The sequence below is a fragment of the Aricia agestis genome, chromosome 13 (assembly GCF_905147365.1).
Source record: "Aricia agestis chromosome 13, ilAriAges1.1, whole genome shotgun sequence".
Taxonomy (NCBI): domain Eukaryota; kingdom Metazoa; phylum Arthropoda; class Insecta; order Lepidoptera; family Lycaenidae; genus Aricia; species Aricia agestis.
Window position 1 is genome coordinate 15,151,123 of NC_056418.1, and position 243,288 is coordinate 15,394,410.

The 243,288-nt window shown below is 39.3% G+C and overlaps 11 protein-coding genes, 2 long non-coding RNA genes and 1 pseudogene across 23 annotated transcripts; 8 read left to right on the forward strand and 6 right to left on the reverse strand.

Annotated features, from left to right (window-relative positions):
- The first annotated feature begins 2,749 nt into the window (after window positions 1-2,749).
- On the forward strand, window positions 2,750-13,784 carry LOC121733348. Its single transcript, XM_042123563.1, has 10 exons — window positions 2,750-2,853; window positions 3,571-3,729; window positions 7,311-7,406; window positions 7,806-8,011; window positions 9,448-9,570; window positions 10,013-10,241; window positions 11,535-11,690; window positions 12,253-12,348; window positions 13,334-13,470; window positions 13,596-13,784. Exons 1-10 carry the CDS (start codon window positions 2,833-2,835, stop codon window positions 13,765-13,767), a joined length of 1,395 nt encoding a protein of 464 aa, XP_041979497.1. The 5' UTR covers window positions 2,750-2,832; the 3' UTR covers window positions 13,768-13,784.
- A 484-nt stretch (window positions 13,785-14,268) lies between these two features.
- Window positions 14,269-14,400, forward strand: LOC121733477 (annotated as a pseudogene).
- An 868-nt stretch (window positions 14,401-15,268) lies between these two features.
- Window positions 15,269-20,963, reverse strand: LOC121733220 (probable ATP-dependent RNA helicase DDX56). Of its 2 annotated transcripts, none has more exons than XM_042123406.1 (10): window positions 20,725-20,963; window positions 20,339-20,563; window positions 19,661-19,923; window positions 18,875-19,135; window positions 18,016-18,211; window positions 17,493-17,642; window positions 17,074-17,171; window positions 16,301-16,442; window positions 15,733-15,966; window positions 15,269-15,382 (listed from the first exon to the last, which is right to left on the reverse strand). In XM_042123406.1, exons 1-10 carry the CDS (start codon window positions 20,782-20,784, stop codon window positions 15,311-15,313), a joined length of 1,701 nt encoding a protein of 566 aa, XP_041979340.1. In that variant the 5' UTR covers window positions 20,785-20,963; the 3' UTR covers window positions 15,269-15,310. The 2 variants fall into 2 exon arrangements, with proteins under 2 accessions (XP_041979340.1, XP_041979341.1); XM_042123407.1 differs by having other exon boundaries at window positions 20,339-20,573; window positions 20,725-20,805.
- A 3,093-nt stretch (window positions 20,964-24,056) lies between these two features.
- Window positions 24,057-87,818, forward strand: LOC121733354 (E3 ubiquitin-protein ligase Ubr3). Its single transcript, XM_042123569.1, has 22 exons — window positions 24,057-24,617; window positions 36,658-36,871; window positions 38,601-38,726; window positions 39,680-39,812; window positions 40,104-40,225; window positions 40,568-41,516; window positions 61,309-61,490; window positions 61,968-62,092; window positions 67,149-67,291; window positions 70,616-70,779; window positions 71,346-71,497; window positions 71,844-72,004; window positions 72,381-72,552; window positions 73,128-73,480; window positions 74,028-74,154; window positions 74,340-74,425; window positions 81,715-81,859; window positions 81,981-83,027; window positions 83,730-83,984; window positions 84,134-84,393; window positions 85,997-86,699; window positions 86,931-87,818. The coding sequence occupies exons 1-21, from the start codon at window positions 24,401-24,403 to the stop codon at window positions 86,696-86,698; spliced, it is 5,835 nt and encodes a 1,944-aa protein (XP_041979503.1). The 5' UTR covers window positions 24,057-24,400; the 3' UTR covers window position 86,699; window positions 86,931-87,818.
- Window positions 41,859-57,822, reverse strand: LOC121733355. 3 transcript variants are annotated; one of them, XM_042123571.1, is made up of 10 exons: window positions 57,228-57,822; window positions 48,120-48,261; window positions 47,502-47,639; window positions 47,063-47,283; window positions 46,354-46,446; window positions 45,489-45,610; window positions 44,447-44,686; window positions 43,906-44,037; window positions 43,105-43,274; window positions 41,859-42,301 (listed from the first exon to the last, which is right to left on the reverse strand). In XM_042123571.1, the coding sequence occupies exons 1-10, from the start codon at window positions 57,786-57,788 to the stop codon at window positions 42,123-42,125; spliced, it is 1,998 nt and encodes a 665-aa protein (XP_041979505.1). In that variant the 5' UTR covers window positions 57,789-57,822; the 3' UTR covers window positions 41,859-42,122. The 3 variants fall into 3 exon arrangements, with proteins under 3 accessions (XP_041979505.1, XP_041979504.1, XP_041979506.1); XM_042123570.1 differs by lacking the exon at window positions 45,489-45,610 and adding an exon at window positions 45,965-46,092; XM_042123572.1 differs by lacking the exons at window positions 45,489-45,610; window positions 57,228-57,822 and adding exons at window positions 45,965-46,092; window positions 51,110-51,614.
- Window positions 87,819-89,628: 1,810 nt separating the features above from the next.
- LOC121732910 lies at window positions 89,629-109,512 on the reverse strand. Its single transcript, XR_006036458.1, has 3 exons — window positions 109,499-109,512; window positions 90,283-90,287; window positions 89,629-90,235 (listed from the first exon to the last, which is right to left on the reverse strand). It is a non-coding gene; the product is annotated as an uncharacterized LOC121732910 (long non-coding RNA).
- On the reverse strand, window positions 92,385-99,996 carry LOC121732907 (forkhead box protein I1-like). Of its 2 annotated transcripts, XR_006036456.1 has the most exons (7): window positions 99,474-99,996; window positions 98,275-98,398; window positions 97,219-97,365; window positions 96,587-96,767; window positions 96,098-96,175; window positions 94,125-94,401; window positions 92,385-94,079 (listed from the first exon to the last, which is right to left on the reverse strand). XR_006036456.1 is itself a non-coding variant. In XM_042122934.1 (6 exons), the coding sequence occupies exons 1-6, from the start codon at window positions 99,665-99,667 to the stop codon at window positions 94,274-94,276; spliced, it is 852 nt and encodes a 283-aa protein (XP_041978868.1). In that variant the 5' UTR covers window positions 99,668-99,996; the 3' UTR covers window positions 92,385-94,273. The 2 variants fall into 2 exon arrangements, 1 of the variants encoding a protein (XP_041978868.1); XM_042122934.1 differs by having other exon boundaries at window positions 92,385-94,401.
- LOC121732906 (unconventional myosin ID-like) lies at window positions 103,182-142,600 on the forward strand. Its single transcript, XM_042122933.1, has 18 exons — window positions 103,182-103,398; window positions 129,326-129,506; window positions 131,284-131,405; window positions 132,174-132,393; window positions 133,841-134,035; window positions 134,333-134,569; window positions 134,963-135,110; window positions 135,239-135,396; window positions 135,714-135,835; window positions 136,141-136,291; window positions 136,481-136,639; window positions 137,027-137,241; window positions 137,669-137,818; window positions 138,671-138,863; window positions 140,325-140,427; window positions 140,740-140,927; window positions 141,242-141,396; window positions 141,760-142,600. Exons 1-18 carry the CDS (start codon window positions 103,310-103,312, stop codon window positions 141,929-141,931), a joined length of 2,958 nt encoding a protein of 985 aa, XP_041978867.1. The 5' UTR covers window positions 103,182-103,309; the 3' UTR covers window positions 141,932-142,600.
- On the reverse strand, window positions 130,092-135,108 carry LOC121732909. The gene is made up of 4 exons (XR_006036457.1): window positions 135,053-135,108; window positions 133,817-133,823; window positions 131,837-131,840; window positions 130,092-130,103 (listed from the first exon to the last, which is right to left on the reverse strand). It is a non-coding gene; the product is annotated as an uncharacterized LOC121732909 (long non-coding RNA).
- A 3,438-nt stretch (window positions 142,601-146,038) lies between the features above and the next one.
- Window positions 146,039-151,033, forward strand: LOC121732908. Its single transcript, XM_042122935.1, has 5 exons — window positions 146,039-146,088; window positions 148,737-148,815; window positions 149,152-149,255; window positions 150,572-150,681; window positions 150,916-151,033. The coding sequence occupies exons 2-5, from the start codon at window positions 148,738-148,740 to the stop codon at window positions 150,966-150,968; spliced, it is 345 nt and encodes a 114-aa protein (XP_041978869.1). The 5' UTR covers window positions 146,039-146,088; window position 148,737; the 3' UTR covers window positions 150,969-151,033.
- A 596-nt stretch (window positions 151,034-151,629) lies between these two features.
- Window positions 151,630-175,184, forward strand: LOC121733135 (cationic amino acid transporter 2-like). Of its 2 annotated transcripts, none has more exons than XM_042123301.1 (14): window positions 151,630-151,681; window positions 160,952-161,200; window positions 168,642-168,770; window positions 169,679-169,834; window positions 170,208-170,312; window positions 170,683-170,820; window positions 171,158-171,306; window positions 171,757-171,854; window positions 172,186-172,325; window positions 172,613-172,715; window positions 173,044-173,186; window positions 173,783-173,949; window positions 174,276-174,384; window positions 174,780-175,184. In XM_042123301.1, exons 1-14 carry the CDS (start codon window positions 151,645-151,647, stop codon window positions 174,908-174,910), a joined length of 1,854 nt encoding a protein of 617 aa, XP_041979235.1. In that variant the 5' UTR covers window positions 151,630-151,644; the 3' UTR covers window positions 174,911-175,184. The 2 variants fall into 2 exon arrangements, with proteins under 2 accessions (XP_041979235.1, XP_041979234.1); XM_042123300.1 differs by lacking the exon at window positions 151,630-151,681 and adding an exon at window positions 159,137-159,420.
- On the forward strand, window positions 152,622-154,080 carry LOC121733137 (lipase 1-like). The gene has a single exon (XM_042123304.1). It carries the CDS (start codon window positions 152,778-152,780, stop codon window positions 153,966-153,968), a length of 1,191 nt encoding a protein of 396 aa, XP_041979238.1. The 5' UTR covers window positions 152,622-152,777; the 3' UTR covers window positions 153,969-154,080.
- A 3,834-nt stretch (window positions 175,185-179,018) lies between the features above and the next one.
- On the reverse strand, window positions 179,019-223,412 carry LOC121733136 (cationic amino acid transporter 3). 3 transcript variants are annotated; one of them, XR_006036505.1, is made up of 12 exons: window positions 223,286-223,412; window positions 191,583-191,814; window positions 188,007-188,291; window positions 186,739-186,843; window positions 186,131-186,417; window positions 185,621-185,858; window positions 184,688-184,790; window positions 184,102-184,250; window positions 181,607-181,758; window positions 180,781-180,889; window positions 179,873-180,401; window positions 179,019-179,839 (listed from the first exon to the last, which is right to left on the reverse strand). XR_006036505.1 is itself a non-coding variant. In XM_042123302.1 (11 exons), the coding sequence occupies exons 2-11, from the start codon at window positions 191,812-191,814 to the stop codon at window positions 180,289-180,291; spliced, it is 1,773 nt and encodes a 590-aa protein (XP_041979236.1). In that variant the 5' UTR covers window positions 223,286-223,412; the 3' UTR covers window positions 179,019-180,288. The 3 variants fall into 3 exon arrangements, 2 of the variants coding, with proteins under 2 accessions (XP_041979236.1, XP_041979237.1); XM_042123302.1 differs by having other exon boundaries at window positions 179,019-180,401; XM_042123303.1 differs by lacking the exon at window positions 223,286-223,412 and adding an exon at window positions 195,233-195,289 and having other exon boundaries at window positions 179,019-180,401.
- Window positions 223,413-225,919: 2,507 nt separating this feature from the next.
- Window positions 225,920-242,780, forward strand: LOC121733131 (cationic amino acid transporter 2-like). 4 transcript variants are annotated; one of them, XM_042123295.1, is made up of 15 exons: window positions 225,920-226,005; window positions 235,704-235,826; window positions 236,254-236,405; window positions 236,967-237,095; window positions 237,463-237,618; window positions 237,882-237,986; window positions 238,169-238,320; window positions 238,641-238,757; window positions 239,016-239,113; window positions 239,429-239,568; window positions 239,765-239,867; window positions 240,026-240,144; window positions 240,533-240,675; window positions 240,921-241,029; window positions 241,154-242,780. In XM_042123295.1, exons 2-15 carry the CDS (start codon window positions 235,750-235,752, stop codon window positions 242,587-242,589), a joined length of 3,036 nt encoding a protein of 1,011 aa, XP_041979229.1. In that variant the 5' UTR covers window positions 225,920-226,005; window positions 235,704-235,749; the 3' UTR covers window positions 242,590-242,780. The 4 variants fall into 4 exon arrangements, with proteins under 4 accessions (XP_041979229.1, XP_041979227.1, XP_041979228.1 ...); XM_042123293.1 differs by having other exon boundaries at window positions 225,920-226,000; XM_042123294.1 differs by having other exon boundaries at window positions 225,920-225,996.
- The last annotated feature ends 508 nt before the right edge of the window (window positions 242,781-243,288 follow it).

A 243,288-nucleotide genomic window follows, 5' to 3' on the forward strand; every position in this document is an offset into this window, starting at 1 on the left:
CTTAAAATGGTTCCTATAATATAAATGTTTGTATATTTACTCCATGACTTTCCCTAGATTTATATTCAACAGAATCGTGCGGGCTTCAAAGTTAAGGCTTTAAAGTTTTACCTATTTTGTAGAAAAGGTATATAATCGTATAATCAAAGTATAATTGTTAAGAATATACAACGAAGTATAAAACTTGTAAGATATTATCGTCGTAGTGACCTAGGTTAATAAGAGTGTTATACTCTTCGAAAATGCTGGATGGACTATAAAAAGTATGAAATGGATAATGCTTGAGAGATATTTTTTGCTACTATGCTACCAATTCTATATTTTAGGGCAATAAGTATAGAATTGTTGGTATATTTCTTATATTTAATTGCTATTCTATATAATAGAGCTTATTTCTATGTTTGACGATGGACATCAAATAATAAGAGGAAGTATGATAATTAATAAAATTAGTTTAATATTTAGAAGTATTTTAGAAAAATTTGAGACAACTATATTAATCATGTCTCTACTTTTAACTTTTTCGCCCAAGGCGTTCTTGTCGTGTACCTTAAGCATATAATATGTTGTAGAAAAATATACTAAGTATGTTGTTTATTGTTGTTTAAATATAAGTAGTGAATTCCTGTGTAAGCTTGATATTCCTAGGTTCAGTTTTTAGATGTGATGTGATTTGCTGTATTGGCGTTTAAATGTTTCTTGTGAGTAGTGTACAATTTAAGGAGCATAACTTTAAACGTAGCCTGCGCATTTAGTCAGTTGCGATTGATAATTTCGTCAGCAAAGTTAAAAACCAATAATGGAATTTGATATCTGGCATTGCAAACACCATGCTGCTTTGTGATGCGTTTTATCAAATCTCATATTAATATTTTTCGCTTCGCTGTTAAAATTTTCGATTCAACTTGACTAAAAGCTAAATTTACCATATTTTGTTCTTGTGGTTATAAAAATATAGTATGGATGTAATAATATTATTATCAAAATGCATAGCCTAGCAAATATTTTAAAATCAGATTAATTCTTCTATGACTTCTGAAGATCTTTGACCACACAAAATCCACAGCCAAACAATTCTTTCTTTTTTTAGCCTGGTTATAAGAAGGCAGCATAGTTTTTTACTTAACTACATGTTTCCTGGTGGATGAGTTTATCTGAGGGTCGTGGGTCAAATTTGCTTTATGAAGTGGTGAAAAGATACCAGACTAAGGATACCATACTCTAATAAAATCATTAAATAAATGTAGGTCATGCGTAAAAATCTACTTTTAACCCTTGTTCCATAGCCAATTTATACATAAAGAATTTACATGCTTATTCTTTATTTTAAAGTTAGTTAAAATCATTTTCGTCGAAAATAATTGATATGTTTTTACTTCGGGTGAAAAGACACTAAGTTTCAGATGTGATTTATTAAGTTAGCTACTTGCATAGATTTGGTTTCATGTATCATTGCTATCTTGTATGTTTTTCATGTTTAAGAAAGAGATAACAAACTAGTTTAACCCAGTTATGCTTTAATGAACTTAACTATAAAATATGTATTGACTAACTCACTCTGTACGAATATAATTATTTATAACTAGCTGTCCCGGTGAACTTCGTGTCACTTTAAAACCTTCCCTGGACTTCTACGAATATTTTAAGACTAAAATTAGCCCAACCCGTTCAGCCGTTTTCGAGTTTTAGCGTTACTAACATAATTGAAAATCCATTTTTTTATATTTGACTTTTAAGTATTATCACAAATCTTTTGTATGGCAGTATAGAAAAGTGTTGTTTTAGACTTTTTCAGGAAATTAAAAAAAATTTTTTTTTAGAATTTTTCTCTCCGTAAGAACCATCCTCGTACTTCAAGGAATATTTTAAAAAAAGAATTAGCGAAATCGGTCCAACAGTTCTCGAGTTTTGAGCTTAGCAACACATTCAGCGACTCATTTTTATATTATAGATTTGCAGTTCTTCAACCAAAATGTCTAATATAAGTGTATGTGTTAGTGTTTTTATAAAAAAAACTGTTAAAAACCTAGTTCATATACCTACTATTTTTATAGTTCGTGGTAGCCGTGTATCATTGTTAGTAATAAACAAATGGGTAGACGCGGCCTGCGTCAGCCATCGCAGATCCGTCTGGACATTTGAAATACTTGTTTTATTTACCCTCCTCTATTCTTCCTACTTGAACCATCCAAATATTATAAATGTGAAAGTGTGTATCTACGTCCATCTTAAGGCTGTTTATACACGGCGCCGCCGCGCGCACTGTGGGCGATCATGGGTCCTACTAGTCTCGTAGGTTTGTTGAAAACTGCGGCACCGCTCGCCCAAAAAAGTGCCCATAGAAATACAAGGATGTAAATACGCTAACAGATATGAGCTAACTCTCTTTACGCTCAAACGCTGAGTTGATTTTCATGAAGTTTGGAATGGAGATACTTTGAGTCCCCGAAAAGTCGATAGTTTAATCGCAGTAAACATGTATGGTTTCGGGCAATAACATATCTAATTATAGCATATCTGCAGACGATCGTATATTTTACCTATTACTAGAATAAAACCAACTTGCCAAAGCCTCGGTCAAGAAAATTGTTATAGGTCTTTGTCGGTAGGTATCAGTAGCAAATCAGTAGTTTATCCCCTACAGAAAGGCTTTTCATATGGACTTTTCTCAAGTTATTTTTTTTTAATTCATAATGACATTTAGGACAGATTTCCTCCTAGATTTCAATCAAATATGTCATGTTGACAGACAGCAGTTGTAACATAAACAATCATGATAAAAATGAATAAAATTATTACAAGTGAAAATGCTAAGTAGCATACCCGACTCCAATGTGCATGGCGATCAAAATTGTAAGACATTTCATTAACATTATAAACATTTTAGTAAGCCTACAAAACATAGTTAAACAAAATGCAATGAGCAAACAGCAGCTTACAATTGAAGGGATTTTTACAAAAATTACATAACTTTTTCTTTTAATTATTAAAAATATATTAAAATCTGTTAAAACGTTTGAAAGCAATAGTTCCACAGTAGAGACACAAAGACAGACTCGTTCTCAAAACCTTCTTTTGAAAAAATGAATAGATTGCTTAAAATAATAATAGGTAGTTAGTAGCTACCAATAATAAATAATAACTCCCACACTGGTTTCGGTGACGGTGGCCGGATTCATTGAAGCCAGGCCAATTATGCAGAAGTCATTTTATAGTGTCAAAGTGTGTGCGCAGTACAAGCGCACTCTCTATTCTTTTACTCTCATAACCCAGTGGGACGGAAGACCGACACGACTGGCGAGAGATCAGGCGCAGGACCGACTTTTTCATGCGACACATGGCATACATCTTCTAACTTGTCAGACAAACAGGTGATCAGCCTGCATTGTCCTAATCAAACTTGGAAGTAACATGTTCCCAACGCGGGAATCGAACCCACGACCTCCGAATCAAGAGCCACGCTCTAAACCACTGGACCACGGAGGCGTTAAACCAATAATGTGCTCTCAAATACACCTCAGCTCTCCTTAGCATAAGTAGTACTCGTTTGCAATATCCTACTCCTCTCAGCAGGCTGGATCGGAATCCCTGGTGCGATGGCTGAGCGTGAACGGCGAGGGTTGGGGGCTCGGCCCCACGGCGGTGTTCGCCAGCGCCGCTGCCCTCTACCTGTACCAGGAGCTGGAGACAGCCGTCGGCAGGGACTCGCTGTTGCAGAGGACTCTGCTGGTAAGTGGCTCCTAGTTTGAGAGTAAGGGTTGGAGTAGGCAGTCATGAAATGAGAACTCTGCTGGTAACTTAGAGTAAAGTAAGGTTTGGAGTAGGCAGACGTATTACTTTATTACGTAACGAGTATTAATTTACTCGGGTTGGAGTAGGCAGAAATTGAATTGCTGCAAAGGAACTTTTTGGTATAGGCCGCGCACACTTAGAGATCTCTTTACAAATGAAACGGGCAGAACTTATGTCTGATATAATCAAAATCTAGTCACAAAATTTCATAAAATATGAAATTTTGTGACTAGCCTCGATATTAGATACAAAGCACAGTAAATAGATAAAAAAATAATTAAATAGACTCCTAATACTAGAAACTGGGCCGAATTTTCGAAGTTATACTGCAAGCAAAATACCAAAGGGAAAGATTATTCTTAATTTTGCTGAAAAAAAAAAAGTGATACCCGCGGGAAAGCGTGCATGAAATCACGGGCAAACTCTACATTTTATAATGGTTAAAACTTTACCACAACTTCTCATCTCTATCAAATCAATAAAATCCAAAAATCTTTCTTCGCGAATCTTAATAGCAAAGTTTCTACGAAAATGATGAGCAAAAGTTTGATAAAAAATAATGACGGTGATCCCAAGTGACTTGATCTGTGATAAGCACGTCACGAAGGGCGAACCTTATGCCTTAGGGCGTCGTAGGGCTTCTAAGCTGGGACAATGTCAAGTACAGGTGTTATCCAGTTTAAGCCGACAGTTAGAATATAATTTGTTTAAATTGCTTCTGAGAAACATACGCCAAATACGTCTACAGTTTATTAGCATAATATACGAGCGTACTACAAGTTTATCGGAAAATTTAGTTATGTATGCGGATTTATCTCCTAGCTCAAAAACACGCAAATACACACTTAGCTGTCTTTGTCTGATACGCTAAAAACTGGCTAGACCAACGAGGACAACATTTATGTACCTATATAGTGATTATCTGGAAAAAAAATATTAATTTTTTTATTTATTAATTTATATCAGTCAACTAGATGTCCCGCGCGGCTTCGCCCGCGTAAATTAGGAATTTTACAGAAACCGTACATTTTCCCATAAAAAAATATTTTCCCCGTTTTTCCCGCATTTTCCTGAGTTTCTTCGGTCGTATTAGTCTTAACGTGATAATATATTATATAATATAGCCTATAGTCTTACTCGATAAATGATCAATCTAACACTGAGATAAGTTTTTAAATCGGACCTGTAGTTCCTGAGATTGACGCGTTCAAGCAAACATACTCTTCAATGTTGTTATATTAGTAAGTACCTGATGGACTTGTGTTACAGGTACCAGACAACGAAAATATATTTAATACTTTTATACTATACATATATTTAAGATTTTTATTATATGATACACATATTTAATACACATCCATGACCCAGGAACTTTGAAAACTTTTTGTTCCGTCGGCGGGATTTGAACCCGCAACCTCCGGCTTGAGCTACCAACGCGCTCACCACTGAGCCACAGAGGTCGTCAAACTATTTTTAGACATAAAATAAAGATTTTTTTTAATTATCGCTTGACAAACTCGAGTCTCGATCTAAAAGACTATGAAATGGTATAATATGGTAGTGATGATGATGATGATGATGATGATGATGGTGAATGTAATTTGCATAGTAGCATATGGTTCCTGTTCTTAAAACAACGCCGAAACTCCCAAACTTGTATCTATAAAGAATCAAGAGTTCTCTCAGCACCTTCCGAACCACGGTATACCAGGTATATCTCGGTGCAAAATCTTACTTGTTGGTAGCATATGCTTAGAATACTTCTCACGTAACCGAAGTCACCACACGTCTCCCTATAAGTTTTGAGGAGTTCCCTCGATTACTTATGGATCCTTCATCAGATCACCACTTTTGTGAATATAAAAATCGGGTAACATACGGCGGAGTAATCGTTGAATATAAGAAAACGAACATAACACCTCCCCCATTTTGAAAGTCGGTTAAAATTGTAGCCTATGTGTTATTCTGATGTATAAGCCATATTATTGTAAAGTTTCATTAAAATCCGTTCAATAGTTTTTGCGTGAAAGAGTAACAAACATCCATACATCCACACATCCATACATCCAAACAAACTTTCGCCTTTATAATATTAGTAGGATGTAGCCTATAATATATTATCACGCTAAGACCAATAGAAGCGGAGCACCAATGAAGAATGTTTCAAAATCGGGTGATTTTTCCTATTGTGCTGCGTAAACGATAAAAGTTTCGCAAAAATTGGCAGAATTTTCTTTATTTACCCATGAATTAGTTACTCTCTCGGGTCTGTGGCTGTTTGGTTGTTCGTTTTGTTCGGTGTTGCTATGTGTCTGTGCGGATGATTTTCTTGCTCTCTGTATTCGATGCCTATCCCTATTCTGGCTGAGGCGAGCCTCACGCTCTACAGATGATTCTCTTTCTCTCTGTATCCGAATTCTATCATTTTTCCGACTGAGGCGAGCCTCACGCTCTACAGACGATTCTCTTTCTCTCTGTATCCGAATTCTATCATTTTTCCGACTGAGGCGAGCCTCACGCTCTACAGACGATTCTCTTTCTCTCTGTATCCGATTTCTATCACTATTCTGGCTGAGGCGAGTCTCACGTTCCGTTGACGATTCTTCATCTCTTGCTGAACGTGCTCTTTTGGCATTCACTGTACTACGACCTAAGCAACAAATAACCCAATCGCAAAGCAAAAACAAAAGTCCGTTTTTCTAACGCAAGTCAAATATATTTTTATCGACAATTCAGAAACCAAAGAACCAGAAACAATGAATATCTGAAAGAAAGCGCTGTGGTTGCTCCTCTGCGTTACCGTCTGCACAACCACACAATGACGAAATACACTATCTACTACAATAACATAAGCCCGAAGCTTATGAGAGCCCCCGGCCGGTTCTGCCGTAACCGCTATGTCCCTCGGCCGCCGCCGCGCGACATATTTTTTGATTCCGCGTAAGTTTATACGTTTGAAAACTTCTAAAGTATTGATCGAAATTGTATAGTGTAAAAGACAATTATAATCTACATTTAATGTCTTAGCTTCCAAACATGTTTATTTGGATAAGGGTTAATGTTGTAAATTGTTAAAATCGCTTCGTAAATAAGCCATTATTTTTCGTAAAAAGTAAAGAACAAAAATGGCTATTGTGAGTTATCCCTAAGAAATAGACATATACCATCGCGGACTTTTTTGTTTACCTAATTAAGGTGTACAATACTGTAGTACATTATTTTGATCTATCTCGTAGGGTTTAGCCAGCGTTTGCAATATAAACGCAAAAAAATGAATTTATTTACGACATAACATTAGAAACCTCTAAAATTATCAGTGTTTCTCTACTATATTATGCATATGTTATACATATAAACCTTCCTCTTGAAACACTCAATCTATTAAAAAAAACCGCATCAAAATCCGTTGAGTAGTTTTAAAGATCTAAGCATACATACACACATACAGACAGCGGAAAGCGACTTTGTTTTATACTATTTAGAGATGATGATGCCTGATGATGATGGTGGTGTTACAGTCCACCATGGTGCTGGGCATGCTAGCGCTGATGGTCCACCTGTGGGTCTGCGCCATGCGGTTCTTCCAGTACTACCTCGATACCGTTATTAAAGACGTAAGTTTATTCTCGTACTTCTAATATCCATACTAATATTAATAGATAGACGGACATACTTTGTATGTCTGTCTATCTGACTCCTCTTTTACTTAACGCAGTGTTTCACAACCATTTTCAGCTACGGGTCCCTAGGGAATCAAGCTCAGTTTTCATAGAGCCCTTAGTAAAATAAATAGCAAAAAAATCGGAATATGTATGGTCCAGAGATTACACCGCGGACCCCCATACGTATAATATATACTCGCTGACCACTAGATAGGGGTCCGCGGACTACAGTTCGGTAAACAATGCCTTAACGAATTATGTTGTTATATTATAATATATTATAGATTGTGATTTAATAATAACCATGGAATTGTTTTTTCCTTGAAAAAGAAGCTACGGATCCCCTTTCAGAGCCCCGCCATGCTCCTCGAGGTGACTAAAGCGAGCCTCCTCGGCGACCGCTCTGAGCTGGTGCCCCTGGGCTCCCTCACCCGCTTCGTCCGCCAGCAGCAGCCCCAGATCCACGTCACCCTGTGCTGGTTCATCGCGCTCTGCTACGCCGACTACGTCCGCAAGCGATGCTGCCAGCGGTTCACCCTGCCGTATTTGGAGGAGTGGTAATAGACATAGAGAGATTCAAAGGCGGCGTAAGGCGTGGGAGACGTGGATCACCGCCTCCAGCCTCAGGGTCCAAGGGGCCTCGAGCTCATTGGACTGGATTTTTTGGACTAGTTTTGATACTCCATGTGGGCCCCGTGCGAGTTTCTTACGCCGGTTCTTCTCGCCGGGCTAGTTCCCGAACCGGTGGTAGGCATCATGTAGACGTTCAGAGAATATTTGCAAAAATTTATTCTGAATAAAAAAGTTTGAGTTTGAGTTTAATAAAAGTTTTAGTATCGACACAATCTTTCTCTCGAGAAAATCCGTCTCCTTGCATCATCCTTCCAAAAATAGGTATAACATGTATCTTGGCCACATCAAAACATCTTGCCCCGCCACTGGAGAGATTATACCGATGATCACGCATCACGTGCATGAGGGACTGGCGAATGAGATAGGTAATTAGTTAATTAGTTAAGAGGAGTCCACACCGCCCTTTTTTCCATACAAACGTTGTCCCCTGTTTCCTCCCTGGATAATGCTAGTAGAGTTATAATTTCTTTCCTGAATATCTACGGCCACTAATACAATGTCCCTATGTTTTCTTTTTTTTTTCATAATTTAATTATTAAATAAGATATGCACGTTCAAAAACCCAAACAAAATGGCCAGATTTTCCGCTGTGTTCAAACATCCAGAAAACAGATTTGGCTAGATTATACAAAAAAAAAATATATAGGAACACAGCTCAAGCCTTTATTTAATCTTTAATGAAAAAAGTACTTAAATCGGTTAAGTTTTGGAGAAGGAATCAGGGGACAACGAATCGTTGATTTTCTGGATTTTCTGCAGTTGTCTCTATCGCGTTCTGCGGTACTCGTATAAGCTTGAGGTAAGGGAGACAGGTATAGATATTACACGTACTTTTTTTCATTTCTCTAGCCCCTGGTGTATCCTCATAATGGAATCAGGCGTTATTCTGCGGAAATCCATAGCTTAAAATTTAATTTGTTATTATTTTTAGCAATATTCCGCGAAATAAACTGGACTCTACGAACAACGTCCGTTCAGGGAACTTAACGGACGTTGTTCGTAGAGTCCACATCCTGAGGATGCTCCGGTGTTGGGGCGAAACGCGCGTCGAGGTTTTTAACCTGCATGGTGGTGAGGGGCCTTGCACGGATTTGCCAACATTATTGTTTGTGTCTTGCATGCGAGTGTAGGCAGTGTGGGAGGAGAGAGGTGCTGTACGCATAACTGTTATAATAACAAATTAAATTTTAAGAATGAGATACCTCCAACTAAGGAGTAAGGCAAAACTGGGAGACATGAGACATGACACAAAATTCATATTGGCACACAACATTTTCGTGCCGTGTAGTTGCAGTGCAGATGGCACGGTATTGTTTTTTTTTTGTAATGTTACATGATATTCTTATGAGTTATTGTGCAGGCAGGCGGCGCTGCAAGTGCAGGTGGTTCGTGGGGTCCAGGGTGCGGTGCGGCAGGTCAACAGCTTCGTGGACGCCGTAAACTCTCGAATCCGCACCTGCGCACCTCCACCCCCAGCGTGCACGTGGGTTTTGCAGTAATCTACAAATCTGTAACAGCTAAACTCTTATGAGAAGAAACTGTGTATTACATGCGTATTACATGTGTATTACAGTATCTAAGTTATATGCCGTATTAGCCCGGCCACACATTGTCCGAATTCTGATCAGATCAGATGAATTTCGCCGGATCGCCACCCCGCACACTTCCGGCGAGTTCGAGCTCACTCGGCTCAGTACAAAATGTAAGAGACAGCGCGAACGTTCAACTGTTTCGTATCAGAAATTTCGGACAATGTGCGGCCGGGCTTAAAAGATAGAAGCTTATTCTGACGCACATTAAGTGTCATTTTTAATGATTACGTATTTTTAAGTAGATTTAAATGTAATATCAATACATTTTTGACAAATTCAGCATTCAATTAAAGTTAATAATTAAAGAGTTCTTTTGTGCTTGTTCATAAACAGTCTAGTGGACGAAGCAACGAGATCGAGTTGCAGATCTTGCGCAACAGCCACAAGCATACCGTGCGCAAACGAAGCGGCCACAACCGCGAGCGAAGCGGCCACGGCTTTCAAAAGAAGAGCAGCAGCCAAGATCTTCGATGGAAGCGAAGCAACCGAAGCGGCCAGGCTCGAACGTGCAGTGACCAGTAAAACTAACCTCATTATTGAAAACCTTCGCACGTATATAGCGGTTAGCATTTTTAATGGACTGAAATGTGATTTTATAAAAGTGTCGTTTATTGCATTCTTCACAGTTCATTAATCAAAAGACTCATAAGGCTTCTATAGCAAAAAATAAAACTACTGGTAGCTCTATTCACGTTAAGGTCCGATTCGACCAAACTTGAAGTTACACGAATATAACAGCTACAGCTTACTCAGATTAAGAAACAGTTATACTCGAGTAAAATTTTACCCCAGTTTAGTTGAATCCGCCCTTAGTATTAGCGGTTAGTCTACTTTCAGAGTTAGCCTTTATGAACTTACTGTAATATGAAATTTTATCTTTTTTTACACAAATAACTATTAATCTCTTGCAGGAAACTAGGTGTGCCTGCGCAGGCGGAGAGCAGGCCAAGAATGGTACAGCCGCATGCAGACAAGACTCACCCTCTGGCCATGAAAATCAATGATATTTGTAATGTTTCATAAAATATTAATTCAAGCAGTGACATTGTGTTTTTCTATTAAATATTTGTACCTAATAGTTTTGTATATTCTTTTATCCAATGGTAGGATTCCTACCATTTTACCAACAAACCACCCTGCACAGAACTTAGCTATTCATCTTTCTATTTCTTTTACTTATCTTGCTTATCTCTATCTGCTACCGAAAAAAAAATTTTACGAATATATAGTCATAATATACAAAGTTCTATAAATAATAATAATTATTGAGTAGTAAAAAAGTTAAGTTTCATTGTACACAAATTGTAATTATGACAATATTATAATGTCATCAACAAAATATGTCAACCATATTTTTCTCTATGATGTCAACAAAAGAAGTATCACAATTTATCTACAATCATGTATTGTAAAATGAAATAAACAGTTATTTTTTACCCAAATGCATAAATCCCGGTCATGATAACTACCAACTACATGCAGACTAAATATATACAGGTCAGACTAACATTTTTTAGGATTACCTTCAGTTATACTCCGACCACTTAAAGCGTGACGCTCGTAGCATATAAATGTATGCTACGAAGGTCGCGCTTAAACTGGTCGCACTCTAGTATCGGCAGACTCTAGTATAATAAAATTACTAATGCGTAGCTGGCCTGGTTTCAATGAAACCGGCCACCGTCACAGAAACCGGTGTGGGAGCTATTATTATTATTAGTTATATTATTAGTGAAAGAATTTTTAAAATCGGTCCAGTAGTTCCTGAGATTATCGCGTTAAAACAAACTCTTCAGCATTATAATATTAGTATAGATATAGATCTACTTTGGTCAAACTGATGGGACGTTTACAGCTGGTGGAGTGGCTGAAGTGCGACGAGAGCAATGTGTCTGTCGTCCCCACTGTGCTGTGGGCGGTGGGGGCGGCGGCGCTGGCGCACCGTCTCATGGCCGCCATGTTCAAACGGTTCATCTTCCGCCGTGTGCCGCTGTGGGAGATACTGCTGCAGGTATTACCAAGGCCGCAGCAGTGGCGGCTTTACCCATTGCGAGGCCTCGGGAGGACGGTCTTTGCGAGGCCCAGGGCGGAAGGACTTTGCGAGGCCCTTTGTCTTACGAAAAAATACCTTACGACTTGCTAGGTTCCTGCAAGAGCGAGGCCCCGGGCGATTCCCCGGTTCGCCAACCCCGAGGGCCGCCACTGCCTCCTAGAGAGCTGTTAGTGTTTACATTAGAGCTACGGCCACAGATGACGAGTAGTGAGTTTAGTACTATCAACTATGGGAGGTAGGGAAGTGAAGTTTCATCATAATGCTAATAAGATGGAAGACGACGTCACGGGCGCGCTTCGCTCGCTTGTTACGGATAATAAGAGCGAAGGCTCCAAAGAAAGAACTTCTAAGCGAGGTGCAAATAATATGCTTGGTCAGAAGCCCACTGTTTGGGGACTTCCATTCAAACCCATTACAATCCATCTATCGGTATGTTTTCTTGTCTCTGATCAGTCTGTTGTTTTCTTTTAGATATGTTGTCGAGAGCATGACGTATTGATTGTTGTATTTAAATTTTCAGCACATGATCTACGTATGGATGCTGATCTACTCCCTCCACTTCTGGGCGGGTCTGGTGCACATTATCAAGTACCTGGTGGAAGTGACGTACAAAACTGTAAATATTTTTACTGGTATAGAAATCAAAAACTAGTAAGAGCAAGACAGACGAAAGCTGAATATTAGAACACAACTAACTGACTAAAACTAGTAGTAGTAGTATAGTATAGTAACTATGTGGAAACACTAGTGGTGACCACAAAGGAAGATCTTCCAAGTTCCGACCGAGCGAAGTGTGGTCGGTCAGGCCGTAGTCCACCAAATTGATTTCAAATGTTGTATTTATGCCGCCTGCGTAGAAAACTTCGATAGATGATTGACGACCTCTGTGGCAAACTGTCATTCCCAATATTTGATCTATCTCTGGTTTTGCCCTACTAGAGATAGGAATAGCTCAAAATTTACATAAAATATATGTCTCTAATGTCTAATGTGAGCTATTCCTATCTCTAGTAGGGCAAAACCAGAGATAGATCAAATATTGGGAACGGCCGTAAGTGGTTGAGCGTGTGGCGACGCAAGCGTGTTCGAATCCCGCCGACAAAACAAAAAGTTTCAATGTTCCCGGGTCATGAATGTGAATATATGTGTATAGTATAAAAGTATTAAATACTGTTGTCTGGTACCCGTAACACAAGTCCTTCAGGTACTTACCACGGGGCCAGACTGACGTAGTATAAAGCGTCCATAGATAGTATGATCTAGCTGTTCCGCCGCAACAATCTAGTTATCTTTGCCTGCCAACTTCTAATGCTGGCTTCTCACGGCGCGTAATATCATGAGCCGCGCCGCACCAGCTCGAGCCACGCGCCGTGTGAAGGGGGTGGCTCGAGGTGACGCGGGCTGGATCGAGCAGGCGCGTCTGATCCGATTGAAGTCGGTAACTTCAAAGGCGCGGCGCGGCGCGGCTCGAGCGGTTCGTGATACATATTTTACGCGCCTTGAGGACGGGTAGCGCAGACTCGCCAGTTAGCTCGTGCTCGCTAGTACAATGATAATATCACGTGCCGTGAGAAGCCAGCATAAGATGGTTTACTCGCCAGGACGGTATGATATCGCCAGAGGACGTAAGCGGATGCCGCACGGCACAGCAGACACTGGTCTGGCTGAGCAGCGCGACGCCGCTGATGCTGCATGTGTGCACGCGCCATACCGCACAACCGCCGGTGGTTATGGTCTGGTATGTCAAGAACTCTTAATTTGTTTGAGTTTATTTTACGGTGTTGTCGATTGGTTAAAAATTTAGCCAATCAAAAGCGTAAGTGAATAGATACATTACCTCCTTATCTGCACTAATGATTCCAGGGTAACCCAGAACCCCCTGTACCGTCAGGAGCTGGGCCCGTTTGAGTATTACCTCAGCCGGCCGCCCCCGCCCCCCACCACGCGTCGCCAGCGCCCCCTGCGACGAGCCTACAGCGACGCCACTGAACTCCATATAGAGATGAAGAAACGACGCGCTTCTAAATCTATATGATTATAAATACTAAAGATTGTAAAGTTCGTTTACTTTTATATCCTGCTAATTTATTTATCAAAATATAGTAAGTATTTTGATAAGGTCAGTTTTAACTGACCTTATCAAAATACACATTTTACTAGCTTTAGCTAGTAAAATGTGTAACGGAAAAGTTAATCATTTTATCCTAAAACAAGTTATGAAGCTTTACTGTTTCCTTTAGTATTTGGCATAATTAAATGGGCAACGACTATAATATTGTACGTATACTAGTGTTACATACTTTTTGATATTAATCACCATTTTATAAATCTCTGTAAAGGACTTTTTAAATTCAAAATATAGTCAGCAACTTGAACCCTGTGCCTCATTCTGTATAAAGTTTAAAAAATTAAAATTAAACGTTTTCTTATCTCACCAACAGATGGTGCTTTTCGAAATTCGAAAATTTTCAAAATTGCATCGCGCGATCGCGATGGCCGCGCGGGGGTATATAAGGCGGCGCGCGGCGGATAACTCATACTAACCTGGCGCAGGGCACACCGCGATCACGAAGGCGGCTGCCCCGGGCTGGGTCGACACCCGTCTGTGACTGTATAGGTCGTGCGCATAATTTTTGGTAGTTTGGACTTGCGTTCTGCGCGGTCCAATCAAAATATCAAATAAGTTTACCACTAAAACATGCAACATTTTGCATAATATTAGCAGATATTACTACAACCGCAGCTTCGTTCCTCGTTTTATCCTATCAAACTGTAAAATAGTATTCTCATGTTTTATCAAACCAACATAATAAACAGCATAGAAAACTGCCTGGATCGTAAGACAGCGGATAGAAAGAATTTTAAAATGCCTAACAATTATTATAGTTATCTGCTTTAGCTTGTGCAAGAATTTTGCGCTAAATTATTATTTTTACATGCTTATTAAAGACTTAACGCTTCCGTGGTCCAGTGGTTAAGAGCGTGGCTCTCGACTCGGAGGTCGAGAGAGAGAGTCGTTGGAAACATGTTATTTCCAAGGACAATGCAGACTGATCACCCGATTGTCTGACAAGTAAGATAATGCATGCGTCGGATGGGCATGTAAAAAAGTCGGTCCTGCGCCTGATCTCTCGCCAGTCGTGTCGGTCTTCCGTCCCACTGGGTTATGAGAGTAAAGGAATAGAGAGTGCTCTTGTGTACTGCGCACACACTTGGGCACTATAAAATTACTCCTGCGTACCTGGTCTGGGCACGTACCACGAAACGATTTTAAGATTCAAACAATCGTACGAGAATGTTGCATCCTACTCTAACAAACGTGAAATGACGTTGTTAGAGCAGGACGCGACATTCTCGTCCGATTGTTTGAGTCTCAAAACGGTTTCGTAGTAGGCCTATTGGTTTCAATGAAACTGGCCACCGTCACCGAAATCGGTGTGGGGAGTATTATTATTATTAAAGACTAAACAGGAATGTTTTTGAGATCGAAGTATTTCTATCACAATTTCTACACTACGTAAATAAATGAACAGACATAACTGTACAGTGTATATTAACAACAATCGGCGTACTAACTACTACGTTTCGGCTGCCGGTGTTTTCTTCAGGTTTTTTATGTCAAAACTCTTGAGTGGGTCGCTCTGGCGCGCCTGAAATATACAATGATTGTTATATTTATTATTTATGGTTAATATAAACGTTATTGATAAATAAATGCATTACACAATGCAATCGAATCGAATTCTTATTTATCTCATGTTTAAAACATTGACTTGACCCTTCATTGCTACATTATTTAGTGATCGTGTGCTCCAAAGTCATGTCAACACCATTGTATCCGACATTTATTTTGTATCATCAATATTGGCAAAAACACGTAAAAATATTATGGGTTCTGAAGTTCGAAAAGAATGAACTACATAGTAGAAAAGCCCAATTCCAAGGGTATTTTTCTTTATTCACTTGCCGGTTTCATTACTTCTTTACAGTTTACACATACCTGATACTTATGCCGTTTGGCGCTCTTGAAGCTGGCCGTCTTCTTCTTCTTAGCGGGCGCTTCGCCCCCGTCTCGCTCCGCGCCCTCCTCGCCCTCCGCCTCCGCCTGGCTGCGGAGCGCCGCCGGCAGCAGGTAGTCCGGCACGTGCGCCAGCTGCGCCTGATGCCGGACAGTGTGGAGCGCCTTGTCCCGCTTCAACGCCGCCAGGTCCGAAGGGTTCTCTTCGAAGTAACCCTGATGATGAGGTAGAGATTAGTGGGGTTATGGTGGAGGTGTGTGCCAGGGTAGGGAGTGTGATTCAGAGAGAAGATTAGTCGTTCATCAATGTCTTATGTTTGGATTTGTTCATCATGTGAATATTGGAGTCGAACTTGCAACACTTTTGCACTATACCGAGCAAACGATAAAAAAATCGAGATGAAACCATAATGGCCTTTGGGTTTTTGTGGCCATCGAGGTCAAAACCTTTAGAAAAAATAATAATTCTATTTACACCTTTTTGGTGAACTTTTTCGACGCGTTTTGGTAATGTGGCTACTAAATCTATGCATCAAGTGTAAAGATGTACCTGCAGCCGTTGACAAGCAAGCAAATCTCTGCGGATCTCAGCGAGTCGCGCCTCGCGCACCGCCACGCGCGTCACTGAGCGCCACGCGTCACGAGATCGGTACCGGAAACCCTCCACTTCCGACATGCTGAACGAGTACTTCCTGAAATACGAACAGAACTATCAGAGGAATTGACTTATAGGGAACAAACATAGTTTGGAAGGATTATGACAAGCGACAAATTATACCTGACGACTAACATTGACCTTACATAACCCTGAAGTAACATCTGGTCAAGAGGGAATAATTAATTGATATTGATAAAGTTAATTTTTTTTATGAAATAAGGGGGCAAAAGAACAAACTGGTCACCTGATGGAACGCAACTTCCGTCGCCCATGGACACTCGCAGCATCAGAAGAGCTGCAGGTGTGTTGCCGGCCTTTTAAGAGGGAATAGGGTAACAGGGGAGAGTAGGGAAGGGAATAGGTGAGGGTAGGGAAAGAAATAGGGGAGGAAGGGGGATTGGGCCTCCGGGCGCAAACACAGCGCAAGCGCTGCTTCACGCCGGTTTTCTGTGAGCCCGTGGTATTTCTCCGGTAGAGCCGGCCCATTCGTGCCGAAGCATGGCTCTCCCACGGAAAACTTCAAATAAATATATATAGTCCATTGAAATGTTACATTTGCTTTGCATTTATATATAACTTTAAACACTAAATTGGACCTGTGATTGTTTGACTAGGTACCCAATTTAAAAGAATTGGACCCTTTGTATGAAAACAACAATACTCACTGTAACACAGTCTGTCCATTGAAGCCTTTGGATAAGTGCTGCTCCACTGCATCCATAAGTGGCTTCTCTTTTATTGCCACAAAAGACAACACTGATCCCTAAAAACAATAATAATTATTATGTTGTAGTTAGTCTATGGTTGTAGTGAAAGTTGGGATTAGATTTTATTATTCGAATAAATGATCATTCAATGATCGGTGCTCATGCAAGTAACATAAGGAATATAGCAAGGGGAATGTGAAGTATCCGTGTAATAGTCAAGCATGGCCCCCACACTTTCTTGTAATTATTTAGCTCTCTTTCCTCAAAACTCACAAGCAGAGTATACATAGACTGTCAAATTAACCCTTTCGTGTGGCTAGACTGCCGTATTAACACTTTCTCCAGTCTAAAAGTGCCTACATTTCCTCTGAACTCACCTGATTATTCCCTCTGGCCGTACGTCCCGCTCTGTGCACGTAAGACGTGATATCGAGAGGGAAGTCGAAGTTGATAACGTTTGACACATGGTGGAAGTCAATACCGCGGGATGAGCCTGACTCCTTATCCCTCTTCCGCTTGGATCTTGGCTGAAAACATTTTTAGTTCATATACTTACTTGCACATTCAAGGTTTCAAGAATTTAGCTTCAATATTTAAGGTACCTCCTGTATCGACAACTGGATTATTGAATTTTAGGTGCGCAAAACGAACGAACAATTAAGACATCCTAACATGGAGCACTGAGCATCTGGCATTATATCTAATCATTTGTGGAAACAAGAAGAAAGAATGACAAAGATGACGAAAAGACCTGCAGTTTAGTGTATTAAAATTTTGTGCATGTTTAACTGAATTACATAATAAGTATAGATATTTTTTTGATTATCCTATCTATCATAATAACTCATCAAAGAATTACATAGTGCCAGACACTTAAAACTGCAATAAACAAAGCAATACCTTCTTTTTACTTGGCATTTCTTCTCCACTCAGTAGCCCTCCGTCTGGCCTCTCCAGGGCTTTCTCATCAGAAGCTATAATGATCTGGTACTTGCCCTTATTGAATTGGTTAACTGATAGAACCCTCACAGCGGCAGGCAGTTCTGAGTTGAGTACACAAGAACTGATCTTAAACTGTTCCAAGTATAACTTCAACCTGAAATAGTATGTAGGTTAGTTCCCTAATATTCTTCTTGCTTGGACCAGAAAAAATTATCTCAAAGTTATCAATTAGAAATCATTTAGCAGCATCACAAACAAAACGCTATGATTTGCTAATCAGCTGTACATTAAAATAATCGGCCAAGTGCGAGTTTGGACTCACGCACGAAGGGTTCCGTACCATTATACAGCAAAAATAGTAAAAAATTGTGTTTTTTGTATGGGAGCCTTTATTAATTATTTATTTTATTTAAATTTTATTTTTAATTATTAAAGTATAAATACAGCTGAGTATTTTGTGTACATTTAAAGTGCCTACCCGTTGTCATCATTGATACCAAGCAAAAAATGTTTGAAAAATCATGTTTGTTGTATGGGAGGGGCTCCCATACAACAAACATGATTTTTCAAACCTTAAATATTTAATTTATTTTGTTTTTAGTATTTGTTGTTATAGCGGCAACAGAAATACATAATATGTAAAAATTTCAACTCTCTAGCTAGGACAGACGGACAGAAGGACAGATGGACAGATATCGAAGTCTCAGTAATAGGGTCCCGTTTTTACCCTTTGGGTACAGAACCCTAAAAAACAAATTTAAATACAAAATTTAATATTATTTATTTATCTTGAGTTTAAAATATTTTAAGTACTCACTTATAACACCTATCGACTGTCCTCACGAATATAATACTCTTGCCCCTAATAAGGTTCAATTTGAGAAGGGCATACAAGATGGCCGCCTTATCATCCTCCTCGGCAAACAGATGGTAGTGTTGGAGCTGTGATGACGGAGCCAGCTCTGGTTCCTCGAGCTTCAATGTGACAGGGTTGCGGAGGACTATTTTCTTCAAGCTCAACACATCATCTGAGAGAGTGGCTGATGCGAGCACTGCTTGGTATATTTTTGGCAAATGACTAAAAAATGAGAAGTTTTTTTTATCAAGTTGCAGGTAAAAATTGCAATTATAGCTAATCAGAAAACTTTCTTTATCTACAAATATTTGTCAGCACTATCAAAAATATTCTTCAGTCAGCCGGAATGGGCAGGCTCGACCGGAGAAATACCACGTTCCCACAGAAAACCGGGATGAAACAGCTCTTGCGCTGTGTTTCGTCGAGTGAGTTTACCGGAGGCTCAATCCCCTACCCTTTTCCCTTCCCTACCCTCCCCTATTCCCTCCCCTATTCCCTCCCCTTCCCATCCCTACCCTCCCCTATTACCCCATTTTCTCTTAAAAGGCTGGCAACGCACCTGCAGCTCTTCTGATGTTGCGAGTGTTCATTGGCGACAGAAGTTGCTTACCATCAGGTGACCAGTTTGCTCATTTGCCCCCTTATTTCATTAAAAAAAAAACTATTTTATAAACATGTCTCAGCCAAGAAGCTGCTTGCGCATTATGTAATGCCCATAATAATTGTAAAATTCTGAAGAACACATACCCAAGTAACTCTTTAATTTCATCTTCATAACCAAAGGAAAACACCAAGTCTGCTTCATCCACCACGAGTACTGCAAGGTCATCTTTTAGCCTCATATTATTGGCCTTCAGATGAGCTAATGCTCTTGACGGAGTTGCCACTACAATGTCTGGCTTGTCTGCTAAAAGGGACTTCTGTATGGTCATGTCACCATTGGACGAAATGTCTATACATCTCACTTCTCTGGCACATTTTATTGTTAGATCCTTTAGAACTGATGCAATCTGAAATCAGTGGAGAATTATGGTAAATACTTTATAGCTTTACACCATTGTATGATACAGATCTTGCAATCTACAAACGTGAGGTGCCCTTGGTTTTGTGAGTGACCATATCTATACACGCATACATGGCTTGCTCGCTACTGACTGCTCCGACAGGTACGCACACTAACGAAAATGTCTATTTACAATTACCACTACAAATAAAGGCTATGCGCGCTCGTAGATTGCAAGAACTATAGTAATGAGATATTTATTGGCATCTTGTTAACATCTTCATACTATTAACAGTTACCAGAATCTTTAAGAGAGCTACAGAGCAACTCTCACAAAAATTCCTAAGATTAGTATGTATGTACTATAGCAATATAGCATGTTATCATATTGTGATTAAAAATAGCCAAAAATTTATAGTTACCTGTCCACAAAGTTCTTTGCTGGGTGATAGTATGAGAGCCCGTATACACTGGTGTGCACTTGTATTCTTGAGGTTTAGTATCTTCTGTATCACGGGTATGGTAAACGCCGCCGTCTTTCCCGACCCTGTTCTCGCCCGCATCAGCACATCTTTGCCTTCCAACAGCAACGGGATCGCCGTCTCCTGAATTAGAGTCGGGTGTGGCCATCCTAGCTGGGAGATCGCCTGAAAAATGCTACAAATTGAATACAAATTACAAAGATGATGAACAATTTGACGTTTCGCACGTGGGTTATATTTTTCGCTCATACAGTTATTTACGCTTACGTGCGGGTTATTCATCATTCTTAGTTGTATTTTAACATTAGAACTTGAACATTACTTACTTTTAAAATACGATCATCTAACTCCATTTCATGAAACATAACCTTTTTGTCGTCAGTCATTTTTGTTGCCTACTTATGGTTACCGATCACGTAAATGTTGTACAATTGTTTGTATTGTTCTTCACACTGTTATAACTTGAATATAAATTGTGCTTTTAACTTAATTTTAACTAAAAAAATTAATTTACGAAACCACTAAAAACATGTTTTTATTTTTGTTTGACAGTGGCAAAATGAACATGTGTGATGTGTCCTAGCCGTTCTTCTTCTTCGTCATCGTATAATAAGAAAACTTTAGAATTTTTTTTAACTATAAAATGAAGCTCTATATACTTGTAAATTGAGGGGATTAAAATCATAAACCTATAATGCTACGTATATATTATAAGTCTATGATTAAAATGGTCATATTGTATTCAAATCTTCACAAAAAAAACATTTATTAGAAAAATAAGATGCCGTTCAGCCCTGATTCCTTATCAAATGGCAATCCTTGAAAGTTGGAGGCTGGAGCTCGACCGCACGCGCGGCGTTGCGTGGAAGCTATACGTATAATAGTAGATATGAAATCTGTTATCTAGTATTTTGTGTTTTATATACAACATGATATTGTATCAATGAGGGATTTTCCTATATATTTTTAATTTGATTGTCAAAAAGTTTCCATTTTAGTAACTAGATGGCGTATGGGTAGACAACTATCGATAATACCAGGGAATACCATCAATAATTGCTACAAAACTGGGCGAAAGAATGTAAAACTTGATACATTTCAACTTGAAAAAGACGCAATAATATTCCAATGAATAGGATAATAAAGTTATTATAACGATGTTTTAGCTAAAATTCACGGAAGAAATAGCCCTATTTACCGATATTCACACCAAATGTCACAGGAATTATACATTTTGGTTTTGACAACATCTTACCTGCACTTGTGCAAGATAACGGATATTTAATGGCTAATATTTTACCAATAACGAATATCAAAAACCCAAAAACCACAATTTGGGAAAAAATAATAAAAACCATACCAACAATAAAAAGTAGAAGAAGTTTGAAAGTGACATGCCCGCCAAAACTCTTTCAGTTGTCAAGTTTCAGTTTGACAAGTTTTTATTATGTCAGCGTGTTCCTAAACTATTACCAGTGTACTGGCCTAATCACTTAGGCCAATGATCGCTTAGGTTTAAGATATTTTGATTTATGTCACACTTGACAGTACACTGATATTTTTTGGAAACACAACCATATTTCATTTATTTATTTATTTATAGCAGGCTACATAGGCCCATACATTAAATACCTTAATGACTAACATACGTATAAATTATATACACTTAATAACTACACTTTATCACGAGTTATCGGCGACGTGACGTGCGCTTCATTCCGGAGTCTTCCCCGGAACCTTCGGTAGACCACATCAGTCGGCCAGAATTCCCCCGCTTCAAAGGTCGACAGAAGATGCGTCGGTACTCTCACCACAAAGGAACTGAAGTTGACCTTGTGGCGAGACTGCAGACGTTCGACCCTCAAGTGTAGGGATGTCTTCTTACTGATGTAGTTGACGACGTCCTCGACCTCCATGGACCAGTGCAGGCGAGATATGTACAGGGGCGTCGCGGGGACCTCGCTCTGCAGACGCAGCTCAGGTACATAGGGCGCGGTGCCGCGATGGTTGCGGGCGGCGGGCTTCTTCTTCCTCCTCTCCACCAGTATGAAGCCCTCCTCATCGCACCCCCTGCTCTCGTCCTTGCCAGGTCGAGAAAACTTGGCCTTGCGGCTCTTCGTAGCCTTGCGGCTATTCGTAGACTTACTGCTGTCCGTGGACTTACGGCTCCCCGAAGCCTTACGGCTCTCATTCTCCCCATTTTTGTTCGCCCGCGGGGGAGGTGCGGGGCGACCAGCAACAGTCGCGTAGTTTTGCTGAGTCGCCTGTGGACTCAGCGTCGGCGCAACCGGGAGGGGAACGCGGGCGGGGGCGGCAGCGGCGGTGTTCGTTGACCCGTCCGATAAATATGCTGACGGGCTAAACGTGATCGCCTATGCGCCTCGGCGTCGGGTTACATATGCAGCGTCAGGTGACCCACATAATGAATTATTACTTTTCAATTGTGATAATTCACTACGTAGGTCACTGATGATAGATTCCGGCGCCTGCAATCTACCCCGAACTCCGGCTCAGTAGGCTGACGACGTCGACGTGGTCCAGCGTGACGGGCGGCAGCTTATGCAGCTGTTTAGCCACAAAAGCCGGTACCTCATCCGGATCCGTCTGCTTCAGCAGGGAGATAATGTCCTGCACGCTCCTTTCGGTTCCGTCTCTTCGTCGCGACGGCATGTTCGCGCTCTGGCCGAGCGTCTCATACAGCAGCTGCCTCCCTTGGCAAATCTCCTCGCTGGTGAAGGAAGACTTGCAGATCTGCATGATGCTGATCTCATCCATGGTGTCGATGGCGTGCTGGATAAACGCCAGCAACTCTTTGGCCACGAGCGCCATGGTCACGTGCAGCGGCAATGTGCCGCGCGATTCGCGAAATATTAATTAATTAATATTTGCAGCGTGTGTAACGTGAAGCACGACCGTTCGCTAGCTGGACACATTACACGCTGATGAGTGATGCCAACCTGCAGATAATTTCAGATCGGTGAGGAACCAATAAAAAATCTAGAAGTGTCTATCCTTACGCCATCTAGTTAAGATTGTTAAAATTAAAATTAAAAAATATAAATGAAAATCCCTCATTATCAAAGCATATATAATGGGGATTGACCATTTTTTTTTAATTTTGTTCATTACAAAAACATTTCGAGGAATAAGGCCAGTGATCGTCTTTCTGTATATAAAAGAAAAAAATACCTATTAGTTACTTATATTTTTGAACAAATATGTTTAACCTTAGTTTGACCTTCAATGACGTTAAATTAGCAATAAATTCGACCAACATTACGTTTCGAACTTTTGGTAAGCTTCTCGTATCAGCTTTCACATAATGAGAACTTGCATTTAACGAACCAGCCATTATAAATAAGATTGAAAGGAAATTTAAAACACTACAGAGGTCAATTGGCCGCCGGTGATGACGTCAGAGGGAAACCTTAAAAATTTATTAAGAAAAAACTAGCCAATGAATTTCAAAATTATTTCATTTATATTCTTAAAATACCCTATTTTAAGGAAAAAATATATAAAAAGTACATGTGATTTTTTTTGGACAATGCCCATTTATTATTTTATACTATTTTTTTTTAAATCTTTGGTTGTCTATGATTTTAATAGACAAGCAAGAAACCATAGAGTTTTTACTATCTGTGAATGGTGTGGATTGTGTCAACTCAAAAACACGGAAACTTTTTATTTTTTCTGGTAACACAAAGGAATGGCCGAGCTATTTCTGCAATGCACTATTATTTTACGTTGCTGCGAATTAAATTGAGTAACTGGTGTTTATGTATTCGCTACCATAATTTCGATTTCATCAATTTTATTCATCATTCACGCTCAATGGAGCGTTGCTGACGTTAGCCATGACGATTAACCGCGGATGCGTTACGGACCGTAGTTCATTGCCTTATGTAAAACTGGAAATGGTGTTTCTTCCGTGAGTGACCGAAATATACAGTGACTTATGTGTACAGTGAAACAGTGGATGTGAGTTGTGAAATCGCGAAAATGTCCAACACGACGGCTCAAGTGTTGATGAAAAAGGGGAAGAGGGGTGCTGCGGCGTACATACACGCGGACTGCGCTGGAGGCTCGCCGCAGCACCTGGGTCCCCTGCTGGACGTCCTGCTGAACCCCAGCAAGGCGATAGACGAGTGGGAGACCATTGACTGGTGTCGGTGGCTCCTGGCGGGCGGCAGAACCCCCGACGAATTCGCGGCTATCGGTAAGCTAGAGCACTATAACTGTACTTCATAATTGTATGTCATACTTTTCTAGGTTATGAGAAATAATGCAGTTATGATATTCTATATCTCTCGTTAATATCAGTTTTAGGTGGAAATATATTTGGAGTTAGGTTAGGAACATAAAATGGTGACAACTCAGTGTAAATAATATTAAATATTTGAGCAGTCATAAAAAGTAATAAACTTAAGTTGAGTTTTATTCGGCAACCTGAATATGACAAAAGTTATTCAATTTTCATGCAGAAATAAAAGTTATATCCAGAGAGTATACATAATTTAAGTATTTTCTCAAACAAGTAAAATAAAATAAAATAAAACAAGTTATTGGCCAAATAAAGTCTAAAAATATATTTTGGTTGGAAGTAATAGTGCCTGGAATACTTTGGGCTGGGTAATGCAAATGTTCCCAAATAAATAACATTGACTTGTTGCCTACCGACACCATCACCATCACCATAACAGGGCATGTCAATTCATCACCAAACTTTTTGTACATACAAAATATCATTATGAAATAAACTTAAATATATAAGTATTAACAAACTATAGTCTATTTCTATACTTTGATTGAATTTTCAATATGAAAGACTAGTGCTATCCAATCTGAATGTCACAATCATACTCTACTGTTTTTTATACTACAAAATTAGTTGGTTTGAACTTCCACAACATGTGTGATATTTAACATAGGTACTTATAATCATTGTAGGGCAATGATATTCTACTTATACAGATCTGTTACGTTCGTACTATTTTCCGGCTTAAATCTCTTCCGAACAACATTGACAAATTTGACAGATAAGTGAAACAAAACATACGAAATGCCATTTACATAAAAGAGACAGACTAAATAAAAGACGGCCCAATTGGGTAGTGTATTTGCAGCTTCACAACGCGCGCGGTAGTAACATCGGCTTTGAGTTTTTTATTATTAAATCATTGTTGTAGGGTTTAAAAAGTTTTACTTGCAATTAAGGTAACATGGTAAAATTAAGGATTGATTAAGAACTCTCTGCAGTATACTATTTATTCTTTATAAGGTTCAGTACCCAGTTTTAAAAATATAAAAATGGAGACAACATTCTACTAACACTTTCATGCATGGAAGAAACCTTCAAATTGAGAGCCAATCTCTAAACTTCTAGACTGCAGGATGTGGCCTAATGTGAGAGTTGCCATCACCAGTTAAGCTCAAAAAACCCCCAGACATTCAACCAAAATATTGTCATTTCCTTGGATACCTATAAGAAAGTACCCCTTTGAAGAAGATCATTTTCACCCAGATACTTTACAAAAACCTTGCCAGGTGGTCCCCGGACGTCCTTCAAACTAGCACAAATCTAGGCAAATCTGGACAGATGGCAGCCCTACCTGATATTGACAGAGCTGATAATGTTTGTAAACATTAGCATTCACCTCTGTCCATTTATGCACTGTCAATGTCACACCAGATGTAAGGCGACCTTGTCGCTTGGTGAATCATATAAGGACTTTATAGATTGAGGCAAGACATCAAAATGTCGTAAAAATTAAAAATTTTAACATCCTGATTTAAATATAATTTAGTTTTAAAAGATTTATGGTTTAAAACTAACAGCTACTTAAACTAGGAGGTTCTCAAGAGAGTCTGTCTGTTAATAATCAATATTTTGGATTTTAACAGTTTACAAAATAATTTACAAAATGTTTTATATAATGCAGTGTCATTTCTAAATGATTAACTTATCTTCTTCAGTTCTCAGTGCATTGTTTATCACAAAACTAAATAATACATGTTAAAGAATATATATTATAATGATGTTACATCTTGATATGTACAGATAAGTATTCGTGACGTTTATTTTTATGTTGACAAATATTTTGAGAAGCTTCTGAATCAGTAATTATATGTTTAAAAATATATTTGGTGCATTACAAAAAACCCAAGCTGACCATTCTTTTTAATTCTTTATTTAACAGTTTGTTGTACATTTTTTTCAAATGAAAATATACACATAATAACCACAGGGCAGGTACCGCTTATCTTTAACACAGATTTCTTTCAGCAGTCCTCCATAGAGACATACTAAGTAGGTTATCTAGGACCCCAGCTTAGGCCAGGGCCAAAGGGCCTTGAGTAAAAAAGAGTTAGTAGACATTCTGAAAATATTTGTTCAAATTTAAGTACTCAGAAACTTTAACAGGTTCCTGCCAACCTGTTAAAGTTAAAACAAAATGTTAATCTAATATAATTTAACTCTCCTTCTCTTGTTGATAAAAGAAAACAGATGTTACTTGTAATACAACCAGCAAAAAACAATATTAATAATTGTTGTAATTACCTTGACACAGTATTAGGACATTAGGTACTTGAACCTCTTAACTCAATTTGTCACAATGCAATGCCATCAGTACCAACAATTATTTATTGTTGTAAAAAGTTGACACTGATTATTATAATCTGTAACCTTCCTTTTAGTCCATTGAAATGTTACAATTTTAGGACCATTTATTAGAGGACGCAATTTTATTTTTGGAATGTGTTAGGGCCTGAAATGCTTTACAAAATAGTAGGCATACTGTAGAGCATTTCAGGCTTGCTTTTCTGCAGCCACACATGCTTCCACAGTTTCCTTTGCATCTGCAGAAAATTAATTTCATGAGATATCCCCCAATCCCCCTCGGATTGGGGGATCTTTTTCTCAAAAGATCATCAACAAGGTTGGTCTGAAATATTTTTTTGTAAAATGTACTAAACAAAGTTGAAGAGTGATAATAAACCTTTTTGAAAATTTTCTCCCTTTTTTGTTTATAACTTCTTAATTTTTTAATTTAGGGTAAAAAGTTATTATATAAACATATTTGTAGCAAAGTAATTTGCAACAAATTATGTTCTTACAAATTTTTTGTAAGACATACGTCTTTTAGTTTCCGAGATATCACATTTAAAATAGTGTTGTCACCCCTTTTTTCAAGATGGCGGCCTCACAAACTTGAGGTTAAGCTTCTATTGACCCCTCCCCCCCCCCCCCCCCCCCCTAAAATATTCCCAAAATAAAATTGCGTCCTCTAATAAATGTAACATTTCAATGGACTATTTATATTTATTTGAAGTTTTCCGTGGGAGAGCCATGCTTCGGCAGGAATGGGCCGGCTTGACCGGAGAAATACCATGGGCTCACCGAAAACCGGCGTAAAACAGCGCTTGCTCTGTGTTTCGCCGAGTGGGTGAGTTTACCGGAGGCCCAATCCCCTACCCTATTCCCTTCCCAACATCAGAAGAGCTGCAGATGCGTTACCGGCTTTTTAAGTAATTGTCATTGAAAATTATGAGATTTCGAATTTGAAGTGTATTTTTATGGTGATATATTCAAGATTTTTTTACAGAATTACCATGCCAATTTTCAATATTCTGTTCGGTTATTTTGTGACTTTGTTCCTTTTTGAGTCTACATCAATTTTGGTGTAAGAGAATTCCACATAATTTCTTTAGACTGGAAGCTTATAAATCAGTCTTTTCCCAGAATCCGCGAACTGGCCTCGACTTAATTTCTGTCGGTCGCGTTCGCTTGCTGCGAAAAACGGAATACCTTTAGCAATATCACATGCAGATGTGGACGTCAATGGGCTCTAGTCACGTAATTTAGATCGTTGCCCGATCGGAATACGATTGGATCTAGATCAAGATAGAAACGATTAAAATGTGTGTTTGTAGGCTACCAACTTTGTCACTTGGGCTTCGAGAAAACGAGTTGAGGCCTACTACGAAACTGGGCCCGTACCACGAAACCGCTTTGAGACTCAAACAATCGTACGAGAATGCCGCGTCCTACTGTAACAAACGTGAAATGACGTTGTTAGAGTAGGACGCGGCATTCTCATCCGATGATTTCTCAAAACGGTTTCGTGGTAGTTTCGTAGTAGTTTTGAGACTTAAACAATCTAATGAGAATGGCGCGTCCAGCCTGCCTAGCATACGGCAACGAGATATCTCACTCTACATGTTTTCTCGATGTTTGATGGTTTGTCTCTTCATCTCTATTGACCCTAGCATGACAAATATTTTTTCTCGCGTAGATCTATCATAGAAATAACACATTTTATAGGGTTTTGTCGAGATAATGTCGAGATTTTGACATTATGAGACGAGTATTTTCTATTATCTCGAGAGTGAGATATCTCGTTGGCGTATGCTAGGCTGGCTGCTCTAACAACGTAATTTCTCGTTTGTAGTCTGACGCGGCATTCTCGTATGATTGTTTAAGTCTCAAAACGGTTTCATGGTACAGCCCCAGGTGACGAAAATTTATTAAAATATTACTAGATGACGCCCTCAACTCATTGCACAAAATTAGTTTTAAATAGCGCGGAAACCGTACATTTTCTGGGATAAAAAGTATCTAATGTCTTTTCCTGAGTCTCAAATTATCTCTAAGCCCAGCAAAATCGGTTCAGCGGTTTGAGAGTTGGTAAAGAGGTAACAGACACAGAAACATTTTCGCATTCATAAATCATAATATGAATATTATAAAGTATGGATGTCAGAAGCTCCAGATTTTTATGCTCCTGGATATGCATAGATTGTTCATTGGAGTCGCCACATTTCTACTTGTTATCTTATTTTCCTGCCTGACTGTACAGAGTCTAAGTAGTAAGCATCTTTTTTTGCTGAATCCTCACATGTGAATGGCTTCTGTTGTGTCTTAGCTGTAATCTACTTAATATCTTTATAGATAATGTTACATAATAATCTAAATTTTCGTTTCTTTGGACGTAAATATTTATTATTTATCAGATTTTATAGTCATATAAATTCAGTGCAGTCCTTGCGATTTAGCCGAAACTTTTTCGTTTTTGCTTTGTTATAGAATCGCCGATCAAAATGTATGGAATTGACATAAGACGAGTCGAACGTCAACGTCATATTAACGAATGCTTATGTCAATTCCATACATTTTCATCGGCGATTCTATAACGAAGCGAAAACGAAAAGATTTTGGCTCACCCCCCTTGTCTGTTAAGACACAATTCCCACAATATAATACGATCTAATGTATCATACAAGGACACAACATTGTTACATAACTAATGTCTATGTGTAGAACAGAGTGGATATTATCATTATAGTCATCAAGGAGTCCGTGTTTTGTGTAGTTTTATGGGCCTATAGCGCTTATTTAATACCCTATACCACGTTATTGAAATACAGTTCAAGTCAATGCTACTGTAATTCATAAAGACCAAAGTTTTATGGCGCTTTTGTTTTCCTCCGTTTTACAACTGTGAATAAATAAACAAGCTATACGCATCGCTCCCGAGTCCCGTGTAAACTCGTTTGGCGAGTCATATCTTCTCCCGACTCCCGCACCTGACCTCCAGTGACGTCAGCGGCCAACCCGGCCGAATTGAGAGGCGGCGAGGTTTCATCGGAGTGCGTTGACTCGGCCGCCTCCCCGCCTGCGAGGCGCTGCCGGCCGTCGACCCCAACAGCTGATCTAACCACGTGCGAAGTGCGAACCCTCCCCAGTTGAAGGAACTAGTTGCCTTTTTGCGTCTATGAGTAATTGACTCGGAGTCTATCATTTCGTTTTTAGAGTTCCGTACCCTAAGAGTAAAACCGAGACCCTATTATTAGGACTTCGATGTCTGTCCGTCTGTCTGTCTTTAGGCTGTATCTAAAGAACGGTAATAGCTAGAGAGTTTAAATTTGCTCATTTCTGTTGCCGCTATAACAATACTAAAAACAGAATAAATGAATATTTAATCCTTCGATCGTGGATTCTTGGAAATCTATTGTTATTCTATTGTGTCTCGCTCACCGGTAAGCTTTTGGGGCTTGATAGGTTAAAGGGGCTCCCATACAATACAACAAGACGTAATTTTTTGCTCGGTATCAATAGTGGCAACAGGGAAGGACTTGAAATGTTCACAAAACACTCATTTGTATTTATATATAATGCTTTAATTATTAATTAATAATAAAAATAAAATAAATAATGAAGGGGAGCCCTCATACAAAAACACGATTTTTGCTCTATTATTATATACTAGTACGGTACCCTTCGTGCGCGAGTCGAATCACACTTGGCCGTTTTTGTAGTATCGACTCGCTGAAGCAGCAATCTTTTTAGCTTAGTATTTACGCTGGGATTAGCTGAAGGGCGGGGTCCGATGCTAGGTTAATTGTACAATAAATAGTAAGCCCAATTAAGTTTTATGTGATGATTTTATTTTAGTTCTCAGCGAGGTTATTTATGGGCGTTGCGCACGCGCCATACCGCCATTGTAATAAATAATACCGCGCCATTCAAAATATATATTTATAATTAAATTATATTTTAGAATAAATATTCTTTGGTATTCTAGCGTTAGTAGCTTGCGAGGGCTTGACAAAAAACAAAATTTAACCCATCAATCCCCAAGCGGCAGCCGGCTGCCACATAGCAATTGAAAATATATTGTGTCTGCGATACCCACGATGGAGATGTTAAAATTCAAATTGATTGGCCGCTGCAACAGCAAAAGCATTGTTGATTAGTTAATATTTTGACGTTAGCCAACCAAGGGCTCTAGTAAAATATATGTAGATGAACTCCAGTCAAACAACCACACTGTCAAAATGTCCAACTTCAGAAACAGCTGAACGTATAAATCTTACGCGTTGTTAATTTTAGCTGGCTCGTCAATGCCTTCTTAACGTGACTAGACTAGCTTTCAATCTGTTGAACTCAAAAGGATTTTAGCATTTTACCTCATACATGTGGATTCTGCCGTAACAATTATCGAACATCCACAATACACTCCATATAAGGTAATACGGAGTCGCCAAATCGGGAGTCGGGATTATGTAAGCGGACGGTGTCTGCAAAACACGGCGCTCCCGGTGTGGCCATGAAATGGGATCGCAGCGACGACGGCATAAAATAATCGTACTGTGTTTACTGGAGCTGATGACTTGATCAATCACACGTTAAAGACAAATTGGCCTAAATGCTCGTCGGTTTCTGTTAAATCCATTCTCGTGAGTGTACATTTTGATACAGGCAAAAGTCAGGAACTTCGATTGGCTAATGTTTTTATCGCCATAAAAATAGGATGTCGTTTGCGCGAACCGATTTCTGCAGATTACAATTTACATAATATTAAGCTCTATGAATTGGTAAAGGATTCTGTGTTTCATTAATTCCGTGTCCATAATGAAAAGGAATAACAAAAGCTGCTGAAATCACATTACATACTACAAAATTGAGCCGCAGCACACTCCTGCGCTAGCATATTGAGATTGAGCTTCGCTGATTCGATTCTCGATTCCGTCAGGGCTAAGGCCGCTGTGTCCACTCGCGAGTCGCAACAAGAATTGGGAACCTTGTTGCACGTCTACTGTCGCGGTCGCAGTCGTCGCGGTCGCGAGTTTATGGCCATGCCGTAATTGGTCAGGCGAGCCGTTGCAGGGAACATTATCATTAGAACATAATATAATTACAATGAAGGTGTTTTTGTGCACCCACTGCCGTGTGTCGCGTTGAGGAGCAATATTTACGTTATTACCTTATCTACTATCTTCCGTGCGGACGAGGATGGAATTTTATCACTGGGATAATTTTTATGTCTGTCCGTTTGTCTTTTATGTTGGCGTTATAGTAATGGCGATGAACTCTTTATTTACTAGATTTTCTTGAAAACGAATTTATGGAGATGGTATGATAATATAGCTTTTATCATAAGCATGCAAATTTCTCGACTAGAGTAAGGGTTACTTTTTTGTGAATCCTTGGGATTACTTGGATTCTTTTTTCTTACACACTGACTGACTGTGGAGATGTTTTAGCTCTGATATGATCTTATACCCAAAGGCTGTCATAATGATAAATGCGAAAGTGTGTTCCAGATCTGTTTGTTAACCGCTGAACCGATTTTCATGAGGTACGGACTATGGTTATACTCCGGAATAGTATGGTATACCTGGTATGCTATGGTATGGTAGGTATGGTTATACCTGGAAAAGGACATGGGATAGTTTATCTCGGAAAATGTACGGTCCAGGAGTATGTTTACAAAGTTGCTGGATCCATTTAATATGATGTACGTTCAAATATTGTGTGTTTAAATATACACCTTGTAGTATGTATAAACTCTGGAATAAACAGCCCTGAACCCATTACAGTCTAGCCCCTGTCTTCTACTGTGAGTTGTGACAGTAGCGTGACATTTCCTCTTGTTGCGCAGATCTGCACCTGTCTTTACGGCCCGTATAGAGATGTTTTACCCTGGATGAGCCTTATGAACCTTATGCCCCTTAACTTAAGGACTTCATGAGAGGTAATATAAAATTGAACGGCGTGTGCAACTCGTTTCAGTAACGACTAACGAGTGAAATTGGATAGCGAGTGTCAATTCCGCGGTGGTAGGTGGCCCGTAGGGCTGTCACTTAGCTGTTTTATCATAGTACACTGTTCTTATTTTGTTTCTTAGGGTGGGTTGCACCAACTTAATTTAACTATAACTTTAACCTTAACTATAACTACGCCTCTGGTGCAACCCAGGGTGGGTTCTTATGCAAACTGCCAGATTTCCTTTGGCATTTTGTCATATCGTTTATTCAACTGTAAAAACAAACCTTTGCTACGCGCAAGATGTGGCTGTAGTAGTTTTCTAGCAAACATAAAATAGGACTGCCTAACCAATGTAGCAGGGTCGCCTAGTCTGTTTTTCAGGGTTGCCTATGCCCTATTCAGTATCCCAGGGCTGCCCAGTTAATATCTCCAGATTGCATGACCAAAATGATATCATGGTTGCCTGGTCAGCAAAAGCATGCTGGATAGCTTTGAAGAGCTGCCTAGCCAGTGTATGCAGGGTTGCCTAGCCTTGTCAGGGCCGGATTTATATGTTTTATGAATACAGGCCACTTTAATTTCGCCGCCCCTGTGTACGTACTCTGTCGCCATCCTAGGACGCTGCCGCCCCTCCCAGGATGCCATAGGACGCTGCCGCCCGACATAGGTCATGGCCTATACTGCCTATACATAAATCCAGAGCTGAGCCTTATACCAGTGCTGGGTAACCTATTCCCCTTTGTGTCAGCCCTGCGCGGTTCAACAACCACTAGCGCGGTCGCGGCGCACGCGACCTATAATTACCGATGGCACATTGTTGGCGCCCGCGTGCGCCCGCGCATCAACTTCGCTTTTAATCGCGCGCACGATCACTATATTTTATAATATTATGTATATTTCGTTGGTCTAGCTGTGATAGGTCCCCACGGAAAATGGGAAATACATGTCCCGTAAATCGACGTCAAGCCGTAAACCCGGGATCCCGTGATAAGGCCTAGTTGTAATAGTTTTGAATGGAAGGTGTCACTTCACTCCATTTCTGCCAACGTGAAAGCCGAATTGTCAAAGTAACATTTTAGACCCTGTTGTGAAACCCCTGTCTCATACTTTATTTCACAACAAGGATTGGGTTTTCCTGCAAGACTCGGCGCAATCCCATAAGCCATAAGGCAAAATCCTCTCAAGCTTGGTTAAGGCTGAATGTGTCGACCGTCGGCACTTCCAGCGCCCGTCGCGGCGAACGAATGGCCCTCTTCCATTCCCAACCTCAACCCGCTAGATATTTTTTTATGGACTGAGCTCTAGCTCAGTAGGCCCTGAGCTCTAGCTCAGGGCCTACTGAAAGTCCTATCCAAACTTGGAGTCACTGAAGCAAGCTATTGTCCGAGAAAAGAAGCAAATTCCACTAGCTCGATGGACCCAGCTTTCTGTTCGAAAGAATAACGTACATATCTTATATATCTTTAAACGAGCAATTCTTGTATTTATATAATTGGAATCTCGGAATCGGCTCCAACGATTTTCATGAAATTTAGTTGTATATAGGGGGTCAATCGATCTAGCTAGGAATCATTTTAATGTCATTTTATTCGTGTTTTATCGAATACCGAGCAAAGCTCGGTCAAATAGCTAGTTATAATAACTTGCGAACAGTTACTATCCATAGTCAATTATCCATACTAATTACTAATATTATAAATGCGAAAGTGTGCCTGTCTATCTGTTACCACTTCACGCCCCGAACCGCTGAACTGATTTTGCTGGGTATAAAAATATTTGGAATCCCAGGACAAAAGTTACTTTTTATCCCAGAAAAAATGTACGGCTTCCGCGCGATATACTAATTTTGGCGCAACGCGAACGGCGTTGCAGGCGTCATCTAGTCTTGTATAACTTGCGATCAGTTATAACAAAATACATCAACAACCGGTTAGGAGTCCTCAATTTTAGCAATAGCGAACACCACGTCGTAAAACATAACAGAACATGCCATTAAAATATGATATCCGCTGACTGGCGTGTGTCAATGACTAGTCCTATAAACTGATACGAAATTCAGTCATTTCAACCACATCAATAGGTATCTAAAAGTTGTTATCGTGTTGCCTGCAATTTCAGTGCCCGGGACCATCTATGTCCTTTCCCGGGATTCTTTTCCATACCATTTTATTTCTAGATTTAAATAGAATGGGTCTAAACTTTAAATATAGCTGAACCATTCGCATGTATAATTTCTAAATTATTGTAATTAGGATTTTAACTATGTTGAACCGCAAATCTGGCGTCACAGATTGTTTTCTTTCCTCGATCAGAAAGCTGAATTTATCAATATGCTCAGTTATTTTTGGACGCCTCTTTTTAGGAATGTTTATTTATAACAGATCTAAAGAAGTAACAGACAGTCTTTCGTATTCATAAGATTCAGACACATGGGCGTACCGAGGGGGGGGGGGGGAGGGGGAGCAGCCGCCTCCCCTCGATCATGTTGACGTCCCTATTAAGTATATTTGCCCCCCCCCCCCTGACACCAGAACCTGGGTAATTTGCCCCCAACAAATTACCCAGGTTCTGGTGTCTGGTCCCCAAGGGTAGCACCTGTTTCCTGAAGATGGTCGCTCTGGTATATTGAAAGTTGAAACAAAAAAATCATGAAAATTGATATTTATTAAACTGACCGAAAATATATTTTGTTCGTTGTGCAAACAACAGTGCGTGCGCAGAGTAGGTAACGTTTATAATTCAAACTTGCCAGGAAAATTGACGTTTATTTTATCTTCCAAAGGAGGGGGGGGGGGGGCAGCAGCCCACCCTGCCCCCGACCTGGGTGCGCCCATGAAATAGAGGCATTGTAATGTTTGTGAAGTGTTTGACCGCCGGCCGCGACTCGGTCGAAAATGATGACTTGCATCCGACGGCTAAGCATCCGTCATCCGCGTGTGATTCACGCGTGATTCGAGAATGGATGGTCATCGTGAGACGCCCACTGTACATCGTGGGCATCGACATTGCAAATATTTTGATTAATTAATGCCCGGTTCCTTTGGGTTTTTGGTAGGTTTATCTGTTTAACAGTGTTGTTGATGGGTTAAAAGTTAAAACATAAGTCAACTAGACCCAAAGTTAAGCTTAGTCCAAGTCTTTTCTAGCCAACCTAGCTAATACTTCTAATAGTGCTATTTTCTTTGGGAGGTTGGCGATCGATATGGCTATGACTATTTTGGAAACAGTTGGAAGAACTATATTTAGTGTTTTCCAAACCACTGAAGATTCTGAAGTTTTGATACCAGTCTGCGAACAGTTATTTACTACTCCTGTGACCTGTCAGTTTAATTTGCATGATTTAGGACCTGTTTCACCACTTTTTGATAAAGTGCCGAATAGACTATTCACAGCTTTTTTCACAGATTCTCCATACTTCTTGTCAAGGTAAGTGGTGAATAGCCTATTCGGCACTTATCAGGAAGTGGTAAAACAGGCCCTAATAATTAAAGGAATGTGTACTTTCTATAGATAATGAGGGTTTGTAAGTGTGTGACATATGACATCTGATAGTGGCAAGTGGTAGTAAAATTTTCAGTATTGAAGTACAAGTATTGAAAAAACTTTCATTGATCCTCCCATTTTTCTTTTCCTTTGTGTACAAGTAAAGTATAAGTTGATATCTCTTAAGAATAGCACAAATTGATCCTCCGTCTCTCTATTCCAGTGCGCAGCTACGACAAGCACGACAAATGCGGGCTGGTGTGGATACCGCGCGTGGTCGCGTACCGCTGCCGCACTTGCGGGATATCGCCCTGCATGAGCATATGCCGGGAGTGCTTCCACCGCGGCGACCACTCCACACACGACTTCAACATGTTCCTGTCGCAGGCGGGAGGCGCTTGCGACTGCGGGGACAACTCCGTGATGAAGGAGGATGGGTGAGTGATACTCTTGTCTGACTTATGTCTTCGCCAGGACAGAGGTTCTTTAACTACTAAGTTTCCGTTTCCTATGGTCCGTATTCCGTCTCCAATTCTAAGAAAAGGGGTTTCCTTCCATAGAAGTCACTCTCCACATAAAACTGATGACAAACACGACTGATAATAGATCAGATCGAGTTTTTGCTCATGCACCATAATATTATATGCTTATTTGACGCATAGGTCGTCTTTCTTGTCAGTCGTCAGGCGAGGAACTTGCAATCTACATGTTCTTTAATATAAATAATAAGGGCCTGTTTCACCACTTTCTGATAAAGTGCCTAATAGGCTATTCACAACTTTTTTGACATATTTTACATACCGGATCTGTCAAGTTAATTGGTGGGTAGCCTTATCACTTATCAGGAAGTGGTGAAACAGGCCCTTAATAAATAAATTTTCCCATCTTTGTTTACTATCTGTCTGGCTTCTGTCAGTCTTACCAAGGCTTATGACATTGCGAAGATCACATCACCCTACAATCGCTGGGCAGCTCGTGTGGCGAATTCGATTAATTATCCATTTACGCGTCGCCCACCGGTGCCGCGGTGTGACGTCATCCGCCTACGCCGAACACCGACTTGGCCGCGCTCCGAGCGTATACGTCAGGAAGCGCTGCGAAAGTGGAGACACAAGGTCATAGGGATGATGATGATGGCTATAAGCTATGTTTAAAACCGATTGTTAATGAAGGAGGAGATTCTATGTTCAGCTGTATATAATTTTAATTTTCAATTTCTTCTGGCATTAGGGGGTTTGTGATGACAGTATAGATTTTGAACATCCCACTTGGCCGCACTCCGAGCGTATACGCCAGGAAGCGTCGCGAAAGTACACAAGGCCATGTGGATGATGATGATGGCTATTTATTTACTGACTTCCAAAAAATGAGGATGCTGTATATATTTTTTTATTTTAACTTTCCATTTCTTGTGGTGATTAGTGGTTTGTAATGGCGGTATACATACCCTTTTACCACAACGCTTACCCATCCAGGCATAAGTTCAGTTTTTAAATCCACCACATTTCCGGTCGTCGCTGATGAAGAGTCTTCGTATGTGGTCTCTCTTCAAGCCCATATATTTCCTATAATCACCATCTAAGTGAAAAATAACTTCCTATAAACTAAATATGTACCCATGTCCTGTCCACAACCTTCTATTTATCAAATTATCACACAAGTCACAACTTTGTAGCGTGGGACACCTTGATAACTCGTTCGCATTGCCACCATATTCGTGTTATTTATGAATAGATATTCAATTAAATAATTTGTATTACTAAACTGGATAACGCCTTTAAAGTATATTCAGCGATAGCCATATATTTGTGTGAACATGGGAATAGATATGGAAAATTACAAACCTGTTTTGATATCCTATTATTAAAGAAGTAATTTAAAAACAAAAGGCTAGCTTGATAATAACAAAAATATTCGCCAAAGAGCACTTCTCAGAAAACAATTTCAGCAATCTTTAGTATGGTCAAATAAGAAAGAGTTTTTTTTCGGCAGATTGAACAAAGCGAGTGATGGCAAAGAGAATCGCTCGCATTTTGCTGTGCTAACCCTGACTGTTGTTGTTTTGTCCTTAGACGCTGGCTATTGCGTAACAATTAGCAATCTTTCGTTTGCTGGTTTTGGTCTGTGGCTGGATTCAAAACTAACCCCTCTGGTTGCCGTTTCCAGGTTCTGCAGCAACCACGGCAACAAGTGTCCGCGGCCGGGCACCGCGCCCGCGGAACTCATGTGCGTCGCGGAGGCCATGATGCCGCGACTCGTGCTGCGCCTGCTGCAACACTTTCGTGAGAACAGGTATGTACTGTGTACTGACCTTTACATGGTGTGATCTAAGGGTACCGGTCTCTTTTGCTATCTCAGTCTTTACGTCGAAACAAGATAGTGTGAGTGAGATGAGTAGCATTAGGTCTTTTGCAAAGTTTCTCTTTATTCAGAAAACGAAATAATAGGTTACATTTGTATATATGTACATACATGCCAAAATATAATAAACAACTCACTCCTTTATTTATAAACGAAGGACTTAGTAACTAATTCATGTTGCTGTCCGTCACACATGGCTATGGGGTATGCCCAAATAATGTAAGACAAAACAGGAAAATGGTTTCAAAAACAAATCTTATTCTTTGTTTATTTATAAGGCTGCTATCACTTCTATCCATATAATATTATATATGCGAAAGTGTGTCTGTCTGTCTGTTACCTCTTCACGCTCAAACCGATGAAACAATTTTGCTGGGCATGGAGATACTTTGAATCCCGAGAAAGGAAATAGGACACTTTTTATCACGGAAAAATGGATCTCCTGATGAAAATACGTGGAAGAGCCATGCTTCGGCACGAATAGGCCGGCTCGACCGGATAAATACCACGTTCTCACAGAAAACCGGCGTGAAACAGCGCTTGCGCTGTGTTTCGCCGAGTGAGTGAGTTTACCGGAGGCCCAATCCCCTAACCCCTACCCTATTCCCTTCCCTACCCTCAACTATTCCCTTCCCTTCCCTACCCTCCCCTATTACCCTATTCCCTCTTAAAAGGCCCGCAACGCACTTGCAGCTCTTCTGATGCTGCGAGTGTCCATGGGCGACGGAAGTTGCTTTCCATCAGGTGACCCGTTTGCTCGTCTGCCCCCTTATTTCATAAAATCCGTAGGACCTCTATGGGCGCTGCTGCTCCAGTGGCCAATAACGGCGTATTTATAATTGCGGGGCTGCTTTTGATAATAACTTTGTTCTATAAAATTCTAGCACGCTGACCAGCTCTGACAACTACCGCGTGGCGATCCAGGAGTGCGAGGGATACGTGCAGATGCTGATGGAGTTCAACAACATGGGGGACCTCATGCGAGGCGCTATGACCAAGGCGCTTATCAACCCACAGGTATGTAATACTAAATAGCAATATAGCAAAAAAAAATGAACACATGACTTGGGGTTACTCTGGAATGTTGTGAAAATCCGTTTTTAGGCTACGCTATTATTAAAAGTGCTCTTTGATTATTATACAAAGTACACGTTTCGTTGCGAAACGTGATTCCCAGACACAAGACACAGACACAACGCTGTGAAAAAAAATGCCCCCTTAACATTTTGAACAAATCTTCGCTAGAGTATATTATCTAGTATAAGTTTGTAGTACCAGGTTGTTAATGTTATCGTGTAACGGTTCCAGATGTACCGCAACCTGGTGGAGCCGCCGTTCCCGGACACGGAGTACGGCCACTACATGTGCGAGTCCCACAACATGTACGAGAAGGCCATCGAGTCCTTCCCCGCGCCCGAGCCGCCTGACGAGTGAGTTGGATATTTTGTCAGTGATGAGGCATTTGCGCCAGTCCCGTTCAGTACCTTAAGTTCATGCCTTTTAAAGAACGATAATAATATATTAAATTAATGATTAACTATAACAGATTTGGGCATGTGAACTAACGCTAAAATATAAGACAAAACTCGATTTAAAGTACAGTAAAAAACTTCTTCGACTTTAAATTAAATAGTGAAATAAGAAAATGTATTAATATTTTGTTTTATTACTATGATTATTTAATTACTCTATAGTCTACACTGTGCAGGTTGACTTATTTTTCGATGTCATTTTTACGAGTTTCCTAAATAACTGGTTATTGTGTGAAACAGATACCGGGATCTGCCGGCGCTGGCGCCGCGGCTGACGCACAACACGCTCCTGGACGAGTTCCTGTTCTGGACGTTCAAGTACGAGTTCCCGCAGAACGTAGTGTGCTTCCTGCTCAACATGCTGCCCGACCAGGACTACAAGGAGCACCTGACGCGCACCTTCGTGCTGCACTACGCCCGCATGCCGCTCGTGCTCGAGGGCTCCTCCGACCCCGAGACCCTCTCCAACCGCGTCGTGCACATGTCCGTCCAGCTGTTCTCCAACGAGGCGCTCGCCCTGCGCTGCGTCCGCGAGCTCCGCCTCCTCCACGTCATGGTGCTCTCTCTCCAGCTCATGATGGGCAAGATCCTCGTGCGCCACACCCTCCACGACCCCGCCCGCAACCGCCACCGCGTCATCGACTGCACGCGCCGCGTCATGAAGGAGCACTGCTACTGGCCGCTCGTGTCCGACTTCAATAACGTGCTGTCGCACCGCAGCGTCGCGCTGCTGTTCCTCGCGGACGAGGCGCTCGTCGACATGTGGTTCGAGTTCCTCGCGATGCTGCAGGGCATGAACGTCAACGTGCGCGAGACGGGCGGCCACATCGAGTTCGAGCCGTCGTCCTACTACGCGGCGTTCTCGTGCGAGCTAGAGGCGGCCGCGTACCCGATGTGGTCGGTGCTGGCGCACCTGAGCGAGCCGGCGCAGGGCGGGCTGGCGCGCGGCGTGGTGTGCGCGGCGCTGCGGCGGCTGCGCGCGTGGCTGCGGGCGGTGGGCTACGACCCCGCCCCCACGCCCGCGCTCGCCCCGCCCCCGCCCGCGCACGCCAGCTTCCACTTCCCGCTGCACCGGTACCTGGCGGCGTTCCTGTGCGCCGCGACGCGCTCGCTGGGGCTGCGCGCCGCCGACCTGCTGCCGCCGCCGCGCGCCCTCATCGCGCTCGCATACCATCCGCTCCGAGTACAGGTTAGTGAACATTCCTTTTATATGAAGGTGAACTCACATTGTGGCCGCCGGCACAACATTCCCCTAATAACGCGAACGCTTAACTATAGAATTAATTATAGAATTTATAAACTTCAGACCGCCGTCAGTGGTCGGCTGCTTAATGTGGAGACACCTTCAAATAATAGCATAATTGTATGTACAATTATATATTTCGAACATTTCGCCAAGGCGAGGTGTTTTGTGCCAATTTTGTACTTACAATATTTTACAAAATATAAAGTCTACATCGTAATTTCCTATGTCGCGCCTATAAATAATATAATGCAAACAGTTTAGGGTGTTGAAAGAAAATAGCAATTGCACTTTACAAATTTATTTTAAAATATTAATAATAATTAACACTAAATGAGTATAATACCCCGTTTAAATTAAATCACATCGGAGTAGCACTTAAACTTCAATCAAATAATTATTCAAGTCAACCTACTTAATTTTAATGTTCGTATATTCTAAACTCGATGAAACTAAAGCAACGCGCACGCAATCACACAAGCTTCGCGCACGCAACTCGGACATGCAACCGCGTATACGTATGCACGGCGCGCACGCAAACTGCGTATACGCTCACTGCACATCAGATGGGAGTACGTTGCTCTCCTCATCATCATCATCGTATCCCGCGGGTGGTGGGTCGGCGCGGATGTGCCGTGTCATGTCGTAGCTTATCACCTTGAGGCCTAGGAACCCGCCGCTGTGGAGCGCGCCGCGGTGGTAGACCCCCGCGCCGGTCAGTAGGCCCGCTCCTGAAAATATTTGTTGATTAGTGATTTAGATAGATTAGATATTTATTAATTTATGTTAATTATCCCAGGTTACCCCAATTACAAGCATCAACTTTTTACAAACATTACAATTTTGTAAGAATAAATATAAAACTACAAGTAACTTTTACGTCATTACAAGGCTTATAATATTACTAGCTGTCCCGGCAAACGTTTCTTTGCCATTTAAGTATTTCGCCCATATTATTTTATTAAAGTGACTAAATAAGTATGTCACCATGGCAACGTCCTTCGCTATCCCGTCGCACAAACAATGGTCGCCGTCAGTCTCGAGTTGTAATAATTTACTATTATTTATTCAACAAATGCACTTATCAATATGAAAAGTACCCAGTAGCCGATTCTCAGACCCACTGAATATGCATATAAAATTTGGTTAAAATCAGTAAAGCCGTTTCGGAGGAGTACGCGGCCTAACATTGTGATACGAGAATTTTATATAATATAAGATGTTAAAAACACATCGGATATAATATATATAACCTCCTTATAATGTCGGTTAAGAATTATAAACAGTATCAAGCCTTGGGCCACTTCAGCGTATCAACAACCTATCAGGCTCCAATTGTGGGAATGCATTTACTTATAGGTTGGTTTTCGTTGCTATATTTTAACTTACATAGTGCTTAACTAACTTACCTGTTCCAACTTCTATCTCTTTCTATCTCAAATGCCCATGCACATCATACACATACTTTTTCTCTCTTCCTCTATGAAACATAAACGACTTAACCCCTAAACCTGTTTCAACTAAAGTAACTCACCTCTCGCCGGCTGCACGGGCTGTATGTCCAAGAACGGCACGGTGCTCTGTGCAGCATCAGCGTCCAGGTCGCTATGTGTGAATTCCACGAACTGGTCGTGCGCTGAATCTATTTGTAGCGGCACGTTGCCGCGTATTGGTATGTCCGGACGGATGAGTTCGAGCTTCTTACTGAAAAGTCGTTATAACAGATTTAATATCATTCGTTATAACAGATATTATGTTATCTAGTTTGGTTTTATGACTCAATATCTTTATCGTACTGTTTGTATGGACTAAATTTTCAAATATCAGGATTACAACTGGTGTTCATGACAGAAATTATTTCTTATTGTCGTTTTAAGCATACGCACGGACGTCTTCTTTGTGGCAAAATGTGTTATGGAGACTTAATTTTCCGTTTGCTAGACCCATTCCTTTGAGTAGATGTTGATAACATTTTTAACAATATAATATGACCTTCAACAGTTACACGCTATTTTTAAGAGGGATCTAGTCTCAAACCTTATAAAGTTGTTGCTGGAAGAGCTTAGAAACACTCCAAAGGGCCTTAAATATATCTATTATTGGGATTTATTTACTCTCAAATCTTGTTGCTGCCTTTTATAAAACCTAGAAACAGTAGCGCCCTAGAGGATGGAGAACAGGGCAATCGTCCGGGGCCTCGCTCTTACAGGGGCCTCGCAAGATATTTTTTCGTAAGACAAAAAGGCCTGCCGCCCAGGTCCTCGCAAAGACCGCCCGGAGCCTCGCAATGGGTAAGGACGCCACTGCCTAGAAATTCTGTCAAAGTTATTCTTACCGTGGTGTGTCGCCAACGTCTGTGTTGTCGTTGGATATCCACTCGCTGTGCAGCGGCGCCAGGCGGCCGGTCGTGTAGTTGAACATCGTCGCGCGGATCTCGAAGTGCAGGTGCGCGCCGATCATACGGAACCTGGAAACATCAGCAACGCCATTGTAGTCGTCGTCATAAGATGGATAACGTCGTGTCAGCAATAGCCATCATCACAAGATAATTAACGTCGTTTGCTATAGTTTAGTAGAAAGTGGATTTTGATATTTTCTTCGGGCGTACATATTGTTGAATATAAAGTCATCTTTAATCGTCATTATCCTTTAAAATATTTGTTCGTTCCAGTTCCGCTCCAGAAGCTTTGTTAGAGAGATTTAAAATAGATATGGTCTCTCTGCGATGAAAATGACAATCCTGAGTTCTTGGGTAAAGGCTATGGACTGGCGATTCTGTTATCTTTAGCCTCTATTCACATGACTTGATTTTTTTTGGTATACTTAATAATGCCTTCTTCGTTGACGTTAATAATAATTGCTTAAGATCTGCTCACCTGACTCCCGTGAGCACTCGGCCCACAGGCGCCTCCAGCTCATCCAGATCAATGGCTCGTCGCTCGTACGTCAGTGTGTGGTAGTCCTCGCCTTCCCTCACCCCTTTGTCGGTGATCGCGAACCGCTGCACCGGCACCCAGCCGCCGGGGGTCACGTTGCCCCGCGGCCCCAGGTGTCCCTCGCTCACTTGCAGGTGGAACACCTGGCCGTGCTTCACCAGACGTACGCCAGTTACGACCCTGAACGGAGAGCAGAGAGTTAACATTTTGTAGAGGAGACAACCCTGGAATACAGGGTTGTTGTACCTTTTAAAGGATTATTATTTTTATTACAATTTTGTGCCTGTGTGTGTAAAACCACATGCAAATATTTATGATACCATGGGCATCATTGCCATCTTAAAATGTTATAAAACCCGTTTAATTTATAAAAAGCAATAATAGTAAAAATTGAATCACCAATTTTAAACAAATCAAGATTAACTTAAACTAAACTTAGCAGTGGCAAAACCTGACTGACTTATGTGTCATGATATAAAATTCTAAAACATGGCAAGACTATGTAATATGTATGATCCAATTAGATTATTCAATAACCATAATAAGTCAGATAGGTTTGACGCACTGAAGTTATAAACACCCACAAATGTTAGAAACTGCCTTGATATAGTCATAATATAAGCCTGGTTAAAGCCCATAACAAAGTAAAAAAAGCAAAAAATTTAAAATACCACATAAAATACCCATCTAAACATTAAAACCTTTTTTGTACTAGGTTTGACGCACTGAAGTTATAAACACCCACAAATGTTAGAAATTGCCTTGATTTAGTCATAATATAAGCCTGGTTAAAGCCCTATAACAAAGTAAATAAAGCAAAAGATACCCATCTAAGCATTAAAACCTTTTTGGTACTCCCGGTTAATCACAATTTAGCACCAAAATAAACTTTAGATACCCAAAAAGCCCTGTTAAAGTTAAACCCGGTTTAAAAATCCCAAGCACATAGCTCCGTTCCCTCAGCTATGGCAGGTTTACTGACTTGTTGTTGTCAATGTCAGCCCCCGCTTCCCTCAGGCTGAAGGTCCTCTCGTGCCCCACCGTCTCCTCGCAAAGGCAGAAACAGTACGAGCAATGGTATACGACTCTCCACCACGAGTCGACCTTTGGAGAGAATATTGTATTAAGTTGGATGTTATGATGGTTAAAATCTTTTGACAATGAGAAATGTCTGTATTTTCTTTTGATGGGCATTGGGTCACTACACATTGTCACCGCTCCTATCCTGTAATAACACCAGGATTGACAGCGGCAAACACGAAGACCCATTAATCTCATAGAGCCTGATTTAGCATCAGTCTTAAGATTCGAAACGAAATTAATCAGAAGAAAGGAGTAGTATGTATTTTGTGATGAAAGACTTGGATGTAGAATCTGTAGAATCCTATATCGGTGCCCTAACCAGGCAACCCGGCATTCTCTAAACATGTGTGAGTGTCCCGAATTGGGGACACTGACTTGTTGTTTTTGACGTCGGAGGTGGAGGACCATAGGCTGAAGTAGCGGTCGGAGGTAGGGCCGGGCTCGTCGCAGAGGCACATGCAGTAGGAGCAGTGCCAGAATAGCCAGCGCCACCACGAGTCCACCTGCGCACCTCACATTGTATTATCTGTCCTAACACTTGGCAGTTGGCCACAAATAAGCCATACTTAATACTTTTGTGTTTGTTAAATCTCAAGAATTCAGCTTTTAGGTTAAGCTGCAATCGAAATAAGAACACCTTGGTCATCATTTCATAATTTCAGGACAACATTCTTTCAACATTTTTGTATTTTTGAAACAGATTTTTTTTTCTTTACGTTCTCAAAATTTTTAACTATCTGCCAATTCGAGTAGTTTTTTATTACCTTTGTGGTACCGAGTCTACAGTGTCCCGGTTTGCCGAGGACGCGGCCGTTCTCGTATTCTATGAACTCGTATCTGCGGTTATTGCTTCGACTCTGGAATTTAAAAAAAAAATCAAATTCTTGTAGCACACTATTTCAATCTAAAACTCTGTTTAATTGCTAAAACCATTAAATGTTATCTCTTTTGCTCACGTTTTATTAACATGCGGCATTATCAAGTTATTATGTAAATGAGATGTTCACAATATTTACTAACTGTAAAAGCAAATACTGATTTAGCATACGTGCAATGCGGCCACAAATGTAAACAATAATACAATATAAATTCTACATACAGGATTTTTCGAACCATTGTCTAATATTCTCGACATAATATTATAATTCGAACTACTAGAATCTCTTATTTTTTATTGTCACTTCTAAGTTTTCAACCATATAATATGATTTAATTTCAATATATTTCATTTATTTATACAACCAGTGGCGTAACTATACCTTACCATTCGGGGCCCGTGGCAAATTCTTTTATGGGTTATGACTTATGTTAATGTAACAAATACTTCTGAGCTCACGGCCTCTTGAGCCAGCCCTTTTAGGTTGTGGGCCCGAGGCATTTTGCCAGACTGCCACCCTATTGTTACGCCATTGATTACAACTTGGCTAAGATATAGGCGTGGCGACGTGTCAATCTATCAAAGAAAGCACTCACGGCAGGGCAGACCCACATGTCAGAGTCTATGTACTGGCAGTTGACGATGCGGCCCGTGCAGCGCTTCTGGACGTTGCAGTAGCCGTGCGGGTCGTAGCAGCTGTGGCTGGCCGCTACAGTGTAGTATGGGCAGTTCTCCTTGCACGTCCCATCCCCGTTTAGATCCACTTCGTTCTCGATGTAGCCCTGCAGGAGACGGGTCACTTCGGCGTATGTCTCACCTGAAATAAGAGAAAGAGATAGGGTGTGAGAAAGGTGCCGGTTAATTTATGGTTTCGTTTCTGGATTATATGATATTTTTCTGCTGCGAGGGGTAGGATTTGAGTTACACGAAAATTCGTCTGGTATCTTAGCTTTTAATTAAAAAGTTCCCCAGTCTCTAACATAGGCCTGACTTAGGCCAAAAGAGCATTGGGTTATCTGGCCTCGTGTAACTTACCAGCTACATGGTTGTCTGGGTTGCACCGGTACACGTCTCTCCTGGCCATGGTCAGAGCTGAACGGGCCAAGGCGGCAGTTCGAGCAGTTCTCTCCGCATACCTCTTTCGCGTTAGGTTGGCCTCTTGAGAGTAGTTGCCTGAAATTTCAAAATTATGGTTTTTCAGTTAAAGTATCTGCTTTATTGTGATTTATTTTGTTGTGAAGTTTCTGCAATGAACTCGTGTGGATTGTAGTGTGTTGTTAATTGTTGAACATTGGAGCAATTCTCTTAATTGCACTTCATTAAGGATGGTGACGAAGTGCATGTTGACCTTATAGTGTGTCTTGTTTATTTTTTCTTCATTCCACAAATTCTAAAATGATGGCACACTGACACTAGGCTGGCTAAGCTCGAGACAAAGTTACTTCACGAAATCTTTAAGAGGATGTTTAATTGGTAGCTTTTACGTGATACTGTAAACACACAAAATTCTCAAATGATAATGAAGATATTGATACCAATTGCTTTCACTGGTGATAGCCTATTATTTTCAAACATGATAGTTTCTGGCTAACAAAAACTCTTGACATATGGTGAAATTTTGTTTGTAAGATATAGTGGACCCTGGTCCCTGACCTCTAGCGTAGACCCTGAGTAGCATCCAGGAGAACTGCATCATCGCGTACGCCTTGATCTCTGCCAGCGCGATGGTGTTGTACATGTCGTACACCACCTGGTGCGGAGACAGCTGCAGCTCGCAGAGGTCAGCTTGCTCTTGCTGGAAAGTGAAATATGGTGTTTAAAGCCATGACGTCACTGTGACCCAAATGGATCTGTTGTGATTGATGTAAAGGATAGGTGAGGAGCATCTCTATTGAGGGCGCATGTTTACACCTAAGAATACACACACATTGAAATCTAAAAAGTGTGAAGCGTCCATAGATATTATAGAATAGCCCTAATTTCGTATAATATGGTAGGAACTTAGGTTTAATCGGTCTAAGTCAATTTATAAACTTGGTCTCATTTGGTTTGTTGCACGTCGTTCTAGAATGTAGCCTGCCGCTTCCTTGTCGTGTTTTTATTCTATACGTAACGTACTACCACAGTATGAGTAATATACAGTAGATCATAATATTATTATATCATTAGAGGGCAGAACAATGTTATTAATCGACGCAGGCGCATAAAACTTGCCATTCATTGACATAATATTCACTTAAATTAGTATTGATGGGATGTTTTGCTATGGGGTTTCCTTGACTATGTTGTTTATTCCGCACGTGCGCATGCGCAGCGCGACCAGCTGCCGTCATGCGCCGGATGCGGTCTATTATCGTGCGCGGGTAACACACCGGATAATGTGCGGTTTATTGATAATATTTGATATTCGAGTACTCGGTAAGGGTTTTTGTTGTCACCGCTTTACTGGTAAAGAATTTGGTGTTGGGTTTTTTACGGTTGTGATGAGATTTTTGACGAATTTAATAACTTTCTTGAAGTAAACAGAGTTAAAACAATGACGGGCGATTTTAAATTACCTCAATTTGCAAATTGTCCGTTATACACAAGTAAAGAAGTAATTTACATAAACTGTACCTAACTGTAAATAACATGTTCCAGGTGAAGTTTAAATATAATTAAAAGTTAGTCATACTGTATCGCAAGTAACTGTAACATCTTTGTTTTTGTATGTTGTATAATATTATGGACATACGGTAGTAAAGAGTACGGTAGATTATTTTCATAAGTAACCGCCAACGGCCCAGGGTCGGTTTTAGAACTACCAGCGCCCAGAGCGAGATTTCTTCGGCGCCCAGGGTGTTGATAATGCTGAAAAAATTTCGCACCCCTTTTGTTTGGCTTCAGCGCCCCTTTTTTTATCCGTCGCCCCCACCTAACGCCGCTACTATAACCGACTAACCGCCCGATTTCGTAGAAAAATGTTAAACAATTTAATGTCGCGCTTGCGTCAAAATTATCTCTGAGTTTAGAGAATTAAATTTCAAGGACACGACTGAGTTACTCTACTGTTTGTATATTTTAATATATTGTCGTCTGGATGTGTTTACATGACTGTCATATTGTTTATGGCCTGCCAGCGAGCGGGCGATACGGCACTGCCATTTAATCTTGGTTTCTATGTCAAGGTTCCATTACAACTGATTTCAGTATGTCTCGTCTGTTGCATTAATAGTTTCCTTGTGGAAAACTAGATGTTGCACGCAACTTAGATCGTTTTTTGCACGGGAACCAAACATTTCATATTTTTTATGTCCTTTACCGGGACTCAAAGTGAAACACATCAAAATCGGTTTAGTTGATACTATGTAAATTGTTATGTGAGAAGGGCTTGCCCATAATAATTGATGAAACACTTATTCGGCTTCATTCGAACGTCCGGTTGTATAATCAGCTTAATTGGGTTATAATATAAACGCAATAACAGAGTTGCATTTGATTTTGTTTAGCAAGCGGCTGCGTTTGCAGAAACGGATGAAAACTATTCCTTGTTAAGAAGACTATATAATAATTCTATTAGAATCCATACTAATATTATAAATACGAAAGTGTGTCTGTCTCTTACCTCTTCACGCATAAATCGCTGAACCGATTTTGCTGAAATTTGGTATGGGGATACTTTGAGTCCCGGGAAAGGACATAGGATACTTTTTATCCTTTATGTCCTTTCCAGGGACTCAATATGCGATATTTCAGATAAATCGGTTTAGCGGTTTGGGTGTGAAGAGGCAAGACAGACAGACAAAAGCACTATTATATCGCATTTATAATAGGGCATCAAGTAATCCAAACAGTCATTGTGTTGGTTTCTCCTCTCAGAGTGTTGTGTTCCCCTCTCGTAGAGGCCCAGAGGGCATTGTTATATCCGTCCGAATCGGGTATCAAATGAGTCAGGAATAATGTTAACAACCTTTGGGAAGTCGGTTATCGAGTGACTGAAGGTCTTTGTTTGAGACGGGTTTATATACTTTATGCTATGTGGAACGGAAGCGTGCAATCGCTCAGGTGACGAATTAACTTAATTAATTGTGTTTATGCAAGTTTAAGTGAATTGTCAATGAAAATAGATGAAAACACTGCTCAACTCTCAAGGCAGAATTGTATGTCTTGAATATCACGTTACCTCTCGCGGTCTTCGGATTATTAAAGAGGCATGAGAATGTGGTGATAGCGTTTGTGAAATTCCGAATACGCTTCAGTTTACCTCGAAGTTTTAGGACCAAACGATAGTTGCTAAGATCTGAAGTGGTTCAAAACATTTGCGGCGTATAAACAGTGTTGTTTATACAAGAATCTGCGTATAATAAGTTCAATAGGTCATCCGCACAATCTCTGTGACTTAAACACCGTCCTCGCGCCGATTATAACGTGACAGCAACACGGCAGTACGTGATCAGCGTTAACTCACAGGGCTTCACTTTCTACACGACAGTCACTAGATAACCAGGAAAATTTTTCACTATCTCACAGATACTATTTTCACTACCTAGGCCGATAAGATTGGGCCCCAAAGACGAATTCCATGGGAAATATCTCATGTACGCGTTAATCGGTACACTATCAAACGTGTGAAGGTACGCTTTCCACCTAGCGCGCGGCTTTACCTGGAGGATGGACCGGAACAGGTCCCCGTGCTCCATGAGCTCGGCCAGTTTTTCCACTACCAGCCTCACGGAGACTCCCTCGCCGATGCTGGCCTCCGCCAGGTCGTACCACTCCCGCGTTGGCGACGGCTTCGCCCCCGGCACCACCTGACGCGCCATGAACGCGACGAAGTGGTCGTAGAAGCCATTAATCGTCTGCAGATGCTCCCCGACTTTCCTCCAGAGGAAGTTCCTGGTGTCGATCCTTCGTGGTCGCGGCAGCGCCTGCAGGCGCGCGTCGAACGCCACAAAGACCTTTGTTAGCGCCACATCTCCCAGCCCGGGGGCCCAGTCGGGGTCGGAAATGTTCCGGTAGGCTTCATGCTCGAGGGTATAGAAGGTGTTCCGCAGGTTGTCCACCTGGCTGACGCTGGCTGCGACGGCCGTCAGCAGCGCCAGTGCGCTTAGTATCGTGATACGCGTGCGGCCCATAACGAGGCCGAACTAACACTGGCTCCCCCGCCGCGCGCCGCCCGGTTCAGTAACTCGCTAGTGATGGGCTGGGGAGTTGTCGACAGTCGATGTTTATACGCCTCCGTCGAACTCGAACCAAATACGGTTTCTCTCAAAATATTTATGTGTAATTTTCGATGCTTTAAACTTATCATGTTAATTATAATAATTTTGCCGGTTCTGCCTACGTTTATCGATAACATGCATAATATGTGATATTATAGCAAAGTAACTTAATGTGTTGTTGTTAAATGTGAACAACCACAGTAGAATCAGCTGGAGCCTGGAAAGTTTTTTTTTTTAATTTTATGCTTACATTGCAAAAAAAAAAAGGTTAACAGGAAAAGAGATATTATCTACCACTACTTTAACATTACCTTACCTAAATTGATGAAATCGGCACTTATTTTTATACCATATTTTATAATATCTTAATTTTTTATACCGTGACCGTTAAAAAGAGATTTGTTCCGCAAAAACACAATATTATATTTTATCGATAAGCATCTTATCGCGTCACTAGTTCACCCGTATGTATAAATTATAGTTAACTTCGCAACTCTACCATGCGGCTACTGTGAACTTTATCACCATGGTATAGGGTTCAAATTTCAATGCCCCAAAGTGTAGACCGACTCCCGCCTCGACTCAGCTGACGAGCTCAATACGAGTGCATTTTGAAACTAATTAATATGAGAGTTTGGAATCCAAACTTTGGATGTATGGATGTTTGATACTCATAGTTCAATTCCCCTTATTGATGTTTGGATAGTAAAAGTTTGTACTGAGAAAGTACTGATGTCAAAACAAAAGTACCAAGTAATAAATATACAAGGTTCTTTTTGCGCTTGGCAGAATTCAGAATAAAACACCACATTGTAAAATGACACTTCATAAGCTTTCACACTTCTGAAAATGTAATCCAAGTATCATTTTTAATGTGGCTGCAATGAAAACTAACTCCGGTGTCATTTCATTGATAGCTTGCCATGCCCACATGAAAATATCACCAACACGCCAAAACATACTTGTGGCATTATACTGTGACTATACTGTAAATTGTAATATTGTTTAAGTTTTTTTTTGTAATTCTAAAATAACAAGCATCTAAATGCGGGTTTTTTGAGGGTTCCGTACCCAAAGGGTAAAAAGGGGACCCTATTACTAAGACTTCGTTGTCTGTCCGTCTGTACTCTGTCCGTCTGTCTGTCTCCAGGCTGTATGTCAAGAACCGCTATAGCTAGACTTCTGAAATTTTCACAGATTGTGTCGCCGCTATAACAACAAAATATACTGAAAACAAAATAAAATTAATATTTACAACAAACGTGATTTTTTCGGCCCTTTTCGCTCTATATCAATAATGGCAAGAGGTAGGCACTTGAAATTTCCACACATTCTTTTGTTATATTATGTGTTCTTTAATATTTGATAATAATATTAAAATAAAAATAAAATTAAGGGGGGCTCCCATACAAAAAAACACAATTTTTAGCCAATTTTTGCTCTGTATCGGTACGGGCGCGAGTCCGACTCGCATTTGGCCAATTTTTTGGTAATTCCAAAGAAAGATAATGATATCAATGAACTCAACACCACTAACACTATCATTATGTGAACCTTTGACATAATAATATTATATAGGAGTTTTCGTACTGAGTTGTCAGTTGGGGTTTTTTGACTAGCGACATCATATTAAAATTTAATCGTCATAGGTTTGAAATTATACCATTCTTTGTTATAATGAACATGGAATAGTACTCTTAATTTAAGTTGATAATGACTAATGAGTATTATGACTAATGTCAGTGTTATATTAATTTAATTTTAAGTACATAATATATTATCACAGCTTAATATATTATGTTCAAAAATTTAAAATGTATTATTATGGTCATTACAATATCTAATTATTCTCTACACTCTTGCAAGGTTTTTTTAATTTCCTAAAATAGGGAATTAGGTACCAGTTTTATACGTGGGAGAGCCATGTTTCGGCACGAATGGGCCGGCTCGACCGGATAAATACCACGTACTCACAGAAAACCGGCGTGAAACAGCGCTTGCGCTGTGTTTCGCCGAGTGAGTGAGTTTACCGGAGGCCCAATCCCCCCCCTACCCTATTCCCTTCCCTACCCTCAACTATTCCCTTCCCTTCCCTTCCCTACCCTCCCCTATTACCCTATTCCCTCCTAAAAGGCCGGCAACGCACTTGCAGTTCTTCTGATGCTGCGAGTGTCCATGGGCGACGGAAGTTGCTTTCCATCAGGTGACCCGTTTGCTCGTTTGCCCCCTTATTTCATAAAAAAAAAAAATATTTGCAAGTTGTCTTGTTCAACTTTTACAATAATTTATTTTCATTTAATAATTAATATTAATAAAACTGTTTTACAAATTTTTTAAATACAAATCAATTACCAAATTAGTGAAATGTTTCATTCTTAATCATTTTACTTTTCTATTTGTGGCATTTATTTATTAACTATCGTTACCAACAGCATTCCACGATTTTGCCATCAAATGCCCTAATGCAATAAATGCAATCATAAACTTTAACGCCCCCCAAACTGGGGGCGACATCGACCCCAAACTGGGGTTAGGCCCTCGGGGTCAAACTCGGGGGTCAAAAAATAAAAGGGAAGAGGGCAATTGCTTTCGAATACGGACGACACCGACTCCACGAAATGTGAGTCATGACATAACGGTCGCCTGTCAATATCAGTATCACTCGCATATCCATAATGATCACACCTACCGAGTGGATTGGCGAGACAGTGCCCTCGGCCTATCACTCGGTATCCATACTATTACATACTTACTTATTTACTAATATTATAAATATTATAAATTTCACAAAATGCGCAAGGGTGTCTGTCTGTCTGTCTGTCTGTTACCTCTTCACGCCCAAACCGATGAACCGATTTTGCTGAAATTTGGTATGGAGATACTTTGAGTCCCGGGAAAGGACATAGGATACTTTTATGCCGGAAAAATTTACGGCCCCCGCGTGCTAAACGAATTTAGGAGCAACGGAGTTGCGGACGCTATATCTAGTGATTTATATGGACGTACTCGGCCGAGTGTTTTTTTTTTGAGTGAGTTTGACTCGCCACTTTACTCGGTAGGTATAATCAGGCCCTAATCACAGATAATTAGGACAGTTTTCTATTTAAAAGTAATGGTCGAGCAGAAAATAGCTACCGGAGCATGGCTCATCATTGTTGAACGTGTTAATCTAGTGTATTTTGCCACTATATGGCTCTTGCCTGTCAAAAGGTTTCCGACCGAATATTTTGTGAATCCTATTTTTATTAAGGATCAATATTCAATATCTTTAATTTAAATTATGTGCGATAACAAACAAATTATGCATATCGAACCCTTATAAAGAAGTAGATATCACTCACAATGATAACGCGAACGGTTAGTATCTGCGGGCACGTACGCTCGCTGGCGTGCACGGATTCCGTACGCGCACGTACGGAATCAATAAATCTTCATTATGATTTATGTCACTTATTAGTGGAAATGTGGAAGAACAATATACTTATTACTTATACTTAGTTGCATTATGTCAATCGTATTCGTTGAAGTAGAAAATAATTGAACTTTAGGTATATATTTGTTGTATTGCATTATTTTTTACTTTTTAACTTAAACCTTGAACCTAGAATATATTTTAATGTTAAAATTGAGAATATCTTTAAATCAGTACCCATTAAGTTAAATTAAAACGTTTTTTAAGAATGTAATTTGTCTAATACTGTTATAATAAAAATCGGTCAAGTGCGAGTCGGACTCGCGCACGTAGGGTTCCGTGCCGTTATAGAGCAACCAAAACTTGTGTTTTTTGTATGGGAGCCGCCTTAAATTTTTATTTAAATAATATTATTATTAGTTATTAATTCATGAAGACTTAAGCGGCCACATCCGACCGCGATAACAATAGAAGAGCTATTGTGTCTCGTTTTTCCGCGATTGATGGGAGTACACATATTATTATAATTAAGGCTTTTGTGAAAATTTCTAGTGCTTACCTGTTGTCATCATTGATACCGAGCAAAAAATGTTTGAAAAATCACGTTTGTTGTATGGGAATTGGGAGCCCCCCTTAAATATTGAATTTATTTAATTTTTAGTATATTTTGTTCTTATAGCGGCAACAGAAATACATAATCTGTGAAAATTTCAACTCTCTAGCTATACCGTTCTTGAGTTACAGCCTGGAGACAGACGGACAGACATTGAAGTCTCAGTAATAGGGTCCAGTATTTACCCTTTGGGTACGGAACCCTAAAAATCAATAATGTAGTTATTTATTAACCAATTCAATTAAATCACTCTCATTAAGTTATCATAATTATTGATAAGTGCATTATTCATTATGTAGTTAACTAGGTATCAAATGTCAATGAGTTGTGGTGTAGCTGTTATCACTTATGGAAGTGATTAGTGCGGAAGTTTATGAGAAGAGAGATAGGCAGGTGACGAAGTTGTGACAAATTATTGAAACAATATCCAGAGTCCGCCTCACACAACACATCATATTATTATCTCTGAGGAGGAGGAATTGTTTTAATCCTTCTCTTACTTAGGCTACAGCATTATAATCCATACATTACTAATACATAATATTATAAATCCGAAAGTGTGTCTGTCTGTCTGTCTGTTACCTTTTCACGCCCAAACTGCTGAACCGATTTTGCTGAGATTTGGCATGAAGATACTTTGAGTCCCGGGAAAGGACATGGGATACTTTTTGTCCCGGGAAAAGGTACGGTTCCCGCGCGATACACGAGTTTTGGCCTAGTTTACAAATACTTCCTAACTGTCATTGTCTGTCACTCTGTCATGAATGGATAAAAAGTATCCTATGTCCTTTCCCGGGACTCAAAGTATTTCCACGCCTTTCAGCAAAATCGATTCAGCGGTTTGGGCTGGATTCCGTTACTTTTTGCGTGTTGAACAATACAAGTGTTGTTGATAGTTGTCTGACAAGCGAGACTCTTTGTTACGTTTTTGTTGATTTGCTGTGTGTAATGTGATCTCGTTCTCATGTCGCAAGTTGGTAGCAACTAGCACCTTCTATTTGATAACGTCGCTTCTGGGAAATCGACCCTGTATTACAAGGCAGTGAGTGTGTTTCAACCTGCGGGTCGCGACCCCCCCAGGGGGGTCATCATCATTGTCATGGAGCTACTGTTGTAGGGGTCGCATCATCAAAAAGGTTGAAAAACACTGATGTAGGGTTGTGAATTGCGATGCAGGGGATACTAATTAGTAATTACTTAATTAGTCATCACTTAACGGTAATATAAAAATATGTAATTTATTATTGTTGAAATGAGCTGTTGATCGATTTTAATAAAAACCTAAGGAAAATTATAATTTACTTACCAAGAATTCGCATCAATCATACCATCCAAATTCCAGTCCTGTCTTAAATAAAAAACATTTCATCCTACCTCCACTATAAATGAGTATCAATGATGGCGATTATAGTTTTTTGTAACTTATTGTTCGTGACGTTGAACCGTTGAATTTCAAGGCCATCACGCAAAAGGAGGTATAATTCGACTACTTTGCGAATTGTTTAGCAAAGAAGATACTATGCACAGCTGTTTACCTGTAGACTGTCGACCGCTAGCGCCAGGATGCCTTTATCTAGGAACGCGTGCGTTGGAGGCGCGACCAACGCATGGATGCGCTCCACGAGGCCCGGCAGCGCACCGCGGTCCGGCGAGACCGCCCACAGCGCGAACGACTCCAGCGTGCTGCGCTCCAGCTGCTCCTGGTAGCGCACGTACTCGCGCATCTGAGCCTCCGCTGCGCCCACCCGCGCCAAAAGATCAGACGCCTCCAGCAGGCGTAGCTCGAGACGAGTGCCCCGGCCGGCGCTCGCCAGCAGCAGCGATAGACTCCTGGTGTTCACCAGCTCGGACTCCACGCGCTGTATGGCCCTCGTAATCTGCGCCAGCCGCGCCAGCACCGCGCGCTCCCGCCGCCGCCCGCCAAACGGCAACTCCACTCCGCCCGTCACATTGTACCCCTTCCCGAATATCTCCCACGAAGCTAGCACGTCTTCACCTATTTCCTTCCCGAGCTTGATGACCTCCACGGCGTCGTCGAGGAAGCCGTGGCTCAGCCCGAGGATGAGCACCACACACGCACACACTTTAACCCACATGCCGGCCGGATGCACACTGACCGTCCGACGGGTGCGGCGAAGCGGCCCGGTGTGGCCAGCTCACAAAACCACTTTCGCTACTATTGATTTTGCCCACTTTGTTGGGTTTTGAATTATGGTGCGTTTCGAATTTAGATTTATTTATTTTGAATGTTATTTGTATTGAAGGTTGCTTTTATGATTGAAAAGTATTCTTTTAAAGCTGCTAGTCGGTCATTTAACCCACGTCTACTGCCGTGAGTCACAGTACCGGTTTAACTAGTGAGCGCTGGCCGTTCAAACGGCTGACCTCGAATTTGCACAACATACGTGTTACAGGTTGCTCTTTGTGTTACCTCTAGGCTTCTGGCTTATTATTATGTTGTTTGAACATAGCATTACTGCATTAGTATATAATTATTTATGTATACGCACAGTGCAGTGTAAACTGTAGATGTTATTATGTACGTCAGTTCAACGTATAAATGAATAGTCATCAGTCAACACCTAACATATTTTATGTTGGTTTTGCAATAATTGTAATAAAACTTATTTACAAGTTTATGTAGGTCGAGAAAAAATGCGAAGGTTTTTTCCGCTTGTGTTCATAATACTGGCAATTTTAATTAAACCTTACAATATTACATCAAAAACTAAAAATATTATAAATTATTCATTTTTGTTCACCGTTAATTAATAACTATAAAATTCTGTTCTAGCTATAAGAAACCAATTATGTAACATTTGTTTTACTAGCCACTTCAAAAAACTTCCCCTTTATTTTAATTCAATTTAAAATTTCCCCTTTATTTGGGTAACTGCAATAACATGGCAACACTAACATACCCCTCCCTGTAGCCTACATAATGGCAACAAAGCTTCAATGCACTTTGGAATTATGGAGACTGATTAGGTTACATGTTACTTGGTACACCAAATGTACATAATGGAATTTATAGTATATTTGTCTTTGTCACTTATTATCAAGTAAATAGAGACAACACTATACTTATTCGTTTATTAGGCGATTGAGAAATAGTCCCCAAATATGAGGATTAATCTTTATAGTAACTCGTAAAGAACGTTTCAAATCAAAGTATGAGTAAGAATTAGAAAGCGCTGTTACGTGTAGACAAGAACCGTACCGTTCTACCGTTTCGTAGATTGCTATATGCTGCGTCCGCATACTTTTACTTAACCGTACATTTTGCCGAGATAAAAAGTATCCTGTGTCCTTTCCTGGGACTCAAAGTATCTCTATACCAAATTTCAGCAAAATCGGTTCAGTGGTTTAAGCGTGACAGACCGACAGATAGACACACTTTCACATTTATAATATAATACGAGATTTTGCCCGCGGCTTTGCTCGCGTTAAGAAGTATTATTATATACAAACTTTCAACCCCTATTTTAACCCCTTGGAGGGGGAAATTGATCAAAATCCTTTCTTAGCGGATTCCTGCGTCATAATATCTACCTGCATGCCAAATTTCAACCCGATCGGTCCAGTGGTTTGGGTTGTGCGTTGATAATAATAATAATAGTAATAATGATAGATCATCATGGTCAGTCAGTCACCTTTGAGTTTTATATATTAAGTATATAGAATATATAGATTATGAATTTAATGAACATAATATAGGTTAGGTTAGGTCACACAAAAAATTTTTTTTTTTTTTTTTTTTGGTAGAAACAATTTGCATTTGGTATAAAAATTGTTGTACTAATTTGTAGAAAGTCTCATGATGCAGACAACCCTAGTTTTCTTTACATTTTTTTTTAATTTAAATGTACCGACACTAACCTGAGGATCATTATATCGAAAACGATCGTGTAAAATAATAATATTGTGAAAAATATAATAATAAAGTGCAAGAAATGTGTATAGTTAATAGTTATTGAATTGAATTCCGTACGCTTGACATTGCTACAAACATAATGTTTTGGCTTAATTTTGGGTAACAAATTAAAAACAAATCACCATCCACGCGCTTGCAGGTGAGTTACGGCCTTATTGCAGAAAAAAATAAAGATTTCTTAACTTTACTGAAGTCTGACCGAAAATGTATGGAGCTAATATCAAAACCTTCATTAAAGTTAAGTTATCATTAAATTACTCTGGGTGCGATTGTTAGTTTGTTGAATTGTTCTGCAAAGCATGACTCATGACATAACATAACCAGAAAGAAATTGATTGCTTTGCACTTATCGTCAAAATTAGTGAGTAATATAATTATTATACATTTTAATTCACTAATTAATTGATTTTTTTGAAAGAGATTTATTGAAAGAATTTTAAAAATATGAAAATGTTTAACGATCACTATCGTTAAACATTTTCATATTTTTAAAATTCTTTCAATATTCAAATTCTTCATTATGTGTATTTGTTACACTTTATGGATAAACTTTTACAAAGTTCTTTTGCATCGCCTCAATGATATTGTAATCCATACGCCAAAACACCGTTTCTAGTCTGTTTTGCAGATGTGTATCAGTGCATTGTTTTTTTATATCCGTATTTGTAACTGTAATCCATTTCTTTGGTTCTTAGTTGCTGACATTTAAAAAAAACTGACTACCTGCCGCCTCTGTCAGTGAATAGGGTACTGTACAGTTTTTGTATGTTTGTTTAGGATAGATTTATAAATCATTTTTTGAATAACACAAAAAGTAGATAATACAAGTTTCTTTAACAATATTACAATTACATTAATCTATCGAGACCTCGTCTGTTAAATGACATCTCCAATATATCAGGCAGAGACATATTTTGTAAAAAATATTCGCTGTAATGATAGGCTGTAAATTGTAATATAATCTTATATGTATATAAAATTCTCGTGTCACAATGTTAGGCCGCGTACTCCTCCGAAACGGCTTTACTGATTTTAACCAAATTTTATATGCATATTCAGTGGGTCTGAGAATCGGTTACTGGGTACTTTTTGTATCGATACAAACGCGCTTTATTAGCGTTCATCTTGAGTTTGTATCGATACAAACGCGCGTTTCATTTGCGTCAAAAAACACGTCCTGTGGAAGGGCCCTTACTGTCATAATACATATTGTGTCAGGACAACGATCTTCCGTCAGACGGACGGACGGTAATTTTGAACTGCGGACCCAGATAGTTGATGGCACTTATCTTTGTTTATATAGAGTTAATAGGCATTATGTGCAGGCCTAATGCAATAATAATTAAAATTTAAAAAGTAACTTATTTACAAAAAATATATTGAGACACATTGGTGGACAACCTACCAAAGTTTGTGCAAAATTTCGTTTAGTGCGATGTACCATCGAGGAAGTTGATTCCTATGCAATTGACAGACCAACGTTATTTGGTCGAATATGTCAATTCAATGTTAATTGTTATCTGTCAGCTGGGTTTGACGTAATAAGACCAAACTACTTAGGTCCCCGATTTGCATAGGAATCAACTTCTCTGATAGTACATCAATATGTTTCGGGGGTATGGCTTGTATTTAAGATACATAATCAAAAACAGTAACGTTAATTTGTGCATTTCCATCGGCAGAGCCTGTTCTACGAGATCCTGGCGGGCGTATGGGTGCGCAACGGGCTGCAGATCAAGGGGCAGGCGATGACGTACATCCAGGCAAACTTCTGCAACTCCATGGTCGACCTGGACGTGTACTGGCTGCAGGTGTGCGCCGCCCACCTGCCGGCAGACAGCTTCCTCGATATGTGTATTGATGTGTGAGTATAGTGTCTACTAACTCGAGTACCGTTTACGGTCGATTCACGGTCCGATGTTGATCGAGGCCCGAAACTCAGCTGTGGAAAAATCTAGCAAGCGTAGTAGGACGATCTCAAGTCGAGTCTTCTAAGAAATAGACAGAGAAAGTTACAATTTAATGTCAATCATTGCAAAATAGTTCTTATTGTATGACTTCAAGGTCGAAGCACTGTCTTTATGACAAATAACGTTTTTTTAGACCATGAACAAAATAACAGCTTTTGGAATCTTTGGCAATAGCATTTCTTCTTTTAATCGCAAATTTTCTTATCGTTACATGAAAAAGAAACCAGCAGACTATTTTGATATAATTTTTATTGAGTGATGGCACTCAACAGAACAACAGAACAGGCAAATGAATGCACTGAGATCTTAGGTTATTTAACTAGCGCTTAATAACAATTATTTACCTACAATAATAATATTTTATTTTGCAGTTTCGGCGTGCGCGAGTGGCTGAGCCTGACGCCGTTGTCGCTGGTGCAGGCGGCGGAGCAGGACGCGATGGTGGAGGGGCTGCTCACCTTCCTCGCCATACTCGTCTCCTCGCGCACCAACCTCGGTGAGTGGTGACGATATCACATGTTATGCTATGTGCACGTGGGAGAGCCATGCTTCGGCACGAATGGGCCGGCTCGACCGGAGAAATACCACGTAGTCACAGAAAACCGGCGTGAAACAGCGCTTGCGCTGTGTTTTGCCGAGTGAGTGAGTTTACCGGAGGTCCAATCCCCTACCCTATTCCCTTCCCTTCCCATCCCATCCCTACCCTCCCCTTTTCCCCTCTTCCCTCTTAAAAGGCCGGTAACGCACCTGCAGCTCTTCTGATTCTGCGAGTGTCCATGGGCGACGGAAGTTGCTTTCCATCAGGTGACCCGTTTGCTCGTTTGCCCCCTTATTTCATAAAAAAAACAGAGTGGACGTTAGTAACGTCCGGCAAAAAGGGGCGGTGACAAATCAGGATCATGATGAAAGCGTCTGCCGTCTGCCTCACACCATGTTTAATCATTATAGTTTGTGCGTTTTATGATGATATGCGTGACACATTATAATTGACAATAGTAGGGAAGTTACCTAACAAAAATTAATCGATAGTTTAGAAATATCGAATCACTTCGTAAAGGATTTGCAATCGAAATTATCGATTTCGTACTGACATTTCAGTGGTGCCGGCGATTTAAGATGGCCGCCCTTTTTTATCGATTTGATTTCGATTCAACAGAGTCAATCTCTATTGACATAAGTTCCGTTTCATGCATAGGGTCATTTCGCCTATTCGCGTCCATTTAGTGCAGTTGGCAAGTTTGATGGCGAAAATAATAATGTCCCAACATTCATTTCTATGAAAAAATTATGTTATGTGATCAATATATTAGTCTATTTTAAGATTAACTTTCAGTTTTACTCGAAGCATCTTATGTTAAATTTTTAAATAGATAAACTTCAGAATAAGGCGTTTTACCCACTTTGCGTCCACAAAATCCTAATTGCGTCCACCCGTGGACCATTTAGCGTCCACCAGCTTAGAAAAGGAATATAGGGGTGATATTTTAAGAAAATAAAAAAAGATTGTATTTTAACAATTTCTTTATTTCAGAGTATTAAAAATCAACATTATTATCATAATAAAGAATCTCAAAAAAATAATCAAAATCTTCTCAACATTGAACTTAAAAATATATATTTTAACAATTATTTCTTTATTTCAGAATGTAATTAAGTAAACTGTAATAAAAATCAACATTATTATCATAATAAAGAATCTCAAAAAAATAATCAAAATCTTCTCAACGTTGAACTTAAAAATATATAAGGTACCTACCTAAGTAGTAGGACTAATAGGTAAAAAAAAACAAAAATTTTTCAAACCACTTTTGACCTAGGCGATCATCTTTAAAATTATTTTTAAACTTCCCATCTCGAATTATTTTCTGAACAGTATTTAACAATTCTTGCTTTTTCACTGGAAATCCACATTTGGAAATATCAAGAAGCCATTCAACTACTTTTTTTTCACCATCTACTCCTAGCGCTGGTTCTGGTCCAGGTTTCTTTACTCCATCTGGTCTGCGCCCACTGATTTTATCCAATATTGTGGTCTTGGGAATAGCATATTCTTTACATATTTGTCTTACCGATTTATTCTTCTCTCGAATTTCATTTAACGCTTTCTTTAAATCGTCTTCTGTGTATGTTCTCCTTTCCTTCTTCTTTCTTTTCTCCGAAGAACTCATCTTAAATAGAAAAAAAAGAATAAAAGAACTCATTTTATTTAAAAATACAATTTTTAAACGTATTTTTAATAAAAAATATACAATAATATAATAATTAACAATACATTTCATAATTATTATTTTCACATGCAAGTCAACATGCAAATATTTAACGAAAATAGTGGACGCAATTTGGTTTATGTATCATCCCCTGTAGGTATAGTTTGCGTCCACAGGTGGACGCAAAGTAGAAATTTTGTGAATTCGATGTAGTAATTCGCGTCCACCTTATTTCAGTCGTTAAATATAAAAAACATAAGTAAATTCATAATAAATATTATTCCTTTTTACATTATAATAGTCTACAAACAACTATGTAACCTAATTTTTACTTAAAACAATAAAAAACTTACCATCGAACGCGCCGCTGCACACTATTTTTTTTGTCGCGCGAGCGCGCGCACATGCTCCCTTGTTGAACAGCCGAGGCTAACAATTTCTTCTAAACGGTTTTGGTTTGGCGCACGGACCTTTTGTCCATGTGTGCGTACCTCGTATACATTGACGTATTAGCGGGAATGACTTTTCGTTTGATTGGTGTGTTAGTTTATTTATTTTCGGGATTTTAAAAATGGAGATCCGCAAAATGGACGCGAATTGGTCTATGGACGCGAAAGGGCGAACTTACCCTACGACATTTTTCAAATGTTTTCGTAACAATAATTTTATACTCCTATTTCACAGTTAATATTTATAATTTTTATTAATAAGTTAGCATTTAGCATCTTTTCATGTTTATTCATTTACAATTATAGGAAACATTTGTTTTTGTAGATGGAATATAATTTATTACATTTTGATTTTTTTTGTTTTCTTGTAAAAAAAACCCGTAGCAAGGAACATGAAAACATTTTCGCGCCTAGACCGGCGGACGCGCAACACGCACTTTTGTGCGCTCCCGTTTATTCAAAATAATTTTACCGTGAAAATGTATAATTAGACTTTAATAATAGGATACATCTATTAATTAATGAATACAATTAATAATAAAGTGTGAAAATTACATAAACTGAGTGTTTTTGTATAAATTAGTGTGAAAGTGAAAAGGACGCCTACAATAAACGACGCGCAACGCGCCATTTTGTGATATAAAACTTTTTTACTTGTGTTAATTTACGGTAATACATACTTGAACAGTGTTGTGCAGCTATTATTAGTACTATTGTGAATGACTAAACCCTAATACAAAATGATGGTATAAGTACCTACCTTCAGTTAGGAGATTGAAGTCGACACACGTAGAAAAGCTCAAACTATCCGCGATCTGTCCACCTTACCTTCTCCTGATAATACTTCCTTTTCTTTTAGAGAGCTGTCAGTCACAGAGGTTAAAAAGGCTGTCATGTCAATTTCTTCAAGGGCCGTGGGCATTGACTGCATAGGTCGAAATATGATAGTTCCATTATTAGATATTTTAGCTCCGATCCTTGTACACATCCTCAACTTCTCACTTACAACCGGCGTCTTTCCCTCCTCCTGGAAATATGCGAATATAATTCCTCTCCCCAAAAAACCGAGTCCTAAATCAGTGATTACCGTCCAATCTCTATCCTTCCCTTCCTCTCAAAAATTTTAGAACGTTCTGTACATCATCAACTTCAGTCTTTTCTCAATTCACATAATTTACTAAATCCATTACAATCTGGCTTTAGTTTTGGGCACAGCACTTCCACGGCATTGGTAAAAATTACTGATGATATTCGTCTTGGGATGGACAATCAATTATTAACTATACTTACTCTCTTAGACTTTAGCAATGCCTTCAACTCAGTAGACCATGATATTCTTTCTTCTTCTTAGCTCACTTAATCTATCTCCTATCGTAGTAGAATGGTTCCGCAGCTTCCTTCAGGGGCGCCGACAGCGCATTAAAATTGACAACACATCGTCATCTTGGTGGATATTTTTGCCGGTGTGCCTCAAGGCAGTGTGTTATCACCTCTCTTGTTTTCTCTTTTCATTAACTCCATTTCTCGTAAAATTTCCTCTTCCTATCATATGTATGCCGATGACCTACAAATATATATCCAGGTCCTGCTCCCCTTACTATCCTACGGTATTGCTCAAACCAATGCTGATTTAGATGAAATATCGAAGTGGAGCAATGCCTATGGTTTAGTCCTTAATCCAAATAAAACACAATCTATTATTATTGGCAGCAGACATCTAATTGCGAAAGTGGACTGGAACTCCTTACCTGACATTGTCCTTGACGGGAATGTTATTCCTTACAGCTCCTCCGTGCGTAACCTTGGAGTTCACTTCGACCGCACTCTCTCATGGGATATCCAGACCCAGGAACTTCGCAAAAAGATGAACGCTGCCACCGCTTCCCTCAGACGATTAAGCAATTTCCTGCCAGTTGCAACTAAAATTAATCTAGCCACGACCTTACTCTTCCCTATTCTAGACTACGCTGATGTTTGTTACTGTGTAGAAATGAAAATCTCCTCTCTTCCCTTCAACGACTTCAAAATTTGTGCATCCGTTTTATTTTTGGCCTTCGCAAATTCGATCATGTGGTCTGATTATCGGTCTCAGCTGAAGTGGTTTCCGATAAAGATGCGACGAAATTCTCACGTCCTGCATTTACTATATAATATCCTCTTTAATCCTTCAACTCCTGACTATCTAAAAGTAAAATTCAATTTCCTCGGTCATAACAACCCTATTCTTCGCTCTGCTAAAAAACTTACTCTTGCTTTTCCATCTCATAAAACTTCACTCTATGATTCTTCCTTCGCCATCACCGCTATTCGACTCTGGAACTCCCTACCCGATTTCATTAAAAAATCTGAATCTATAAATATATTCAAAAAACGTGTAAAACAATATTACTTAGACCTCTCTATATAAAACCGTTGGTGTGTAGGTTCTTTTATTTATACTTTTTTTTTGTCTTATTATATCTGTGTAAAGTTTATTTCGTTTATTCTATTACCGTATGTTATTAACTTATTACCTAGGAATAATAAAAACTATTATTACTTACTAATAATGTATGTAATAATATAATATGTATATTTAATATTTATATTTTTATGTCATTATATTTTTAATATATTTTGTTTTCGGTTGTCTGGGAGAAACTGCTTAAAGCAGTAAGACCGCCTTTTTGCACAATTTTGTAATTTTTTATACCTTTTTTGTTGTTATTATTTCTTTTGGTTTTTTTTCTCTTTTATGTGCTTTTGTCTTTTCTTTTGTGTGTGCAAATAAAGAATTTATTATTATTATTAAAACTGTCACCCATATCATCTTAGAACGCACAAACTATAGGAACACTTTTTACTCAAAATTTAATAACTTTTTTATATAACTATTTACTGTGTATGTGTTGCGCAGGCAACGACGAGCTGACGCAGTCGCGGCTGGAGGTGGCGACGCTGCTGGCGGCGGGCGACAAGACGCACTCGCAACTGCTCGAGCTCATGCCCGAGCGCTCCGGCAACGCCCACACGCGCAACTTCGAGCAGGTGCTCAAGGAGGTAGGATATATACCGTCAGGGTAGATCACGTTAGTCTAGTCACATTGCTTCGTTGCGCACCGACATGCATTTTAAATGTTATAAAATTGATACGTTGCATAGTCAGATAAAGACAGGAGATAAGGTGGGAGGGAAACGCGCTGCGCTGTCACTGCGTTCAGTGTTATGTTGTTTCACCGCAGATGTATGCTAGCATACAGCAATGTGTTGTTCCGTTTGGACGATGCAACAGATTAAATTGTAATAAGCCATCCCGTCGGTACATAGGCGTATGTCGTGTATAATTTTGACATTGGAGTACACTGTAGGTGTAGGTGTCATGTTAGTTTTTCTAACTGTATCCTTCCCTCCTGAATCACAATAATTCATCCAAAAATTACACAGTAAGTAAGTCTTTGTAGCTCTTTAACATTTACCTCGCGTAGTACCATCGAGAAAATCGATTCCTAGGCAATTGACAGACCAACGTCATTTAGTAAGATCATGTCAATTCAATGTTAATTGTGATCTGTCGGCTGGGTTTGATGTGACGTGACGTGACCAACCTACGTAGGTCCCCCATCTGCCTGTGAATTAATTTCTTCGATGGTACAACTATTTATTTATTTATTTATTTGGTCTGCCAAACCATCTTATAAAAAAACTTATATCACTAATATTACAACACGAACCTTATTGAGGTGCAGACCCAATTACAGGTAGACTCAGCATGCAAATAATATATTTATAGCGAAATTGCTTTTATGAGTCGATGATGACAATATCGCACGTTAAGTTGGGTAGGGGATTTCTGCTAGCACTCGCTTAAAAGGAGCAAGTTTGTGAGCGGTAATGTCAACATCGAACTCCTTTAACAGCTTTTTATGGTCTCGACATATTCTCGGTAGCATGCTATGATGGCCTGAATTGGTTCTGTAACCCTTTACAGAAAACACCTCTCGCTTTCTAGAGTTAGGTCTTGGAACAGAAAACATTATTCGTGACAGGACTGTTATATAAGTTATTTAACATTTTAAAAAGAAACATCTGATCAGTTATCCACCTACGATGCTCAAGTTAAAATGAGTTCTTGCCACGCATGTCAACGAGGCATTAGTATTTCACTGCTTAAAGATTTATTATAAATAAGTGTTAATGGCTTGGAAATGGTCTCTGCGCAACGAGAAATAAATATGGGTGGAATACCATCCGGTCCAGTACTTTTATTTAGGTCAAGGTTTTTTATTTTTTTTATTATTGTTTTATTATCTACCTCTATATCGGTTAGCGTGCTAACTGGCATTGAATGTTTACAGCCTTCTTTTAGTAGGTCAGTATAATTGATCAAGCTTGTGCCATTAAAATCTGTAGAAAAGTTTTCCATAAAAGCGTTACAAATGTTAATAGGATCTCTGTACTTTTTATCATTTAGAAACATTTCGTTAGGTTTAAAGGTACCTTTGGATTTTCTTTTTGAGTTAATGTAAGACCAAAATGCTTTAACATTATTACTACTTATCGAAGCTTCGATATTTTGCACATATTTTTTAGATATTTATACACAGGGACATTTTTAGTAATAGCTATGGAGGATTTTACCATCAGGATTTGTAATTGTATTACATTGGGTTAAGTTATGTAAAGCTAATAATTCTTTTAACGAATTTCCTATTGAATTATTGGTGTCCAACATACGGGTTTTAGTGAAGTTTAGCTGTACCTGGGGTAGTTCTATCCAAGATATCTGGCTGGTATCAAAATCTCCAACGATGAAGATGTCTCCTTTTTCTATGGCCGTAATAGCTCTACTAAGTGAATCAATTTGTTCTTGTTAGTGGTGGGAGTATATATATGGCACATATATTTATGGATTTTGCATGATTCCCTTTTCCAGTGGTTACTTTAACCCACAAATCTTCCTTATCACTTTCAAGAAAGCTCATGCGATATGCTTCTATGTCTTTAGTTACAGCAATTAGCACTCCTCCTCCGTCAGCTTTACAGCTATTAGTAGTACATCGGTCCCTCCTAAATATTTGATAATTATTGTTAAGTATTTCGCAGTCGTAGATGGTGTCATTAAGCCATGTTTCTGATAGAATAATAAAATGTCATACGAACAATTTAGAGATGCCAAATTTAGATCTAATAATTTCCCACGAATACTTCGAGAATTTTGATAGTAGATGTTAAGTTGTGTATATGTTATTTTAGTGGGAACCATACTATTAACTAGATTTAAGAGTGTTGATGATGTTTGAATTTTTGATCCAAATCGCAGGGGAAGAATTATCCTTTCTGATCATAACGCGACCGTTGCGAACCAAAACGTATTTGCAAATTCTGTCTTTTTTTAACAAACGAGCTTGTGCATGTAGGTTTCGTGAATAAGATGAGAGATGCTCCATGACGTATATCGGTTGCTTCTCCCCACCGATACCGACTTGAGAACTATTTAGCTTATCCTGAGGGTTGGCTTTGTTAAAAGAGATACACGCTGCCAGTAAAGTGTCACGTGCACGTGCTGACGACAACTTAACAATAATTGATCTTGGTCTGTGTGATGTAGAATTAGCTTTTGGAACCCTCACACACGATAAAAGATATTTTTCTTCTAATGGACAGGAAACAGTTTTTAAGTTAGTAAATTTTCGTTACTAAACTCCGGAAGGCACTGCATTTCTACATTGCTTTCTCTTGCGTTAAGTTCTATTTGGTTAACTTTGAACGCCATATCCTGAATACTTTCGCGGAGAGAAGTATTTTCAGCGCGCAGGTCTGCCATCTCTTTTTCGGTTTCCACTATCTTTTTGTGGAGATCATCGTATTTCGTCGAGAGGAATTCGATAGTTTTCAATAGATCAGGAATTTGCTGCAGTCCAGAACAAATGTCCTGAAATTCCGTCTTCATTTTACTTTCGAGAATGTCGGACAGCATTTTTTGTATTTTAGTAAGCATGGTGCTCTCAAAACGATTGAGATGTTGTTAAATATCCTCGCAGGGGTCAGCAGCGAGAGCAGGATTTTCTTCAATGACGAGTTCATCAGCGATTTTTACTGGTGTGTCGCTATTGTCGCCCTTCCTTTTGATAATTTTGCATTCCGGACACTTCCATGTCGTTTTTGATTTACTTGACAATTTTGAGTAATTTTCCTTTGTAAATCCAACACATGCAAAGTGATAAAAATGAGAGCACACTGCGCAAGACAATTTTTCCGCAGTACTAATTCTTCGTTGACATGCGTGGCAAGAACTCATTTTTTTAAGTTTTTTAATGCTTCAGTATGTGCTCAAGATCAAGGGTAATTTTTTCTTTAACTATAACATGTATCTATCCGTTCCAGCTGTCAGTATACCGGGCGCCGCCGCGCGGCTCGGAGGCGCTCGAGCAGGGGCTGTTCGTGCCGCGGCCGGTGGTGTGGCAGCGCTACTACGACCCGCTGCACGTGCTGCGCCGCGCCGTCCACCGACGCGACTTCCACTCCTCCATGGATAGATTCACGCAGTAGTTAGTATACCCATCAGATTATTGATTTATTTATGTCATTATATCTAAAGTTTACAATTTTGACATTTATTGTCTTTAACCCGTAACCGAGTTGTGTAGACGATATACAAAAGGTTCTCTTTAAAAGGTTAATGAGCCACAAAAGAAAGACCAACATTATAGGTAATAACTATGTACTAACGTATTAAACAAAATTATAAACTAAATTACACAAAGCATAACGAGCGAGCCATCCGACTCCGCGCATCCTAATCTGTTATTGTGCGGCCAAAATCAGACTTACCTGACTACAGTGTTACAGACTCATCCGTCTGCGCCTCTATAATGTATTTTCAATTTGCATGTGGGCTGTGGCCCATTAATCAGATTTAATGTAATTTTATCAGCATAGTAGCTTTATCAGCAGACTGGTAAAATATTCTTAAAAATTCAGAAGCACTGGCTATGTTCAATTTCAAAGCAACACACGACTACGCTTTTGGCTCAACAACCCCCAATTATTTTAACATTAAAATTCGAAAAAACAATATTATAAACGACACATTACAGCGTTGTAATCTTTACAGCGTGCGCGAGAAACGGAAAGCGGAGGGCGGTTCAGTGGGCGGAGCGTGCGGGGCGGGCGAGACGGAGGCGGGCGCGGCGCTGTGGCCGCCGCTGCGGCCCGCGCCGCCACCGCCGCCCGCCGCCGGCGATCCCAGACAGCTTTGCGCGTCAGGTCAGTATCAACTAGCGAGACAGAGCGGAGGCGGGAGGACGGACATTTTTGACTATTGAGTTGAATCGAGTAAAGGAAATCTCGAGTAAATTACTAATGATAATATTATGCTGCCATCTAAGCGGGCCTCTACACTATCAATTTTATTGAGCTATATCACGTATTGTGCAATATTATTGACCGTCTAGAGTTAATATTATTGTCAAGTAAGTTGTTACTTGTTTTATATTATTGTAGGTCTACCTCGTCTAGGACCCCGCTAATTGGCATTCGCTATTAACGTTTAGATTTATTAATAGTGCGTAAAGCTATTAAAGAAATACATGTAAACATTTTCATTTCGCAGGTGTGCTACACGGAGCGTTACTAGCGGTACTGGCGCGCGGCGTGCGGCGGCGGGGCGGGGCGGAGGGCGAGGGGGGCGCGCCGCCGGACCACGTGCTCGCGCTCGCCGTGTACCTGCTGGCTGTGGCCGCCGACCTGGCCGCCGAACGCGCTGCTGACCAGGTATGACGATGATGATGATGACATTATGTTTGAAGCTTGTGAGTTATAACATAGTCTTGCATGTAATAATTTCGACAGCGAAACTAGAAATTCAAAATATGTCGTTTGTAATGTGTTGTGTCACATCACACTTTTTATTTCTGTCTTTGCTGCCGAAATTATTTGTGTGCGGCCGCGAAAGTATTGGGTAATCTTAGCATAGTTAGAGACGAAGTAACTTCTCGTAAGAAATGTCATTTAGCTATACACTGGGTTAGCCAAAGGTCGGGTTATGTATAGCTCTTACGCTAACCTGACCAATAACCTATCAATTTCTTATTCTATGATGTTAAAATATTACTGTGTGGGTCAATAAAAAACTTGATTATTTGTCCAGCGCGAAGTGTGCCTAGTGGGCGGGGAGGGTGTGGAGTCTGTGGGCGGGGTGCCGCTGCTGCGCGCGTTTCCCGGCGGCTCGGTGTGCGACAACGCGCGCACGCTCGTCACGCACGTGCCGCCGCCGCGACGCGCGCCCGCCAACTCGCCCGCGCCGCGACCGCCATCTGACAGTAAGTATATTTAGGGCATGTTTCACCACTTCCTGATAAAGTGCCGGATGGGTCATAGGCTATCCAAAACTTTTTTGACAGATACTCTATATTTCATCTGTTAAGTTAAGTGGCGGATAGCCTATCCGGCACTTATCAGGGAGTGGTGAAACAGGCCCTTAGTTGCTTAGAAATGGATTTACATAATTATTATACAAAATGCAACAAAACCGAGCGATAATACTTTAGGGTGTGTACGTGTCTCTTATCTGGTTTACTGTGAAAGTAGCAGCGCCGAAAGACCAAAGTACACACCCTAAAGTATTATCACTTTCTTTTGTTACACCCTGCATTAAGACTTGTAACGTTTGATTTTGTTAAGATTTTAATTGCCTTTGTTTTATAAAAATTGTATGTATCTTTGTCAGCGTGGACACTGATGAAAATACATATTACAACACATAAATAGTACACAGCTCTATTTCGTCCACATCACATTTGCCTCTTGTCTGTAACTAGATTCTACAAACACTATCACACTGCATGTAAGGTTTTAGGTTACATGTCTTGGAAGTCTAAAATCGACTGAATTGCAGGTGAACCGGAGTGGGAGACATCGGAATCGGAAATGGGCCCGCCCAGTGGAATGGGCGGGGCTAGTTCGGCGCTAGCGGTGCCGCACGAAATGGGCGGGGCCAGTACAGCGCTAGCGGTGCCACATGACCTCAGTGGAGCTAGTACAGCGCTAGCGGTGGCACATGACCTCAGCGGCGCTAGCACAGCGCTAGCGATGCAAGATCTAAGTGGGGCTAGTACAGCGCTAGCAGTGCAAGATCTCAGTGAAGCGAGCACGGCGCTAGCGGTGCCGCCGCCGCTCGAGCTGGTGCGCGGCAACTCCATGTCGGATCAGTCCGACGCCGGGGATGAAACCGAGATCAGAGCTCTAGAGGTGAGTTACAGCTAGCCTGATAGGAGCCGATGGTTTATTCGCGTCACGAAGTTTATGTAACGACCTGTTACTAACAAAATATATTTACACAGCCTATTCAAAGTTCGCTGTATCTTGCTATGCTAGAAAAAAACAAGCAGACTTTGTGTTGCTATATTATGCTGCGTAAATATTCAGTAACATAACATTGACTTGACATAAAATAGATATCAAAATGTGATGTTTGTAGATGCTAATAAATCAATTCCTAATGGCACAATGTTTATGGCTTCGGATAATGTCGTATATCTATATATATATATATATATATATATATATATATATATATATATATATATATATATATATATATATATATATATATATATATATATATATAAAAATGGATTTTCAATTGTGTTAGTAACGCTAAAACTCGAAAACGGCTGAACGGATTGGGCTAATTTTAGTCTTAAAATTTTCCTAGAAGTCCAGGGAAGGTTTTAAAGTGACACGAAGTTCACCGGGACAGCTAGTTTGTTTATAATTTAAGATGTATTTTTTGTAGAGCGACATAAACGAGCTGCAGGCGCTGGTGCTGCTGCAGCACAGCCTGCGGCCGACGGACGGCGCGCCCGCACCCGACCACCAGATGTCGCTGGCGCTGCCCTCCTCCCCACACCACTTTACACCAGGTACATGATGGGAGTGTATGATAATGACCAACCGCGGTTTAGGGTTGCCCTAACCTAACTTAAGTTTAACAGTTAAAACTGATATGCATTCGCAGGTAAATGTAATGAGAGATTTAAGTTTTTGAAACAAATAAATAAATAAATGTCTAAATAGGGCCCAATATTAAACATTTTGTTTATAACAGAGGAGGAGTGGAGTGTGATGGTGGGGGACGAGTCCCCGCCGCCCGCGCTGCCCGCGCCGCAGCCGCACGCTGCCCACGATACGCAGGTACGTGCAGGCAATACATTTTTTTTTGCTGAAGGCAGGTCAAGTAGCCCTGATGTCACTGCGACCCTTGAGGATCTATTGTAACTCCTTCGCATTAGAGTACCGTCCCCAACCCAATGCTGCTCATAAATTGAACGATGTGGTTGGGGTTGGTGCCACGAATTTCCTCGGTGGATGTGTATTCGTAGCAACCAAGGTGTCTGTTCCTGCTCTGTAGTAGAGCAGGGCAGTCAAGGAGAAGGTGTATAGGTGTTTCATCCTCCTCCTCGCAGAATCTGCAAGTCATTGAGCTACCTTTCTTTGATTCTTAATTGATTCCTATCCATGGTGAGCACTATTCCTGACAGTTTCTTGTTGAAGCCAGAAATTAGTGCCTTAGAGTGTTCAAGGCCAGGGGTCTCAACCCATTGCTTCCTGCTCAGTTTACGAACCCATTCCTCGAGCACTTGCTTTGTGGTACTGGGAGATATTCCACAGACTGGTTCTGGGCCATATATGAGACTCTCAGCCCCAAGCCTAGCCAGTTCGTCCGCGGTTTCGTTATCGGGGACGTTACTGTGGCCCGGGACCCATACTAGGCGTATTTTGTTGTCCTTTCCTAGCATGTTCAACGTCTCAATGCATTCCAGAACCAATTTTCACGAAACTTCTGCAGCAGTCAGTGCTTTAAGTGCAGCTTGACTATCAGAGAAGATAAAAATATTTTTGTTAACTAGTGCCATCTCTAGGCTTTAGGTTTAGGTTTAAAGATTCTTTATTATCAACAAAGGCAAGCTGCCACTTATTTGATAACATTAATTACTTAATGTCTAGATACAATTTCATCGTTCGTCGTCGAAAATACAATATAAGTAGGTACAGTTAAATTACTGGTACATAAAGGCATTTGAAACATTTAAATTTTTTTAAAGGTAAAAAATGTGTACGTACCTCACATTTAACAAAATATAGCTAACTGATTACAAAACCTCAGGTTATTATGTTATTACAAAAGGTATAGACAGTAAACTAAATCATTTTAATTTGCGTTAATAATATAACATTTTAAAACTTTCGCGTTGCATAATAATTAAAACTTAAGCGTTAAGTCTCGTTAATAATATGTTCGGCTAATTGCTTTTTAAAAACATTCAAAGATTGGGAGTGTTTAATGCTTAATGATGCTTAATAATAAAATAGGCTTTCTAGTAAGCAACCGATGATTGCGAAGACCTCAGCCTGAAACACGGTCGCAAACTCCCCCAAACTGGCATGTTTGCCTCTTGGGGGCCTGCCTCCGTAGAATCCGGCTCCCGCACGGTTGTCTTTCCTTGATCCATCCGTGAACCAAACTATATCGCTAGGGCGAACATCAATTGGGATTTTTCCTTCCCAGTCCTCCCTGGCAGGTATAAGAACCTGATATTGCTTCGAAAAGCTATGCACCTTGATCATTCTTCTTATATCTCCATCCTTTTATACGTGGGAGAGCCATGCTTCGGCACGAATGGGCCGGCTCGACCGGAGAAATGCCACGTTCTCACAGAAAACCGGCGTGAAACGGCGCTTGCGCTGTGTTTCGCCGAGTGAGTGAGTTTACCGGAGGCCCAATTCCCTTCCCTATCCTCCCCTATTCCCTTCCCTTTCCATCCCTACCCTCCCCTATTACCCTATTCTCTCTTAAAAGGCCGGCAACGCACCTGCAGCTCTTCTGATGCTGCGAGTGTCCATGGGCGACGGAAGTTGCTTTCCATCAGGTGACCCGTTTGCTCCCTTCTTTCATAAAAAAAAAATAATATCATGGCATCTGATGGCATGTCCATGATGGGTGATTCACGAAGTGACTGTTGAGTTCTAGCTGTCTAAATGGGGTGGAGGCCCAATTTGTCCTGCCCGCCGTCCTGGCCCTGAGAGCCGCCTTTCTGGCCTCCATCTGAACAAGCAGAGGAAGCGGAGTTAGGTTGATCAGGGCCTCGAGGGAAGCGGTGGGTGTTGACGAGAGCCCACCCGTGATTATTAGGCACCAGTCTCTGAACGCTGTTCAGATTTTTACGACAGTTTATTTGTTCAGCCTTTTTTTGCCACACTACGGAGCCATATGTGGTAATCGGTCTCACTATGGCTGTATATATCCATAGCATTGCCTTCGGCCGAATACCCCGTTTAGAGCTGACAAGCTTCCAACAGGAACCCAGAGCAGATCTAGCTTTTTTCGTAATATACTCGATGTGCTTATTCCAAGTGAGCCCCTTGGTCTAAGATTACTCCTAAATATTTGACTTCACTCGCAAACTTAACAGTTTTCCCGAAGAGTGTTGGGGGTCTTAGTCCCTCCAACTTCCTCTTTTTGGTGAAAGGTATCAAGACCGTCTTATCAGCGTTTACTGTTAGCTTGACCCTTCGGCACCAATCCTCGACGACTCTTAGTGCTGACTGCATTAACCCAGCGACCACTGATGCGCATTTGCCCACCACTAGAATCGCTAGGTCGTCAGCGTACCCTTGAGCGTAATATCTTCTGAGGTTCAGTTCCCTTAGTAGGTCGTCGACTACCAGGGACCATTCCACAGGTGACAACACACCTCCTTGAGGGCAGCCTTGCGTCAGCCTGATTAAGAGTGTCAGGTCCATGATGGTCGATGAGGCTACCCTATTGTCGAGCGTGGCTTTGATCCACTGTACAGTAGTTGGATCCATGTCCCTCAAAGCCAGGCTATTTGTGATAGAGTTGGTTGAAGTGTTGTCGAATGCACCTTCAATGTCTAGAAAGACACAGAGCGCAATCTCTTTATCTTCAATTGCTCTATCAATGCGATCTACTAGGTCCATTAGAGCCGTTTCAGTAGATTTGCCTTTTTGGTAGGCATGTTGTCTTTCATGCAGAGGCTTTTTAGTGAGATGACACCTATCTCACTAAAAAGCCTCTGCATGAAAGACAACATGCCTTATGTGTAGGTTGACCACCTTCTCCATCGTTTTGAGCATGAAAGAGGTGAGGCTGATTGGTCTGTAGGACTTCGGTAAAGCCTTATCTCTGTCCCCACTCTTTGGTATGTAGGACACCTTTACCTTTGTCCATGCCAATGGGATGTAGCCCCACGCGAAACTTGCTCTGAATATTTTCAGTAGCACTGGGATGGATGGGATAATGTCCTTGCCCTGTTGGAGGAGGGCCGGAAATATGTTATCCTCGCCGCCGGTCTTGGTAGGCCCATTATTATATTGCCCATTTGACTCGGTCAGGCTTGAAGATCGTAGAAGCTCTTCTCCAGTCGTCAGACGATGGTCTGGTTTTAATAGTCGTATGGGAGAAGGCTTCGTTACTTTCGAGATAGATACTGTTGGGGAAGTGTACGTCGGCTAGTAATATTAGCGTTTCTTCCGCTGTTTTAGTATAAGTACTATCTGGCCTCTTTAGAGTGCTGGGATGGGAGCTAGGGGCCTTCGATATTACTTTATATAATCTTGAGGTTTGCGAGGTGTTATTCACTTCCTCACAGAACCTTGCCCAAGAACGTCTTTTGGCCTTCCTTAACTCTATTAAACGTCGTCAGGACGGTTCTGTATGCGTCCCAGTTCCCGTCTCTTTTGGCCCTGTTAAACAGAGCTCGAGTCTCTTTCCTGAGTCGTGCCAGAGTACCGCTCCACCAAGGTACGTTACGTTTACCTGACGTCTTTTTAACAGGACAACTTCTGAGGTAAGCATCATTCAAACCAGTCTCCAGCTCTCCTACCGTTAGTTCTAGTTGTTCTACGGTCTTAACAGCTTTGTTGATTGCTGTGAGGTTTAACTGCAATTCCTCCCTGAATACACTCCAGTTTGTGGCCTTTGGGTTCCTATAAGTCACCTCTTCACCAGGCATACTGTTGTGTATATCAAACCTGATGTAACAGTGATCGGACAGTGAGTTGTCGTCCGATACATGTCAGTTGCAGGCGCGATGCTGTATAGGGCCTGTACAAACTGTAATGTCAAGGACCTCCTGTCTCAGTGGGTTGATAAACGTTGGTTTAGTAATGGCTATAAAAGACAGGAACGATAAAGTCCTAAGCCACATGGCGGGTAGATTCGACACAGAACGATATCTTTTTAACAACCTAGAAACTCCACCCAGCTTGAGTGACCCCTCTCCACCAAGCCAATGTCACAACATCTAAAGGCAAAGGGTGGAGCAGCATAAAATCTAAGGAAATCAGAAAATGTCGGATCTACTGGCCGCCACACCGACTGGGACCTCACCGTTCAAAACATTAATATTATTATTATGCAATTTATAAAACAATAAATGTATTTATTTATTATATGTATAACATATTATACTCTATTCTATTAAATATATATATATATATATATATATATATATATATATATATATATATATATATATATATATATATATATATATATATATAAAAAAGTGTCCATGGCGTGATGGACCACCATTAATTAAAATTCATAATATTATTTCAATTATCCTTGGTGCGAAAAATCTAAATAATAAAATAACAAAAAAAGGATATGGACGAACAGTCTATAGACGGCCCCAATTTTATAATAAAACGTTGGTTTAGTACCCTGATTCAAGGTATGGAGGTTGTTAGTTAGCAAGAAGTCAAATAGTTTCTCACCTATGGAGTTTACGTCGGTGCTGCCCCAACTTGTGTGGTGTGAGTTGCAATCGCTTCCCAGGATAAGTTGGATGCGCTGATTCCCGACGTAGTCTATTACCGGTGATAGCTGCATTGTGGGGTCCTGAGTGTCTCCAGGAAGATAGAAGCGGAGCAAACCGTCAGTCTGCCTGCAGTCCCGCCGGGCTCCTCGATATACGCAGCTACTGTGTCATCTGTACATAAGCAAGAGACACACAAAAATTTGATCCTCTTGCTAAAGAGCATGCAGGATCTGGGCCTCTGGCCATGCTGAAAATAAAGTACGTTACCTGCCAGTCCAAGGCCCATCACCGTGTTCCGATTGACCCACGGTTCTTGGATTAAAGCAATATCGAGCGCCTCGCGAATGAACATCTGACAGAGCACATCGGTGGCAGCCTTCGCGTGGCGTAAGTTGACTTGTTACTTTAATCATTTTTCTTTTTTTGTTTATTGTAACTGTGGAGTGTAGTTGTGGAGTGTGCTGCGAACTGTGTGTTTATGTGTTTAGGTTGAGTGGTGTATGTTGGGTAGACGGAGCAGGGGGTTTCGCGCTGCTTTGCGACTGGAGTGCTCCTGCGCTAGTGAGGGTAGCTGAGCTGGCTTCCTCACCGCGCAGGCGCCTCCAGTGCCGCCGCGTCCGCGTCCGCCACGGGACTGCCCAGGCTTACCCCTACTCACGGTTGCCCCTTGCCGGGGAACCTGAGGTCTGGGATTAGTCTGCGCAGCCGGGCGCCCGCCTCCCCTGCTAGTGTGTGCGTGCATGTGCGGTGTTTGCACGTGTGGAGTGTTGGGCTGGGCAGTGTGAATGGCAGATGATATGCCGCTGCTGCCAGCTTGTGGTGGCACCGTTCCTCCATACCCTATCGGGTTGAGGAGAGGCGCTGGTTGTCGTCCCTTTTGTGAGGTGAGGGGCGTAGGCGTTGCTCTTGCAGACCCTACAGGGTCTTGTAAGAGTGCCGGTTTCGGTCCCTTCAGGCGAAGCTGAACTTGGTTAAAGCCGAAGTAAAGCTGGAAGTTCCGCTCGGAGAGTAAATTAATCGCAGATTCGTCGAAAGAAAAGGTGAAGGTTTGCCCCTTTCCATCGACTTTTCTGCTGACTACTCTCCATCGCGGGATTCCCATGCCACCATTCTGCGAGATCAGTCGCTTGAGGATTCCTACCTCGTCAACCTCAAGATCAGGAACCCACGCCGTAGCGTATCGGGGCTTGGGCAGTTCCGCCTCGTCAACGACGCGGAGGACTGCTCCATCCCAGGGATGGATCATGTCTATCAACCGCGCCAGCCACTGCTTAGAGGCAGCGTCGACGCAGGTGAAGACAAGTCCACCAGATCTGTGGGCGCATCCTATCAACTGTGGTCCCTCTCCCTCCGGTTGGTCGTCGATGACTCGAAGAATGCATTTCTTCAGCTCCTCGGCGTTCTCCTGCGAGAGAGGGCCCCCAGCATCGAGGACGCCCACACGAATTGCACTCGCCGCCTCACTGAAACTCGGCTTGGGCGCCTGAGCACTATTGTGCTTGGCTGCCTTCGTCGGTCTTTCTTGTGAGTTGGCGGTGTCAGAGAGCTGCCGTTTGGAGCTCGTACGCTTCTCCAATCCTCGGCATACTCAGGAAACTCACTGAATGGTTTCTGACAAAGGGTCTTCGCCTCTTCGAGGCTCTTACCCCTCGCCATCCACCACTCAATGCGTCTCTTGGCCGCCCCACTGAGTTGCCTTCTTCTTCTCTTAGGGGCGTTAGCGGAAGCGCCAGCCCCAGCCTGAGAAGAGGAAGGTGCAGAAGCGCTAGTTGTTGCAGGGTCGGAGGGGGTGCCAGACACAGTAGTGTCCTCTGCCCCGACAGACCCAGCCAATAAATGGTCCTCGGCTACGCCGACTTCCATCGCCTCCTTGGAGCATAGAGCTTCCAGTTCGGCCACTAGAATATCCTGGTCTTTATCAGAATCCATAGAATTCCCACGAGAAGCTAGAGAAATAAAAGGTCCACCCCCACAGAGCCCCGCTTGCAAGGGTAAGGCTATTTACACCTCGAGGTCGCCTGGTATCGAGGGTCCTCCGTTCACGGCTGACTTCCCGCAGCCACGCATCCTTCGGCACGGGTCGGATAACACCGATTGGATTGGGTTTTTGTTGTCGAGTTGAGTTCTGGTCTGGGTCAGGGCATTAGAGCCCAAACACAGACCAGACCTCTACCCAACCCAGACCGACTGATCCCGAATCTGACAACAGCTTATCGCCGCCGTCCGAGGGAGGAGACGCACGAGACTGCCCATCGAGACTTGGCTGTTTCACAGCCAGTCCCGACAGGGTTAGCCGAGCTCGCCTCAGTCAGGTCCGAGGTCAGCCGGTCCGCCGGTCGATCACCCGCCCGCTTGCCACATCCGCTAGATGTTTCAAGCGAGCGTTGCCCGGGGACACCGTCACGATTACTTCACCAGAATCAGAATACCACCGACGTACAGATTTGATCCGTTAGTCAGGTGGCACCGAGAGACTGGAGAAGTATTCGTGCACACTTGGAGGTAACCGGAAATCGCCCCCAACGCAATACATACACTGACACGCAAATCGTGTATTTCTAGTAGTAAAGTAGAGGAAGTAGATTAAAATTAGATATACGTTTTATTTCGTACCCGCTAATATAAGGCAATCTCCAGGTGCAAGTCCATTCGACGAGCGGCGAGCAGATCGCAGTGAACGAGTCCATCATCTCGCTGCTGCTGAAGCTGCACTCGCAGCTGTCGGGCCGCCTCGACTCCTTCGCGCTGGAAGAGCCCGCGCCCGCATCGCAGGAGCCCATCGGTATGTGCGATGATAGCAGCAATTATGTGACAGCGACACCTACTACGAAGCTTCAATTTAATATTAGATTTTTTATAAAAAACTAGTTCCCAAAATTGAACGTAATGTTATTGGCCACCAGGTGACGGGCCGTTCTTCATCGCGAAACTACTACACAAGCTGGCGGCGTTGGACGCACGGTGCGCAGCCGCCGTATCGCACGTGCGGCGCTCGCTGTGGCCGCACCAGCGCGAACGTCAGGCCGAGCAGCGCGCCCGCGAGCGCCGCGAGAAGGAGGAGCGGTCCCGGCGCGCGCGCGAGCGTCAGGCCCAGCTGATGCGAGAGTTCGCCCGCCGCCAGGCGCAGTTTCTCTCCACGCTGGACGGCGAGGGCGCGCACGCCATGGACTGGGACGACGGCCCGCCCGAGCGCGACTACGACTGCGTCATCTGCAACACGACCGCGCCCACCGCGTCGCACGACCCCATCGGCCTCGTGGTGCTGCTGCAGTCCACCTCCGTGCTTGCGCACCGTCGCCGCACCTCCGATCCCGTGCGGCTGCCGCTGGCCGAGCCCGAGCGCGCGAGGCTTGCGGCGCTGCAGCAGGCCACCGCCGGCGCCGCGCACGACCGCCTGCTGGAGGAGCTCGGCGCGCACTGGGAGCGCGACGCGGCGCTGCTGGCAGCTGGCGCGGGCTGGGAGGGCGGCGTCGCGGCGCAGTCGTGCGGCCACCACCTGCACCTGCGCTGCCTGCGCGCCTACCTGCGTTCGCTGGCTGCGCCGCAGCGCCCGCACAACCTGCACGTGGAGCGCGGCGAGTTCCTGTGCCCGCTGTGCCGCCAGCTCGCCAACTCCGTGCTGCCGCTGGCGCCGCGCCCGCCCGCGCCGCCTGTGCCGCCGCCCGCCGCCGACCACGCGCGGCTGGCGGCGCAGGTGTTCGAGATGCTGCAGCGCGACCGGCCCGCGCCCTCGCCCTCGCGCCTGTCAGAGGCGATGGGTAAGGCGATGGAGGACATGACGGCGACGGCGGGTGGCAAGCTCAAGCAGCGCTACGGCTCGTCGCCGGCCGCCATCTTCACGTTCGTGTCGTCGCTAGTGCGCACCAACCTCGAGTGCGAGCTCGTGCAGCGCTCCGGCCACCTGTGCGCTGCGCCCGCGCCGCGATACAAACCGCGCGACGACTGCATCGGTGAGCTAAGGATATTTTTTTTTATTAAAAAAAAAACTTACAGCTCATTTAAGTTAAACAGTAGTTAGATGGAGTTACAATTTTTATTTAAACTAATTTATTTATTTATTTATAATTATTACTAATTTATTTATACTAAGGTCTACGTACAGTTGTGGGCTGTGATCCTATTATGTAATAATTTTATTTTTTATTTTATTTTATCTTAAAGGAAAACTTACAGCTAGTACAAAGGTAGGATACAAAAGTTACAATACAAATGCCAATTAAAAGTTTTCGCGACTAGGTATTTGTTTAGATTGTACATAAATTTGGTTGACGTCAAATTGACGCACTGTGATGAATAAAATATTAAAAAAAGGCAGCGATAAAAATGATAGCATATCCTTGGATCGTCAGTATCAGTAATGTGCAAATTATTATCATAAACTAAATTAGCTTGTGTCAGTAGTATTAAAGAAATGGTCTGTTAACACTTTTCTGAGACTTCTAATGTTAGTATTAAATAGATCTACGTCAGTACTTTGAGACGCTGTATTGTACGCTGTATTGTACGCTTTGCTTTGATAATAGTATAAGACATAACAGTATACACTTATAAAGCTTTACGAAGGGCTGATGATGTGCTTAGCATTACCGAAATTAAGAAAGAGAATATGACATATGACGATGAACGATTACAACTGTTAAGTTTGTTTCTAGTGCCCCTCATGGCGGTGGCGGGCGCGCACGCTATGGCGCTGGCGGCGGCGGGCGCACGCGACGCGCTCGGCGCAGCGGCAGCGTGGCGCGCGCTCGTGCCGTCTGCCGCGCCGGTCCCGCCGCCCGCGCCGTCCGCGCCGCCCGTGCCGTCGCCGCCCGCGCCGCGCGCCGTGCCGCTGCTGCTGCGGGACCCTACCACGCTGCTCATACACCTGCTGCTGCTGGCGCCGCCCGACCCCCCGCACCTCGATCCCAGTGAGTCCACACCCTCATTATTATTATATTTTCTGTAGGGGCTACTGCTGCAGCTTACCATACAGCTTAAGATAGACTGAATCTTCTACCCTCGTTTGGCCACTGACGCTGCGGCGGAGCAATTTTAACACCTCTTGCGTCTGTTGCAGAACACTTCCGATGCATCGTGTGGGCGCTGTACGCGCTAACGTACTACCAGGTGGTAAACCAACTAGTGGCGTGCGGGCGGTTCCGCGGCGTGCTGGCTTCGCCGGGGGCTGGGTCTGGCGAGGGGGAGGGGCTGGCGGGCGCGGCGCGGCTGCTGCTGGCGGCACTGGCGCCCGACCACCTGCTGGATGACGACCCGCCCGCCGACATGGACGATGACGACGCCGTGCCGCCAGCTGATCTCGATACGCTGGAGTTGGAGGTGAGTTACTGTACCCTGCACTTAATTCAAAAGGATTAAAAGTAGTATAGCAACATTAAAAAAAATTGACCATTAATAAAACTCGTGTGATTTCCAGTAACGCACTGACTACTTTATTTTTTGCACATGTCAAAGTTTTGACCATAGATAATAATACAGGATAAGTATAGATTATTTTGATACCATAGACATAGCCACAGACTGCTAATACAGATTATAAATTTTACACCCCCACTTATCAAAATAATCCTATGTTCACATTTGTAAAACAAGAAAATTAAATAAACTAACAAACTTGTGACAGCCCTAGCATCTTTGCAAATTTATGATGCTTTACACTACTGAGACTTTTAGTCAAAACATCAGTTTCATAGTAACATAGTATTCCTTATTTTTGACTCGCGTCGTTATCTCAATGTCTCCGGAACATATAACTGGCACGCTTTCTTTATTTGCCACCACAATATTACGAGCTTCGGTGTTGTAAGACACATTCTTCATCATGTTTTTGCTCAATTCAGAAATCATATGAGTACTCGCTCCTGAGTCGACATACCAATCCTTTTCACTGAATTCGCCCGTTAAAAACATCGCGCTAAATGCATTTACTTGTTTATCTTTTTGCATTTCGGGGGATCGGCACTGATTTTTGTAGTGTCCTAACTGCTTGCACTTGTAACAACGAATATTTTTCGCCGGCTTTCCGTCACTTGATTGACCGCCATTTTGGTTTGACACTTGTTGACGTTTCCCGCCGTAATTTGCTTTGTCAGTGTTGGAATAACGTTGATTTTGATGACTACTTCTGGATTTGGAGAAAAATGCTCCTTCTGTTTTTATTTCACTATCTGCACTCATATCGAGCAACTTTGTTTTTATTGCATCTGCACTAATCTTCATCCCAGAGTGCTCAATGGCCATTATCATTGGCGCGAATCTGTCCGACAATCCAGCCAAAAGAAGTGAACCCACCCACTCATCATTGATCTCAAAGCCTGTGCCTTTAAGCTTCTGAGCTGTATCAACTAGCTGGGTCACGTATGCAGTCATTGAATCTGAAGTTTCTAGACGAATCGAGATCAATGTTCTTAGTAAACTTATGCGACGCGTGAACCCTGAATCGTCAAATAATGATTTCAATTTCGCCCACAGACCATGCACCGTACGTTCATTTTTGATATGAACATATAGTGAGGGGTCGATAGTCATCACCATCTTAGCTTTGGCCTTTCGATCATCTTCTTCCTTTAGTTCCGAACTCTTCGCAATATCGATGCCCTCGAGGATAAGAAAATTTTCCACTGCGAAAGCCCAATCATCGTAGTTATCTCTTCCTCTAAGTTTTTGGACATTCAATGAATAATTTCCGGTCATTGTAACTGCACTTAATAAAGACTTTTTCGTTGGAATCGTCTGGGCGACATAACCTAATAAAACTCGTGTGATTTCCAGTAACGCACTGACTACTTTATTTTTTGCACATGTCAAAGTTTTGACCATAGATAATAATACAGGATAAGTATAGATTATTTTGATACCATAGACATAGCCACAGACTGCTAATACAGATTATAAATTTTACATTGTATTCCGGGGTATCCAGGTACAGGAGCTGACATTGCCATTCCTGCGCATCTCGGCGCTGCTCAAGAAGCACCTGTATGGATGCGAGCTGCCGCACATCGAGAGCGAGCGGGAGGAGTGGAGCGCGCTGCGGCAGTTCCTCGAGCTGGGCGGGGAGGGCGGCTCGTTGCCCCCCGGCGCGGCGACGGCGGCGCGCGGCTGGGCGCGGCAGCTGGCGGGCGCGGCGGCCGGCGGCACGCTGGCGGTGGCGCGCGTGCTGCGCTCGCTGCACGCGGCGTGGCGGCCGCCCGCGCTGCTCGCCCTGCCCCGCGAGTACGACCGCCTGTTCACGTACTACCACGAGCGCGTGTGCCTGCAGTGCGGCGCGGTGCCCAAGGAGGCGTCGGTGTGCCTGCTGTGCGGCACGCTGGTGTGCCTCAAGGCGGCGTGCTGCCGGCAGCGGCAGGTGGCGGAGGCGGTGGCGCACGCGGCGGAGTGCGGCGGCGGCACGGGCATCTTCCTGGTGGTGACGTCGACGTACATCATCGTGATCCGCGGGCGGCGCGCGTGCCTGTGGGGCTCGCTGTACCTGGACAGCTACGACGAGGAGGACCGCGACCTGAAGCGCGGCAAGCCGCTGTTCCTCAGCCGCGACCGCACCGAGCTGCTGCAGGCGCAGTGGCTGGCGCACCGCTTCGACCACACCAAGCGCACCTGGGTGTGGCACCGCGACTCGCTTTGAGGTAACGTTTATCAACATCACAAATATTAACCCATCAAGCCCCATAAGCTCACCGATGAGCGAGACACAATAGGATAACAGTAGATTTCCAAGAATCCACGATCGAAGGATTAATTTGTATTTATTTCTTTTTTAGAAAACTAATTATTAACATTCTTTTTATCTTAATGTAAGCGTTAGTTTACATCGTAATCAATACGTTAGAACGGTTAGTCTAATGTTACTTCCCCAGGTACGAGGCTTCGGAGCATGCGGAAAAGCTGATGGAGCGGTCTGCAGCGCGGCCGCTCCACCGCCACCTGCCGGCGCCGCGACACGCTGCGACACGCCGCGACACACCGCGACTCGGTGTACGGACCACCTGTGCTTCTGATCTTACGCTTTCGAAAATCTCATGTATCCAAAATATCCTAGCAGCCAGCTTCAATACGATACGTCGTATCTCCAGCATATTTAATGACAATATTCAATCCTGAACCAAACTAGTTTTAGCTTGCGACTCGCGATGTTCGCTACTGTATATAGGTCGGGAGACGTCTAGGGCTGTGAAAATATTATTAGTAGAGGGGCGGGGTTGGGCTCGCAATCGTAGGTGTAGATTAAATTATTTCTCGCGACGATATATTTTGTTTTTACGAAAACATTTCTCGCCGTATTTATTACTTTTGTACTGTGGCAGGAGCGTCCCTAACCAAACATCGTTGCGGCTGTGTGTTAGATCTTTCGCCACGTTTAGATTATTTTTAGTTTTTAATATTGTGTATATAGATGTAATTATTTCACTAACTTGAGGTCTGATGGAATTTTTTTATGTTCTGTATCTCATATGTTTCGTTATCAGTTTATCTACCAGTTATGTATGTTATCCATTATTAAATTGGTGCTTCATATGACTGCTGCTATATTCACTGTAATATCGAACTAATACATATTATACAAAACTTTTGTCGCTTTGTGATTGATTAGACAATGGTTATTTTAAATGACGTATAGATTGCATACAAATAAAAAATGTCCTTATATTATACCTTTTTACTCTCAATAACTTGAACCGATATTGTAGAAATAGCAGCATTAGGGCCGGGACACATAAACACGATACGACGTCGTGTCGTACCACGATGCGGCGTCGTTTCACGATGCAACGTCGCGTCGTGGAAATCTACGACGAGCATCGTAAAACACGACGTCGTACCGTGTTTATGTGTCCCGGCCCTTAGGTATGTATATTGTTGGTCATGCATAGGTATATAGTTATTGGAGATGTTGGAATTATTAAATTTTAATTGGATTTTGCTTTTATCAATGGCTAAAACAGATAAATTAACGGAGATACCTGTAACACTACTTATTTTATTGGCGTTGAAGTTACATGTTCCTTCTGTTACCAGTGACAATAGAAGCTCAATTTAAAGAGCGTCTTAAATTTAAGTAGTGTTTTAGTAGTGCAGGTGCGGCAACACTTCGAAATATTTAATGACTACTTAAGATGTTATTTAATTAGCAATTTGACAGATTACTTATGTAAAAACTTTGTGTAAACCTTACTAAGTAACTTCTTAAGTAATCATTAAAATAAAATGTCTCTGAGTGCATACCCATTATCTATAATAATTATATTGTTTTATGATAACCAAAATTGTCTACAATAGTGTTCACATGTTACTAAGACATAAAATATGTAAGTCACATAGATAGATATTCTGCAATACAAGAAAATCATAGAAATGTTTTACTGAGAAGGTAGGCAAGTTCGGTCTGTTACACGCAATTTGGTAACTAATATAACCTATATAATAATATCATTATTAGTTATCCGGAACATTATATTTCTGTTTTTAGTACTGTCAGGGAAATTGATTCATATGTCGATAGGAAACCTATGTGATCCGGTCGGGTAGTATCAAGACGGCTTATAACCGGACCGAGTAACGGATGGCTGCTATTTGCCCGTAAATCCATTTCTCTGATAATTGTAAAATATTTACAGTTGTGTAACGTCAATAGAAGTTGTAAATGGCCGGGCGGCGTTGTTGTTCTTGTATATATTCAATCATTAAAGTTGTTGATATTTCATATAAATGTTTCATTTCAATAACCTTACCTGTTAGGCGTTTTGCAGACGACGGGGCGGGGCGGGCTTTTTGTCCACGAAGCAATAAAGATCGCGTCTGCCCTAGCCGCGTTCACAAAGTACACGACGGACGGAGGCGGTCAGTTCAGGACGTTCTAGTGGAGATAGGTAGGAGAGTGTGTGATCCACGGCGGGCAGCCGCGGACATGCGCCGTCAGTGCCCACCAGACACCTGCGGCGCGGTCTTTTTGCCCGCCGTTTGCGTTGCTAATATAGGATTCCCTTTGTGCTATCGTTCGCGGCAAAATTAACCGGCCCGCCCCGACTCGTCGTGTGCAAAGGGCCTTATTTAAAAACATAGACTATTTTGATTTAACCAGTGTCACTATCACAAGACGAGTGTAAGGCTGCGTTTCCACTGAAGCGGAGCGGAGCTTAGCGGTGCCCGAATTGACCAAACGTGCTATTCCAGCGGAATGACAGCGAAGCGGAGCGAAGATTTCGAGCATGGTGATTGGTCAATTCGACACCACTAAGCTCCTCTCCGCTTTAGTGGAAACGCGGCCTAACTCCATTCGACTAGCCGTGGCTCGTACAGAGTAGAGCGTGACAGAGGCGTGATAGAGAAACTGAACTAAACTTCCAAGTGAATGTGGTAGGTAGCATTATTTTACGTTTAGATGAAATCAATTCTCTCAACTAATCGTTAATACCTTTAATAAGATACAGCACCGATCATTTGGAGTACTGTTACAGTGCAGTGCTGCAACTGTACTGCAGCATTTTGGTGGAATGTGTTGCCATACTAGATGTGGAAGTTTAGAAAAGGGCAGGGAAAAAAATCAAACATCACAACATATTTTCAAGTCTATATTGTACATCTATTATGTCGTTAGAGGTAGAACTCGCTACTCTGTCGGCGCTGACGTCAAAACAATTATAAAATAGCTCCCAAACGTCGAAATCGTCTGTAGGCGGACTGAAAACCCAATAAACGTACTCTATCGTACCGTACTACACTAGCACTGCGGGCGACTGTTACAAAATATACTATCGGCAGATGGGGCAAGACGGCCCATATATCAAGATTGCCAGTGGCAAAAATTCCTCTTGACCCGAAAAAAAACTCCCTCTTGCACCATCCAACCTTACCCTTATATTTACAAGAAGTTACCATGATTTTCGCTTAAAATAAAAAATGAATTTTTCCTCTAAAAATGCATTAAAAATATATTCAGCATATTTCCACGAGTAAATAATGGTTCTCTTCAAAAACAATGTTTTATCACAGAAAATAATAAATACTATTAAAATTATATAATGGCAACTTATATTATGCACCGTGTTATAAATTATTAAAAAAATCTAACATTAAAAGAAAGTAAATACTATCGAATACATTTTTTTCGTTTTTAAACTGGGAATGTAAAATACCGAATTTGAGATACTCGTACGAATTTTAGCTTATATCTGCATAATTTCAATAAAATAGAGAGTACCAATTAATTACATTCCCTTAAACTTAAACTAAATATTTCATAAAATACAAGACGTAATGCCCGCGAATTCGTACGCGCAAATAAATTTTGCGGGAACCGTATTTTTTTTCCACAACAAAAGTAGCCAATGTCAATGTAACTTCAACTAGTGACACTTTTGTGAAACACAATTGACTAATTTTGTTGAAGAAGAGTGATTTATCCTTTGCATATTTTCATTAAAATCCGTTCAGTAGTTATTGCGGGAGTAACAAACAAACCCTCGCGTTTATATTACTAAGTATTAATTGCGTACACATAATGCCACATAAAGTTAATTTAAGTATATAATAAACTTATACATAACATCGATTGGGACAGTGTCAAGACATTTTTACACATGTACACATCGAAAAATACTGAAAAAATTACTGCACTCGCTAGGGTTATTCCAATGAATTTAGCACAAAAAAATGACGAAACAAATTTTTGTAAATCAGTACTTCATTTGGCAACACTATGTTGACAGACTAAACTACTATGGCGCATTGAACTGAAAGAGTACTTTTGGAACGTGCAAAGGTTCCGTTAGAGCGTTTACACATCATGCGATACGATAAATCGGAAACGACATAAAAGCGTTCCATAACTCAATTTTATTTTATATCATAAAATTATATGCTTCAAACTAAAACAAATCCCTGTCACACACCAATGTCTTTCATCGGTGCGATAACCGATATCGTATCTCATAATGTAAAATCCCGCTTACGTATACTATATACAGACGCCTACAACACTAACTCCTGAACACATGTTACAAGATATGAGTGGACGCTTTTCGTGGTGAAAATTCAGGTCAGTTCACAATAAGACGCGATTCAGCGCTACATTTCAGATGTTATACAAAATTGAACTTTATTTACTACACAAGAAAACACAATTACGTTACAAGAGTGGCATCATGTAGTCTCTGTAAACATATAAAGGCCCTTTCAAATGATCATTTAAAAAGTCGCCGCGATTTTGCTACGGGAATAATTTATCAAAATCGCAAAAACGGCCACAAGTGTAAAACTATAGTATAGACAATTTATAATATGCACTGGCCTTACAAAAAGTCCTCTTACTTCAAAACTAAGTACCAATATCCTACACCGGGGTCCAGGATAAGCTACACCATTTCATAATTTCTGCCAACGTACCTGGATTGTACAGTCAGGCAAATATAATGTTTAATTCTCCAGTCACTTGGAAATATTTGGCCATTTATATACCTTTACTCGTCTCTCTTACTCACGCACAAATAAATATTTAGCAATCTCGTTTCATCAGTTATGCTAGAGCGCAATAGTAAAATTTTGACGTGCAAATAAAAGACAAAATACCGATAGATCGATGGCCGGATTTCAGCGTGTGCAGTGACCAGCCTGTAGCACTTCGATTGTCCTTTAGACTCGTCCAGAATTAATTAATAAAGCTGTTTATATTACTTGCAATCTGCACGATTTGTTATCATGACATAATAACAAAGTGTGCAGATTATGACGGGACATACAAATCCTAATATATGTTTTTGTTATCATTTCTTTATCAGTTTATAACAAAACAACACTAATCTGGTATCATATTTTGCTTACCAACTTGTAACAAAATAAAGTACAACCTCCCTGACCGCACTACATCCAGACCGATTGGTTCATTAGGCCAGCGTCCTACTGACTTACGTATATACTAACTACATCACCTCTAACATTAACAACTATACTGGTCGCTGTGAGATCCGGTACAACCAACTGCGTCAATACTGTTCGGCCATCTTGGCTCCACCCACATATTACGTAACAGCTAAAAGGTATACTAAATGTAAAAGGTACTACATTTTAAAGGTTTTCGAAAACAGTGTAACATAGGGGGATAGGTTAAAAAAAAAATCAAAAATTTTGTGTGACGTAATACGTGGATGGCCCCTTAGTTTGGACGTTAATGAAACGACAAACTGCTGTGTTACTATAGTAAAATAATATTACTGACCGTTTGTAAAATCTAAATTAAATCATTGACTTTCCATGAAAAATTATTTCGTTTCGGAATAATTTTTTTTCGCACGTATTAACTGGCAGTGGTTCTGCCAGTTAATACGTGCTTTAAAATTGGTAGCATAATAGCCTTATATTTGTTTACATTTAGTTGAAAAAAAACTAAATAGAGTATCGGTAAATGGTCTTTGAAAATAATTAGTTTCATATTTGACTTGGTTTAAAATGTGAGTCTATGAAAATATATTCAAACTTTTACTCTTTTATACAACGGTCAGTCAACTAACAGTTACTAGACGGGTAACTAAGTCCTACACTATATTAGTTGGCAGATATGTTAGACCCTAATTAACAATATTGTTTCATTAAAAAAATTCTCATTTAAAAAACTATCAGCTAGCTATTATATATCTGAACACACAAGTTAACATGAATGGTTAGCTCTTAAAGGCGTTTTTACATTATCCGATACGATATTCGATGTCAAACTAATATTACGAAAGAGTATCGGACCGATATCGGAAATCGGATCCGATAACAAAAAACGCTCTTACTGTGAAACTAAACGTTAAACTCTAAACACTGGCATTTACGTTAAGGCCTTAATTCCTTATGTCTACGTTAAATTCTATATAATTTTCATGCATATACAGATAATCTCGAATTTTGACACGCGTCACGTAAAAAAATCACAAAATAAAATCGATGTGAACTTTTAGTCGAGTTGCGAATGGCTTCGAACCTCAGCGTTTTTTTTATTGGAAATGACAGGACAATAATGATATTTAAAACTCACATCGATTTCACTTTGCCATACTATAACGTGACGAGAATCATAAAGACAGTTTGCCTCGGTCCCTCGACCACAAGATTGGCATATCAAGTCAGTAAAAGTAATTAGTACTCGAAATACTCATATAAACATACATTAGGTATAAGCACTAAAATTAACACGTAACATATAATATATGATTAATATAATTCAAAATGGCCATATCAAAAAATTACCTGTCTCATTTTCTTAATCCCCCAAACTATAAAACATTTACATAGCAAATAACTACACAAGGACTGTTAGTTTTTGTCTGGCATTGAAAAGTCATATGACAGACAAAAACAACATACCTTGAATAGTTGTATACTACGAAAATACCTTTATTAGTAAAGGCCAAAGGGGTATGAGTATAATGAAACCAAGAGATCACAAAACTTTGTATGAAATTTTGTGTCTACCCTTATTGTTTGGACTTTTTTCCATTTTTAATTGGCATCTCTTTCATTTATCAATATCTCATTTCTGTTGGTCTAATGGTTTTGGCCGAGTATTTTTTGAATCCACTGTTTTGAAAATAGGATATTAATATGTATTATCTAGATATCTCTCAGATTTATACCCAGTCTACAATTAATATTCAGCAGTTTTTACTCTCGCGGTTTTAACATCAAGATTGGTTATTGAATAGCCCAGTAAAAACTGGCCTAATCTGACTTGCTTTGCTTGACATATTGTTATTCCTTTATTATTCACAAAGTGTCATAATATAGGTATACCAAACTTGGTTTTGGTTAGTATCTACAGTACTGCCTTTCATATTTTTTTATTAGACTCAGTATATCTTCTAGAATCTAGGAGGCAAAATTTTGAATCTAGAATGTAGATATTGCTCTGGGACCACTCTAGTATCCACCAGGTTTGCAGCTGTTTATAGCATGTCTGGTTATCCGTTGTTCACTTTAGTGTCTCAACTGCCGGAATAGTATCTTCTGGACCAGTGGCCAAATGAAAAAAACTGTTGGACTCGGTTTCCCTGGCTGTCCAGACGGTGATTAAGAACTGTTGGACGCGGTGTCCCTGTTTATCAAGGTGTCCACTCTAATGTCCACCAGGTTTATAAGAACTGTTGATATTGCATCTTCACGACGGCATCTCCTAGATCCAGTATCTAGTCATCCCGGTGTGTCCAGGCTGTATGCTGCCCGGGTGTTAGCAGGGCTCGTCGGCGGGGCAGTCGCAGTCGTCGTGCGTCTCGAGGAAGTTGCCGTAGTCGTCGGTGAGCGCGGAGTGGCGGCCGGCGCACACGTGCCGACGCGATATCCACCGCCATCGCATCTCTGCATGGAAAAAGCTGTTGTATAGTTCGTGCATGGTTTTAATTAAATGAATAACTACATACAGGGTGCAATAAAACCTTCCTGTCAAATTTTATCCACAGCTTAGGTATCATTAGGACAGCCCATTTAACCAAAAAATATTTGGGTGTTATTTTTTTTTTCAATTACATATTTTATCGTTGCAGAACAGTCACTCGCGGCGCGGGGGCACGTCACGCGCGGCCGACGCATCGTGTCCATTAATTGTAGTGTTTTTTAGGATAACTTTCGGAAGCTATTTCTCAACATTTTAGTACTGAGTGATTATAAAAGAAAAAATACGTATATTCTTATTTTTAACTAGGATCAATATATCAACATTTGGCAGGTAGGTTTAATTGCACCCTGTATTCTATGTGTTAGTAGTTAGTACTATAATATGATGTTAGAATACAATTTTTTGGATAACCATTTTGGATGAGTTCGCGCACAAACACTGTGACCCAAGAATTTTCTATACATATTTGACTAGATGATCCGGCAAACGTCAGTTTACACTGTATATTATTGATACTAGAAATAATTTATTTCTAGTATCAATAATATACAGTGTGTAACAAAAATAAGTGATAATACTTTAGGGTGTCTACGTGTTCCTTGTAGAGAAGTCACTGTGAAAGTAGCAGCGCTGAAAGATGATTATTTTTTTTCACTTTTGTATGGGCAAGGGCCCGAGCGTCACGAGTTTCCCCATACAAAAGTAAAAAAAATGTTTGTCTTTCAGCGCTGCTACTTTCACAGTGAACTCTCTACAAGGAACACGTACACACCCTAAAGTATTATCACTTATTTTTGTTACACTCTGTATATTTCACAAAAAGCAGATAAAAAATTATCCTCAAGCCTAACAAATGTATGTATGCAAAATTTCATTGAATCGGTTGAGCAGTTCGCTTACAAACATTGTGACAGAGAATTTTGTATATTTTAATCTGACAAATGTTGATATATTTTACGCAAATACACACAAAAACTAACCAAATTCGGACGTGGACGAAGACGTGGCTAGTAGATTATATTAAATAAAGTTATAATATTTTTGTAACAACTACAGCAGAATCGATCTAGTTGTGTCAGAACTCAGAGCCTCTTCGATTTCGATAAATAAACATATTATCATAAAGTATTACTAGTGTTTATGGCAAAAAGTATTAATTTGATTCTCAAAGTACAGATATAAATGTGACTCAAACTTCTCAAAATTTTATCTGATATATTTAGTTATACTAAGTTCGTACAAAAAGTGATTACGAGAATAATTATTACACAAAATAGCCGCGGTGACATTTTGAATGCGTTGGGCGAGTGCGGGGGGTATGAAGTGCGCGGGTGAAAACCGATTTTTTTCTGTCATAGGTCGCCCCCTTAACGCAGCGAAAGCCCTTAACTAGCGTAATGAACTATGCTGCTATTGAAAAGTAAAATAAGTGCGGTGTAACCAATAGAGACAAAGTACCAATAAACATCATTATGAATAGCACTAGACAGTGTGTTACAATTGTGTAAGGAAAATAAAGTATTTACAGCTCCTAAAGACTTGTTGTATCTTAGCTCGAGGCTAATGTTGTTGACTATGCAAACTATGTTATTGTTATATTTAGCTAGTTTTATAAATATCCTGTGGCAGCCGTTATTTGGTCTTTAAATAAATAAATACCTCTGCTGATGTCGACGTCTGTGATAAGGTCATCATCCATGAGCGCGATCAGAGCGTCGTCCATCAGACGCGTCGCCGCTGAAACAGAGAATAGATAAAGGTCACAACTAGTTAATTGCTCATCTTTTGCTAACTCTAGCCTAGAAGACTCAGTGAGAACAACTTCAGATGCTATCATTGACCGAGTACAAAAATAGACTTCAAAACTAAAAGTTGGAATTTACTACTTTTAGGATGTGACTAAATAAGTGTCCAGTTGAAGTCTAATAATATATAGCATTATACTATCCTAATAATATGTAGGAATAATGCGTGGAGGCCGCAAAGGAAGATTTTCCGACTGAGTGAGGTGGTATGCTCGGTCAGGCCGTAGCCCACGTGATACATTTTAGCTGTCGTATATGTACCGACGCGCTTAGAAAATTTCGATAGCGCGATGCAGGAATGTTAGGCGAATTGTGGGTACGGCCACTAATACTTCAAAATTACCTGTCTCCTCCTTCACCACAGGCTCCTCCTTGATGACGGGCGGCGGGGGGAGGGGCGTGGCAGTGGGCGCGGGCGACGTGGGCGTGGTCGGCGTGGAGGGCGCGGGAGTGGTGGGCGGTGTCGGCGCTCCTCCCGCCTCCCCGCTGCTGTTGCTGCTGCACTCCGGGCTGTATGGCGCCATCTGCGAATGATGGGCACTTTATTTAGTAAGAAGCAACTCTGGATTTATGTATAGGCAGAAAAGGCCATGGCCTAAGGGCAGTAGCGTCCTACGGCTTCCTTGCTCTGCAGAGAGCAGAATTCGATTTTTAGGCACTAGGATTTTGTTATCAACTGCAATCACATGAATATACAAGGTGTTACAAAACAAACTGATAGTACTTTAGAGTGGGTAATATGTATCCCAAAACATTGTCACTTTGTTTTGTTACACCCAGTAAATAAAAAAAAAATAAAGACAACATGCAATTATAAAAATTTAATTCTGGTCAAACATTAAACGTAATTGAGGACTTGACAATGACAGGGTGTAATTCAGAACACAGATTTTGCATTACAATCAAGGTTAAGAGTAAAGACCTTGTATCATGCTACAAAATGAGGCAAAACTGATTTTAATAATTTAATCATACCCTAAGACTTCTCCGACGTCGCTGTGTGACCTCCCCTATCTTCTGACTGGTGTCCATGGCCCAGTAGGACCCCTTGCCAGGGTCGTCTTTACTCCGCGCCACTTTCATAAAACATTTGTTGAGGGACAGATTGTGCCTTATTGAGTTCTGTAAAAACATTAGCAAATTATAGAATAATTTCAGTAACTTTACACATTAATAACTTAAACACAGTTTATCATAGTTTTTTGCTTTGGAAAAAAGTTAATTAAAATATTTTAAACCAAAATAATTTATCATTAATCATTATATTGCATTAATGCACAGTATCATTATAATACAAGCAGGAAACTGCTTAGTTTAAGACGCCAGTCTCCCCACAACATAATGTGCACTGTATTATAAATGTTGTATTTGTTTTATAAATGATTATTGTGGAGAGAAAAATAAACATTATTATTATTATTACAGTACAGTCAAATGGTCACTGTTAAGCATTTGTGTACTAACCCCACTGATCTCCATTATACAAGTAAATAACACACAATAAATTTTTTTCTCGAATTATGAATGCAGTCTTGTTCTAAAACATAACTACTAACATAACTGCATTCATAACTCAATACATATATATTTTTTTGGTTGATACACAAATGCTGAACAGCATCCAAATAGCCTTAACTTGTGTCTACATCACCCAAAGCTTGGCTGCAAGAAAATGCCTAAAGACATTTTTAGTTAAGCCTAGGCCTGAAGCTCTCCTCTGCATCTTGTTGTGTGCAAAAAGCTCAGCTTGAGTTCAGTATCAAGAAGAAAACTGAGTTATTACTGTGTCCTTGGGTTTAGTTTCAAGGGCACAATCGAATTTGTCTAACACAGGAACAAGTTATATGCCACTGACCTATTACTGGATTGTTTGCTGCTTCAGCTCAACTGTTTATAACTTTTATTTTGCTTATCATATAACATTTCTAGTACTCCAGTAATACTCTTTTAGAGATAGACAAAGAGTACTAAAATTTCACAGACAATACAAAGAAAACTAAGTTGTTTTAATTTTAGCAACAATATTCATACCATCCATCCCTTTCCTGCTTCCTTGTAATAAGGAAAAGCGTTACATATGTAGTTGTATATCTCGTTGAGGGTCATCTTGCCGCTGGGCGAGCTGCTGATGGCCAACCTTATCATGCTCGCATAGCTGGAATGCACATTTGTATATAAAGCTTAGAACAAACCTATGTGTCAGTGACGGAGCGTTAAGTTGTCAAATGTGTTTTTTGTATACAAAACACACATTTCACAACTTGACGCTCCGCTTCGCAGTTGCCTGGTCGCGTAGGTTTGGCCTAAGCTTTAACCCCCTGGTTTATGAAAAAAAAATTAAAATATAATTAACTAGATGATGCCTGTGACTCCGTTGCACCAAAATTCGATTATCGCGCATTTTCATTCATTTCATTCCCGGGACTCCAAGTACTTCCATATCAAATTTCAGCAAAATCGGTTCAGCGGTTTGAGCGTGAAAAGGTGACAGACAGACATACTTTTGCATATAATAATATTATTAGAGTATGGATTAGGTATAATATGTTTTGTACTTGTCTAATAGGATAGATAAGTCATTAGACAGAAAAAGACAAATATTGTATAGTATAATTTGTGTTAAACAGCCCAGCAGGACAGGCTATGCCTAGTAGCTCTGCCATAAAAAAAAAAACATCAAATAAATTGAAAGTAAACTATATTGTTTAAAAACATGTCAAATATAATATTATAACTATATTGTATAGTATAAAACATGTTCTTGAATATCTTATTAGTTATTAATTATTATAATAGTTTAGTTATGCTTAAGTTTATATCATGTTATTGTTAAATATCTTCATAACTTCCTAGAATAAACTACATGGATTTACTCAGGGATTTAACTTTTATAAGATAATTTTATCAATGTTTAATTATTAGTTCAATCTGTTTTTATTATTTATTGATTCATGTCAAGGCTAAAATGTAAATAGCTATAAACTGCACCATAGTGTTGCTACCAACCTGTACGGCCGTGGTACAGCTAAAAAGGATTTAAAAACTTTAAATCATTATAGAAAATGTTATAGATGCATGAGCTCCAACATATCAGAGGCTAAAGTACAAATGAGTACAGGCCGTGCTGCATAGTAAATGATCATTTTACTCAAAGCTTGCAAGCATACATTTAATATGATATAAGAAGTACCTACATTGAGCGTGAAGGTTTATATAACGGGAAAACGTACCTGTAGGCTGGTTTGTCGTGTTTGATTTTATTGATGTTTTGTTGCTGCTCGATTTCCTTGTTGTTGTTTTCCTGTTGGAGGCCCAGCGGCTGGACATCCTCGTACAGGAACCGCGGGATGGGGCCCAGAGGGCTGTGGCGCGGCGGCCCCGGGCTGTACGCCGGCAGCCACTCCACTCCCGGGGAGTCGCTCATTGTTCCATATACGCCACTCACTCTCACTCACCAATCTACGAATCTTATGGCACTTATCAGGCGTCCGTTACTCGTTTCGGACACGACGCGGGTCGGAAACGACACTTCGCAGAGTTGTAGGCGTTAAAATTAATTGCTACCTTTTATGAGGATGATCTATGCTTTTCATTATAACGCATCAAGGAAGATCCTTGATGCATTAGTGAGATATCACTTGAGACGATATTTGATGCACATTATGAAAATATTAAACGCAACTTCGTAACGAAATGATATTGTAAATAGCAAATCAAATTAAAAAAGATTATAGTATTTAACACAAAATAGAATTAAAAATTATTATGACATTTGAGGCGCCTACAACAAGGAAAATGGCGGCTGACAGATAATAAAACAATATTAAACAGAAATAATTTTGTCGTTTGCTGTAAATACAACCTTGAATGAAAAAAAATCTATTTAAAATCGATTTTGTTATTTGTATTCAAGAATCGAGAGTTATTTTTGTAATGAAATTGGTTTTTAAACTATAAAGGAAATGTTGGTTTATTTTGTCAACTATGTATTTATTATTATCGCAGAATAATGGCGTTAAACAAAGTAAAGTCTGTAAAAAAGTGAAGAAATTAAAAAGTGGCAACATCGTAGTGTCATCCCTTTTTTATGAGCCGTGTTCGTTTCATTTTTCATTTCAAATGCGCATGCGCGGCTTTTTTCGCAGTTTGACAACTGACTGTCAACTTCGTAATAATTGTGTCATGTTCATACATTTGCTGTCAGATTTTAGAATATGACACTCACACTGATACTAATTTTTAACTTTGTGCATGCGCAATGTGCATTGAAAAACGAAACGAACACGACTGATTTGAAAGGGATGACACTACGATGTTGCCACTTTTTAATTTCTTCACTTTTTTGACAGAATATAGTTGTTTGCAACGAACTAAAAATACATATATATTTTTGTTTTATGATTGAATTTCTAACTTTTGCACTGCAATTTTTTGTAGGATTGCAAACTTTGGTATTCCCCGTATCATTGGTCTTACTTTTCCCGATGTAGATTTTATCCTAGAGCCTCAGACAGGCGCGATATTATCGGTCGATAATAATGCAAGCGATATTGCAATATCTGTTTTCAGTAAATTTTGTATTTATAGGACGGTCATGTACATAAGACTTAATATATGTAGAATCTCAGAACATTACTTCTAAAATCTGTGTATTGAGGGATTTTCATTTATATTTTTAAATTTTAATTTTAAAAATCTTAACTAGATGGCGTAAGGATATACACTTCTAGATGTTCTATTGGTTCCTCACCGATCTGAAATTATCAAATTATCTGCAGGTTGGCGTCACTGACTACATATGGGTTGTGTTTCCAAAAAGTATTAGTGTTCTGTCAAGTGTGACATAAATCAAAATATCTTAAACCTAAGCGATTAGGCCAGTACACTAGTAATAGTTTAGGAACACGCTGAGATAATAAAAACTTGTCAAACTGAAACTTGACAACTGAAAGAGTTTTGGCGGGCATGTCACTTTCAAACTTCTTCTACTGTTTATTGTTGGTGTGGTTTTTATTATTTTTTCCCAAATTGTGTTATTTGGGTTTTTGATAATCATTATTGGTAAAATATTAGCCATTAAATATTCGTTATCTTGCACAAGTGTAGGGAAGATGTCGTCAAAACCAAAATGTATAATTCCTGTGACATTTGGTGTGAATATCGGTACATAGGGCTATTTCTTTCGTGAATTTTAGCTAAAACATCGTTATAATAACTTTGTTATCCTATTCATTGGAATATTATTGCGTCTTTTTCAAATCGAAATGTATCAAGATTTACATTCTCTTGCCCAGTTTTGTAGCAATTATTGATGGTATTCCCTGGTATTACCGATAGTTGTCTACCCATACGCCATCTAGTTACTAAAATGGAAACTGTTTGACAATCAAATTAAAAAAATAGTAAAAACCCCCTGGAAGTATAGTCTGTCAAGAAAGTGAATAAATTAAAAAGTGGCAACATCGTAGTGTCATCCCTTTCTAATGACACTACGATGTTGCCACTTTTTAATTTCTTCACTTTCTTGACGGACTGTATATCGCAATAACGCAGTGTTGCCAGATGTACGATAATTAAATAACATGAATAATATAGTCTGTGAAAAAGTGAAGAAACATCGTAGTGTCATCCCTTTCGAATCGATCTAAGAAAAAAGGATAATACGATGTTGCCACTTTTTAATTTCTTCACTTTTTTGACAGATTATAAAACCCTTTAAGGGGATAAATAATAAAGACTTAAAAGTGTGTTTACATTAATTATTTGCTTTAATTTAATAAAACAAAGGTTTTGAAAACGTACTATTTATTTATTTTTTAGTAGGAAAAAATAAATATTGTGGGCTTTTAGGGGGCTCAATTTTTTGGGGATATTTTTGGGAGTAAAATTGTTGAAGCTTGAATTTATATAACTTTGGGGAGTTTTCTTTGAAATTTAGTGGGTTTTAAAAGTTGTTTTAGGAGGAAATGTTTGAAGAGTTGCTTTTAATTAATATATTATTAGTATATATATTATATAAAATATGATATTTATTGTGTATATAAAATATATATATATTATTATTTATTTATTAGTTTATTTGAACTATAGTATCCGTATAGTATGTAATAGTAATTATTATAGTATGTATTTATTAATGTTGATAAAATTATAGATGTACTTTGCATTTACCACATCTCATCTCTATCGTCTTCACCCAAAGGTTGGCTGGAAGAAAATGCCTAAAGGCATTAAGCCCGCCTCTGTACCTTGATGTGTGCAAAAAGTATAATAAAAAAAAAAAAAGAGTTGGCAACACTGGACTCGCGGCGCGCCGCGCGGCGCTCTCTCGTAAGAAATATTGGACGGTAAAATCGCACTCTGTGTGCAAGGAATGGACGCATTATCGCAATATCGCTTGCGTTATTACTTATTATCGACCGATAATATCGCGCCTGTCTGCGGGAGGCTGTAAGCGCCTTTTAACGTGCTAGAGCCATGCTTCGGCACGAATGGGCCGGCTCGACTGGAGTAATACCACGGGCTCACAGAAAACCGGCGTGAAACAGCGCTTGCGCTGTGTTTCGCCGAGTGAGTGAGTTTACCGTGGAGGCCCAATCCCCTACCCTCCCTTCCCTATTACTTTTCTTACCCTCCCCTAATTCCCTCTTAAAAGGCCAGCAACGCACCTGCATCCCGTCTGATGTTGCGAGTGTCCATGGGCAACGGAAGTTGCTTTCCATCAGGTGACCCGTAAACCGTTAAAAAAAAAAAAGCGCCGTCATAAAATTCATAATAAATAATCGATTCTGCTAAACTGCGGGCGATCTCGGAACAATAACCGGGCGATTCATTTAAGTCTGTATATTTTTGTAAAAAAAAAGATGTGTCATTTGTCAGTCTGACAAGTGACATCCATAAATGACAGTTGTTTGAATTATTTTCAGTTCAAATGAAATGTTCGTGGGAGGTGGCTGTGCCTTGTTTCGTTTTGCAGTTTTAACGGTTTATGAAATAAGGATAATTTTATAAAACTGTGCCTTAAATTGTACTATTTTATTGAATGTGATACAAGTGAACAGCGAAAATGGCGCAGCCTAATGAAGTTGGTGTTTCGGATTTTGTCCTTTTGGACAATTTATCAACCGACACATTCGTTCAAAACTTGCAGCTAAGGTATTTATTTGGATAAAATTTTAGAGTTAATTAAGTAGTTTTAGAATAGGAGTTTAGTAAAAGCTACTTTAGTACGGAATTGTAGTAGAAACTGCTAAAAATATAATTCCTAAAAGTGGTACAAATATATCATAAACTTTAACAGTTGCTAGCAAAGACACGATTTCGGCACTTGTGTAAATAGTTTAGCCATACGGCTGATGATTTATTAATAATATTTTGAGCCGTAAATCGTAATTATGTTTTAATTAGAGATACTAATTAATTTAGTCTTTACTTTGGTATGGTGCATTTCTATACAGTGCGCGCGTAGCGTCGTTATATTATTTAAATTTAAACTCTGGACTACTCGGAAGAGTCTTATTGTCTGTAAAAAGTGTACTAGGTACACATTTTCAATACATTTGCAATATTTTGAAAGGAACCAAATTTAAAACGGTAATATAGTATGATATATGGGAGTTACGTTTCCTTAGTTTTTATGGCTAAGGTTCACAAACCTACCCCAATTTTTTGGTGCTCACATGGGTTGAGGAACAATGTTTTGGGTGAGAAAAATAGACTTGACAAATGGTTGATGACAATAAGTCCTGCAAAAGAAATTAATAACGAGTGTGTGAATTACAACACTGTGTGATATGGTCATTATCAGCTAAATGCTGCTAGATCATTAACAATAAATAAAATAAATAAATAATAATAAGTAATTGAAAGTCTTCATGGTAAAGTAATTATTGTACAATTGTAACATAAACAAATTGTCATTAGAAAGGTATTCATAATATTTTAAATTACTATAAATTGTTAATGTTAGTTCCCTAAGCCAGGTAAAAAAAAAAAGTAAATTGCATCTTTTTTAAATTGTTTTGTTTAAGCCTATTTAGTATTTGCTATCTGTGTTTTTCTGACCTTTGTTTTCTATTCTGTGGTCTGCTGTCTGTGTACATCTGTTTGTTTATACATTTTTCATGAATACAATGGTTGTTTTTTTCCTCTTTTGGTACCTTATAACAAGTACAGAAAACGATTCCATCATGTAAAAAGTTTGGGCACCCCTGAATACTCTAAAATCAAATGAAATCTGAAAATTAGGTATTACCTTGCAGGCTATTGTTAGAGGCTGGATATGGTTTTAGATGACACAATAGCCGCCTTGATAGCCTGATGTCACCCAAGGTGTTGTCCTTTGACAGTTTTTCCTTATTGCATCAATAGTGTCCAAATTACAGTGATCACTTTTAGACCTTAACGGCCGTTCCCAATATTTGATCTATATCTGGTTTTGCCCTACTAGAGATAGGAATAGCTCACAATTGACATAAATTATGTCTAATGTGAGCTATTCCTATCTCTAGTAGGGCAAAACCAGAGATAGATCAAATATTGGGAACGGCCGTAAATTTTATAAAAACAATCATCTTTATTTCACCTAAACCAACCTTTATTTTCACCTAAAATTTTACAGGATATTCTTACAATCACTGATCTCCACACAAGGATTCCCTGTGTCATGGTAAATTGTTTATGAAAAGGAAGAAGAATATTGGATAAACTACTAAAAGCATACTGTTTATGTTATAACTCAAGTCAATCAAGATATGATAAAACTGATCATTCTTAATCCATGCATTTTATTTTAACTTTTCTTTGCCATTGTTATTCTAAGAGTTTTGTTTTATGGAGCTATTCTATCTTTCTTTATGCACATTAGTTTTTAAACCCTTTTTATTAAGTACATAATTGTACTTAAAGTTTAAAGTACAGTATTATTCCTACACTTTAAAACTTTAACATTGAAATCTCTTCAAAATCACTCTTGGAGTGCGTATTTTGTTTTTAAAGCCTAAAATCATTGACAATATTTTGGCTTGGCATGTAAAATGATTCCTCGCGGCAGTTGTAATACTGCGACCTCAAATTTTACGACCGCAAACATTGACATACTGGTATTGGATGTCGCACTTAATACGCGGGCACAGAATTTATAAAAAACGGAACCCTTATAGATTCGTCATGTCTGTCTGTCTGTCTGTCCGTCCGTCCGTATGTCACAGCCACTTTTCTCCGAAACTATTGAAACTTGGTAAGTAGATGTAATGTGTGAACGGCATTAAGATTTTGATACAAAAATGCAAAAATTATTAAATATTTAGGGGTCCCCATTGATACAACTGAAAAAAAAAACTTTTTTTTCATCTAATCTATGCGTGTGGGGTGTCTATGGATAGGTCTTAAAAAAATCATAATATTGAGGTTTTTAATATCATTTTTCACATCTAAATAGTTTTTTTTTTATGAAATAAGGGGGCAAACGAGCAAACGGGTCACCTGATGGAAAACAACTTCCATCGCCCATGGACACTCGCAGCTTCAGAAAAGCTGCAGGTGCGTTGCCGGCCTTTTAAGAGGGAATAGGGTAATAGGGGAGGGTAGGGATGGGAAGGGAAGGGAATAGGGGAGGGTAGGGAAGGGAATAGGGTAGGGGATTGGGCCTCCGGTAAACTCACTCACTCGGCGAAACACAGCGCAAGCGCTGTTTCACGCCGGTTTTCTGTGAGAACGTGGTATTTCTCCGGTCGAGCCGGCCCATTCGTGCCGAAGCATGGCTCTCCCACATATCAAACTTACGAGGGAGACTCTTCCAAAGTGGTAAAATGTGTGCCCCCCCCCCTCTAACTTCTAAAGTAGAGACATAATAATTCTAAAAAAAATATATGATGTACATTACTATAAAAACTACCACCGAAAATTGGTTTGAACGAGATCTAACAGCAGCAGGTAGTTTTTTATACGTCAATATAAATGGTAAATGGTAAACTTTTCTTTCATTAAATCAACTGAAATATAAAAATAAATCAAAAACCTTTTAATTTCATAGAAATAAACCTTATAGCTGCTGCGAAACCCTTCATGGGCGAGTCCAACTCGCACTTAGCCGGTTTTTACTATTTGGTTAAGGAAGGGGAAAATTTGTCTCTTTTTAAAAGCTTTTATTTAACTTGCTCTGTATGTATGTAGGTATGTATGTTACGGTGGAATTTTGGAACTCAATTTTAAGGTAGATATTTCATTTTCTTTTTTTATCGCATTTTGCTGACGCGGACGAAGTCGCGGGCAACAGCTAGTTGAAAATAAAAATGTTTAATCTTTATTCAACATATTTACAACTTTTCTAAGTGGCTAGAGTCTCCTTGTTCCCCTCAGTGTTAAACTTTGTTAGGGAGCCCTAAAAACTTAACAAGCGAATGCGACGTCCCTATGTATGGTACGTCTATGACCACAAAGCCGCCGAGATCTATATCGATTACGAGAAATCGCACAAAGCGTATACCTCACTCCCACCGCCATGGGACGATTGTTCCCTCACTGTCGACAAACTTTAAATAATACTGACGAATATTGTCAGAGCAGTCATCCTCAAAGTGTAACCTGCCTGGGGCCCCGCATAGGCCTTGTAGGGGCTCCCCGAGCAATACATAAATTGTTTTTAGAAATGAACACTAAGTTGAGGAGTGTCATTTCAAAAGAACTTATTTCCACCTTATCCAATTTTTCAATAAATGCAAAAAACGTCCTATGTGACGTGGAAATAGGCGTATTTGTTTTAAATGCGTAAATTGAAAGTCAAAGGTAACTGGGCATAATCTGACCCGGTTTTCGAAATATTTCCTACAGATATAAAATTACTTGTAGATTATTGAGTCCTAGCCTACATTTCATTCTGTGTGGTTTTTTTTTTTTAAACCGTGGGAGAGTTCTAAAATCAACTATGATTCAAAATATGTGCTTAACATCAATTAAGTATTGTAATCAATAAAAACGTATCAATTAAGTATTGTAATCAATAAAATAACAAACGCCTTCTAACAATGTACGGCCAGGGACTAGCATTAGCTGTCTCTTTCGCACGATAGACGAGTTTAAACCGGTTTGACCTGTGCTCGGCGCCCGCGCTACCTGAGCTTCGTCGCTCGCCGCAGTCCCTCGTCCATTGTCGTTGCGATCTGTGTGTTCTGTGTGTTTCTTGAGCTTCAACTATTTTAACGATTACTGCTGTGTTTTTGGACTTTGAGTTTGCACCGGCACCACGAATTGGTCAATAACCGAATATTAATACGCGGCAGAATTCAGTCCCGACACGTCAGAAGGAAGCAATATTACACTTACATATTGATGAACCCCACAAGAGAGGGCAGAGACAGTATAGAAGAATATTATTGTTCTTGTATCCACGGCTGCCGAACTATTGGATGCTGCGCACATATAGCCAGCATGGTTTACTTTTTGTCTTGGGCCAGACACCAAGAACAAATAGATGCACCAGCAAGTTTTTTAGATGACACTATCGTGCCTACAGATATTGATTTTGTTGAATAAAAACTATATTAATTCTACACATTTGTTTTATTTGAAAATACATCAGTCTATCACTGTATTGGTAAGAAGGAATTAGTTTTTATATTTTAGTTGCCCAACAGACTTGTATTGTTAGAGCCAGCAGATGAACACGATGAGTTTAGTTGCTCATAGACCAATTCCTCTGTGTGATTAAGACACCCATTCAATACAATTAGTCGAAAAATGTGTTATCACTAGAGGATATCACTTATATTTTATTTTCAATTTTTGGGCAGATTCCCATCTTCCACATTGATGCGACATATATTTTCGTAAACTAGGGATGTGTATCTAAACATCCAAACTAATTTTGTTTCTGTAGGCCGTGGGTAAAATTTCCATACTAAGGTGCCCAGTGACCTTTACAAAGGTAATAAGGTGTTTTTGTAATAAACAAATGGGGATTGTCCATTTTTTTTAATTTTGCTCATTACAAAAATATTTCGAGGAATAAGGTCAGTGATCGTTTTTCTGTATATAAACGAAAAAAATACCCATTAGTTACTTATATTTTTGAACCAATATGTTTAACCTTAGTTTGACCTTCAAAGGCGTTTAAAAATTAGCAATAAATTCGACCAACATTACGTTTCGAACTTTTGGTAAGCTTCTCGTATCAGCTTTCACATAATGAGAACTTGCATTTGACGCACCAGCCATTATAAATAAGATTGAAAGGAAAAAACATACTGCAGAGGTCAATTATTGGCCGCCGATGATGACGTCAGAGCGAAACTTTAAAAATTTATTGAGAAAAAACTAGCCAATGAATTTCAAAATTATTTAATTTATATTCTTAAAATACCCTATTTTAACGAAAAAAAATATAAAAAGTAGATGTGATTTTTTTTGGACAATGCCCATTAATATAGAGGTGCAAACGTATGCAGAGAATGGATTCCCATCATTAAGTACTTCATTTTTTTCCAAAAGTGGAAATAAGTCCTTTTGAAATGACACTCTTCAGTTAGTAAGTAACACGTAAACACCAGCATAGCTAGCACGGGGTTTCCCAGTCAATTCTTCGGAAGAAAGTAATGGCAGTTTCTTTCCCATGTCTACATATATTTTTCCCGAGCATGGCACCACCCATCGACTTGAGTTTCAGTGGACAAAGACAAGCTCTTTCCATAGCAACCAATATAGCAACGGCAATTATTTTTTTTGACATTTAGTTTCTTGGTTATTTTTTTTTAATTATGGCACCTCGTCTATAAAACCATGGCCAGTGTCGAGTAAATGGCGGCAAATTCAAAAATCGACGTGTAGCAACCTTGTCTATAGCCGGAATTATAGTTTTGATCTACGAAATACGAATAATAAAAACTAAGAAACTTTATTATTCGTAGTTTGTAGATCAAAACTATAATTCCAAAAATATACTTGGGACGTGGTCTACTATGCTAACGCGGACGAAGTCGCGGGCAATAGCTAGTATATCTATAAAAAAATTTAGGGGGTGCAATTAAACCTTTAGTTAGTTTGCCAGGGTGCAAATAAGTGCCTATAACTTGTTACGCAAGGGCGATAGGGCATCGCATTCCCGCAAATGCCAGCAGCGTCGGAGCTGTATATTTACAATATAAGACATAGAACCGAGTTTGCCCACACCCAAATAAGACTTATTTGTTCGTAAGTCCACTAATTTGGTAGTTTTATTGAACATAACTTCAAAAACTAAAAAAAAAATTTTCGTGGTAACTACTGATTTCCTAACTTTAGGGAAGGGGTAGGGGGGTCCCCCCCTACCCCCCCTCCCCTCCCCGCTCCTCTCCCGCCCCCTCACTGTAATGCGTAATTCAAATGCAACCCCTGGAAGTGGTATGGGGAGGTTTATTTCACCCAAAACATCCTTCATTAACCCATGTGACCATAAAAAATTGGGGTAGGTTTGTAAATCTTAGCCAAACATTTTTTTTTTGGGATCCGTCAAAAATGTCCCTTCTCAACGCCTAGCTCTAGTACACCGACGCGACGCTGCGAAACGCAAAACAGCGGCGAACCGATTTGCTGTCTCGACCATGCGTTATATATATGGCATCTCGCTCTATTCCTGTTTCGCAGATATTTCGCATTTCGCAGCGTCGCGCGTCGGTGTACTAGAGGCGTAAAAGGGTTTCAGTATCAAAAAAGTTTGACAGCCTCTACATGGCCAAAAGGTGGTATTGGTTTTTGTGGTTGGTCGATCCTGTCTTTCGGGAGTGGGAATAAAAAAATAAATGATCTCCGATTGGACGCTCGATTAATTTTGGAATGTTTTATACCCTATAAATATTATCGTAGACGTCATAACTCATTATCCTAAAGTATAAAAGCAATGAGTTATCACTTATCAGGTCACGTGGTCGGGATTGAGGGAATAGGGATGATGACAAGGTCAAAGATTAGCGAATTTTGTTAATAAAATAAAGAAATCACGGTAAAAAATAAGTGTTCCCAAAATTTCAGCTTGATAGCATTTGTATTTTTTTTGTTATGCGCCTTATAAGTTGGATATTCAAGTCGAATTTTTTTTCAATTAAATTTCTTAATATTTGTATACAATTCGATAACTTATGCAATTAAAAGCAACTTTTGTGATGAAACCACTTTCATAAACGCAATATTTAATATACCTCGATATCGAACAAAGTTGTCTCCCGATGCGTACAAACTACGAAAGACTGACGTCAGTCTTTCATAGCACTTTGTATGGAGCGTTTCGGGCAGGTCTTTTTTATGAGATACTAGATGTCCCGCGCGGCTTCGCCCGCGTAAATTAGGAATTTTACAGAAACCGTACATTTTCCCATAAAAAAATATTTTCCCCGTTTTTCCCGCATTTTCCTGAGTTTCTTCGGTCGTATTAGTCTTAGCGTGATAATATATTATATAATATAGCCTATAGTCTTACTCGATAAATGATCAATCTAACACTGAGATAAGTTTTTAAATCGGACCTGTAGTTCCTGAGATTGACGCGTTCAAGCAAACATACTCTTCAATGTTGTTATATTAGTAAGTACCTGATGGACTTGTGTTACAGGTACCAGACAACGGAAATATATTTAATACTTTTATACTATACATATATTTAAGATTTTTATTATATGATACACATATTTAATACACATCCATGACCCAGGAACTTTGAAAACTTTTTGTTCCGTCGGCGGGATTTGAACCCGCAACCTCCGGCTTGAGCTACCAACGCGCTCACCACTGAGCCACAGAGGTCGTCAAACTATTTTTAGACATAAAATAAAGATTTTTTTTAATTATCGCTTGACAAACTCGAGTCTCGATCTAAAAGACTATGAAATGGTATAATATGGTAGTGATGATGATGATGATGATGATGATGATGATGAATGTAATTTGCATAGTAGCATATGGTTCCTGTTCTTAAAACAACGCCGAAACTCCCAAACTTGTATCTATAAAGAATCAAGAGTTCTCTCAGCACCTTCCGAACCACGGTATACCAGGTATATCTCGGTGCAAAATGTTACTTGTTGGTAGCATATGCTTAGAATACTTCTCACGTAACCGAAGTCACCACACGTTTCCCTATAAGTTTTGAGGAGTTCCCTCGATTACTTATGGATCCTTCATCAGATCACCACTTTTGTGAATATAAAAATCGGGTAACATACGGCGGAGTAATCGTTGAATATAAGAAAACGAACATAACACCTCCCCCATTTTGAAAGTCGGTTAAAATTGTAGCCTATGTGTTATTCTGATGTATAAGCCATATTATTGTAAAGTTTCATTAAAATCCGTTCAATAGTTTTTGCGTGAAAGAGTAACAAACATCCATACATCCACACATCCATACATCCAAACAAACTTTCGCCTTTATAATATTAGTAGGATGTAGCCTATAATATATTATCACGCTAAGACCAATAGAAGCGGAGCACCAATGAAGAATGTTTCAAAATCGGGTGATTTTTCCTATTGTGCTGCGTAAACGATAAAAGTTTCGCAAAAATTGGCAGAATTTTCTTTATTTACCCATGAATTAGTTACTCTCTCGGGTCTGTGGCTGTTTGGTTGTTCGTTTTGTTCGGTGTTGCTATGTGTCTGTGCGGATGATTTTCTTGCTCTCTGTATTCGATGCCTATCCCTATTCTGGCTGAGGCGAGCCTCACGCTCTACAGATGATTCTCTTTCTCTCTGTATCCGAATTCTATCATTTTTCCGACTGAGGCGAGCCTTACGCTCTACAGACGATTCTCTTTCTCTCTGTATCCGAATTCTATCATTTTTCCGACTGAGGCGAGCCTCACGCTCTACAGACGATTCTCTTTCTCTCTGTATCCGATTTCTATCACTATTCTGGCTGAGGCGAGTCTCACGTTCCGTTGACGATTCTTCATCTCTTGCTGAACGTGCTCTTTTGGCATTCACTGTACTACGACCTAAGCAACAAATAACCCAATCGCAAAGCAAAAACAAAAGTCCGTTTTTCTAACGCAAGTCAAATATATTTTTATCGACAATTCAGAAACCAAAGAACCAGAAACAATGAATATCTGAAAGAAAGCGCTGTGGTTGCTCCTCTGCGTTACCGTCTGCACAACCACACAATGACGAAATACACTATCTACTACAATAACATAAGCCCGAAGCTTATGAGAGCCCCCGGCCGGTTCTGCCGTAACCGCTATGTCCCTCGGCCGCCGCCGCGCGACATATTTTTTGATTCCGCGTAAGTTTATACGTTTGAAAACTTCTAAAGTATTGATCGAAATTGTATAGTGTAAAAGACAATTATAATCTACATTTAATGTCTTAGCTTCCAAACATGTTTATTTGGATAAGGGTTAATGTTGTAAATTGTTAAAATCGCTTCGTAAATAAGCCATTATTTTTCGTAAAAAGTAAAGAACAAAAATGGCTATTGTGAGTTATCCCTAAGAAATAGACATATACCATCGCGGACTTTTTTGTTTACCTAATTAAGGTGTACAATACTGTAGTACATTATTTTGATCTATCTCGTAGGGTTTAGCCAGCGTTTGCAATATAAACGCAAAAAAATGAATTTATTTACGACATAACATTAGAAACCTCTAAAATTATCAGTGTTTCTCTACCATATTATGCATATGTTATACATATAAACCTTCCTCTTGAAACACTCAATCTATTAAAAAAAACCGCATCAAAATCCGTTGAGTAGTTTTAAAGATCTAAGCATACATACACACATACAGACAGCGGAAAGCGACTTTGTTTTATACTATTTAGAGATTTGAATTGTCATATCTTGGTGAATGTTTAAGCTATCAGAGTCATTCTTTCAACGATGTTTCTATTTTTCAAGTGTCCTTCAATTACCGATAAGAAAAAAAATTAATCATCATGCCTATTACCGTCATCTGACAGGCCACGATATGTGTTATCAGCCTAATGTATTTCTAATTGTTTAGAATGTCTTAACGGCACTCTGACTTCTGAGGGCTTCAACGTTCATCACCTTTAGACCAGCCTTTCCCAAAGTGGGCGATAGCGCCCCCTTGTGGGCGCTGAAGGTCTAAAGGGGGGCGATGTGGGACCCAGAAAAAAATAAGGGCGTTGTGTAGAGGCTTAGGGGGTGATTTATTTCATCTGGATCCATTTTAAATTGAAACAATGGGGGCGCTAAAACATTATTTTCTCAAAGTGGGCAGTAGACAAAATAAGTTTGGGAACCTCTGCTTTAGACTTACGTGATACATCTAGTCATTCTATTATTTTAATGCTTTTCTATCGGATTCCAAAACAATTTTATTATTAAGAGGACAAGCAAAAAGACATTCTCATTTCAGGACATTACCATTTCACGGATCGAATAATGACCGGCTTTGATGTTGCATTAAAAAAGTAGAATTTAGGAGTCCAGCCAACGCAGCCGGCTGTCAGACGCTATTCCTAAGAAATATGAAACTAGTAGCCTCTTAAACTTAAGAGCTACTTAATCACACTGCTCGATAGGTGATGATGAGAATCAGTCTTAACCCTTCAAGTCTTACCCCTTAGTCTCTACAAGTTTAGCAATACTAATGCCCAATTTTCTTTTACATATTCAATACTTTGGTTACCGCGTTTGGCACAAGCCAATTAAAAGCGCTAGTGTATAGATAAACTCCTGACAAAATACGCCAGAAATCTGGCACAAAATACTGATGATAACTCCATAATGATGAGTAGATGATGTAGATCAGTAATTCCCAAAGTGGTACAGGTGAACCCCCGCCCGAGCCTAGACAGGGGTCTACGTTAGCCCTGCCAAAAAATGGGGTTCCACCATTGTAAGCGGGGGTCCATATTAATTAATTTGGTTAGCAGTGAAGAACTTTTGTGTAGGCTTGATTTCTCTTATTAGGAAGCATAGGCCAGGGATGGCGAACCCTGCCTTATCAACGTGCCACTTATCTGAATAATAACTAAAGTGATGTCATAGACGTGCTATCAAATTACATGCTTCAGGACTGCAGTATGCACCAACAGGCAACACCTTAAAAGTGGGCCACGAAACAAAGAAGTTTGGGAACCTCTGCTGTAGGTCATTGATCCGTTTAATTGGCTGACGGATTATATGTCATAATACCGGGGTTCAGGGGCAACGATCTAGCTGTTCGAGCGTGAAGACCTAAATGGCTGGAGTCTAGGTCATTGATTCCATGGTTCATAACGTAAGAGCCGTGCTTTTGCACGAAAGATCTTAAGGTGACGCCGCGTTAAAGTAAAAAATCGTGTTGGATATTTTTTGGATTGCTTGTTTTCTATGAGAGTCCGGACCAGCCTCTCAAAACAAGAAATAGAAAGGGCGTAAGCGACAAAATGGTTTTTGTCGCGTAATTTAAAATCCATAAATACATTTCATAAATTGAAGTGTATGCTTGAACCAATCTATGTTACACACATTTTGGAAGCTTAAATCACTTTCCTCTGTTGGAAAAATAGGAATCCCTTTTTTTACAGAGGTCTTTTTGATTGATTATTCTGTGTTATAAAAGTTCACCAATCGTGTTATGCTATGGGTAATTCAAAGACAAAGACATGATGAATACTGACAATGAACTTTAATTTCTTAGCTTTAGTCATTGCTGAGAAAAATCGATATCGTTACAGCCAAATTATCAAGGCGTCGCGTCGCCTTAATGACCATGCCGTAGTATTCTACGGTCTTATAGAAAATTAGCGTTTTATAAAAAAAATAGATTATGAATGCAATCTTCTAAGTCTTGGATCTGAAGAACATGACAATTGACTGCATTATTATTAAGTAACCCTTACGAAAGATGTCAAGTCGAATAAGGGTATAGAGAGCGTATACCTCTTATAGGGCCGGCAATGCACCTGCAGCTCTTGTGATGTTGCGAGTGTCCATTAGCGACGTTAGTTGCTTTCCATCAGGTGCGTTTGCCCACAAATTTAATAAAAAAAAACTTGTGAGGTGTCAAGGGACACCTAAATGGAACGAAGTTATTCCTTATGTTCAAAAAACCTGTATGTAACATAATATTATACACTCAAAAATTTATTAAAAAACGCCATCTATTTACGCCTAGTAATACTAACAACGCGTCGCTGTTTATTCTCAAAAAACGCCATCTTGGAATACTATCAACGCCCTTTGCCCCTACCATGCAGGTACTAATAGAAAAGTGTCGAGGTTAAATATCGTTCTGTCTAGCCTCCTTTACGCCGAACGCGCGATAAGGAACTTCGTTCTAAAAAGCACAAAGACAGTAAGTAATGTTATATTCCACTGTCTCACGGAAAATCGGCGTGGGATATCGCAGTTGTAGTAGAGTACCCTCACAGCTCACTGAAGGGTCTCTATCGTAATGAGTCACCACTTACCGTAATTATTATGGAAATATCCAGCCCACCCCTCTTATTATTCCCCCAGCGGCTAGATACTGTCACTAATAAACTATTAGTAGCCTTACAAAGTCACAACTGGCAATTGGGTTTTTAGGGTTCACAAACGGAAAAGAAAGACCTTTTTAGTGAGACTTCGCTGTCTGTCCGTCTGTCTCTCAAGTCTCAGCTAATAGGCTATGATAGCTAGACTTACGTAGTAACTATAGGTCTACCAGAAACTGATAGCAAAAAATGGAAAAAGAAATTGACTCAACCAATCTGGGGAAATTGGAGGAAAAAAGAAATTGACTCAACCAATACTGGGGAAATTGGAGCAAAACGTTTGATACTTTTTTTCCTTATAGCGGCTGATTCTGTGTGTGATACATGCAATTATGTAAAAAAATATAAAATGATTAAGGATATTTTTTGAAAATCTCCCATCCAAAGCCATGAGATTCTGGTAGACCTATATTTAGTAGTTAGACATTTAAATTTCTTTTAATGATGAATTTCTGTGTCCACTAAAGCATTAAATAATTATGAATTTTACACTACGGACGTATTTTAGTCATTTACCACGGAACCTTTCTACCAAATTCGCCTCGCGCTTGGCTGATTTTATTTTCAATCTATCTATATCTATTCTATACTTTAACTATAAGTTATAACTTTAACTTTAATCATAACAAAATGTCAAATGAACTGTCAAATTCCTAGTAAAAGTTGGTACTACTAACGCCATATTTGACGATAACCTTTAAACCTTAAATATAACTACGCCTCTGATGCAACCCACCCTAGTACTGACCCTAATCCCAGTATATCTACAAAACACAATATTTATCAAACCGCAACATAATATAAAAGTGTTTCTCAGTACTGCTAACCCTTATCAGTGTTTATCACTGATGGAGTTGTCAATGTGCTGATTATTATTTAATAGTACCTGGATTATTGAGCTTGTACATTATAATTATTATTATAGCCTATATTAACCAAAAATAATTTATAATTTTGGTCCCAATTTAATTCGGTTTAAAAGATTCATCGCAAATATAACATGTCGCAGTAATCTGTGTTATAGTTAACGTTGATTAAAAAACGTTACGAGTTTTTTTAAAACATAAACGAAATTACGAATACAAAAAAAAAAGCATGAATGGCGTTTAAATATTTACTTAATTCAAAGTAGTTCATAACATGTCTAAGAGTTGCAGCACAGTTTCTTAGATATTATCTCTAAAAAAATCAAAGAAGATAATGTTTTAGAGCCTATAACTCTATACTCTCTAAATTGTCACCACTTAGGGTGGGTAGATATAGACGAAGGATGTTCCCCATTTCCCGGCAGGATACGTATTCGCCGCGTCATCTTTAAGAAATATGGGTCTAGGAAGTTGAGTCGATTTGTCCATACCACCTACGTAATTGCTAGTGACAGTTTTTTGATATAATGGTGAATGTGTAGTAATGATTTGAAGATGTAGCCCGAAATGGCCACCGTTGCCCAAAAATGTTTTACTGTACGGGAACCAAATTTTTTTTCAGAATAACAACTGTCCTGTCCCGGGACTCAAAGTTACTGGATTCGGTGGCTATATGGTGGTATACGTTAAGAGGTAAAAGCCAGGGAAACTGACAAAAACAAATCGTACTTTTCATGATCATAAAAATTGTAGTGAAGTAAACTTATACTCAGTATCAACTAATTCACAGGCCCCAGGTGCAGGAGATCTCGGCAGCGCCAGGTCAATAGCCCCGACTACCCACTATTCATTAGAGCTGACCCACATACGCGTAATGTCTTATCACTTATGTAAAAGCCAACACGTCCTCGCGACGGAAAGGCTCTGAAAGCTCAAAACATAATGTACACTAAAATAAACTGCTCGAAAAAAATATTTCGCCAAAACCGTACAGTTTCTTGCAATTAAATGTAGTATAGTTTATCGGGGTCTACATTTGTGCCAGATTTCATTAAAACAAGCCTAGATTCGGGTTCTATTCAACGCAAAGCCCTTGTTTAACAACGTAAAAAGAATAAAAAGGCTAGCCTTAAGCCTTGCCTGTGAGCTGTTCCGTAGAGATTTTATTTATACTGGATTTTGATCATGAGTTTAGAACATAAATAGATCAATACAGATGTATACCAAGGGGCAAGGCCATACAGAAAAGCGGCGTGCACTGTAGATACTGTACAATTATAGGCACAAATGTACAATTTGTGTTTGAATAAGTGGGATTATGTTGTAATGTTCAATGACCAAATACCAGTATTGTAAGTAAATATAACAGGTGTGTTATCTTGTATGCTTAGATAAGAGCCAATGATAAGTGCTAGTTGATAAGCCATGAGTTTTCGCTCAGCTGGTGTTTCAATACAGCTCATGTCCAGATGCGATACTAGGTACTCTTATCGGCTTAACTTACTTTTGAAAACCATTTCCAAAACATCCCTTCAAGCTACGTTACCAAGCTAGAGCGTCTGAAAAAGATCCACCCTCAGTATCTGGATTTGGGGTCCTTAATACGTATTAGGTAGTTAGGTACGCATAAGGTTATAATAAATCTATACTTAATATTATAAAGCGGAAGAGTTTGTTTGTTTATTTGAACGCGCTAATCTCAGGAAGTACTGGAGCAATTTTTATGAATATTTGACACCTAGATAAGAAGTAGGCCACGTGAAGGATCATAGGCTATTTTTTGTGGACGAATTTGTCTGTGAAATATCTAATTTATGCGGGCGAAGCTGCGTGGAACGTCTAGTAACTAAGAATTTGGAATCTCAATACAGAGAAATGTAGAATCAGTAATTTCTTTATTTTCATAGCCCGCTGGCCGACCTTCTTCGGCCCGATATAATTTGCGCGTACGTTTAATTCTCAAAGTCATGAAATGACTGTATATAATATTTAGAACATCATAAGCTCTTACTTTATCTCTATGAGTAATGATGTTGGGCGGGGCGAGTTCGCATTCATACAAAAATAAACACAATGTGACGTCATACTGCTTACGCGGTGTTTGACTCGGAAATCTAGTCGGGAATTTCGATTTGGAATACCAAGTAGCAAGCCTTTCGACTTAAATGCAGACTTTTTGTGGTACATAATAACGTATTTATATTTGAAAATCGAATAAGAATCTTCGTGACCCCCCGGGGGTCTTCAGTCTGCATGTTGAAAGACACTGCAATAATTAATAAGATCTATGCTACGGTTAGCTATAATATTTAAGTTTAATTTTGTAGGGTTTTTAAAGTCAAGATCTTTCTATTGAATCTTCAAAATTAGCCAAGGCAAGGTGAGAAACGTGAACATAATAAACAAAATGATGCTCCAGCGAAGTTATTCGTAGTGTTGTGTTATTTTTATATTCCCGCTCGCGTTTGTAATAATAACACCAAAATAACTCTGTTACCTCTATCTATAATAATCTGAGGACTCTATAGTCACTTCCATAGAGTATTAAACTGGATGTTGTAACAAGTCTATCTATAGAACTCGTTGATAAAATGCAGTTGCTTTTAAACTGTTTTCATAAAAACTCTAAATGTCTTTTGGCTTTTGTAATCGATGATTAAAAGTAAAGAATACGAAAGTCTGGCTTTGGAATGGACACGATCTCTGGAAATGATGAAGTTCAATCATCATTCAGAGATATTTAATTAGTAGATGACCTCCGGTGACCTAGTCTAGTCCTACATGTCGTTCGTATGTAAAGTGTCAGTGTTCGGTAACAGACGGGCTGGCGCTTTCTCCACCGCATGAAGTATGGAGGTCACGTACAGCACATGAGGCACATTTCACTTGCATTCACCAAAATAAGGATTGCTTTTTAAATAAAGACAAGCAAGGTGGCACGAGGTAGCTCTAAAAAAATAACAATACTATGTGGTGGTTGTAACTTGTTACTGCCTGAATTGGTAGAGCTTATTACTTTAGGGCCAGAGCCTTAATTATTATTTCTATCTTTTCCATTTCGTAGATTCCTAGAAAATCAAAAAACAATTTTCCGTTTATGAATGTGTAATGAAATTAAATTTTCATTACACAAAACAAACCGTGTAGGGGTTCGCGGACCACATTTTTAAGAAACACTGCTCTATAGTGTAGGAGTCGACATTCGACAGTCATTAATTATAATAATTAATGTCAGACAATTAGTAACGAACAGTGATTCTCAATAAGTGCACCTCAAAAATTACCAGCAGTCAGATAATGCTTAGTCCTTCGCTGAAGAGGTGATAAACAATGCGTGTTGATAACCAGTTCATGGCATGACTCACCAACCTATATAAGGTTGGTGAGTTTAATGTTTTTTTCTAGCCAGCTGTGGTTTAACAGGTTAAGCATATCGCGAACTGTAAGTAGCAACTAGCAATGCATATCGCTGGAATGTGCTTTAGAGATTTTTTTATCTTTAGTAAAAGGGCAGTTGGAACATTAAATAGTTGAATACTTTTAGTTAAACTGATTATTCTACTTGTCTGTCTACTAAAAGACAGAGATAATAGTGAGACAACAAAATAAAGCAGATTATTATCAAGAGTGAGGAGTGAGGACTCTACAATTAACGTTATGCCTTTTTAAAACGGCTAAGCATTACCGTGGCTAAAGTAATTTAATTTTCAATGTCAACTACCTAATAAATTGATTTAATATGAGATTATGAATCGGTCTGATATATTTGATGACGCCATTAAGTAGTTTAAATCTGAATTAATATTATCTTAAATATGCGGAACGGAAATGGATATGTTGAGGTGCGCTCAAATTTAGTTTGTTTTTTGTAATAAGATGTTGTAATAGTAACGTAATCTTGTTTATTAGGTACCATAAGAAGCTACCGTGGGAAGATTTAGCTTAGCAATGAAGTATCATAGTTCCTTTCTAGTGGCTCTCCCTAGGGGGCATTAAGATTTAACTATTTTATAAAATTTTGATAATTTTTATGGTATTAAATAGAATTACCGAAAAAATACGTTTCACCTAATAAAAATATCCATGCGAGTTTCATTTATTAAGTCAAGGGGGTCATTGTGAAAAATATGTTGGGAAACCCTGGTATTTTGTGAACTTTTTTTTTATTTCGCAATTCCTTCGCGCCAGAATTCGTTAGTCTCGGGGAAGAATATCATAATATTATGCCCTTTCCCGGGACTCAAGGCGGAATTTTCCCGGGACTTAAGGCGGAATTTTCCCGGGACTCAAGGCGGAATTTTCCCGGGACTTAAGGCGGAATTTTCCCTGGACTCAAGGCGGAATTTTCTTGTTAATAATAATATTATGGATTGTTACTACCTATTTGTCCAAACATTGCTGACTACAGACTAGCGCCTTTATAATGTCCTAGTAGAAGAGCCCGTGTCTATTTTAAAGGCGCTGGTGTCCTAGTAGAAGACTGAAGAGCCTTCATGCTCAATGATGCTTTAGAAGAAGAGCCTGTGTCCATTTTGTTGGCGCTGGTGTCCTAGTAGAAGAGCCTTCATGCTCAATGATGCTTTAGAAGAAGAGCCTGTGTCCATTTTGTTGGCGCTGGTGTCTTAGTAGAAGAGCCTTCATGGTCAATGATGCTTTAGAAGAAGAGCCCGTGTCCATATGATGCTGCTGTTAGTCCCATAGTCTAAGAGCCTGTATCCTCCAATGATGGCGCTAGTTTATTTGTTACAAATAAACACGTATTTGTGAATCAGCAGCTTACATCATCATCATGAATCATCGGCATAATCGTCTGTGATTGTGTCAAGACAATTACTATTGTACGTCACATGAGATGTTTATAATTATTATTAAGAGACAAGTTAATTATAACAGATTATGGAAATTGCTTAATAGCTTGGTCCACACTGTGAGTTTTTCTGTTCGTCAAGGGCATGCGTTATAGAGCAGTCAACAGCGAACGTGAGGCATGCCCGCGACGCATGCCCTCTGACCGTATCCAAAACTTCAAAAATGACAATATTGGCGTTGCGTTCCTTGACGCATTCAATTATTGAATGCGCCAATATGAAAGTTGATTATGAAAATTGAAGATGAACGTGCACAATGTGGAAATAGCTATTGGTTATGGGACAAGATTTCAGTACTTCTACACTAGATTATGAAGACGTATCGCTATATCGAATTTTATTAAAACCGGTTCAGCAATTTAGGCGTGACGCGAAGAGCGTGTAGCTAACAAATAGACAGACAGAATGGTTACTATGGTTTATTACAGTACGGATGCATCATGCAAGTCCTGATGATAGTCGGAGGTTTAAATGAGGACGAAGTTTACTTCTTAGGGATCCGCAGGCAAATGTTATCAATCAAACAAAACCTATTACTGAGACTTTGCTCTCTATCCGTCCGGCTGTTACCGTGCTGTATCTCCATAACCGCGACAGCTTGACTTACTTACTATTTGCTTTTGCACGCCACCTGAATGGCAGAATATTTGGAACCACATTTTATAATTTGAAGATCTTTGTATTTGATAACAAATTATATATTTTCTGATGCTCAATACATAAAGACGGTTTGTTAATTACAAATATAATTTCTTTGCGCGGAACTCCAGGTGCGCGATTCCGACTCGCGCTTGACCGGTTTCGATAGACATAATGACGTCAAAATAATGTTTTATTTATCTTCGCATACTGAATCTATTAAACATGACTCATACTAGTGGTATGATAATTTCTCTTTGCATGTTGAACTTGTTTCTGATATCATCACACTCGAAATAAAAATGCACTAACTGCCTTGAGCCTTACATGTTTTAATTATAATAATTAATGTCAGACAATTAGTAACGAACAGTGATTCTCAATAAGTGCACCTCAAAAATTACCAGCAGTCAGATAATGCTTAGTCCTTCGCTGAAGAGGTGATAAACAATGCGTGTTGATAACCAGTTCATGGCATGACTCACCAACCTTATATTTAATGTTTTTTTCTAGCCAGCTGTGGTTTAACTTTTTTTTAGTTTAGTTAGTTTAGTTTAGTTTCTTAGTTTGGCAAGACAAGGAAATAAAATTTTAAATGTAATAATGTAATAAATACTTCTTTATACAGGGTGTAACAAAAATAAGTGATAATACTTTAGGGTTTGTACGTATTCCCTGTAGAGAGTTCTCTGTGAAAGTAGCAGCGCTGAAAGACCAAAAAATTTTTTCACTTTTGTATGGGGAAACTCGTGACGCTCGGGCCCTTGCCCATACAAAAGTGAAAAAAAATTTTGGTCTTTCAGCGCTGCTACTTTCACAGTGAAATCTCCACAGGGAACACGTACGCACCCTAAAGTATTATCACTTGTTTTTGTTACACCCTGTATATGCGATGCAGGAATGTTAGGCGAATTGTGGGTACCGCCACACTTCCATACTAATATTATTATAAATGCGAAAGTGTGTCTGTCGGTCGGTCGGTCGGTTACCTCTTCACGTCCAAACCGCTGAACCTATTTTGTTGAAATTTGGTGTGGATATACTTTGAGTCTCGGGAAAGAATATAGGATACTTTTTATCCCGAAAAAATGTACGGTTCCCGCGCGATTTATGAATTTTGACGCAATTTTTGCGACGCAACAACTGTCTATCGGGTGACAGTTTACAATACAGTGCCACTAGTTCCAAAATTTGCCAAATTATTAGTTTGTAGCCCTTGCTCAAACAATTTGGGTGACAGAAAATTATTTTCCATCGCAAAATGCAGATTGCTTTTGTATTGAATATAGCGAAGAGGCACGAATGACCTCATTCAACATGCAAATGTTTTACCGTACTGATAACTGACTGGTTTTGCTGAAAACCGGCGGAAAATAACGTAAAAGAACGGCAATATTTCTGTAACTTCTTTGTAGTTGACTGCTTAGGATTTTTTCGATGCCCCAGTAGAGCCAGTCTTGGTCTGTTGTGACTTGTGACTTGTAAACTTGTTCCCGTCTATGGTAGTGAACTGGGTGCGTATTATCTGATAAGTGTGTGCTAGTCATTTGACATTTCATTTCACTCTGCATCCTCTATCGGTTGTATCACGGGGAGCGCTCTGAGGAATTCTTCCACAGTGCGTTTTTCGCGTAACTTTCTGCCGCGCACTGTAAAGCTCTGGAACGAACTGTCACCAGCAGTATTTCCGGACCTATACGACCTGCAAACCTTCAAGAAAAGAGCGTATTCCCTCTTAAAAGGCCGGCAACGTACCTGCAGCTCTTCTGATGATGCGAGTGTCCATGGGCGACGGTAGTTGCTTACCATCAGGTGACCCGTTTGCTCGTTTGCCCCCTTATTTAATTTAAAAAAAAAAGATATTTTATGGAAGTTAACTCTTAATGTAAGCCATGCACGCTACGGTCTACCGGAGAGGTCCACCTGTGCAGGTAGACCGGTGTGTGTGGGCTATTCCCCTATGCAGTTTTTTGGACCTGCGCAGGCATACCTGCACAGGTGGACCTCTCCGATAGACCGTAGCGTATATGGCAGCCATAATGTGTATAGCATCGAATTGGTTACCATTGTATCTCAGGGCGCTGTTTTAATGTCTTGCTCAATTTCCCATCGGTAAGAAGCGGTGGTGGTATTATGATTCTTCTTCAGAGATGGTGATTTGGTTGAGTGTCTTCGAAATAAAAACGAGAAGTAAAGCCCATATGAACGTGCTTGTGAGAAATTCTTTAAACTCTAGGCGATTCTCTCGTTTGTCGGTCTGATTCAATGGACAGGTCGGTATTACGTAAGCGCTTAGCCTCAGTTAGTCGTTGGTCTTGAAAACCGGCCCCGTGCGGCAGACGCCCGTGCCGCTGCGGTGACGTCACCAGGAACTTGACTCTACCCTTGATATACGGTACTCCTAGAGGTCTCATAATCCCGTAGAGCGAACTTGACTTAACCCTAGAGATCTCTAGATCAAGATCTTGTTTGCTCAGGCCTTGCTCAGTCTGTCCAGTGTCCAGCTCGAGCGAACTTTGACATATATCTACAGTCTACACGGAGATCTTATTTTTTATTTTTATTTATTTAAATCAGGCTATGTAGGCCCATACAATATATGTATACCTTAATGACTAACATACATATTATTTATAATCTTAATAACTACACCTTATCACGAATTAACGGCGACGTGACGCTCGCTTCATTCCGGAGTCTCCCCCGGAACCTTCGGTAAACCACATCAGATTGAGAAGATGCGTCGGTACTCTCATCACAAAGGAACTGAAGTTGACCTTGTGGCGAGACTGCAAACGTTCGACCCTCAGACGGAGGGATGTCTTCTTACTGATGTAGTCCACGACGTCCTCGACCTCCATGGACCAGTGTCTCCAGACCTTATATAATTCCGCAACTATAGAGCGACCTTGCCTCTACACTATACTCGTATATCTCGTATGCTCAGGCTGTCCAGGTGGCAGGTCAACAGCAAACTTGACTCACCATTGACATATTTTAATTTTTAACTCTTGGATATCTGGTATGCTCAGGCTGTCCCGCTTCAGAGCTAACTTAACTAAATTGACATACCTTACCCCTGGATATTCTGTATTCTCATTTCTCAGTGCTGTCCGAAGTTCACAAGTTCACTACTTCACTCTATATTGACATACAATACACCCAGAATGTATTAAAATCCCAAACAGCGAACTTCACTCTACATTGAGTGTCCCTGGAATCAATAGTACGTTTGCCGTCTATGAGATTAGGTAGGGATAAGAGGTACGACGTACGAGATTTCGCCCCTAATAACGCCTTATTAAGGTATGTCCAGAACACTCTCCTAGTGTCACTCTTTTCAGCAATCTCTTTGGCTTTTTTTTTAAATGAAATAAGGGGGCAAACGAGCAAACGGGTCACCTGATGGAAATCAACTTCCGTCGCCCATGGACACTCGCAGCATCAGAAAAGGGGTAATAGGGGAGGGTAGGGAAGGGAATAAGGGAGGGTAAGGAAGGAAATAGGAGAGGGTAGGGCATTGGGCCTCCGGTAAACTCACTCACTCGGTGAAACACAGCGCAAGCGCTGTTTCACGCCGGTTTCTGTGAGCCCGTGGTATTTCTCCGGTCGAGCCCATTCGTGCCGAAGCACGGCTCTTCCACGTCAAAAAATGTTTTTCTTTGAAGAACTTCTCTATGGTGACTAAACGCTCGCGCCATGCGGAGTCTCTGCATACAGTACATCAATGATCCAAACAGATTACAGATGGTAAGATATATAGGCGCATAATGTTAATTGTACAACTGTTTTTAATGGCAAGGCGTGACTTCACCCAAAGTAGCTTCACGTGGTAATTGATAAGTCAGGCTTAACTACTTTTTTTTATCTTTATTTTATAAAAGCCATTAGCTTTGTCCACCCTGTGCCTTTTTCTGTTCGTCAAGGGCATGCGTTATAACGCAGTCAACAGCGAAAGTGAGGCATGCCCGCGACGCATGCCCTCTGCTCTGACCGTATCGAAAATGACAATGTTGGCGTTGCGGTCGTTGACGCATTCAATTATTGAATGCGCCAAAACCAAAGTTGAATGAAATAAGATGACAAAAATTGACGAAAGCGCATAATGTGGACATTGTTATACATCATTAAGATTAAGACCCAGTTTCATCAAGCAATGTTAAATAAATAACGGCTTGTTAAATCAGTTAACGGCCTGTTAGAGCTATCGAGCGTTCCACCATACGTTAATGTCATGTCAAATCGCCTAACACGGTGTTAAATTTTAATTCCTGCTGGGGAGGTCCGTAATAAACTAGGTACTAGACTAAAAATTTACCACGTTTATACCTCAATGTGTCAATGAAGTATTAGAGTATAGTAAAATAATTAAAAATGGCTAAGAATAAGTTAAATACATAGTTCTAAATATTAATTAATGTACTTCCCATATTTAAGATAATATCTTAAATATAGATAATTATTTACTTAAATATGAGAAGAGAAAGTTATAACTGAAGTAAATAATCCTCCCGCCATTTATAACTATTTGTCAAAATCGAGTACCTTACTTATTACGATTTAAAATATAATAATCACTTATTAAAATTATATATAGTGACTAACATAATATACCGATTTAAATAAATAAATATAATATCATATAGCTTATCCTTTGCCATCCGCTAACAGAAGTTTTTTAACGCAATAGCGCAAAATCCTATAAGTGAATTAATACTCTGGACGGACTGTAAGTACTCAGAGAGATGTAATGACTAGTGAGTCACTACTCCCGTATCGCGTAATTGTCAGTGGACGAGGAATTCAGACCACCCTGTTATTAGGTCAGCGATGTGTAGTTGGATACTCAAATATAAGAGACGGAATAGAAGTGTCCCTATGAAAGAATGCGGCCTTTCTCGTTGGCATAATATTATGATGGACCAAAACAAGCCATTATGAGTGTACGATATTCGGTTTAAAGATCTTTATTTCTCATTTAAGACATTTTCGTCATTTATATGAGAACAATAGAATATTAAAACATTTTAAAATATCGACAGTGCGGGTAGATTAAAAAAAAAAACAACATAATAATTAAGAAGCGAATGTCTTTGGTAATCATAGACATCTGACATAGACGCTATCACTGGTTATATTTGATATTCGTCTTTGATTGTCGACAGTCAACGATGATTACGCTGTAATCATGGTTATTCATGGTCCAACATCAGGACTTGAAGGAATATCCAAAATGCTCAAAGAAGTTACGGATTGCAATCTTTGCAAAATTAACTTCCTCTATTGAGAGCCACGAACCTACATATTCTATCCACTGGTCATGTTGGACTCTCTAGTCTCTTATAACTTCTCTCTTCTCTGTTTCTCTTTCAATGGGGTGTTACACCAGAAGACGGCGACAGGCTGATGATAATGATGAGCTGAGCAAACGTGGTACGGTCGTACACGGAAGGACATACATTATGTACACAGCACATAAGTGAAAACGTATGTAATGAGCCGTGGAGTATGGTAATGAGGGTCACCTGCTCGCGTGGTGGAAAATATTGTTGTGGCGGTACCCACAATCCTGCATCGCACTATCGAAGTTTCTGTATACGGCAAGATATACATACATATAAGGGTGAAGCCAAACGAGAGTAATTTGTGAGTTGTGACTTGTGAGTCGCAGAATTTCGGCTGGCAGAAATTCTGCTGCATTCAGTTTCATACAAAAGTCCTGTTTGATTCACACGAGCGTAATTCTGTGAGTCATGATTTGTATGAAAAGATATTTACGCGACCGAAATTCTGCGACTCACGACTCACAAGATTATGCTCGTTTGGCTTCACCCTTATACGTCATCTGAAATGACGTCAGTGCAGTGGGCTTCGGCCTGACCTAGCATGCTATATCGCACGCTTGGAAGATTTTCCTCTGTGGCCCCCACGCATATTTCCAAATTATTATTTTGATGGAGAGTTTGTTGCAATTTATTGCTGTATTAGGATTCTGGGCTGCAGGAGCTGCAATATGTGTATATGTGTATAGGTTAGTTTTGTCATTTCTTACGAGGCTTAGGTGGCAATTGGAAAAAACTAAAAAGTCATCCAACCATAGCAAATTCTGAAACTAAGGACTCTACATTGGTAGAGGGTTGTAAAAAGATTCAGAATTCAAGTGTCCACTTTTCTTGTTAGTCGTTTGTTCTAAATGCTTATGGTTGTTACTGCTAGTGCATTATTGGCTCATAAAAGGTAACACATCAGAAACGTTGTCAACAAGGTCGTTAACATTTATGTCGGCGCGGCGCCGAACCCGCGACCTTTGCAAATATTTGACAAAATGGCGACACAACTAACGAACCCTTCCACTGCTTGGGCATGGGGTATAAGGGGGTTGGGGCCAATAAAGACTTATATATACAAAGAAAATACATATTGTTAAGAATTAATGTTTTAGGCGATTTTAGTGTCCATGTTTTGAACTCTACTATCTTTTATGTATGTTTTATGATACCCACAAACATTTATATCATTAAATAATCTTCAACAGTCGACTGTGTTATAAATTTCAAACTTTATATTTTGTAGCATTACATTATTTTGAAGCAAGTATTTAGTATCATCACAGTTATTGCACATGACTATTGAGTAACTAAATGATTCTTCTCTCAACTATGTATCTTTTTGTGTCATCTCTCTAGCAGTTTATAAACAAACGCACGTGTATAGTTACCCTTAGGTCATCGACCGCGAATGTGAATTTTGGCGCGCGATGAAGCTAACAATCTTTTGTATACAGGATACTGTATTAATACCGTCAGTTTGCAAATCTAAAGGTTTTAGACATACTATATTATGCGATGGTTAATGAATGAAGATTTCGTTTGTGTATTAAATTCTAGAGGTACACTTGGTTTAATCTTTTTAACATGATTGTTAATGCCTTTAACAGCCAATTAAGTGAGACAGTCTGATCTGGGTTTAAACCAGAGTCGAGACGAAACGAAAACTTTATTATTAAAATTTATTAATTAAAATAACATATTAGAAATATGTTGCCATATCCATTATATCAAAACTTAGGAGTCGATGTAAAAAGTAAAAATTGTAACGTGGATCATAATAATACGTGTACAGTCTGTATTTTTTTTTAACCTGCGTTTACATTGCAATGTTAGGCGACTTCCCTGCTCCTGGATATCACTCCAGAGTCCAGTTCCTGAAAGGCCCAATATGCCAGAATATTAACCATACCCTTGTCCCCAGGTTCGAGCACAACCTCATCTACACATACATCGGCGAGGTGCTGGTGTCGGTGAACCCGTATCGCCAGCTGGACATATACGGGCCGGCGGTGATGGCGCAGTACCGCGGCCGCGAGATGTTCGAGGTGCCGCCCCACGTGTACGCCGTGGCGGACGCTTGCCAGCGCGTGCTGCGCCAGCAGGTGAGTTGCGACAGCGATGGTGCAGTAAACAGCTGTCAGAGGAAACGTAACTAGTCTAGCACTAGCAGCTAAGTGAGCACTAAACACAGGGCTACCATCCGTTCTGGAGTCTCCGAATTCGTCCTAGTTTGAAGGAACTCTAGGGATCAGCGGCCCGCTGACAGCGGGGGCTTTTTAAAACTGTTTTTAGCAGACATTTAGTCACATTGCGCCTGACTACACACATTCTTTACTACTATCCTATCGAAGTATCTGTATGTAACCAAGTTTCATTAAAACCGGTTCAGTCTCCACTCAAGTTTCTAGGCACGCCTAAAGAAGCTGTAGTGTTTATAGTCCCTAAGAAGTTGCATTTTGGCTAGAGTTCAAGAACCAATATGGCAACGAATTAATGTTACATTGTATGGTAAGCGCCTTAATAACTTATACCACTGTGGTGGTCTGAGGCCTGTGGTATCCCCGCACAATAAGCTGCTATCGAATACAAACAATTACTTTCAATGCTTTAGGTTCCCGCGGTTTTGTGGTGGTGGTGAATGAGGTTGAGGACCTTTTATGTCTTCATCTGTAGTTCATTCATATTTTGCTTCGAAATCTCTATGAGAATCATCAATATCATCAGCCTATTGTCGACTCAAGGCTAACGATACTAATTCTATCGTAGATGCTGCGCCAGAAGTTAAAAAATATGCAAGGACTGTAAAAACATTATATAATAGAAAATTAGTAATAGAAACACTGGTTTAGTTGATGCAGTCTTCTCCAGGGATTCCCAAACTTGTTTCTGGAAAAAAGCAACACGGTGTTACCGATTTAAATTTCACTCATATTTACAGTGTAATAAAGAAATGCTAGTGAATTATGGCCGGATTATATAATTCCAATGCAGTGGATCCCATCCAGCTAACGCAGGATTGGATCACTGGATTATAATAATGCAAACCCGCTGTAAAACGTCATAGAATCTGTAGTTCAAAGCCATGTTAGTTCATTATAATTACAATACTCATAAACCACGACGGCTCTAAGTGGTTTTTCGCAACTCAAATAATGTTCACGGTAGTTAAATGATTCGTGCTCATTACCGCACTAAACAGGGTCGTTATGTGATTATGTAATCTCTACAATCATTAATTATTATGCATGTTTTTTCATTAACACTTAATTATAGTTTTACCCATGTTTATTTAGTAGGTTTTGGGCACAAAGTGTATTTTGTAAATAAATGCTTTGGCTGGAAATCGATTGGCCTGTGGCTGAAATTCGCCCATAATTAAAATTCATTTGTATTTCAACCTAAAACTTAAATTCTTTTCCTGCGATAAAAGAAATAAAAATTTCAGATATAGCTATCGTATATTGTATCCAAAGCCCTGTGTGAGTGTAAGAATTCACTTCATTCAGAACAGTGCCGTAAATAGGGCGGTGCCACCGGTGCCCAGGCACAGGGCGTAGACTCTGGGGGGGCGCAAAAATGGCCAAACCAGGCAGGAGTATTATTTTTTCGGTTTCCTCCAGATAATAGTTCCCGCTGCGCCCCTAGAGCACGATCCCAACAGTAAAATAGACCTATACATTGCTTTGTGTAATATAATACCTCAAAAAGCAAGGGCGCAGTTGTAAAAGCTCGCACAGGGCACTGATTCAGAAGTCTGTTAATTTTGGACATTTCTAAGCATTTCAAGAAGTATTAGCATATTATGCCAGTCCCCGTAGTATATTTATTACCTACGATGAATAATTATGAATATGGTATTAACGATGATGACTTTTTCAGGGTCGTGACACATGCGTGCTGATCTCCGGCGAGTCGGGCTCGGGCAAGACGGAGGCGTCCAAGTTCATCATGAGGTACATCGCCGCCAACACGCACCAGGTGCACCGGGAGTACATCGACAGGTGGGTAAACTAGCGAATGGTAAGATTTACCACCAGTATTTAACAATTTGCCGCTACCAATGGGTATTCGAAACCCAAGTGAATCTTTTGGTGTTCCGCACTTACCTTTCTATAGTCTAACCTCTCTGGTAACGTCACTCATCGAGATACAAAGTTTTACGTTAGTAATGTTTCAGGCATTTCGTAAGGCTGTAGTATTTATCCGTTCGAACCGGCCTCGTCGTGGACAATGTAATACTCGAGTAAAGGGAAATAATTACGCCGTGTGGAAAAGACACACGTAGGAGAGCCATGCTTCGGCACAAATGGGTTGGCTTGACCGGAGGAATACCACGGGCTCACAGACAACCGGCGTGAAACGGCGCTTGCGCTGTGTTTCGCCGAGTGAGTGAGTGAATTTACCGGCGGCCCAATCCTCTACTTCCCTACACTCCCCTATTCCCTTCCCTACCCTCCCTATTACCCTATTCCCTCTTAAAAGGCCGGCAACGCACGTGCAGCTCTTCTGATGCTGCGAGTATCCATGGTCGACGGTAGTTGCATTCCATCAGGTGACCCGTTTGCTCGTTTGCCCCCTTATTTCATAAAAAAGAGAGCGTAAAGTCCTTTTTTCCACAAAACGTAGTAATTACGTCATATTTCCCTTTACTATGCTAGAATCGAAAATCGTATTGGAAATGGTGGACCATGTCAAGACATTTAAACCGTGCGCTCGTGGACTTTCTCAAATCTAATCATATTTTAAATTAAAATTTTGTATCTTTCCAGAATAAAGAACGTACTCATCCAATCGAACACTATCCTCGAGTCCTTCGGCAACGCGAAGACCACCCGCAACGACAACTCGTCGCGGTTCGGCAAGTACATGGACATCCACTTCGACCACGCGGGCGACCCCGCCGGCGGCCACGTCAGCAACTACCTGCTGGAGAAGAGCAGGGTGGTAGCGCTGCAGCCGGGCGAGAGGAACTTTCACGCGTTCTACCAGGTACGATGATGAAGGCCAAATGAAGGCAATTGGCTAGGTCTAGCCGATTCAACTAGGAAGGATGGAACAAGGAACATTTGCTTGGTCTGCTCGATTTTACTATTTTAGTGCAACATAAATGTAATTTTGGTCCTTACTCCTTGCCTGATACAGTCCGCTTCCTATCTGCAAAACGGTGTTCTTATGAAATGACAAAAGGACCATTGGTCAATGGTCAATCACCTGACGATTTGCCAAACTTCAAAACTCAATCGCTGAAAGTTGGCTTGACGATGAGATCACAATTTTGCATTGATAGGACTACTTATATCAAAGAAGGAACGAAAACTAATAGCAAATCCATCAATAAATTAATAGCAAGTTACAATGTATAAGCGTATTATAATTTTACCTTGATCGGCGATACCGTAGTATTAATTGAATTAGCTAATTAGAATATGACATAATTCCATTCCAATTATGTTAGTCTATCGTTAATGTGTAAACTATTATCTCATTTGTAAACACGCACACAATACAACAATAAATATTTGTCTCTGTAGTTTACAGAGAGTTTGCAAACTTTTGAAACATAAACTGTTAGATTTATCTTTAGATTTCTAACACAATAATTATTATTATTAATCTAAATAATCTATATTGTTAGAGGACCACTAATTATTTTCCTCTTTAATATGAAGTATAGCATCGAAACAGAGTATTTTTCAAGTGGGTTCAAAAGTGAAAAATATAATTGTCTTTGTTCTACTTGTTAATATTTTGTAAACCAAACTTTTTTGAAATATAATCAGTCGAATATAAAACCTTCTCCTTTTTGGAAGTCGGTTAAAAACTCATAAATAACTGCAGCATGGGCGTACCCAGGCCAGGGGGGGGCAAATTACCCAGCGGCTCCCCCTGCCCCCCCCCCTGTTCCAAGGTACGCCCATGAACTGCAGTACTGCAGCACGCTTCCAACATAATTGAATTTTACGGAAATTCCCAATATGTAAATTTAAAACGCATTAAATATAATATGGAGCGTTACGCAAGTCGCAACAGTTTATGCGATAAATGTTTTTTAACGACTTGCCATACCGTAACGTGCCATAGTAATTGCTTATTGTGAAATTATGTATGGGTACATCACGACTATTCTATATTACTAATTCGTTATGAACTAGATTTTCTATGCAATTTTGTTTGGAGCAATTTATGGAACTTAAAATATAAATTATTTCTCTTTATTTTACTGAACTTAAACCATTACTAAAGCAAAAAAGATATTTTTCCAATTTTGTCACTTGAAATTGAGCTATAATCGGTCTCTCTCTCTCTCGATAAACTTTCCAAAAATATATGACAAAGATAGTCTACTGAATTAACTGAACTGAACTTCAAGTAAGTTTACTGTGCTTTTTTTCTTAATATATTATTCTTATACTCAAAATCTAAATTCTTTTTTCAGTTGCTTAGTACGGGCAGCCCGTACGCATCGCAATTCGGACTGACGGGCGGCGCGTACCGCATACTGGGGGAGGAGCGTTCGAGCGCGCACGACGCGCGACAGTTCGCCGCGACAAACGCCGCGTTCACGTCGCTGGGATTCAGCAAGGCGGTGCAGCAGGATGTCTGGAGTATTGTTGCTGGTGTTGTATTGCTGGTGAGTATTTTGTAGTAGTAGTAACCAGATAAGTAAGGTAAACTCTTTTTACAGCAAAGTTACGTGTACGCTCTATCCAAGTTGTCAGGATATCCTGGCAGGCTTCATCGCGTGGATAGCCACACACTTTACATACAAAGGTGATATCTTGTCTAGAAAGCCGAATTTGCTACAAGCATGTCGTAACTTGTGCCTTTGCTCACGATTAATTGCAACTCGCAGCAATTTTACGGATGTTACGGCCATAATATTATTATCCTTTCTACTGAATAAACCTTTTATATTTTTCTTTACCAGGGCGAGCTAACATTCACATCAGAAGATGGCAACATCATCACCGGCGGGCCGCTGGACGCGTGTGCGCGCGCGCTGGGCGTGTCGGGGGCGGGGCTACGCGCGGCGCTCGTGTCACGCGTGCTCTCGGCCGGCGGCGACCTCGTCACCAAACAGCATTCGCGCTCAGACGCTGACTACACGCGACTCGCGCTCGCCAAGGCGGCGTATGATAGGCTGTTCACGTGGATCGTGCAGCAGGTGATGATTGATTTATTAAGCTGCTGAGTTTTATGAACTTTAACCAGCCAGATTGTTTTTATATTGGCATTTCAACTTTTTATGCCGCAATTAAAATGTCTATTCGTCAAAATCGACACATCGGCAATCGGGAAAATTAACATGAAAATATTTCCAAATATTGCCATGTTAATTTTAAACAATAATAATATTGCAATAGAGTGCGTGATTGCATTACAAAATGGCGTATTACATCTTGATTCTTGATGTCGGGCAACCAAAATACGGGCTATTTTGACGTTAACTTTCATAATCCAGAAACTAAACTTTACTAGCGTCACTTATTTCGTCATTTTTTCCTTTTAATGAGAATACATAAAACATAAAATAAAAATGTTTCTTGTTATTGTCCAGATAAACGCAGCGATCGCGGCAGGCAGCGCGCACCGCGGCTCGCTCATCGGCGTGCTGGATATCTACGGTTTTGAGATATTCGATACCAACAGTTTCGAGCAGTTCTGCATCAACTACTGTAACGAGAAGCTGCAGCAGCTGTTCATAGGTATGTGTATAAATAAATAAAAACAACTTGTTTGCACGTCTGCGACTGCGACGTCTCGTCCTTTCGCAACGAGCGATAAGGAACTTCGTTCCAAAACATAAGCTTTATTCACTAGTTTTGTCCTTCAGAGCTGGTGCTGCGTCAGGAGCAGGAGGAGTACGCTCGCGAGGGCATCCAGTGGACGCCGGTGGAGTACTTCAACAACCGCGTCATCTGTGAACTTGTCGACGCGCCGCATAAGGGACTTGTGGCCGTTATGGACGAGGCCTGCCTAAACCCTACCAAGGTATGGAATCCAGATGTGATTTAACAGTGCTAAAATGATATATCAATGTCATTAAAGTGTTAACAGAACAAAAAGAGCTAAATCTCCTCATGTAAAATAAGCTGTCTGTATGATGAAATTGCCTAACATTAGAAGGCGGCGTTACTATAGTTATGGCCGCGCCAAAAGATTCTAGTAATACAGCAAGTTGCAACATCTAAATTATGTTTTGCTTCTATGACACTCTTTTAGGTGTCAACGCTTTCTTATACAGTTCTTTCTACGGTCTATACAGCAGTAGGTATTCCTACGGGAATATAAGAAATGATTTCTTTCAGATATCGGACGAGCAGTTACTGGAGGCGTTCGACAAGCGTCTGGGCTCGCACCCGCACTACACGTCGCGACAGCTCGCGCCCGCCGACAAAACGCTCGCGCATCGCCGCGACTTTCGCATCACGTGAGTACGCACGCAGCTATACGCTCGTACGCGTACGCCATGCATGTATTTCTTGATTGCGTGGTAAATACTTTTAGGAGTGAATATAGTCATGAAAATAAGCAAATTTTAGTATGCAGTAACTTTCTAAGTAAATGAAAATGCTGTTTTGTATATGACAAAAGCTGTTTTTTTTGCAACGTGAAAAGTTTGCATGCTGTTAAAAAACATATTGTTTTTAGTAGCACGATCGCAGCGAATACCGAGTTTTCATGTATGTACAAATAAAAAAAAAACAATAAAAATATAACGTGTCGTTTCCGCAGGCACTACGCTGGCGACGTGACGTACAGCATCGTGGGTTTCACGGACAAGAATAAGGACTCGTTGTGGCAGGACCTCAAGCGGCTGCTGCGGTCGTCCACCAACAAGTCCCTCTCAGACATGTGGCCAGAGGGTGCTGAGGATATACAGAAGGTAGGACCTTGATATCACTATTAAAGTGTGTTTATACAGTGACTATAATAGTCCGGTCGCAAAACATCGTGAACGAATATAAGTTTATCTAGGAAATAACGATTCGGTATCAAATGATCATTCGGTGAAACAAACTAACGTATTATTTTATGTTACGGTGGAAATAATTATTTTTTATTGTATAAACAGACATCGAAGCGTCCAGCGACAGCAGCTACACTGTTCCGCGGCTCGATGGCGGCGCTGGTGGCGGGGCTGGCGAGCAAGGAGCCCTTCTACGTGCGCTGCGTCAAGCCCAACCCCGCGCAGACGCCGCGCGCCTGGGACGAGCGCCTCGTGCGCCACCAGGTGAGATAGACTAGAGTATACTCGGATACTGTAAATGAGAGTGGCGCCCATCGTGGGGCCCGAATCTTGTTGTTTATTCTCTGACTCATTCGCATAAACAAACAAACATATTATGTGATATGGTATTAGCATTAGCCCGGGCGCGCACTAGCGGCCAAGCCGCGGCGGCCAGGCCGCGGCGGCCATCGGGATATATACTTTAATATGAAACCGCCATAGACGACGCGCACCTGGCCGCAACGCGACCAGCGGCCACACCATACTTTCGATGACCGCTAGTGCGCTCCCGGGCTAAGATATTTCGAGTACTTTTCGACGTTTATCCGCGTGGGAAAATATATTTGCACTTTGCCTATCTATCGATAATAACTTAAATTAAACCACCAGGTGGCGTACCTGGGTCTCGTCGAGAACGTCCGCGTGCGCCGCGCTGGTTTCGCCCAGCGTACGCGCTACGACCGTTTCCTGCGTCGCTACAAGATGCTGTCGCAGTACACGTGGCCCAACTTCCGCGGCGGTGCCGAGCGCGATGCTGTCGCGGTGCTGCTCCGCGACCTCCGGGTCACTGACGTGCAGTTCGGACACACGAAGTTGTTTATTAGGTTTGTCGGAATATTTTGTACTACTCGATACGTAATACTCGATTCTAGAGTGTGAGTTCATTATATCGTAGCTAAGAGACATTAGTATCAGCTTTAAAGTATTTAACCCGTCGATCGTGGAAAAACGAGACACAATAGAATTTAGAGAAATATCGTGTCTCGGTTACCGGTGACCGTATGGGGCTTGATGAATTAAATTCTATTTCTTCTCAACGACACATACATATAAACATTTGCGTCAGACTAAGCCCCTGTAATTTAGACGTACTTACATTTGTTAATATATGGCATTACTGATACTTTTTAATCGCGTTATAAATTTTAACTCATCTCAAAATTCCACAAAAAAAGATGCTTCGCTTATAATGGTACTTTCCTTGTTCTTTAATTGTTGTTATCTAATTTAAAAAAAAACTGCATATTACAGGAGCGCACGCACCATCCACGCACTCGAAGCGGCGCGCGCGGAGCTCATCCCGTCCATCGTGGTCCTGCTGCAGAAGCTGTGGCGCGGCACACTCGCGCGGCAGCGTTACCGCAAGATGCGCGCCGCACTCACCATATACAACGCCTGGAAGTGAGTACTAAAGAGCCATAGTAAAACATTCTAACAAGGAAACCGTATATGCTTACAAAACACAGCATACAGCTTTTAATTACCAGCGCTTCTACAGAACACGTAGCAATATCGAGTTTTGATGACGAATTAATCGTTAGATTAATGTTTTAACATTTTCATGAATGTACGCAAATTATAGAAACAAATGGAAGACTTCTGTGGCTCAGTAGGTGGGCTGTCGGCAGCTCAAGCCGGGGGTCGCGGGTTTGAATCCCGCCGACGGAACAAAAACTTTTTAAAGTTCCTGGGTCATGGATGTGTATTAAATATGTGTATCATATTATAATAAAAATCTTAAATATATGTATAGTATAAAAGTATTAAATATATTTCCGTTGTCTGGCACCCGTAACGCAAGTCCTTCCAGTACATAGCACGGGGCCAGACTGACGTGGTGTGAAGCGTCCATAGATATTATTATAAATGGCTAACATGACATCAACTTTGTGTCGAATATTAGCCCGTCGATCGTGGAAAAACGAGACACAATAGAGTTTCTATTGTGTCTCGATCACCGGTGACCGTATGGGGCTTGATGAATTAATGAATCCATACTTCCATATCTATACTAATATCATAAATGCGAAAGTGTATCTTTCTGTCTGTCTGTTACTTCTTCAAGCCCAAACCGCTAAACCGATTTTACTGAAATTGGTTGGTTACTTTTTATCCTGGAAAAATGTACGGCTCCCTCGCGATAAACGATCTTTGGTGCAAACGGATTTGCGGGCATCATCTAGTGTTACATAATATTGCACAATAATGAATACTAAAGTTTGTCAAGCTTCTAATGTTGCTGTATATTTCCAGACGCTACAAATTCAGACGCTACATCACCGAGCTGCAGACGGAGCTGCGTCGCGGCAGCGGCACGGTGATGCGGTGGCCGGCAGCGCCGCGCGGCGTCGCGGTGCCGCTGCTGCAGGCCGCGTACCGCCGCTGGCGCGCGTGGCTTGTGCTGCGAGCCGTGCCGAGGGAGCAGTGGCCGCAGTTGAGGCTCAAGGTTTGTTGCGTTAATGTGACAAATAAAATTAGTTATAGTTTGTGCGTTCTAAGATGATATTCGTGACAGTTTTCACGTTCCTTGCTACGGGTTTTTTACAAGAAAACAAAAAAATCAAAATGTAATAAATTATATTCCATCTACAAAAACAAATGTTTCCTATAATTGTAAATGAATAAAAATGAAAAGATGCTAAATGCTAACATATTAATAAAAATTATAAATATTAACTGTGAAATAGGAGTATAAAATTATTGTTACGAAAACATTTGAAAAATGTCATATGATTGACTCATGAGACATGAGATTGACTCTGTTGAATCGAAATCAAATCGATAAAAAAGGGCAGCCATCTTAAATCGCCGGCACCACTGAAACAGAGTAGACAGAATGATAGAGTATGTCGACTTAGAAGTTTAGAACTGATGTTGAAATTTTTAAATTTAACGTATTATGACGAAAATAGTCGCTAGGGTTGTTAACTTGTTACCTACGAATTTAAAAATATGACATATTCGATGGACTTGTTCCTCTTTGGTCGTATTGTTGTTTGTGTTTTGGCACATGCGATTAAAATTGTCAGAATCCAATTTTGAAATCTTTATTTTAAATATTTAAAAATAAATTATATCAGCCAGCGCGAGGCACAATCCGTTCATAATCCTAGTGAAACCCAACGAATTTGACAGATATTGAAACCTGTCCGGTTCTTTGCAGTCGAACTACTGGTAGTTATGTCTATTGTGACTGAAATGTCAGTACGTAATCGATAATTTCGATTGCAATTCCTTTACGAAGTGATTCGATATTTCTAAACTATCGATTAATTTTTGTTAGGTAACTTCCCTACTATTGTCAATTATAATGTGTCACGCATATCATCATAAAACGCACAAACTATAATATAATCGGGTAGATGCTTTACATCATGCAAATACATTAAGCTGTTTAGGTGCGTGGCCAAAACCGGAACTAATGCTGTCATATATATTTTTTTATGAAATAAGGGGGCAAACGAGCAAACAGGTCACCTGCTAGAAAGCAACTTCCGTCGCCCATGGACACTCGCAGCATCAGAAGAGCTGCAGGTGCGTTGCCGGCCTTTTAAGAGGATATAGGGGAGGGTAGGGATGGGAAGGGAATAGGGGAGGGTAGAGAAGGGAATAGAGTAGGGGATTGGGCCTCCAGTAAACTCACTCACTCGGCGAAACAAAGCTCAAACGCTGTTTCACGGCGGTTTTCTGTGAGAACGTGGTATTTCTCCGGTCAAGCCGGCCCATTCGTGCAGAAGCATGGCTCTCCCACGTATGTCATATTGTAATATTTCGCGTTACTCTCAGCTTAATTAAAAAAATGCATAATATGGCTGAGCATCGTTGAATGACAGGAGGATGCTTTGCATGTCGTACTAATTGCAATATCTCTTGTTCAGTAATGATTGATTTATTTTTAAATTTACAGGTGTGTGCTGCTAGTGCACTGCGCGGACGCCGTTCACAGTGGGGAGCGTCACGAGTCTGGGCTGGTGACTACCTCGCACTCGATACATACAACCCACGTGCAGGTGAATTGAATACAACTTTAATCTATATTAATGCTGTAATGCAATGCGCAAGCTTGGGGGGGGGGGGGGGGGCTCTTATTAAAGATTAACTCGTAAAGAAAGAAAGAAAATATATTTTTCATTGTCATCTTAAATAGCTCGATGACTATAACTTAGTCTAACTTTATATAGGGAGTTGAGGTACAATTATCCAAAAAAAAAGAATGTTGCTAGAACGGTGAAATTATTGGGGTAAAGTTATTGAGGCTCTAACTATACTCACGTCTCGAAGTTCTACTATGTCGCTTTATTAATATCCCGATAACTTTCCAGCGTTATACCGGTCAGCGCTGAGCACGCTGCTGCGCGGCGGCGGGCGCGCGCTGTTCTCCTGCCGCGTGCACAAGTTCAACCGGCACAACAAGATGGCGGAGCGCTGCCTGCTGCTCACCGATACCGCGCTGTACAAGCTCGACGCCAACACCTTCAAGCCGCTCAAGAAGCCCACGCCCGTCACCGAGGTACGTCATATCCCGCCGCGTGTGACGTCACACGACACAAGATGGCGGAGCGCTGCTTGCGTCGAGTTGTCATTATTGTATAATATAAGCTGCAAAAAAATAGGACATAAAAACGACAAATGGAAGACGGGTTTCTTTAACGCGGAAACTATTGACCAGATTTGGCGAAATTGCCAAAGATTAGCTCCGGACTAACACAGATTTTTTTAAAGTCTCTGTATCTTTTTTGAAAAAAAGCCATCTGGACCGCGGCCTTATATAAATAAACTTTAGAAAACTTCAAAACCTAACTAAAACAACGTACGTATACGCAGGTGGGTTGCGTGCGCGTGATGAGCGGCAGCGCGCAGCTCGTGGTGCTGGCGGTGCCGAGCGCGCGCAACGACCTCGTGTTGGCGCTGTCCCCGCCCGCGCCATCGCAGGACCTGGTGGGCGAGCTCGTTGGCACGCTCTCGCATACTTATCACAGGTAAACAATAAAGATTACTATAGTCTGAAAAATATAACATAAGTCTTTAATGTAAACAAAATAATCGTTAGTTTGATAACTAAGTTGCAGATTGAATAAATTAACATGAATTCGTCTAATAATATATCTCTAGTTGTCTCATATTTAGATAGGTACAATGGTACAGTTTGAATGCCCGAGTAGAAGTGGAAAGCAGCGATAAGTCAATATGTTGCGCTACCGGATTATAGCAAATCAATCAATTTACACCAAAACGGAAATTAACTCTTATAACGTTATAAATATCACTAAAATTCAATTCACACTTTTTGTGTATGTCTTTTGTTTTTAGTGAAAACTTAACTAATTAAACGCTATTCTCAGGTTGTCTGGTTCAGACCTAGCCGTTGAAGTCGAAAGTGGAGCTACAACACGCTGCATGCTGGGCGGCAAGTCTCGCGCGCTGCAGCTTCCTGCCGCGCCCGCCCCCGGCCTGCCGACGTTCACCAGCGCGCATGACGTCATCACGTACCACCCGCCCGCCGCGCGCGCCTGACCGTGCACGCTGGGCGATATTGTGGACGCTCAGCAATGTATAGAGCAGTGTTGCACGGTTGAGCGATGGTGTGCAGGTGCACGCTGAGCAACATACTGTACGCTAAGCAACGTCCTGTACGCTAAGCAACGTCCCCTACGCTGAGCAACGTCCTGTACGCTAAGCAACGTCCTGTACGCTGAGCAACGTCCCGTACGCTGAGCAGCGTCCCGTACGCAGAGTGACGTCTCTGAGCGTCGCGCAATTACACATTGGCAAAATACACTACTTTCAGAGAAATTCATAGGTAGATGGCGGACCTCCGTAAATGAGTCTTATTATGTCAAGTAAATGGTAGTCTTCCAAGTGTACTTGTAAGTAATCCGACCACACTACGAAGGTCCACCATTCGCCTATTAATCAATTTCACTGATCGTACACTGGGCAATGCTGTACATTGTGACAAGTTGCGCTGTAAATAAAACCAAATCGGCTTGTTAAAATGATTCAAGTAAGACTATATAAGTTTTTATACAAAAGTGAATCGACCCAACGAAATGTAGGTACAAAATATTCTTGGTTGTTAGTCAGTTTAGTCAACAAGTTGATACAATAAGTATCTATCGAAATGGATCTCTTGTATACAGAGTGTAACAAAACTAAGTGATTATACTTTAGGGTGTGTATGTATCAATTTTAAAGAGTTCACTATGAAAGTAGCAGCGCTCAATGATTTTTTTTGTGGTTTGTGTGGGCACGCGCTCGAGCTTTATGACTTTGTTGATATAAAAGTAAAAAAGTTACTTTTTCAGCGCTGCTACTTTTACAGTGAACTCTATAGAGTGGACTTATACACACCCTAAAGTATTATCACTTAGAAGTACCTAATGTTTTTCAGAGTCAAAGAAAATACATTTAAAGGAAGGAAGTTGAAATGTATTTTTAAATAAAGACATGTTATTTTACCGATGGGTATTTTTTATTTAGAATAAATGTAAATTAAAATTTTTGACTTGTTATGAACCTCTTACAAGGAAAATCTTCAAGAAACGCAATAGTAACCAGATTTTATTTGTAGTCTTAATATAGATTATAAAGTATTAACTTATTATAATGCTAACATAATAATTCTTAAGGTATTTATTTACTATATAAGGTATGTTTTGGTATTTACAAATAAATGTGATAAAATGACAGTTTATATTACCTTAATTTTTTTTACTTACTTATTATGTTGTATTATAGTTCTTGCAATCTATGAGCGCGCGGCGCCCTTAGTTGTGTTGGTTACCATATCTATACACGCGTACATGGCTCGCTCGCTACTGACTGCTCCGTTCGGTACGCACACTAACGAAAATGTCTATTCGTATTTCCAACTACAAAATATAAAGGCTACGCGCGCTCGTAGATTGCAAGAACTATAACAATATTATAGATGTTGCCTAGTCGTTTAGATGCTAAAATGGTATTTGACGCAAAGTCACATACAAAGTTTTTTTTAACAACATTTTAAAACCCCTGATTATGTATTTCGTTTGTTATAATTATAAAAAAGTAAATAAAAAGCTAGGATTAATCAGTGCAGTACTTAAAATAACGTTTAGATTCAAAACAACTTATTTTTATAATTTATTTTACATGTAATAGCACAAAATATAAGACCATGATTATGATTTCGTGACATTATTTTTACTGTACATATTTTAAGAACATAATAAATAAAGATTAATGTTAGATAACGCATGTGCTATAATACTGCAGGGTTTTTGACAGACGTTTGTTCTTTCAATAGCGCGTCTGATTGGCTGGAATCAACGTATCTAATAGGTTAAATTACTGCAATTTCCCCCCTCCCCCACTCCCCTCCCTACTAGATCATGTTGACGTCCCTACTAAGTATCATATCTAGTACTTTTATCTGTAAAAATTAAAAATTAAGAAAACGAATTTTGCCATTTGTTTGCAATACAATATTTTTACAACTAAAAATTATAAAAAATCTGATTCCCAATCAACAACGCTATCGAATAAATAAACTCTTGTCAGAAAGCTGGCATGAATAAACTTGGTTTAAATCTTTTTAATTTCTGTACAAATTGTATTATAAATTATGTGCGTAAGGGACCACAACGAAGTATTATTTTAGTGTTTAGTTTTATATCGTTAAGGCATTTATATGGCACAGTTATTTTTACACTTTTCTCTTATTAGCTTATTTCACATACTACACCAGCTATTCCCAAAGTGTGCTCCGCGGAGCTCCTCAAACGTCTTGTGGGGGCTCTGTACATAAATTGTGCATTGTCATTTTCTACTTTTATTAAGAGCAAGAGTAATAAAACTATGTAATTTATTACTTTTAGAAAAAAGAACTATGATCTTTTTGTGCCATATGAAATAATAACCGTATTTTTGGCATAAAATACATACAAGAAGCTTAAAACCTAGTAACTAAAACTGAAGTGCCTTTAATGTGTTTTTTTTTTAATTTATACGAATTCAGTGCCCTTTGTTAAAGTTTTTGTACTTAGTACTTACTTCCGTTTCAACTTTCAATGCGATTTGTTCTAAATGTAAACAATTAAATATAACAGTGGGTTGTAATGCTACCAATTTAAATATCACGTTTACACCCGTTTGAAAGAAATACAGTGTCACTCTGCTCGAGTTTCGTTTACATTTAGGTCGGAATGGATTGGAACGGATTGTAAGGATGTATTATTGTATAGTATATTGTATAATGTATATTTTATATTTAACGAGTGATATAACGTGCCTTAAACGGTGCCATTGCTTTGTATTATTAAACGCAATATTTTACAATTTATACTTTTATTTACTCACCAAATGCATACTGGCCGAGCGCTGCCGTGCGTGGCCAACGCCAACATGAAGGCCAGTGCTTTTCAACCTGTGGGGGTCACGAAACCTCTGGTCAGAGGTCGAGAGAACCATTTCGGTAAAAAAACAACAAAGATCAGAACTAGTAACAAAATTGTAACAAAGAACCGATTTTGCTGAAAGGTATGGAGATACTTAGAGTACAGAGAAAGGACATACTATTATGTCATATAGGATACTTTTTATGCCTGAAAAGCGAATTTTGGCGCAACTGAGTTGTGGGCGTCATCTCGTTATTTGGTAAGTATTTTTAGGGTTAAATCCTTATGAATACTTACCAAATAACGAGTGTATAGATCTGATGGTTTGACCTTTACGCTACACCAGGCAGTAGCACGATTAGCACCTCGCATTTGTAAATATACAACGTCATAACAAAAACTATAGCTCTTCAAGTAGGGCAGTTTTATGTTGATAGTTCTCGAGAGCTGTTAGAAGGCAATAAAACGAAAGAGCCCAAGGCCAGTGGTCCCCAACCTTTTTTTCATGAGGGCCATAAACATGTTTTAGTCTTGGTGTCGCCGACCGCAACAAAAACTTTTTAGGTTTGGAAAATAGTTCATTCTTCAAAATTAACGATTAAAAAGTGGAATTTTAACGACAAAGGGTTGATTCAGACCGCAACGCGACGCGTAGATGCATTTCTAAATTTGTATGGATTTGACAGATTTCAATTGCGTCAGACGTCTTGCGAATCTGTCAAATCTATACTAATAAATGCATCTACGCGTCCCGTTGCGGTCTGAATCAACCCTATCACGTAGACTTTACGTAATTTATATTTTGCCGGTGGGCGTGAATTTCAAAATTGTTTAACATCACGCGAGCCACAAATAAAGTCCTGGCGGGCCGCGGGTTGGGGATAGCGCCCTAGGCCTTTTAAGATTATCATTCAAAATTCAACAAAAAAAGTGGGTTAGTACGACCATTTAAATTAGCTATGTTGACTTGCTGCAAACTGAAAAGTAAAAGGACTCTACTAAGAGAAGGAAGGCTGTCTGCATGTTCGACTGTATCACCTTAACTGCTGAAATGGCCCAGCCTTTTTTTCACAATTTGCGTAGTCTGATCTGTTTTTATCTTGAAAACTAACCCAACTTGGCTTTGAACCCAACGCCTTTTTTGGCGTTATGGATAATTGAATGAACAATATACTTTTTATACTTACGCGTACCCTTAGGGATGAGATCGAAGCCCCGCGCCATATATAAGGGATGGCGGGACGCACCGCCCTTAGAATACTTCGGACCTCCGATTAAGGGACACCTCGGCAGGTATGTCACTTTTTTAAGCGTTCTTTTATCGAACAGTAGAATTATATAGTGATATACCGTGGTCGGCCGGCGATTTTAAACTATTTAGGTAACTGGCTTTTACCTTTCTTATTGGTGTAGCTATCTTGTACTAGACCTTTAATTTTGCGCTTTTAGGCACTAACTTCTATTAAATAATAGTGTAGATACGTTTTAAATATTATAATATCAACTTTGAATAAAAAGTGTTTTTTTTACTTAGGTACCTTTTAGGTATGCTAAGCAATATAGTGTCTTCACGTGGGCACTTGAAATATTCGCAAATTGTACTTCAATAATAAATAATAAATTAAAAATTTCAGAGGGGCTCTCGTACAAAAACAATTTTTTGCCAATCTTTCCTTTAAGCAGAGACCAGCTTGCTTAGCACGAGGATTGAAATTTGTTTCCGATCTTCGTAGACAAAATATAACTATAGTTTTTTTGATAAAAGATCCTACGTTTAAGTAAATAAGGTCGTAGATTCATTGTCAATGTTATTTTATTTTGAAGCGCATTTTGTGAACTGTTTTTATTACCCATTGTTTAGCGTGGGAAAATTGATAATTCCACCCTCAAAGAATCTACATCGCCAAAGTGCTAGACAAATTGTTTAACATTAATTTATAAAATGTTTATAAATCCGAGCTCGCAAAACAATAGGTCGTAAAAGTTGCTCGAAAAACTTACATAAAAATGATTATTGTTGCCGATGAATCTACGACCTTATTAACTTTAAATCAGGAACTATTTTCCAAGAAACTATAGTTATTTCTTGTTTTTATCTATTTCTTCTAGATCGACAATCCCCGTGCTAGGACAGCAGTAATATTTTCCTTTGTCTATGCTTTAAGTATCCGACGGGTCCGACGATATGCGCGGGTCCGACTCGCACTTGGCCGATTTACACGTACTTAATCTTTGGTACTATGAACATTCCAAAAAATATATATATCCACAGCCAAACATATAACCTCCTCGTTTTTTGGAAGTCGGTTAAAAATAACATGCGATTACTTAGATACATATTTTTAGAACTTTGTTATTTGGGAATCCCCTGGGCAGTTCTTACTTTGAAAATCTTTCATGTAGGTAAGGAACCCTTCAGGTTTCTACATTTTACTTTTACTTTTTTATGAAATAAGGGGGCAAACGAGCATACGGGTCACCTGATGGAAAGCAACTTCCGTCGCCCATGGACACTCGCAGCATCAGAAGAGTTGCAGGTGCGATGCCGGCCTTTTAAGAGGGAATAGGATAATAGGGTAGGGTAGGGAAGGGAATAGGGGAGGGTAGGGAAGGAATAGGAGAGGGTAGGGAAGGGAAAAGGTGGGTTGCCGGCCTTTTAAGAGGGAATAGGGTAATAGGGGAGGGTAGAGAAGGGAATAGAGTAGGGGATTGGGCCTCCGATAAACTCACTCACTAAGCGCTGTTTCAAGCCGGTTTTTTGTGAGCCCGTGGTATTTCTCCCGTCGAGCCGGCCCATTCGTGCCGAAGCATGGCTCTCCCACGGAAAATACATCTCAGTGACACATTGACAGCGACACGAGGACGTGTATTGATGGGAGTTGGGTTTCACTTATCCTAATGTACACTCGTAGTTTGATTATCGCTTTTAGGATAACAAAATCTATTCTTGTAACATGGATGGATCACTGAATATAGCTGATGGGTATTTTTATTCAGTCACAAGCAAACAGTAGGTACCCTTACCTAAGTCTTAACAAACAGGTGATACGTCTGCTCGTAATTGCTGCAAGTTACCTGGCAGTCACTTGGGCATAGCTGATTAGCGATTAGTGATTACTAAATAGAACTTACTACCTCGATTTTCATACCTTGAATGTCACTTTCATTGTTGGTAGCTATAGAGCACCGTCTTACTTGCGGCCCGTGAATGTGGAATAAGTTATATGACGTACGGTATCAAAAACAGTGTTTTCTAATATTGCCAGTAGTAATAATTGCCTCAGAACTGTTTGTGTCATTTTATAAAAAACATATAAACTTATTTCCCTTCATTATGTGTAGGTATACTGAGCTTCTAGGGTTAATACGAGTATGAGGCCTGCGGCCCGCCTTTAGTTTGTTTTGCCTGCTTGTGGCCCTTGCCTGCCAAAAGGTTGCCGACCGCTGCTATAGACTATAGAGTGGGTATAGAAGATTACTCTTCTAGGTATAGTTGCCCGGGCATTTACGGACATAATATACATATTTTATTATTGGGAACTAGATGACGCCCGCAACTCTGTTGCGCCAAAATTCGTTTATTGCGCATGAACCGTACATCTTTCCGGGATGAAAAGTATCCTATGTCCTGTCCCGGGACTCAAAGTATCTCCATGCGAAATTTCAGCAGAATAGGTTCAGCGGTTTGGGCGTGAAGAGGTAACAGACAGACAGACACACTTTCGGATTTATAAAATTAGTATGGATTAATTTTCACATTGTAGTTAACAGTGCCGGTTTTAGCAGTTAGCACTACCAGCGCCCTGGGCGTAATCTCATCGGCCGGCGCCCAGGGTGCTGGGCAGAGTGCAGGGCGCCCTGGGCCGTCGCCTGGCATCGCAGACTTCTAGTATTTGCCGTCTGCTCCCTTTTTCATTGAAAACTAAATATTTCATTTGCAGAATGCGTCGCTTTACCTGCATGATACTGGCGCTGGTTTTGGCAGGGATTTGTGGAATACAGATTATACAGAGTTTAAAGGTAGGTTTCTTGGGTCGTTTAAAAGGTATGATATCGCAAATTATATCAATAATTATTGTGCATAATAACAATTACCTACACTGTAAGTTTTTGCAAATATCGTTTTCGGCTGAACTGCCCCGGGGCAGGGTGGGCCGACACTTATTGCATAGTACTAGTGCAATACGTAGTTTATGTTCTTAATTTAAACTTCAGCTGTTATACTGTATCCTGTCAGGCGTCGGCCCACCCTGCCCCGGGGCAGCTCAGATGCCGAAAACGCTATTATATGTCACTCTGAATTCTTTATCTATTTAGGTAAGTATGCAGTAGGTTCAAAGAGTAAACTATTTTTAGATGGATGATTTGAAGCAGGACATGGAAAACAGAGAGCTGTGGACAGAACTGAGAAAGGATCATGTCATGAACCTAATGAGAAATTATCACGCTGACGCACAAGGGTTTGTACGGTTGAGGAAATAAAATGTTTAACTAAGTAGTCATTAACTGATGTTATGCACGCGGGTTTTAAGTTCGCGAACTTACTCAGCTCGCGTCGGTGATAGACGTACGAACTTTAAGGCCCGTATAAATAGTCAGTACTCAAGATGCATCTCGGTCTCAAGACACGGTTCAGGCTCTGTGATTGGTTGGCTGTCAAAATCTGGACAAATCACAGAGCCGAATCGCGTCTTGAGACCGGGTCGCATCTTAAGTACTGACTATTTATACGGGCCTAAGTACGCGGGTTTTAAGTCCGCGAACTTACTCGGCTCGCGTCGGTGACACACGAGTACACTGGGTTACCATGTCGTCGATGGAAGAAGCTTTGTCTTATTTTAAAAACTAATAAGAAAAACTAAATAGAAAAGTTTAAGTGTATATGTACGTACATATTATTTTTCACACAGATGAAAACCAATTTCGGTTTCGTTTGACAGCTCGAAATTGTTGCTCTATTCCGCTAGGTATATTAACTTCATGGTACAAAGGAGATATTTTATAGTTTGGACAATGAATTTTCTATGTCTACATGTAGGAATCAGCTACCGATGAACACCAATAAATTAATATTTTGTTTGATAACATAAAATAAATTGCGATTTTGTTGATTATTAAAGATTTAAAATTAAAAAACGTTTTATTTGACTGAAAAATGTGAGCATAATTTTTAGCATTAATTACAGTAAATTTTAACAGTAGTTTAGCAAATTTTGTATCAGTCGTGTTGGCAACACTGCCTGACGGCTCGCGGCTCGCGACTCGCAGTGCTGCCAGACGTACGAGCTACGAGTAAAATTCCAAGACGGTGAACTTACGCGGCAATCTTTAAGTACGCGAACTTTAGGTGACACACAGGCGAGTAAGGTCGTCGAGCCATAAGTCCGCGTACTTACTCGCGTGTCTGTCACCCCCTTAATTTATATCCGCACTGTATTTTGCACTACATCTCATTTTTCTGCGGCAATCGCTTCTATTTTTCAATTTCAAAATTAATAATCGTTTATCGATAACGCGTTCAGTGTTCAGTGTTAACCCTTGCTAATCAATTTTATACATAATCGATTTTGAGTTCAAAGTTTAAATTACTTAATATACTTACAATAATTTGGAAATCGTTTCTCTACCAGAGTCCAAACAATAAATAATAGTTATTAAAACGTTTGTAAAATTAGGAGCAAGAATGTACCTATATAAAACTAGTACCAATGTAATAGAACATCATTTTATATAAGGATAGTAATAAGTTAATAACATAACGTCTTTAATTTCGCAGATGGACTAACGAATATGGGACGAATTATGAGAAACGCGCGAACGTCAAGAAATGGTGGTGGCTGCTGTACAGCAATGGCAATAGACAAAAGCAGCAGAAGTGGAAGAAAGGTAGGTAAAATAATAATAGATATGTACTTATAACTATATAGGTTTTGCCATAATTATCCCCATACGAATCTTTATTTTATCTTGAACACCCCTAAAAATACGGGGTCCCCTAACTCAACCTAACCTAACTCCCTACGCCTCTGTTATAACATAATATTGCGATTACGAATATAATGCGATTTAATTCATTATTATTTTAATTTAAGTAGGTACGTATAATTTTATTTTTTTCAGGTCCCGCGTCACTAGTTTGCTATTTCAAAGTTTGCGCAGTGCCAGCTGTTTAATTGCAAGATTTGAGATTTATGATAATTTAAATTTAAGTAAATAATAAATTAAAAAACCTGTTTTCCGTGTCATTTGCTCATTTACCTACTTTGTAAAATCCTTATTTTTGTTTTTGTGCCTAAAAAAGCAGATTAAGGAAATAAATAGATATCAAATAAGCTAGTCATTAAAATGAAGTACCTACGTATTAATTGATAATTTAAATGATTTTTTTTTATGAACAAAAAATAAAAGTAGTGAAATCAAAGTTGAACTTGAAGTTACTTGAAGAGTAGGTAATACTAGTATTGTTCTTTTGCAGTAAGTATCGAAAACTCATTGTATAATAATATTATTATTTAAATATATTCGTAAACTTAATAATTATGTAAGTACTTATAACAATATTAGCCGTTTAGAAAAATGCCTATTAAGTTAAGTTGTAAATATTATCGAAGTTATCAACAGCACCAAACTTACTATCTCTACTGATTGTTTACACGGTCCTATTTACCAGAATCACATTATTATTCGGATGTCGATGTTTAAAGGAGGTCAGTGGAACACATTTCTATGAATTGTACTTGTGCTTACTCGACTAATCACTGTTTGCCATTTACTGCACATCCATCTTCAAACTCTAGTTAAAATAAACTAGTAATGTACGAACGCTAAGTACTAAGTAGTGAAATAGTCATGGGTGTCGGTTTTGATGTGTTTCTAGTCGTTCTTGGTAAGTGCTTTTATTTGATGGAACATAATGAACTGATAAAAATTTTAATCAATATTACTGAGTTTAATCACGGAACAAATCTTTAAGGAAACAAAATAAATATTAACAACGAAAAACATTTGAACAAAAAATTAAGTTTGTCTTTCAATGTTTAATTACTCAAAATGTGTGAATTGTGAACAAATAAAGGTTGAACTTGATAGTGTTGACTGTTCCTAACCTAACTGCGTATTTAGGTGTAGTCATATTTCTGTAAATTTCTCTGATATGATCTAGACCAGTGATCCCAAAGTGGTCCAAGTGGACCCCCAGGGGTCCACGCAAGACTAGACGGGGGTCTACGTTGGCCCTGACAAAAATGGGGGTCCACAATAATTGTAGGCGGGGGGTCCATGTAAATTAATTTGGTTAGCAGTGAAGAACTTTTGTGTAGACTTGATTTCTTTTATTGGAAAGCATAGGCCATGGATGGCGAACCCTTATGAACGTGTCACTTTTCTGAATAATCAAGTTTCATGAATTACTAACTATCTCTCATCTAGACTAATAACTAAACGCGCCGACTTAGTGGGCCCCTATTTTTTTCCATGCAAGCATAGACCCCTGTCGGGCTCCCGTGGACCCCAGGGGTCCACCTGGACCACTTTGGGACTCAATTCTTTAGAGTCTAGAGCCTTTCTAAAAGGTTTATCGCATTTAAACAGCAGCAGCAGTCAGCAGTCAGCTCTGTCAGTCAGCCAACAAAACAACAGTTTTAGTCAGCAGTCAAAATTTTGTTTTTGTTACTTATTAATAAATGATTCGTACTTTATTATTAGCCTTCGGATGCCGTAAAACCCATTAAGCTCTAACCTGCATGATATCGCAAATTTAGCGGTCCCTTTTTATTGGACCCTGTGCTAAAAATAATTTTATTTTGTGACGTGACGGGTCGAACCCATCACCTAAACGTCGAGTCAACGCTCCCAATAATCGCTAATTATCATACACTAACAAAGAACGAGGCTTACGAAAACTCGTTCTGTGCTTGTAAACCCTCGAGCGTGAAGCAACAGTCGCCATCGACGCCCGCCGCGGTCGCCACGCGCCTTACGCAATGTACGCGTACGTGCTGCTAGCTCTCGCTGGCCTAATTTACCCCGCCGGGGGGAAGCCCGCCTGCGTGCCCCACGCGCGACAGAACTTCACCGAGCTGGCGAGGGCCAGCGGCCTCGGGGCCCTCGAGTACGAGGTCCAAACGGACGACTACTACTTCCTCAAGCTATTCCGAATCCCCGGCGCGGGCCCGCCCGTGCTGCTCATGCACGGCATCTTCGACTCCGCCGACACGTTCGTCGTCCGTGGCAACGGCTCCCTGGCCGCCCACCTGGCGCGGCGCGGCTACGACGTGTGGGTCGGCAACGCGCGCGGCTCGTGGTACTCCCGCCGCCACCTCTACCTCGACCCCGATCGCGACGACGAGTTCTGGGACTACAGCTTCCACGAGATCGGCGTGTCCGACCTCCCCGCGATGATCGACTTCGTGCTGGAGAAGACCGGCCGCCCCCGGCTGAGCGCCGTCGGCCACTCCCAGGGCAACACGATCTTCTACGTGCTGGGCGCGATGCGGCCGGAGTACAACGCGAAGATCGACGTGATGATCGCCCTCTCGCCGGTGTGCTTCCTGAACAACCTGAGCCGGGCCGTGTCGATCCTGACGGAGGCGTTCCCGCTGATTAGCGGGTTCCTGGCGGTGGCGGGGCGGGAGGAGGTGTTCGGGGAGGGGTCGGTGGCGCGCGTGCTGTACGAGGAGGTGTGCGGGTGCGGGCGCGGGTACGACGTGTGCGCGCGCCGCCTATACTTCCCCATCGCCGGCGCCGACCCGCACGAGCTCGGCCCGGACTTCTTCCCCACGGTGGTGCGCCACTACCCCACGAGCACGTCCCGCAAGAACTTACTGCACTCGGCGCTTCTCAGCTTGCGCAAGAGTTTCTCGCAGTACGACTACGGTCCGCTGAACCTGGACTTGTATAACAGCACGCGACCGCCCCGGTACGAACTGAGGAACGTCGCGATGCCGATCGCGCTGCTGGTAGGCCAGAACGACGGGCTGTCGGCGGTGAAGGACGTGGAGGCGCTGCGGGACAGCCTTCCTAACGTGGTGGAGTACGTGGTGCTGCCGTACGAGCGGTTCAACCACGTCGACGCCGTGTGGGGCCGCCACATGAACAAGTATCTGTTTCCCTACATAGATCGAGTTCTGCAGAAATACGCGTCCGACCGGAATATCACGAAACCTGAAGCGTGACGTAATCTACGCCGAGTATGTCAGTGATAACTGATAAGTGATAGCATGACATTTTGATTTCGAAGTGCTGTGATACGATCGATTTTCTATTGTCGATATTATTTTTAAGAACTCATAAATCATAAAATACATTATTGTAAATTTTATATTTTAATTTGTAAAATATATCTGAGTCATAAATATTATATACTTACTTAATTATATTTTTGTGTTTATTTATTTTTAAAACTTTACGACCAATTTTAATTGCCGTTATATATGAAAGAATTGCGTATGCAAAAACATGGTAACCTTTATGTTAAATACTTTTTTAGTTTCCATATTATAATAACAATAATTTTTCAGTAACGAGCTATATTTTGTTGGACTTAAATTTTTAAAATCAATATGAGTATGTATCCCATATCCATGGCTTTAGTTCTCATTTATTATTTAATATATTAATTTAGTTACAAGTCCATTAGCTTTTTTTGTACCTGTATTTCTACTTTAGCAGTATTGTAATTTACTGAGTACTATTAGTACTTTAGCAATATACAGGTTGTTATAAAATAATAGTGATATTACTTTTGGCTGTGTCCGTCTTTCTTGAAGAGTGAGACATTATAAAAACTTTTAATTTATTAAATATTAAGAACACTACCGACTTGTGGGGCCTATCAATGAAAGTTATTAAATCTATAATCGATGTTATCGCGCCCTACTTAGCGACTATTTTTAATGATTGTATAAAAAGTGGCATATTTTCTGATCTAATGAAACACAGTAAAGTTTTACCTCTTTTTAAATCTGGTAGTAAGTCGGACCCATCTAATTTCCGACCTATATCTATCTTACCCACATTGAGTAAAATTTATGAAAAGATAATACTGAATCAATTAATAACGCACTTTAATATAAATAATATTTTACATAATAAACAATTTGGATTTACAAAGGGACGGTCTACTACAGACGCAGGCGTTGAATTGATCAGTAGTATTTTTAATGCCTGGGAGACGTTGCAGGATGCTCTAGGAGTTTTTTGCGATCTCTCAAAGGCTTTTGACTGCGTGCAACACAAAACATTGGTCAGGAAACTCTGTCACTATGGCATAAAAGGCACAGCACTCGCCCTCCTAAACTCGTACTTGTCAAACAGAACTCAGAAAATTGAAATGGGGGTCCCACAGGGGTCTATTTTAGGACCCTTCCTATTTCTTATTTATATAAATGACCTGCCATTCTTAATCAAAGATAAACATGGGATAGTATTATTTGCTGATTATACATCGCTTACATTCAATATCAAACGGCTTAATGCGTGTTATGACGAAGTAAATAATGCTCTCTCAAAAATTGTACATTGGTTCAGCGTTAATAATCTTTTACTCAATAGTAAAAAAAAACAAATGTATTAAATTCACACTGCCCAATGTAAGGCAAACGGAAACCAATGTGCTTTTAAATGGTGACACTATGGAACTAGTGGATACAGCTGTATTTTTAGGTATAACACTAGATTCCAAGCTTCAATGGGGCCCTCATATTGCTGGGTTGGCCGACAGACTCAGTTCAGCAGCATATGTAGTAAGTAAGATAAGACAATTTTCTGATGAAACAACAGCACGTCTAGTGTATTTTAGTTACATTCATAGTATTATGTCCTACGGCATTTTGCTGTGGGGCAATGCTGCAGATATAAATACAATTTTTGTGCTGCAGAAGCGAGCTGTTCGGGCAATCTATAAGCTAGCCCGTAATACTTCACTTAGAGAAAAATTTAAGAAAACTGGAATCTTAACTGTTGCTTCTCAATATGTCCTATCAAATGTATTATATGTTAAAAAAAATATAGGTATGTGAATTCAAGAAAAAATGTGATACCCATGGGAGAAATACTCGTAATAAACATAAGCTTGAAATTCCGGTTATTAGACTTACTAAAGTCAAAAATTCTTTTAAAGGTCAATGTATACGCCTTTATAATAAAATCCCAGAAAACGTTCAAAATCTGTCAATTAATAAATTTAAAAAAGTTGTTAAAGAACGTTTGTGTACCAAAGCATACTATAAGGTTACTGATTTCATGAATGATAGTTAGTGATGGGACTCGAATCACATTTGATTCGAATGATTCGAATCATGACATTTATATATCGATTCGAGTCAGTTTTTAATTTGATTCGAACATAATTTGATTCGAATTGTCGAGTTGATTTGCATCCACGAGCTGATTTGCATCCACGAGCTGATTTGAATTCACGAGCTGATTCGATTCCACGAGCTGATTCGAATCACGTCAATGCAACGCCCCGCGAAAGATTAGTACGAGGATAGCTATCTATCTTTAACTGTAGATACGTTATTGAAAACGGCCGTAAGGTGCTAGATTTCCGTACTCGTTGGCTACACAGTACACGTGATATAGTTTCCAGCAGTGGAATAAAAGAAGTAGCTTATGTCCTTTCCAAAGGTCTATACTAACTCCTATCGAAAACGATTCAGTGGCTTATGCGTGAAAGCGTAGCAGACACAGACAGAATGATAAATGGACAGCTTCATTTCGTTGTAAAATATGTCTTTCTGTATGATAATTGATTTAATATAAATCGTGATTCGAATCAATAATTTGATTTGAATCAACAGTCTATTCGAATCGAAGGTTGATTCGAATCACGATTCGATTATTTTCGTGGTGATTCGAATGGATTCGAATACTCAATTTTTATTCGAGTCCCATCACTAATGATAGTACACCGTGGGAATAAGGTTGCCCCCTGCAGAGCTGTTTGTGTATATTATTTTATTGTAATATTGTACACTGGTTGTATTTAGTTTTTTTATTTCTTGTAGACTAAATAGTCATAATGACATTGTAATTTTCCATCTTTTTGGTAAAAGATGGCCCCGTGCGAGATTCTTACGCCGGTTCTTCTCGCCGGGTTAGTTCCCGAACCGGTGGTAGGCCCCAGTAGCAACAACGTTCGGAAAACGTTTGAAAAAACTTATTCTGAATAAAAAAATTTGACTTTGACTTTGACTTTGACTTGTAAAGAGTTCACTGTGAAAGTAACAGCGCTGAAAGACCAATTTTTTTTTTTCACTTTTGTACAAAAGTGAAAAAAAAAGGGTAAGCTCCCCAGCGTCACGAGTTCCTCCATACAAAAGTAGAAAAAAATTTTGGTCTTTCAGCGCCGCTACTTTCACAGTGAACTATCTACAAGGAACATATACATACCCTAAAGTATTATCACTTAGTTTTGTTACACATTATATAAATGATAATATTATTTGCGTAGGAACAAAACTTTAAGCACCACATGCGCAGCAAACACGAGCATCAACGCATCTACTGAGTACTGTCTTCCTACGTTGGCGTTGCTGACGCAACAATTTTCCATTTACCATCATCGGTGCACTCGTTATATAAGTGACGTGTATGAAAGACATCGATAAATGTGCTGGTTGAAAATGGATTACAGTACCTACATGTAGCTTCTGAAGCGAAGTCCATTTTATTAATGTGAAGAGGCGACAATTTAATTATGACGAGGTAAATAGTGCTCTCTCAAAAATAGTACATTGGTTTAATGCGAATAATTTACTTTTGAACTCTAATAAAACAAAATGTTTAAAATTTATCTTGCCAAATGTTAGGCAAGTACAAACTAATGTACTATTAAATGATGACAAAATGAATTTAGTAGACACCACCGTATTCCTAGGCATAACGCTGGATTGTTAAGTTACAATAGGGTCCACATATTGTGAAACTGGCAGATAAGCTTAGTTAAAAAAATTCGTGAAATCACTGATGTAGAGACCGCGCGATTAGTTTACTTCAGCTACTTTCATAGCATAATGTCTTAGGCATCCTCTTGTGGGGAAACGCGGCGGACATTAATACAATATATTTTGTGCTGCAGAAGCGAGCTATTCGTTCTATTTATAAGATGTCGTCTTTGGAATCTCTAAGAGAAAAATTTAAAGAAATTAGAATTCTGACCGTCACATCTCAATACATTTTGGAAAATCTCTTGTATGTTAGAAAGAACATAAATATTTTCAAAAAGAAAAGTGATAATCATAATATAAATACTAGAAATAAGAACAAGTTAGCAATACCAATGTTCAGCTAAAATAAGCAAATACTTTAAAGGTCAATGTATACGCCTATACAATAAAATCCCAGAAAATGTTCAAAATCTACCTTTAAACAAATTAAAAAAAAAACAGTTAAAGAACGTTTGTTTGCTAAAGCGTATTATAAAGTCAATGATTTCTTCGAGGACAGCACACCTTGGGAATAGGGTGGCTACATGCAGGTTACTTTTCTTTTATTTTTGTTACATAGCTGTAAGCCATAACATTATATTTTTCCATTTTTATAGTAAAATATGGCCCCGTGCGAGTTTCTTACGCCGGTTCTTCTCGGCGGGGTAGTTCCCGAACCGGTGGTAGGCAACCACGGTGGTAGGTAGTAGTTTCTTCGTTCAACTTTCAAAAGTGTATCATGATACCCATTTTGAATAAAAAGATATTTTATTTTATTTTTATTATATTATGTAGTATTTTATGCCAATTTCGAAAAATCTCTGAACCAAGAATATATATTCTTAGTCAATGAATTATTGCTATCAAAGTATGTGATATTATATTCTCTTCAATCCCAATTCTCTACACTATTTAAAAGATAAATTCACCTTCCTTGGACATAAAAACAACAAAAAAACAAACTCTTTGCTCATCCAACAAACTCACTCTTGCTTTTCTCTCTCACAATACCGCTCACTACGACTGTTCTTTTACCATAATATCTACAAAACCTACGTTTATGGAACGCTCTTTCCGAAACCATCCAAAGAAAAGAAGTATTCTTAGCTATAGCTAAAAATACTACCTAAGTCAGTATATCTTATTTTTATTGGTAGTTACCCGAAAAAAATAAAAAATATATCTATTATTTACTATTTTTATGTCGCTTCTTTCGCTGTCCTATAATAAATAATAATTAATACATACACAATGTTTTACAATATTAATTTTATGATGTACAGCGTCTAATTTGTGCTATTGTGTATTATTGTATGAGTTTAATAAAGCGTATGTAAGAGAATACAGCTTCTATCAATATCGACAGTCGATAATACTTCGGTTCATCACTATTGCAATTTGCTACAGCTGAGTGTCAATGTGTCAAGTTCGGAATTCCAGATGGAATTTGTTGACTACTGAAATATGATATTATGAGTTAAAATATTAATAAATACACATCTCACTGGATTTCTTTAGTAGTTTAGAACAGTGTACTACCACATATTTATGTAACAATCGGTGAAATTTAAGCGCGGCGTGACATAACCTATATGGCGCAAAATGTCTTTCCTAAATGGACACAGTTATGAGCATAACCAGCAAAATATAGAGAGAAGACCTCCAAACTACACTATAAAACAGGCTTATGATCATGGTAAGTCATTTTAATAGAATCTTTATTCATAGATACACAGTAGGTACAGAGATATTAGTTTTACTTACTCATTTTTTAACGATGACTTCTCTGGTCTATTTTCTGATGATAAAGGAGAAACTGAGGTTGGACTGAAGGAAATGGGGCACTATGATTATATATACTAAGTTATTAAGTTACTAAGATAATTGTAAATAATTCTACAGAGCCAACAATATTCTGACTCTGAATCTGCAATTATTACTTGTGCAAGTTTTACTATTTGTAATTTGAGGACATAGAAATTAAAGAAATACCTTTTTTTATCAACAATAAATGTTTTTCTTGTAAGCTACATGTTTTCAGTTAGAAGTTGTACTTAATATGACATGAAAGAACAGAATCAGTCATCAAGTTCTACTAAATTGACTTCAATTTTGATGCAATAAAATTAATTTGGAAGGTACTATGGATGTTGTACTTCATAGAAATGTCTACCACATTTTGTTCTTATTACTATGGCAAAAGTTAAACATGAGTAAAAGTTTTTGCTCTAATTGTACAACCAATGAAAGACACACATTACTACTTTTCTACCTTATTCCTTGGCAATAATGTTGAAATTTTGTATACTAATCTGGTGCTGATACCTACCAAATAATATATCATTCATTTGACCGTTATTGAACTGAGTGCCAAATCAATTGTGGTGTCCACCACTCAATATGATCAATTATTTAGCCGGCACTGAAATCAGTGTGCGAGGAACATGCTTACTGTATAAGATGTGGCTTGTGGTTCTTGGGTTTTTGGGTAATGTATTGATTCATTTTATTTAAAATCACAAAAGTGTAATTTTCCATATATTCCAACAAATTATATAAAATTTTTCTTTGTTTAAAAAAGTGTTTATTAAGTTGTGTGAATAATAAAACAACCAAGGAATTTATGTGTTCACATAATATTGTCTGCTTGTTTTAAGTTCATAAGCTCTAAAGCGGCACCTTTCAAGAGCTTTATGTAGCCAAATACTGAAGCTTACTTGAAATCTCAAACATTTTTGATTTTAAACTTTGTTGCCCAAAGTAACTCCTTCCACAATCAAATTTGTTAGGTCACTCATTATATTACAAGGTTCATACACATACGGATTTTGTCGCGGAGCACTTTTCGGCTACTTTACAGTGGCCGTTACACGGGTGGACTGTCCACCCGTGACCACGGCCGCTGTAAAGTAGCCGAAACTTGGGATTAATAAAAGTGCTCCGCGACAAAATCCGTAAGTGTTTGAACCTTGTAATATAATGAGCCGTGATAATGAGTGATACTCGCGTAAACTTAAGAAATCATTTGTTAGGTCACTACTTTATGTGTGAAACTTGCTTTGCCTGCTTTTCTAATTTATCTCTTAATTACACTATTTTTGTAATGTAAGTAATTAAACGCCACTAAGAAAGTATTCGAAATCAGCACCTTTGTACCTTTATCTAGATAGTTAATTATTACAGCATTGAATTATGTGATCATCTCTATAGCCAAATCTCCATTTCAGGCGGTCTCCGCGCGGGCGCATCTCGTGCGGCGCGGCTGGCGTACGGCGTGCTCTCGCGCCGCAAAGCCGCCGAAGAGGGCGTGGCGCGGCTGGCGCGCGTGCTGTCGGCGCTCGACCTGACCGCGCTGGGAGTGGGCAGCACGCTGGGAGTGGGAGTGTACGTGCTGGCGGGCGATGTGGCCAAGAACTACGCTGGGCCAGCTGTCATATTGAGCTTCCTGCTGGCTGCTGTAGCTAGTGTATTCGCTGGTTAGTATGTCTCTGAATGATATGGTGAGGGTGGATGCTTCGTTGAAACCAGGCCATTTTATATAGGTTGATTGTGCCCAGAACTATGCCTAAGCAAGGAGGAACCATGGGGTACTCTTCAGTTTTACTCTCATCATTGCCATTACAACTGGCTAGAGATAATTCTTGATTCACAACCTCTTGTCTCCTCAACAAAGCAATATTCATGTGCGAGTGAGAAGTAGCGAAATTCTCAGTAATTTGCGAATTGCGATTAGACTATACAGGTTCTTCGGGTGAACACCGTTATCCTTAAAAACATCAAATGAGCCCGTCAAAATGAACAACTTTTTCTATGAGAACAATGCTGGGAACACAAAAAAAATGCCGTCTTCAAACCCATACTTTCCCGAATCGGCAATTTGTATGGGTATGACGACGGCCCGCCAGCGTAACGTACAGTATCAAACAGGAAAACTGTGCATAGTTTTTATCGAAATTTGTTCAGTAGTTTCGTAAATAAGTTACAAATAATAATTTAAAATCCTTATGTTTCCTCCCTCAAAATTATAATAGTGGCATGGACTGTATTGTTTAATATTTTTTGTCATTGTCTATTAAAAAACTGCATACATAATACTGCCACTATGTGCAATAATTGCTAACCTGTATAAGACTGGTTTAAAATTTTGCTGTTATTAATGTTTGTAGGTCAACGCGTTGTACGAATATCAAGTAATATTTCCGTATCACTTTGTTTGAAGACCTCTGTAGCTCAGTGGTTAGCCGGACACCGGTAAACCGGTAAACCGGTAAACCGGAGGTTGCAGGTTCGAAACCCCCCAAGGAAACAAAAGGTTTTTAATGTTCGTAGGTCTTGGAGGTGTATTGAATATGTTTTATGATGCCATAAAAATGTAAATATAATATTATGTTTGGAAATTGGAATAAAGCACCAAATATACCTAGTGTTATTTTTAGTATATCTATACTAAGGGCCTATTTCACCACTTCCTGATCAAGTGCCGGATAGGCTATCCAGAACTTATTTGACTGATCCTCCATTCTTTATCTGTCAATCTAGTTATCCGGTAATTGTAACATAGTCACTTCGAGAAATTACCACGGAACCAAACATATTTTATATTAAATTATAAAACATAATATTTTATATTATAACCTAAGTCTCTGGACTTCAATTATTCTTGAAAAAAGTTCTAGCGAACCGTGAACACTGTTAGGCGCATAAAGTTAATATACTTAGCGGAATAGAGCAACAATCTCGAGCTGTACGTATACACTTACACAAGCATGATTGAACATGAATTCTATGAGATTAAATTGTCAACGTGCGGCACGTGCCGACTGGACGTCAAAAAAAGAGTGCTGCTGTCATGTATCACACGTCTCTTTTTACCACGCAGTGTTACTGATAGTGACATCTCGCTTGGTCAGGCCTTTCTTTCTCTATTCTTAATGGTCTAAACTTTATGGTTAGGCGATAACAATTTATGGAATACTTATGTACACGGAAGTTATTATAGCCAGTCGATTTGATATGGCACTTATGGAAAAGTTCTATCAATTATTATGAAACTATGGCCTAATATCAATATACTTGGGAGAGCCATGCTTCGGCACGAATGGGCCGGCTCGACCGGAGAAATACCACGTTCTCACAGAAAACCGGCGTGAAACAGCGCTTACGCTGTGTTTCGCCGAGTGAGTGATTTTACCGGAGGCCCGATCCCCTACCCTATTCCCTTCCCTACCCTCCCCTATTCCCTTCCCTTCCCTTCCCTTCCCATCTCTACCCTCCCCTATTACCCTATTCCCTCTTAAAAGGCCGGCAACGCACTTGTAGCTCTTCTGATGCTGCGAGTGTCCGTGGGCGACGGAAGTTGCTTTCCATCAGGTGACCCGTTTGCTCGCTTGCCCCCTTATTTCTTAAAAAAAAAAAAACAACATTCTTTGTGTCTCTTATGAAATTCATCCATATGCATTACTTGATTATGATTATAAGTGTCAAAGTGTATCCTTTTGCTGGTCTGTCTGTTAACTCTTCACGAATCACGCTTAAATTGGTTCTAAATAGATAGGCCTGTCCTGGAGATACTTTGCAATTTTAATTCCGAGGACCATTAGATATTACCAGGACACCATTGTTTATTATGAAGAATGTTTTATGTATATGTCGGAACAGGAGAGGCCAGAGCAGGTACATCAGGGCATTCTTGATCCTCGGACATTTTGATCACGGGAACAGACAAGTTTCTTGGTGGCTATCCTTTGGTAGACCCCCGAACCGAATGTGTTCCTTTTTTTTTTTTTAGTTTTTCCGAAAATGTTAACACCCAAGCCAGCCAAGAAGCATGTCCAAGCCTTTCCGGCTTGCGTTCCACCAATCCTCACAAACTTAACATTGTGTACCAACTTAACGAAATTTAACTTTACACAATCTTTCCAAGCTGATTGGCTAAAGTGAACAAGTTTGCCAACACATCAACGTAAAGATCATAATCAAATTCGCAACTTGACAATATGGCTAACGTAGTAAAAGAAAGTCAAATTAGTAACTGTGTACAAGCTCGCCAATCATGATCAAGCTAATCAGAAAGTTAGCGTTGTCTACCAACATAACTTAACAAATAATAAATCAAATCAATAACCGTATTCAAGTTATAACATAGTCTGCCAACATTACATAACAAATTAATAAATCAAATCAGTAACCGTATTCAAGTTTAAATCAAAATGTAAAAGGATGTTAACATCAAAACACCTACTGTGTGTAAGTTTCGCCAACATGGCAAAACTAATGAAAGAAAGTTTACATTAAAATCCGTATGGCGCTTCTTGACATAAAGCGCCCTCTCTTAGCAAGGATTGTAGTTAACGGTTTAGTGAATATTTGAAATTGTGCAAACTCCCGCCAGCAGATGGCGCTACACGTCTCGATCCGACACGGCCATCAAGACCTTCACACGTCCGCGTGTGACTGATCTGTAAACAAGACAAAAGCATAGACAGTAATCTGTTCGGCTATCCTGCCACAGTATATTATCAATTAGAAAGTTAAGATTTCTCTTACTTGAAACAAAAAAAAACCATCATAAAACCTCAAATGTAACATATTTTTATCTCAGTGCCTTTAAGCTATTGTAACAAATCATCAAGACACCACGATCAACACAGTTGTTACGATAAAAGAGCCTTAGTATTCCTTTTAGTATAATGAACATTAACAATCTGGGCATCACTTTAAACAAAAATCGCCAGTACATCGGCATTGGTAAGTCCTTGATAGTAGTGTGTTGCCAGTACATCGGCATTGGTAAGTCCTTTGATAGTGTGTGTTGCCAGTACGTCGGCAGTGCCAGTCCTTCGGCAGAAGTATAACGCCAGTACGTCGGCGGTGCCAGTCCTTCGGCAGATGTGTAACGCCAGTACGTCGGCAGTGGCCAGTCCTTCGGCCGACTAGATTAATGACTATCAATATCCTCATCACCATCCTCATTATCACCTTATCACATATCTAATACAAGGGCACTTGTTGATCGGCTCTCTTTCTGACTATATCGTGAGCATATTTGTAAATTCTCTTAAAGGTTAATTTATAACTTTAAAAAGGTTTCTTTTTATCATTTTCAATAAGAACTAAATCACTAACTACTCATTTCTGGATTAGAGCTTTATTACTGTCAGCGTCTAGCTTTATCATAACTAGCACTTTAAGCTATATTTCGGGACGCTTGTTCTCTCATTGCATCTATGTCAATTGTCTCATTATTATCATCAACAGTTATTAAATCGAGGAGTTGAGCGACTTTTCCGACTAGTAACTAGAGCGGACTCGCCTTAGTGACGCGCGAAGTAGCAAAACCTGTTGAAACTGAGCCCCTAAACTCCTGCGGCACATTAATTGACTGTTGTTTGTATTCCAAATATGCATCAGTTTGAATGTCATCAAAATTGACAGAGACTTTTGAATTGACCCAATTAACACTAACACAAGTAAAACACAATATCTAATATCTCTTATCAGGCACTATATGAAATAAAACCTCTAAATTTAAGTTATCAATTACAACTTTACATAAAATCTGTTTGATACTGTATAGAAAAGTTTGTCCAATACCAGTCAAAGCCACAGTATTACTTTGTCGCTTTCCCGAAAACTTAAATCAAAATCTTAGATGCAATAGATTCTTAATGAGAGAACATTCTGTGCCCGAATCGTATAGAACATTAAAACGCTCACCAGAAATGCTGAGTTATCCAGCAGGGTCACTGGTGCAGCACAGGTCCACCCGACGCTGGCTGTCGATGCTGGAGGTCGCACTGGCTTCGCTGTCACCGGGCTTGCTCGCGTCGCCGTTGTTACCACCATTCTTCCTAGCAGTAGGAAGAGGAGACCGGGGACACTTGGATGCATAGTGCCCGAAGACATTACACCTGTAACATCTGACGCCGGGCGGGTTTGGTCTTTGCTTGGTATGAGTAGAAGCAGAAGTGTTGGAACGATCGCATGATCTTTCGGAGTCCATGGAGCGGCAGTCGGTACTGCGATGTCCCTGTCGCCCACATCGGAAGCATCGAGGAGGGGTGGGCGCGACGGACGCTCTCGATCGCTTCGATACGTCGGCCACGTGGTCTTCAGTCTTCCTCTTGGGATAGGAACATGCTTGTAGTTCCCGCTGCATTTGCTCCCGGCTCTTGATTTCAGTGGTAAACGCGATGCGTCTCAGTCTTCCATCAAACTGAGACACGTGGGCTAACACCATGGATAAAATTATCTCCTCCGCCGAGGAGTCCTTAAATCGGGCCATCAATGTGGTGAAGAGTCGCGCAGCGTAGGACGCCATATTCTCGTCGACTCTGGGTTTGTCGTTCTGAAGATTAATCAGATTTCCGGCAGGCGTTTCTATGGCGCCGTATCGGGATAGGAAAATTTCCTTAAAATGGCGCCAACTCATTCCCGCAAATGATATTTGGGATAGCCACCGTGACGCGTTCCCCTTGAGCGCACCGCTGAGGACAAGGATAAGTGCACTACCCTCTAAAACCTGATCAGATAGGCACAACTCTGCGGTCGTGCACCACGCACGTGCGTCGGCGTCCGGTTTTTCGGGATCGAAATCCGGTAAAATAACTTTGCGTTTACTCACGGGGTGCATGGCGTTGATGAGGGCCAGCATATTCTGGTTTTGGGCTTCCAGCAGCGTGCGCAGAAGATTTTCGCTCACCCGTGAATCTTCGTCGGAAGTCCGATTTAATCCCAGTTCTGATGTCGGAACAGGAGAGGCCAGAGCAGGTACATCAGGGCATTCTTGATCCTCGGACATTTTGATCACGGGAACAGACAAGTTTCTTGGTGGCTATCCTTTGGTAGACCCCCGAACCGAATGTGTTCCTTTTTTTTTTTTTAGTTTTTCCGAAAATGTTAACACCCAAGCCAGCCAAGAAGCATGTCCAAGCCTTTCCGGCTTGCGTTCCACCAATCCTCACAAACTTAACATTGTGTACCAACTTAACGAAATTTAACTTTACACAATCTTTCCAAGCTGATTGGCTAAAGTGAACAAGTTTGCCAACACATCAACGTAAAGATCATAATCAAATTCGCAACTTGACAATATGGCTAACGTAGTAAAAGAAAGTCAAATTAGTAACTGTGTACAAGCTCGCCAATCATGATCAAGCTAATCAGAAAGTTAGCGTTGTCTACCAACATAACTTAACAAATAATAAATCAAATCAATAACCGTATTCAAGTTATAACATAGTCTGCCAACATTACATAACAAATTAATAAATCAAATCAGTAACCGTATTCAAGTTTAAATCAAAATGTAAAAGGATGTTAACATCAAAACACCTACTGTGTGTAAGTTTCGCCAACATGGCAAAACTAATGAAAGAAAGTTTACATTAAAATCCGTATGGCGCTTCTTGACATAAAGCGCCCTCTCTTAGCAAGGATTGTAGTTAACGGTTTAGTGAATATTTGAAATTGTGCAAACTCCCGCCAGCAGATGGCGCTACACGTCTCGATCCGACATATATATAATATAAGGGTTGCGGGTAGAGTTGCCAGGTTGCTAGACCGAAAAGCCGGACAAAGCAGGCACCTTGGCCGGATATTAGTACAAAAAAGCCGGAACCTTGCTATCGAGTACTTAGAATCTAAACTTTTAGTATCTATAGCAATACATTCGGTAGCGTGTACAGATTTTCTGTTTTCTTAAAACAATTTACCAGCTCTACAATTTTACATCGCATTAGATGTTCGTCAATCGTCTAAAGTAGGACTTTATATTAAAGTTATAAATTCTAGGCTCTACAAAAACCGGCCTCTCTTTAATTTTGGCCAGACACGCAAGCGAAAAGCCTGACTGTGTCCGGCTTTATCCGGACGCCTGGCCACCATAGTTGCGGGTACCAAGATGACCTCTTAAGGCTCCAAACAAATTGGAGGGATATCCGTATTCCGTACTAATATTATAAATGCGAAAGTGTGACTGTCTTTCTGCCTGTTACCTCTTCACGCCTAAGCTGCTGAACCGTTTTTGCTGAAATTCGGTATGGAGATTTTGAGTCCCGGGAAAGACATATGATATTTTTATCCTGGAAAAATGTACGGTTCCCGCGCGATCAACCAAAATTCTGGTGTACCGTTCAAATTCCGACCGCGCAGTGCTAGGTGCCTACAATTATATTCACCTGCATGTGTGCTCTCTGTCTATCGCGTAAGACGAGACCCTTTCTGACGAAATCAAGATTGGCACCTTTTAGAAAATAAAATAATCTTTTAATTACTATAGCTACTAATAGGCAATAGCAAATTATAGTAATTATCAAATTTTAGTAACCCAACCTATATTTTACAATAGTTTTATATTCGATTATAGTGCCTATTCAGGAATTTTTTACAACTTAAACTTGTGTTTATTTCTGTGTAGTATGTGGTTTGTTTGTAACAAATTGATTTTTTATCTTTTTTTTTTTGTATTTAATAGTCTTAAATTACCTTATTGAAATATTTCTTTGACCTCTTTTCAATTGTTCATATTTATCAGATTAATAACGATTCTGTCACAGCGGTTAAATCAGTACGTAGATATATGCGACGAAAAAATCTTGCGCGTGCGTCACCGCTCGCTTGAGAGTCCCTAGTGATCTGCCCTCCTAGAGGGATACTTACAGTTCGATACCTACACGCGCGAGTGGGACAGGCCTGACCGTGGCAAGTAGTTGGTGTGCCTCAAAAATGACATTTTACCACATCATACAATATCTCAGGACAATCGACGAAAATAATTAATTGGGAATAGAGAAACCCGTGCACGCTGATTAATTTCTGGTGTATCTCCAATTTCATTTTCTAGATGCACGTTGAACACAAAAAGTTTGCGGAACGCTGGTCTAGTGCAGCTCTGTAAGTAAAGTGGCTTTGTTGCAGGTCTGTGCTACGCGGAGTTCGGCGCGCGCGTGCCGAAGGCGGGGTCGGCGTACGTGTACAGCTACGTGTGCGTCGGAGAGTTCATGGCCTTCCTCATCGGGTGGAACCTCATACTGGAGTATATCATCGGTAAGGGAGCGTTCAGGTAGTCTCGAGAGCAACTTTGCCAACGATTTGGATGGGACAAAACATTTTATAGGGGTTATAGCTTGGTCGCCAACAATATTGAATTGTTTATCGTCATTGCCAGCGACCACATAGCCTCTAGACGCCTAATGCAAGGCGAATACTTTCAGACAATATGTAAGACTTATAGGTCTTACTTTAGATAATGATAGCGAAATCTGTCTTAGTATCGACAACATCCGTGACCCATGTACATATCGTGCGTTTCATACAAAATATTTTTTTTACTGTCAAGAATCAATTTATTCAGAGCTCAAATTACACTGGTCTGAATACATGAAGAAAGCATTTGACATAAGTCATAATATGACTTATGTCAAATGCTTTCTTGTATTTGATAGAAAGGGATATTATCCCTTTCTATCAAATACAAATTAGTAATGCTTATCCTTTCTTCCGTTATCGTCACGCGTCACTAGTGATGTGATACCAACCATGGGCGTACCCAGGTTCTGGGCCAGGGGGGGGCAAATTACCCAGGTTATGGGCCAGGGGGGGGGCAAATCAGATTTTTCATAAGCTAGGTGTTACAAAGAATAAAAAATAATAAATTTTAGTTGTAAAAATATTGTATTGCAAACAAATGGAAAAATTCGTATTCTTAATTTTTATAGATAAAAGTACAAGCGCTTCTCGTACTTCCCATCACTAGTTCTGATTTATGACATGCCGTGAATTTGAATTGGCCAATCGTAATGCATTTCTTACCTCTCCCCCCGCGTCGCTTACCTCAGCACATTGACACAATAATTTGTTAAGAGAAATCAAAACATTAGGCGTCTATTGGGTTATGTGGTCGCTGGTCATTGCGTTAATCAATTATTGTGTCTTATGACGTAACTTGTCTTCAGGTGCGGCGTCAGTAGTCAAAGCTCTATCGGAGTACTTAGACTCTTTATGTGGTAAGGCGATATCGGGTCAGCTGCGGGAGTGGATGCCGATGGATGTGCCCCACTTGGCGCAGTACCCCGATTTGCTCGCCTTCACTGTCATCATGGCTTTTTCTGGTAAGCGGTGAAATTGACAGTCAATTTTTAAATTTGAAATAAGCATCTTAAAACACTATTTGAACGTTAAATGGTCCGTAATATCACCGGTTCGAAAATGAACCCGGCAAGACTAACCGATGTAAAAAACTTTTCATGAACTGGCGGCTAGATGGCAAGAACTGGTGCACAGATGGCGCTGATAGTAACTATTAATCCAACATTTTCCAATAGATGGCGCATAATATATTGTAATCGCGCTATAATTTTTTACATCTACCCAGCGTTTTGTATTTAGCAGTGTTTTGTGAAACAATTGGCTGGTTACCATTCAGTTTTTTTGTATTATTGTTATTATATTCTTCCATGGTATTTAATCCACGTTTTTGTGCAGTGGCGCTTGCGTTTGGCGTGAAGGAGTCTACGAAGTTCAACAACGTGTGCACCGGCGTCAACCTGTGTGTCGTGCTCTTCGTCATCATCTCCGGCTCGTTCAAAGGTCAGCTATAAGGGCCAGGCCACAACATTGCGTTGCGGCGTCCTATCGCAAAAACACCATCGCTCAAAAATGCGATGCGATGTCAGAGCGCAAAATTTCGTTGGAAATAGTCACTGTCGCATCGGAAATTTCCACGATGCGTTCTGCGGCGTCGTAGATTTTTACGATGCGATGCCGCAACGCAGTGTTGTGGCCTGGCCCTAACTGCTGAACGGATATGCAATACTTTGACAGTAAAAAAAACCAACGTAACGAAACAAATAATACTTTGGGATGTGTTTGTTTCCCTTTGAGTTGACTCTGAAAGCAGCGCGGAAAGAGTTTTTATTTTGACGATTTGACACTTATGTCAAAAATTAAATGATTTCAGCCGATACAGCGAACTGGCGCATTCCTGCGTCCGAAGTGCCAAAAACCGAAGGCCGAGACTTCGGCTCCGGAGGCTTCGCCCCGTACGGCATCGCTGGTATCATCAAGGGTGCTGCTGTCTGCTTCTATGGGTTTATTGGTGAGTACCTCTTTCAGAGGACTATACGGACTTTATTTACTTAAAAGAAGATGCATGTTGCATTGCAAAACGTTGAACTGCAAAAACGTCGCATTCGCTAATAAACGTGTTTATTATGGTGTACAAATACAATCACCAACAACACCAATCATGACTATAGACAAGTATGGTACAGTAGTCTACTATGCCCATAGACTATGCATGCCCGTCCGGCCCTGTAACCGTTTGCCAACCGCTAGTATGATAAGTGATAACGGCCTTTAGTCTTTTTTATACAATTACTTCTATCCTATGTGTCTCAACGAAATAAGTACGATGCCTTATCTTTCATCATCAGGTTTCGACTGCGTGGCGACAGCGGGTGAGGAGGCGCGTCGGCCGCAGAAGTCGATTCCGTTCGCCGTGGTCGCGTCGCTGCTGGTGGTGTTCCTCGCCTACTGCGGCGTCTCCTCCGTGCTCACGCTCATGCTGCCCTACTACATGCAGGTATTGTTGCGCTAGGTGTAGGAACTGCTTCATGAGGTGGGAGTACTTCCCCACTTTGTGTAGGTACTGCACTTCTGGCCCACTAGGTGTAAGTGTAGGTATCTACAAGTAGAAATAGAACTCCTGAGAATAAAGACGCAACAAACTAAGCAAATCGGTTGCTTCAGCTACTTTCAATGTGTACATGTGCGTGCGCGTTCGTGTACGATTTACGTCATGTACGCACGCCACGCCCACATTAACGATATGGTGGTAATGTTGATGATTATTAAATTCCGGCATAGGCATAGCCACTATTTTGCTTTATCGTATAAATTATATGAGGCTGGCTGGCTGGGCTTCTATCTTTTGTCGAGAAAATTGACTTAGGTTGGGGGGACCCAAAGGGGATACGGGGCCCTTCTTATGTTTGATAAGCCATTGATACTGATTTACTGTGTGTTATTACAGGACGAGAAGGCACCGTTCCCGTTCGTATACGACCAGCTGGGCTGGGACTGGGCCAAGTACGCCGTCAGCGTCGGCGCCGTCTGCGCGCTCTGCTCCAGGTTAATATTTTAATAATAATTATGTTTGGAAAATCGATTCTTAAAACTCGCGAATTCGATACGCCATCAATATGGCGACATTTATGTTACTAACGTTGCTTTTGATGTTAGTATTCCTTTAAGAGATTCTTTGGAATCGATTGGAAAACTTTTGTCGTAAAAACAAGCTCAACATGCTATGCAGCATTGAGCATGCTAGCTCAGAAACGTGCGATGATTCTTTGAAGTAGTGGATTCTAAAATATAGCATATTTTTGTAAACGAGTTTAGATATCGAAATATTATCTACATTGTTTTTGCTGTTATTAATAATTTAAAATATTTATTTCAGCCTTTTAGGCGCTGTGTTCCCTCTCCCTCGTATCATCTACGCGATGTCGGCGGACGGTCTGCTGTTCGGGTGGCTGGGCCGCGTGGACGAGCGCACGCAGACGCCGCTCGTCGGCACCGTGGTCGCCGGCCTGTTCACCGGTCAGTACATACGACACTCCGTCTCGCCCCGCCCCCTACAGGCGGACAGGGACAGCGAAATCGCGATCTACACGATGTTAAGCTGGCTAGGCCATGGTGACTAAAAGTTGCAGTAATAGTTTCGTTCCCTGCGCATTCGCATTTTGGTCACCGTGTACGAGAGAAACCCCGACAAATAGGTCATTGAATGACTGTGCATTTAATATTATTTGCTTTGAGTTACAGAAAATAATAACAGAGGTATTTTATCAATCTTAAATATTATGACATATATTTTTCTCTCTCAGGCACTCTGGCGATGATCTTCGAGCTGGAGCAGCTGATCCACATGATGTCGATCGGCACGCTGCTGGCGTACTCCATGGTCGCCGCCTGCGTGCTCATACTGAGGTACACCGAAACATAGTTTAATGTATAAAAAATTACAACAGTTCTAAACTTTCAAAATAGTCAAGTCAAACTTTAAATATTTATCCTAGGAGTAGACCTAAGACTAAACTTTTATTTTGAAAGTTATCAATCAGGTTAGGATAAATCAGTAGCTTTCTTTGTGTACGCACACGTGACGTACACGTGTATGCACACGTGACGTACATGTTTTTGCATTTAACTTACTACTTATTATTGTAATATTTTATGCTTAATTTCAATTACTTTATGCAACTTATGGCTACAAATAAGTAATGATTATCCTTCATTTACACTCTCTTCCCGACAGGTATGAGCGTACAGGCGCGACGCGTACAAACGACGTGCCGCTGACGGCGCGGTCGGCACTCCGGCTGCTGGTGAACGCGGACGCCGCGGCCACGCCCACACCGCGCTCCGCACGCACCGTCACGCTGCTCGTCACACTATACGGTATTTGTTTATTTTTTGTTATGTGTAACGCCTCGAGTCCACCGACGCATTCGCATTTTTGTACGCGTCCTTATCCATACTAAGTATTGCATACAAGGACGCGAATAAGTCTTGTTCGCGTCCTTGCACGCAACTAATTCATTCAAGCTAATGTTAGAGCGAGATAAAGCGTACGGTATGCGAAATTCTGCCATACTACCGACAGTTTGCTGACAGTTTTCGCTGCCGCATGCGAATGCGTCGGTGGACTAGAGGCGTAAGGAAAGAAAAAAACTTTGTAAGGCTTTAATATTTATTCGTATTTGTGATTGTGCACAGTGAATAACTTATACAGCAACCTTTATTTGCAACGGTGGAAAGACGCTTTATAGACAAAGACACAAGCTACCTTGCCTACCTTGTGTAAGTTATACATTGAGTAGATATTTTTGCTTTTAAACAGATACTAATGTAACGCTTATTCCCCTATTCACCTCACACTATATTCTGATATTTTAATCCATTGTAAATAGAGCCTTATTACCCTCTACTATAAGGCTTGATCGACATCAACATGTTAGTTGATCCTCAAAATTTAGAATTTAATCTCTCATCAGGTGTGTGGTGCATGATGATGATGAACGCGATCGACTCCCACGGCGATAAGATCCTGTCCGGCGCGGCGTGGCCGACCGCGGTGATGGCGCTGGGGCTGGTGCTGGTCATCGGCACGCTGTACTGCATCTCCCGCCAGCCCGTGTCAGAGAAGAAGCTGGCGTTCTCGGTGAGTGCGAGCGAGAGGGGGATACTGTCTGTCCTACTCTCACAAGCAATGCTGGGTGTTTGTCGGTACAAATGTCAACTAAACTAAGTAGGTGCAGGGCGTGAGATTACAAAACATAATTGAATCTCCATTTTTTAGGATGTTGCACTCTTTCTAATATCGTATTTTTTTTGTATTGTTTTTATCATGTGAATGATATGTAAAACAATCCACTTCGAAATAAAATTTCGACATCCATTTTATTGCTGTTGTCCTTGCATGTCAAGTGACTTTTCTAATATATCAGACAAAGACGGTATATGACGATTGACGTGTGATGGATCCAGGTGCCGCTGGTGCCTTGGCTGCCGGGGCTGAGCATCCTGATCAACGTATACCTCATGCTGAACCTCGACTACATGACCTGGGTGCGCTTCAGTATCTGGATAGCGGCAGGTCAGTTTTACTATCGGTAGTTAAAATGTTGGCAGTAAAGATCAAAAATAATAGCTAAATCAAACATTATTACAGTTAAAATCGGATTAAAATCGGAAGGAGATCGGACGATTAGGGTCAATTTATACTAGCGCAGAGTCAAAGCGCAAAAACCGAACATAACAATTTCAACCTTAACTCCAAAGCGTTAACGCACACATTACTTCTGAAACTCAGCGCTAGTAAAAATTGACCCTAAGAGATGCTGTATAAAATACTGCGCCACGTCGCACTGTCATGAAGTGACAAATAAAAATCCCAAATGATCGGCGATCTTACAAATAAAGATATTTATTACGTCATTTGTTATAAAAAGTATTTTTCCTGATATTTACTTAATCGTAACCAAATTGCAGGTCTGCTGATTTACTTCACGTACGGGGCGTGGCACAGCGCGGAGCGTCGTCGCACGCGATTGGACGAGCCCGCGGAGCAACACGCTGACAGCCATACCGCTCTACTGGCGGCCGCGCACGCACTCGGCTGACCCCTCCCACAAGCCATCCTGCCGTCAGGCCCGATTCCGACTGAGGATGAGGTACGGCACAGGGATGCACTAAGCCCTACACCTACTGTTATATCGTTTATATCAAGTATCTAGATTTTAGTAGCGCATTAGATATCATGGTGATGCGGTTGTCCTTTTGATACATTCAATAGTTGTTTATCCAATATGATAATAATTAGACGTATAATGAAAACTTTTAAAAATAAGTTGACGAAAGTTCCTTTTTTAATGTAGGTAACTTAATTATTTATAAAGGTGATGTTCTCAATTTCTGAAATTTTATTATTTGTAAATATATATTGACTTCGATATCACAAATTCAAAACTAAAGCTCTTGAAAATAATTATTAATACAAAAGATCTAAATACCAAAATCTCATTGTGTACTAGGATATCTCATTATAAATATAAAATATTATAATATTTTAATGTTACTAGCCAATAGGTTCGTACATTATCGCTAATTAAGTAAAACTAAAAGCTAACCTTTTTGCTTGAAATACTCTAGCTTGCTTTCTATATTATATAGACTTTTTTTTTGCTTGAAATACCCTGGCTTGCGTCCCTTTTGTCAGTCATATAAACATTAATTAATAAAAGACCTAGACTAGAACCCTGTGACACACCCATTGTGTCGGCTTTCTTGCTATTATTTCGGTTGTAATAGGTTTCTTAGATATTAAATGTTACTAGTTAAGTGCTTACCAAAGTATTACCTAAAATTTTGATACAATTTAGACTAGGATTAGTAAAGAATATGTAATCAATAGCTTTTATGAAATCTGTATTAGATAATGATAAATATATCTGATTATTTTATTCTAATCGTTATGAATCTAGTTGTATTATTTATTTAATATTTTGATGAATATTTATTTTGATGTCGGATTTAGCGTGTGCACACTGCCAATTATTATTGACAATATTCTGTATTTCAAATTATTTATTATTACCAACCTGTATGTAATTAATATTTTTGTTGTTCTTTTTATTCGTATTAGCATAGTATTTTCTCTACTCTAGCGTCTATGTGTGGGCAAAGATTCACAGAATCTCTAAATAATTCCTTTCTATTATTATTATGTTAAGAAAAATTTTGAATGGTAATAACTGGAGAATAAGTATGGCATATAAACTTAAATTATTTTAATACTAGTATTTGCTTTTTTTTAAATTTAGGCAAATAAAATATACTTATATTTACTACCAGCCTATTACAAAATATATTAATTGTATTGTACATTTTTAAATCATGAAAGAGTGCAAAAAATATCAAACTGATATAAAATATGTAAATCAGTTTTTCTTGGCTGCTGTTAAGCATTGGTGTTTCATCCCACATAAAATCGGGTTTTGAGTTAATAATGCAGTTTTGTTCTTTATAACATAAGGTTTACGACAGTGAAATCCATTTTTTTGAAAACCCACTGTAGCATATTCTAGAGTACAAAAATGGTTAATGCTTATTCCTCTTAGTGAGGTTTTGTATACAGCATTTATGTACTTTGTTTCTAAAATGATTTGCGCTTAAACCGCTGAACCGATTTTGATAAAATTTTGTATGCGGATACTTTGAATCAATTAAAATGACATTAGATACTTTTTGTCCCGGAAAATGTACGGTTCCCGCGCAGTCAACAACAATGAATTTGGCATAAGATATCGATATTGAGTACATGTAGATATTACGTAAGGTTTTGGAGAAGGACATAGGATAATATTTTTTATCATGGAAAATGTTCGGTTTTCACGCAATAAACTTTATTAATTTGAGTTTAAGCTGCTGAACCGATTTTGATTAAATTCAGTTAATGTAGAAATAATTAGTTTATCACGTGCAGAGTTGGGCAAAAAGTAATTAGTAATTTTAATCAGATTACAAATGAATCAGATTGATGAAGTAATTGTGCATCTGAAATTACCCGTAAGTTGATTAATAATAATATGTATAAAATGTATCCTAATTATTTTAGTTTGCAATTAGATTAATAATTTAATTAGACTAACGAGTATTTCAATAATTATGCCCAATGTCCAATGCTGGTAATTATAATAAATAAAAATACTCCCACACCGATTTCGGGGCGGTGGCCGGTTTCAATAAAACCAGGCCAGTTACGCAGGAGTAATATCATAGTGCCCAAGTGTGTGCGCAATACACAAGAGCACTCTGGGTTCAATGAAACCAGGCCAGTTACGCAGGAGTAATATCATAGTGCCCAAGTGTGTGCGCAATACACAAGAGCACTCTGGGTTCAATGAAACCAGGCCAGTTACGCAGGAGTAATTTTATAGTGCCCAAGTGTGTGCGCAATCACAAGAGCACTCTGGTTTCAATGAAACCAGGCCAGTTACGCAGGAGTAATTTTTATAGTGTCCAAGTGTGTGCGCAATACACTTGGGCAAGAACTAAGAGCACTCTGGTTTCAATGAAACCAGACCAGTTACGCAGGAGTAATTTTATAGTGTCCAAGTGTGTGCGCAATACACAAGAGCACTCTCATTTCAATGAAACCAGGCCAGTTACGCAGGAGTAATTTTATAGTGCCCAAATGTGTGCGCGATACATAAGAGCACTCTGCGGGAAGCGCGGGAAGGGAAGAAGAAGCGGGAACTCTCTGTCCTTTTCCGATACATAACGTATCTGCATACCAAATATCATCAAAATCCATGTAGCGGTATAAGCAGAAATCATTTTCTTTCACGTCTGGGAACCGCACATTTTTCCGAGACAAAAAGGATCCTATGGCCTTTCCCGGGACTCAAAGTATCTCCATACCAAATTTCAGAAGAATCGGTTCAGCGGTTTGGGCTTGACAAGGTAATTTTATAACATTTTGTTAAAATTAAAGCACTTAAATTTGTATTGAAAGAACAAATCAGAATTTTGCATTTATGTGAAATAGCACAAAGGACATTAATGCTATACAGTAATAAGCCCTATAGCAATATTGCATTAACCATTTTTATACGTTTTCTCTTAAAACTGAATGTAAAATTAAAATGTTTTTTCATAATCATAATCTACGCATTTCAACAAAAAAAAAGATACCGCACAATAACATTTTTTTGCTTAAAATAAGCAGAAATTAAAGATTATTCCAAAAAAACTTAAAACACCGATTACTCAAAACTAGTCCGATGTGGGATGACACACCAATGCTTAACAGCATCCAATTATATCGATGAAGATTTTAATCATCGACCAAAGTTTTGCGTGCGTATAGTACGCAACAGGTGTACGCATTTACGTATGCACTTAGTTTACATAATTAAAAGTATACGCTCAGTATTACATGTTAGATTTGGCTGTGTTGTATTTATACTATTTATGTTTCAATAAATTATTATTTATTCAGTTTTTTTTTATTTATTTATTACGTGTAATGAGAAAAAATGTTAGCAGACAACAAAATTCTTCTATGCAATTATTTATCTGCACATTTCCGTGGTGATACCGTTTCTCGCTGACAGTTATGATGGAATATGTGTAATAAAATACATGCATAAACGAATAATAAACATACTTTTTTATTACAATCATGGCAAGTTAAATTCAAACAAACAACTATAGTTTTCATTAACAAAATATTATATCATAATCTACAAACAATATGTTATTTAACTTCACTACAAACAATATGTTAAATAACACCTTTACAAATGGACATTTAAATTATCTGATACATAAATATTATTATAATAGTACTATTGTCATATGCCTAATATCTGTCAAACAATATTTACAACATTCATGAAAATAACTAAATGATAATTATCCCTCTTATGCTAAGTACTCACATACGGTTTCGCTCGATTGAGCAATAACGTCAAGCAAAACCCGCGGCTCGGACTTTCGTCTACACATTCAGCATTGCTCGATAGTTTTACTCCAAATCGAGTAATAATTACTGTGTGGACCGCAAAACTAACCGTATGTGAGTACTTAGCATTACTAGGCAAAAAATAAATAAATTAGACAACGGGTGTAACATAATATACTTACTCAGTATGCGCTTTATCAGAAGCGTTAGAAAATTCTCTTATCAGACGTCGTGTTATTCTATTATATTAATAAAAAGTGATGTGATGAAAACAACGTTATAACTTTGTTAAATGCAAAAATATATCGCAGTAACCAGTACTTATTAAACACATATAAATACGAATTATTATTTGAATTAAGTATTGTTTAAACATTTTGGAAAATTATTACTATATAACTGAGCATAAAACTATAGAATCACTCATGTTTTGTTCATGATGAATAATTACAATGAAATGTGACCTAATCTACACCTTAAGTATAGTCGCAAAACAGTTTATTTTAGAATGACACTAGGACCACTTTCTTTCTCTATTATATAGGTCATAGACGGACGCCGGTAAATATGCGAATGCTTGAACTATTAAATCTAGTTTCACATGGATGCCAGCCATTAAAACATCGACAGAAAATATGTACAACAATGTCACTAACGCCATTCTGGATTATTGCTAATATTGCCTTCTCTTTCATAAATACAAGGAAAAAGAGAGATAACATGATAAATTCATGATTAAATTTAATCCCGACTGGCACAAGTGGACCTAAGTGGACCATTTAACAATAATATCACCACAGTCATACTATCACAGAGTCATAATTATTTAAACGCAATTACAATAGCCTGGTCGCCGAACATGTAGAAATTCGAACATTGATATCGCGCTCCTATGGCATGTTTGTGGAAACGAGATAGATAAACAATGCGGGCGAAAGAGGAGTAGCAAGAGTTCCAATGTGAATTTCTAAGTGTTCGGTGACCAGGCTATAAGTAAGTCAAAATACAGTAAAATTGTTTCTTGGAAACAATATAACTAGTTCATTTGCATGAGAATAGTGTGTCTCATCGCCAATACTAAACGCTCCTTAAAGTTAAGAACCTTGAGATTAGTAACATAACTTCATATTCTTGATATCAAACTGTCTTGGTCAGCGGTCTTGGTCCTCTTAATTTTAAGAATCAAAAAAAAGATAAGTGAAAAGAAGTCAATAAAACCACACTATGCTTCCCTATGCGAATGAACTATACCTAACCTAAATATAAAATCTAAATAACCAATAACAATCACAGGACTACCCTCATTTGGCGAGAATCAGCATGCCACAACTGTTTTTATATTTTTAATTTGATAGCCTGTCAATGACAATATAAATGTAAGTTTGTTCTTTTTTGATTGGTCAAGTGAAACAGCAAAATAAATTCCCATTACAAAATCAAAAATACCTTTTTGGGACTTAGCTTTTTCCCGCCACTTGTGTTGTCATTCTGACAGCTGTCACGCTATCTGTCACCGTCTCCTCCCTCTTGTGATTAGAATTTAGTGACGATGTGCTTCTCGTCGTGTATGCCGTTCGGGGTTTTGACGATATCCTTCTCCCGAAGCGAGCTGTTCCGTATGCCGTAGAAGAAGTATATTAAGTAGCCTGGAATTAGAAATAATGTATTAGTGAAATAGCTGGTCTCCACTATCCTGTTATAAGAAGTTTTATGGTGGTTCGATCAGAGAGAAATAGGTTGATAGAATAAAAAAAAACTAATCCTTTCGCGTACATATACCTTATCGCTTATCTTCTAGAAATCAAGATATTAGATTCTTGGCGGAAACGTGATAGCAATAAATAAGAACACGAGTGAGAGAGACAAGAAATAGTTCAATATCTAAATTTTTCGGTAACTATAAAACAGAGCCTTTAGCTAAGACGTTTTCTTTATCGCTTTTTTATAGAATCGCCGATCAAAATGTATTCTATATAGAAGCGATGAAGTAAAGGTCCTAGCTAAAGGGTCAGGTCGTGTACTGACCGATGACGAGCCAGATGATGAAGCGCACCCAGGTCTGGTAGTCGAGCTGCGTCATCAGGTACACGTTCATGCACACGCTGACGTACGGCACCAACGGCACGAGGGGGACCTGCAACATTACGTTTGTTACCATCACCATCAACTCCCAAGCGGCACCCGGATGCCGCATAACAATTGAAAATCTATTGTGTCTGTGATTCCCACGATCGAGGTATACAAATCTACTTTTTTATATAAGGTGGCAAACGAGCAAACGGGTCACCTGATGGAAAGCAACTACCGTCGGCCGTCGCCCATGGACACTCGCAACATTAACTACTGACATTAACTCGCAACTACTTGTAACTTATTGTCCTTATGTTTGTCTCATACGACATTTCTTCGGGATAAAAACTGTCCTGTGTCCTTTCCCAACAGTCAAAGTATTTCCATACCCTGGGTCGGTTTAAGCGGACAGACGACACTACAGTTTCGCATTAACTCTATTATTATTGTTTTTTTTTAGAATGTGGAACAAAAGATGCAATTATTTGAAAAGGAGAAACTTATTATGCCGTTTGCTGTTTGCAACAGACATACGAATGATGAAGCACTGTCGTCGTCGTCAACTTCACTTTGCACGTGTTTGTAATTTATGCTAGAGCAGATCGGACTAAAGAATCGTGTTGTCCCATACTTATTTTAACCCCACTTTTCACCCATTGAGGGGTGGAATTTCGAAAAATCCCTTATTGCACGCCTACGTCATACGGGGAACACTCTCCAAAATTTCAAGTCTATGGCACAATTTGCGTTGTGCTAACCCTGTCCTGGTCGTTAGACTGACCTTGAAGGTGAGGTGCGAGACGTCCTGTCTCGGCTGGCGGTACAGTACGAGCAGCAGCAGCAGCAGCACCCCGCCCAGCACGCCCACCACCGTGCCCAGCGCCTTCGACGACTCGCCGTTCAGAAGCGCGCATGTCGCCAGAGCCACCGCGACTGTAACGACAATAAAGTTTAAAATGGACTCACACTGCTTTGTTGCGGCCGGTGTAGCAGGTGTCAATGAAAAAGCTAATGAAGCACTAAAAACGATTTCAGCATGGAGCAAACAAACCAAAATGAAATTCGCACCTCACAAAACACAGATGATTATAGTTACAAAGAAAAGAAAATACGACGCTCCATCTATACAACTGGAAAATATGAATATATCCACAACACCAATAGTACATTTGCTAGGATTGACACTTGATCCGAAACTGAATTTTAAACAGCATCTTAAGGATAAAGCGAACAAAGCATTGAACATATACAAAATTATTGGCAAAGCTGCTAAAGCCACATGGGGCCTCAATCCAGAAATTCTCCGCATACTGTACACTTCAATAATAGAACCAACCTTGCTCTACGCGGCCAACGTTTGGCAGCCTGTTGTCTGCAAAAAGTATGCCAAAACCATACTTAATAAAATCACGAGAATATTTGCCCTAAAAATATGTAAAGCTCATAGAACTGTGTCACTAAATTCCAGTCTTCTACTCAGTGGGATACTACCACTTACAATGAGAGTAAAGGAAGTAGCTGAAATATACAAAATAAAACACGGAATATCCACAGATTTATTCCCAGGAAACGAAGTAGAACAACTGACTCACTTTTTCGATCTTCCGCACCCAGCTGTAAGAGAAGAAATTAATTTGGTTTAATAACAAACTCAGAGGACCTTGAAACTATACAAAATAATTATCCTTGTGTGTACACAGACGGTAGTAAAATAGAAGGAAGAGTGGGAGCAGCCTTATCTTGGTGGGAAAGCGGTGAGGAGAAAGAAAGTCTGACGATAAAATTAAGCGACAAATGTTCTGTGTTCCAAGCGGAACTTTATGCTGTATGGAAGGCCCTGCAAGCTCTAAAAGAAAAGCCACAAGTGACTCATATAAACATTCTATCGGACTCAAAATCTGCTCTCGAAGCCATCAGAGATCCAGAAAATTTGCATCCAGTAGCATTTAACGTAAGAAAAACCCTAAAAGACGTACAAACACAAGGAAAAAATGCTGAATTTTACTGGATAAAGGCTCACATAGGACTCGAAGGCAATGAAAGAGCTGACTATCTTGCAAAATCCGCGACGAACAAAGAAACATTACCAGAATACTGCGTAATTCCCGTTAAATCGGCCAAATATTTAATCAGACAAAACACACTTAAAGAGTGGCAATTAGAATATACCCAAAGCTCGACTGGCGCCATAACCAAAATTTTCTTTCCTGATATACACGAGGCTTATAAAACCTTAAGAAATATAAAATTAGACAATACATTCAGCCAAATTATGACCGGACACGGAGGCCTCGCCCACTACCTACATAGATTCAAAATCAGAAACAGTCCCAGCTGCAGATGTGATCCTGACGCAGAAGAAACCATCATGCATGTTTTGAATGATTGCCCGCTTTATGCCAAAGAAAGGCTGGACCTAGAGATACTGTGTGGACTGGCAGTAAAAGAAACAAATCTAAGACAGCTTATAAACTCAGAAAAAACGAGAAACGATTTCTTAAATTACGCTAGAAACATAATTAAAACTGTAAATAACTATAATAGGTGAATGGATGGTTGATTGGCAGGCATATTCAGTCATTCCTTGTCTTAATAAAATATGTATAGTAATGTGTTACTTAGTAATTGTACAATTTGTATTATATGAAGTAATTATAGTAAAAGTAAAAGCAGCAATATTATAACTATGTAGAGTATGTCTTGGTTAAGGCGTGCCTGGATGAGTTCAAATATTGTTAAATTATAGTGTTAATTATTAGTTTCTATATTAGTCAAAAGTAATAGTGTAGTGTAGTGTAGTATAACCTTGTATTAGTTTGTAATAATATAATTTAGGATAGTATTTAATTATTTAAATATTGTATTCAAACAAATGTAGAGATGCAAAGTTGTTGCAATATAAAATAGCAACAGTTGTTAAGAATAATAAAAAAAAAAAAAAAAAAAAAGCAGGTGTCGTTAAATATATTGTAATACTTAGACAAGATTTGATTTACACATAGTGTTTAAAAGCACGTCTTATGAAGAAGAAACGAAGGGTAAGGAAGGGATGATGCCCTCTTATAGGCTGATGTTGTGGTAGACGCGCTGCCATTGGTGCGAAAGCGAAAGCCGGTTTCATTCGGCACGTATCTAGTATTGGCACTATTTCGTTTCACAGCTCCGCAGATTTGTATACAATGTGTTATTCCGAAACCACGACGCAACGAACGAAAACAACAACGAGTGAAGAAGAAAAGTACGCGCCTAGTATGCCTGGTATATTTTGGTACTCACAGAATATAGCGATGGTCCACTTGGCGATGGTGTAGGAGAGCGCGGTGGGCGCCTTCAGGCCGAGCAGGTTGAAGGACTGCCGCGCCACGCTGTACGGCGACTCCGGCAGCGCCTTGCTGCTCAGCTGCACACTACTCTCCTCCTCGTATCTGCACCAAAACATTAATGTGTAACCTCTCTCTACTGCTGTGGCATCTGGCCATCCGGCATCCGGCCACCATGGCCTGATATCAATCCCTTTGTGTCGATTTGTCTGTTTTGAGTTTTTATGTTAAAATATATAGATAATGTCTTTAACATTAGGCAAAGACTTGGGCATGACGGTCTTGCGTTTAAATGAAATCGGCCACCAACACTAAAATTGGCGTGGTCGCTATCAATTATCATTTCTACTGTCGCATCGATTGTATAACTTAAAGAGAATTTAAGCACTAAGACGATGTCTTGCAATGCAATAGGTCATTATATTGAAGCTAAGGAATTTTAGTAAGACGAAATTGTCTATGTCCAACTATCCAATAGTTGGACATAGACAAGTCAAGACTCAAGTGAAAAAGTTGTTCTAACTCGTGGTCGGAGTGTATACCTGAGTATGAGCACGCTGGTGGCGACGATGGTGTACGCGAGCAGCGTGCCGATGGACATCATGTCGATCAGCTGGTTCAGGTTGAACAGCGCTGCCATTGTTGCTGGATACGACAAAAAGTAAGGTTAGGTTAGGTTATATTAGGTTAGGTCGACAGCACACGACGGCAGCCGTCGACGCGTACGCCGACTGTCGTCGACGCATGCCGTTCGTTTGTATTCATTCAATATTCATCTAGAAACTTTTTGAAAAATTAAAACAAAAAACTTATACGTAACTTTAATTCCACTTAAATGCGTCATAATAATTACGATTTGCGAGTTAATTATTACAGGTGAATCATAATTGCATGAAACATAATATCGTATCGTAAACATATACATACAGGTTTAATGTTAACGCAGTAGTTACTCCAAAACCGCATTTTGTAACAAACAATAAACCTCATTGTATTTATCACACCTGTGACTGTAACACTAAAAGAGAAGGAAATCCCAAAACCCGAATTACTGACTAAAAAGGTGTCTTGAATATGAATAAAATGTTCAGACTACGGAACTTAACTTTCGATTTAAATTCATGAACATTCTCCTAAATAAATAATATTTTCAAAAACTTAAAAAACATGCATTTTTTACCAACAACAGACTTCTGGAGATAGGTAAAAATCATGCTCATAGTTGCTCAAATTAATCATTCCGTTACATACATACAGCCCTAGCTTTAAAAAGCATGTTAAAAGATCACCACAGAACGGGTTCCAGTCACCAGATGATGGACGATGCCGCCGTGGCCGGCTTCGGAAAAGATGGCGCGATGAACTAGACAAATACGAGCCAGGTTGGTCTACGGCTGCGTTAGATTGAGAGGATCAAAAGACTTTGGGGGAGAACTTTGCCTGGGACAGCATAGGTTTTTCAATTCGCCACTCACCAGAGAACAATCCGCTCAACGCCGTCGCCAGCAGCGGCGTTTGGGTCCGTGGGTTGATGACGGCGAACGGTCGGAACAGCACGCCGTCAGAGCCCATGGCGTACAGCACGCGTGGGAGAGGGAACATGGCGCCGAGCAGGCTCGTGCACAGCGCGAACACGGCGCCGATTGTGACGATCCACTTGATGACTGGCAGGCCAATTTGCTCGAAGACATAGGGAAAGGGCGCGTCCTCGTCCTAAAACACGAGTTAAGAGTTGATTCAAAAATGATGGTGATGAGATTGATTTATTGTGACACTAGATATCAGTAAATCTCAAAAGATGCAATTATTTTATTTCTCAATGAAGTCTGTCAGAGGTGAAATAAATCTGATAAAGTTAGGGTTCTGTCATACGCTATCACTGTTTGGTTTAAATACAAGGGCATTATGTTACCATGATTACCATCTTAAATTGCTCAGATTAGGCTTAAATTATTTTGGGACAACTGCCTTCAAAGGCCAAATACCTGTAGATAATACGGCCACATCATGGTCAGCACCGTCGCCACGCTGAAGTAGGACAGGAAGATGATGGTGAGCGACATGACGATGGAGAGCGGAATGTCGCGCTTGGGGTTCTTGGCCTCCTCGCCGGTGGTGGCCACGCAGTCGAAGCCCACGAAGCCGAAGAAGCACTTGGCGGCGCCCGCCATGACGCCGGCGAAGCCCCACGGCATGAACCCGCCCGCGCCGGCCGCGTCGCGGTACTCCGCGGGGATGTCTTCGGGGGTAAGACGCCAGTTCTTGGTGTCGCCTGTAATGTTTGATTGGCAGGTCAGAGATGTTATAAATGGTTTGGTAATAAAGAAGCCTAGACAAAAAGATATACTGAATATATAATTATTATTCATATTCTGAATTTTATGGGTCAGTTCAAATCGAAACAGAAGGAAAAGGAAATACATTTTGCATTGCTGTTATGCATAGTCACCCCATGTATCGTTGCATATTAATATTTTGTTTTTATAATCACTGTGGCAGGTCTAGGTAGCAAGGAGATTATGAATAACTATTATAAGTCAACATATGCCAGACGTACGCCCTTATTTAATTAAAAGTTATGAATATGACTTACTCCAAAGCGCTCCTGTGACGAGTACGATGACGACGGTGGCGAGGTTGAGCGCCGTGAACACGTTGTTCAGCTTGGTGGACTCGCTCACACCCACACCCAGGAGAACTGAAAGGACAAGATAGTGATCACTGAGGGTACTTGAATATTGCGACTAGTGCCAACTGCCAACCCATCGCCCGAAAATAGAAATGGCCAGTGGTCTGTAAAACTACATAGGTAATAAAACTAGTGGGAGTATACGTGGGAGAGCCATGCTTCGGCACGAATGGGCCGGCTCGACCGGAGAAATACCACGTTCTCACAGAAAACTGGCGTGAAACAGCGCTTGCGCTGTGTTTCGCCGAGTGAGTGAGTTTACCGGAGGCCCAATCCCCTACCCTATTCCCTTCCCTACCCTCCCCTATTCCCTTCCCTTTCCTTTCCTACCCTCCCCTATTACCCTATTCCCTCTTAAAAGGCCGGCAACGCACCTGCAGCTCTTCTGATGCTGCGAGTGTCCATTGGCGACGGAAGTTGCTTTCCATCAGGTGACCCGTTTGCTCGTTTGCCTTATTTCATTTAAAAAAAACTGCATATTATGCTCAGGCCGCCTAAGCCGGTAGAATCAAAAAGATTCTTGGCATCTAGATGTTACAGAAATGTCTAGCCAAACTAAAACAATGTTGCACAACATGCAGTCTGTCCATGCGTTTTATGATTTCAATGACATCAATTAAGAATATATCGAGTTAATCAGCGAAGTGGATCTTATCTTTAAAGTTCTGCCGACTAGTTTTACGTGGCTGGATAGTTGTTATCAAATTAGGGCAAAATAACTGACAGTTTTCGGGGAATCTCCATTGCCTTACAAGGGCTAAAACAGCCAAAGTTCGATCGAGGCCATGCTACACGTGAATTTTTCCTGCTTCAACCGTGGGAAACTCACTGATAACACAATAGATTAATCAGAGATGTACCAAAAATTACCTCATCTTGTTTGGCATAATGTATTTACTATTTTTCTACAATAACGTCATTAGTTTGATATTGGAACCTATGACTACTTAACCTATAACTCTGCTTAGCTAGGTATATGGTTTAAGATGGACCAAAACAGGGGATTGAGAATGTGAAGAGGGGCATGTTTGCGTTGGCCATGACCGACTTCTATAACTATACCTACACAGCTGCGTAATCATGGTTATTCATCATTAAAAGGCCCAACGTAGGCTGTTCGAGCATCGTTTTTTTAATTTTAATTTGTTTTTACATGCCATTAAAATACTCACTAGTGATAAGCAGCACCAGGAAGAAAGCGAAGAAGTCCGGATAATCCGCCATAAAGCCGATCCTCATCGGTGCCCACTCCGTCATAGTCTTCGCCATGGTGTTGTTGCACAGGCTGTCGATGTAGTTGGCCATGCCCTTAGCGACGCTGGCGGTGCCGATCACGTACTCCAGGATGAGGTTCCAGCCGATGGTGAAGGCGATGAACTCGCCCACGCTCACGTAGCTGTACACGTACGCTGAGCCCGCTTTGGGCACGCGAGACGCGAACTCCGCGTAGCAGATACCTGGAGAATCAAGTACCTACATGTATGCTTAGAACTCAAATGGGTTACAAAGTCTTTTCTTGTAGTCTTTCAAGTTTCATATAATACAGGGTGCAATTAAACCTTCCTTCAAAATTTCGATACATTGATCCGTGTTAAAAATAAAAATACACGTATTTTTTCTTTCATAATCACCAGTAGATACCTACTAAAATGTTGAGAAATAGCCTCAGAAAGTTATCCTAAAAACACCACAGTTAATGGACACTATGGGTCCTTCCCGTTTCATACCACAAATTTTTCATACCGCGGTATGAAACAGCGAAGTACTGTTTTTGAATTGCCTGTTTCATACCGGCGTCCGAAACAGCAAAGGTCTTTTTTGAATTAGTCGATTCGTACCGCAGCGCAGATTTTAGTACAGTCAAGCTCAAAATATCTATACATATTATATAAATTATAAAATAATAAATTATTTAATTTTATTTTATTATTTATAATTTTTATTTACATATTATTATTTTATTTTATTTGATTATTTAAATTAAATAAATTCATCTCAGAGAAACCAAATACAGATTTTAGTACAGTCAAGCTCAAAATATCTATACATATTATATAAATTATAAAATAATAAATTATTTAATTTTATTTTATTATTTATAATTTTTATTTACATATTATTATTTTATTTTATTTGATTATTTAAATTAAATAAATTCATCTCAGAGAAACCAAATACATATTGGGCAATTTATTGATGGTATACGAAAAGACTCTAAGTATGATTGTGCTTTATTAAAAAAACCTGATGATGTAAAAAATTCAAAAAGATCAACACAATTCATTGAAATAAATCAAAGAATATGAAACGAGCAAACGGGTCACCTGATGGAAAGCAACTTCCGTCGCCCATGGACACTCGCAGCATCAGAAGAGCTGCAAGTGCGTTGCCGGCCTTTTAAGAGGGAATAGGGTAATATGGCAGTGGAGGATAGGGAAGAGAATAGGGTAGGGCATTGGGCGGTGGGCCTCCGGTAAACTCACTCACTCGGTGAAACACAGCGCAAGCACTGTTTCATGCCGGTTTTCTGTATGCCCGAGGTATTTCTCCGATCGAGCTCGCCCATTCGTGCCGAAGCATGGCTCTCCCACGTTACAACCATACAAAAATTTAAAAAAACTAGCGGTACTACGGAGCCCTCCTACCTATATTGCGCGTGGCCCGACACGCACTTGGCCGGTTTTTTATTTGTATTTTCTAAACTATCTATTTTCATCAAAAAAATCAATGCACACTATGAGTGCACTTTTGAGATTGACTGCTCCCGGACCATAAGTACATTTAAATTCTTTTTGATAATTTAAAATTAATTATACAGTGTTATTCTATTCTAATTAGCCGTTTGTGTCCCACTGCTGGGCAAAGGCCTCCCCTCTTTCCTTCCACACGTCTCTATCCTTTGCTGTGTTTGGCCACTCTTTATCAACAGCGTCTAGTTCATCGCGCCACCTTTTCTTGGGTCTGCCCCTGTTTCGCCGACCTTTCGGTAGCCACTCCGTAACTAGACGCGCCCATCTGTCCGGGTGCATGCGGGCGACGTGCCCTGCCCAGCTCCACTTTAGACCAGCAGCTTTTCTACCCACATCCATTATTCTTGTCTTGGAGCGCAGAGCGGTGTTTATTGTATTTATACAGTGTTAGGTTAATTTTAAAGTTCTATGTGTAATTTAAATCAAACTGTGATTCTATTGTTAGAAATCTGATAGTATAATATATTAATATATTTTTTGATTTTGAAATAAATTACATTTCTTTATACAAAATATTTTTTTATTTCTTCTTGTTACCACTTTTCTATACGCCAGTATAAATAAGTGATTTGACTAAAAATATTTAATAAAATTCATGGTACGAATCCACCCTTACCAAAAAAGAATTCGTCGTTTCATACCACTCCAAGCACCGCAGTACGAAACAGGCAATTCAAAAACAGTACTTCGCTGTTTCATACCGCGGTATGAAAAATATGTGGTATGAAACGGGAAGGACCCACACTATGCGTCGCTGACGCGGTTTAGGCGTGAAGGGGTAACAGACAGACAGACACACTTTCGCATTTATATTATTAGTATGGAAGTGCGGATGTTCTACCATATTTTTGGGACTTCGGTAGCTATCACGTCAAATTCGGCACAATAATGTCACATAGCTGGATGCAGTTGTTTTGTTTGGGAACATAACAGAAATAACGATACGCATAAATTGGTCTTAGATTAGAAAATTACGCTAAGGATTTACTGGATATTTTGTAAGCAATCCTAATATCTAGATTTGATTGAATCTTGCGTAAAAGGTGATCGATTTACTTTTACTAGGCAATCGCAGGACGTTCACCTCCGTGCCATATCTAATAATATTATAGGCCGCATGAGAATTTTCTCAAAGATTGTTCAATATTGCAAATACAAAAAATTACAAAATCTTTGATTGCAAAAATAAAAATTAAAAGTTTAATTTCGATAGTTAGCTGTGATATCACGCCTCACGGAGACAATCAAGGTTTCTGGCATTACTCCAACGACCTAGCAAGTTTATTTTTTTTGTAGTAATAATTAATAAAGTAGGTAGGTATAATTGTTAAAAACCTAATAATGTTTAAGCAGAAAGATGATATATTTAATAATTCAATGGTGGATGAAATCAATTGTAATTTTATTCCGAAAGCTCAAATAAAAGTGGAGAAACTTCGGCATAAACTGCAAATGTCAACAGAACTGGGTCTCTGCTGCAGACGGCAGAACTTGTTTCAGGGGAAAACACATTAACAAACTTGTTTGGGTTTATATCGAAAATACCGCCTTATAAGGACACGGTGCCAGGCCAGGGATTACCTGGTTCCGAGCTTGCGGTTGTTTTTAATTGGACATAACTCTTTGCAGGTTTTACAGTTTACACGCTTAATTAGGCAGATAAATAACAGCTGCTGCACTGTCGACATTTGCATCTGGGATAAGTACCTAATAAAAACTTTTAGTTGATATGAATTGAGATTTTACATAAAAATATATATAAATCATTGTATTATTATCAATCAATCATCACAATTATTCACACCTGAATATGCTAGTAAAAAAAATGTGTAATAACAAGCGAAAATCGAAATGGACGACTGACGTAGTGTAAGAACAAGACAGTTTTTTCTCAACCCTTAGCCATGGTTAGTTCATGCTTACATCATTTCTGGACAATTGGGACATGGGAATATGCACTTCCAAATCCCAACGTCCTAACCTTAGATAGTTACTTACCAGCAAAAGCGGACGCGATGGCAGCAATCAGAAAGCTGATGGTGACCGCCGGGCCCGCCACCGTCTTGGCGACGGCGCCGGCCAGCACGTAGACGCCCAGACCGAGCGTGCTGCCCACGCCCAGCGCCGTGAGGTCCAGCAGGCCCAGGCAGCGCGACAGCTGCGTGGTGTTGTCGCCGCCCTCCAGCTGTTTGCAGCGCCGTAACGCCGCGAATAACCGCCCGCAGCTCATCTGGAAAGAGAACTGTTTGTTAGCACGCTTAAAGCACAAAGTACCTAGTTATAAAGAGTATTCAGGATCATATCAAGTAGATGGCGTTATTTGGTCGAAGTATATCAAGTTTGAAGTTACTGTTAGTCATCAATCGTGATCTCTCTGGCGCCTGGATTTGACTTCCCGAATCCCGATCAAGCACAATTTTAATAACAATGTTAGAGCAGTTATGCTAGAGCAGTTTCCAATGTTACTGCTAGAGCAGTTTCCAATGTTACTGCTAGAGCAGTTTCCAATGTTACTGCTAGAGCAGTTTCCAATGTTACTGCTAGAGCAGTTTCTAATGTTATTGCTAGAGCAGTTTCCAATGTTACTGCTAGAGCAGTTTCCAATGTTACTGCTAGAGCAGTTTCCAATGTTACTGCTAGAGCAGTTTCCAATGTTACTGCTAGAGCAGTTTCCAATGTTACTGCTAGAGCAGTTTCCAATGTTACTGCTAGAGCAGTTTCCAATGTTACTGCTAGATCAGTTTCCAATGTTACTGCTAGAGCAGTTTCCAATGTTACTGCTAGAGCAGTTTCCAATGTTACTGCTAGAGCAGTTTGAAGTTTCTTCTACACCTAGAAGCTAGTCGCGATAAGTCGCCCTATAAACCAAAGGAGTCAAAATATAATTATTGTCTGTAGTGTAATGCATCATGTATGCGATGTCAGTATCTTAGGATTTAATATCATAAAACGATTTTTTTTTTAACTTGCTGAATGGCAATTGGCAACTGCGGCCACAGAAACTTATTATATTTAGTAACAATTGAAGACTGTTAAGAAGAGTACCTAATCGGGAGGGTTTCCCCTTTATTGTGGGGTCAATGAAAGGATAGGGGAATCCCACATCGCAGGCAGACACAGACATCGAAATAATTTTACCGGTTTTCTAATTTTGCACACAGTTTTACATTATGATACATTTTATTGTGCTACACCACAGTAAAATTTAATGCTGAATGACGTAATTTTGGTATCAAGAACTAGTAGAAGATCACAATTCACACGTACCTAAAGTCGACTGTTTATCAATACTAATATTATTTTAAGATTTGTTTGTTTGCTTCGAAAAAGCTACGGTATAGGATAGATCTTGATGAAATTTTGTACAGACAAAGTAAATACGGGGAAATTCAGCACATAGGCTAGTTTTTACAGCTGGAAAATGTACGTTTTCTATGGGATACGTCATAGGTTATTTACTCTGAATGCGGATCCGCGGTCAAGAGCTAAACAAGACAGTTTAGGATTTTTAGATAAGTAAGTATATTTTGTGACAAAGAATTTTTACTGCTAATATACTTAATTCAAAAGTATATCTGTATGTCTCTACCTCTTCGCGCTCAAACCGCTCGACCGATTTGGATAAAATTTGGCATGAAGATACAGAATGAAATCAAAATCAATCATGGCAAATTAGTTTACTATCCACATTGTATTTCCCGAGAAGCGTGACGGATCGGCCTTGGCCGTCACGGTACACTCCACATCCGTCGACACACTACCAAACTAACCTGTATTGTTACAGATTACATACATTAGGCCTTAGGGTGTAAAGAACTCATGGTCAGGATGTTATGTCACTCATGTTATGTAGAATGATACATAGTTTTCGAACAGGACAGTTTGAGAAGGAAACATACCGTATTCCCTCTTAAAAGCCGGTGTCTACTCTCTATGTGGCATACACCAAAATCGATCCAGTTTTTTTTAATGAAATAAGGGGCAAACGAGCAAAAGGGTCACCTGATGGAAAGCAACTTCCGTCGCCCATGGACACTCGCAGCATCAGGAGAGCTGCAGGTGCGTTGCTGGCCTTTTAAGAGGGAATAGTAGGGAAGGGAAAAGGGTAGGGGATTGCGCTTCCGGTAAATATTGATGAAAATAAACAAATACATATTACCTGTAGGAGAATCACGGTATTATAAGAGGAAAAGTATAGTATAATAATTATGAAAGATGGTTCACCTGTTTATGAGCTACGATGATAGACACACAACACTTCAAACTTATAATAAAACACTGTGGATTCAAGAGTAAAGATCGATTGTTCAGAAATACCAGATTTCGTTAAATAATATCTAGTTCGTGATCTAGTTTTAGTCTCTATAGTCTCGTTCAAAGCGTTTGTCAAAATCATACCTTCTTTTTCTTGAATACAAAAATAGAGAGATAACCAGGATTCAATTATTTACTTTAGGCCTAGGAGATGCGAAAATCACGCGCCCGTAGCACGCGCATGCGAAATTTTTCTCGCTTTTCTCATCTTATCTATCTTTTAGGTGTATGTAAACATAGTAAACTAATTACAATTTATATCAAGTGATTAAATAATGAAGTTTACGATGTAATCTGTGTTCCAAGATCATCACCTTCAGTGTTGGTTAATGTTGCTTATTATTATCCTCGTTGAAGGATTTTTGGGTTATCCTTAAGTATGAGTTTGTATAGCTAGTAGGTAATATAGTTAATTTTTAAAAGTAAAAACATAAAGTACCTAACGTACTTAATAGATTTCCAAGAATCCGCGATCGAGGGATTAAAAGGTTTTTTGTTTTGGAAATAACTAACATAATACTCGATAAAGGCGACTGTAAAAGGGTAATTCATTTATTTTCCCGGTTAACACAGGTAACATAATCATAAGAAATAAAGACAAAAAGTCCAATTTCATTTATAGTTTCAGATTCATTGAGTATTTTCTGATAATTACCATAATTCTTTTACTTAACGACTTCGGAGTACTTTTTTGCGAATTTTTGTGAATAACAATCTAAATCCCGATTTTCGGGCCAAAAATTCTGAATAAAATTTTAACACGTTCAATGCGCAGTGTCATCTTGGCGAAGCTGCGTCAGTGTTTACTGCCGCGTCACCGTGACTGCACTCATTGTGATAACAATGTCACTATTTGTTCACAGAAAGTTCAAATTTTGGAGATTTTAGGCAGGAAAATAATTGATTATTATTGTTATTAAAGATTTTAAGTGATCTTAGATAAAATAATGTTTATTCTTTTGCAGAAAAGGGGTTGAATTGTAACTTGTATTGAATTGTGATTGTACTTGTCACTGTTTTGAAAGCTAAATGATAGATAATGAATATGGAAGATTAACTGAAAGCTTTAAGTTTCAAACAACAAGACCTTTAAATGGCAGAAAAAGTTTACTAACTACATAATACATTTTTAACTAAAACTAATTTCAGACAATTTAAACTGAGAACAAAGGCATAGTTTCCAAGTATGCACTCAAGCACTCGCTTATCCAGATCTATAGATAAAAGGTAATGAAGATAATAAGAATAATTCTAAAGGTTTAACTTTACCTTACAGTACAGGGGATTCGAATAAAAAGAAAAAACAAAGAAAAATAAAAGCACTGAATATTCACAGTTTCAGAAGGGTGCACGACTTTAAACAGTGACAGTGTAAAACTAAAGTGTCTCGTCACAGCGAGTGTTTGGTTATATCTTAACAGCTGGGCTTAGCGCGCAAACAATGATACGAAAATACTTAAAGCCGAGGGCACATTAACCTGGCAATCTTCACAACTAGCGAAAAAACTGCAAAAATACTGAAAAAAATGTATAAAAAATATTTAGATCTAAGCATCGTACGCGATCTCAAGAAAGAACTTGCAACGCAACGCAGACTGAAGAATGAACTCATATGAGATAGTCCTCTGTCCTGCTGCACAGAAAATATCCTTTGTTTAGAGATACATAAAACTAGTTAAAACATTTTCTTTATTAAGAAATATATATAGGCGATAGAAGACATCTGTGACCACAATATTATGTTTGCTGTTGAAGCATTTGATTTTGTTTTCAGACAAAGTACGGATGACGTTAGGTGCCCCTAACGTCAGCCGTACTTCGTTTTCAATACAAAGGTTTTTGAACTTCTGTCGATCGAGTTTTAGAAAAAAAAATTTTTTTTTCTAAAACTCCATTTTTTTTGTAAAATTACAAACTTTTTCACAAAACTCCATACTTAATTTTGGTTATTTAAACTTATGATGCTTCAATTAAGATTAATCTTGGTCTATTAGAAAAATGTGTGTATGTCCAGCTTATATTTTGATCATAATATAATACGACTTATGTGGTAAGCGTAACATACCACAGTGCTGCATAAAATACGAACATAGACATATTACAGATACATAATACGGATATAATTTTACAAGAAAACCAGAAATCTACACCAATGCGAAAACACCTTATTGTAACAAGTTTGGGGACTTTATGCTCATGTGATAAAGAAAGTAGTAAAAGCAAAAAAGTTGAAAAGAGCTAAATAGAAATTGTAATTTTCCGACGACATATTTGATTAAAATGAAAAGTTTATAACTTTATAGTGTGATTATTTTCTTGAATGTGTTTAAGAAAACCAATCGTTGCCATTGCATTATGTAAGTAGCCACATTATCTTAGCTAGTGTTAATGATAATATTAATTATAACACACTTTTAAAATATTACTTTTGTGAATGGAAAGTATCACTTCGGGTGTGCCATAATATGCCTAAATTTTAAAATAGAAAAACTAAGCTATTACTAAAATAGCAATGCAATTTCAGTTTCAACTTTCAAGTAAAAGGGTTTAAATGAATATAAAGCTTGCAATTTTTATTTTTTATGCGATTATTGAGTCAACAAAGCCTTATTTGTCTCAAACAAAACTTTATTTGGGTGTAATCAGCAATGTCTAGTTCGTGTAAATATAGACACGTAGCAACACACAGGTAAAAATAGTCACTCGACGATAATGTATATATGTACATACATTGTTGTTATTTATTCTTCTTGTCGCTGTCTGAGGATTAGGATGTGACTGAACTCCGTCATCAGACGGGGAAAACTAACACTCCACTTTCACACACATGGTGGTGAGTGGTGGCAATTCGCATCCTTTGGGGAAAATCTTAGATTGCCTTGCCGTTATACCTAAGCATCAATTATATTGTGTTTTTCATCCGAATTTAAGAGAATTAAAAGTAACAGCTCTCAATTTGTCTAGTATTATACATGGGGCGGAGGTTTTCGCAGCGACAATATAAGTTTTTGGCCCGGAAAATGCCACCTAACTTAATAGAGTTGAAACAGACGTTGTCGCTATTGCCATTACCTAATATCAAATCTGGACATCTTCTAGTACATTTAAATTTGGCGTCATTGCCAAAGTTCAGTACTAAACGTCATTACTAGTGTTCAATACAGAATAGTAGTGATACCACGTGCGTCAGGTATTCGGTATGGACTAAAATGGTCATCACATGCGGACACGCGCGCCAAATCACACGGAACGCGGAGAAAGCCCCGTGACGTATGTCATACCGATAGCCGACTGATCTAATCATCTACTAATCGTTGATCGTTTGGCAAAAAAGGCAATTACATTGAAAAAAAAATACATAAGTAGATATTTATATGGGCAATAAGCTTCTTATGACCTCAGAAAACTGTAAGATATGCCAAATATGCCAAAAAATGGACAGGTTATCAAAAAAGGCCCAAAATATACACCTTTAAATAGATTCAATAACATAATGAGAGTGTATTGAGCGAACAAAAAACAAAAACCTTCGAAATTTATAAAACCGATGACCTTTTAATGAGTATGCCGCGTACAAATTTTGGCGAAGGCATTCCAAGTGTTTACCTAAATGAATAAAAGGTTTAGACTTTAGAAAACCAGAAATAAGCCCAGTTCAAGTTTACGCTTTTATAGATTTAATAAAATAATACGAGCGAGCAAAAAATAAAATTCCTCAAAATTGATGACACCGATGACCTTATGACGCGTATAATTTTTTACAAGGCATACTTAGTGTTAACCAGATTATTATAGGATTTAGAGAACATAATTATTCTGCGTTGTTTGATATCGATTGATGATCAGTGTCTGATGATGATGGCACCGGTATACCTTGACATCGAGGTGACACCCACATTTTAATACTTTTATATCTCGTTTATCCTTACACAAATCAAGCTATTTTATTCGCAATGTTTTCCTTTTCGACATTTTAAAAATTTTAATCTTGCTACAAGTTCTATAAATTATATAAATAAAGTGGATTAAGACATAAATTGTGGCTTCGACAACATAGAATTGTAAGTTTAATCATTATCATCATTTTAATCTTTTGATAGGCCCAATAATTTCCACCGCCAGAGGGAGATTTTTTTAAAAGCGCTCTTTTCAACCCAACCTATCTTTACTTTATTGTAAGTGTAATATTGTATTGATTTTATTATAGTTATATATTCTAATCTGTAGAGATAAGAGTTAAGGTAACTTTAATCGACAATAATTAATAGCAAAACAAGTTTTCGCTTTACAATAGTAATTTATTTTTTCTCAAATTACACTGTTACATCTAGTAACAAGTTGATGAGCACCTTAAATTAAATAAAATACAGACAGCTATTACATTGATCGCTATTTAAATTACAACGAACGATTGTTAAAAGTACATACTTAATAACATCAGTCATATTATTTCATAACATCCAACCTTCAATAGAACAATGATGAACTACACTCATACAAAAATATACTTTCCATGATAATGGCTCCTACACCGATTTCGGTGACGATGGCTTCTTCTATTTAAATCAGGCCAGCTAACGCAGGAGAGAAGTGCCCTAGTGTGTGCGCAGTACATGCACTGTCTACCTTTACTATTATGACCTAGAGGGAAAGATGATCGATTGACGCAAGATCAAGCGCTGCAGGACTTTCCACGGTATTCCTATATTAAGAGCTAGGTCTAGTCCAGAAATAGACTTAGATCTAGATAATAGGGAAGGGGACGGAGGCGAGAACACGGAACACGCTGTCTCGTAAATTTCTTGATAATGGATATGTCGCAGGCGGATTGTATAATCCGCCGTATTACATTACGGCTAGCTGTTATAAAAAACGAGGCCGTTTTGTAATGAGGCGATTTGACGATTAGCTGGATTGTTATAGCGATACGTTCTTTAATAAGGCGGCCAATGTTTAGCCGCAGCCCGCATCGTACTGTACTTTTCACGTACCGTAACTTTCTTTACTGTTTAACATTGAGAATAATAGAAATTCTTTAATTGCACCTGAAAATTGTTCTTAAAATTACTGTTTTCTTTGTTTAATTCACTCAAAATTTCACTATTTGGCAACACATTTTCGGTATCCAACGCCATTGTTGTTGTTGTGTCACAGGTATCGCCACGAGTGTTAAGAATCGGAAATAAAAACTGTAAAAGAGGCGGCTAATGTTTCGTTTATTACATTATGGCTAGCCGTTTTGAATAACGTAACGAACACTTTCCGGCGGTTTTTGATTCAGCCACATTCAATCCGGATTCCGGCTAATCGTAAAACCGCCGAATTACAAAACGGCCCAGAGGCCGTACCACGAAATCGTTTTGAGACTCAAACAATCGTACGAGAATACCGGACGCGGTACTCTTACGAAGGTGAAATAACGTTGACGCAGCATACTCTTTCGATTGTTTGAGTCTCAAAACGGTTTTGTAGTAGGCCGTCTGCTTTCGATAACAGCTAGCCGTAATGTAAAACGGCAGATTATACAATCCGCCTGCTACATATACAGCTAATATAGACAGATTACTAAAATATGCCACATTGGACAGTCTTCCCATAAGAGCTCCCCAGACTGCAGACTTTTAGCCGGCCGAGTAATTATTAGTCTAGCGGTTCCTACTTCATAGTTCAAAATTAGGGGCAAATGAGCAAACGGGTCACCTCATGGAAAGCAACTACCTACTATCAGAAGAGTTGCGTTGCCGGTCTATTATTATTATTATATCAATAAGCACAGCTTATAAGCTGATGCGTGTGTATCATACGATTTAAAGTTTGTCCAGTCTGTTCTTTAGAGAATTCACTGTAGGTGCCATTATTATATTTTCAGGCAGCTTGTTCCACTCAGAAACTACTCTATTAGGTAATCTATACTAATATTATAAATGCGAAAGTATCTCTGTCTGTCTGTCTGTCTGTCTGTCTCGCTTTCACGCCAAAACTACTGAACCGATTGCAATGAAATTTTGTACACAGTTATTCTAGAGTCTGAGAAAGGACATAGGCTACATTTTGATGTGGGAAAATATCTTATTTCCATGAAAATATCGATGAAAATTACTTCGCATTGCGCGTGGCCAGCGCTCATCCCGGGGGTCCTGGGTTCGAGTCCCGCAGGCGGAACAAAAAGTTTTCAATGTTCCTGGGTCTTGGATGTGTATTAAAATAATATTTCAAAAATCTTAAATATATTTTATGTATAATATTATAAAAAATCCAGAAATATATCGACGCGATGCAATGAACATTTTAGTTCTAATACGATTCAACAGATGGCGCTTTTTTTACTTCGTTGTAACATAGAACTAATCATACTTATTAGTTATTATGTTTTTGTTTATAGTTTTTAATATGTTAGAATATAATGTTTAATAATATTATCACTTGCTATAATAATAATCAATCTATCTTATCTTATAGAACTCCTACTGCATTTCTAAGGAGTTCGAGTGTGTTGTGTTGGCCTATATTCCATCCAGAAAATATATCAATGCAATCAACATTTTAATTCTAATATATGAAAACAGATGGCGCTTTATTTTTTACTTTATTATTATAATTTATAACAGAACTAATCATACCTACTTTATTATATATTATTGTTTTTATTCATAACTAGCTGTTGCCCGCGACTTATAAATACTGCGAAATATACTGCGAAAGTATCTCTGTCTGTCTGTCTGTCTGTCTGCCTGTCTGTCTCGCTTTCACGCCAAAACTACTGAATAGATTGCAATGAAATTTTGTACACAGTTATTCTAGAGTCTGAGAAAGGACATAGGCTACATTTTGATGTGGGAAAATATCTTATTTCCATGAAAATATCGATGAAAATTACTTCGCATTGCGCGTGGCCAGCGCTCATCCCGGGGGTCCTGGGTTCGAGTCCCGCAGGCGGAACAAAAAGTTTTCAATGTTCCTGGGTCTTGGATGTGTATTAAAATAATATTTCAAAAATCTTAAATATATTTTATGTATAATATTATAAAAAATCCAGAAATATATCGACGCGATGCAATGAACATTTTAGTTCTAATACGATTCAACAGATGGCGCTTTTTTTTAACTTCGTTGTAACATAGAACTAATCATACTTATTAGTTGTTATGTTTTTGTTTATAGTTTTTAATACGTTAGAATATTATGTTTAATAATGTTATCACTTGCTATAATAATAATCAATCTATCTTATCTTATAAAACTCCTACTGCATTTCTAAGGAGTTCGAGTGTGTTGTGTTGGCCTATATTCCATCCAGAAAATATATCAATGCAATCAACATTTTAATTCTAATATATGAAAACAGATGGCGCTTTATTTTTTTACTTCATTATTATAACAGAACTAATCATACCTACTTTATTATATATTATTGTTTTTATTCATAACTAGCTGTTGCCCGCGACTTCGTCCGCGTGGACTTTAGTTTATAGCGCGCGGTGTCAACAAAATTTGTGTCAAATTTAAAAACTTTTTAAAACCCTGGTAAGTGGTACCCCTCTTAGGGCCGCGCAGCGCGCTACACCGGAATGGCAGCGCTGAAAGTGCTCGCCTCGCCGCTGCCATTCCGGTGTAGCGCGGCCCTTAAGAGGATACAACAGCGGCTAGAGAAATGAAAAAAAAGTACGTGTAATATCTATAGCTGTCTCCCTTACCTCAAGCCTATACCGCAGAACGCGATAGAGACAACTGCAGAAAATCCAGAAAATCAACGATTCGTTGTCCCCTGATTCCTTCTCCAAAACTTAACCGATTTAAGTACTTTTTTCATTAAAGATTAAAAAAAGGCTTGAGCTGTGTTCCTATGTTTTGCTTTTTTTGTATAATCTAGCCAAATCTGTTTTCTGGACGTTTGAACACAGTGGAAAATCTGGCCATTTTTTTGGGTTTTTGAACGTTCATATCTTATTTAATAATTAAATTATGAAAAAAAAATAAAACATAGGGACATTGTATTAGTGGCCGTAGATATTCAGGAAAAAAAATATAACTCTACTAGCATTATCCAGGGAGGAAACAGGGGACAACGTTTGTATGGAAAAAAGGGCGGTGTGGAATCCTCTTAATTAATCAAAATACCCAAAAACAGCTGTGCAGTGTGCACATAATCTGTACTAATATTATGAATGCGAAAGTATCTCTGTCTGTCAGTCTCGCTTTCACGCCAAACGCCAAAACTACCGAACTGATTGTAATGAAATTTTGTATACTGATAGTCTAAAGCCTGAGAAAGGACATAGGCTACTTTTTTACTGGAAAAAAGGGTTGTAAGGGTCGTAAATTTGTTCAAAAAATTCATAATAGATGGCGCCGTGCGTCTTCTACATCGCACTGACGCTTGCTCAAAAGTCTTTCTATAACAGGTGGTATCATCTTACATTTAAGTCTCGATTTTTTTCGATTGTTATATCTATTCTACGGTATTAAATAACTCAGTACTTTATCTGTGCAGGCAGTGACGTAACCTTAATACCAAATTTCACCAACGACTGTTAAAGTTAATGCTCGAATTAGTATCACATTAGCTGTTTCGTTTTTCATATGAATGAAAGAGAAGACAGAATATTTTAACAAGCTGTTAACACTAACAGACGTTGGTGAAATTGGGGCTAAACCTATCAATGATAAATAGTTTATGGGTAAAGTTGTGTAATTGGGGGGCTAAATAAGCTTTAAAATTTGGCATAATATATAAAGTTTAACATACAAAAATGAAGTACTTATTGTTTGCACACTGCACAGCTGTATTGATTTAATGGGTACCAGGGTTTTTTTATAAAAGCTTTTGACACCAATTTTGTTGACATCGCGCGCTATAAACTGAAGTCCACGCGGACGAAGTCGCGGGCAACAGCTAGTACACTAATAAAACACACTTTTCTTGCACTTTTTCCACTATATTAAGATATTATTATAACTTTTAACAAATAACACGACCGGTTTCGAAATTATTCATCATCAGGTGTAAGTTTAACGTCGGTAGGTACTTTTAAAAAATTAAATATTATCAAAACAAACATTAGGGTTGTCAGCATCGTGGTACTTTTTACAATTTGGTAGAATTTTTATTATATACTACTTTGTAGCTTGTCTCTGAATTTTTTCGAGTAGTTGGATATCTTTTTTAAAGTATGGATTCCAAACCACAAACGTATACTCCAATAGAGGTCGAATGTAAGTTTTAAATAACAACAAGAATGTTTCGGGTGTGAGATGTTTGAAAGATTTACTGACCAAAAAGAGGAGCGAGTTGGCTTTTTTAGCAATTGCTGTAATATGTGTTTCCCATTTCAAATCCACACTAATAGTGACACCTAGATCGTTCTGGGTCTCAACTGACGCTAGTTGTTGCTGTCCAAGAAAGTATGTCCTATGGGGATTTTTCCTTCCTATGTGTAATACATTACATTTTGAAACATTAAGACTGAGTAACTATTGTTCTATCCATGACATTATAGAATTTACAATTTACAATTTACATTATACAAAGCATTTTGTAATGCTTGGTAGTGTGAATCGGGATTGGCATAAATCTTCGTATCGTCAGCAAACATGGAGAAATACATTTTAACTGCACATCTTAGGTCTGCCACATAAAGTATAAAGAGAAGTGGTCCGAGTACGGAGCCTTGAGGTACACCGCTCAGCACTAAGCGTTGTGCGGACAATTTATTTCCATACTATCGTCAGTAAACGATGATCATAACAAAATAATATACTTACACCGGTAAAATATGAACATCATTCAGACTGCCTTCACAGTTCACATTAGTACGCTATGCTCGCTATTCGCTAGTCACTAGACTAGAGTCACGCGGCTGTCGACCGGTGGACTAGGTACTAATATATATTCTGTGACTCTGTGACGGCGGTCGCGCTGCTCTTTATAGTATAGAAGTCGCGCTGCCGCACTACTGGCGTTATGTGAAAGAACTCTAAAAATATACACTATATAGAATTGTATTCATGTACAACTGCTTTGAACTGGAATGTTTTGTCAAAATTAATTTCGCACGACAGGTTCTAAAGGTGCAAGTTTCCAAACAAGTTTTTGGCCGAGATTGTTGATTTAGCTTCGAAAATTCACAATCTAAAACACAAATGCGATACCAAATATGTGAATTAAATAAATAAACATCAACATCATCACCGATTATTCAATCTGCATGAAAACTTTCCATTTATACGAATACTATCAGCTTTATTCATATTTTTAATCCCCGACAAAAAAGAGGGGTGTTATAAGTTTGACGTGTCTGTCTGTCTGTCTGTCTGTCTGTCTGTCTGTCTGTCTGTCTGTCTGTCTGTCTGTCTGTCTGTCTGTCTGTCTGTCTGTCTGTCTGTCTGTCTGTCTGTCTGTCTGTCTGTCTGTCTGTCTGTCTGTCTGTCTGTCTGTCTGTCTGTCTGTCTGTCTGTCTGTCTGTCTGTCTGTCTGTCTGTCTGTCTGTCTGTCTGTCTGTCTGTCTGTCTGTCTGTCTGTCTGTCTGTCTGTCTGTCTGTCTGTCTGTCTGTCTGTCTGTCTGTCTGTCTGTCTGTCTGTCTGTCTGTCTGTCTGTCTGTCTGTCTGTCTGTCTGTCTGTCTGTCTGTCTGTCTGTCTGTCTGTCTGTCTGTCTGTCTGTCTGTCTGTCTGTCTGTCTGTCTGTCTGTCTGTCTGTCTGTCTGTCTGTCTGTCTGTCTGTCTGTCTGTCTGTCTGTCTGTCTGTCTGTCTGTCTGTCTGTCTGTCTGTCTGTCTGTCTGTCTGTCTGTCTGTCTGTCTGTCTGTCTGTCTGTCTGTCTGTCTGTCTGTCTGTCTGTCTGTCTGTCTGTCTGTCTGTCTGTCTGTCTGTCTGTCTGTCTGTCTGTCTGTCTGTCTGTCTGTCTGTCTGTCTGTCTGTCTGTCTGTCTGTCTGTCTGTCTGTCTGTCTGTCTGTCTGTCTGTCTGTCTGTCTGTCTGTCTGTCTGTCTGTCTGTCTGTCTGTCTGTCTGTCTGTCTGTCTGTCTGTCTGTCTGTCTGTCTGTCTGTCTGTCTGTCTGTCTGTCTGTCTGTCTGTCTGTCTGTCTGTCTGTCTGTCTGTCTGTCTGTCTGTCTGTCTGTCTGTCTGTCTGTCTGTCTGTCTGGCGGTCTGTCTGGCTGTCTGTCTGTCTGTCTGTCTGTCTGTCTGTCTGTCTGTCTGTCTGTCTGTCTGTCTGTCTGTCTGTCTGTCTGTCTGTCTGTCTGTCTGTCTGTCTGTCTGTCTGTCTGTCTGTCTGTCTGTCTGTCTGTCTGTCTGTCTGTCTGTCTGTCTGTCTGTCTGTCTGTCTGTCTGTCTGTCTGTCTGTCTGTCTGTCTGTCTGTCTGTCTGTCTGTCTGTCTGTCTGTCTGTCTGTCTGTCTGTCTGTCTGTCTGTCTGTCTGTCTGTCTGTCTGTCTGTCTGTCTGTCTGTCTGTCTGTCTGTCTGTCTGTCTGTCTGTCTGTCTGTCTGTCTGTCTGTCTGTCTGTCTGTCTGTCTGTCTGTCTGTCTGTCTGTCTGTCTGTCTGTCTGTCTGTCTGTCTGTCTGTCTGTCTGTCTGTCTGTCTGTCTGTCTGTCTGTCTGTCTGTCTGTCTGTCTGTCTGTCTGTCTGTCTGTCTGTCTGTCTGTCTGTCTGTCTGTCTGTCTGTCTGTCTGTCTGTCTGTCTGTCTGTCTGTCTGTCTGTCTGTCTGTCTGTCTGTCTGTCTGTCTGTCTGTCTGTCTGTCTGTCTGTCTGTCTGTCTGTCTGTCTGTCTGTCTGTCTGTCTGTCTGTCTGTCTGTCTGTCTGTCTGTCTGTCTGTCTGTCTGTCTGTCTGTCTGTCTGTCTGTCTGTCTGTCTGTCTGTCTGTCTGTCTGTCTGTCTGTCTGTCTGTCTGTCTGTCTGTCTGTCTGTCTGTCTGTCTGTCTGTCTGTCTGTCTGTCTGTCTGTCTGTCTGTCTGTCTGTCTGTCTGTCTGTCTGTCTGTCTGTCTGTCTGTCTGTCTGTCTGTCTGTCTGTCTGTCTGTCTGTCTGTCTGTCTGTCTGTCTGTCTGTCTGTCTGTCTGTCTGTCTGTCTGTCTGTCTGTCTGTCTGTCTGTCTGTCTGTCTGTCTGTCTGTCTGTCTGTCTGTCTGTCTGTCTGTCTGTCTGTCTGTCTGTCTGTCTGTCTGTCTGTCTGTCTGTCTGTCTGTCTGTCTGTCTGTCTGTCTGTCTGTCTGTCTGTCTGTCTGTCTGTCTGTCTGTCTGTCTGTCTGTCTGTCTGTCTGTCTGTCTGTCTGTCTGTCTGTCTGTCTGTCTGTCTGTCTGTCTGTCTGTCTGTCTGTCTGTCTGTCTGTCTGTCTGTCTGTCTGTCTGTCTGTCTGTCTGTCTGTCTGTCTGTTTGTCTGTCTGTCTGTCTGTCTGTCTGTCTGTCTGTCTGTCTGTCTGTCTGTCTGTCTGTCTGTCTGTCTGTCTGTCTGTCTGTCTGTCTGTCTGTCTGTCTGTCTGTCTGTCTGTCTGTCTGTCTGTCTGTCTGTCTGTCTGTCTGTCTGTCTGTCTGTCTGTCTGTCTGTCTGTCTGTCTGTCTGTCTGTCTGTCTGTCTGTCTGTCTGTCTGTCTGTCTGTCTGTCTGTCTGTCTGTCTGTCTGTCTGTCTGTCTGTCTGTCTGTCTGTCTGTCTGTCTGTCTGTCTGTCTGTCTGTCTGTCTGTCTGTCTGTCTGTCTGTCTGTCTGTCTGTCTGTCTGTCTGTCTGTCTGTCTGTCTGTCTGTCTGTCTGTCTGTCTGTCTGTCTGTCTGTCTGTCTGTCTGTCTGTCTGTCTGTCTGTCTGTGGCATCGTAGCATCCAAACGGTTGGACCGATTTTGATCTAGTTTCGTTTGAAAGCTGACTTAATTGAGAGTGTTCTTAGGTATAGTTCATCATCATCAGCCTGCTCCGTGCTAAAAAATCGTGGTTCATCTGGTTCGTGAAGGGCCGATTAGCAACTTGCAGTCGTTGGGTGGGCATTATTGCATTCTAGTTCGTGACATTTATGAATATTTACACATTAATGGAAAGTTGACCTGGTGCTGCAGCATCACCTGGTAATCAATAGGATACCCAACTCCTCACCAACTTAGAGCAATGGTTTCGTGTTTGGGCTCATTTTAATTGCGACAACTAGTAAGACGTAGATAACCAATAAATTTTTGCATGCTGCTACTGCAGCATCACCTGGATTCTGTAGGATAGGAGTCGAGCTCCATATGAACCCAAAGTGGAGGTTTCATGTTTGAACTCAAATTGACGGCCTCATCCAAAAGGACATTCCTAGATAGTATTCATTGGGATATAATATGATCCTGTTGATAGGAATTATTCTGCACTATAACCAACACAAGTTTAAAAAGCATGAAATAAAATTAAATTAAGAAATATAAAAAAACCCCCGCCAAACAACTTTAAAAAGTAATGAAATAATATACTTTACTGACTTTAAGTTTTTCATAATTCCTAAGTGTAAAGTGATATTTTAGTCCATAATTGTTGTCAAGGTGTGTCGGGGGACCGCTAATGTAGATGTTTGATTTCATATAATATTAAATAGTTTAAGGGTCAGTTTTCAGCAAACCAAATCGAGACAATCAGTGACATGGCGATACAAAATGCAAAAGACACTGTTGGCGGTCCCCCGACACACCTTGACAACAGTTATGGACTAAAATATCACTTTACACTTAGGAATTATTAAAACTTAAAGTCAGTAAAATATATTATTTCATTACTTTTTAAAGATGTTTGGCGGGTTTTTTTTAAATTTCTTAATATCCTCACTTATTGTAAATTAACCCATCAAGCCCCATAAGCTCACCGTTGGGGGGCTAAATAAGCTTTAAAATTTGGCATAATATATAAAGTTTAACATACAAAAATGAAGTACTTATTGTTTGCACACTGCACAGCTGTATTGATTTAAGGGGTACCAGGGTTTTTTTATAAAAGCTTTTGACACCAATTTTGTTGACATCGCGCGCTATAAACTGAAGTCCACGCGGACGAAGTCGCGGGCAACAGCTAGTTAACAATAAATTTCCAAGACTCCACGATCGAAGGATTAATACTTTAAATAGGAAAGTGTATATCTATCTCTCTTCAATCACAATCAATCATTCAATCAAATAATTTATTAACAGAATGGACTATATACAAATTTATAATTTATTTATTTTTAAATACTATGACGTAACTATCAAATGACTTTAATGTAGGTATGTTTTTGACTTTACTGTTATAATATTATGTTAAAATATGTAATAAGATCTTTTAAAATAAGACGTAGTTACTTAAGGCACGTTGCATGTTTATTAGAATAAGATCTAAAGAAAATTTTTGGAAATAATAATTAGACAATATTTCCACGCCAATGAGGCAGAAATTTTGATACCATACATAAATATTAAGAACCATTGTTAAACAAATTTCCTGGAAATAAATACTATTCTATTCTATTCTAAAGATGGTCTTACATCTTATAGTTCTCTCTTTTTTTTTTTATTAGGTTCACAAAACAAGATACAATCTATACTAATATTATAAATGCGAAAGTATCTCTGTCTGTCTGTCTGTCTGTCTCGCTTTCACGCCAAAACTACTGAACCGATTGTAATGAAATTTTGTACACAGATAGTCTAAATACTGAGAAAGGACATAGGCTACTTTTTAACTGGAAAAAGGGGTTGTAAGGGGGTGAAAATGCGTAAATTTGGTCAAATTAAGTTAGTTCCAAAAATGCAAAACAGATGGCGCCAAGAGTCCCCTAGATCGCGCTATTGCTTGCTCATGCGTATTTCTATAAGAGGTGGTACCATGTTGAGTTGGACTTTTCGATTCTTTCGATTGTTACACACGTTACTAACTTATAACTCACCTACCAACTTAGATATCAAATTCAAAAACAACAGCGCCAAAACTACTGAACTCATTGTAATGAAATTTTGTACACAGTCTAAAGCCTGAGAAAGGACATAGGCTACTTCTTACTGGAAAAAGGGGTTGTAAGGGGGTGTTTATGCGTAAATTTGTTCAAATTAAGTTAGTTCCAAAAACTGGAACAGATGGCGCCAAGGGTCGCCTAGATCGCGCTATCGCTTGCTCATATGTATTTCTATAAAAGGTGGTACCATGTTAAGTTAATGTTTTGATTCTTTCGATTGTTATACATGTTATTAAATATCTCACTTACCAACATAGATATCAGAAACAACAGTCTACCAATAATAAAATATACTAAATAGTTTATGGGTATTGGGCAAAGCTAAAGTTGTGTAATGCATTATGCAGCTAAGTTGTGTAAGTAGTAACGCTAAATAAGATTGGTATAAAAAAGTTTAATTAAAAAAAAAATCATATTACGTGCACACTACACGGCCGTTTTGGGTATTTTGATTTAAGGGGTACCAGGGTTTCGAAAAAGCTTTTGACACCAATTTTATTGACACCGCGCGCTATAAACTGAAGTCCACGCGGACGAAGTCGCGGGCAACAGCTAGTTCACAATACATGTAGCCATAAATAATTAAGTATAAAACGAATAATGCCAGAGAATGTATCTCTCTAAAAAGTGAACACCACATGCACATAACAATTAGAAATTGTGTCAACTAACTACTATTTTTAAACACATATTTAGTTAGAGTTACTTACAAAGAAAAAACAGTAATTACCCTAGCCGAAGATCTCCTTAAGAGTCTTTTTAGACGAGACAAGAGAACCAGAGAATATGTCATAGGTCATATTGATAGCATTACATGATGAACACATGCGATACAAAGGGCCATGTTGTCCTAAATTTGTCCTGTATGATGATAGAGAAAAAGTTTTACGATGTTGGAAACGACTATCCACTCTGGGTACGCTAAATGACAAGGATTCCAGCAAATCAGGCGCATCGATCAGTCCATGTCTAACCTTGTAAAGAAACATCATATCCAGCATTTTGCGGCGCGCTTTTAACGTCGATATTTGGAAGTGATTTAGTCTGTCTTCATAACTAAAGAATCTTCTGCACGTAGGATTATTGAAACATAAAAAATAAACAAAACGTTTCTGTATCCGCTCGATGCGATCACAATGCGTCTGATAAGTTGGATTCCATACCGGTGAACAGTATTCCAGAATGCTTAAACATTAGCAAATAACTTGAGCTGAAGAAAATAAACACTGGAAAGTGGAAAGGACTTTTCCAGTAAAAATGTAGTTTTCGGGCGCCCTATCAAAACTATCAGGCGTACTTCTAGGTGCAACGAATTGTAGGCATCATAATATTAATTATATTGTTAAAGTAATAATAATAATACTCCCCACACCGGTTTCGGTGACGGTGGCCGGTTTTATTGAAACCAGACCAGGTACGCAGGAGTAATTTTATAGTGCCCAAGTGTGTGCGCAGTACACAAGAGCACTCTCTATTCCTTTTACTCTCATAACCCAGTGGGACGGAAGACCGACACGACCGGCGAGAGATCAGGCGCAGGACCGACTTTTTACATGCCCATCCGACGCATGGATCATCTTACTTGTCAGACAATCAGGTGATCAGCCTGCATTGTCCTAACCAAACTTGGAAATAACATTGGAAACATGTTATTTCCAAGTTTGGTTTTTTTCGCGCTATTCGAACCCACGACCTCCGGAGTCGAGAGCGACGCTCTAACCACTAGACCACGGAGGCGTTAAATTCTATTGTTAAAGTAACACACGTTTGTTTAAATAAATAAATAAAAATAATGTGAATGTTTAAAACCATATCAAAATCGAATCGACGTATTCAATAATTACAACATAGTATTGAATATTGATAAACAAACTTAATGGAACATAATATTATGCGACACAATACAATCAAAGTCAGTAGATTTGCGACATATTAGAACTTTCAAATGTTACGCTCTATTTGAAGGGCCAGTAGTGTTGCCTCATAAGTCACATTAGGCCCTTAGAGAATGCAATTTATAATATTTTGCTCAATATCCTCATATTGGAGTTACAATTTTATAGATTTTTATGTACAGTTTCGAATAAAGTCGACAAAGAAAAAGTCGGTTCTGTTTTTGAGTGTACCTACTACCTATACCTAGGCACATACAGTCCGTCAAGAACACTGAGATACATGGGCGTATATATAGCTTTGATAAGGGGGGGGGGGGGGGGATCCCTAACGTAAAAAAGCGGCCAAGTGCGAGTTGTACCGCACCGATTTTAATCGGCGAGGTACATATATTATTGTCGAAATTGGACAAGTAAGATGGATAGTCCGGACCCCCAGGAAACCCCCCTTATATACGCCCATGCTGAGATATTATACTTAAGTACCTCAGTGGTCAAGAAAGAGTAGACGCAGTACAAAATTTTCTAAACGTAATCACGCTAAAACGGTGGTAGTTAGGGTTCCGTACCCAAAGGGTAAAAACGGGACCCTATTACGGGCTGTATCTCAAGAACCGCTATAGCTAGACTTCTGAAATTTTCACAGATTGTGTATTTCCGGTGCCGCTATAACAACAAATACTAAAAACAAATTCAAGTTAATCTTTAAGGGGGGCTCCCATACAACAAAAGTGACTTTTTTTGGCCTTTTTGGCTCGTTATCCATAATGGCAACATGTAGACACTTTAAAATTTCACAAAATCCTTTATTATATTATGTGAACTTTAATATTTAAAAATAAAATAAAATAAATAATAATTAATAATTCCCATACAAAATCACAATTTTTTTCCTACTTTCGCTCTATAACGGTACGGAACCCTTCGTGCGCGAGTCTGACTCGCACTTGGCCGACTTTTTCTCTTTGTATTTCCACATAGAACGCTTTAAATACACATTAAATATTGTCACATTTTTATTTTTTATAATAAGGATTTCATATTTTTTAATGAATTCAAAATTTTGTACAGCATCTAGTATCTACTCCTTTTTGACAAACTATATTACTAATTAAGTCATAGTAAAAAAATGCGGTTAAACTTTTCTAAGCCCTTTCTTTGAACAGATTTTTCACACACCATTAAGCTCAAGACGAATTGATACTATGTGTAAGTATAAATTAACAAGTTACACAATGATTATATACTTACTTACATTCATACAGTTATTATAATAATTGTAACGAGTATGATTTATAATTAAATTATAATATATACCGGTCGCAGGCGGACACGTTTTTGTCATACATAATACATTATATTATGTGATATGATACAGTAGAAGTAATAAATGTAATAATAATATTACAATATGTTATTCAACAGTGTAGGACGTAGGGCTACCAACGCGGCGTCTTGTCTAATGTCTCGCTCAGATTATATGTTGCCAACTCTTTTTTTCCGGGATAAAAAGATATATTTTCCTGAGACTCAAAGTATCCCCATACCAAATTTCAGCAAGATCGGTTCAGCGGTTTGGGCTGAAAAGGTAAGACAGACAGACAGACAAACAGACACGCTTTCGCATTTATAATATTAGTAATTAACGACTCCGTGATCTAGTGGTAAAGAGCGCGGCTCTTGACTCGGAGGTCGTGGGTTCGATTCCCGCGTTGGAAACATGTTATTTCCAAGTTTAGTTAGGACAATGTAGGCTGATCACCTGATTGCCCGACAATTAAGATGATCCATGCGTCGGATGGGCATGTAAAAAGTCGGTCCTGCGACTGATCTCTCGCCAGTCGTGTCGGTCGTCCGTCCCACTGGGTTATGAGAGTAAAGGAATAGAGAGTGCTCTTGTGTACTGCGCACACACTTGGGCACTATAAAATGACTCCTGCGTAGCTGGCCTGGTTTCAATGAAACTGGCCACCGTCACTGAAACCGGTGTGGGAGCTATTATTAGTAATTATTAAGTAAGTATGGATTAGGAACATAAAAATATTATTCTCAAACGACACTTGAACTAACTGTCTTTGAGCTGTACCGGTTTTTAGTAAGACAAATTCAAGACAGAAGTTTATGTTTTACAAACTGAAAATTTTGAAGACTTTAAGGGCCTGTTTCAACACTTCCTGATAAGCGACTGATAGGCTATCCACCACTTAAATTGGCAGATTCAGAATCTGTCAAAAAAGTTGTGGATAGGCTATCAGGCACACTTTATCATGAAGTGGTGAAGCAGGCAGGGCAGGGTTTCTTAAGGTGGGGTACGCGAACCCCTAGGGGTTCGCCATTCCACGGTATGCAAGGGGTTCATTCAGGGGGTGATTATTAGAAATGTCCATAGATGCAACTCACAGCTGAAAGGATTTCATTAATTACTATGTTTGGGTGCTGGGTTCGCTGTCACCTCGAAATTTTAACAGGGGTTTGTACCGGTGATTTTTTTTGTATATTTTAGCCTGTTTTGTTTCTGGGTATTTGAACAGAGGAAAATCTGGCCATATTTTTGGGGTTTTGGACGTTCTTATCTTTTTTAATAATAAAATTATGAAAAAAAAAAAGAAAACATAGGGACATGCTAATAGTGGCCATAGATATTCAGGAAAAACATCATAACTCTACCGGCATTATCCAGGGAGGAAACAGGGGACAACGTTTGTATGGAAAAACGGCGGTGTGGTCTCCTCTTACGGCCGTCCCCAATATTTGATCTATCTCTGGTTTTGCCCTACTAGAGATAGGAATAGCTCACATATTTACGGCCGTTCCCAATATTTGATCTATCTCTGGTTTTGCCCTACTAGAGATAGGAATAGCTCACAATTGACATAAAATATATGTCTCTAATGTCTAATGTGAGCTATTCCTACCTCTAGTAGGGCAAAACCAGAGATAGATCAATATCTAACGGCCGTTAGATATTAGAGACATATATTTTATGACAATTCACTGTTAGCTGCGATCGGTTGTATATCAAACCAGAGATAGATTGAATATTGGGAACGGCCGTTAGTCCGTCACTGGTCATTTAGTCCGACCGTAGTATAAATAAGTTGAGATAATCTCACATGAGGTAGCCCTAAACAATTATTCATAGTCAATAACCTTGCCATATTTTTTGCATTCATATTAATTGATCGGATAAAACGTGTCGACTGTCGACTCCGTTCACGAGTTCGCCACGAGCGCTCGTTAGCTTGATTTGTGGCTTACAGTTCTATTTGACGAGCAAAAAGATACCAAGGTCTAAATTCTAAATGGTTAAGAAAAATCCTGAATAGTTAGTTGTTTGACTGGCTGAGTACTGACTATGCACGACAAGACTTCGCTCTCCGTCCGTCTGTCTGAATCCAGGCTGTATCCCAAGAACAGTAATAGCTGAAGTTGATTTTTTTACAAAATATGTATTTCTCTTGACGTTATAAAGAACAAAAATAAAAAACAAAGTAAGTAGGTAAGTAAAATGTCTGTTTAAGGGGCGCTTCCATAAAAAAATATGCCTATTATTGCTATATAGTGGTACAGAATCCTTCGTGAGCCAGTCCGTCTCGCACTTGGCCGTTTTTTATTTATTTATAATACAGCACCTAATTACAGGGTCGTTTTATCAATATGAATTTGAAACCGGTTTGTAAACTAAAATACAATAAGACGTGTTGTAAATTGAATATTGATGTGAAAATATACATAGATATCCATGACACCATTGTACTAAATAATCGGCCAAGTGCGAGTCGGACTCGCGCGCGAAGGGTTCCGTACCGTTATAGAGAAAAAATGGGGCAAATTGTTTTTTGTATGGGTGTCCCCTTAAATATTATTTTTATTTTGTTTTCAGTATTTGTTATTATAGCGGTTACAGATATACACAATCTGTGAAAATTCAGAAGTCTAGCTATAGCGGTTACAGCCTGCAGACAGACGCACAGACACAGAAATTTTCACAGAATCCCCCATTATAATATGTACGTACTTTAATAATCTATACATCTATACGTCTATATATTTATATATCTATACATATACATACATACATATAAATAAAATTGGAGTGTCTGTTTGTAACATTGAAAGAATCGTTTTTTACTAAATGCATATGAATGTACGTGGAACCTGTTTAAGCGGGATCTGGCTTAGCGAGAAACCTCTATTATTGATAGTTGCAATGAGGTCCCGGCAGTATTTCATTAAATTACCTCTGTTAATAGATTTTTAAAACTGATTAAATGAAATTTGAATTCTAAGAATTTTCGATATTTAACTCTATAATTAAGACTCTGTAGCTTATATACCTGTATAAGTGAGACAAATTACGATCAAGTTTGTTTGTTTACATACATTTCGCGTCGCCTATTGTGCATGCGTTTTTGTCAGTACTATCTCAGTTTTTGATCTCAAAAAACAAGGGAATAAAAGAGTAAAATATGTTGAAACGTAAATATAAAACGTTATCAGTATAAACGTCTATCAGATTAAGCATAATCTGATAGACGTTGAAATAGTGGAAAGTCGCGTGATGAACTGTGTAGGGATAATAACCAAAGTAGACCCTGTGTAAAATTATTAAAAACAACGAGGAAATTCGGCCTCAGTGTATTGATGGAAAACGAAAACTAAAAAGAATACAGAAAAAATAAAAGCTTTTAAAATTGAATAGCGATACATATTGACCTCTGAGAGTGCCGGCCTCTGTAAATGAGACACCCATAATTTTAACCTGCTTAATTGGATAACTGGACTATTGGGAGCCCTTAATAATTGGTATAAAAGTCTTGGTCCTTTGAGATCCCATTTAACCAGGTTTCACTTTATAGGGTACAGATACCAAAAAAACATTTTTTACAATTTTTGTCTGTATGTCTGTTTGTTCCGGCTAATCTCTGAAATGGCTGGAGCGATTTTGATGGGACTTTTTTGGGCACATAGCTGATGTAGTAAGGAATAACTCAGGCTACTTTTTAATCGACTTCCGAAAAGGAGGCGGATATAATATTTAACCTTTTTTTATAAAGAAAAGGGATTTTTTTCTCTTTTTTATTATCTTTGTTATCACATTTTGCTGACGCGGACGAAGTCGCGGACAACAGCTTGTTAATAATAAAATTAAAATAAAATAAATCTTAAGGGGGGCTGCTCCCATGAAGTATTAACTCCGTAGGGGCTCCCATACAAAAACACAACTTTTGGCCAATTTTTCCTCTATACGGTACGGAACCCTTCGTGCGCGAGTCCGACTCGCACTTGGCTGTTTTTTTTAGTATTCAACTAGTAGCCTAGCCTCAATAAATGGACTGTCCATCTCAAAAAGAACCGGCAGCACCTCAGCTGTTGTTGAGTGGCGTGCCTCAAGGGTATTAACCGAGGCCGCTACTTGTCTACCTCTATGTAATAGCTCCATTCGGTAATAATATGTAATGTCTTGAATTACATAACGACATAAGAATCTCTTAGCTCAAATTTGAAATTTCCTTCAATGTACAGCTTTGGCAAAGATTGACTTGACTGTAGTCAGTGGCGGCCTTACCCATAGCGAGGCCCCGGGCGGAAGGTCAGCAAGGCCCTGAGCGGCAGATCTTTGCGAGACCCTTTGTCATTCAAAAAAATACCTTGCTTGCAGGCCCCTGCAAGCGCGAGGCCCTGGATGATCGGCATCGCCCTGATCGCCATCCCCTAGGGCCGCCACTGACTGTAGTTTCTTTTTTTGCTGTGGCTGTTAGGTTTTACTAGTACCCGAGCGCGGCTTCCACCGCCGTTGTGCTGCAGTTGTCCCAGAAAACGGCCAAAGATACTGATCACACATTATGAGTTATGACAAATTAAGAAATCACAATGTGCGCGCACAGCTTCTTCAGCACGTCTAAGGCAGAGTGTCCTAAAATTTTTGGATTGAACATGCAATATTCACAACTTGTTGTCCTTAGAGTGTCTAAAAATGTCATAACTCATACGTAAGAAGTTATAATGTATAAAGTACTAAGTAATAGTATTACTATTTAGTAATCTGCAGTGAGAGTTATTAGTTCTGCACGATAATCAACAGACAACAACAATGATTTTGTCTTGCGATAACGATTATGTAGGTGGTAGGGTAGTGAATAGTTTTATCTGGTACTTGTCTAAAATGTCTTCGAGTTATAATATATATCATATTATAACGTAATGTTCATTGTTATCAGAGCCAAGAATATCAAGAAAATCAACTATAATATTTTCGCCTACAGGTAGTTGGTTAAAAAGACATATAATGGCAATAGATGTTGAATCATGAATGCCTTCGCATTTTCGTTAGCGTTTGATGGAAATTTTAAAATATATTGTACTTGCCTTTGCTATACATTCATGGGCGTACCCAGGTTCTGGGCCAGGGGGGGGCAAATTACCCAGGTTCTGGTGCCAGGGGGGGGGGGGGGGGGGGGCAAATCACCCAGGTTCTGGGCCAGGGGGGGGCAAATCAGATTTTTCATAAGCTAGGTGTTTATAAAGAATAAAAAATTAATAATTTTTAGTTGTAAAAATATTGTATTGCAAACAAATGGCAAAAATTCGTTCTTATTTTTTTATTTTTATAGATAAAAGTACTAGATAATATACTTAGTAGGGACGTCCACATGATCCAGGGGGGGGGGGGGGGGCAGCTGCCCCCTACCCCCCCTGCCAACACCCCCCCCCCCCCCCCCCTCGGTACGCCCATGTATACATTATACAGTATAAAGGCCCATGTACGCTGGTGGCAAGCGGTCAAGTATCGGCTGGCAAGCTAGCACTGGCTACGTAGTAGATCACTTGCCAACAGCCGGCATCGCCATTATAATGTTAATAAGACGAGAAATTATGTTATATTTATACAAATCATTAAGCTGCCAAACTTTTATATTACATCATTCTTAATAATTAATTATTATTATTATTATTAGACAAACTTCTTCATAATTATACAATGTCTTGTCTTAGTCTAATACTATAGAAGGCAATAAGGCATTTACTAAAAAAAATCGGCTTAAAAAGTACTTTGAAATCAGAAAATCAGTGCCGGCTCTAGCAATACCAGCGCCGCAGAGTGGGCCAGATTTTGTTACGAAAGCACAAAAAGGGGCGCCCTGGGCGGTGGCCTAACCGCGCCCCCCTTTTAAACTCGCTACTGAGCAGCTGAGCACTGACATAAATAATATAGATAAGCTATTTTCAGGATATTATGTATTCTCTGCGCGTATTCGAACGGTCGGCGATGAAAACTGCCACTACTAGAGCACTAACAACAATATAGTGCAGGTAAATTACCGTGACAACATCATGACCTTCTGAGAAATGGCGTGACAAGATTTTGAATCGTTTACTTCGATCTAAATATCGAAATTTTGTATGTTGTATTTAGGCTTTTGTCACAGAATATATAAATATTACTGCTTTTGTGGTTCAATTCAGGGGAAAACCTGTACAGTATATTATATTTATGAAGAACACACTGCTCTAGTCATATTCGATGGCGGTGCAGTGTCCTCTGTACATCGTTGAGATATGTACATCTAAATTCTAAGCCACGATCAGCAAATTAGAGTCATGCCAATAATTAGATGAAACCTTCGTCAACCTTTGTCCAGCAGACTGGACACTTTGTTAAATAATATTATGTCCAGTATTGGTAGCTATAATGCTACCAATTTAAAAAGACATACCTAATTACGAATACATAATTTATCACATTAATTTCATGTCAAGCACCCATTAATTTGTTACTAAATTTTTGATTACATAGAAATCAAAACCAATTGATACAAACTATGTACTAGCTATGTACACTGTACAGGTACTCTGAATCTAAAGTTAATCACTTATATATACAAAATTGAACTTTTTTTTCACCTTTCAATTAAACACTTTATTTTCATAATGCTTTAAGGTTACTGAGGACGAAAACACAAATATCTATATATATAAAACTCAAAGGTGACTGACTGATTGACATAGTGATCTATCAACGCACAGCCCAAACTACTGGACGGATCGGGCTGAAATCTATATATATAAAACTCAAAGGTGACTGACTGATTGACATAGTGATCTATCAACGCACAGCCCAAACCACAGGACGGATCGGGCTGGAATTTGGCATGCAGGTAGATGTTATGACGTAGGCATCCGCTAAGAAAGGATTTTGATAAATTCCAACCCCAAGGGGTTCAAATAGGGGATGAAAGTTTGTATATAATAATACTTCTTAACGCGAGCGAAGCCGCGGGCAAAAGCTCGTATATAATATTTTTAGAATAGCTCTTATTTTGGAAATATGTAACCTATTTAAATTTAAGTAATGTGCCACACTACAAAAGATTTTTTTTCGAAAGAAAATGGTTCTTTGTTACTTTTTAATTTTTATATAAAATTAAGAATAACTTATTATATTAATGAGGTTTCACACATTTGAAAACTTTCTTTTAGTTAGGTAAGCCACCAAAATATATCCAATTTATAGAGCACTAAAATGTGGTACCAACGATTTGTCTTGGTTTCTAATTTCAATTCCAACATAATGGAAGTAAACTGTTACTAGTCATGAAGTACTGAGCATCATTGGTTAAAATAAGTCATCTTATCAGTTATCACACATGTATCAGAAATTAGCAGCACTAACATTTACGCGACATACTAAAAATTGTAGATTATACACAAGATAGATTATACACAACACAAATGTAAAATAACGACAACAATTTTTTATTTTCAGTGTTGAATAGCTTTGTCCATACTGTGCCTTTTTCTGTTCGTCAAGGGCATGCGTTATAGCGCAGTCAACAGCGACCGTGAGGCATGCCCGCGACGCATGCCCTCTGACCGTATCCAAAACTTCAAAAATGAAAATATTGGCGTTGCGTTCCTTGACGCATTCAATTATTGAATGCGCCAATATGAAAGTTGATGACGAAAATTGAAAGTGCACAGTGTGGACATAGCTAATTTAACACAACGTTAAGCAATTTTTTTTTCTAACCAATGCATAATCAATTATGGTGAATTTTAGCTCTAGCCTCTACCCGTGATTATACCAAATATGGCACAAATGCACAATACTAGCTAACTTTGAATTTTAACTTATTTATTTATCTTCGGGGAGTGGAATACAATAAAATCACTTTCATGTGGACCAGACCAAAATCTCAGAGGCGGATTAACTTTTCTTGTACCCTGGGCGCGGTGTATATTGTTGGGACGAAAAAACATTACATTAATTTTAAAGTCCGAAAACATTTTAAAATGCAAATTTTATTTTCATGATTATTAATATTACAACAATAAGGACCTCTTTTAACCACGTTGAAGGCCAAACGTGCACATTCTTCAAAGTTCAAAACAATAATCGTAATTTATCAATATAATACAACTTGCACGTGTTTCAGTATTGTTTAGAGATGAAAACTGTGTTTGAAATATTAATATAAATAAAAATGAATTTTCAATTTTGTCACGCTAAAACTCGAGAGCAGCTGAACCGATTCGGGCTGATTTTACTGTCGAAATTTTTGTTGAAGTCTAGGGATAAGGTAACGCTTATAAGTGATATGAAAGTCACCGGGTCATCTAGTTTGAATATTTATGGTAACAGTTATTGTAGTCGATAGGGTCAGAATTTTGTATAAAACATAATTTTGTTCAGAAAAAATTAAAAATAGCGAGGAAAACAAAAATATATGCCAAGAATCCAGTTTAACATAACATATTATGTATACTCTTATAGCAACATAATATTTGAATGGCGGTAGATGGAAGGAAACATTAAGGACAGGAAAGTATTATCTCGAAACCTCAAGTTCACTGCCTGTTTTGTGAAGGTAACATTGTAAAGATACTGTGAATACCGAGTAAGCCCTCATAGTAGGTTGCTAATGGCGGCCTCGAGGTTAGTCATGGGCTGTGGTAAAATCGTTTGTTAGGCGGCAAGGTTTATATTTTTATGGCTACTTCAAAGAAAAAAAAACAGAAGCCGTGTAAGAATTAAGATGACTTAAGTAAACTTCGCTAAAACTTGGGTTAAATCGGCTTTCCTTGTTGCGAAAATGTTGCAGCTTGCAGCCATCTAGACAAGTAGGCAGTAGCCAATTCGACGTCTAGGCCGTTAATCAGCTTAATAGGAATGAAATATTCCGTTAGAAGAATACTAACAACAGCAAAAAAAACTTGGTACTGATTAGCATCTAATTTTCAAAAGATCTGAATATAATTTAGCCGGGCTGGTGTCCTATTGGCTGCCCAATTCAAAGTGGTGGCTACAACAAATAATAACAAATATTTTTTTTTCATGAAATAAGAGGGCAAACGAGCAAACGGGTCACCTGATGGAAAGCAACTTCCGTCGCCCATGGACACTCGCAGTATCAGAGAGCTGCAGGCGCGTTGCCGGCCTTTTAAGAGGAAATAGGGTAATAGGGGAGGGTAGGGATGGGAAGGGAAGGGAATGGGGGAGGGTAGGGAAGGGAATAGGGTAGGGGATTGGGCCTCCGGTAAACTCACTCACTCGGCGAAACACAGCGCAATTCAATTCAATTCAATTCGTTTATTTGCTATAAAAGTGGTGAATACAGTAGATGGTAATGATTATTTTTTTCATTAAGATCTAACACTTTTAGCTATGTATAAAATAGCATGCAAATATATATTTAAATTATAATCATGTACAAAAATATGTTTTACATTAAAAATATTCAAATTAATTTTATACATAAGTTATCAATCATCATTAATTTTGTACATAAGTTATCAATCATCATAAATTTAAAAGCAAGCGCTGTTTCACGCCGGTTTTCTGTGAGAACGTGGTATTTCTCCGGTTAAGCCGGCCCATTCGTGCCGAAGCATGGCTCTCCCACGTATAAAAAATAGTTATTGTATTGAAGCGTTAAACTAATAATTATTAGATCGTTATAGTCACGACATCAAGTTGACAAGTATCGTATTTTGACTGATTTATTATTTCGTGACAAACTAAGCATATAAGGAATTTTAAGTGGGAGTCAGTCGTGTAGGTCTTTTGTTTAAAACTTTACGGTCAGTTTAGCTTAACCACAGTTACTTGTTTCAGTGATGAATAATAATTATATTGTGCAATGGGGTGACTGACATTTCTGAGACGAATTTTATTTTTTTAAGCCATAAGTAGTTCCGAACCTTAATTTATAGTAATGTTATAGTAATATGTACGAAAAAATTCTGATCATTTTTTTGTTTGTCCAAATTTAGGGTAATTTTTGCGACTTTTATTGATTTAAAATAGTTTCATGTTGCTGATTAATGATTTTAATGAGCAAAAAACGATTTCGTAGTTTTAATTTCGACTATTTTTAATTTGCAAATGAAAGTTTGCCTAAGAGGTTTCGAACAAAAACATATTTGTTAATCCTTGGACAGTTGTTTAATCAAAACCTTATACAACTGTCTTTCTTTAAAAGTATCAACAATACATTAATTATATTATCTGTGTGAAAAGTTAAAACAAATCTTAATTTTATGTCCAAGGTTCACATTTTTACCGACAGGTCGCCAAAATACTCTTTGGCAGTTCCTATTTGCTTCTTTGCCAGTTTTGATAAACAGTTAGAAGAACAGTTACCTACTAGAAATTTTGTTTATATACTTATCGTTTATTTATTTTGATAAACTCAGGTTCGTTTTGCGTGTTGAGTAGGTACTTATTAATTAATTTGATTTATAATTTGATTTTTTAATAGTACTTACTATTAAAAAATCAAATTCTGAAGAGATTTTTTTGACCTCCGGTAATTTTTAAGGTGCCCCAAGGTCCAGGGGCTAAAGGCTAAATCCGACCCTGTATATGCGAGGCTTTCCAGCCTTGACATTAAATTTTAGTTTTATATACAGGATGTAACAAAACTAAGCGATAATAATACTTTAGGGCGTGTACACTGTACGTGTTCCTTGTAGAGAGTTTACTGTGAAAGCAGCAGCGCTAAAAGACCTTTTTTTTCACTTTTGTATGGGGAAGCTCGTTACGCTGGGGCGCTTGTCCAATAAAGTTAAAAAAAATGGTCTTTCAGCGCTGCTACTATCACAGGTTTTAGTAAACTAGGAGGGAGTTCCACATACTCCGGCCGATATCCCCAATTCGCCGGGGATACGTAAAGCATTTCCCCATGTAAAAAAGGCTCTCAACTTCTAAGTGTGCCAAAGAATAATAATTTATGTAGGTACCTAAAAAAATGTTATGTCTTAATAACTTTATGAGTACGAGTCAATCTCGAAGGCAAAAACCATAATCATACCGGCATATTTATAATTACCATAAAGTTAACAATTTAAGTAAACTCAAGGCTAGTTTTTATAAGCAAAATATTGCTAGCAATATCAATACATGCCTAATTACTATGTATCAATTCTCGTTCTATTAGTTATCGACCTCAATCATAATTTGAAAAATGATAATGTATAATTACCCTCAAGTTAACAAAAAATATATTTTTAATCCAATTTTGATGTTAAATAGAAAAATTATCAAAACAACTTACCGTTACACTTAAGTATAATAATTAAATCCTTTCTCCAAATTTGAATTCACCGCAACACTTATCACGCGCGAATTTTTCAAAATGGCGACGTGGTGCGCGCGCGCATTCTGAATCGCGACTGCGGCAAGTGACAGTGGCGCGCAGAAAGTGTCAGGTGGTTGCTTAATTGAATCGATATTGGACAGAACTTCCTTTTTGCTGCCTTTTGCTCGCAGTTGCTGGTTTCTCTGCGTCTGTGACACATTTATGGCGCTCATTTAGGAAAATCGCTATAACAGCCAAAAGCATTTTTTTTTCTTTAATTATATAAGTAATGCTTTTTCTTGATACGTCTTTACCTGGATCATACCAAAATGTTCGTTCACATTTGATTGCAACATGACTGTTGAGTGTTGCTCATGTTTTAACATTGCAGTTTGTCAGGTTGATTATTATAATTGTTATTTATTACAAAATAAGTTTTTGTAGCATTCGCATACCTACTCATTTAATTTCTTTTAGAATTTAGAAAAACTTTAGTTTTTTTCGAAGCCTATAACAATTGGGACGAGAATCGAGTATATCTATTTCGACTTGCCTATCAGAATAATATTATTATCATCTTTATTTTGCGTTTGCTTACAGCCAACGCGTCGGTGCAAAATAAATCATCAGGCCGCCGGAGCAGCAAGAATATTTCGGCTTAATTAATTTTATTAATTTCAGAAGCGTAGCTAACTCTATAACAGCCATATCAATAGGGCCCCGGCCTAGGGTCCAGGCTTACAAAGCGAAATGTAGAAATTAGTTTTTATTTAGACACTGATTATATTATTATTTTTAGAATTGGTAAAATAGTTAGTCTTACGATTGTTTTCGTTCCTTTCTTGAAGGGTTCTCTTCAGTAGTACCGAAGACAATATTTTTGGTCACGTGCGTGGTGCGGTGAGTTACATGAGTTGTATACTATCGTGTAGGTAACGTCTTACATCAATCATCAGTTCACCAGTAATGCGTAGTCATGAAGAAGTTATAAGCAGGTTTACGTAATTTGGTTCTTTTTGTTCCTGAATCCTAACTTTATGAAATGTTAAAATTTTGACTGTAATTTTTAAACGTATTCTTTTTTAGAATGTTTTGGTTCTTTTAAATAATTTGACGTATATTACATTTTATTTTATTATATTTTATTGAATACTCACTATCACTGGCGGCTCCGTGGTTTCAATAGTCCAAACCGCTGTGGTTTAGACTCTAAACTTTAGAGTTTGGCCCTTGAATCAGAGTTCGGTTCCCGCTTTGAAACAACAAAGAGAATACGATGCAGGCTTTTTTTTATGAAATAAGGGGGCAAACGAGCAAACGGGTCACCTGATGGAAAGCAACTTCCGTCGCCCATGGACACTCGCAGCATCAGAAGAGCTGCAGGTGCGTTGCCGGCCTTCTAAGGGGTAATAGGGGAGGGTAGGGAAGGGTAGGGAAGGGTAGGGAAGGGAATAGGGGAGGGTAGGGAAAGGAAAAGGGTAGGGGATTGGGCCTCCGGTAAACTCACTTACTCGGCGAAACACAGCGGAAGCGCTGTTTCACGCCGGTTTTCTGTGAGGACGTGGTATCTCTCCGGTCGAGCCGGCCCATTCGTGCCGAAGCATGGCTCTCCCACGTCAAAGGCTGGTTATCTGACTATCTGACAAGAAAGATGATCCGTGCATCGGATGGGTATGTAAAGTTGGTCCTGCGCCTGATCTTCCGTTTGTGCCAACAGCGTTATCCGTACCACTGGGTTACGACAAAAGGATGTGAGAGTGCTCTTCCTACGTACCTGGCCTGGTTCAAATGAAACTAGCCATCGTCATCGAAACCGGCGTAGGAGGGTTTATTATAAACCTTATACAAAGGTACCTCTTATGTTGTCCGATGTTTTTTATATTATTATTTCAGAATAACTGAATCGGATGCAGCAAAATAACATAAAATCAGTTAAAGATTTGACCTTGCGTTTCAATGATCTGGAACGATTGGCACTCGTTCTAGCAGGTTTCTGATTGTCTATAACCACATTCTGTGCACATAAGAAATTGTCTATGTAATTATTATATTTTATCAAGATTATTGAATATTTTAGAATCAGATTTGTATCAAACTAGTAAAAGTGACTGTGACACTTCAAATAGTTTATGTAAATCGTGATATTATACCTGACAAATACGTTTATTGCATAAGAACAAATTTTTTGTTAATGTTAAGTTAGTAAGATTACCTACCAAATATTTCAAATTATGTCTGGTGAAAAGCAGTATTAAATACAATATAATTATTTTAGTTTAACTTAGTGCCTGTCACTTACAATACGGTTTCGTAAAACAAATATTGCTATTTATTTTTCACAGGAACTTACAAGTTTTATTAAATACAAAACTGCTATGCACTTACGAGTATAGCAACCAATATAACGGATGGCCGTCAAAACTTTATATTTTAATTGCTATTTTTACATAACTATTCCCGATTTGATTGTTTTATAACATAGTTAAATAGCATTAATGGTTAACCAACAATGTAATCTAGTAAAATCTAATTAGAATGCGTCACGCAATATGGAGTACTATAGATAAAAGAGGTAACTAATCTATCTGATAACAGCATTCCTGTAGCGGGTCCTCAGTTGATAAGTCATCTGTGTGGTGTGAGCACCAAGTTGTTTGGAGTGTTTCAGAACCTGGATTGCCCTACCTGTTGGTAAAGTAAGTACTAAAGTCTATATCTGTAGTGTGATATCAATGTTTACTTATCCATGATAGACATTTTCATGTTTAGCTCATCGTGAAAGAATTTTCTTAATGCGTAATGTGTTGATAGCTAGGTATAGTTAAAGGATTTATGTGTAACATTCATAGAATATAATAAATACACATATAGAAAGTAAATTATTTTATTTTTTTAATGATCATGATTTCTTTAGTGGTTAGTTACTGGATTTTTGGCTACTGATGTAAATGTTAAAATGACTGATAATAATGATTACTTTGAAATTTAAAGACGGGATAGCCTAAAAAGTTGTTAAAATTAAGACTAATAGCTCCCACACCGGTTTCGGTGACGGTGGCCGGTTTCATTGAAACCAGGCCAGCTACGCAGGAGTAATTTTATAGTGCCCAAGTGTGTGCGCAGTACACAAGAGCACTCTCTATTCCTTTACTCTCATAACCCAGTGGGACGGTAGACCGACATGACCGGCCAAAGATCAGGCGCAGGACCGACTTTTTACATGCCCATCCGACGCATGGATCATCTTACTTGTCAATCATCAATCAGGTGATCAGCCTGCATTGTCCTAACCAAATTTGGAAATAATATGTTTCCAACGCGGGAATCGAACCCACGATCTCCCGAGTCAAGAGCCGCGCTCTATACCACTAGACCACGGAGGCGTTTTTATTAAGACTACTAAGTATACAAAATGATTGAATAAAATCAGTGACCATACTAGTATCATTTATATCACTCTTTTATTTTCTACGGGGGTCAAAAACCGTATCTTGATACTTTCTATGGTGGATTTACCATTTTTGTCATCGTTACCAATAATAGGGGCAAAACGGGACGATACATGGTAAAATGGTTTATGGTAGTGATGATGATGATGATGAATTTAATTTGCATAGTTGCATATGCTTTCCGTTCTTAAAACAAAGTTGAAACTCCCAAACTTGTGTATCTATAAAGAGTCAGGATTTCTCTCAGCACCGAACCATGGTATACCGTATACCTTGGTGCAAAATCTTACTTGTTAGTAGCATAATATGCTTTATTATACTCATACAATAATACACAATAGCACAAAGTAGACAGTGTACATCACGTCGTCTAATCCTATGCTAAGTTGAACTTGTGTTATGGCAATCAGACAACGGATGCACACCGAACAGTCTTATCCTACAACATATTATTATTCTCACAACACTCTTACATTCACACTATCATCACGTAGTCTTCCTTGGCGGCGACGTGATGCGCGCTGCATTGGGGAGCCTTCCCCGAAATTTTCTGTAAATTACACCGGCGGGCCAGAACTCCTCCACCTCGAGAGTGGACAAAAGTTTTGTCGGTATGCTTACTGCTCACGAAACCGAAGTCACCACATGTTTCCATATAAATTTTGAGAAGTTCCCTCGATTTCTTACGGATCCCTTCATCAGGTCACCAGTCACTTTTATGAATATGGTACCAAATTGGGATGATAACCTATACACCAAAAGAAAAATTTTGAAAATCGGTTCACAAACGGCGGAGTAATCGTTGAACATAAAAAAACGAACATAACACCTCCTCCATTTTGAAAGTCGGTTAAAACTGTAGTCTATGTGTTATTCTGGTGTATAAGCTATATTATCGTAAAGTTTCATCAAAATCCGTTCAGTAGTTTTTGCGTGAAAGGGTAACAAACATCCATAGTCCATACACACATACATCAAAAATTTCGCCTTCATAATATAAGTAGGACAACAGCTATTTACCATAATATATAGATAAGACCTTCTCTACTCATTTTATAATTCAGCCCGACTACCACGTATCTACTTCTTTGTGCCCTCGCGCCCTATACCGGTGCCTTTAACTTCTGGATAATATGCCACTGCGGGTACCTTATTTTAACGACAGAGTCAGAAGCTTGGAGGACCTTTGCCTAAGTTCATCCGATCTCTCAAGCTACAATTTTTGTCTTCGTATAAATCGTAGCATAGCTTGTTTCTCATCAGAATTCTGCACTGTTTTCTTTTTTGTTTCTTTAATTTACAATTTGAATATTTTTGTAAGTAAATATTATTTGTGTCAGTGTGTATGAAAACGAACATTATCAATAAATATCGCAATGATTTGATAGTGTGATTCAGAATGTAAAATGATTTGAGTTCATCAACCTATGCTTAGTAGATATTACTTTTATGTATTATATAGGTAAAACTTTAGCTTTGTAATCTAAACATACCATTTAAACTAGGAGCTCTTTCTTTCTAGAAAATAATATTATCTCTTCTCCACAACTTCAAAGTCTGTTTCTGCCGTGGTCATGATTTGTTATGGCGAACTTAACCTTAAATTTTTAAAATTTAGCCTATTTTCCTTTCGTTACTACATCGCCTTGCATGATTCATCTTCTACTGGTTAAAACATTTGGAGTCCTCTGACGAATGGCACTTATACGCAGCGTTGCCAGATTTTTTTTTGTGCTAAGTCGGGACTTTGGAACTTTTTAAGTGAAAAAGTAGGTGGTTGATGGTGGTTCTTCGGTCAAAAGCGGGACAAAGTAAAAAAAGGTATAACATCAAAAGTTTTTTTAATTATTATCTTTTTATTTGCGTTAAAATAACGTTTACGTGACAATAAATAACTAAAGTAGCTATATAAAATCAACCCCTCTACCTCCCACACTCTTGTTCTTCATTACGCACCTTTCTTTCTCAGCACGCCGCGCTGCACGTACGTTCGAGCTTTCCCCGAAAAGCGAGCTGAGCCTGTCCCGCGCGGGACATTCAATTTTGATGAAAAAATCGGGACGTCCCGCCAAAATCGAGACGTCTGGCAACGCTGATTATACGGAAGGTCAGACCTGCTGCTAATTTTCGCCCCGTTTTACGCGACAGAATAATCATCCTCATACTTTACTAACAGTTACATTTTCAGGCTATTAGGGCCTTCAAAATGAGAAGACCGGCCTCTTAGGGAGCATTTTTCTTCTGAAAATGCCAACTTGCGAATCGCGGCTCTTTTGATGTAGTGTCTTTGTCATTTCCTGCTAGTTGATCCGTTCCACAGAGTACTTTATGATATTGATCCGTTCCTAGATTGCATACTTGGGTAAAAGCTGTTTTATTTTAAAGCTAACTTTCCCCATCTCCACCATATGGACAAACTAGATGTCCCGCGCGGCTTCGCCCGCGTAAATTAGGAATTTTACAGAAACCGTACATTTTCCCATAAAAAATAGCTCTTATGTCCCTACTCCCTTCGTTTGGTATACTCTATATCTGTGCCAAATATTGCCATAAAAATTGCTCCAGTAGTTCGTAATTTCTAATATTTCCCCCGTTTTCCCCACATTTTCCTGAGTTTCTTCGGTCGCATTAGTCTTAGCGTAATAATATATAGCCTATAGTCTTACTCGATAAATTAGCTATCTAACACTGAAATAAGTTTCTAAATCGGACCTGTAGTTCCTGAGATAAGTGCGTTCAAGCAAACATACTCATGTTTATAATATTAAGTATAAATTTTTTTTAATTATCGCTTGACAAACTCGAGTCTCGATCTAAAAGACTTTGAAAAGTACCAATGACAGGGTCATTATAGGCTCATAAGATGGGACGATGTATGGTATAATAATATGGTAGTGATGATGATGATGATGAATGTAATTTGCATAGTAGCATAATATGCTTTCCGTTCTTAAAACAACGCCGAAACTCCCAAACTTGTATCTATAAAGAATCAGGAGTTCTCTCAGCACCTTCCGAACCACGGTATACCAGGTATACCTCGGTGCAAAATCTTACTGTTTGGTAGCATATGCTTAGAATACTTCTCACGAAACCGAAGTCACCACATGTTTCCATATAAATTTTGATGAGTTCCCTCGATTACTTATGCATCCTTCATCAGATCACCACTTTTGTGCATATAATACCAAATTGGGATGATACCCTATAAACCAAAAGAAAAATTTTGAAAATCGGTTAACAAACGGCGGAGTAATCGTTGAACATAAGAAAACGAACATAACACCTCCCCCATTTCGAAAGTCGGTTAAAATTGTAGCCAATGTGTTATTCTGATGTATAAGCTAAATTATTGTAAAGTTTCATTAAAATCCGTTCAGTAGTTTTTGCTTGAAAGAGTAACAAACATCCATACATCCACACATCCATACATCCAAACAAACTTTTTTTACGTCCGTGCTTTCGCCTTTATAATATTAGTAAGATATTGGGACGGAAAATTTCAGCTTTTACCTCAGAAGTCATAATGCATGGGGCCACCTGTTTTAGTCAATGTATCTCGGCTCTATCTTATCACTCAGCATCCTTATCAGTATTCAGTTAGTACTACTCCGACACCGCTTGCGCTGCGTCTCGCTATGATAATTTAGGTATGTTAATCCTTATTATAAAACACGTTGTTGCTGTTCATTAAGGGTTAATCATAATACCGTTAGCATGATTTACCCTTAGTACCTATAACACAGTCAATAGTCATATCTAGTTATTTAAGGTGTCTCAGATGTGATTACGTGTCTACTGTAATAAACCTGGAAATTCTACTAATATCATTGTGATAATATACTGGGTATAGGTACGTCTACAATCTACATACTAAATCGCCCTAATAGGGCGCACGCACAATAATTGCGTGATTCAAATAAATAGAGCGCATTTTGTGTCCCATTTCTCTTGAGCTGATTATAGCGAAGTCTTCTGTAAGTATATAATCTATATATATAAAAATCAATTGCTGTTCGTTAGTCTCGCTAAAACTCGAGAACGGCTGAACGGATTTATCTTATCTTGGTCTTGAATTATTCGTGGAGGTCTAGGGAAGGTTTAAAAGGTGAGAAAAATTCGAATAATTGCCGGGAAAATCCTCAAAACAGCATTTTTCTATTTCCCATACAAACGTTTTCTAAATAAAATGGAGAGTCAATTTGTAATTTATTACCGCTGCATAAAGTTCAAATTCGCGTGCGCGTTGGAGGACCTAATATCGCGTTCTGAAACTCAACAAAAGTGAAAGTGAATCGCGAACGCGACAAAATTGCATAGTCTCAAAATACATAGTACATAAATAAACACAATTTTAGCTAACTTCAGTTGTTACTCTGTCCGATTATTTTTTTAATAAGACTATATAGAAATCGAAAGATAAATCAATAATAATAAAGACAAATTAAATTATAAATCTTAAGTTAACAAGTTAAGAATAAAATGTAATTAATAAATTTATAAAATGTAATAATTATTAAAGTTATAAAATGTAAAAGTTATAAAATGTAATTATTGAATCTATAAAATGTTATTAATGAATTTATAAAATGTTATTTACTGTATCTAATTTATTTCAATCTTACTGTTTTAATTAATTATTGTAATCCAAGCTATTATGTATTATCTATATTTAAATATTTGCACGCCGTGTATGGCAGAATATGTTTGTGCTATTATTTATTATTATTAACATCTTTTTGTACCATATTCTGGCAAATAAAAAATATTTGAATTTGAATTTGAATTTGAATTTAAATTCTGAACGCAATCTCAATATGTATTTGACATTAGATTTGACAACCAACTGATATGTCATTCCATCCTGTCGCATTTCAGAGCACGGAAAAAATTATATTATCGTTATATCTATCTTTGTGGCTACGTGCGCGAGAACTTTCTTTACTTTGGTGATCCTTTTTGATAGTGTAAATAAATAACACATAGGCTACAATTTTAACCGACTTTCAAAATGGGGGAGGTGTTATGTTCGTTTTCTTATATTCAACGATTACTCCGCCGTTTGTTAACCGATTTTCAAAATTTTTCTTTTGGTATATAGGGTATCATCCCAATTTGGTATTATATTCACAAAAGTGGTGATCTGATGAAGGATCCATAAGTAATCGAGGGAACTCCTCAAAACTTATAGGGAAACATATGGTGACTTCGGTTTCGTGAGAAGTATTCTAAGCATATGCTACCAACAAGTAAGATTTTGCACCGAGATATACCTGGTATACCGTGGTTCGGAAGGTGCTGAGAGAATTCCTGATTCTTTATAGATACAAGTTTGGGAGTTTCGGCGTTGTTTTAAGAACAGAAAGCATATGCTACTATGCAAATTACATTCTTCATCATCATCATCATCATCATCATCACTACCATATTATACCATTTCATAGTCTTTTAGATCGAGACTCGAGTTTGTCAAGCGATAATTAAAAAAAATCTATATCTACCTAATATTATAAACCTGAAGAGTATGTTTGCTTGAACGCGTCAATCTCAGAAACTACAGGTCCGATTTAAAAACTTATCTCAGTGTTAGATAGATCATTTATCGAGTAAGACTCATCATTTATCGAGAAGGTTATATTATATTATTACTCTAAGACTAATACGACAGAAGAAACTCAGGAAAATGTGGGAAAAACGGGGGAAATATTTTTTATGGGAAAATGTACCTACGGATTCTGTAAAATTTCTAATTTACGCGGGCGAAGCCGCGCGGGACATCTAGTATGTTTAATATAAAAGACAAAAACTTTGTAGATTTCGCTGTTTATATTATCTGCGTGTTCTGTGACCGTTCTTTAGCTGTAAGAGTGCTGCGCGTATTCATGTGTATGGTGATAGTTTTCCATTGAGACCTAATCTGTTTCATTCTCTGCACCTTTTTCACTATTTACCAGACGACACCCGAGTTACACATTTATTACACTTTATTACATTTATTGATGTTCCAATTTCAAAAAGAGAAGATGGCGGCTTCTAACCTATTCGGAAACGTTAAAATGTCCCTTTCAGTAATTTCACAACAGCTAACCCAAATATTTTGTTTTCACATTGTGTCTTTATCAGTGATAAGGGAGTATCTTTTGTAAATTGTACTGTATTGCGGTAACGTACGTGAACACACACAGGTTTCGGCAAGGCATAGGGTTGTCGATTTAGATGTTTCACAATTCTTTAATTAGACCAATATTTATTAAAAACTTCAATAGGTACTTATCAATTGTTTTAAGATTGGTTAAGCCTTAGGATATAATACAGGTGTTTACGTAGTAACTATATCGTAATCTGTGCGTGTGTGTTGAACGCGAATTTTAGCTACTTCCCGCCGTAAATACTCAATTTGAATGGCGAGTCGGTCAAAGTATTTCCATACTATCTTCTTTCTCACTTCCTAACTTTTAAATTAGTTCAACGATTTGAGAACGATGAGGTACAAGACACAAACACAGACTGAAAAACTTTCGGATTCATAATAATAGTACTAGATGACGTCCGCAACTCCGTTGCGCCAAAATTTTTTTAAAGCGTGGGAACCAAACCCATCAAAACGCGGTTTGGGCGTGAAGAGGTAATAGACAGACACACTTGCATGATATTAGTATGGATAGTATGGACAAGACTAAAATACTACTCGCATGATATTAGTATGGATAGTATGGACAAGACTAAAATACTACTCGTGACGGACTTTCATAAAACATTTGGCACATCCCTAACTCGTATAAATGTATTGCGGTAAACTGCTCGCTCTCGGTTGCAGTTTAATCTCTAATCTTATCGCCAACTTAACCTTTCCAACGGTTTCGGGTTTGTAATAGAATTATCATCATCATCTTCAACAGTCCTACTCAGTTTCTTCTCAGTCCGTCAGTACTTAGCTACCGTCACTCGTCAGTACCTACTTGTTTACTAACGACATCCTTCTTTTTGTCTCTCAAACTGAAATCCGTCCAGTTTTTCAAGTCGTCACTTTCACTTGCTTCTCTGTCCTAATTCAGGGCCTGCCTTCACCCACACAAGTTAGCCAAAAACAGGCATCGGTTCTTGAAATCGTCCTGCTAGAAACTTCTACCGTGCAATTTGGTGGGAATGGTAGAAACAAGTGGAGATCATTTAACGCTACTGTAAAAGTCCAAAGGAAAAATTTCTTACAATTCTGAGTCAGTTTATGAGTTATCTATCATAAGCATAGCAAACACTCGCGCTATAAGTGGATGTTGATTGTACGTCACTTGGTGCATTTGCTATATTATCTGCATAATTATTATGTTTTTTGTTTCTTAAAATCTTCATCAATAAATCTTTGCCGCCTTCTTCCTGTATATTTAATTGTAGTTGTCAGCTTAGGATCTACGTTGTATCTTTCGAATTAGTTTTCTTCTTACTAGACTAATACTAGTAGGTATTATATCGTTGCATCTGGATTCTTAGTTCTTATACGGCCATTGGTCACTACATTTTGCATCCGATTATTTTATTTATTTATTTATTTACTTCTTCAAATCTTACATCTAATTACAATTTTATATTATGATATGCCTAAAACTCTTGTCGAGTTTGTCTAGAGATAACGTTCTCAACTACTTGTAACTATAATTAAAATAATAACAAATGAATGTAAATTATTACATAATTGATAATTGTAACCATTCGAGTTATAATTTGCATCGAGCGGGCAGATGGGACTTCATAACTGATATAAAACCATTTATGTTCGCTGCGCCGCTTGGTGCGTAAATACCTACCTTAATAAGTAAACAAGTTACAACACTATACGGGAGGTTTTGATATTACACTATTTAATGATTGAGTTTAATTACAAATATTATTGAAGTGTTTAATTAAGTACAAATATTATTAAATTGTCCTTCGAGTTTATCAAAATAATATGTTTTTAATACATGTTTAATATTTCTTTTAGTAATTTTCTTTTTAGTATATTCAGGTAAATTGTTAATTAAGTGTGGTATTATATAATGAGAGGTTCTTTTGCCATATTCATTATTAAATTTCGGTGTACATAGTTTTTTTAATGCTATACTTCGTGTAAATTTATGGTGACTTTTTAATAATTGAATATCATAACGAAAATATTGTTCAGTAAGCAGTGCATACTCAACCTTAGTATGTATGGGAAGGACGCCACAATATCTAAACAGACCTAGAGGATTGTCCGAGTACTGATTTTTAATTTTAGGGGATACAATTAACTTCAAAATCCTATATTGAATGTTATAAATGTGATCTAAGTATGATTTATAGGTGCGTCCGTAACTACTTAAACCATAAGCTATTAAACTTTCTACCAGTGTTTTATAAGTAAGTAATAGTATATTTCGTGGTACAGAATGCTGTATTATATAAAATTTTGACAATATAATTCTTAGTTTATCACAAACTTTATTTATGTGGTTTTCCCAATTAAATTTATGGTCAATAACTAGTCCTAAGTAGGTGTGTTCTGTGACTTGATTTATTTTGACACAGTCCCTAGTGCAGTGTGAGTTTGGTGTATGGAGACATTCATGGCAGTGTGCTGTAACTTCAATATTTTCTTCATTTTTATGTCTAGATCTTACGTGAATTAGTTTCGTTTTATTAGGATTTAGTACTAGGCCTGAATCGTGTGACCATTTACATATTGCGGAGAAATCTGTTTGAATTTTAGTTTTCGCTAACGATATGTCTTTGTCCGTCGCAACAAGACATGTATCGTCAGCAAATTGATATAGTTTGCAGTGTTTGACAACATTTTTTAGATCATTAACATAAGCTATTATGATACCTATTTGTATCTCAGGACCTCCAAGTCGGTTTTCTTCAAATTCAAGTAAACCAACTTGCGACTAATCAAACGATTAGCGTCTTATAAATATGTTATTTTCCAGTCAAGAGCAAGCAGCTGTGATGTGGGTTTGCGCTAGCTGGTGATAAATGGGGAAGTTCTGCGGCGCGCTGACCAGGCGGCGAACCTACAGCTCCGAACGAGTCAATAATGGAGACCTAAAAAGGTATTACGCAAAGTACTCGATGAGACGTGGTTCCTCAATGCAATAATGGTGGACATTAAAATTTTGTAGACACAAAGTCTCACATGAATCGCTATTTTAAAGCTGTTATTGGTATTCCTATGGTATTTACCATACGAGTACAGATAACAGCTCTAAAATATTTAGATAGAATTGAGCTAAGGCTGTGTGGACTATGGACTATAAGAGGTAAGCCTCTGATAGACGATAGTCCATATAGCCAAATCTCAAATCATACCTAAATATTTTACAGAAGATACATTTTTGTACCGAGTTTTAAGAAGCTTCATGAGATGAGTTACTCTTGAAGAAATGTTCGTCATAACATCACACTGATTTGCTTCTAGCCTTAGTTGTCCCACTCCGAAAAATAATTGGTATAAGAGAATGCCAAATGTCCATGTTCCAGATGTCTCTCGCTATGGGAGCTGGTATCGCTGGGCGTGGGCAGCTCCGCGGGCGTGGGCGCCTTCGTGGTGCTGGGCGGCGCCGCCATGTCCACTGCTGGGCCGTCAGTCGTCATGTCGTACCTGCTCGCTGCCGTCGCTGCGCTGTTTGCTGGTGAGATATGCTGATTCGTGTAAAAAGTGTTTACTGGGCGTACTTCCCACTTATGCAAACTTTTGACTTGAATTCGTTATAATTTCTTTCTCAAAAGAGTAACTAAAAATTTGGCTTCCATAATTATTTAGTTGAAAATCACGTTGGCATTCGTTTGGACGTATTTATTTAAAATCAAAAGTGTGTATTTTGTACATTATGAGGTGATGTCAACAAGTGAAAGTAAGGGAATTTAATTTCATTTTATCCACGACCCCAGTCCAAAATCCAATGTAGGCGATTGCTTAGCTATTACTCTAACCTTTTTAATAAACGTGTTTTAAAATTACATTTCCATTCGTATATGTAACTTTCTTCAAAAACTGGATGTCATACATACGTAGTTTTTTAAAGATAGCCTTTTGCTTCTTTTTCGAGCTCCCGTGACATATTCAGTTGTTAAAAGGCTTTACAGGATTCGTAATGGTCCCACCATTACCTGGTAGCCTGTACAAAACTATGACTCATCCCCATCCTGCTAGCTACTTCAGATGACTGCAACATTACCATTTGCATTTCCAGGTCTATGCTACGGCGAGTGGTCGTCGCGGCTGCCGCTGGCAGGGTCGGCGTACAGCTACGCGCATGTGGCCCTCGGCGAGTTCGTCGCGTTTGTCGTCGGCTGGTGCCTCATACTGGAGGGACTGTTTGGTACGTTCTAGAGCCTTCTTATACTCGTTTTCCTTATTAAGTTCTAGGTACCTTTGGACTATCGGTTAGCGTAGTTTATCATGAATACAAATCATAATATTATTTGCTCTTGATGTATTTTCTTCATGCAGAAGGTTAAAAAATCTAACAGACGTTATTTTTTATTTAATAGCTGTTATCAAAAGCAGCATAAAATAAAGCTTTTTTAAAAATTTGAACGTTAACATTCGTCATTGTCACGTCCAAGCAGTCGCATCCTAGCTTTTGATGGTATTGATGCAAAACATAAAGCGTTATTAGAACGGGCGTTTTATTTGGTCAGGCTTTTAGCGTATGTAGATGACGATCACGATAAAAAATATTTCAGGAGCAGCGAGCCTGGCGCGCGGGCTGAGCATGTTCGTGGACTCCCTCTCTAACCACACCATGTCGGCGTGGTTCGAGTCCTTCGCTCCCATCGCTGTGGCACCGTTCTCGCAGTACTTTGACTTCCTGGCGTTCTTTGTGGTATTGCTTATGGGTGGTAAGTATGTTGTTGCCATCAAGTTCTTGATTCGAGCCTAGATTAGAGTAGTTTTATATACCACAGCTAGCAGATTAAATACCCAAAATATCCGTACAACTATTTTCATATCTTATTTGTTTCTGGAATAACTTCAATATTTTTGGATATCAGTATTTACCAGGATACTAGTATTTTTTCTTCAACAGCTACAACATGGCTCTCTGTTATATCCAAGTATGGTTAACGCAATTGAAAATCATGTAGTGTGTGTAATATTTCAGGTATCTTGTGCATCGGTGTGCGACGGTCGACAATGATCAACCACGTGTTCACGGGAATCACCATCGTTATTATTTTCTTTGTTATCATCGCTGGATCGTTTAAAGGTAAAATAATGTGAATTAAATTAATTGATATAAAAAATATGTGGTCTGAATTTTGATTTCCGAAGGTCTGCCTAGTGCATATTAATACATTTATTTCATGATACTTTTCGACTATTGAATTCATTTTCTTCATATATGGAATACCGACATTTTCTATCACTTTAACATTGATTTCCTTCCAGCGGACTACAGCAACTGGACCCTGTCCCCTACAAATGTGACTGCGGGGAACGGAGGATTCTTCCCCTACGGCGTGTGGGGTACGGTGAAAGGAGCTGCGGTGTGCTTCTACGGCTTTGTCGGCTTCGATCTCCTGACATTTGCTGCTGAAGAGGTACAACTTACTACAACTAGTACTGCTCCTACTAGCTTAACGACTATAGAATGTTGCATTTTCAAACAACTGTTTGGCTTTGTAAAATAAAATTTTATTATCATCAGGTCAGAGTTAACATGCTGTCTTGAAGTAAAATATGATTACTAAAATCTTTCAAGGATAGATTTCCTAAGGCAAACGTTTTAAAAGTTTGCAACAAAGACGATATGTGATCTTTTGAATCCTCTCAATCTCAATTATTCTCCAGCTCATACGTTCTGTTTTGATCTCTTTAACATGGTACCATATTAAAGTTGTTCCACTGGTTCTTTCTTCAGGTACGGGAGCCACGGCGGTCCATACCCATCGCGATTCTGTGCGTGATAGGCGTGTTGCTGCTTCTGTATATCAGCACATCGACTGTCGTCACCATGATGGTGCCTTATTACTTGCAGGTACAACTCTTCATTATTAAGAACCTTTTATGAACTAACTTTAGTAACGGATTTATCTCCTTTGTTTGTTAATTAGATGGCCCGGTGACCTTCGATTCACATCCCTCCAAATGTAAACCTTTCGGACTTCCGCGAATATTTCAAGCCTAGAATTAGCCAAATCGGTTCAGCCGTCCTCGAGTCATTTTTATTTTAAATATAGCTAAGGTTAATATTGTCTAAGATTGGTAGATGAATTAATTTGCTTTATAATTTCAGGACAAACTGTCAACAGTAACGACAGCATTTACCTACGTGGGTATGGAGTGGGCCATGTGGATTGCCGCAGTCGGCCTCATTTTTGGGATATTGGCCAGGTGATAATTCTAGCTGCATGTTTACATTAAGAGTAAACAATAGTTCAATCATCACAGGCTTTTTAAGAGTAAAGAGAGTTTTAATTTTGAAATGTGTAATAATAATTTACAACACCAGAGTGGTGATTTTAGCCTCTCTAGAGGACTTTGGAAACTACTTTCCGCTGCACCATCTCTTATTTATATTTAAAGGCATCATGATAAAGGTTTAGCAAGCTCATTATTTACAAGCATATCAGTGTATTATTTAAGCTTACCTATTGAGTTCTTTATAAAAATCCCATCTATTTGTTAACAGTTATTTTTTCTTTCCAGTTTATTCGGCAGCATGTTCCCTATCCCCCGCATCCTGTACGCGATGGCGAGTGATGGCCTGCTGTGCCCGTGCTTGGCCACCGTCAGCACGTCGCAGCAGACGCTTATCTTCGCGACTGTACTGCCTACTGTTATTATTGGTGAATATTCCTACAGTTACACCGCTTAAACTTAATGATACGCTATAAAGACACACTTTCGCATTCATAATATAAGTATAGGAAGATTATACCGCTGACAGAATTTCAATATCCTCAAAAGTTATCGATAAATTTGGTTATCTTTTTAAAGTTTTTTACTTTACTTAAATATAAATTCGTTTACTTATATTTACAGCTCTGTTGGGAGCCATGCTGGACTTGGGCGACTTGATCATGATGATGTGTCTTGGCACTCTACTGGCCTACAGTGTCGTTGCCGCTTGCGTTGTTGTATCAAGGTATTTCTCCAGATTAATCAGAATATTTTTTAAACAAGACGATTATAAAGAATGTAAATATTTAAGAATGTTGTTGATTTTGTCCTTATTTCATATATTTTTATGCTTCTAAATGTAAGAATATTCCAATTTGATAATGCTTTCAACATACATTTCAGATATCGTTCAAAATTCGACGTAGCTGGTTCGGGATATTGGAAGCACATGATTGGATGTGGAGAGAAGCTGCCATGCAAAACTACTACAAACATCATTCTCATTAATCTATTGTTATTTGGTAAGCTTTTGTCATAGAAATTTAAGAAAAAATCAGATGTCACAAGAAAATATACTTCCAAACTACTTCCAATTTAATCTCGAATCTCGACCGGAGAAATACCACGTTCTCACAGAAAACCGGCGTGAAACAGCGCTAGCGCTGTGTTTCGCCGAGTGAGTGAGTTTACCGGAGGCCCAATCCCCTACAATATTCCTTTCCCTACCCTCCCCTATTCGCTTCCCATCCCTACCCTCCCCTATTACCCTATTCCCTCTTAAAAGGCTGGCAACGCACGAAACGGAAGTTGCTTTCCATCAGGTGACCCGTTTGCTCGTTTGCCCCCTTATTTCATATATAAAAAAAAAAACGTCGTTAATAGTAAAATTTTAATGCATTTACTTTACAGTCGCGTTTTGCATCGCCATTGGACTGATAATACGGTTGGCGGGGAGCCCCCTGATATACGTGATAGTATTGCATCTGCTGGCGGTGTTGACGGTGGTGAGCATGACCCTGCAGCCGAAGATACAAGAGGAGGTCGCGTTTAAGGTGGGCAAGACTATCTAACACTGAAAAACGAAATACTATGCAAACAAAAGAGATACCGTGATATTAAAAGCAGGATGCTTAACACAAATCTGTGAAAGAGGGCTTACGAAATCTCAGTCAAAGATTTGATGATAGAAAATCAACTCCATAATTTACAAACGTAGACCAAACTACAGAATCTATAAGACTTGAAAGCAATTACGTGAGAATAAGTAAAGGGCCTAATAAAACCAAATATTTTTCAGACTCCCCTTGTCCCGATAATTCCGTGCATCAGCATTTACCTGAACATCCAGCTTATGGTTCATCTCAACTTACAGACCTGGATACGTGTTTTAATTTGGATTGCAATCGGTGAGAATAAAAATATATTAAGTATAGTGTTTACATATCAATTAATAGCAATATAATAAGATATAAACTTTGTAATACCTACACTTTTGTAATATTTTTTTGTCATTTTGTTATTATATTGCAGGTCTACCAGTTTACTTAATATGCATGTGCTGCTTTAGAGAGAAAGAAAAAGACCACGATAACCTTGAGAATAATCTGAAACAGTCTTCTCAAGTGAACGGAAAGCCGCCGGTACAAATTTATGTTGAATCACCGACTCCTCCTGGTACTACTAAAGGTAGTATTAGTGGAGGTGACAAAATAACACATAATCCTATTATTGAAGAAATAACCGTGGACACTGGGCATGATACTTTAAAGCAGCCTATCGTTACTGAAGAAATAATTGTACAGCACGCGTTTGTTGAAAATAATGCTGAAAAGGAAGCAAAAATTATAGACTTGCTCGATCAAGTTTTGCAGGCCGAAGAAGATTCCTACGGAGAAATAATCAGTTTAAAAGATAAGAAGGACGAAGACGTCGTATCATTAACGGATGAACCAGTTTTGCACAGGAAGTCTTTAAGCGAGCTATCAGACGCAGGTTCGGATGCATCTTTGGGTAATCTGGTATTATCTAAATACGATGTAGTGGCACAGGTACACAGGGAAGACTTACCAATGCTTACTGAGGAAGATGAGAAAAACGATATTGAGAAAAAAGAAATTGCTGAAGAAATTACGGACCACGAAGACGTTACCGCCTTCAATGACAGTGATTCTAGAACTGACGAGTCTGGCTACTCAGATACGATAGACAAAACAGGGTTGAATGAATCTATTGGTGACTCTAAAGAAGATATACCAAATATACCGAGTCCACCACCACTCGACGAAAACTACTTTAAAAGCCCAACTTTTATAAAGTCGTATACTATTTCTTCTAGGCCATCAAAATCTAAGCCAGTTGAATTTGAAGAAGAAAATAAACCAAGAGAAAGTGTGAAGTCTAACAATTCTTTCGACGATACGCCAATGGTATTTGGAAGTGATAAGCAATTGCATTTTATGTCAAAACTTAACAATCTGTTTCAGAATAAAATGAAAAATGAAAATAAAAATGTAACAGACGAACAAAGGAGGAGATCAAATTCTACTGGTGATCGAGTCGAAAACAACGAAATTTCTTGGACAAGAGAGAGGCCTTCTATACCTTCAAACTTAATGAGAGATATAGCATCTAGAGAAGCATTACAGAACCTACGACCGATCGAAATAGAAGAAAAGAAATTAGACTCAGATAGCGAGGAAGAAAATAGTTTAAGTAGAAATGAACTTAAAACAAAACTCGAGTCGATATTTGCAGCTGGAGGTCCCAAACTAACCAAGTCCCGTACTATGCAGTCAAACCCACCGACGCCTGAAGAAGCTTATCAAACAGACACCTCAAGTTCTGAAAGCATTACAAAATTACCGCATATGGAGAAAAACGACACTCTGAAAAGACAGAAAACTAAATTTGGTGAGGTGTTAAATTCTTTTCGACTAACATTAAATAAGGACGACGAAGTTTTATAGTGTCAATAACCTCTCTTTGATAGAAAATACGATATTGATGTCGATAATCATAAGGTTAATAACACGTTATTAGATTGTGATTGACGTGGCATTTATTTATTTGTAGCAAACATTTATATCAATTTTGATATTCGAACTATATTGTCCGGGTTCCGTATCAATATCAATTTTTTTATTACTATCAAGCAAATTTTGTGTGAATAGCTTTATTTTGATAAGACCAACAACAATTTTATTTGCGAAAAATCTTGAAAGTGGTAGCTAACAGAGATAGAAAGGATTTAATAGGTTGATTTGATGGCCCGAAAATATTTAATAAACAATAAAAAATAAACCGTTTTAGGGTTCCGTATCAACCAAGTTTTGTTGATCCCTAAAACGGAACCCTAACCAGCTGATTTATTGTATATTGGTAGGTTAATAGTTACATTATTTAAGAGTAACATTGTCCTACAAATAGAACAATCCATATTTTAGGACCTTTCTATCTCTGTTAGCTACCACTTTTAAGACTTTTCGCAAATAAAATTGTTGTTCGTCTTATCAAAATGAAGCTACTCACAAAAAATCAGCTTGATAGTAATAAAAAAATGTTTTACGGAACCAGGACTAATACTGAGACTATTGATAGTAATATAAGAATCGGGTTTACCCTAGTCTTATGTGTAAGTGCCTTATTTATTAGTAGTAGTTATGATA

What these genes read in the sequence shown, in the direction of transcription:
- LOC121733348 (XM_042123563.1), top strand. Translation starts at nt 2,833, where the DNA reads ATGTGCATGGCGATCAAAATT. An exon ending in ACCTTCGCACGTATATAGCG is followed by an intron (nt 10,242 to 11,534) that starts GTTAGCATTTTT and finishes GGACGTTTACAG; the next exon opens with CTGGTGGAGTGGCTGAAGTG. An exon ending in CCGCCGGTGGTTATGGTCTG is followed by an intron (nt 13,471 to 13,595) that starts GTATGTCAAGAA and finishes TAATGATTCCAG; the next exon opens with GGTAACCCAGAACCCCCTGT.
- LOC121733220 (XM_042123406.1), bottom strand. Translation starts at nt 20,784, where the DNA reads ATGACTGACGACAAAAAGGTTATGTTTCATGAAATGGAGTTAGATGAT. An exon ending in TAGATGATCGTATTTTAAAA is followed by an intron (nt 20,564 to 20,724) that starts GTAAGTAATGTT and finishes AGCATTTTTCAG; the next exon opens with GCGATCTCCCAGCTAGGATG. An exon ending in CGGCCAGAGGGAATAATCAG is followed by an intron (nt 17,172 to 17,492) that starts GTGAGTTCAGAG and finishes TATTGTTTTTAG; the next exon opens with GGATCAGTGTTGTCTTTTGT.
- LOC121733354 (XM_042123569.1), top strand. Translation starts at nt 24,401, where the DNA reads ATGTCCAACACGACGGCTCAAGTGTTGATGAAAAAGGGGAAGAGGGGT. An exon ending in CAACACTTTCGTGAGAACAG is followed by an intron (nt 38,727 to 39,679) that starts GTATGTACTGTG and finishes ATAAAATTCTAG; the next exon opens with CACGCTGACCAGCTCTGACA. An exon ending in ACGCTGCCCACGATACGCAG is followed by an intron (nt 74,426 to 81,714) that starts GTACGTGCAGGC and finishes GGCAATCTCCAG; the next exon opens with GTGCAAGTCCATTCGACGAG.
- LOC121733355 (XM_042123570.1), bottom strand. Translation starts at nt 57,788, where the DNA reads ATGTGGGTTAAAGTGTGTGCGTGTGTGGTGCTCATCCTCGGGCTGAGC. An exon ending in ACATGTGGGTCTGCCCTGCC is followed by an intron (nt 46,447 to 47,062) that starts GTGAGTGCTTTC and finishes TTTAAATTCCAG; the next exon opens with AGTCGAAGCAATAACCGCAG. An exon ending in CGAGTGCTCACGGGAGTCAG is followed by an intron (nt 44,038 to 44,446) that starts GTGAGCAGATCT and finishes TGATGTTTCCAG; the next exon opens with GTTCCGTATGATCGGCGCGC.
- LOC121732907 (XM_042122934.1), bottom strand. Translation starts at nt 99,667, where the DNA reads ATGAGCGACTCCCCGGGAGTGGAGTGGCTGCCGGCGTACAGCCCGGGG. An exon ending in CACGACAAACCAGCCTACAG is followed by an intron (nt 98,399 to 99,473) that starts GTACGTTTTCCC and finishes TGTGCATTCCAG; the next exon opens with CTATGCGAGCATGATAAGGT. An exon ending in TGTGGTGAAGGAGGAGACAG is followed by an intron (nt 96,176 to 96,586) that starts GTAATTTTGAAG and finishes TCTCTGTTTCAG; the next exon opens with CGGCGACGCGTCTGATGGAC.
- LOC121732906 (XM_042122933.1), top strand. Translation starts at nt 103,310, where the DNA reads ATGGCGCAGCCTAATGAAGTTGGTGTTTCGGATTTTGTCCTTTTGGAC. An exon ending in TCACGTGGATCGTGCAGCAG is followed by an intron (nt 134,570 to 134,962) that starts GTGATGATTGAT and finishes GTTATTGTCCAG; the next exon opens with ATAAACGCAGCGATCGCGGC. An exon ending in GCTGCAGCAGCTGTTCATAG is followed by an intron (nt 135,111 to 135,238) that starts GTATGTGTATAA and finishes TTTGTCCTTCAG; the next exon opens with AGCTGGTGCTGCGTCAGGAG.
- LOC121732908 (XM_042122935.1), top strand. Translation starts at nt 148,738, where the DNA reads ATGCGTCGCTTTACCTGCATGATACTGGCGCTGGTTTTGGCAGGGATT. An exon ending in TATCACGCTGACGCACAAGG is followed by an intron (nt 149,256 to 150,571) that starts GTTTGTACGGTT and finishes TTAATTTCGCAG; the next exon opens with ATGGACTAACGAATATGGGA. An exon ending in GCAGCAGAAGTGGAAGAAAG is followed by an intron (nt 150,682 to 150,915) that starts GTAGGTAAAATA and finishes TATTTTTTTCAG; the next exon opens with GTCCCGCGTCACTAGTTTGC.
- LOC121733137 (XM_042123304.1), top strand. Translation starts at nt 152,778, where the DNA reads ATGTACGCGTACGTGCTGCTAGCTCTCGCTGGCCTAATTTACCCCGCC.
- LOC121733135 (XM_042123300.1), top strand. Translation starts at nt 159,327, where the DNA reads ATGTCTTTCCTAAATGGACACAGTTATGAGCATAACCAGCAAAATATA. An exon ending in CATACTGGAGTATATCATCG is followed by an intron (nt 168,771 to 169,678) that starts GTAAGGGAGCGT and finishes ACTTGTCTTCAG; the next exon opens with GTGCGGCGTCAGTAGTCAAA. An exon ending in TGTCATCATGGCTTTTTCTG is followed by an intron (nt 169,835 to 170,207) that starts GTAAGCGGTGAA and finishes GTTTTTGTGCAG; the next exon opens with TGGCGCTTGCGTTTGGCGTG.
- LOC121733136 (XM_042123302.1), bottom strand. Translation starts at nt 191,814, where the DNA reads ATGAGCTGCGGGCGGTTATTCGCGGCGTTACGGCGCTGCAAACAGCTG. An exon ending in TGTGGCCGTATTATCTACAG is followed by an intron (nt 185,859 to 186,130) that starts GTATTTGGCCTT and finishes CTCGTGTTTTAG; the next exon opens with GACGAGGACGCGCCCTTTCC. An exon ending in ACCAGCGTGCTCATACTCAG is followed by an intron (nt 184,251 to 184,687) that starts GTATACACTCCG and finishes GTTTTGGTGCAG; the next exon opens with ATACGAGGAGGAGAGTAGTG.
- LOC121733131 (XM_042123295.1), top strand. Translation starts at nt 235,750, where the DNA reads ATGGGGAAGTTCTGCGGCGCGCTGACCAGGCGGCGAACCTACAGCTCC. An exon ending in CATTAATCTATTGTTATTTG is followed by an intron (nt 240,145 to 240,532) that starts GTAAGCTTTTGT and finishes TTTACTTTACAG; the next exon opens with TCGCGTTTTGCATCGCCATT. An exon ending in AAGAGGAGGTCGCGTTTAAG is followed by an intron (nt 240,676 to 240,920) that starts GTGGGCAAGACT and finishes AATATTTTTCAG; the next exon opens with ACTCCCCTTGTCCCGATAAT.